At 52.7% G+C, this 280,832-nt stretch overlaps 9 protein-coding genes across 14 annotated transcripts in view; 6 read left to right on the top strand and 3 right to left on the bottom strand.

Moving 5' to 3' along the window:
* ZNF554 (zinc finger protein 554) overlaps nt 1-1,486 on the bottom strand; it is an 11,573-nt gene extending 10,087 nt beyond the window's left edge. For both annotated transcript variants that reach the window (XM_040241891.1, XM_040241893.1), the window contains exons 1-2: nt 1,431-1,486; nt 986-1,102 (exon numbers count right to left, since the gene is read on the bottom strand). The gene's annotated coding sequence lies outside the window, so the exon portion shown is untranslated. The remainder of the gene's footprint in view (nt 1-985; nt 1,103-1,430) is intronic.
* Nucleotides 1,487-6,220: 4,734 nt separating this feature from the next.
* THOP1 (thimet oligopeptidase 1) lies at nt 6,221-20,662 on the bottom strand. Of its 2 annotated transcripts, XM_040241889.1 has the most exons (13): nt 20,481-20,662; nt 17,613-17,825; nt 15,110-15,258; nt 14,125-14,232; nt 13,597-13,699; nt 11,429-11,589; nt 10,703-10,838; nt 10,147-10,513; nt 9,841-10,042; nt 7,892-8,078; nt 7,631-7,759; nt 6,849-6,985; nt 6,221-6,699 (listed from the first exon to the last, which is right to left on the bottom strand). In XM_040241889.1, the coding sequence occupies exons 1-13, from the start codon at nt 20,494-20,496 to the stop codon at nt 6,544-6,546; spliced, it is 2,064 nt and encodes a 687-aa protein (XP_040097823.1). In that variant the 5' UTR covers nt 20,497-20,662; the 3' UTR covers nt 6,221-6,543. The 2 variants fall into 2 exon arrangements, with proteins under 2 accessions (XP_040097823.1, XP_040097822.1); XM_040241888.1 differs by having other exon boundaries at nt 7,631-8,078.
* A 1,767-nt stretch (nt 20,663-22,429) lies between these two features.
* SGTA (small glutamine rich tetratricopeptide repeat co-chaperone alpha) lies at nt 22,430-37,353 on the top strand. Of its 3 annotated transcripts, none has more exons than XM_040241886.1 (12): nt 22,430-22,501; nt 29,418-29,555; nt 30,140-30,246; nt 30,398-30,482; nt 31,664-31,763; nt 32,074-32,178; nt 32,949-33,087; nt 33,737-33,799; nt 34,921-34,958; nt 35,722-35,811; nt 36,002-36,123; nt 36,385-37,353. In XM_040241886.1, exons 2-11 carry the CDS (start codon nt 29,456-29,458, stop codon nt 36,114-36,116), a joined length of 942 nt encoding a protein of 313 aa, XP_040097820.1. In that variant the 5' UTR covers nt 22,430-22,501; nt 29,418-29,455; the 3' UTR covers nt 36,117-36,123; nt 36,385-37,353. The 3 variants fall into 3 exon arrangements, 2 of the variants coding, with proteins under 2 accessions (XP_040097820.1, XP_040097819.1); XM_040241885.1 differs by having other exon boundaries at nt 36,204-37,353; XR_005721230.1 differs by lacking the exon at nt 36,385-37,353 and having other exon boundaries at nt 22,436-22,501; nt 33,737-34,958.
* A 12,317-nt stretch (nt 37,354-49,670) lies between these two features.
* Nucleotides 49,671-59,149, top strand: SLC39A3 (solute carrier family 39 member 3). The gene is made up of 5 exons (XM_040241884.1): nt 49,671-49,800; nt 50,094-50,175; nt 50,364-50,477; nt 51,200-51,532; nt 55,338-59,149. Exons 4-5 carry the CDS (start codon nt 51,323-51,325, stop codon nt 56,070-56,072), a joined length of 945 nt encoding a protein of 314 aa, XP_040097818.1. The 5' UTR covers nt 49,671-49,800; nt 50,094-50,175; nt 50,364-50,477; nt 51,200-51,322; the 3' UTR covers nt 56,073-59,149.
* Nucleotides 59,150-65,837: 6,688 nt separating this feature from the next.
* DIRAS1 (DIRAS family GTPase 1) lies at nt 65,838-69,731 on the top strand. Its single transcript, XM_040241883.1, has one exon. The coding sequence runs from the start codon at nt 66,830-66,832 to the stop codon at nt 67,424-67,426; it is 597 nt and encodes a 198-aa protein (XP_040097817.1). The 5' UTR covers nt 65,838-66,829; the 3' UTR covers nt 67,427-69,731.
* A 2,243-nt stretch (nt 69,732-71,974) lies between these two features.
* On the top strand, nt 71,975-211,507 carry GNG7 (G protein subunit gamma 7). Of its 2 annotated transcripts, XM_040241881.1 has the most exons (5): nt 71,975-72,069; nt 116,235-116,296; nt 180,846-180,882; nt 207,319-207,437; nt 210,840-211,507. In XM_040241881.1, exons 4-5 carry the CDS (start codon nt 207,357-207,359, stop codon nt 210,963-210,965), a joined length of 207 nt encoding a protein of 68 aa, XP_040097815.1. In that variant the 5' UTR covers nt 71,975-72,069; nt 116,235-116,296; nt 180,846-180,882; nt 207,319-207,356; the 3' UTR covers nt 210,966-211,507. The 2 variants fall into 2 exon arrangements, with proteins under 2 accessions (XP_040097815.1, XP_040097816.1); XM_040241882.1 differs by lacking the exon at nt 180,846-180,882 and having other exon boundaries at nt 71,993-72,069.
* A 22,655-nt stretch (nt 211,508-234,162) lies between these two features.
* On the bottom strand, nt 234,163-236,302 carry GADD45B (growth arrest and DNA damage inducible beta). Its single transcript, XM_040241880.1, has 4 exons — nt 236,024-236,302; nt 235,815-235,916; nt 235,185-235,407; nt 234,163-234,917 (listed from the first exon to the last, which is right to left on the bottom strand). Exons 1-4 carry the CDS (start codon nt 236,065-236,067, stop codon nt 234,804-234,806), a joined length of 483 nt encoding a protein of 160 aa, XP_040097814.1. The 5' UTR covers nt 236,068-236,302; the 3' UTR covers nt 234,163-234,803.
* Nucleotides 236,303-251,918: 15,616 nt separating this feature from the next.
* Nucleotides 251,919-271,349, top strand: LMNB2 (lamin B2). Its single transcript, XM_040241879.1, has 12 exons — nt 251,919-252,238; nt 259,893-260,029; nt 263,801-263,957; nt 264,107-264,232; nt 265,832-266,002; nt 266,092-266,217; nt 266,344-266,564; nt 266,679-266,964; nt 267,056-267,163; nt 267,641-267,760; nt 267,925-268,038; nt 268,596-271,349. Exons 1-12 carry the CDS (start codon nt 251,963-251,965, stop codon nt 268,635-268,637), a joined length of 1,884 nt encoding a protein of 627 aa, XP_040097813.1. The 5' UTR covers nt 251,919-251,962; the 3' UTR covers nt 268,638-271,349.
* A 405-nt stretch (nt 271,350-271,754) lies between these two features.
* On the top strand, nt 271,755-272,995 carry TIMM13 (translocase of inner mitochondrial membrane 13). The gene is made up of 3 exons (XM_040241878.1): nt 271,755-271,951; nt 272,044-272,112; nt 272,283-272,995. Exons 1-3 carry the CDS (start codon nt 271,832-271,834, stop codon nt 272,379-272,381), a joined length of 288 nt encoding a protein of 95 aa, XP_040097812.1. The 5' UTR covers nt 271,755-271,831; the 3' UTR covers nt 272,382-272,995.
* The last annotated feature ends 7,837 nt before the right edge of the window (nt 272,996-280,832 follow it).

Here is a 280,832-nt window from a genome sequence, read left to right as displayed (position 1 = left end):
GGAGCCTGGGTTTGATCCCAGGTCAGGGAACTAGATCCCACATGTGCAATTAAAGATCTTGAATACTTCAGTTAAGACCTAGTGCAGCCAGAAAAATAAAAATATTTTTTTAAAAGAGAAACACACAGGGCGAAGGCCATGGGACAAAAGAGGCAGAGACTGGAGTGATACGGCCACAAGCCAAGAGACATCAAGGACTGATGGCAACCACAGGAGGCTGGAAGAGGCAGAAAGGACCCTACCCGGGAGGCTTCAGGGGGACCAGAGCCCTGTGACATCTTGATCTATCTGCTCTTGGGACTTTAAATTGCATCTGATGGTAATGAGTTCAGGACCCCCTATCCCTTTCAAGCTCTTTCAACCAATCCACTCCCACCCTTGGGTGGTTCAAGGGATCCTCCCTCCCCTGTGGTTGATGTCAGTGACCCCATTTGGCCCTCTTTTACCTAGGCCTCTGGCACCTGCCTCAGGGTCTTCCCTTTCAGGGTTCAAACCACTGAAACTCTGTACTTTCTCCACAATAAAGGGCTGATGAGGGCTTCCTGGCAGGGAAAAATGCAATCCACCCCAGGAACAGGAGGCATTGGCAGAATGTTCAGCTGCGACCTCATTCCTGAGCAGGGGTGTCTGGGTATCAGTGAAGTAGACCCTTGATAGCGTCTCATTGGAATCACAATGCTAAGGCTAACCCAGGGTCTTTCCTCCTCGACACCTACACTGGGGCTGGATTGTTCTCTGAGGGGCGTCCTGGGCATTGTGGAGTGTGGAGCAGCATCCCTGGTTCTATCCCCTCCATGCCAGGAGCCCCCAGGTTCAGACAACCACAGACGGCCTCAGACACTGCCCAGTATCACTCCTCCAACTAGAACCACCCAAGGTGAGACCTCCCCCGTGGGTTTGCCCAAGCGCCCAGTGAGTCTACATGCAGGAGTCTGGACGTTCGGTTTACTCCATGTAACATTAGGCCTCTGAGAGCTCCATTTACCTCACAGCAGAATTTGCCCCACGGACCTGTCGTGCAGGAGTATTTTCACAGGGTAGGTGCTGGACTGTTTCACAGGGCAGGTGCAAGCTGCCCGACTTCTCTGACTCTCCTTTGCGCCTGCAGTGTGACAGGTTGGAGCAAACCCAAGGGTACCAGTCCAGGCCATCCCTCCTGCACGGGACCCCTTCCCAGACTCCATCCCGACCGCTGATAGCTAATTACCCGCACAGGCATGGGGGCCAGGCTCGGGGGCCGCACCCTGTCTGCGCGACCCCGATGAAAGATGCCCGGGTGCTGCGGTCCCAGGTGTGGGCGAAGGTAACCCACACCGCAAGACTAGTCTACCCGAGTCCCGCCGCGGAGGAGGCGCTCAGTGCAGCGTGACCCGGGGACCCGTCAGCACCCGGCCTGCCGCGCCCCCCATCGGCGACCCCAGTTAACTCACACCGCCGTTGTCGCCCGGGGACGCGCGCCCACGACGGATTCGGCAGTGCGCTTGCGCACCACGAGGCCATGAACTATAAGTCCCAGAAGGCTCCGGGCGCGATCCTGCGTCTCTGTCCCCTGGAGGCAGCCGAGTTGACTTACAGCGCCCTCTATGGGCGGGCGGTGTCTCCTCAGGATTGAGATACCTCCTGCCTCAGAGGACGTCCTCACATCCCAGTCGCACACGCGCGCTCCTGGGGCAGCTCAGGCGCATGCGCAAATTTCTTCACTAAGGGAGAAAATCGAGTGGCGGTCTAGTGGACTCCTCGCTGCCCCTGCAGGGGGCACAGGTTCGATTCCTGGTCGGGGGACTGGGGCCCACGTGCCGCGTGGCATGGCCTAAAAAAAAATAAGGGCGAAAATTCAGTATATTCAGCACTATGCCTGAGACGTAGATTTGCCAATAAAACAATAATAACTTCTTATTATTAGCTATTATTCATTAACACATTAGTAAATGTATAGGCCACTATATAGTAAAATTATTGTTTTGATGATAGTTTATTTATTAGTAATATTAATATATTGATTTATGATGTGGTGGTGGTGGTTTAATCACTAAGTTATGTCTGACTCTTGTGACTGCATGGACTGTAGCCTGCCAGGCTCTTTTGTCCATGGGGTTTTACAGGCAAGAATACTGGAGTTGTCATTTCCTTCTCCAGGGGATCTTCCTGACCCAAGGATCGAACCCAGGTTTCGTGCACTGCAGAGAGATTTTTTTTACCAACTGTGCTACCAGGGAATTCCCTAGATTTATGTCAATAGTATTCTATTAAATAATAAAACTACCACGGTTAATATATTAATATAAGTTGGTAATATATTCTTAAAACTTGCAACCTCCAGAATGGTGAAAAGCACATTGTTGGTGAAACCAAGTCCATGGTCATTTGCTACAGGGTCCTGAATGATATCAGACAATGTGCTGGACGATTTTTCAGCCCCTTTTTCAAACTGACTTTTCCAGGCTTAGCCCATGACACAGAAGGTGTGCTGCCTGGATTACTCCCCTTCAGGACTGAAGGTCCTATTCTTCCTGCAGCTGGAATGCTGCTGACCAATGTGAAGTGAAAGTTGCTCAGCCATGTCTCTTTGTGACCCCATGGACTATACAGTCCATGGCATTCTCCAGGCCAGAATACTGGAGTGGGTAGCCTTTCCCTTCTTCAGGGAATCTTCCCAACCCAGGTATCGAACCCAGGTCCCCTACATTGCAGGCAGATTCTTTGCCAGTTGACCCACAAGGGAAGCCTTCTTAGTTCAAAATAATAGGGACTTCCTTGGTAGGCCAGTGGGTGAGAGTTCGTCTTCCAATGCAGGGAATGAAGGTTCAATTCCTGCTTGGGGAACTAAAAGCCCACATGCCACGGGGCAACTAAGCCCCTACGCTGCAACAAAAAGATCCTGCATGCTGCAATAAGACCTCATGCAGCCAAATAAATGTTTAAAAATATATATCATTCTAAATACAAAGATTAAGAGCCGCTATCATTATCCCTGTAATCCATAGATACTTCATTTGCTGCTAATAAGGCATGTTTATTGACAAAACTTCTGATTCCCCACTCTGTGTGCAGCTAGAGCTGAGGTTCTGGGTTCATGAAGACCCCTGTTAGGGAAACTCATCTGCTGTTTCAACTACATCAGTCGTCCACATAGGGAGATTTCCAATCAAACGGGTAGGCACCTGCAGATACACTGTCTCCAACCACCCCAAACCTTCCCCAACCATCCAATAAAATGTCTTGGACTTGCAGTGCCATATTCCTTTACTCTTATACTGATTGTTCTTTTATTCGCTTAGTAAAAAGACTTCCTGCCAACCCATCATTATAATTATTAGGATCTTTTTGTTTGGAATGTTCTCACCACCGCCTAGCTAACCCTACCTAATCCCTAATCAGGAATTCCCTATTTCTGCAATGTCATGGAACATGAATGCAATCAGCTTGACTTAAGAAGCCAAAACTCTCAGACAGGAACAGTACACAGGAAGTGCAGCAATGAACTGGGAGCTGTCCAAGTGCTGAAACATGATACAGAATGAGACAGGGTGCCTATTAAAAACTGTTTTGCAGGCGTGCTTTCTAAATCGCTGGTCATGTCCGACTTTTGTGACCCCATGGACTGTAGCCCACAGGCTCCCCTGTCCAAGGGATTCTCCAGGCAAGAATGCTGGAGTAGGTTGCCATGCCCTCCTTCAGAGGATCTTCCCGACTCAGGAATCGAACCCATCTCTTATGCCTCCTGCATAGGCAGGCGGGTTCTTCACTGCTAGTGCCACCAGGGAAGCCCAATAATTGTTCTACCCTGTAGTAAAATACATCTGCGCTTTCCTGGTGGCTCAGTGGTAAAGAATCCGCCTGCAAAGCAGGAGACTTGGGTTCTACCCCTGGGTTGGGAAGATCCCCTGGGGGAGGAAATGGCAACCCACTCCAGTATTCTTGCCTGGGAAATCCAATGGACAGAGGAGCCTGGCGGGCTACAGTTTGTGGGGTCACCAAAGAGTTGGACATGACTTAGGGACTAAATAACAACGACAAAATGTATCTATGTTCTAAATGGATATTGAGTCCATCAGAAAACTGTTAGGGAGGACTTCCCTGGTGGTTCAGTGGTTAAGACTCTGCTTCCAATGCAGGGTGCACAGGTCAATCCCTGGCCAGGGAACTAAGATCCCACATGCCACATGGTACAGCCAAAAAGAATTATATATATATACAATTATATATAGATATGTAATTGAATACATTGAATTTTTAAATCAAAGTTATGTGCAGAGATTCACTGAAGGAGATCCAATGCCCTCTGTTACGAAATGTATCATTTTGGTAATGACCATGTCAATTGTCTTTTTCATTCTTTACCTTTCACTCAGCAGATATACAAGATTTGGAGCAGCTTTTATCAAACCTGACTTCTGACCCTCTTTGGATGCATAACTCTGGGTCAATTCCTTTAAGTGATCAATAAAATGTTCAAAAGTGCTTGGTTGTAGTTTCCAGCTATGAGTAACAAAATAACCAACTCAAACTACCCTTTTAAGGAGGAAATTCTTCATCTCCCTTAACAGGACATGGAGAGACACTGGAGTAGGGGCATGAAGGGAGGGACGGTGGTGGGGAGGCATGGAGACAGAAGCAGGTGGAAAGGCCCTATCTCCAAACTCTTCCCTCTTCACTTTCCTGCTGGGGTCAGACAGCCTCTGCAGCCACAACTGATGGCTGAGGAGCCTGGAGGAAGGCATGGCTATCACTCCAGTATTCTTGCTTGAAGAATTTCCACAGATAAAGGAGCCTGGTGGGCTACAGTCCATGGGGTCAGAGAGTCAGATGTGACTGAATGCCTGAGCACACTCAAACTTGAATCCCAGGAGGGTGGCAGCCGAGGCTACTCATCCCCTTACCCCCTGCCTGTCCAGGCCTTGAGCTAACCCTGTTTGCTGCTCATACTCTCCAAGTTCCAAGTCTGGGGAGAAAACAGAATTTCTTTCCCCAAACTGCTTCAACAAAAATCATGGGCCTGACAGCACCAGCCTCAACTGGACTACCTGTCAATGTCTGGGCTGAACCCTGTGGCTGGGGAGATGACCCACATGACCTGCTTTAACCTGGGGCCCCTGACTCCCTCTGGCATGGAGGGGTCCCTAAGAGTGGGGACATTCACCATGACAGTGAATTAGCAGACATGTATATACTTTTAACACACACACCCTTCCAAATGTGGAGTTTGTTCTGAGACTCAACAGAGGCCAGGAGCCTGGGCAGTCTTGGGCAAGTGCTGCCCTGCATCCCCCTAGACCAGAATCACCTCTCCTCCCCATTATCTCTGCCATAGCCCTGAGCCAAGCAGGCAGGGACCTGGGTAGGTCCTTGGAGGCTCCTACAAGGTGGGGCATTCTGCCAGGCCCAGGCTCGGCTCTGCCACATCTCAGATGGGATCTCTGAGATGTGGTCAAGGACGCATTCTGGCTTGCAGGTGACAAATGTCTGCCCAAGCTGACTTAAGCAGGAGAGGGGATCCAGTGGCTCAAAGTGCCAAGTGTGGGGCGGCGATGGGGTCCTAGGGAGGCCTGCCCTCATGGTGTGGGCTCTTTGTGCTGGGTGGCTTCTGTCTAAGGACAGCTCTGTCTGCCTGACAGCTCATACTCTCCAAGTTCCAAGTCTGGGGAGAAAACAGAATTTCTTTCCCCAAACTGCTTCAACAAAAATCATGGGCCTGACAGCACCAGCCTCAACTGGACTACCTGTCAATGTCTGGGCTGAACCCTGTGGCTGGGGAGATGACCCACATGACCTGCTTTAACCTGGGGCCCCTGACTCCCTCTGGCATGGAGGGGTCCCCAAGAGTGGGGACACCCATGCGCAGTTCAGGATGTGTGGATGAGAGTGGTGCACTGGCCAGTGGCCACCTGTGCTCAGCCCAGCTGAGGTGGGTCTCCCAGGAGGCCCCACTCACCCGACAGCCTAACCCTGAGGCTTGAACCCAGAGCTCCACTACCCAGCCCAGGCCAGATCCACTCCCTGCGTTGCCCGTCTATACTGGATCGGGGACTTCCCTGGCAGTCCAGAGGTTAACACTCTGCTTCAAATGCAGGGGGCATGTGTTCAATCCCTGGTTGGGGAACTAGGATCCCGCATGCCATAAGGCGAGGCCAAAAAACTCCAAACAAACAAAAAAACAACAAATCAGCCACAGAACTGCTCCTGCGGTGGGAGGGAGGCAGGCAGAGATCAGGACTGAGTCTTTTTTTTTTTAATGGCTGCATTTCAAAGAATTGTTTTTTAACTAGGGAAACTCCCAGGAAAGGGCTGCATTAGTGCAACAAAGAGGAGTCTTGACCAGACAGGAGACTTTCCAGACACCTCCAGGTGGAGACCTTTCAGCCCATATGGGCCAATGGGGACACAGGGACTGGGCAGGGGGTGGGGGCGGGGAGGGACACGGAACCCCTCCCCTGCCACCTCCCTGGGCTGGAGTCCCCCACCTGCCCCGACTGGGCACTAAGGCACCTGGGCAGGTAGCACGCGGCCAGGCCCGCCAGGGTGGGGAGCCAGAGCCCTGTGCCATCAGCAGGCTGGCGGCTCACAGCCCTCCACCTGCAGCCCTTTGCTCAGGAGGAAGGCATCCTGCTTGGGGTCACGACCCAGGAAGAGCTTCAACATGACACTGGCGTCCTCGGAGCCGCCCGGCCTCAGGATGCAGCTTCTGTAGTCCATGCCGACCTGCCAAGAGGGCGCGGGGCTGGAGGAGGGTCGCGCACCCCTCCCTGGCTCTGAGGGGCCCTCGGCATCACCAGGGAGGAAGGACACCCAGTCTGGGGGCGTGGGGGGCAGCAGCCCTCAGGGCCAAGGGGCCCAGGCCGGCCTCTCACCTTGCCACTCAGGACGCCCTCCTGCTTGAACCGCGTGTGGAACATGTCAGCAGAGTATACCTCACTCCATAGGTAGCCATAGTACTGGGCGTCATAGCCACCTGCCAGGTGGCCAAAGGTTGCAGGCATGTTGGTTCCTAGGATGGACGCAGAGAGGCTCTGGTCATGGTCCCTGGGCCCCCTCAGGATTTCTCCCGAGAGAAGGGCCTCGAAGCAACCCCGTCTGAGGCCCAGACCACAGGAGGGGAACTGGTCTAACACTTCTAGAAAATGGGGGTCTCGTGGGCAACTCACAGAGAAAAATAAGTCTTTGCCCACTTTCTGCTCAAGCTCACAAAGGTTCACCCAGAGCACCTTACAAGGTTGGCTGCTCAGACTCTGATGAATCAGGGCTCACTGTGGACAGTGGGGAGCACGCTGGTTACCGCACTCCCTGAAGGACATCTTAGAGGCCCACAGAGGAGTGAACGTCATGTATACACCAACACCCGCATGTTCCAACCTCCAATACTCATACATCCGGGTACAAACCCTTTCCTGAACCCCTGGGCTTCTCATAAAGCATGCGCAGAGCCATCAGCCCACCATGGCCCCCACATGCCACAGCTGGAGCAAAAGGCCCAAGGACTGTGGTAGGATGAGCCCAGAGGTCAGTGGCTCTTCCTGGGCCTTGGCTGAAGCCTGTCAAACAGTCCCCACTTCATACATCACTAGATAACCTTCCCCACCTGGGCAGTGGCCACCACCCCGGCCCCTAAAGCGCCCAGCTGGAGCATGGCTACCTGGCGTGGCAGGGACCCCAAGGATCTCCTGGCACAGGCGGGCGTACTCCTTGGCTGGGTCTGCGGCTGTCTGCGTGTGCAAGGCCTGGTCCACCTTGGCCAGGACAATCTGGCGCAGGTTGAAGAGACCTGGGGGAAGGTGGGGGTGGGGAGATGGGGCGCTGGGTGTGTGTCCGCGCCCCTTCCCCAGGGGGGAGGGGAGGAAGGCGGTGGGGCGCTGGGTATTTGGGGTCTGGGCGGCTCCTTCCTCCTCCATCACACCTGTATTGGCCTGGCGGGACTTGATGAGCTTGTCCAGCAGCTCCTGGGGGATGGAGCTGCCCGTGCGGTAGTGCTGGGACATCCGGAGCAGAGGTTCTGCCTCCCACACCCAGTTCTCCAGCATCTGTGACGGGGCCTCCACAAAGTCCCGCTCCACATGCGTCCCGCTGAACATGGCAAACTCGGCCTGTAGTGGGCAGCGGGGGGGAACTGTAGGACCCAGACCCCGACCAACCCGGCACACAGGGAGGCAGAGAGCCTGCCGTCCAGCAGGCCACAGCGCCCCTCCCCACCCACAGAGCAGTAGATCTAGGTGGCCAGCAACGGCAGGAGCTCCTTTCTCCTCTTTCCTGCATCTTGACATTCTTCCTGAAGACATAGTACCTGATGGCAGTGTGGCTGGAACCCAGGCCTGGCAGACACAGGGCCAGGTGGGCTGAGTGACCTGGCACATTCTTCCTGGGACCCAGGGAGGCAGTCAGATGCCACTGGCACCTGGGTCACTGGACCCCTGCCTTTGGGTTCCAGCACCAACGGCAGACAAGCATCCTTCTCACAGCGCCATGTGTGCATTCTCATGTGTCTGGGGGCGATTTCTCTGTTCTCGACGGTGCCCCCAGTGCAGGGCTGAAGTGCTATCCAGTGTCTGGGGAGTGAGAAGGCGGCGAGCTGCTCACGGAGACAGTGCAAGTGCCAGATGGGCTTTCTGCAGGTGAGGGTCTCAGCCCTGCCAGCCAGGGGCTCAGCGTGACTGAACCAACAGCTGGGATCAGACCAGCTGTCCTTAAATAGAAACCCAGAGCACATGAAGCTGAGTGAGGGTCAGTCCTGAAAATGGGGTGACAAAGACTCACGGGAGCCTGGCTCTGCACTGTCTGCAGGGGCGGTGGCTCAGTAACCGCTCCCTCCACATTCGCGCGACTTTATAGCACAGAACTGCCTTAACGCTGAGAACAGCTATGCTGAGACAGACATGGCGGCTGCGAGGGAGCCATGAGGGTCACTGGCAGAGGAGTGGTCCAGGGACAGCAAGTCATCCCTGAGTGGATCACGAGGAAGCTGCACAAGGGGAGGGGCGTGAAGGGGGCTAAAGCCGGTGGGGGCGAGGGCTCGGAGATGCCCACCCTCACACCATAAGACAATAACACCAAAATGAAGAGCTCAACTGCTAAACTTACAGGAAAAAAATTTAGAAGAAACTCTGTCTTGAGTTAGAGAAGAATCTGCAAAACGTGCGAAGAAACATTTAACAACTTCAAAGTCAAAAGATTCTGCTCAGAAATACAGCAGCAGAGGTCCCTCCACACCTGGAAGCATCCCTCAGCCATGAAAAGGAGAGAAGCCCTGACACTCACCACCACGTGGACGGACCCTGAGAACACAACGCTCAGTGAGAGGAGCAGACACAGAAGGACACACAGGGTGTGATGGGACGTTTCCACTGATGGGAAACGTCCAGAGCAGGCAGATCTGCAGACACAGGGAGTGGGTTCCTGGTTGTCAGGGGCTGGCGGGGAGGGGTTTTGGGTAATGATAGCTAAGGTGTGTGAGGGACATTTTTGGGGTGATGGAAAATTCCCAGAACAGGGCACTGGGATGGCCACACAGCTTGGTGAGCTGTTCTGAACTGTCCCCTCACGCTCCGGGGCAGCTCGTGTGAGCACGGCTCTCAGGCTGAGGGCTGACCGCGAGAGGGCCAAGCACAAGCACATCTGCTGCCAGGTCCTGGGGATGCAAGCTCATCTGGGAGACCCGATGAGGAAAGTCCCTGGGACTTAACACGTAGGGATTCGGCTCTGCTTATGCCTTTACCCAGGGCGCCCGGCTTCCGGAACCACGAGGATATCCCTTGCTGTTGTTCACACATCCAGTGCATGGGGTTCAGGGATGGAAGCTGGTATCAACCTGCCTATAGACCACCACGCCCTGCCCTCCCCTCCCCCACCCACCTGGGAGCAGAGCTGGTGCATCACGTGGCCGAACTCGTGGAAGTAGGTCTCCACCTCGTCGTGCTGCAGCAGGGAGGGTGCATCAGGCGTGGGCTTGGTGAAGTTGGCCACCATGGCAGCGATGGCAATCTGGCGGCTCCCGTCCTTCCGTAGGCAGCCTGGCTGCAGGCCAAAGCAGGCCGCATGCCCATACTTGCCTTCCCTGGATGGGGACCAGGGACGTGGGGTCAGTCTTGACCACTGGGGGTGGGTGGAGAGGGTGCCCAGCCCAGCCCAGCCTGGCTGACGCGTCCCCCATGCACACACCGGGGGTAGAGGTCCAGGTAGAACTTGCCGATGAGCTTGCCCGAGGCTGCATCCCGCACGGCATAGAGTGCCACATCCTCATGCCACACGGCGGCGCCCTCCTCCAGCTGGAAGCTGAGGCCCAGAAGCTCCTGGTAGATGCCCAGCAGCCCGCGGGTCACCACCTGCATGGGAAAGTACTCCTTGAGCAGATTCTGGTCCACACGGTAGCGCGTCTCCTCCACCTGGTTCATGTAGTAGCGCATGTCCCAGGCGTTGATGCGCCCATCGAAGGCCAGGCCACGCTGCTCGCACTCCGCTCTCTTCAGCTCCAGGATCACAGCCCGCTCCTGCTCCCCAAGTGGCTTCAGCTTCTGCGCCAGCTCATCTGTGGGCGATGGGGGTTGTGTGAGGCTCAGCTACCTTCCTGGGCCGGCCCTAGCCCCCACCACTCATCCCACATGGGACCCCCAAGCGTGGACAGAGCAGGGCTCGCAGGCAGCACCTCGTCCAGTTGAGGTGGCCCTCAGCACTCACACCTCCCCCCCCGGCACCTGGGGCGAGGGGGCGGGGTTACCTAGGAAAGTGGCCACCACCTGGCTGGTCTTGGCCATGTTCATCTCTAGCACATAGTCGGCGTGTGTGCTGAATCCCAGCAGACGGGACTTCTGAGCCCGCAGCCTCACCAGTTCCCTGAGAATAGCGCAGTTCTCCTAGAGCCCAGACGGACAGATAGACGGTAGCACTGGAGCCATAGGCCAGGTGTCCACTGGAGGGCTCTCAGGTTCCTGGCAGCCATGGCTAATGCCCCCACGACCCCCCCACCCAACCCCACTGCCTGGATTTCTCTGCACTTGGTCCTGTCGTAACACATGGTCTTTATAACCCACAGGGCCTCCCTGGGCTCAGGGTTCTGCCGGCACCTGAGGGCTTCACTCAGCCTCCCCAGCTTGTGGGACAGACATAGAGCGACATCGACCGGGTTCATTTACAAGGAGAAATAGGCCTGTTCACAACAGAACAGGAAACCTAACTACACCCGGAGGCTGTCAGAGAATGTCCAGAAGATGAGGGCTGGGAGCTGGTGGCCAGCAGTGCCGTCTCCACAGCACCAAGGTCCTAACCCAGGACTGCCCCAGTCAAGTCCATGGCCAGGAGAGGGAAGTGCCAACCCCTCCCATCCAGGCCAGCCCTGGGCCTGGCAGACTCAACAGCCCTTGGGGCTGAGCCAGACCCAGGGGCGCTGAGAGAGCAGGCTGAGATTGGGCCTCGCTGGGCACTGTGCAGTGGCGTGGCTCCTTGCCTCCTTGCACCGGCAGTTGAAGGCCTCCTCCACTTTCCTCCGGGTCTCAGGCACGTGGCATTTCTTCAGGAGGGGAAAGTAGTGCGGGTACTTGAGCGTGACCTTCAGTTTCTCATCCTCAGTCTTCTCCAGTGAATTTAGAAAGTCTTCAGGGAGCCCTCCTGTGGGGGCCAAATTGGGGGCTCTGAGGGGACTGGCAGGCCGCCCAGCTGAGGTGGGAGGGGTGGAAGCCCCCGCGGATGGGAGGTGAGGAATGAGATGGCAGGCTGGGCTTCCCCATGCCCTCTGCACGCGTCTGCAACCCAGAGGAGCAATGTTGAGGGCTCTCCCACCTCAGAGGTCTGCTCCCTCAGGATGCCCTCAGGGAGGGGGAGGTGGAGTTGTGTCCTGTCACCCCAGGTCGGCCTGTACCCCAGAACAGGTGCCACCCTGGGACAGCGTGGACTGCCGCCTCCTCCTATGTCCTTCCTGGGTGAGAGGCCACAGCAGGAGGTGGAACCTGCCAGGTGGGTTTCCCAGCTCCGGGTGACTGAGGGACCCGGGAGCAACAGCTCTCTGGCAGCCAGACCTCAGTTCCGACCACCCTGCTGGGGCCAGGCCAGGGAGAGGACACAGAGAGCCCAGCTCAGTCCATGTCCAACAGAAGGTGCTTCAAGAACTACAGGGACGTGTCCATTCGAAGGGGCCAAACTGGGATAATGAGCATCTAAAAGTGAGGACAGCAAGGACACCCCTAGTGGACAGACCAGGGCCCGGAAGCCCGTGGATGCGAGGACATGGCCAGGGGTGTGAGGGGCTAGTTCTGACACGCGGGAGGACACCCACTAAGACAGGGACAGGACACAAGCCGGTGACCGCGAGGAGCTGGAGCCATCAGGATTCTTGGGAGAAATGACTGATCATGAGGGGAAAACAGCCGCCACTACAGAGGCGATGCTGGGTGGAAGTTGGTTTAGCCCCAGGATGGGGACTTAGAAGAAGAATACAGGGTTTTACACATGTATACGCGACTCTCTCTAGAGGCTGGGGTGGGGAAGAAAACAGAGACACAGCACACCACCTACGTTCCTGTAAAGTGACTCTCCAAAGCCTTTCGCAACCAGGAGAAATGACCCGGCATGGCGCCTGCTCAGCTGGGACTGAAATGCTGCCAGGTGGCCACACATGCCCAGCTGCCATCCCAGCCCCGTGAGACCGGTCACCAGAGCTCTGAGTGGCTGTTCCATGCGCTGGGGGTTCACATTCCTGTCCAGGAGGCCAGGCTGAACTAGCCGGGCCCTGCGCTGGACAGTGGGCAGAAAAGCAGCCCCATAGCACAGTGGACTCAGAGGCCTGGGATGGCCCTTTGGCCTGAGAACCTTCGGAGCCACATGGGCCTTGATTCCTGGGACACACAGTGGGGACAAAAAGAGCGGCAGAGGTCAGCGTGATGGACTTGAAGCTCCTGCTCAGGACACAGCACATCTGTGTCCCTGAGTCCCTACTGACCAGAGGCCCAGGCAGTATCACAGCGTATGTGACAGCACCATCGGACCCTCAAGCAGGGCTCACAAGCCATTGCCCACCTGCCTGGATTCTGCAAAATTGTCAGTGTGGGTAAAACAGAAGCAAATCTGTCAACAGGGAAGGCATCTGGAAGGTCAAAATGGAAAGTGAGGCTTAACTTGAGCTGACTGGGGCCAGAAATGTAAAGCCAGTCATCAGGATGGGTAGGGACCTCATCCTGAGCGGGTCTGTACCTGGAGGCACAGGAGGCACCGTCCCTGGTGATGGGTCTGGAGGCCCCAGCACAGGAACTGCACACACACAGGGAGGCCAGACCCGGGGCACACATGGGGTCTCCCTGGTACTATTCTGGCCACTTTCCCACAGGCACCAAGTTTTCAAAATAAGGCATTTGGGGAAGAAGATGGAACCCGAGAAAACCTCCCAGGCCCCAGGCCTTCAAGCCCCCATACACAGCCAGACTAGGAGGACAACATGAGGTTGAAGGATCATACCTCACAGAACAGGGTAGGGCAGAATCTCAGCAGACAGACCCCGGCCCTCCCCAAGGAAGGATCCAGGACCTTGGGTGGGCTCCAAACTCCCGGAGTGCCCGCAGTGAAGAAGGCCCTCCCAGGGAGTGCTCCCCTCCCTTGCCCATCACCCTGTGCACCTGCACGCACCCAGCTCCTCGCGTGTGAACGGCAGGAAGGTCGTGTCCTCGTTCAGGTTCTTGTTGAAGTCGATGCACAGGAGACTCAGCTTCTTCTTGATGCTCTTGATTTTCTGATGGAAGAAGACTGTTGTGAGAGTCCAAGGGAATGGAAAGAGTGGGGGTTCTAGATTTGGGGTCCCCCAGGGGTTGTGCTGAGCTCAGATATCTGAAGCCTAGACCCTGGCCCCCTGTTCTTGCTTCCAAGTGATCAGTGAAGGACCTGGAAGCAGGGGTGCCCCATAGAGACCACCACTCTCACAACTCTGGGGAATCTAAGCTTTGGCCATCTTAAGGGACCTAAATTGTTCATTCAGAGTCCCTCTGGTTTTCAGAAACAGAAACTGACCAGCCTGGGTTCAGGAACAAGGAGGAGGGGAGCTGAGGAAAGAGCTGGCTCCCCTGGGCCCTGGGCTCTGAGCCCTGAGACAGGGTGGGGGCTGGGCCTGGGCCTAGGCCTGGGCATGGGGATGAGGGCCATCACAGGCTAGGCTCTCACCTCCTGTGTCTCCTCTGGCAGGTGTAGCCCGTTCCTCCGGCCCAGTTTGATTAGTCGCTCCAGGTACCTTGATGCCTCGGGTCTCAGCGAGTCCTTCTGGACCTTCTCCTGGAACAAGAAAACCAGAGACAGTGCCAAATGCCTGTAAGGCCGTGGAGAAGCAGGACGTCATCACTGGAAGGAATGTAGGATGCGGTCACGCTGGAAGGGAGTTTACAGGTTTCCTGAAAACCGAAACTTCCTAACAAAGCAGCTATCGCAGGACTTAGCACTGCAGGCCCGAGCACTGAGCCAGGGAACCAGATTCAAGTCCACATAGGACCTTGCGTGACTGGGGACAGCCCCAAACCAAAGCTGCTGGGGGCCTCTCTAGGGCAATGGGTGATGGGGCAGCTGTGTCAATGTTAGGACCCTGACCTGTCACAAAATGTGACTTCAGGGACAACCGGGCAAAGCTCAACTGGGACCTCTTTGAATCACTTCTTACAACTACATGTGAACCTACAATGGTCTCAATAAACACTTCAGTTAAACACTGCCTGTGCTTTCTGAGGCCCCCGCTCCCGAGTCTGCACAAAATACCCCAGGGCATTCCTGGTCTCAAGGCAGACATGTCTGGCAGGTTCTAAGAACCACCCCACCAGCCACGCGAGTAGCACCTGCAGTCCCCTGATGTGAGCAGCAGTGCTCGGCCGGCACCGCCAGGGAGGCAGGAAATGCACACACCTGTCACTGGTCCCTTCACCTCCTGTGGGAGATGGGATGTCCCCTTGAGGTGACCCCAGCAAGGTCAGGGATGACATGTGCACGTGGGAAGGCCTTGCACGCCTCCCCTCCCTCCCACTTGTCTCTGTCATGTCTCTAACGTTGTCTGTTGTGGTGAAACGGCCCCACTGTCCCCTGCAGGGCTCTGTCCACCTCATGAAGCCGGGGGGTGGGGCCTCCCCATCCGGGAGGTCCACACTCTGGCCTGGCCCTCGCTCACCTGCAGCCAGACAATCCTCTGGTACACGTCCTGCCTCATGCTCATTTCCACATCGAACTCCGACAGCTTCTTGTCCGCCTCTGTGCTGGCTGTGCGGATGTCCTTGGAGGGAGAGACGTGCTGGGGGAAGTCAAGGATGTTCCTCTGAACTGAAACGGGGAGACAGTACAGGTGACAGAATGGCCCTGCAGGGAAATGGGCAGGTGAAGCCCTGAGCGAGAGACGAGCGTGGTTAATTGTCCTCAGGAACTCCTGGTCCAGATGGGATGGCACTGAGCTCTGGACACCTCAAGCCAAGAAGGACAGGAACAGGGAGCAGGATGAGACCAGGAGAGGCTGAAGGGACTCAGCGCCAGAAAGGGCCCTGGAGGCCCATGGCCATGCTGCAGGGCACCAACAATTTTATACTTCAAGGTGCACCATGTGCATGAGATAGGGGCGGTGTGGCGACTGCAAGAACACACGCTTCCGCTGCGTCACCATGTGACCCACAGCCCCTCTCCCAGGTGGACACCCAAGAGGAGCAGAACATTGTCCACCCAAAAAACTGTCCACACATCATCACAGCAGCATGATCTATAGTGACCAACAGTGGACACAACCCAGATATCTGTCAGCAGACGACTGGACACACATGTGCCTCTGCACACAGGAGCATCACTCAGACATGAAAAGGAGAGAAGCCCTGGCACTCGCTACCACAGGGACAGACCCTGAGAACACGATGCTCAGTAAGAGAAGCAAACACAGAAGGACACACGGGGTGTGATTCCACTGATGGGAAACGTCCAGAACAGGCAGGTCCACAGACACAGAGAGTGGGTTCACACTGTCAGGAAGTGACTGCTAATGGAGAGGGGGGACCTCTTTGGGGTGATGGAAGGTTCTAGAATTAGATACTGGTGATGGCTGTATATGCTAAATACACTAAAAACCAATGAAATCTAGGCTTTAAGTGGGCAGATTACATGGTATGTGAAACGTATCTCAACAGTTCTTTTATACCACCGAGTGGTATACAGTAACTTAGTTACCCAACCAGGGATTAAACCTGTGCCCCCAGTAGTGGAAGCATGGAGTCCTAACCATCAAGACCATCAGGGAAGCCCCCTTCAACAGAGCAGTTTTTTCAAAAGTGTGTACTTTGCAGGGGGGAGAGGGGCCTGAAGTACCATCACGGTTTGGTGGCTTCCACGGCCCCAGGCCACTGAGAATATCCCAGGGCTGGTGGGTCAGCTGCACAGTAGACCGTCCAGAGGTGGTGACCTGCTCAGCTGACTGGACCAAACACAGCAGGGTCTGAGGGGGCCCTGACACCAGCTGCCCGATAGCGAGCCATGAAAAGGACAGAGGCGGCCTCTGTGCATGTAGGATTTGAACGCTGTGACGGCACTGAGCTGACAACAGAACAGCAGAGTGCGGGATTAGTCCGGGCGGCTGGTTGGGCCAAGGGGGCGCGAGAAGGGGCACCAGGCAGGGCTCAGCCTGTATTCAGACAGCCCAACACCCAGCAAAGCAGGGGGAGGGGCTTCCCGGGTGGTCCAGTGGCTAAGACTCCAAACTCCCAATGTAGGGGGCACAGGTTCAATCCCTGGTCTAGGAACTAGATCCCACGTGCTGCATGGCACAGCCAAAAAAAAAAAAAGTAAAAAAATAATATAATTTGGTCTACTGAGGGGAGATGGAAAGGCCACAGGAGTGGGGGTGGAGGGACTAGATCTTGTCTGGCAGGGTCACACCCAAGGTGGGAATTTGCACTAACCAGCCTCCAGAGCCTCCTGCCAGAGATGAGAGGGGAGACTGAGGTCTGCCCCACCCCAGCAGGTGACTGGGGGGCAAAACTGGCCTATGGGCTCTTGATCCACTGCCTGCACCATGGCCCCCACCTCTGAGCCCATGGCATACTGGCCTCCATGGGGTGGCCCCTCTGGAGTCTGAGCGTGCAGCCGGGCCTGACACACCCAGCGCCATGCAGCATCAGGGACACGTGAGGATCCTACAGCCGGAGTTCAGGGATTCTAGATGGTTCTCAGAGAAACAGCTTTCCCAGAGATGCAGAGACAGGGGTTTCCCTGGCTCATTGTTCTCTGCCTCGTCAGCCTCTGCAGAGGGGGCTTGGGAGGCGGACTGGGGCTCTGTCTGACCACACAAAGCTGTAGGACAGACTCTCATGGATGAGAGGAGAGAAGGAAAGGAACCCCAGAGTGACGAGAAGGGCGCCCCAGGGCATCAGGTTACTCAGAGCACAAGGAGGTGGCAGGGGGCAGAAAATCAAAGGGTACCAAGTTCAGCCGCTCGGAGGAAATAAACAACCCCTGGGGCTCCAGTTTCAAGGTTGGCAGGTGAGCTGGTCTGATGACACGGCCCCGGGGGATAGTGCAAGCCAGCCAGGCCTGGCTACCTCCCGCTGACCAGGGCCCACCAGGGGCCCTTCCCAGCCAGCACCTCTCTCCACTGGGTCCCTGGGAAGGAGGTGGCATTGCCAGGTCTGGGCATGGCTCACCTGTGTAGGACACCTCCACGTCAGCCAGCGCCTTGAGCGTGTTCTCGTAGGACACATCCTGGGGCTCCTGGGCGCCCACGCGGTCATACACGCGCTTGGTTTGCTCAATGAGTTCAGTGGTAAGCTCGGCAATCTGCTGGGCACTCAGGTCCCATCGGAGGTGGTTCACAGCCGAGCACGGCACTGCCACGTCCAGGGCATCCCCTGTGCAGGCTGGACCCAGGAGAAAGACCCCACACCCAGCAAGTCTGTGTCAAGCCCGCAATCAGGGTCAGAGTAACAGGGTTGGGGGAGACCCCAGGGCTGTGTGTGGACATGTGGCGCGATTGGTCCTCAAGCATAAGGGGATCCTGCCCCCAGGGAACACTGTGGTTGTCACAATCAGGGAGTGATACCACTGCATCACTGGGGTCAGGCATGCTGCTCAACACCCCAAAGTGCCCAGGACAGCCCCCGCAGGAAGACTCAGCTCCCAAAGTCATCAGTGCTGAGCATACACCCGCGTTTCACTGAAAGAACACCTGCCTGTAGGGTGGAACCCTGAGTGCCCTGAATGTGACATGTGTACTGTTACTTTTCTAAAAGAGGGGAAGCCCTGACAATTAAGACTTCCCTAGCCCCCAGCCCTTCCCCCCACCAAGAGTTTTCTGGATGAGAGTCTGGTCTCTACTGACAGCTGTCACTTAAAAATCTTTGGGCAGTGTTCTGTGGTGTACTTGCCTTCACTGGGTTCCAAGACAGTTCTGTCCTCTGCACTCTAGGTTGCCCCATGTCACAGATGGGAACCCTGAGATAGCCTGATCCCATAGCCAGCAAGCGATAGGGATGGTTCAAAGTCAAGTGGCCTACTTCTGCTCCCATGCCGTAAACTAGCAGATGGTGCTCACCCCATCTTTGGAAATCTGCACACACCCTGTGGTAGGGTCCTGTCCCTTTTCAGGGCTCCACTCAGGATTAAAGTTCAAACCCTTTATCAGAGTCTACACTTGTGGTTGCCAAACACTATCGCAACTGTTTCTGTCTAGCCCCTGAGCTAAAGGTGATTCTGCTGTGACCAAGAAGTTGTGTGGCCAGCCTGCCAAGTGTAAACCACTTGGCCCTACACAGACAGGTTCACTGACCCCTGCTCTACTTGGTCCAGACTCTACTGGGTCCAGCACAGCAGGTTTGGCCAGCTGGTTTGGTCAATTTCTCTGTGCCCGGCCACACAGGCTTTCTTTGAGAAGTTTCCTGAGCCTTCCTACAGTTGTCCCCTCTGCCTAGAACCCTACCATATCAGTCTTCCTTTTCACATCCCTTTCTCAGAGAGGCCCCTGATGGCATTCCTGTAGCATCTGTAGGTTGGCAATGGCTATACCTGTCTCAGGTTACTTGAGTTAATGAATAAAGCCTGGGCTTTCCCTCCAGCTGGGTGTAGGACACCTAACAAGCAAGCAGAAGGGGCTGCTCCAGGAACCTTCTACCATGCTTCATTTCCCCCTTCTGGCAGGCAGGAGTGGTGCAAGGCCACATGGTCCTTAACTCCCTGCTTTTCAAAACATTAGGGTTGGGGGTGTCTTTGCAGGAAGCTGCTGGCTCAGGCCTGTGTTTGGTGTCTCTGGGTAGCTTTTTTTTTTTTTTTTTTTTACAGTATTATCAACACTTGTGGCTGCATCATTCTCTGTGTGGGGCCATCCTGGGCACTGTGGAATGTTGAGCAGCACCCCTGGTCCCCATCCACTCAATGCCAGGAGTACCCCCAGCCATGATGACCACAGATATTCCCAGACATGAGTCCCACAGGAAGACACAATCACCCCAGCTGAGAAAAAAAAAAGTCCCTTAAATCAACAGAGGTTAGATTTTTCTGGCCAAATGGCTGCTTCAAACTTAGGGAAAATCTTTGCAGGATCATTTGGACTGTGAGTCTGCACTCAAGTTGGCGGTAAAGGAGGGCTCCAGGAGCTCAGGAAAGGTGGGAGACCTGAGTGAACTGCAATTGTCAGGAAAGTCTTTTGGTGGAGCTAGGGTTTGAAAACTTTGAGCAGGCATGTTTGTAAACATTCACTGTCACCTACATGCCAGGTCTCTGATCTAACAATCCTGCACCAAAGAAAGCAGACTACATTCCTGCCTTCCTGAGGCCTGAATAACCGTAATTATGATTATCATCAATACAGTTATCATCATCATTGCAATAGGCTGCAGAGAGAACTGGGGCAGGATAGGTTGGGCAAGACAAAATTCGAGGTGGCCCTACTCAACATCCTGGGCGACTTCCTAAAACACGGTTGGTATGCAGGTGACATTGCTCCCCTAAAGGAAAACCCTTCTGTGGTGCCCCATTGTGCTTCACATAAAAGGGACCTGCAGCTGTGCCTTAGTCAAAATGACTTATTGCTCCCCAAACATCACTGGTGTGCTTGCCTCCCTTGCGGTTCCGACCACCTGGGACAGCTGCTTCTCCCCACCAAGTCCAAGCTGAATGAAATGCCACCTCCTCCGAGAAGCCCTCCAGGACAGCCCTCCCTAAAGAAGCACCACCAGCCATGGCACCGATCACTGTCTAATGCCCCCGCTTGCTTTTTGCCTGTCGAACGTCCGGCTATGGAACTAAATCTAGAACTCCCTTGGAGTCCACCTCAGGGCAGACCCATCCTCAGGAGATGTAATGGAGTTTGCCGAATGAGTGAAGCGCTGAAAAACCTGGATCATTCATTCGGCAACCGAGGGGGCGGGGTTCCAAGCTCGCCGACCCCCATCCCCAGCCTGGGCCCAGGTCACTCGAGGGTCACTGGCTCCGTTCTAAGGCCCCAGGGGCGACCCCGGGGGAGGGGCACGGGGCTCCCGGGTCCGACGAGCGGGGCCACACCAAGAGACAGCCTGTACCTGCAGGAGGCTTCATAGCTGGCGGGTGTGCACCGGCGGCGCCTGCCTCCACCTCGTCCGTGTCCGCGCAGCGGCCAGCAGCCCCCGTCCACTAGGAGATCGCAAATGTCCAGACCGAGGCGCCCGCCGCCCGCGCGCTCACTGAATGCTGGGAGACGCGTGCGCTGGAGGGCAGGGCGCTTGCGCACCCTAGCTCCGCCCAAAACCTGTGGCTGTGCTCCAGATGGCTGACTCACTCTGCGCCTGCGCCGGAACCACCCCCGTCCGTCATTTGCTCTCGGTGGTGAGAGGGTGGAGCTTTCGGGGAGGAGAGGAAGAGGCGTTTCCGTGGAAACCCGCACAGCTAGCGCCTCCCAGCTTTTTCTCTGCGCTCCTTCTGGCAGTAGTTGGCTTGGGCTTCCAGCTCCTGTATTAATTTATATTAGCCTCCTTTCTACATTAGTTGTGTATTTGTCTAGCTTTACAACTTTTCTCCGCTAAGTTAGGTCATCCGTGATCTCAGGCGCTTATCCCATTCCCAGTATCCCGCCCAGCTTCAAGTATCTAATGAATAAAGAAGGTGCGCCACATTAGCTGAAACCAGTTGGTCAATAAAATTAAACACACATTTACTTAAAAAACAAAAATGTGTGTAAGCAAGTAAGTGTTGTTGAGAAAGCTTCAGAAAACGGATCCAAGACTTCAAACAACAGGTGTTTTGAAACAGTGCAGTTGCCTATCCTAGGAATCATTGGTTAAAACAAAATCTTGAGGCGGCCCAGAGGTTAGGACTCCACTCTTTCACGTTGGTGATGGACAGGGAGGCCTGGCGTGCTGCGGTTCATGGGGTCGCAAAGAGTCGGACAGGACTGAGCGACTGAACTGAACTTTCACTGAAGGGGGCACAGGTTTGAGTCCTTCTCCGTAGGGCCCCAAAGAGTCGGTCACGACTGAGCATGCACGTATGCATAGGAAACGAAGAGCAGCGCGCAAAAAAACCCCAAAATATCAACCTTGAACCACCTGAGTCACCCAGAAAGAAACGAGAATTAAATATGCCCCCAAACCCACCTCCTTTATTTATCCTTCATTTCTGCAAAAGAAATGAAAATACCCTGGGGTGTTGTGTGCGTGCCTTTTAAGTAGGTAAAAATGAATTGGGAGAACATTTCTGGCAACTTTAACCCTAATGACGGTCATTTAGTAGGGAATTTCCCATTACCCACCCTCGATTTTTTTCTCTCTTGAGAACGTCAAGTTTAATTCTACGTTAGTCTTCATTTTCGCTGTTTCCTATAGCTGGAGTGCTTTTCTCCTGTTCTTCAAATTTACCTGTGGGAGAGACCCTCCCTAATCATCCCAGCCAATTTACCCCCCAAACACAACACACCACGTTTTCTTCACAGTGCTTGCCATTGAGTAAAATCTGTTAATTTATATACTAGTTTACTAGTTTATAGTGTATCACAATACAAGGTAATGAGAGCAAACATTTCCCTTTATAGTTGGCGTGCCTATTCGTTGACTACTAGGCACCTGCTGTGAACAAAAATCTGTGAATTATTATACTCTGATGGACTGAATAAATAAAATAATTCACTTGTTGGAGGATGGATGGGTAAAAAAAATAAACAACAGTTGCTCGAATTCAAAGAGCGTTTATCATGCTCCGGGCGCCAGATACCCAAACGCAGCTACACCACGTGGCCGACTCGGCACCACGTGACGACTCAGCCAACCCACAAGAATCCTCCACCGTCCCATGATGCACCACTCCATTCCCTCTGTAGAGGACAAGTCAGTCCTGATTTCCGGCCTCCAGTCGCTCGTAGTGGTTAGTTGCCCTAACGACCAGCTTGTCTCAGCCTCTAAAGTGCGTCACTTCCCCTTACGCCAGACTTGATAATTGGCGCGCCTGCGCAGAATGAAAGCCAGGAGGCGCTGTCTCCTTCTGCGCAGGCGTCTCAGTTGGGGGGCGGGACCGGGCGGCGCTGTGGTGCGCAGGCGCAGCCGTCGGTGGGTCCCGGGTTCGGCTGCGTGAGGTGAGTCGGGGGGTTCGGCGCTGGTCCGAATGGGCCTGAGGTCCGCAGTTCGGAGCGTCTGGGGCCTCTGGGGCTCCTGTGCCCGTAGGAAGACGTCGGTCCGGGGCCGGGGTCGCCATGATTTGCGGAGTGCTGTGAGTGGGCGGCGCGGAAGGGAAACTGAGGCCAGACCGCGTCGGGCAAGCCGTTGGCTGCCCAGGTTTCCTTCCTCCGGACTCCAGGCCTATGAAATGCGGATTAGGAGGCCCGGGGGTGGATAGCGGGAGGCATAGCGCCCCGCACGCAGTGAGCACTCGCTGGGTGTCCACTGTGTCCCGGAAACACGGTCTTTTTGAATCGGGGTCCCGGTCCTTGGGGTTCAAGTCGGGGCTCCCTGTCTCGGCGCCTTCACTGTCCACCTGGGTGACCTTGACCAGCCTCTTGGCTTCTCCGAGCCTGTTTCCCCCTCCGTATAACGGGCGTCGTCACAGTCCCTGCATGGAGTAGGGGGACTTCCCGAGAGAACTAAAGCCGCAGGGCCCGCAGCGCGAAGTGACAGCTCCAAGAGATCAGCAGCGGTTAGTCCGATTTCACGAGGACGACCTCTGCCTGTTGTGCCGGAGACTGGGGCGAAATCTGGCGCTGAGGACCGGCTCGTCCACCTCTCGCTGGCTCTGTGAGCTTGGGCAAGTCGTTTGCCCCCTCCACGACCCTTTTCTGCCACGAATAGGGGCTGTAGAAGTATATGTCTCTTAGGGTCATTATGAGGTTAAGTACACGTGGAACCCTCTTTCATTAGGTTCTTGCTACTTGTCTAGAGCTTCCTAGAGGACAGATGGTTTTGTTATCAGATGCCAGGAAATGCTTGAGCGCTCTGCATCTCCGCCCAGGAACGTTTCCCATTTTCTCTCTGGTTATTTGTTTTGTCTGCTTTTCCTCTCCCTAGGCCAGGCATTCTGTCCTCTCAGGGAACACGGGGCATGTCTGGGGACGTCTATGGCTGTCACAACCAGGGACACTCCTGGTATCAAGGGGCTGGTGACCAGGGATGCTGCTCCACATCCCACAGTGCCCAGGATGGCCCCACGGAGAACAGCCTGGCCCTCAATGTCCACAGTGCTAAAGTACGTCCTACCTCAGACTAGTGGTTTTTCACTAGTGGCCCTCACCCTAGGGCCAAGTAACATCAGCTTCTGGTCTCCAAAAGGGGTGAAGAGTGTGAACATCAGCTTCTGGTCTCCAGAAGGGGTGAAGGGTGTGAACCCCCAAGAAATCACATGCAAGGTTTGGTGTGGGTGTCCACTTTTGTGGGTGAGGAAGGGTATTTTGGAGTCTGGAGCTCTAGAAATCAGGTTGCACAGGTTCAAAACTGCTGATATGCATCTTCCCTGGATGACCTTGGAGGCTGCTCGCATCCCTCTGGGCCTCAGCTTTTTATGCTGTATAGTGGGAGTTCGATTAAACAAATGGTGACCGGGGGCCAAATTCCACTGCAGCCTCTTTTGTGGGGGAGGGATCTAGTTCCCTGACCAGGGATGGAACCAGGACCCCCTGCATTGGGAACATGGAGGCTTAGCCACTGGACCACAGGGAAGTCCCTGCAGCCTTGTTTTTGTGAATGAGGTTTTGTGGGATAGAGCCCATTGGATCCACATACATGTTACCTGGAGCCTGGGAAGCTGAACGTCCTCATCCTGGCCCTTCTTTTCAGAAGATGTTTGCTGACCCCTGAAATAAGCGAGTGTGGGTACAGTATACAGCTCAGGCCTGTAAGTGCTGGGCACTCCAAGGATTTCATTCAGGGCTTTATAATTAAGTCTTCCTGGAGGGGTGAGTGGCCCTAAATCAGGTTAAGCGCTGCCCTGTATTGAGAGCTATAGTCTTTTTTATAAGTTTTTGTTGTTGTTTGTTTATTTTGGGCTGCAGTGAGTCTTTGTTGCTATGCATGCGCTTTCTCTAGTTGCAGATAGCGGGGGTTCCCTCTAGTTGTGGTGTCTGGGCTTCTCCTTGCGGTGGCTTCCCTTGTTGCAGAGCAAGGGCTCTAGGGCACCTGGGCTTCAGTAGTTGCAGTTCACGGGCGCAGTTGTTATGGTGCTTGGGTTTAGCTGCCCAGCCACATGTGGGATCTTCCCAGACCAGGGATCGAACCCTTGTCCCCTGCATTGGCAGGTAGATTCTCAACCACTGGACATCCAGGGAACTCCTGAGGCTGGGGTGTTTTCAGTGAGAAAATGGAAAGGTGGATGGAGAGCCAACGGGGCTTCTGAAGGCACTGGGAGGAATTGGAGCTGGGTCCCTGGCCTCAGCCCCACCCCAGGGCCATTGTCCATTCCCAGCCAGTCTCCTGCCTGCACCCCATGCCTGCAGCCAGTGCCCCTGGAGTCTTCTGGGCTTCACAAAGCCCTTGCTGTTCTTGGGAGAGAGAACGGTCCTGCTGAGGATTCTGTTCCCCAGCCAAAGCCTGACAAGTCAGAATTGTTCCCGAGCCCCTGGTGCCCAGTAGCAGCTGAGGAAGAGCATGTGCCAGCGTTTCTGGACTCACTTTGCTGGGAGCAGGAAGGTGATGCGGACCATCCAGAGGGAGGAGAATGGCCACTCGCATGGACCGCCTGTGTCCAACAGGTGCCAGTCCCACTGCAGACTCGCAGTCTCCTGTCTGTAGTCCTGAAACCCAGCGTGCATGCGTGCTGAGTTGCTTCAGTCGTGTCTGATTGTTTGCAACCCTATGGATTGTAGCTCTCCAGGCTTCTCTATCTATGGGATTCTCCAGGCAAGAATACTGGCATGGGTTGCTGTGCCCTCCTCCAGGGGATCTTCCTGACCCAGGGATCGAACCTGCATCTCTTCTGTCTCCTGCATTGGCAGGTGTGTTCTTTACGATTTGAGCCACCTGGGAAGCCCTGTGTAACCCAGAATACTCAGCGAATGCAGGATTTGCTGAAAGTTCGCAGCCGAGTCATTTGGCCAGAAAATCTGCCCTTTATTTTTTCCACTTGGTGTGTATCAGTGACTTTCAACTGGGGGTTTGGTGACGTCTAAAGACTTCTGTGATTGGCAACACCCTGGGTAGAGTGGGGGGATTTTCCCGGGATCGAGGGTGTGAGGGAGAGGGATCCTCACAGCTCCCAGGACACCCCCTGCACAGTGACCTGACCCCTTGTCAGCTATGCCAAGGGGGAGGGACCCTGCATTCACATTTGAGAAAAATATTGGGTTTGATGCCTGCTCACACTGGACACCACAATAAATTCCCGATGGTCACACAGTATGAAGAGGAGGGCCCCGGTGTCACCTCCCCACAGTGGGTCACCTCCCCGCCCTTCCACTCAGGTGTGTATTTAAATATGATCAGCGTCCCAGGACCTCAGAGGTCACATGGTGATGGAACCCAGTCTTGTTCCATCCCACCCCACCCCACCCCCTCTCCCAGAAGATGGTTGCAGAGGGTGCTATTAAACACCCTTTAGTGCACATTCTCCCCAGCCCCCCATGTCTATAGAGCCTGGGGGAGACCCCTGCATGAGGTGCTGGAATCTCCCAGCAGCCTCCATTACCCTGTTTTATAGGAGAGAGAGAGGACATCCACTGGGCCCCCTTCAGATGGGACACAGAGCATCCCAGCCCTGGGGCAGGGGTGACGTGGAGCCGGTCTCAGATGGAGACTGCTGGGCCTGAGGCATTAAGACTGCAGAGCCTAGAGACTGCAGAGCCTAGCATCATCCCTGGGTGGGCTCCAGGGCCCTGGTCTTGGCGCTCAGTGCGTCAGATTGGGGGCCAAACCTTGGGAGAAGGTCCTGTCCTAGACCAGAAGAATCCCTGGAAGTGGGAAACCAGGCAGCAGTGGCCTCAAGGGAGGCATCTGTCAGGGGAGAGGGCTGTTAGCAGCACATGCGAAGGTCCTGGGGTATGGCGGGGGGTGGGGCTGGAAGAACTGAGAGTGTGCAGGGAACACATGTGACTTCGTCTCTCAACTCCCTGGACCCCCAGCAGCCCCTCAGAGTCACTCCCTCCGTCTTTGCAGCTTGGTCACATAGACATCAGGTTGCCTCTTTGTTTTCTTAAGTGAACAAATACCTCCTCAATACCCTCCCAGCCCAGCATGAATCTCAGTGACCTAGTGCTGCCTCCCATGGGTCTGATGGGGGCCCATGCCCCAAAGTGCTACCTGCAACACATGGGGGAGCCCCAGCTACGCAGTCCTGTGGCCTTACCATGTCACCTCTTGACATGTGACCGCCCTCTGGGAGACCCGGACACCCTTCCATCCAGTTCATCGAGAAGTCAGCAGGGGGCTGGGGGGTGAGCTGGTAAACATGAAGGCCAGGTGGTAAATTCTCTGGGGTTTGGGGGCAGTGAGGAAAACCAAGTATGTTACAGAGGCACTTCTGTAGCATATGAAAGCAAAAGACCTTTTCAGCTAAATGGGTGACTGCCAGGTGTGGCCCTTGACTCTTGATTTAGAGCAGAATATACGAAAGGACTATGGTCCTGGGGTCTCAGAGGTCTGCATCCTAAGAGGACCACTTTGAGTTTTGAAAACAAGTTTTTTTCTAATTACAGTGAAAGTGAAGTCACTCAGTCGTGTCCGACTCTTTGCGACCCGTGGACTGTAGCCCACCAAGCTCCTCCATCCGTGGGATTCTCCAGGCAAGAATACTGCAGTGGGTTGCCAACAGTAGAATACACATAATGTAAAATTCCCCATCCTAACTGTTTCAGAGTGCACTGCTCAGTGGCATTAAGCGCATTCACATTGTCATGCAACCATCCCCACCCTTATCTCCAGAACTGTCTCATTTTCCCAAACTGAACCTCTGACCTCATTAAACACTGACTCCACTCCCCTAGCCCCTGGCCCCGCCATCTACTTCTGTCTCCATGGATCTGACTCCTCCAGGGACGTCCTATGAGTAGAGCAAAACAGTATTTGTTCTTCTGTGTCTGCTTCTCTCACTGAGCAGCATGTCTTCAAGGTCTGTCCAGGTTGTAGCAGGTGTCAGAACCTCCTTTCTTTATAAGGCTGAGTAATATTCCACCATGTGGATGGACCACATTTATTGATCCATCATCTATTCACTGACATTGGGTTGTGTCTGCCTTTTGGCTCTGGTGAATGAAGCTGCTGTTTGCAAAACAAATACCTGTAAAAACCAGGTGATGAAGATGGTGAAGACAGGAAAGCCTGGTGTGCTGCAGTCCATGGAGTCGCAAAGAGTAGGACATGACTGAGCAACTGAACTGAAAAACCAGAACATAGTTGACATTTTGGGTGGCAGCTTGCTGGTTCAGCTGAGGAATATGACTCAGTGTTGGGGGCTTCACTGTCCTCTGAGCAAGTGAGTTGTGTGGGTTGGTCCCTCTGTGTTGTTCCTAAGATCCTGTGGCTGCAGTGCTGGCCGTCTGCCCTCCATGCCCTGGCCCGTCCTGACCTTAGACCTCCCAGTTCCAGGGATACGCTTGAGCCAAAGGCACTTGCTTGGTAAAGGCTCATTATGTCCAGAAATGGGGGAGGAAAGTCATTCCACTTCCCCCACCCTGAAGAGCTTTGGGGAGTGGGACAGTGGCCAAGATGCCCTGTCCAGCTGCATAAAACACCGCTTCTTCAAGTTCACTTTTTAGTAATTGAGATGTTCACATCCTATAAAATTGAGTAGACTTCAGTACATTCACAGTGCTGTGCAGCTGTCACCTCTTACTTCCAGAACATTCCAAAAGAAGCCCCAGTCGCTGACAGCCAGGGACCCACTCTGTGTGTCTGTGGATCTGCTTGTTCTGGACATTTCCTGTCAGTGGAATCGCACATTGTGTGGCCTTTTGTGTATGGCTTCTCTCCTTTCTTTAAGCTGTCAGTGATGTAGCTTTCTGCAAACTGGAAACAGGGCCCTAAGTGCCTCCAGGGTCACATGTCTTGAACCTGAGGGCTGAGGGTGTACAGCACCCCACTGCTCTCAGCCAGTGTGCAAAGCCTGGGGCTTAGGACTTGCTCTAGTTTGATTTACCTGTTGCTGGCCAGTGATGGGTTAGTGATAAGTTTGCTGGGAGGCCGCCCCTCGATTTCTAGGCCACACAGGCTGTTCACCCCATGGGAGCATGTTAGGGGAACCAAGATATTTCACACTGCACATCCCAGCTGCCAGGTCAGCCCTGTGCAGCCCTGGCAAGAATGGGCTGCCCCCTCTGAGCCTGTTTATTCTCTGACTGGGAGGTGGTTCCCCTGCAGGGGGCAAAGCTGCAGGGATGTGAAGTACCTGGCACGTCATGGCACTGTGGGGGCCTGCCTTCCCAGCCATGACAACCATAAGTGTCACCAGGGTGTCCTGGGAAGGGTCACACAAGGCCTAGGAATACAGCAGGGTATGGTAGAACCCAGAGGAGCCCTTGGGTGGCCTGGAAGGGAGGGAGTCCGTTGCCCTCCGGGCCTTTGGTCTGCTCAGGCCCACCCACTGGTCCTGTCTGACCGTCATGGACAGTGCTTGTTCCCCCAATGTTTGGAACTCAGAATGTCAGAATGTTTTCTTGTCCTGAGCGTAGAGAAGCAGCAGGTGGGGTTGTGGCCCACTCTGTGTCCCTGGGGAGCCCTGTGTACCCCATCCAGGTGGTGAGGAGTGATGACCACTGGGCCCAGGGCCATGTCACCCTGGGGCAGGAATCAGGCAGGACTGCCAGGGGTTCTGGGTGGTCTCAGTGTCCCCTATGTGAAATGGGGAGAATTAACTTTCCTGCCTCTCTCATTGAGCAGATACAGCTAGCCAGTGAGTTCAAGTGGCTCCTGCAGGGTGGGGTGTGTGGGGGCCTGGATGGTCTGGGGCAAAAGGTACAAGATGGTGGATGTGGGGGCAGAGGGGGAAAGGCCTGGCTGTCCCTGCCACCCTGTCCTCATGCCCTGGACCGTGTCCGCAGATCCTGAAGCCCCGAGGCCTGTCTCCTGTGTCTGCAGGTCCTGAAGCTCCCAGGCGTGTGTCCTCCCACCTCACGATGGACAACAAGAAGCGTCTGGCCTACGCCATCATCCGCTTCCTGCACGACCAGCTCCGGCATGGGGAGCTCTCGTCTGATGCCCAGGAAAGCCTGGAAGGTATGTGGGGGGGTCCCTGGTCTCCTTCCTGCTTGGAGCTTGGGTCCTCTGCCCCCTGCTGCCAGCTACTTTCCCCCATCCTCTTCCTCCCTTCCTCCATCAGTGCCCAGGAGCTTTGTGGGGTGAGTGTGATGGGCTGGTCCCTGTCCTCTTACACAGGGAGGGACGCTGGGCCTCCTTCTGGTTTTGTGTCACTTCCTCTTACAGTGAGGCGCAGCCGCCTAGGGTTCTGAATCCCCCCGTTGAATGTGTGTCCCTACCTACCAAAGATGGAAATGAAACTGGGGACCCCAGGCCAGACCCAGCATTCAGACCACCCCGGCGGTCCCAGGATTGTGACCCCACAGACAGCCCTGAGGTCACTATCTGCTCACTGCTAGGCAGGGATAGCACCGTCCCCTCTCCTCCCAGCCTCAGGGCTCAAGGGGTAGGTCCGTCCTCCACTTACCTGAGGAATCAGAACCACAACTGATGCATTCCGAGGCCATGGCGAGCTGGCCTGAGAAGGGAAGCTCAAATTCTGCCTGCCAGGATCGCAGGCTTGGGGCTGGGGTCAGCAGAGCACACCTCCATTCCCCTGGCAGTTGCCATCCAGTGCCTGGAGACCGCTTTCGGGGTGACGGTGGAGGACAGTGACCTTGCACTCCCCCAGACTCTTCCGGAAATATTTGAAGCAGCTGCCGCGGGCAAGGTGAGCCTTCACGTCCCATGGGGCCATGGGTCGGTTGCAGAACAAGGGCCTGAGTCACCCCCAGAGGCATGAAGGGTGCTGAGTTGTGTGGGGCAGGGGGACGGTGGTTTCCTACTGCCTCTCCAGCAACTCAGTTTGGCTTTGGGGACAGGAGCTGCCGCCAGATCTGAGGAGCCCCCAGGAAACCCCGCCCTCAGAGGAGGACTCGGCCGAGGCAGAACGCCTCAAAACTGAAGGTGAGAAGCGCCCCACAACCTGGTCTCCAGATGCCGCAGGAAGTAGAAGCCAGCCAGTCCGCCGGAGTAGATGGCGAGCCAGCCTTGGAGTCGGGGTCAGGGGCTTCTGCATGGATGTGGAGACATAGAGAAGTCAGACCCTCAGTGGGAGGGATGTAAATGGCAAGGCCACTGTGGAGCTTCCCAAGTGGTTAGAGTGATCACATGACCCAGTGGGTCCACCTAGGTGTGCGCAAACACATCCACAAAGGGGCTTGTGCACTTGTGCTCATAGCGGAACCAGCCAGTTGCCCATCAGCTGATGAGTGGATACACACGTGATCTCTCCACACTCGGGAGTGTCACTTAGTCCCAGAAAGCGGTGACGCACTGACACTCGCTACCACATGGACGGACCCTGAGGACACGACGCTCAGTGAGAGAAGCAGACACGGAAGGACACACAGGGTGTGACTCCACTGCGGGAAACGTGCAGAGCAGGCAGGTCCACAGACACAGAGAGTGGGTTCCTGGTTGTCATGGACTGGGGAGTGGTGAGAGCTATTGGTGCTTATTTCAGCTGATGGAATGTTCTGGAGTTAGTGGTGATGATTAGGCCACTCTGCACATACTAACAGAGAAGGCAATAGCACCCCACTCCAGTACTCTTGCCTGGAAAATGCCATGGACAGAGGAGCCTGGTAGGCTGCAGTCCATGGGGTCGCGAAGAGTCGGACACGACTAAGCGACTTCACTTTCACTTTTCACTTTCATGCATTGGAGAAGGAAATGGCAACCCACTCCAGTGTTCTTGCCTGGAGAATCCCAGGGACAGCGGAGCCTGGTGGGCTGCCATCTGTGGGGTCGCACAGAGTTGGACACGACTGAAGCGACTTAGCAGCAGCAGCAGTACATACTAAAAACTGCAGAATTATGTACTTTTAAAGGATAGGATTCATGGTATGTGAATTCCATCTCATTAAAACTGGGCTGTTTCTGAAGGAATGAGCAAGAGTGATGGAATCCGAGGCTTAGCTTCACGAATGGCACAGTCAGGGCCACGACAGTTGCCACCACCCTGACCTGTGGTTTTGAGTGTCATGTCCTGGTCCCTAAAACCCCATCCCCTCACAGGGAAGCCAAGAGAGCCAGGAATGCTGCCTCCGACCCCAGGATGTATGTTTTCTTTCCTTTTTCTTCAGGAAATGAGCAAATGAAAGTAGAGAACTTCGAGGCCGCTGTGCACTTCTATGGGAAAGCCATCGAGCTGAACCCTGCCAATGCCGTCTACTTCTGTAACAGGTGCAAACTGGAGTATGGGGGAGGAGGGGCCTGGGTGGGCTGTGGGAGAGAATGGGGAGAGGGGTGGTACCCAAGGGTGGGGTGGCGATGGCTCAGTTGCCATCCTAAATGGCACACCTGGCCAGGTGGGTAGCCAGGCGTGAGTGAGTGTGAGCAGGTACAAGCATGGGCACTCAGCTTGCCCGGGCCTCCCACTCTTGGCGACCCTGGCTCTGCCCCACCAGGTAGCCAGGGAGACCGGGCGAGGGGCTGTGAGGAGGGGCTGCGAAGAGGAGCCGGCTCCCCGACCTTTCTGCTTGTCCTCCCCCAGAGCCGCAGCCTACAGCAAACTGGGGAACTACGCAGGGGCAGTGCAGGACTGCGAGCGGGCCATCTGCATAGACCCGTCCTACAGCAAGGCCTATGGCAGGATGGGGTGAGTGTGCCTGCCCATCCACCCCGCAGATACTGTCTGCCAGGGGCACTTGTGTTAGGGACGAAGCCCCACACCATCCCAAGTCCAGGTTGACACCTGAGCTTCTGATCTCCCAGCGTCACAGTTCTTATGACCCCTCCCTGGGCTTAGTGATTTCCCCGGGAGGCTCACAAAAGTCAGGAGAACATGTCATTTAGGTGATTTTTCTTTTTTTAATATCTCTTTGGCTGTAACGGGTCTTAGTTGGGGCACATGGGATCTTTTAGTTGTGAATTCTCAGTTGGGGCATATGGGATCTAGTTCCTGGACTAGGGATCAAACCCAGGTCCCTTGCATTGAGAGCTCAGCATCTCAGCCACCAGACTATCAGGAAATAGCTGTGTCATTTAGTTTAATCAGCTTTTTGTGAAGAACACAGATGGACAGCATATGCAGAGACATGGAGGGTGAGGCTGGGGAGGGTCCCAGGCAGAGCACCTCTCCCCATGGAGTTCGGGGTGCTCCCCACCTGGCATTCGGGGGGTCATCAGTGGAGGTGGGTTTTGTAACTGTCTCTAGCACTTCCCTGTGGATGTTGTGGGTGGCTGGCTGGTGTCCTGGCCTGCAGCCCATCCTGAGGCTCCCCCTTGGCATAAACTCCTGGGTGGTCCAGGGATGCACCTGAGACCAGCTCTGCCAAGCAGGGAGGTGTAGGGTTCTGACCCCCCCACCACGAGAACTGGGGCTCCCTCCCGGATCCTCCCCCATGCCCTCTGTCCCTCCATCTGCAGCCTGGCGCTGTCCAGCCTGAACAAGCACACGGAGGCTGTGGCCTACTACAGAAAGGCCCTGGAGCTGGATCCTGACAATGAGACCTACAAGTCCAACCTTAAGGTGGCTGAGCTGCGGCTGAGAGAGGCACCCAGTCCCGTGAGTCCCATGGGACAGCAATTGGAGGCGGGGCAGCTGGATTGGAGGGCAAGGCCTGAACCGGGTGTGGAGACCCTCTGGTGCTGGGGGCTGGTCCTCTGTTTAGCGGGGTCCTGTCCTGAGAGAAGAGGCTGATCCCAGAAACAGAAGGGGGCGTGTCACCCAGGGAAGCCACCCCTCGGGGGGTGGGGACCAGAGCCTATCAGTGGTTCACTGGGGAGGAGTCAGGAGTCAGGGTAGCTAGTGTGAATGATCTGAGGTGACCAGGGTGGGGACCGTGGCTCCACCTATGGGGGCCCCGTGAAGGAGGGGTCATGTAGGCCTGCACTGGGAGGTGTGCAAGTGAAAAGTGCAGTTGTGGATGAGTTGGTTACTGTCTCTAAGGACTTGCTACTCTCGGGGGGCACTGTCCCTTCTCAGCGTCAAAGTAAAAGCTGAGGTTAACACGCTGAGCTCCTCCTGGGTGACCCACACATGGTGTTTCCTTCTACAAAACTCCCTCTGGCTGCAGGCCTGGACCGCCTGAGCTGCAGGGACGCCCAGGATTCCAGCAAGCCCCCCATGGGAAACCTTACCCCTCACTTCTTGGGGACTAGCCGTCGAGGTCCTGTGTCCTGGCACCACTGACCAGGGCTATTCTCATCCACAGACGGGAGGTGTTGGCAGCTTTGATATTGCAGGCCTGCTGAACAACCCGAGCTTCATGAGCATGGTAACGGCCTCGCCTGCCCCCGCTGCCCCTGCCTACGGTCAGAACAGCCACAGATGTCCCGGGGTGGGGGTACCTGCAGCACCCTCTGTCAGACTCCTCAGTATCAAGCACAGGGGGCAGACTGAGCCCACCTCTCCCAGCCATGCACCCCCTGCTGAGCCCCTTCTCGTTGTGGACACGGTGACTACAGAGTGGCTATACCTGCTCCCTGAGGTGCAGATGAGACTCAGCAGGGTGTGGGGGCCCCAGAGAAAGGCCACCTTCTGTGCAGAGGCACGTATTCTGCACGGGGCCTCTGCAGGCACCTGGCGTGTCCACACACCTGTGCAATGCCAGGTGGTCTTGCTGGTCCTCAGGGCTCACTGCTGGCTCCAGGGGCCCCAGGGTCTCAGACCATCAGGAAGAGGAGCCCCAGCTACCAGAGAATGTCTCTGCCCCGGTGAGATGTGTCCGGCCTCCCATGTCATAGCTGGGCCTCCGTTCTCATCCAGGGATAGATGGCCACAAGGCAGGAGGACACCCAGCCAGGGAAAGCAGCTGGCAGCGGCCACTCCTTTGGCCTCGTCCATCAGGGTCAATGATCACAGACCCCGAGGCTTTGTGCAGTGCTATTAGTACCCAGCCATGCCTGGTGCTCGCATGACTGTGACCTGAGATGACAGCCACAAAGGGTGGTGGACGGGCCACGGCCAGGTGGTAGCACTGTCTTGCCCTTTTTGGAAAGAGCCACAACCTGGAAGTCACCTCCCTGACCTCTGCTCATGTTTGTCTTAAAATTGGCCCAGAGGAGATAGTCCCAACTTGGCGGGGGAGGAGATCAGTGCAGGGGAGATTCCCAGGTGTCATCGTTTATCCTCAGAGGAGAACTGGGACCAACTCTTCTGGGGCGTTCCCCGTCCAGGGTGGTGACGAGGTGCCTGGAATCTCCTAAGATGAGAGTCCAGACAGGATGAAAGTAGGGGGAGGGTTGCAGCGCATTAGGGGTGGTGAGGCCTGAGGAAGAGGCAGGCGGGCGCTCCGGGTGCTGGACTGGAGGCCCATGGTGCTCACAGGGTAACCTTGTCAGTGGCAGGGTGCATTGGGGAGCCTGCCCCATCTGACAGGTCTGTTCTCTTCTTCAGGCATCAAACCTGATGAACAGTCCACAGGTTCAGCAGCTGTAAGTGACCACTGTTTTCCTTTGGGTCTTTTTGAAATATTTCTTTGGCTGTGGTCTTAGTTGCAGCACTCAGGATCTTCATCACAGTGTGTGGACTCTTAGTTGTTCCATGCGAGCTCAGTAGTTGCAGTGCGTGAGCTTAGTTGCTCCATGGCATGTGGGATCTTAGTTCCCCAGCAGGGATTGAACCTGCATCTCCTGGATTGCAAGGCAAATTCTTAACTACTGGACCACTAGGGAAGTCCTCTCTTCTTTGGACCTTGTGGTTAAAAATTATTGTGGTAAAAGATGTATACAGTTTCCTGTTTTAGCCATTTTAAGGTCTGTAGTTCTATGGCATTAAGTACGCTTATAACGTCCTGTAGTTTTTCACTACAATCTAATTCCAGAACGTCCATCACCCCAAAATGAAGCCTCACCCCCGTGAGCGTTGTCTCCCAGCTCCTGACTACCAGTTACCCGTCTGTGGATTGGCCTGACGGTGTTTCCACATCAGTGGACTCAGACATTCTATGGTCTTTTGTGTCACTGGCATGCCCTGGTGTCCCTGGGGGGCAGCACTGCCCCACTGAGAATCACTGTTTTTAAGTCAAAAACGGATGTTCCTGGGAAAGTTGGTGAAATTGACAGGTTACAGTCAGAAGGGTGGGCTCAGGGGGAGTTGGGCAGGTAACATCTCTTGCCAGCAGGGGGGAAGGGTCAAGCAGGGCCGCAGTGGGAAAAGGGGGCTGAGCCGTCTTCAAGTCCAGGACTCTCTTCGCAGCATGTCCGGCATGATTTCAGGCGGCCACAACCCCCTGGGGACTCCCGGCACCAGCCCCTCGCAGAATGATCTGGCCAGTCTCATCCAGGCGTGAGTAGACCTGCCAGGTGGGGCTCCTGGGTGGGGCAGGGTCCAGGGTCCTTGGGTGCTCTTTGGGGCCTCATCCTCCAGGGAGTGGTCCCTCTGCCCTCCAGGGGCACGTCAAGGTAGGGAGAGGTGGCTGGGTGGGTGCCTTGGACCTCGCTGAGCCCAGGCACGCCTCCCCTGCCCCCACCTGCAGGGGCCAGCAGTTCGCTCAGCAGATGCAGCAACAGAACCCAGAGTTGATAGAGCAGCTCCGCAGTCAGATCAGGAGTCGGACTCCCAGTGCCAGCAATGACGACCAACAGGAGTGACCGCCCCGTGAGTCCCTGGGGCTGGGGGGCACCTTGGGCCCTCAGGTCTCTTGCCAGGTGGGCCCACTCAGGTGTTTCTCCCTCCAGCCTGCCCAGCGCCATGGGGTCCTTCCCGGCCGACAGGAAGCCTTCTTGACCTTTTCCGTCTCCTCCCATTGGATCGCCCACGAGAGAAAAAGAACTTGGACCTGCATGTTAAGCCGGATTTTTATGATGTTTACTTTTACCTCCTCCCCTCCCTCCCTTTTTATACTCTCACGGCCCCCAGATCCTTTTTGAAACAGAGCCAGCAAGCTGTGAGTGCAGACCAGCACCTGTCTCCCTCCTGGCCCCCTGCCCTGAAGACCTGGTCACTAAAGTATTTTCTAGAACATTCTGAGGTGGGGGTGGTCTTCTCACCGCTCTCCGAGAAGTGGCCCGTGGGATGCCGTGGCCCCGAAGCCCCTTCTTCAGCCCCCGCCTGCCTTCCCAGTCTGTCTGCAGGGCCTCCCAGCCCCTGAGAAGCCGCTTTCTGAGTTGACCGTGGCCTCCCTGGCCACCCCTGCTCAAAAGAGCTCACTGCCAGCCAGCCCGGCCCAGCAGACCTGGGTTCTCACACGAGGAACTCGAGTTGCAAGTGACCCAGAGGCAGTTTCTGCGCCCAGTGGGGGCCGAAGCAGACGTCTTGGGTGCACACAACCCATTTCTGGGACTTAAATTCCAGTCCAGTGCTCGAATGGACTCGGGTCTGATCGCCATGCTTTTCCCCGTGCTTACAATTGACAGACTGAGGGGCCCTCTCATGACCTTTGAGCTGGCTCCTGAGCCTGTCGCAGCCTGGCTGTGTATCCCAGCCACTGCCCTCTGTCCATAGGTGGTGGTCCTGCTGGCCTGGCTTGCCTGCATCCTCAGCGGGCTCTCCTCCTGCTTGGGGGTCGGGGCTATGGGGGTCCCTGATGGCCACCTGCCTGGGCCTGAGATCACCAGGCAGCCACCGTGGATGTCCCTGCAGCCCAGGGCAGGGTGGAGAGGGTCCCTGGCACCGCAGCTCAGGCCACAGTGTTAGCGATGGGATCGCTGGAGGCTCCCTGGTGGGGTCGGGTCGTGTGGGAGGCGACACTGTACCAGTACTGTGTGTGTAGGTAGCTCGCAGAGAGACAGCCCCACACACATCCCGCGAGGCGTCCTAACTCATGAGTGCTACCATGGTGACGAGAGAACCTGTGGGGAATAAATAGACATCGTGACCTCTGCTGGCCTCCGTGTGGACCTCTCAGTGCCGCTCTGCCCCCAGCCCCTCACCTCCCAGAGTTTCCAGGAGCCCCCAGCGTGGACCCTGCATGGGTCGCCCTGAACCATTGACCCAGGTTGTGTGTGCCTTCCCTGTCACCTTGAAGACAACCTCACAAATTTAGTGGCCTTTAACTACACACAGTGTCTCCATCCTGGAGGCCAGAAGTCAGACTGGGGACCCCCTTGGGCTAAATCCAGGTGTGGATGGGTCTGGCTCACTCCCTGTCCAGAGGCTGACACCTGTGGTGTAGGTGCAGGGGGTGTCAGGCCTGCACTCGACTCCCCCAGGTCACTGGGCTGTGGGAATGCTTTGGGGCCATACCACTTTCTTTGGCCGTGACCTCTGTGGCTTCAAGTGGGTGTACTCAGCCTCTGGTGACCTTGAGCTGCTCTGTCCTGCTGAGGTGACCTCCCCATGTTCCCTGCCACTTGGATGGTGGCCAGTAGGTCACAAAGGAAGTTCAGGGGGAAGAGTGTGTCCCCCATGCTACTGTGGGCATGAGAGCTCTATCAGAGCGAAGGGGAGGCAGGTCCTGGCCGTGTCCCACAGAAGGGTGGACTGGCATTTATGTCACTCCAGCTACCTGCCTGAGGAAGTGGTGCCTCTAAAACTGAGACAATAGACTTCCCCAGCGGTCCAGTGCTTCAGACTACCCACTGACTGCTGAGGGCCTGGGTTCAATCCTTGCTCTGGGAACTAAGATCCAGCAAGCCCATGGGGTGCCGCCAAACAAAAGCAAAAATTGCCACAAACTGAGTAGTTCAAAACTGGTTCCTTCCTAGCGACTGGGTCAGAAACCAGTGAGGCTCAGCTGAGGCCTCTACTCAGGGTCTCAGCCAAGGCCTCATTCGCTTCTGCCCACAGATCATCTGCAGAGTTTAGTCTTTATGGTGTGGTAAGTCAAGGCCTAACCTCCCTTAGCTCTGTGCCCCCAGGACTTCCTGTATTCATTTCCTGGGGCTGCTGTCATACTACAGACTCAGAGGCGTAAACCAACAGCATTGACCCTCTTAGTTCTAGAAGCACGAGCATGGAATCAGTTGGTACAGTCCAGAAGCAAGGTGTCTGCCAGGGCCCTGCCGCCTCCAGGGGCTCCAGGGGAAAGTCCTTCCTGCCTCTTCCAGCTTCCGAGCCTCGGTGTCCTTGGTTTGTGACTACATCACTGCAGTCTCTGCCTCTCTCTTCACACAAGCCTCTCCCCTGCTGTCTGTCAAAGTGTTCTCTGCCTCCTCATGACGACACAGGACATCCCCTCCTTGGGTGATCCAGGATCATCTCTGTCTCAAGGTCCTTCATAATCCCTCCTGCAAAGTCCCTTTTGCCATGTAAGGAACCGTACTCAACGGGTTCTGGGGATTCAGACGTGGACACCTCGGGGGGTCAATAGCTAACGTTCCACAACTCCCCAGGTATTGCTGTCAACACTTGCTTCACCCAAGCGGCAGGAGAGAGGAAGTCTGGCTGGCTTCAGCTCCCAGGTTGGAAACTTAGGTACATGGCTCAGTCTCAGGAATGATGGTCACCATCTATTCTGTTGGTTAGGAGTCTCTGGTCTAAGCCACACACCGACAGGAGGCGATTACGCAGAGCATGACCTCTAGGATGTGGGATTTTGGAGTGCCTTAGGATCTGTCCACCGCAGGCTTGAGTTCAGTCAAGTCTCCCAGCCAACCAGAGGGGTCTGATTGAGCAGCCTCTGTGAAGCCATGTTCAAAAGTGAATCATCAGGTTCCAGGTCTGGCAGGAGTCTTGGCATCTCGGGTCTTTACGGACCCTCCTGCCACTTCCTCTCCCCCAGCTCACCTCTACATCAGTCTCAGTTTATGCCAATCCATTTGAGCAAGAATTCTTCAGAGAGAAAAATCTAAGACTTTACCAATCTTCTGGAATGTGCTTTTGGCAAAATTATTTTTTTGGCTGCATAGCATACAGGATCTTAGTCCCCTGACCAGGTACAGAATCCGCTCCCCCTGCAGTGAAAGCACAGAGTGTTAACCACCAGACCACCAGGGAAGTCCCTCAGCAAAGTCTTAATGCTCCACGATGCGTTAAACCTGTTCCCTCCTTGTCTGCAATGAGCAAGGATGGGCTGGTGGCCCCCAGCTCAGCGAGGAGGATGAAGTGGTCCCCATCTGGGCTGCTGTTGAAGTCATCTGAGGGTCTTTATCCCTGATACCTTCCTCTGACCCCCTCCCCGCCCCCGCCCATAAACTCTGAAAATTCACCTAGGTTGGTAGTTGTCAACAGAGGAAATCTTGCCCCCATCAGGGGATGCTAGGTGATATTTGGAGATATTTTTGGATGTTGGGACTGAAGGATGCTCCTGGCATCAAGTGGGTAGGGACCAGTGTTGCTGCTCCACACCCCAAAGGGTTTGAGAAATATTGGTCAAGTCCAGGCATTCTCGTGAATTTATTTAGTGACCCATCTACTGGTTCTGCGGGCTTCTCAGGTGGCTCAGTTGTTAAGAACCCACCTGCCAATGCAGGAGACACAAGAGATGCAGGTTCGATCCCTGGGTTGGGGAGATCTTCTGGAAGAGGAAATGGTAACTCACTCCAGTATTCTTTCCTGGAGAATCCTATGGACAGAGGAGTCCAGTGGGCTATAGTGTGTGGGGTCCCAGAGAGTAGGACACAACCGAGCAACTGAGCATGCATGTGCTACTAGTTCTGCATTTTACTTTTACTTATTTATCTGGCTGTGCTGGGTCTCAGCTGTGGCAAATGCAGTCTTTTTTGTTCTTGCTGTTGTTGCAGGATACAGACTCTTAAGTTTCAGAATGCAGAATCTAGTTCCCTGCCCACGGATTGAACCCAGGCCCCCTGCCTTAGAAGAGTTTTAGCTACTGGACCACCAGAAAAGTCTACCAGGTTCTGTGTATTAAGCAAGCATCTCAGGGGATTGGGACAGACCTGTTTGGAGAAGCCCATGCTGAGCGTCACTGTTGGCACAGGAATAGGAGTCATGTTTTCCAGGGGCATCTAACATGGCCCGTAGGTCTTCTTAGATGGTCTGGGTCCTTCCCTCCCATCCCGTGTCCTGATCTCAGGGAGGCCCTGCACAGCCTCTTCCAAACTGACCCCACACCCAGTCTAAGTGTACAGGAAAGATCCAGAAACATTCTATTTTGTAACCACTGGAAGCGTGGGGAAGAGGGAAATGAAGGATTTTTTTAAAAAGGGAGTCACTGTCAGCATCTCATCCCAGAAGCCAGTGGCTCCTCTAGGTAATCCGATGAGATGTGTATCCTGGAGAATTGCTGCTTGATCCCACATGAGTGCTGTGGTTGTTCAGTCCCTAAGCTGTGTCTGACTCTCTGTGACCCCCATGGACTGCAGCACACCAGACTTCCCTGTCCTTCACTATCTCCCAGAGTTTCCTCACATTCATGTCCACTGAGTCAGTGATACCAACCAACCAACCATCGCATCCTCTGTTGCCTATAGGATATTTCTGAATATTACTGTCAGAAGTGTATTGAGTAAAGAAAAAAAAAAGGTAATTAAACAGATTTAGCATAAGTCGTGCCTTGGAGAAAGCTTCCAGGAGTGGGTTGTCTTGAGACTCAAGGCAGCTGCTGCTACAGTCCATGGGGTCAGGAAGACTGTTCTCTGCATCCCCACACCCTTGGTGCAGAAATCCTAGGAGCTAGATGGCAAATCCCACCCAGATTAAGTCCAGTGGAGCAATGACGTGGAAACAAGGTGTGTCTCTCTTTTGCAGAAGCAAGAGGACTCACCCGGGAGCAGTTCTGGCCCCTAGAGACACCAGGTGATGTCTGGGAGACAGACATCTGTGCTTATCATCCCGGGGGCCAGGGGTGCTGCTCCACACCCTACAGCACTCAGGCCGACCCAAATCTGAGTATGATCCTGCCTTGAATATTAGGGCCAAGGCTGAGAAGCCCTGCCCTACAGCACACAGTAGACCCTTGATAAACGTGTCAAAGAAACAAATATACCAAACCATTTTGCCATCAGTAAAACATAATTTGTTCAGGAGAATTCCCTGGTGATCCAGTGGTTGAGACTCCATGCTTTCACTGCCAAGGGCCCAGGTTCAGTCCCTGGTAGGGGATCCAAGATCCCTCAAGCAGCTTCAGTTCAGTTCATTTCAGTTCAGTTGCTCAGTCATGCCCAACACTTTGCGACCCCATGAATCGAAGCATGCCAGGTCTCCCTGTCCATCACCAACTCAGGGATTTTACCCAAACTCATGTCCTTCGAGTCCATGATGCCATCCAGCCATCTCATCCTCTGTCGTCCCCTTTTCCTCCTGCCCTCAATCCCTCCCAGCATCAGAGTCTTTTCCAATGAGTCAACTCTTCTCATGAGGTGGCCAAAGTATTGGAGTTTCAGCTTCAGCATCAGGCCTTCCAATGAACATCCAGGACTTATCTCTTTTAGGATAGACTGGTTGGATCTCCTTGAAGTCCAAGGGACTCTCAAGAGTCTTCTCCAGCACCCCAGTTCAAAAGCATCAATTCTTCGGCACTCAGCTTTCTTCACAGTCCAACTCTCACATCCATATACATGACCACTGGAAAAACCATAGCCTTGACTAGACGGACCTTTGTTTGCAAAGTCATGTCTCTGCTTTTTAATATGTTATCTAGGTTGGTCGTAACTTTCCTTCCAAGGAGTAACTACAGCCTTGTCTAACTCAATGAAATTAAGCCATGCCATGTGGGGCCACCCAAGACAGATGGGTCATGGTGGAGAGTTCTGACAGAATGTGGTCCACTGGAAAAGGGAATGGTAAACCACTTCAGTATTCGTGCCTTGAGAACCTCATGAACAGTATGAAAAGGCAAAATGATAGGATATTGAAAGAGGAACTCCCCAGGTCGGTAAGTGCCCAATATGCTACTGGAGATCAGTGGAGAAATAACTCCAGAAAGAATGAAGGGATGGAGCCAAAGCAAAAACAATACCCAGTTGTGGATGTGTCTGGTGATAGAACCAAAGTCCGATGCTGTAAAGAGCAATATTGCATAGGAACCTGGAATGTTAGGTCCATGAAACAAGGCAAATTGGAAGTGGTCAAACAGGAGATGGCAAGAGTGAACATCGACATTCTAAGAATCAGTGAACTAAAATGGACTGGAATGGGTGAATTTAACTCAGATGACCATTGTGTCTACTCCTGTGGGCAGGAATCCCTTAGAAGATACGGAGTAGCCATCATGGTCAACAAAAGAGTCCGAAATGCAGTACTTGGATGCAATCTCAAAATCGGATGCAATCTCAAAAATGACAGAATGATCTCTGTTCGTTTCCAAGGCAAACCATTCAATAACACGGTAATCCAAGCCTATGCCCCAACCAGTAACGCTGAAGAAGATGAAGTTGAACGGTTCTATGAAGACCTACAAGACCTTTTAGAACTAACACCCCAAAAAGATGTCCTTTTCATTAAAGGGGACTGGAATGCAAAAGTAGGAAGTCAAGAAACACCTGGAGTAACAGGCAAATTTGGCCTTGGAATACGGAATGAAGCAGGACAAAGACTAATAGTGTTCTGCCAAGAGAATGCACTGGTCATAGCAAACACCCTCTGCCAACAACACAAGAGAAGACTCTACACAAGGACATCACCAGATGGTCAACACCGAAATCAGACTGATTATATTCTTTGCAGCCAAAGATGGAGAAGCTCTATACAGTCAAACAGATTAGCATTTTTTTTAATTAACTTGTTCACTGGCTCTAGAATGCTCCTGTTATCTTTGCAGCAAAGATTTCATCCCAACATAGGTAACTTGAAAACCCCAAACTGAGTTGGCTTCCACTCCCGATCTGACCCCTCCCCAAAACCGACCCCAGCCTTTCAAAATGAATTATTTGAATCGATCAGAACACACGCTCTGGACTTGGCCCCTGTATGTTAGAAGCTGAAGCCACCAGAGGGCGCGCAGGCGCCGCCTGCATCCGTGAGCATCAGGACCACAAAGAACACCTTCGCGTCCGACCCTGAAACCATCCGGACTTGAGCCTAGAAACGGCCCGCGTCCTAGAGATTGGGGGTTGCACGTTTAGAGCCAATTCTCGTTTCAGAATTTTAAGTCATCCTCAACAGGGACGTTCTGTGAGGCTCTGTGCTGTGGTGGGAACACCACTTTGGTTGCCTGATGTGATATTCGGTCACAGAAGTGGGTCCCTTCGGCGGTGAGGTTGGAGGGTGCCGACCACGAATTATCTCAGCTTAGGGCTGTTTCCACGGTCTTTGTAAGCTCTCGCGGACTTGGGGAGGAGGTCGGAAATCTCTTTCTCCCTCTCATCGCTGTGCTTCTTAAACTTTTTATCTGCGTGTAGCATACGTGCGTACATTATAAGCAAACAGCTCAATGAATTTTTTAAAATATTTATTTATTTATTATTTATTTGACTGCTCCAGGTCTTATTTTTTGCATGCAGTATCTTTTAGCTGCAATATTCGAAGTCTTAGTTGCTGCATGTGGGATCTAGTTCCCTGACCAGGGGTTGAACCTACATCGTCCACTGCATTGGAAGGTGGAGTCTTAGCCACTGGACCACCAGGGAAGTCCTGACATGAAATTCTAGAGCTGAGCATCTAGATACCCTAAAACCTCTGGATATACAATTTCACCCAAGCCACGCCCCCCCTCACCCTCCCCTCCCACCGCCCTGGGAATGTATGCCCAACAGCAACCTTCATGAATGGCCACCCAATGGCACTCAGAGGAATGATGGGGGCAGTGCTCTTTGCAAAGCCAATACTGGAAACTACCCAGTTGAACAACCATGACAGAATGGCAGCTGTTTGGGGATCGGTGGTGGGGAGGGCCAGGAGGTCATTTTTTTCAGTGGGTGCAGTTTATGTTCACTATCTTGATTGTGAGGATGGTTTCTCAGGTGTGTACATACGTCAACACTTATCAAACTGTATACTTAGAATATGTGTAGTTTATTGTACATCATTTACACCTCAGTAAAGCTTTTCAGATGGGTATTTTTGGTGGGTATTTCTGGAGGGGCCATGCCACATAACATGTGGGATCTTAGTTCCTCAACCAGGGGGACTACCCCCTACAGTGGAAGCAAGGAGCCCTAACCTCTGGAACTCCAGGGAATTCCCTGTTCAGATGGTTTTATTTTCTATTTCCATGATTAACTGCACAGCTTGAGTATCTTTTCCTGTATTTATTCACCTCTTGTGTTTGTTCTCTTAAGAATTGTCTGTTCATCTCCCTTCCCATTTTATTTTGGGATGTTTGCTTGCTATCAAGAGCTCGATTTCATCTATTTTCAACATTTCCTCCTGCCCTGTCACTTATCTTTTGAGCTCATTCAGAATCTTTCATAATGGGAGATTTTTCAAGTACTCAATGCAGTCAAATTTGTCAATATTTTTTTCTATTGTACTCTGAAGATACCTGCTCTTGCATAGGTCCTGGAGTCTAGGAAGCTTTCAAAAATATATCTGGAACTAAAAAAAGCTTGAAGCTTTGCAGTTCTTCTCTGAGCAGCCTCCTCCTCTAAAGATTTATGAATAAATATTTCACATTATTGGAGGAGGAAATGGCAACCCACTCCAGTACTCTTGCCTGGAGAATCCCATGAAGGAGCCTGGTGGGCTACAGTCCATGGGGTCGCAAAGAGTCAGACACCACTGAGTGACTAACACACACATTGCAGTTCATGAATTCTCCTGTAGGAAGGGATCCTGGGGGCAGTTACCTGGTGTGCTGTTATTATGAATGATATTTTTTGTTGTTGTGAATTATGGAAAACAGAAAAAAGAGTCAAGTCACTGTGTGTCCAATAGTAAAAATAGCTACCACACATATATCGGCTTCCCAGGTGGCACAGTGGTAAGAATCCTCCTGCCAATGCAGCAGATGCAAGATACTCAGGTTTGATCCCTGGGTGGGAAAGAGCCCCAAGAGTAGGAAATGATAACCCACCATGGACGGAAGAGCCGGGTGGGCTACAGTCCATAGGGTCACAAAGAGTCAGACATAACGGAGCGACTTGAGCACGCATGCACACCCTGCAGATATGAAATGAATACTATTCAGCCATAAAAAAAATGCCATTTGCAGCCACATGGATGCAGATCAACACACTAAGTCAGTCAGAAAGAGAAAGACAAATACTGTATAATATCACTTAGACCTGGAATCTAAAATATGACAGAAATGAACTTACCTATAAAACAAAAACAGACTCACAGACATATAGAACAGACGTGTGGTTGCCATGGGGGAAGGTGGCAAGGAGAGGCTGACTGGGAGCTGGGGATTAGCAGATGCAAACTATTACACACTGAATGGTAAACAACAAGGTCCTACTGTATAGCACAGGGAACTATATTCAATATCATGTGATAAACCATAATGGAAAAGAACATGAAGAAGAATGTATAAATACATATATATACTGAATATATATATCTGAATCATTTGCTGTATACAAAAATTGGCAGACCATTGTAAATAAACTATGCTTCATTAAAAAAAAATAGCTACCATATATTGCATGCTTGTCATGAAGCAAATTCCATACAGGCAGAAAGTGGCATTAAATGTTAAGAACTTATAGACTTGTCATACTTAAACTCTTCAAAGCCAAACTTAGTCTTCTGACACCTCCAATGTCTGTGCCTCCTCCAGTTTTTCCTATTTTAGTGAACACCACTGGGATCTATCTGACTGCTCAAACTAGAAAACTACAAGTCATCCTCAACACCTCCTACTCCCACAACCCACAGACAAACCAGCACCAATGCCAAGTCCTGTCAGTTCACTCTCCAAGATGGTTTTCAGATTCACTCACCTCCCTGCATCTCCCTTGTCAATGCCCTTGTGTAAACCAGCATCAGTTCTTGGGACTTCCCTGGTGGTCCTGTGGTTAAGACTCTGAGCTTCCACTGCAGGAGGCACGGGCTTGATCCCTGTTCAGGGGACTAAGATCTGACATGCCACACAGTGCAGCCAAAAATAAAGAAATAAAAATAAATCAGCATCAGTTCTTCCTCAAATTCCTCCACTGGTCTCCCTGCCTTCACTTGTTCCCTTTACAATTCCATCTTTCTGTGGATCAGGAATCCAGGTTCACTTAGCTGAGTCCTCCAAGTTCAGGATCTCTCAAAGGCTTCAACCAAAGTGTGGACATAGGTCTCAAAATCACTATAAAGCATCAGTTGGATCACAAGCTTCTCCTGCTTGTGCTTATTTGCTCAGTTGTGTCCAACTCTTTGTGGCCCCATGGGCTCTAGACCACAAAGCTCCTATGCCCATGGGATTTTCCAGGCAAGAAAACTGGAGTGGGGTGCCATTTCCTATGCCAGGGGATCTTTCCCACCCAGGGGTTAAAACTGTGGCTCTTGTGTCTCCTACACTCTTTACCACTAGTGTCACCTGGGAAGCCCTCACCAGCTTAGAACTTCTCAATGAGATTTCATCACTGAATCACAGTGCATTGATGGGGAAATCCAAATGCCTTAACATGGCTTCTGGGACTGACCTTCAGCTCTCCGCATCACTCACCAGCATCCAGCCAGCCTGGCGTTTCAGTTCCCCCAGTGTGGCCAGCTATTTTTTTTGTTGTTGTTGTTGTGTGGCATGTGGGGTCTTAGTTCCCCAACCAAGGATTGGACCCATGCCTCCTGATGGAGTCTTAGCCCTTGAACTGCCACAGAAGTCCTCTTTTTTACTTTCACATCAAACATTCTGTCTCCCCCCCTACTCTTCACCACTCTTTATTTGGTTAATGCAGAACTCTTTTTCTTTTTTCTTTTTTTCTGAATAATTCTTAGTACAATCAACAGTTTCCCCTTTATATATATATGTATTGTTATCTTTTGCTGCATAAAATATTACCCCAAAACTTAGTGGCTTAACACAACAAGGTTTATTAACTCAGTTTTTGTGGGTTAGGAATCCAGGTTCACCTATTTGAGTCCTCAGTTCAGGATCTCTCAAAGGTTGTAACTGAAGTGTCCACTGAGCATGAGCCCTATGAATGCCCAACAGGAGCAGGACCCTGCTCCGAGATCACACGTGGTTGTTGGCAGCATTCAGTTCCCTGCAGGCTCTTGTGCCAAAGATCTCAGCTGTTGGGCTAGAGGTCAGCCTCAGTTTCTTGCAGTGTGGGCCTCTTCAGCATCTCAACTTGCTTTACCAAAACATACAAGCTGGAGGAGTTTGCTGGTAGTCCCATGATTAGAACTTCATGTTCTCACTGCTGAAGGCCAGAGTTCAATCCCTGGTGGAAGACTAAGTTTCTACAGCTTCATGGCACAGCACCCCTCCCTCAAAAAAAAAAAGCAAGCTGAAAATGCAATAGAGAGAGTTTTGCTAGGAAGACAGAAGTCAGTCTTCTGAAACCTAATCATGAAAATGACATCGCATCACTTGACAATATTCTCTTCATTGGAATCAAGTCACTGGGGGCACCCTAAGCTGGAGAAGGGGAGATTATACAAAGATGTGACTCCTAGGATGTAGGAGTCATTTGGAATCACCTTAGAGGTCTGCCTATTAAGTCTGCCTCTGTGCTAACTCACTCAATTGCGTCTGACTCTTTGCGATCCCAAGGGCTGTAGCCCGCCAGGCTCTTCTGTCCATGGAATTTTCTAGGCAAGAATACTGGAGTGGGTTGCCATTTCTTCCTCCAGGGGATCTTCCTGACATAGGGATGGAACCAGCATCTCCTGTGTCTCCTACGTTGGTAGGTAGATTCTTTACCACTGAGCCTCCTGGGAAGCTGCTGTGGTGAGATATGCGTAACATTAAATTTACCATTTTCATCATTTTTAAGTACACAGCCCAGTGGCATTAAGCACAGTCACATTGTTGTACAGCTACCATCATCTCCAGGACTTTCTCATTTTCCCAAACTGAAGCTCTGTCTCCATGAAACACTGACTCCCCAACCTCCCCCGGCCTCTGGTCCCACCATCTACTTCCTGTCTCTATGGATTGACTCCTCTAGGACGTCCTGTGAGTGGAATTATACAGTATTTATCCTTTTGTGATTGTCTTATTTCAATTAGCCTAATGCATTAAGATTCATCCATATTGTAGCATTCTCCATTTTATTCTTAGTAACTCTCCCATGCCTGGCTCATGGTAGGCTGACAATAACATTTTAGTTAACAAATGAATACAGTCTCTTCTTTCTTAAGTCTGGTTGCTTTTTGGTAAGTAATAAATAATTAGTCTTGTTGCTTTTTTATAAGTAATAAAATTATATGAGAAAGTGACAAGTGCTCTGGAGCACTAATATCAAGCTTTTTTTTAGTCTCCTTCTCCCTGTCTAAAAAATATCCATTTGTCCAGGCAAATTCACTCCTGGGTATATATCCTAAAACAATTAAACAAACAAAAAAACCTCAAAATAGCAATTCACCACCCAGCACTCTATTTTTAAATATATTTTAATTTTATTGCAGTAAAGTTGATTTACAATGTTGTGTTGGTTTCAGCTCCACAGGAAAATGCCTCGGTTGTACATATATGTATATTTATGCTTTTTAAAAAGTGTTTGTTTATTTTTGATGGATGATTGGTTTACAATATCAGTTTTTCTGTCATACTTCGACATGAATTAACCACAGATGTACATAACATATTCATTCTTTTTTAAGATTCCTTTCTCATATAGGTTATCACAGAATGTTGAGTAGAATTCCCTGTGCTATACAGTAGGTGCTGTTGGTTATCTATCATATATAGTAGTGTGTGTGTGTATATCCGAAACCACCTCCCAACGCTCTTGATAACCCTCGCTGGGCTCTATTACTCCAGAGCACTTGTCACCTTCTGATATAATTTTATTACTTATTATGTTTATCGATTATTTTCTGTCTCTTAGAACATAAGCTCCAAAAGGGGAGAGAACTTTGTTTTGTTGACAGAAGTTCTCCAAGAAAATATTCTGGCACATAGGAAGCAGAGATGTTGAAGGGATAAATCTGCTTCTTAAGCCGACAGGAAGGGCATCAGCAGCCAGGATGCTCCGAGAGGGACAGTCACTCGTAGTAAATCCTTTCCTGACAACTGCCAAGACTCCATCCGAACGGGATTCAGCACCAGGAGCCCCTGGACAGCTCTGGAAGCCAAATACTTCCGGAACCCTTCCTCTAAGGTCTCAGTTTCCCACCGGAGCCGCCCTGTGCCCGTACCCGCCGCTCAGTGGGAGGAAACTACTTTCCCTTGCCGGTAGGAGAGGCGGAGTCGCAGTTTGAGTGGCAACTGTAACAGCCAATGGCGTGCAGAACGTGGCCCGCGGCGCTTGGGGTGGCCAGTGGTCAGAGGCGTGGGCGGGGCGTGGGCAGCGGCGCGCCGACCTAGGGCTCGGCCGGGAGCCCGGCAGAAGGGTTGACACCGCCTGGCAGTTGGGCGGCAGATGGCTCTGGCGGGCGGGCGAGGACCAGACGGAGGTACGTGCGGGCTGGGCCTGGGCGGCTCGGGGCCAGGCGGGCTCTGTTGCCCGTTAGCCGAGGCCCCGCCTTTGATTTGCGTCGGGTTTCCCCAGCGGAGCGCGACTTTGTCACCTGTCGAGCGGGGCGCCGGGGGCAGCTCTGGGTACACAAAAGGTGCTCAATAAATGCTGAGTGAAAGGATGAACGAATGAGACCGTCCCCTCTGCCTAGCCCCATTAGCCCCCGGTTTGAGGGCGTCCAGGCCACCCTCACCCCTACGCTACAGCTTGGGGCATCCTGATCCTCGGCAGGTATTTATTGGGCACCTACTGTGTACCTGGCTTCGGACTGGGGAAGACAGACTCCTTGATCCTGTGGAAGTCGCGGCCCGAGGTGAGTAAGGACATTCGGGGATTTTATGTGGTTTCCTGTAGCACCAGTGATGCCTAGGGATGGGGAATGAGATATCTGCCCCCTGGTGGCATCTGAACTGACCAGGGGGTCGTGGGCAGTGAGAACTGAGAGGTTGGGGAGCAGCCACAGTCTCCTGTATTAATGGTGACATTTTCAGGTCTGTCTAGGGCTAGATCGACTTCAGTTTGTCTCACTGAGTCCCATAAAGAGGTCCACATGCTTCAGCTCTTCCGTTTGTCAGCCAGCTGTTACTGAGCATCGGTTCTGCTCGGAGCCTTGAGGTGGGTACAGGCGGTACCATTTAGGGCGGGGGGAGGTCCCATCAAGGGGTCCTGGAGGCAGCGATCTGAAAGACAAGCATCACTGGAAGGTTAGGGAAACGTGGCCTGGGGAAGAGAGCAACAGGTGCAAAGGCCCTGAGGTGGGAGCAGGCTTGCCACAGTCAGGGACCACAAAGGCCAGTGAGGGGAGGCGGTGCAGAACCTTTGTTTCAGGGTAAAGTTGTTGGATTTTACATAAGAGCAGGGGGACCCAGAACATTGTGCAATGATGGAAGTGTTCTCTTTGCTGTCCAGTATGGCGGTTGCTAGATTCAGGTGCCTACTGGACACTTGAAATATGGTTAGTGCGACTGAGGAGCTGAATTCTACTGAATTTTATTTAAATGTTTTGTTTTTTTTTTTTGCCTACACTGGGTCTTAGCTGTGACATGTGGAATCTAGTTCCCTCACGAGGGATTAAACCTGGGTCCCCCTGCAGTGGAGTCTTAGCCGCTGGGCCAGCAGGGAAGTCCCTATTTCTGCATTTTATTTAATTAACTTACACAGACACATGTGGACATGTGTCCATACTGGACAGTGCAGCCATGGAGAATTTTCTGCAGGAGACAATGATGCATGCTAGGCCTGGAGTGGGTAAAAATACTGGGGATGATGGGCTTGGTTTCTTGAGCTGGTCAGAGGACCAGTCCAACAGCTGATGCGATTGCCCCTGACATTCACAGAGGCTGGACTGAGGCATGAGCCCCCAGCTGCATGGTTGGACCCCCTAGCGCATTGTGGGACGGGAGTGTGCGCCCACACATGGTTTGGCCAGGCGGCGACCAGAGCAGCCGGGGGACGCCACCATGGTGAAGCTGTTGGTGGCCAAAATCCTCTGCATGGTGGGCATGTTCTTCTTCATGCTGCTTGGCTCCCTGCTCCCTGTGAAGATCATCGAGATGGACTTTGAGAAGGCCCACCGCTCGAAAAAGATCCTCTCGCTCTGCAACACCTTTGGCGGTGGGGTGTTTCTGGCCACGTGCTTTAATGCTTTACTGCCGGCTGTGAGGGAAAAGGTAAGGCTCCCTGGGCTGGCAGTAGTGGCCCATGACACCTTATGGCCAAGTGTCTCTGCTGCTTTTCTTTCTTCCATTATTTTTTTTAAACCGAGATTTAGTTGATGTACAATATTTTGTCAGTTTCAGGTATGCAACATAGGGATTCACAATTTTATAAAGGTTATACTCCATTTATAGTTATTAAAGGGCTTCCCTGGTAGCTCAGCTGGTAAAGAATCTGCCTATGATACAGGAGACACTGGTTCGATTCCTGGGTCAGGAAGATCCGCTTGAGAAAGGATAGGCTACCCACTCCAGTATTCTTGGGCTTCCCTGGTGGCTCAGCTGGTAAATAATCCGCCTGCAATGTGAAAGACCTGGGTTGGATCCTTGGGTTGGGAAGATCCCCTGGAGAAAGGAACAGCTACACACTCCAGTATTCTGGTCTGGGGAGAATTCCATGGACTGTATAGTCCATGGGGTCGCAAAGAGTCAAACACAACTAAGCAACTTTCACTTTCACTTTCTTCATAGTTATTAGAAGCTATTGCTGTATTCCCTATGCTGTATGATACATATTTGTAGCCTATTTATTTAATCTTTTTAGTCTTTATTTATTTCTTTGGCTGCACCAGGTCTTAGTTGTGGCACATGGGATCTTCACTGTTACATGCACAATCTTCTTTATATTGTGTGGAATCTTTAACTGCAGACTTAGTTGTGGCAATTTGGACTCTTGGTTGTAACATGTGGGATCTAGTTCCCCTAATAGGGATCAAACCCAGGTCCCCTGCATTGGGAGCTCAGAGTTTCAACCACTGGACCATTCGGGAAGTCCTTATTTTATACATAATAGTTTATACCTCTTAATCTCCTACCTTTATCTTGCCCCTCCCCCATCTCTGGTGCGTTTCAACCCTGATACCAAATTTAGGGACCTTGACACTATAAGTGTGAGGGGAAGTAGAAGTGAACTTGATGTGTGACCACGAGCTGGTTGCTTTTCCTTTCTGGGTCCTACCTGGTAAACAAGGGGTTTGAACAAGACCTAGGGTTCCCAGATGGTAGGCTCATCAGTTGTTACTTGACCAGACCACTTGCACCAAGCATGTGCGCTTTGTCCTGAAGCTGACGATTGTGGCCTCTCTTCAGCTCCTGTATCAGTCAGATGTTTGCTGCATAACAAATTATTACAAACTTAGCATCTTAAAACAGCACGTATTTTAAGACCACAGTTTCTGTGCATCAGGAGTCTGGTTAACACTTGGCTGCTGGCTTTCTTGAGGCAGCAGTAGAGGTATCTGCTGGGCTGTGGTCTCATCCCAAGGTTCAGCTGGTGACAGGTTGGCATCTGAGCTCACGTGGTTGTGGGACATAGTTCAGTTCCATCCTGATTGAACTGGGGCACAGTTTCTCCCGAGCTCTTGGCTGAGAGCCACCCGCAGTCCCTGGCCACATGGGCTTCCTCACTGTGCCATTTGCTTTATCTACAAGCACCATCCTGTGCCTGGACTGCTGACATTGAGGGCTGGGCAGTATTTTGCACTTCTAAGCTTGTGTTCCTCCATTACGGAGCATGGGAAACTTGTGCACTTGGCATCAGTGAGGATGAGATCTGAGTCCTCTCTGGTGTACTCTGCACCCCCTTCCCACATTCTGACATTGTCACCACCAGCCTGGACTACTGCAATGGCCTTGCCCCTCCCCGTTCCCCTTCAGCGCACAGGGCCCTCTCACAGTCCTCCCAGAACCACTCCTGTGCCGCACCCCTGCCCCAGACTCCCCAACACCCCAGTGGGCCAGGCCCCTCCTCCTGGCCACCCTCCAGCCCCCACCAGAGCTCCCACTTCATGGTCCAGTGTGGCCGCCACTGACCATTCCAGCTGGTCAGGTTTCAGTGAATTGAAATTGAACACAGTTCAACAGGCCAGTCCTCAGTTGCACCAGCCACATTTCAGGTCCTCAAGGGCCATGCGTGGCTGGTGGGTTCCATGTCAGACAGCATAGACAGAGAACACTTCCATCATCTGGAAGGTTCTGTTGGACGGTACTGGCTCAAGGGGTCTGGTGAGGATAGCCAGATGTGCTGGCGAGCCTCCTATTGGTTCTCAGCACCTTCACCCAGGAGGGTGGAATGACAGGGGGCCCCAGAAACAGCCTCTGAGTCATGTGGAAGCAAACCCGTGGAGGCATCAGGGCCAGAAGGGCCATGATCTGGAGGCCAGAAATCCAAGACCAAGGAGTCAGTGGTCTGGGTCCTTCTGAGGCCATGAGAGTTGAGTGTATCCCATGTCCCTCCTGGCTTGTGGGAATTGTCTGCAGTCCCTGGTGTCCCTGGCCCTGTGCAAGCATCACCCCATCTCTGCCTCCGTCATCACATGGCCTCTCCCTGTGTGTCTCTGTGTGTCTCTCCTTTTCTGTCTCAGAAGGACACCTGTCATTGGATTCAGGCCCCATCCTTATCCGGGAAGATGTCATCTCAAGATCCGTATCTTATGAATGAGTTTCCTGGGGTGACCATGACAGAAGATCAGAGATGGGGGGCTTGAACAACAGACACTTACTCTCTGCTAGGGCTGGAGGCCACAAGTCTGAGGTCAACGTGCTGGCAGGGCGGGGCCTCCTGTGGCCTCCCTCCCTGCCTTGCAGACTGCCATCTCTTGCAGCCTCTTCACAGGATGGCTCTTCTTCCTGTTAGGACACCGCGTAGTGGCTTAGGGCTGCCCCGACAGCCTTCTTTTAACTGAATCTCCTATTTAAAGACCTTTTCTCCAAATAGGGTTGGTTTTGAGGCACCAGGCTTAAGAGTCTACCTGCAATGCGGGAGATCTGGGTTCAAGCCCTGGGTCAGGAAGATCCCCTGGAGAAGAGAATGGCAACCCACACCAGGATTCTTGCCTGGGAAATCCCATGGACAGAGGCGCCTGGTGGGCTACAGTCCATGGGATTAGAAAGAGCTGGACACAACTTAGGACTCACACACACACACTTGAGGCACTAGGGGTTGGGAGACTTTCATATAAAAGTTTCTGTTGGTCAGGGACACAGCTTAGCCTGTTGCACCTCAGTTATGTCTGCAAAGACCCTTCTTCCAAATGAGGTCACTTTCTAAAGTTCCTGGTAGACATATCTTTAGCACACTACACTATTTTATTTTTTTAAATATTTGTCTGTTTGTTTTAGAAGCTACCTATGGAAGGCTGGAGGAGTACAGAAAGCAAGGGTATCTTAGAGAGTATCAAATGGTTGCTTTTATTTTTTATTTTTTTGGCTACACTGAGCAGCATTTGGAATCTTAGTTTCTCCAGCAGGAATCGAATTCATGCCCCCTGCTGTGGAAGCATGGATTCTTTTTTTAAAAAAACTATTATTTATTTATTTACTCATTTTTGGCTGTGCTAGGTCTTCTGGGCTTCTTACTGCAGTGGTTTCTCTTGTTGCAGAGCACAGCTTCAGTAGTTGTGACCCAGGGGCTTAGTTGCCTTAAGGCATGTGGGATCTTCCTGGATCAGGGATCGAACCTGTGTCCCCCTGCATTGGCAGGCAGATTCTTAACCACCAGGCCATCAGGGAAGTCTCTACACCATTTACAAGTTGGTCAACACAGTGGAAGTGGCATGAGCCCTAATCCCTTTCTAATAGATTTTTTTTCAGTCCATCAAGGATTAGTCACTGTCCCCTCCCCCTTTTAAAACCTGTATGATGTGGGTATTTCTGTTAATTGAATGGTCATATCTGGTGAACCTGTTGTGTTGGCAGTGGGGTCATGGCCTCTGGCCTCTGAACCTCTCCCATCCTTTCCCCCTGGCACCCTCCGCTCCAGCTCCAGGAAGTCCTGACTCTCGCACACATCAGCACCGACTACCCACTGGCCGAGACCATCATGCTATTGGGCTTCTTCATGACTGTCTTCTTGGAGCAGCTGGTGCTGACCTTCCGCAAGGAGAGGCCGGCCTTCATTGACCTGGAGACATTCAACGCCAGCTCGGATGCTGGCAGCGACTCAGAGTACGAGAGCCCCTTCATGGGTGGCCCACGGGGCCACGCGCTCTACGCGGAGCCACACGGGCACAGCCACGGCCTGAGTGTTCAGGAGCTGTCACGCTCCAGCCCGCTGCGGCTCCTCAGCCTGGTCTTCGCTTTGTCGGCCCACTCAGTCTTCGAGGGCCTGGCCCTGGGCCTGCAGGAGGAAGGGGAGAAGGTGGTGAGCCTGTTCGTGGGAGTGGCCATCCACGAGATGCTGGTGGCTGTGGCCCTGGGCATCAGCATGGCCAGGAGTGCCATGGCCCTGAGAGACGCAGCCAAGCTGGCCGTCACCGTGAGCGCCATGATCCCACTGGGCATCAGCCTTGGCCTGGGCATTGAGAGCGCCCAGGGCGTGCCCAGCAGCGTGGCCTCTGTGCTGCTGCAGGGCCTGGCGGGTGGCACCTTCCTTTTCGTCACCTTCTTTGAGATCCTGGCCAAGGAGCTGGAGGAGAAGAGCGACCGGCTGCTCAAGGTCCTCTTCCTGGTGCTGGGCTACACTGTGCTGGCTGGCATGGTCTTCATCAAGTGGTGACCGCTCTGCCCCCACCCAGCCGGAGCGCCACAAGATGCACAGGGCCCTGCCCCACCTCCCCTGAGGGTCAGAGCTCAGCCCCAAGGCTGTTCCTGCACATAGAGGGGCCGCCTGGGACCACACTGCACCCCAAATCCTGCACCCCGAGCCTTGGGGCCCCACTCTTAATTTTACAAATTCTTCTCTTAAAAGTATTTCCCAAAGCCGTGTGGCCATGTCATCCTCGGGCGCGGGGATCTGGTGACTCATAGGGGAGGTAGGGTGGGACCCAGACCCTCCTCCCAGACCCTCCTCCCCAAACACCCCAGCTGGGCGATATGGAAGTGGCCAGCCTCTGTCCTTCTTGCCCATGGTGGCTCAGCTGGTAAAGAATCCGCCTGCAATACAGGAGACCCTGGTTCAATTCCTGGGTTGGGAAGATTCCCTGGAGAAGGGATAGACTACCCACTCCAGTATTCTTGGGCTTCTCTAGTGGCTCAAATGTTAAAGAACCTGCCCACAATTTGGGAGACTGGGTTCGATCCCTGCATCTGGAAGATCCCCTTACCCATTCCAGTATTCTTGCCTGGAGAATCCCCATGGACAGAGGTGCCTGGCAGGCTACAGTTGATGGGGTCACAAAGAGTCAGATAGGACTGAGCGACTTAGCACCTGTGGCCACCCTCAGCCTCCCCTGGAGCTCTGCAGCACTCAGCTGGCGGAGTGTCCCCAGGGTTAGCAGAGGGGCCAGGTGCTGTCACGTGACACCCTGAGTGGTTTCCTTTAAGAGGGCCCTTCAGGGAGCCTCTGTTCAGGGTTAGTTGGAGGCTCTGTTCAGGCTTAGTGGTTCCTGCTGCCTGAGGCTGTGCTTGGTGGGTGGAGGTATGGTTTCAGGAACCTTGGAGACACCCTGTTCCCTGTTTTCAGTGTGGCCTGCCTGCACGGGGAGGTTGACCCCCAGGGCCTGGGGCTGAGCTCTTTGGTTCTGGCCCAGAGAGACGTATAGGCAGGTTCCAGGGGCCTCAGTCCTTGGTTCTCGGCCCCAGGTGCCCAGGGACTCCCGGCAGGCCAGGGTCAGGGGCCACGTGACTCAACTCCCTACACCAGGTACAAATGAAGCTCAGCTTCAGGAGCGCAGGGGACTAACAGCCCTGTGGGGCTGGCATACACCCTCCCCTCCGTAGGAACGAGCTGTGTTACTGTTGTCAGGGCAACCAGCAGGCGCCCCCAGGGATGAGCCAAGGCTGAGGGCTCTTTCTGGGGACTTCGCTGCATCTCTGGCACGGCCTTGGCTCCCCTAGCCCTGACTCCATTACATATACCCTTCCTGCCACCTCCTTCTTCCATTCAGCCAGGGGCCCAGGCCCCTTCCTAGAATCTCTAGTCTACTCCTGTCTCAGTCAGGGTCACTGCCCAGACCCATGCCAGCAAGACCTGCTGTGGCAGTGGCGTTTGAGCTTCCTGGCAAGGACAGGCCCCTATGCCCTATGGGCCTGGGCTCAACAGGTACTCTGGCCCCAGAGTGTACCTGGAGCATCTAACTGCTGTTCGAGCGGGCACTCCAGGTCCTGGCCTGCTGCTGCTAGCCAGGCTCCAGAAGCATGGGAATGCACAAGCTCCGTTAGTTTCCCTGCCAGTCTCAGGGAACAAGGGTGTATGTCCAGGCACCCCCACCACTGCTGATGGAAGTATTGGGCCTGTTTCTAGGAACATCGATCTGGCTTTTATCAGGATCCACATCTGAACCTCACCTGGCCTGACGCTGTACCCATGCCAGGCGAGTGACCCCTGTAGGGGTAGGAGCATCATCTGCACCTTGTCCTAAACCCAGCGTTGCTGGTGACTGCCTGCCCCCGCTTCACTCTGCCCTCAGTAGGCAGTACCCAGTGATCTGCTAGATTCCAGGGCCTGTCTTCAGATGGAGGGGTGTGGCCCATGCAATGGGGTGGGGTCCCTCAGGGGCTCCTCTCCCCAAATCCGATAGCCTCCCATGGGGTCTGCTCTAGGAGTCCCCACTCCATACACCTCCCCATCACCTAAAGCACACGAACAGCAGGGTCCCCACCCTCCTGCCTGCCATCAACTTCCTGGGATGTCCTGGGGACACCACAGGCCTGTCCACCCCTCAGTCCCCACATTTCCTCTTTCATCCCCCCCCCCCCCGGAGCCCTCAAGGCCCCACTGTTCCCCCTCACTCTGAGCCAGCTTATGGACCAGGAAGGGCACTGCAGCACCAGCAAAGAGGGGGAACCCCAGTGGACCCCACTCATGCCTTGGACACTGCCACCCCAGTCCCTGGCATCCTTGGATCCCCAGCCTGCCCAGCCTCTGTCTGTTGGGCTCTGGCCTCCCTCCAGGGTCCTACCAGCCCCAGGAGAATTGCTTCCAGGCCCCTGGGGATGCTGGAACCCCCAAAATTGGGGAGGGGTACTGTGTGGTGTAGGAGAGGACACAAGCTGTCTCATCCACCAGCCTCCCCCAAGGCTACCCCTCCTGTCTGCTGTTGGAGGAGCCAGGGTCAGCCACAGGGTCTGCTGCTCACTGAGATGATGGTGTCAGTCAGTTGTGGTCAGCTCTCCCCACTTGGGGTGAGGGTCAAAGCTGAAAGTTGAGGTGAGAAGTGGTCATCTCATCCAAGAGGGGCCTGGGGCTGCCGACCTCACTCCTGAGGGCCCCTGGCCCAAGTTGGTCGTGTCCGGTCTAGACCAGGGTCTTCTGAGGACAGCTCAGTGGCTCCACCTTCCCACGGGCTCTGACATGAGAGTGCCGCGTGGTGACAGGAGCTTTGGCTGAAGAAGCCTGTGGGTTGGAAACCCAACTCCTGGGACCCCGGACCAGCCCTGACACAGAGCTGCACATTGGCCACAAGCCTTCATCCATCTCTATTTAACTTTGCACCTTTGAGGAAGTGTCACTCTGAGCTCTGTGTGTGTGTCTCATGGAGGAGAAGGGGGCAGACACCTGCTGATGATCTGTTTAAGGTGTTGCGTGGCAATCAGGCACAACCACCTTCACTTGGACGCGAGCAATCCCAGATAGCACAAATGCCTTTCTGTTTGAAAAATAAATAAATAAAACACAAAGCTTTCAGCACAAAATACCAGGCGCCACCTTTATCTGGATGTGCCCAGCTGGGTCAAGGCCACCCCTAGCCACTTGGCCCCGACCAGGCAGGCTCTGGTGGTATGATTATGGGGACACTAGGGCAAGGGCAGAGGCACTGTTTAGAGCTCTGCAGACAGTAGAGTGGACCCAGAACCTGGCTTCGGTCCTTGGAGCATCAACCTCCCTTGGCCCCGCTGCCCTCCACAGTCTGCCTGGAGAGGAGGGGAGTCGGGGCTCCCAGTGCAGGCAATAGCTGGATGAAGTCGACTGGGTTCCCCTTCCTGATCCTGAGACAAAAAAGGAGAAAATTAGGAGGCGGCACCCAGGCTTTGCAGATTGAATCAACCATAATAACAGTGTGTCTCAGCCTCTGTTGTCTGCTGTTTACATTTCTGGTGGGGAATTCATTAGCATGGGGCTGGGAGAAGAAGCCTGGTTCCCAGCCCTTCTGTGTCTTTTGGGCCCGAAAATCAGGCATCGGACGGTTGGTGCGTCCCTGCACGCTGTGCCTCCAGGCCTGCCCTGACCACCAGCGCTGGACCCTCAGCTCTGCTGGGAGGAGAGGGCTGTTGCAGCCCACCTGTCCTTGCCCCTGTTCACCATGCGCAGCTGTCCGTCAACTTTGTGACAGAGCCAGTGACCTACCCACCTGACCTTCCAAGAGCCTCCCGCAGGCCAGGAAGAGGCCAAGGAGGGCTGCTGCAGGGCGTGGGGGTGGTTCTGAGAAGGCCCTAAAACTCTGTCACATTGCTGAGGCCAGACTGGGCTGCAGAAGGGAGACCCTCCCCCCACCCGCTCCTGTCACCCCCCAGACCTCTACAGCCCCCAGGGCAGAAACAGCTGACTGGCCAGGCAGCAGGGTTCTGGCCAAGGGCCTAAGTACTTGCTGTGTGCCCAGCCTGGCTGGAGAGAACAGGGTGGGCAATTGGGTCTTTCAGACCCCTGACCCAGTGCCTACAGGCACAGCTGAAGTGCTGTGTTTAACACAAAGGAAATGGCCATCATGGTTCACACACTCTCTCTCTCAAGGGACCGGCTGGGCCTCCCTCTGAGCTAGTTCTGGTCCTGCCACTTGGGTGGACAAACTGCCCCTAGAAAATGATCCCCACACCCGCCCCCGACTCCCACCCCCCACCCCTGCCACCAACCTCCTGCTAGGCACTGGGGACATTCACCCATCCTGAGCCTAATAGGATGTGAGCAGCAGTCCTGGTTGGGGGTGGGGTTGGAGATTTTGCATTTTCTCCAAGCTCCCAGATGATGCTGGTCAGGGGACACGTTTGAGATAAATTTTGACCTACACCAGGGTTCCCTCAGAACTGCTGACCTGGGGCCAGTTCATCCCCTGGGGAGGTCATTGTGGGTGCTGTGAGGTATGGAGCAGACTCCCTCCCCCACCCACTCGACACCAGGAGCTCACCCTAGTCATGACAGCCACAAATGTCCCAAGATATCTCTCAGTGTCCCTTGGGGGCAGGATTATCCACAGGTGAGACCCACAGTCCTAGAGCCTAAGCAGCTCACTTTCCAGCGAGTAAGACATGATACATGGACATGAATTGCATTAAGTGCCTTTAAGATGAAAAAAAGCAAAGTGGGGCTTCCCTGGTGGCCCAGTAGTTAAGACTGTGCTCCCAATGCAGGGGACACGTCAGGGAACCGGATGCAAGCTCCTGGTCGGGGAACTAGATCCCACAGGCTGCAATTAAAGATCCCATGTGCCACAACAATGACCTGGCACAGCCTAAATAAATAAACTTTTTTTTTTAAAGCAAGATGGAGGGAGAGCCAGGAAGGGCGGCAGAGGCTATTTTACTTTCATTTATTTTTAAAATTTATTTATTTTAATCGGAGGATAATTATTGTGATGGTTCAGAGACTATTTTAGCATCGTGGTTGGGGGGAATCTCTGAAGGTCTCACTTGAGTCAGAAGATGGGGGAGGAGGATTTCTGGTGAAGGGAGTGGCCTGCAAAGGCCCTGAGGTCTCCTGCACATCATGATCCTTTCCTCAGACTGATCAAAGTTTCCCTGTCCATCTCTCAGTTAAAGGGGTTTTCCTGCTGGTGGCAAAGTCTATGGTGATGGAGGCGGTAATAACCACACAGCCCAGCATCTAGAGGATACCCTCTGGCCACCTCCAGGAGCCAGGCAGGCGACCTCATCCAGGGACTAGCCTCTTCCACCGGGGCCTGGGGTCCAGCTTCCACAGGTGCCAGCTGACAGAATTCAGGCTTGAGACACCAGCCTGTTCATTTGTCAAGGCAACAGGTGTTTTGACAAACGATATTCTTATTTTTAAATGTTGACACTAAACTTAAACAAAAAACCCTCTGTGGGCCAAACAGCATGGGTGAGAGGCCGCGGCGCCCAGTCTAAGCTTCGCCCACATAATTGCATTAATCCCAGGAGCACAGAGAGAGCAGAACATGAGACCCAGCTGCTCTGCTCCCTGTACAGTGGGCCTGGAGTGTCCCCCGCCTGGAGCAGCCAGCGGGAGGCCCCTAGGCTGTGAGGCTAGGCAAGGAGCCGGGACCGCCTCCTAGGTGAGGCGATGTCCCGTTGCATAAAGGAGGACTTGTGCAGATTAAGGACGGCAAAGGCCACGTGCAGGTCCCTGGCCCAGGCCCCCAGACAGCCAGGGACAGTGGGAGGCTGGCTCAGAACCCAGTGGGCCCCAGTTCTAGCCTCCACCGTGCCTCTTCCCAGCTGGGGTGCCTTGGGAGAGCCGATTCCCTTTGCTGACCTGGAGAAACCCAGCACACTCCCATGCTGGCTCACGAAGGTCAGGGCTCTCCCGACTGGCTGTGAAGGGGGACTGCTGCCTTGGTTTGGGGTGCTCGGCGGTTGGGCCCCGTGCCCAGGGAGAGCCAAGCAGAGACTCTGGGCCAGTCCTGCTCTGGCTCACGAGGCTGGGCTGGGAGCTATAAATAGCAGCCACAGAGTGGAACTGCTGTCAGTGCCCACGCTGCTCCACATGAGTCAGCCTGCCTTGGCCTGGGCTGGCACCCTGAGCAGCCAGAGGGCTGGCCTAAGGCCTGAAGCCCAGACCAGCACCATGGGTCACTCAGGAGATGGAGGCAGGCAGGCAGTTGGAACGGGAGAGAGCTCGGGCTGTCCTCTCTGAGCACGCAGGTGCCCAGCGGCCCCACCTAGGGGGACGTCAGGCCCAGTCACTCCCAGAAACCCTGACAAGGAACACAGTGGTGACCTTCATTCACAGATGGGGAGACTGAGGCTCAGAGGCACGCTGGGCTGGGACACAGAGATCCAAACCAGAGTATAGGACCTGTCTGCACATGGGGCTGTCTCCATCGCTGGCTGAGAGCACTTGGAGACGCTAGCCTGGGACCAGGCCACCCTCTGTGGCACCCCACGAGGCCTAGGACAGGACAGGAGGGAGGTTTGCCCAGGGAACAGCTCCAGGCAGCCAGGGTTGGATGGGGAACCGGAGGGAAGCTTGAGGAGGGCTGAAGGGCGCGGTCCAGGGAGGCCAGGAGGGAGGTGGATGGTCCAGGCATGAGAGGTCGGGAAATGCAGCAGAGGGGCAGAATCAGGGAGAAATAGGGCCCCTCACACCCCAAAGCAGGGCAGACCTCAGGGGTCCAGACTCTGCGGGAACCAGGTGGTCTTGGGGATCATGCCCACGTCTCCAAGGGAGCAGGAAGGGTCTGGCTCAGCTGGAGCCACGGACATGATGGGTCAGCAAGAATCTGGAGCCAGAGGGGCCCTTGGGTCCCAGCTGACCATCCGCTCACACATCTCATGATGGGGAGCTCACCGACTCATGAAGAGCCTCTTTCACCCTGTGACCACTGTGACCCTGGAAAGCACCTCCTTGTGGGACCCTAGTGTCAGCCTCCTCATCCAATCTGGGGGTACCTGCCTCTAAGAGGCGTGGGCCCTGGGGTGGGCTCAAAGCCACCCCTGCCTGTGCCCCAAAGCCTGGCCTGCTCTGAGAGTCTGCCCCCCGAGTCCACAGGAGGGAGGAGTGATGGCATCCTGCTGGCTTAAACGTGGACACATGGACACCAGACACACAGATGCTTCCCAAAGGCAAACGTCTACTCTCAGAGACAACTCTGTTTTGAGACAGAGAACATATTCCTACCAGGAAACTGCAAATCCAGCCTCCTTGGCTCCCTTTGTTCACCCCTCTACCTTTAGAAGCATCCCCCCACCTCAAAGGCCCAGTTGCCATCTCTGTCTCAGTGACCTGCCCATATAGCTATCAACCCAGACCAAGTCCCACCCCTCCCAGGAAAAAGCCTCCCATGAGGACTGGTCTCCTGAACACCCGCATTGTCTCAAGCTTTCTTGGGCCACCTCTGCCTTCTCACACATCTGTTTATTGATTCATTATTTATTCATTCCATCAATACACACTCCTTCCCTTGCCCTGAAGCTGGACACCTCCCACCCCCTTGGACCAGCCCAAGGGGTTGCTATTCTGTCCCTCAGTACCCTTATCTGCCAGCTGGCCCCTTCTCTTTGCTCCTGGGTGCCCCTCATCTTGCCCAGCCCGGGGCTGCCGGGTGACCATGGGGTGCTCCAGCTACATCCCGGAGAAGCCGACCCCACCCCCATTGCGTCCCTGGCAGGACTCTGTGTTTGCCAGGCGCCGATGTAGGGGCGGGGGTCTGAGCGGGGCCCGGGAGGGACTGTGGGCACGCGGCCGGGCGCGGGGCGGCGGTGACCTTGGCCGGGGGCGCGGGTCCCGAGGGAGGGGCGGAGCGCGGCGCCCGGCGGCGGGCGGAGACGGGCGGGGACGGGCGCGGGCGCGGGCGCGGCGGCGGCGAAGACAGCTCGGGCGGGCGGCGGCGGGCGTGCGGGGGGCGGCGGCGCCCAAGCGGACACGGAGCCGGTCAGCAGCAGCCGCGGCGGCGCCGCAGGGACGAGCGCCCAGGTAGGTGGCCAGGGCCGGGGGCGGGGGGCGCCGGGGCCCGCTGCATCACCCCGCGAGGCCCGCAGGTCCTCTCCCCGCGCGCCCCTCCTTTGTCTGAGCCCCACCCTCCACGGCCGCGGGGCTGGGCCCTCCTCCCCGCCGAGCCCTCCACCGGAACCCCCTCCCCAGTCCGGCCGGGCCCTAGCTGGACCGCCCTCCGCGCGCCCACCTTGGACAGCTCCCTTTTGGCATCACCCCTCCCCCACGGTACTGACAGGGAGCTCTTCGACCAAGCCGGCCCCTCCGGCCCACCGCAGCCTCTCCTTGGTCCCGCCGTCAGGGCCTCTCCAGGAGGAGTCAGGTGGGCCCCGAGCTGGTCTGTTCCGACCACACACCCATTCAGCCCTTCCGCTCCCTCTCCAAGCCAAGCCCCTCATCCAGGAGCCCCTTCTCCGATGGACACCCCCTCCCCCACCACTTAGATCCTCCTTGGGCCAAGGGGACCCCCTGGGCTGGCCTCCCCGGACAGGCCCCTGTAGAACAGGCCCTCTGTCATCAGACCCCTCATTGGTCAGCTAGTCCCTAAGTCAGACCCCCTTGGGGCAGCCAGCCTCTGCCCCCAGGCCCTCCCCTGAGCTGGGCCTGCTTTCTTGCACCTAAGGTCGCTCCAACCTTCCTCACTGGACTCCGGAGCCCAGGACTGGGCAGATTCGTCTGGCCTGGGAGTCTCAAGGTGGGCTGCCTTACACAGGGGAAGGACCCCAGGCCTTGCAGCCAACTAGGGCCAGTCTAAACCCTGCTCTGCTTGGCCACCTCTCTGCTGTGACCTTGAGCCTGTGTCACCCCCTCTGGAGCCTCGGCGACCACGGCCCCTCCTCCCCCCCGCCCCAGCCCAGGGGAGGTGAGGGTGGGATTCAAATGGCACCCAGGGAGGCTCCTGGCGTGGGTTTGGGGGTTGTGGAACGGGGCTCCCAGTCAGGGATCCCAGGCCCCCATGGACCCCTCCTGGAGGACACCCCTGTGGACATGCCTGGAAACCTGCTGGGGGGTCTGCACTCAGTGCAAGGCAAGGGCTGGGTTGGGGCAGCCGAGCCAATGGTTTACCAGCCACCCCAGATCCCTTGGCCAGTCTGGGCGGTGCCCGGCTGCCAAGTGCTGAGCCCACTTCTTGGGGTGCTCACCCAGGAGAGGGCAGTAACTGCAGGGCAGGCTGCCAGCCCCACCAGCCACTGTCCCCCAATGCTATGCATATCACTGAGATGCCTAACAGTCCCCCATGAGTCAGAGCCACTAAAGTTCCTACAAGTTTGCCTGGCACGTCATTTGTGGGGTCTGTGTCAGCCGTTAGCTTCACTGTCTGTCTTTTTCTGACAAAGCTGTTACTTTTGATCACTGAGAACATGCCTTCCCTACCTGCCACCAGTCAGGTGCTTTACACCCTGGGTCCTTGAGATGGAGAATCATGTCTGTCCATCTTTAATGAGAGCTCTTGTGTGCCAGGCACCCGGCCAAGAGCTTTCTCCAGCGTCTGACACTCTTTGTCCCAGCACCTCCATGGAATGGGTGCTGCAACTGCTCACATTTCACAGATGGGAACACTGAGGCTCGGGGACATCAATGTACTTACTGGGGTTTTCATTGCCAGGTTCACGTCATTGGGTCTTGCATCCTACCTGCGCCCCCCTCCCCGTACCTGAGGGCAGTAGCATGGCCAGGGGGGCAATCTTGCCATGTCTTCTCTGTCTCATCATAGACACACCCCTCCATGCTGAGGGACCCTCAGAGATGGCTGAGAGGAGGCAGGGAAGGGGTCTCTGCTGTTTCTATAGATAAGGATGCAGATGCTGGAGACAAGATTCCTGCCTTCTCGCCCCTAGGCCACAGTTCTTCCCCCACGGTCATCATTTTAGGAACTGCTGTGCTGTGTGACCTCCCGAGGTCACTGGACCTCTCTGAGCACTGAGGAGGGACAGAGGATGAGAGGACTCCCTTGCAGAGAGTTTTGTTCCTATGGACGCATCAGACCTGGGTGGCAGGCCAGACTGTAGTCTGGGTTTGGAGTTTAGGAAGTAGGGCTTTCTCTAGACTAAGTTTAGTTTTCTCATCTATAACCTGGAAAACCGGCTTTATGATTTGCAAAATTTTGGACCTCTGGCACAAGGATCACACTTAGGGGATGCGGGAAGGAGAGCAGCTTTAAAATGCAAGTTCCCAGGACTGTGGCCCTGGACCAAAGGATTCACTGCTTCCAGGGCTGAGGCCCTGCCATCTGTATTTTAAAGATACCCCACCTTGCAGCTCCCATGGGCTTGAGGGACAGCAAAGAGCCTGTGATGGCTGGAGACAGGCCCCACTTCACCTGTTTTGCAGAGGAGAAAACACTCAGGGAGGCAAGGCAGCTTGCCCCAGTCACAGACCCAGGGAAAAGTCAGTGCCTCTTGGGGGCTGGGGGAGTGCACAGGTGGAGGAAGCTGCGGGTGTGCATCCCATGCCGGCATCTCCACGCTCCTTCCAGTCAAGTCTTTCCACACCCCGAAAGAGCTCAAGCCCCAGATTTCATTGAGGGAAAGCAGACAGGCAGAGGGTGCGGCTCTGAATGGCAAAGTCAACTAGATCAATGGGGAGGCAGGAGAAATGCTGCCTCCTCCGAGAATCCCACCCCTCTCGCTCCCTCCCAACCTGGGTGGGCCTTTTGCATCTGACACTCCTCTCTGTGCAGGGTCGGTCTGGGGTTCTAGCAGCCGCAGCTGCGAGCTCTCCCGGCCCCGCCCCACACCCCCGTGTGGAAGATGCCTGAACAGAGCAACGACTACCGAGTGGTGGTGTTCGGGGCGGGCGGCGTGGGCAAGAGCTCGCTGGTGCTGCGCTTCGTCAAAGGCACTTTCCGGGACACCTACATCCCCACCATCGAGGACACCTACCGGCAGGTCATCAGCTGCGACAAGAGTGTGTGCACACTGCAGATCACTGATACCACGGGCAGTCACCAGTTCCCGGCCATGCAGCGGCTGTCCATCTCCAAGGGCCATGCCTTCATCTTGGTCTTCTCGGTCACCAGCAAGCAGTCGCTGGAGGAGTTGGGCCCCATCTACAAGCTCATTGTGCAGATCAAGGGCAGCGTGGAGGACATCCCTGTCATGCTGGTGGGCAACAAGTGCGACGAGACCCAGCGGGAGGTAGACACCCGCGAGGCCCAGGCTGTGGCCCAGGAGTGGAAGTGCGCCTTCATGGAGACTTCGGCCAAGATGAACTACAACGTCAAGGAGCTCTTCCAGGAGCTGCTCACGCTGGAGACGCGCCGGAACATGAGCCTGAACATCGACGGCAAGCGCTCCAGCAAACAGAAGAGGACAGACCGCATCAAGGGCAAATGCATTCTCATGTGAGCCCAGAGAGCCCACCACCACCGGCACCCCTTTGTCCCGGGCACGGGCCTTTCCTCAAGTCCTGTGCCCTCTTCCTGCTCCCTTTCTCCTCCTCTCCCGGCCTCCCTCCCACCTCTTCCACTTCTCTCCCTTCATCCACCATTTCCGGAGGGGAAACTGAGGCCTTGCCGAGCCTGTGGCAGATCTGGGCTTGGGGCAACCCAGCTCTGTTGCATCACTCTGTTGTCCCCTCCCTCTTTGCTCCGACCCCCCATCCTGTCTGTATCCCTGGAAGGCGAGTGCTGGAGGTGGCCCCCATGATCTGCACGTGGGAAAACAGGTGGTGGGGGGGAAGCTGTTTGTCCCTATCTGGACTGAGGACGCCGGTTTTTTTCCCCATCTCCGTGTCTGCCACTCCTGCCCCTTCCCCTTGGGTCCCCCCATTAGATCACTGTGACCTTGCTGGGGAGGAGGGAGTTGAAATGCACATGGACCTCAGATTTTGTTTTCTCCTATTTGGTGTTTAACATACACTCCCCTCCCCCTTCCATCCCTCATGACCTCTGACCTGGGCCCCCCCAACCCAGGTCCTAGACCACTCCTCTTGCCCCCGTCCCCACAGCTTGGTGGGGGGCTTTGCGGGCTGGGTCTCAGGCTGCCAGGCAATAACCAAACAGGGCCCTCAGCAGTGCCCCACCAGCCCGGAATCCCACTCCACACCCGGCCTGGGCCTGGGGTGCAGGTAGAGGAGGCCCAGAACTGGCCAATGGCCACAGCACAACTCCAGGAGACTGTCTGGGATGAATATGGAGGACCTTCCTGGACACAGCCTATGGACAGAGAACGAGGGGAGGGGAAGCCAGACCCTGTCAGAGGCAGGCATCCGGACCCAGCACTAGCAAGGTCCGTGGGGCTGGAGGCAGAGCTCTGCCCAACCTGTTGCCTTGCACCTACTAGGCCATGGAGGCTGCCCAGGAAGGCGTGTGTCCTGGAGTCAGGGTGTGCCCGCCACCCTGAAATTACGTTTTTTTAAGTGTCTAGATGACACCACACTCATGGGACCCGGTGAAGCTGTGTCGGCCAGTGTGAAGGTGACCTGTAGGCCTAGGGTGGCGGGGGGGGAATCCCATGGGATGATGAACTAGGCACCTCGGTGTGCTGGGCGGATGGCTTATGTCTAAACATGTATGGGGGGCTCCTGTGTGTGTGACAGTATGCAGTGTGATCACAGTGTAGGGTGTATGGAGATGTGGGTCAAGTGGTTGCCAACAGGACTGGACACTTGTGATGGGTGACCTTGACACCTGCAAGAGTGTGGCTGTACATGGCTGCATTTTTGGGTGTGGGTGATGTGATTTATTAATAACAGAAAGCATTGGTAAACCTTTTTGTTCTGACTGAGGAATGCCACACCTGTTTCATTCTGTAGTAAGGTGTCTTTCAGCCTCACATCTGTATCCATTAGCTGTTGCTAGGGAACATATGACCACAAACTCAGCTACTTGCAACAGCATGCATTTGTGGCCTCATCTGAAGGCATGACCAGGGATGGACCCACATCCCAGCTCATGTGCTCATGGGCAGCATTCAGTTGCCTGTGGTCTTGGGATGGAGGGTCTCAGCTGCCTGCCTCCTGGGCCTCTCCCTGGAGCCATTTAGCAGCACTGGTGTCATGAAGTGTGAGGAAGCTGTGTGTATGTGTGTGTCTGTGTGTATGTGCATGCACACATATGAGAGAGAGGCCCTGTGGCTATTGTCATGTGACCACGTGGACTGTATGTGGGTGAGAGTGACTGTTTGTGTCCATCTTGGTAGCAGTGTGTTTTTCCCCTTGCATCTGTGTGGCTGTTCATTCCGCAGATATTTACTGGGTACAGTGTGTGTGCATATGCACGTGTGTGTCACTGCCCAGCATGTGGACAGGCCCATGGAAGAACAGGTAACATCCTATCTGGGTATAGCTGAGCCCCACTGGCCTGTGGTGGGTCCAGGGCCCACAGCAACTGGTGTTGACCCCTCCCACTTGAAGGTGCCAGAGAAAGTGGGGCTGGGCAGGGGTCTGCAGCCCTTTCTCAGGGACACACCCTGATAGCACAATCTCCCTGGGGCCCTGCCCGCCTCTAGGCCTCTCCTGCCCCAGCTCCCTGCCCCGACCCTGGGGGACAGAGGGGTTCTGGGGACCGTGCCAGGCCATGCTTGCTGTGACCCCGCCCCTGCCCCTTTGCCCCCTCGCATGTGGGTGTCCCCCTGCCCCCTGTTGTGGGGTCTGTGTAGCATTCACTCTAGAAATAGTCTTCCTGCAATAAAGTTGTGGATTCCACATTCCCCACCAGTGCGCCTTCTTTGGGGTCGGGGAAGTTAGCTCGCCACCTGGAAAGGATGAGGGACCAGAAAGATGGGGAGGTGTGGGGCGGCGCTGAGGGAGGGGGCTGTGGGAAGAGCTTGGACTGTTGTGAACGAGGACTCTGGGGCACCGTGGGGACATTTCAGTGCTTCTCCTCATGGTCCCCACCAGAGATCTCACAGGCCCTGCTGGACCCAGTACTTACTGCAGTCAATGGAAGGGCTCTGGCAGGCATGATGATCCCCATATTATGTGGGGAGGAAAATCTGCAGGGCCTCAGCTTTCTCATCTGCTAAATGGCTCAGGACAGAGTTTGCCAATTTTTTTTAAACTTAATTTATTTATTTGACTGCACTGGGTCTTAGTTGTGGCACGTGGGATCTTTAGTTGAGGCGTGTGGGGTCTAGCTCAAACCCAGGCCCCTGGCACTGGCAGCTTGGAGTCTTAGCCACTGAACTACCAGGCAAGTCGCCAAGTTTGCCAATTGATAAGTGGGGCTGGGGCTAGAGGGAAAAGCATTGAAATGTCCCCACGGTGCCCCAGGGTGAGGAGAATGAGGCTCTCTCCACGGGTGAGGGAAAAAAATACTCAAGTCATCTAGATATATATCTTAATGCAATATTTAATGCAAGGGAATCCATGATGAGCAAAACATCACTATTTGAAATAAAGATAGGATCTGACAGGGCTGGGGCTAGAGGGTAACAAGGGAGCTGGTGTGCACAAACACAGAATCAAATCTTGTCTTTCTTTAAAACTGCAGTTATTTTGTTCACCATGGGTTATTTCTGCATTTATTTTTAATTTTTAAAATATGACATTTATGGGGAATTTCCTGCCAGTCCATTGGTTAAGATGCTGAGCTTCCAATGCAAGGGGCACATGTTTGATCCCTGATAGGGGAACTAAGATCCCACAAGCTGCACGCCCTATGGCCAAAAATAAAAAAAGATATTTATATAGTATTTTTCTTGATGGTGAATGTTTGGGGACACCCCTTTAGGTTATAGATTTGAGAAGTGTCTCACTTCCCTTGCCCCAGCCCTGCCTGAATCTGTCTTTGGGGTCAATGGCAATCAGTTCCTTCACCTGACAGTTGAAGGAATTGCCAGACCTAAGTTTTCAAGAGCTCCTGGAAATCTGAATTTCTTTTCATGAAACATCCTAGTTTTTCAACTTTGGCATCAAATTTAGAATTTTTATAGGATTTGGGGGCCACATCTTGTCTCGGGGCCACCAGTTTGCCACCCTTGTTCAGACAGTAATTCCTCCTGAGGGATGGAGCTGGGGAGGGAGATGCAGTCCTCAGATCTCTGGTTCTGTCTGTGCACCGCGGGAAGTGAGCAGGGAGATTTCCTGCGGGTATGACAGCAGCCCTGGGGGGCCCAGCTGGTAGGCCAGCAGTTCAGATCATAGAATAACAGTGTTGCACAAAGTTCCTGATGTCCCATAGTACAATGGCTTCATCCTCCTGTATGAGAAACTCTCCTCTCCATGACTGCTGTATACTTTTAGAGACACACCAAATGCTTCCCAACATCACCAGGGGAGCATGTCAACAATGCACACTCCAGGGGTCCAGTTAGCTTCGGGATTCTGGTTCATTCCATCTGGGTGAGGGCCGGTAAATCTGCATTTTACAATCAAGACTCAGGATATTATGAAACCCTGGACAGGGTTGGGCGAATAACCTTGAGTTTGACCTCTCTGAGACTCAGTTTCCACCTCCGTAAAACGGGGATAATATCGTTTCTCCTCCTAGCGTTATGCAAACCATTCAAGGAAAGGGAGCAGTTATTATCATTGTCCGGAGGTCAAGCGACAGATCGGGAGGGGACCTTCTTACCCCCAAGTGAGCTAGGATACGGATTTGAACCCTCGATCTTACCCGGGATTTGAACTGGCAAATCGCCTCGCGCCTCCTCGACGTCAGTCACCAAGTCACCTCTGAAATTCAGCTAGACCCTCGCGGAGCGGTCCACCACAATGTACCTATTTGCATATTAGCATAGCCCCGCCCTCCGCGCATTCTTCCCTTGCGGGTGGCCAGCCGCGGTGCCACTCAGCGCTCCGCCTCCCGGCCCCGCCCACACCCCACACCCCGCCCTCTCTCCCGGGCGCACCCTACCTCGCTGCCTGCTCTGCGCCCCGCCCCCAGCTCTAGCTCCCGTCGTCGGGGCTCGCGATTGGCCGCATCAGCCTCCGGTGCCCGCCCCCCTCCGGCTGGCCCTGCCCCCGCAGAGGGGAGCGAGTGCTCGCCCGCCCGCGGTGGGTTCGGCTGCGCGGCGGGGCTGAGGCGGCCGCGGTGGCCCTAGCGCAGGTAAGGGCGCTTGCCGCCGCTGTTCGGGCCTGGGTCTGCTGCCCTCGCCTCAAGCCCCGGGGGCAGGGCGCGGCCGGGGCGGAGGGGAGGCCTGGGCGGCTGCGGGTGGGGGAGTCCTGGAACGGCTCCGATTTGGCTAGGGACGGAGTTGGGGGTCGGGGTCTGTGAGGAGGCGCCCGGGATTCTGGGCGGGAGCTGAAGGTCGGGGTCTGTGAGGAGACACCGGGAATCCAGGCTGGAGTTGGGGGTCGGGGTCTGCGAGGAAGGACTAGGCATATGGGCTGGAGTTGGGGATCGGGGTCTGTGAGGAGGCACTGGGGATTTGGGCTGAAGTTGAGATTCGGGGTCTGTGAGGAGACACCGGGGACCCGGGCTGGAGTTGGCGGTCCGGGTCTGTGAGGAGGCACTGGGGATCCTGTTTGGAGTTGGGGGTTGGGGTCTGTGAGGAGGCACTGGGGATCCGGGCTGGAGTTGAGGTTCGGGGTCTGTGAGGAGGGTCTGGGAATCCTGGCTGTAGTTGAGAGTCGGTCTGTGAGGAGGGTCTGGGAATCCGAGCTGGAGTTGGGGGCCAGGGTTCCTGAAGATGGGCTGGGCCCTTGGTTGGGTTAGAGTTGGGGTTCTGAGCTGGGGGTTGAAGGTTAGCTGGGGAGGGGGCTGCTGATGGAGTTGAGGGTTGGAGTCCCTTGAGGAGGAAGAGGCTGAGGCTGGGAATTTGGATTGGAGTTGGGGGTCGGGGTCCACTGAAAGGAGGCTGGGGATCTGGGCTGGAGTTGGGGGCTGTCATTGCAGTTGGGGATTGGGCTGGAGCTGGGGCCCCAGGGTAGCAGGGGAGTGGACTGCGATGGAGTTGGTGATGGTGGAGGAACTTGGGGTCAGGGTGAGCTGGCACAAGGTCAAAGAGCAGACTTGGGGGAACTGAGAGAAGTGGGAGGGGGTCAGGGTTCTTTCTAAAGGCATCTGATGGCTGTCGGGAGAAATGGAGTGTCTATGAGAGATGGGAGAGAGAGTAGAGTGGAGGGAGGTGGGCTAGAGGCTGGGAGACCCCACCCCCACCCCCAGCCCCGGGCCAGATGTTTTGCAGGAGGTTGACTATTCTGGAGTAAATGGGGGGGTGTCTAGGTTTGAAGTCAGTAATGAGGATAGTGGAAGGGAATCGCCCCCCACTTTGGCTAATCATCTGGTGTAGGCAGAGACCCCTTAGTAACTCAGTGAGTTGCAGACAATGGATGCTGGACGCACTGAGGTCTGTTTCTGGCATGCAGGGCACAGAGGGGAAGTGGAAAGGTTTGTGTTGGTGGTTGAATTTTTCAGGAATTTGGGGAGTCAGGAGTCAGGAATCAAAGTAGAAGTTTTGGGGACAATGATATTGAGGGAAGTGGGTGGCACTTGAGTTTCCCTGTGAAGCGGGGGTTGCTCGGGGCTGGAATATGGGTGGGAGAAGACAGGCGAGATGAGCAGCAAAGAGCCTTCACCATTGCTGGATGTCAGCGAGGCAAATGCCAAGTTCTCAAATTTGCTCAGTTGCAAGCTGTGGTCTTGCAAAGGCTGAGAGTGGAAGAGCTCTGATAGGTGCGCCTGCCTTCTCCTGTCCCCTCTGACTGCTCTCTTGGCTGTATCCCCTCTGGGGGTTCAGTTTACTCCTCTGTAAAATGGGAGTAGTAAAACTGGAGCAGGTACCTCACAGGATCACTGCGAAGGTGAAACGAGGAGATGCGTGTACCTCGCACACTCCTGGCACATGGCGAGGATACATGCGTGTTGATAATAATGTTCTAAATTAAGGTTTATTGGGGGGAGAGGAAGGTGGGTGGGTAGAATTACTGGGTTGTCAGGGAGGAGAGGGAAGAAATCACTTGGAGCTTGATTTCAGTCCCTCAGTCTTGGGGTGCATGTAAGAATCCTTTCTGGAGTTTTAAAAAAAGAATCTGCAAAAAAATTTTTTTCTTCACATTATCAAAAATGAGGGAAAAACAACAATGACAACGGACAAGTCTACCTGGATCTGCCTGGATTCTGAAGCTTTATCAAGGAACAAGCACATCTACTTAAGAGAAAGGATGTTGGGTCGTTCTGATGAAGTGTACCCCACAGGAACCATTCGGATGTGTGCCCTGAAGGGGGCCACTGGGCCACAATTATATGCTCTTTAAATGCTTGAGCTTGACATGGGACTTCCCACTCTGCCTTCCAATGCAGGGGGCGTGAGTTCAACCCCTGGTTGAGGAATTAAGATCCCACATGCTGTACAGTGTGGGCAAAAAATAAACTAATAAAAATAAATATATGAGATTTATAAGTTGACTTCCTGTGATGGGCCAGGGTCTTTCCGCTTGGCAGTGCTCGTAAACAGTGCACTGCTGGCCTTAATGCCCGGTCATCCTTTGTGGGGGGCCATCCTGGGCCCTGTGGAGTGAGGAGCAGCATCTTTGGCCCCGTCCACTCAATGCTAGGAGCACCTCTCCACCAGTGTGACAATGACAGATATCCCCAGAGATTGCCCCCTGTCCCCAGGGGGCAGAATCACCCCTGGTGGAAACCCCCTGTTGGAAACAAAACTAAGTTATTTTCTCCTTTAAATATCACATCTCACCTTTCACCCTTGGGAAGTATGGCCATTCAGATTTGGGTTGGTTTTTATGTCATCTTGTGTTCTTTTGAGAGGAGGAAAAAAAAAATCACACCACTTTTAGAAAAATTTAGAAATGCTGAATTCTTTCTAGGTGGGTCTTTCATGTGGCTTTCAAACACTTCTACTGGTTTTGAGTATGGGATTAACTGGTCGGCTGCCGGCACTGAAAGAAGCCAACGTTTGTGATTGTTTTCCTTGGTCGTAACCGAGTACAGGTGTCTTCCTCAGAAGCTTGAGTTCTTCAGATGGTTCTTGGTCTTTTACTGAAAATGATTGTAATCAGTGCCATTGCTTTCTGCTCCATGTTTCAAAAGCCTAGGGCCCTATAGTTTGAAGGGAAAGACAACTAATATGAATTACCCTGACACAGTAAGCTTTTTGCTTACTGAATGGAGGCATTTTTTTTTATATACCCTGTAGTAGTGTAAAAAGCGCCTTCTTCCCTCCAAGGTGTTATTACAAGTTTTCTTATTTGCATCTGGTAATAAATAATTATTTTTAAAATAGTATTTTCTGAGGCACTTGTGTGTGTGTTATTCTTTGTTGGGGGGCTGTGCTGTGGGTCATGCAGGATCTTAGTTCCCCGACCAGGGGTCGAACCCATACCCCCTGCAGTGGAAGCTCAGAGTCTTAACCACTGGACCTCCAGGGAAGTCCTGGGCAATTGAATTCTTGAAACTCCTTTGTAGTTTCTTAGAGAAGCATGGTTGGGCCTGGCCTCCATGACTTTGGAACTTTCTGGAGCTTTCTAGAGGGGATGGTTCCCAGGACAGTTGTATGGTTGCAGGATGTGGACACGAACTTCTCTTTCCATTGCTCCCTTACAGGTGGCTGTGTCTTCACAGCACAAGGATGATTGGCCGAGCTGTGTCTTTGTTCTGGGAAGGTTTGTCTTCTTCAGTCTTCTGTCCTTGATGATGTCAAGGGTCATCTGTTCAATGCTCACTTCAATAGCTCTGAACCTCACTTTTCACCACTTCTTTCTTGTGCTGTCCTTGGGCATGGTCTCTCTTTCTCTCTTCAGGGTCTAAAAGAAAGTATTCATTCCATACGACACCCAGGAGACCTCAGAGACCAGAATGGGTCACTGCAAAGATGGGTGACTTGTCCCAGCTGCTCAGGTCCCACCTTCTCCTCTTCCATCCTGTGATGTTGAATCTTGTCCCGCTAGCTGGTGGGCAGCGGGGCTGGTGGGCAGCTCTGAGACTCTTTTAGGGAAAGTACTAATTCTCCTGGTGGGTGCATGCATGTCTGACTCTTTGCAACCCCATGGACGGTAGCCCACCAGGTTCCTCTGTCCATGGGATTTTCCAGGCAAGAATACTGGAGTGGGTTGCCACTTCCTTCTCCAGGGGATCTTCCTTGACTCAGGGATCAAATCTGAGTCTCCCGAGTTTCTTGTTTTTCTTTTCTTTTCTCTTCATTTTTGTCTTGCTTTTCTTGCATTGGCAGGCAGATTCTTTACCACTGTGCCACCTGGAAGCAAGTTCTCCTGGAGAACCTTGCAAAGGGATAAAGTCTTACTGCTTATTTCTTAAATGGAGGTACAATTGCCACATCATAAAGCTCAGCCACTTTAGCACACACTTCAGTTTTCTGGTAAGTTTATCGAGTTTTGCAACCATCTCCATAAACCTGACTTAGAACCTTCCAGTACTCCAGTAAGATCTCCATCCCCATAAGCAGTCACCCCCACTCCCTCCCTAGCCCCTGACCACCAGGAACCCACTCTCTGTGTCTGTGGATTGGCCTGTTCTGGACCTTTCCCATCAGTGGAATCACACCCTGTGTGTCCTTCTGTGTTTGCTTCTCTCACTGTGTGTTGGGTTCTCAGGGTCTGTCCACGTGATAGTGTCAGGGCTTCTCCTTTTCATGGTTGAGAGACATTCCCGTGTGAAAGAACACACGTGTTTATCTGTTCACTTGTTGGTGGACCTCTGGGCTACTCCTGCGTTTTGGTGGTGAAGCATTGGTCTACTGTGTCAATGGCTTTTTTCTTTCCTGAGTGTTTGACAGCCCTCCAAACTGAACCTCCGTAGTTGGGGGTCGTTCAGGCATGAGCCCTCTGGTTCTGTTTCTCTTTCTCTTGCCTGCATTTCTTCCCTCCTTGAGTTAAATGCTTCCCTGTTTCTTGCTCAGAACATCCCAGCTGGCAGATCAGCCTCTAGTCTCTCCTGCTCTGGTGGGTTGACCCTCACCCCCACCATAACAAGAATCTTCTGTCTAAAGCTGAGATTGGTTTATCATTTTCCCTGCCATCTTCACCCACTCGACAAAATCAAATTGCTCCCTTGGTGGGAGTTGGCCCCACCCCACCTTCGGGCTGACCTTCACTTTGACTCCAGGAACGGTCCCTCCCATTCTGCCCACCCAGCGCATGCCCTCAGCTTTCCTGGATGGTGCAGTTTGCTGTCTCCTTTGTCTGAAACCTTCCTTCCTTCCTTCCTCTCCCCAACAAAGGCTGGTTGTGTGCCTATTTTAAGCTTCAGACCGGGTGCCAGGCGCCGGGAGCACCACGTGAATGAAACACTTGTGTGTGCGCTGGGGGCAGTGTGGAGACAGGCCCCTGGGGCCATCCTGTCCCTGGCCCAGCTCTCTGAGTCAGGGTCCCTGGACGGTGGCAGGGCTGGGGGCCCCGGGCTGTGTATTTCATTAGCTCCCCAGGTGTGCAATGAGAGGAAGCAGTCTTTCAGGGCACAGAGACGTGGGGGTGACACCTGTGCCCAGGACATCAAGGGAAGAGGCCAGAGAGAAGGTCTGTGCTGAGAAGTTTGCTAGGAGACAGGTTGGTGGGGGTGGAGTCATCATGGGCAAAGTCTCCCTCCTCCCTAGCACTCTGGACACCAGGCCTGGTCATCCTGTCTGGGGGGGCCCTCCTGGGCACCGTGCCTGTGGAGCAGCCTTCCCAGCCCCTGCCCCCTCCATGCCGGATGCAGTGCCAAGGGAGAAAGACTGATTTGTAGAAATTGCTCCTTTTTTGGAATTTCTGAAAGTTAACTGTTTGGAGATGATAAAATACAAAAAAGTGACCCATCTTTGCTGCATGACAATTAGTTGAGAGTCTGCTTTTCATAACCGTGGGTGTTGGTGGGTGTGAACATGTGTTTTCTGCACCTGAGGAGGTGCCAGGGTGAGGGGCCAGGTGAATCTGGGATGCAAATGAATCTGCAACCTGCCCGGTAGCTTCATGATGCTGACCACTGGTCACATTTTGTCCTTTTTTGTCAAGGCCATGACCTCGGCCCCTGCCTTCTTAAGAAACCCCTTAATTTGGTGGACTAAAAAGTCAAGAGAAATCAAAGACAGGAGGTGAATTGGGCCAAGTCCATGTAGCTCCCAGGCTGAACAGACAGGCCGTTGCTGGGGGATGGGGGTGGGGTGGGGGGAGGTTGAGAAATAATGCGCCAACCCTAGCAACCTTGTCTTTGGCTAATTGTGTGACTTTCCTGGGGCCCAGTTACAAAGCACCACAGACCACATGGCCTGAAGCAACAGAAATCTGTCTTTTCCCAGTCCTAGAGGTCAGAAGTCTGCAATCTTTGTGGATGGAGCCATGCTCCCCCTGGGGCCCCCAGAGCAGGGGCTTTCTTGCCTCTTCTGGCTTCTGGAAGGTGGTGTTTGTGTGTGTATGTGTGTGCTCAGTCCCTCAGTCGTGTTCCATTCTTTGAGACCCTATGGACTGTAGCCCTCCAGGCTCCTCTGTCCATGGGGTTTTCCAGGCAAGAATACTAGAGTGTGTTGCCATTTCCTTCTCCATGGGATCTTCCCGAGCCAGGGATAGAACCCTTGTCTCCTTCGTCTCCTGCACTGCAGGCAAGAGTCTTTACCACTGAGCCAACTGGTAAAGTCAATTCTCTTTCCCTCTGAGAAGGGAAACCTTTCTGAAAAATGGTGGTTGCCAGCAACCCCTAGTGCCCTGTGGCTCATAGACATATTACTCTGGTCTCTTCCCCTGTTGTCACATGGCCTTCACTCTGTGTGTCTGTCAGAGAAAACCCAGAGCTGGACAGAAGTTACAACAGTAAAAACAAGAGTTTACCCAGAAATGATTGCAATGGGAAAAGAAACCTCATTTTAGAACCGGGCTCCACTCTGAATACACTGCAGACCAGTGGCAATGAGTAGCCAAGGAGCAGGTGAGGGTCAGGGGATGGAAAATTGCTAAGAGGAAGCACTGGGGTAATTCTGGATAAGGGATCTCTCCGATTCGGGGTGCAGACATTGGCTGGGGGAGGGCCTGCAGAGCCCAGTGAAGTATGGGGGTGATCAGATGTGGAAACTGGGGGAAATCTCAGTCCATCAACTTAGGATTCTTGCTGAAATTGTAAAGTGTAGAGATGAACATGGGACCCAAACATCGAGGCCCCAAAGTTCAAGGTAGCCTGAGTAGAACTGGTTAAGGAGAGAATCTGTATTAAGCCTCATGTGTGTGTGCATGTCCCTCTTCTGAGAATGCCAGCTGTTGGGTCAGGGCCACCCTATTCCATGTGACCTTGCTTTAGTGCAGTGACACCCCCAGAGACACTATTTCCAGATCAGGTCCTATTCCCAGCCACCAGGCTTAGGAAGTGTGCATATCTTTGGTGGGAGGGGTACACAGTGTACCCCATACCACCTAGAAAGGGGTGACCCTCGCAAGGTGAAAGTCAGCTTTTTTGGGGGCCCTCTGGTCCTAGTTGCTAAATGCCCCCCTCCCCTGCCCCACCCCATTCCCTCTTTCTCAACACCGGAACAACATTTGCACCATTGCACAGAAAATGGAGAACTTGGGGCCAACTGGGCCCCTGGGAGGAAGTGGGACTTTTCAAGTTCACTGGGACAGGGGGGTAGAGGAGGTCACAGGTGACCTTGCAGCCCCAGGGAAGCTCTTGGTTATTTGTCATCTGCAGGACACCTGTCTTGGCTGCCTTCCTGGTTGAAATGAAAGTATAAGTGTTAGTCGCTCAGTCGTGTCCAAAAAGTGTTAGTTGCTCGGTCTTGTCCGACTCTTTGTGACTGCACGGACTATAACCCACCAGGCTCCTCTGTCCATGGAATTCTCAGGCAAGAACACCAGAGTGGGTTGCCATTTCTTCCTCCAGGGGATCTTAGTGGCCCAAGGATAAAGCCCGGGTCTCCTGCTTTGCAGGCAGATCCTTTACCATCTGAGCCAGCAGGGAGGTCCCCTTCCAGGTTGTGCAGATCCGATGAAGCATCTCCAGAAGGAGGCAGGAGGAGTTCTCTGTAAATATGAGATGTTGTTGTTATTGACACGGTGGTTTTGATTAAGGCAAGATCTCTCCTCCTTGGCACTGAGGACTGCGAGACCAAGTCATCCACTGTGGGGCTGTCCTGGGTGCTGTGGGGTGAGGGGAGGCTTCTCAGACCTCCACCCACTCAATGACAGGAGCACCTAGTCCTGAGGACCACAGATGCTCCAGTCATGGCCCAGCATCCCCTGGGAGGAGGCAGAATCACCTTCTGGAAACCATTGGCTAAACTATTTCTAATAAGATTTTATGATTCTGTGATTGCACTAGAGTAAGAAGATATTTTTCCATAAATGTATTGATTTATGTTTGGCTGCATGGGGTCTCCTTGCTGCAAGCAGGCTTTATCTAGTTGCTGAGAGTGAGGGCCAGTCTCTAGTTGCCACGTGCAGGCTTCTCTTTGTGGTGACTCCTCTTGTTTGCGAAGGTGTGGGGACTTCAGTGGCTGTGGCACATGGAGTTAGTTGCATGTGGGATCTCCCCAGATCAGGGATTGAACCCATGTCCTCTGCATTGGCATGTGAATTCTTATCCATTGTGCTACCGGGGAAGTTCAATTTTTTAAAAAATAAACTATTTTTTTAGAGCAGTTTTAAGTTCACAGCAAAGCTGAGCAGAAGGAACAGAGGTTTCCCCACATGCCCCAACCCCCAACCTGTACACAGCCTCCCCATCATCAAAGTCCGCCACCAGCAGGACATTCATTATAATCAGTAGACCTGCATGGACCTGTCACTGTCACCCAATGTCAGTAGTTGACCAGAGGGCTCATTCTTGGTCTTGTATGAGTTGAGACAGATGTACACTGACATGAATCCACCATGAGAGAATAGTTTCACTGCCCTAAAAATCCTCTATGCTCTGCCAATTCATCCCTCCCTCCCCAGTATTTTGTTTTTATGGGAAAGGAGCTAAGAACAACTTAGTAACTTCGAGTGCCTGTTGGGAAAGGTCTAACTCTATACTGTGTGGAGTTTTACATGAATCATTCCTTTACATTCTCCACTCCCCAAAGCCGTGCTGTCCAACAGAAACAGGGCTGAGCCTCAAATGTCATTTTATTTTTAAAAAGTTTATTTTGTTGAAGTATAGGAGAAGGCAATGGCACCCCACTCCAGTACTCTTGCCTGGAAAATCCCATGGATGGAGGAGCCTGGTGGGCTGCAGTCCGTGGGGTCACTAAGAGTCAGACACGACTGAGCGACTTCACTTTCACTTTTCACTTACATGCATTGGAGAAGGAAATGGCAACCCACTCTACTGGTCTTGCCTGGAGAATCCCAGGGACGGGGGAGCCTGGTGGACTGCCGTCTATGGGGTCTCACAGAGTCGGACATGACTGAAGTGACTTAGCAGCAGCAGCAGCATAGTTGATTTACAATGTTGTGTCAATTCCTGCTGTATAGCAAAGCAATGCAGTTATATATATATATTCTTTTCCATTATGGTTTACCACAGGATATTGAAGAGACTTCCCTGGTCTGTACAATAGGACCTTGTTGTTTATCCATCCTATATATAACAGTTTGCATCTGCTCACCCCAAACTTCCAGTCCTTCCCTCTCCCATCCCTCTCCTCCTTGGCAATCACACATCTGTTCTCTATGTCAGTCATAATTTTATTTTTTAATACTTTTATTGACATCTTATCCTCTGTTGCTCTCTTCTCCTCTTGTCCTCAGATCTTTCCCAGCATCAGGGTCTTTTCCAGTGAGTTTTTTTCACATCAGGTGGCCAAAGCATTAGAGCTTCAGCTTCAGCATCAGTCCTTCCAATGAATATTCAGGGTTGATTTCCTTTAGGATTGACTGGTTTCCTTTAGGATTGATTTCCTTTAGGATTGATCTCCTCACTGTCCAAAGGAGTCTGAAGAGTCTTCTCCAGCACCATAGTTCAAAAGCATCAGTTCTCTAGTGCTCAACCTTCTTTATGGTTCCATTCTCACATCTGTACATTGACTACTGGAAAAACCATAACTTTGACTATATGGGCCTTTGTCGACAAAGTGATGTCTCTGCTTTTTAATATACTGTCCAGGTTTGTCATAGCTTTCCTTCCAAGGAGCAAGGGATGTTGCCTCTGATGCTACCTAGTTAGGGGCTTGGATTCCCATAGCCTTCTGGGTGGGCAGGGGTTAATGATTTGGGGACAAATGTATGGAATGATTCTATTTCCCATAACATCGTGCCCTACTGAGATGGACCACTGATTCTCTTTAATGTCTCGAAATGTGAGAGACATGCATCTTAGAAATGACAGGCTCTTAAATGTGATGAACTGTGGCTTCTGATAGCTCAAAAAGAAGTCATATTTTAAAACATCAATTATGTTTATTACAACAGTCTTTAAAAATGTACAAACGTGAAATTTTGTTTATAAATGTCTGTGTTCATAGCTTTTACATTATAAATCCCCAAAGCATGTAAAGTAAATTAAAACAGATGCAACGAACACATATTCAGACAAACTCTTATAATGTCAGGCGCTTAGTGTTTTGTAGAATGATGTTCCAGGAGTCACAGTTTGCCAGGCAAAGCGTCCCAGAGCGAGCTTGGAAGAGGCTGGGTTGACGTGAAAACTAAAGCTTCCTGCCCTTGGCTGGGCGCCCACAACGGGGCTCCTTGCTCAGCAACTGCTGAACTTAGCAACGCCTTTCTCTTTAGGTTGAGAAACTGACAGATTAATTCTTCCAGGCTGACTTTTAAATATTTGAGGCAAGAGTGAGAAATGGAATTTTTTTTCCCCTTAAATTGCTGCTTAATGAAATGCAGAGTTGTTTTTGACTTGAATGATCAGTAGCAATGGGGTTGGGGGGGCTTTGGGGATGAGCTGGGCATTTATTGTTTAAAAAATAGATTGGCTTCTCTCTCTCTTTGCCTTTGTCTCTGTCTCTCTTTTTCTGTTTCTTTCTTCCCATCTCTCACTCTTGCTGTCTCTCTTTGTCTCCCTGTGTCTGTATCTCTCTGTCTCTCTTTCTCTTATCAGACATGTCCAGGAGCCTCTCCGGGACTGTGTGAAGAAAAACTGAAACACATCCAGTGCTGTTTACAAACAGGTTTGGGGTGATGAAAGACAGGGGTTCTGGAAACTTGGGTTCCAGTCTCGGCTCCATCTCTGATTTCCAAATTGTCAAAGTCCCCCCACTCCTCTGGGCCTCCACTTCGCTCGCTGTGAAATGGGTGTAGGATGAGCCAGTACCCATACCTGCCACTCTGGTACCACAGCTAGCATCCCACATGTCATCTCTAGGAAAGATGGTGGACTGAGTTTTGAGATCTGTTTCTTTTTTTTGTTAATTTTATTGAAGTATAGCTAATTTACAGTGTTGCAGTAATCTCTGCTGTACAGCAAAGTGACTCAGCTATAATATATACATTCTCGTTCACATTCTTTTCCATTATCGTTTATTTCAGGGTATTAAATATAGTTCCCTGTGGTCTACAGTAGGACCTGGTGGTGTATCCATCCTATATATACTAGTTTTTATCTATCTGCTAATCCCAAACTCCTTGTTTCCTTTTTCTTTTTTTTTAAATTAACTTTTTATCTTGGACTAATTGCAAATGTCCGGCAGGGTCACAGGTAGTCCAGACGATCCCGGTTGCCCTTCGCCCAGTCTCTCTCACCCCAGCACCCTTCCCCCCTAGAGCGCCTGTGCTGCCCCCAGAGCTCAGTGCGGGCGCATTGCCATTGACTCAGGCCCTCACTCAGTTTGGATTTCACTGGCTCCCCTTGATGTCCTTTTCTGCCCCAGCCCCGCTCTAGGACCCCACGTGACATTCAGTCATCACCTCTTCTTCGCCGCTCTGAGTGGTGACAGCTCTCTGACTTTCCTTTTCATGCCTGGGCAGCCGTGAGGAGGCCGGGCAGGAGTTGTGCAAGAATCTCTCCGTCTGGGTTTGTGTGATGCTTTTCTCATGATTACATCAAAGTCGTGGGTTTGGGAAAGAACACACAGAGCTGAGTGCCTTCTCAGTACGTTCCAGTGTCCCTGACACCCACATGGCTTCACCCAGATGTTAACCTTGATCACCTGTCCCCTCCCCCAGGGTACATAGAGGCCTGGGTTAGTCTCCTCAGACCCCCAGAGCACCTCACTGTGTTCCTAGTCCGATGCCAGATCCTTCACCCTCTGTGCTGAGAACTTTTTTTTTTATTTAATATTTATTTATTTATTGAGCTGCCTCAGGTCTTATTTGCCATACGTGGGATCCTCCATCTTCATTGCAACAAGCGAGATCTTTAACTGTAGCATGTGGGATCTAGTTCCCTGACCAGGCTTCTTGCATTGGGAGCACAGAGTCTTAGCCACTGGACCACTGGGAAAGCCCTTGCACTGTGAACTTTGCATTCAGTCTTTGCAGCATGACGTCAGCTTTCTCCTGGTTCAGTCGTACCCAATGAAGGCTGTGTTCCTGGAGATGAAACTGAGGAGTTGACAGCTCATCATCTTGCATGTGTGGCTGCAGACACTCTGGGATGTTGGGGAGAAATGTCTTCATACTACTGTGAGACACATGGGTCCCCCACATCCCAAATCCATGCATGAGGGTTGGGGGACTTGGGCTCACTGCTGGTGACTGAAATCCTGGTGGAAGCCTGCCTAAGGGTTCTGGCCCAGTTTTGCAAAGGTGCCATGTTCTGGTCAAAGGAGGTGAGTGAAGTCGCTCAGTCGTGTCCCACTCTTTGTGACCCCATGGATAGTAGCCTACCAGGCTTCTCCATCCATGGCATTTTCCAGGCAAGAGTACCGGAGTGGGTTGCCATTTCCCTCTCCATCAAAGGAGGGGGAGCTTTGAAACCCCAGGGAAGAGATTTGGCACAGGCAGCCCAAGACTTGGAAGCCCCATGAAGCTGCTGCTGTTCCTGTCCTCTCGCCCCGTCTCCCAGAGCCACACCCTGAGTGCTGGCTCACATGTGGGCAGAGTGTCTGGCCAAAGCAGAGGGCTGCTGGAAATCAGGCTGCTTTCTGGGGAGGTGTTTGGCATGTCCTTTGAAAGTGAAACTGAGTGCCCCTGGGAGATGTCCCAGGAGAAGGCAGGCAGGAGTTGCTCCTGCTCTGGGGTGTGAATGGAACCCTTTGTTGAGCTGAAGCCTTTTTCTCAGTGGCCTCTTTACTCAGCCCACAATGGCAGGATGGTGCCAGGGGTGGGGGTAGTGACCATCCGTGCTACCTGTCTCCTGTCGTCCTAAGGGAGGGCCCTGCTGGTCACAGTAGTTTCTGGAAATCAAAAATTAGTTTATCACACACCAGACACAGCCCACCTTCTTTCTCCCCCCTCCCCCCACCCATTTCTCTGCCTAGCGCTGCATGAGTTTCCTAACTCACCTCCTTGCACCCACTTCAACCCACTCTAATTTGCTTTGTTTTTTCATTGTGGTGAATTACATGTCACATAAAATTCACTGCTTTAACTGTTTTTAGGTGCACAGTTCAGTAACATGAAGTATATTCACGCCATTATGAAACCGTTCTCCCCCTGTCCCCCATCTACCCGGCACCTTTTCATCTTCTAAATTTGAAACTGTCCCTATTAAGCACTCCCCGCACCATCCCCTCCTGAGCCCCTGACAGTCGTGAACCCACTGTCTGTCTGCAGATCGGCCTGCTCTGCATGTTTCCCGTCAGTGGGATCGCACCCTGTGGATCCTTCTGTGTCTGCTTCTCTCACTGAGCATCATGTTCTCAGAGTCTGTCCACTTTCATAGTTTAGAGCAGAATCATGTTCTATCATATGCGTCTGTTGTGTCTTGATGCCTTCATCTATCAATGGGCACTTGGGGTGATTCCACTGTTAGGTTGCCATGACTTGCGCTGCCGTGAACATCCGTCCTCTTCAGGTTTTTATGTCAATGGTTGTTTTCAGTTCCCCCGGGTGGGTCCCCAGGAGTGGCATCATGGGGCCATCGTCTATTTTTAAACCTCTCGATCGTTTGTGCTTCTCTGCCTGGTGGGGTTTTCGTCCATTTGCTGCTTCTCTCTCAGCTCAGCCCTGGGGACTTTGGAAGGACTTGAGTTCTTCTGGCTGACTGCATTCATCCCCCATCCTCACTCTCGTCCCCATCCTTGTTAACTGTGCAGCCAGCCTGCGGCAGCTTTCTCTGTACTGTTCATTTGTCTCCCTCCTGCATCTGGGGTCACACTCCTGCCTCCCCTGGCCTGGAATGCCCTCTGCTCTAACAAACACCACCTGCTTGCTGTTGACCCGCCTACCTTTCCACTAAGGCCACCTTTCCACTGCACCTGGCCTCCACCTGCCCTCACGTCCAGTGATGCCGCCCCGAACCCACTGGACTCCCATCGGACTCCCAGCCACCTCTGTTCTGCAGTTGCCAGGGGGCCTCACCCAACTTTCTTTAGCCAGGGCTTCAGTTTTTGGTTGATTGGTTTTATCTATAAAAGAGGCTCCTCTGTCAAGGGCGGTGGAGCAGGCCACACAGAATGTATGTCTAGTAGCCAGCAGGTATTACATATGCAGGAAAAAATAGATTTAAAAAAATTCAGACAAAAACATGGAGAAAAAAATCAGAAGCAAGCTGTGATAGAGTGATGGGGCCCCGGAGGACGTGTCACCTCATGGGGTAGAGGGGACCTTGCAGGAGGGATTAAGTAAGACCCCTGAGACCGGGATGACCCTGGATTCCCCAGGAGGCCCAGTGTCGTCACAGGGTCCTTCTAAGAGGGAGGGGGAGGCTCAGAGGCAGAGAGACAGGAGGTGCTGCGCTGCTGGCTGTGAGGATGGAGGGAGGGGCCATGAGCCAGGGATGCGGCGCCTCTGGAAGCTGGAAAAGGCAAGAGTTTGTGCTCCCCTTGAGCCTCGGAAAAGACTAGCCCTGCCCACACCTGGATTTACCCTCCGTGAGGCCTGAGCCAGACTCCTGAACCCCAGAACTATGAGAGAATCAATGGGTGTGGCTTTAAGCCCTGAACTGGTGGCAGTTTGTTACAGTAACTGCAGGAAACTGATGTGGTTTAGGGAACCACAGTGCAGATAAAGCTCTGTGTCCTCACAGCTTCTCGTCTCATTTCTGGCACTTGATGCGGATCAAGAGCCTCTTGCCATGGGCTCCGCTGGACCCTAAAGGACGGGTGGAATTCCCAACCACACACTCTCTACCGTGTCTGTGGCTGAGCCCACAATGCAGGATTCTATCCTGGAGCCTCCTGGAGATGAACTTTCCATTTCAGTTATGTCACCTGCATGTCTCTAGAGGGGTTCTTATGCACTGAGCCCAGTTGAATCTTCCAGAGTGTTCTGGAGTCTGTGTTCTAGGGCTAATGTGATGCCCTGCTGTCCCCAGGGCTGCAGCTGCGTCTCTCTCCCCCTCCCCCTCCTCCTGCCCCAGGTCAAGGTTCCGGTGATGTGCTGGTCACTGTTGACTTGCATTTAACTTTGTCCGTAGTGGTTCCCACCCAGGGCTGTATTGGCCCCAAGAGCACCCACCTGGGATGCCCCTCTGAGAGTCTGTGTTCAGATAAGGAAACTGAGGCTCAGGACTGGGGCAGTGACACCCCAATGTTCATAACAACACTATTTACAATAAATAAGATGTGGAAGCAACCCAAGTGTCCATTGACAGATGAATGGATAAAGAAGATGTGTATATATACAATGGAATACTACTCAGTCATCAGAAAGAATGCAGTTATGCCATTTGCAGCAACATGAATGGATTTAGAGAGTGGCATACTAAGTGAAGTAAGTCAGAGAAAGACAAATACTATATGATATCACTTATATGTGGAATCTATAAAAGTACTACAAATGAAACTTATTTACAAAATAGAAACAGACTCACAGACTTAGAAAACAAACTTTTGGTTACCAAAGGGGATGGATAGGTATAAATTAGGAGCGTGAGATTAACATATACACACTACTGTATATAAAATAGATAACAACAAGGACCTACTGTATACCACAGGGAACTAAATTCAACATCAATATTATGATCTTTTAATAAACTATAATGGAAAAAATGTTAAAAAGAATCTAGGTATATACATGTATAACTGAATTACTTTGCTGTATACCTGAGTCTAATGCAATATTGTAGATCAATTGTATTGTATACTTCAGTTAAAAATAGAAGAACCAGGGAGCCAAGCCAGGAGGGACCCAGCCCCAGGCCCGCCACTCTGTAGCTCTTCCATGAGACGAAGCTGATCATGTTGTCTGAATTCTGCACAGGCTTTTTTGTCTTGGTGACAGAACCAGCCATGCTTCCTTCTGGCCGTGTAATTGGGTATGTGAGGCTGGCTTTGGTGCACCTGTCTCCTAGGATTAAATACTGTGGTGTTGGGAATTCCCTGGTGGTCCAATGACTACAACTCAGCGCTTTCACTGTTGAGGGCCTGGGCTCGATCCCTGGTCAGAGAACTAGGAACCCACAGGCTGCACAGTGTGGCCAAACCTGCCCCTCTCAGACTATGGTCTCATGAAAAGATTCTCCACACTATTAGCTTTCAGAGAAATGCAAATCAAAAGCACAGTAGGACACCCCTTCATAACTATCAGGATGGCTAGAGTTGAAAGACAGTGACAAGCATAGGCGAGGTTGTGGAGAGGAGAGAACCTTGTGCCCTGCTGATAAGAATGGAAATCAGGCAGCTGATTGGAAAACATGGAGTTTCTATACAACTCAGCAATTCTACTCCTGGGTGTCCACTCAAGAGAAATGAGAATATTCATCCACACAAAACCCTGAACATCAATGTTCACAGCAGCATAATTCACAGCAGCCAAAAGGTGGAAACCACCCAAATGTCATCTCATCAGCAAACAAGCAGATAAACAAAACTGTGTTCCCTCCACACACGGGAGCATCCCTCAGCCACAGAAAGGAGAGAAGCCCTGACACTTGCTACCACGTGGGCAGACCCTGAGAACACGGTGCTCAGTGAGAGAAGCACAGGACACAGTGGCTGTGACTCCACTGACGGGAAACGTGCAGAGCAGGCCGATCCGCAGACACAGAGAGTGGGTTCCTGGTGGTCAGGGGCTGCGCATGACTACTGCTGGGAACGGGGCTTCTTTTGAGATGATGGAATGTTCTGGAACTAGTTAGTGGTGATAGTTACACAACTCTGTGACTGTATTAAATACTATTGAATTGTATACTTTAAAATGATTAAAATTATAAATTTTCTATTATGTTTATTTTACTACAACACTGCCCCCAACCTGTTGGTCTAAGGGGGGGTGCCATTTCATGGAGTGAGCCCACATGCAGTCCTTGACGGGCCATGAGGGATGCCCATCTCTGGCTGAGGTCAAGCTGTGATCTGACACTTTCTCCTTCTAAGCCCTGTCCTTCAGAGTCTGGCACAAGGACATGAACTCTCCTGTGTTCCAGGCTGTTGAGCAGTCACACCTTGGCCATAGCTCTTGCCAGCACTGGGCCCTAACTGGCCATGGGTGGAACTGGGAGGGAATGGGGGGTGCTCTGGGGTCCCTGGGAGAAGGCAGCAAGTGAGGCTCGGCTCGGGGAGTTTTGAGAGTCCTCCCCTCCTTTGTGGGATGGGGACTCCTGGGAGGGGTGAGACATGGAGGAGGTGTAAGGTCAAACATGATGGAAAGTTCTGGAACCTTTTGGAACCTGGTGGAATGTAGGGGGCCTTGTGGCACAGTGAGACTTTGGGATTGGGGTGACTACTTAGACACTGGATGACTTTCTCCCTGGGTAATTTTGGGCAAAACCTCTTTGTTTCTCTTTCCTTGTGGGCAAAATGGAATATAAATCAATGCCCAGAATCCTCCTAAGGGCTGAGATGGTGGCCAAGGCGGTGACCCGAGCCGGAGTGGACAGGTTATTACTGCCTTTGATGTGATATTATTATCACTGTTAATGTTGCTATTTTATTATTATTTAAAACATTTTTTGGTGACACCGCATGGCAGGTAGGATCTTAGTTCCCCTACCAGGCATCGCACCCACGCCCCCTGCAGTGGAAATAAGGAGTCTTAGCCACTGGACCACCAGGGAAGACCCTTAATATTATTATTTATGTCACATTAGAGATAATATTTAGAGAAGGCGATGGCACCCCACTCCAGTACTCTTGCCTGGAAAATCCCATGGATGGAGAAGCCTGGAAGGCTGCAGTCCATGGGGTTGCTAGGAGTCAGACATGACTGAGCGACTTGACTTTCACTTTTCACTTTCATGCATTGGAGAAGGAAATGGCACCCCACTCCAGTGTTCTTGCCTGGAGAATCCCAGGGACGGGGGAGCCTGGTGGGCTGCCGTCTCTGGGGTCACACAGAGTCGGACATGACTGAAGTGACTTAGCAGCAGCAGAGATAATATTTGTGTTACAGTTGGTGTATGTTGTGCTGGGTCTTTGTGGCTGTGGGGGCTTTTCTCTAATTGCAGTGAGTGGGGGCTGCTTGCTTGTTGTGATGCAGGCCTCTCATTGCAATGTTTTTTTTTGTTGTTGAGAAGCATGGTTTCTGGGGCCCAGGAGCCTAGCAGTTGCAGCACATAGGCTCAGTTGCTCCACTGCATGTGGGAGCTTCCCAGACCAGGGGTCAACCCGTGTCCCCTGCATTGGTAGGCGGATTCTTAATTCCTGATCCACCAGGGAAGTCCTACAGTGTATGTTAATATTAATACTATTGTCTTCCCAATGGCTGTCACCACAGCCACAGACCAAAGTGAGGAAAAGACCAGGTCTGTCCCTGGGGAGATGGGATCAGGTGTGGAGGAGACTCAGTCATGGTGGATGTGCCTGGACACTTATGGCCATCCCTCGGCCCAGGAACTGAGGACCAGGGATGAGGCTGAATGGGCTGGAGGTGAGGTTGGGAAGGAGCTGCCCACTGTTCAGGCCCCGCCCTAGGCTGGACCATCCCATCTGTGCTGCAGACGGGGAATCTGAGGCACCATCCCAGGTGAGGCCCTGAGTCGGGGCAAAGTGATGACCTGGTCTCATTTACTGCGGCGCTACCCTCAGGGCAGGTGATTGTCCATGAGCCAAGTGAGGCCAAGCAGAGGAGGACCCAGGAAGACAGCCTGCCAGGTGTTACCCTGTGTGGTCACTTGTTGTCGTTCCTCCTCCATCCCTTCCTGGGCTCCCCACCCCAGCCCAGCCACAGGAACTGTGTGCCACACGTCCACCTCCCCGTGTGTTGCTGGGATCTGGGGGCATCCACTGCCCCTCTGCTCAGGGCCACACGCAGGGGACAGGACCCCGTCAGCTGTCTCCCATGGGCTGCTGACCCTCCACTGACCTTGTTCCCAGGCCCTGGTGTTCAGAGGCAGACGGCTGGAGGATAAGAGAGTTTTGGACAGGGTGAGAGGGCTTTAGGGTGTCACAGGGCTGGACTTGTCCTTCAAGCCCAAGGACCACGTCTGTGGAAGGGTGTCAGTGCAGGCCACGTGTGGTCACTGCTTGGGCGATGGCCGGTTACCCCAGAGTGGCTGGCAGGCTAGGGATTATCTGTCCCCTCCTCTGCCCCACTGACATGGGCTGGGTAACCCGCTGGGGGCCGTCCTAGGTGCTGTGGGGGGTGGAACAGCATCTCTGATCCCACCCCTTAGATGCAGGGATCCCACCACCCTGCCCCAAGTCGTGATGACCACAGATGTCCCCCAAAGTCCTAAGTCCTGGAGGGTGGGCATGCAGCCCACTACATATGTAATGGGCTGAAAGCCAAAGCTAATATGTTTGAATTGTCAGCGGCAGGTGGCGCTAGTGTGAAGAACCCACTTACCAATGCAGGAGACAAGAGTCGAGGGTTTGATTCCTGGGTTGGGAAGATCTCCTGGAGAAGGGAGTAGCTACCCACTCCAGTATTCTTGCCTGGGAAATCTCATGGGCAGAGGAGCCTGGTGGGCTACAGTCTATGGGGTCGCAAAGAGTCAGACACGACTGAAGTGACTTAGCACACACTGTGATGCCTGTTGACAGCAGCTCCACTCTGACTCAGCACCTCCTGGAACGTTCTGTCTCCAGACGATGTTCCCAAAGTGTCTTCCCTAAAAAAGTTCCCGGTAGCACGTATGGAAATGTAATTACGCGACTGTTTTTCCTCTGCGGGCATGACACAGATTTGGGTCTGTAATAAAGACGAACGAGTCCCTCTAGCCATGAGGGCCAGGCCAGGCAGGCTCTCTCAGCCTTGGCCCTGCTGACATCAGGGCTGCCATGAGGCCAGGTTGTCCTCTGTGGGGTGTCCTGAGCGCTGTGTGGGTGGTGCAGCCTCCCTGACCCCACCCCCTCTATCCCAGGAGCACCCCACCCCCAGTCCTGATGACAGCAGACATCCCCAGACACCACCTAGTGCCCCTCGGGGGCAAAGTTGTTTCTCTTCCTCATTGAAAACCACCATGCCATGTATGTGAATTAAGCTTTTCCTGTGTTTCTCTTGGCATTCTAAAGGAACGGTCCCCAACCTTTTTGGCACCAGGGATGGGTTTCGTGGAACACAGTTTTTCCATGGACTGATGTGGGAGATGGTTTTGGGATGATTCAAGCATGTTACATGTATTGTGCACTCTATTTCTGTTATTATTACATCAACTCTACCTCAGATCATCAGGCAGTAGATCCCAGAGGCTGGGGACCCCTGACCTATAGGATCCTGGGAAAATGTTCCTCAGGACTTCTCTGGGTGGGGGGAGAAGAGGCCCACACATGGTCACGGCTGTCCTTCAAAGTGGTCCTAAGAGAGGGGCCACACAAACTAAGATTTGCAATCTCTCAACAGTCTGGTTTGGTAAATAGTGTTCCCTGTCTCTTTACCTTCAAGCAACCTCTCTCTCTCCTTGCTGGCCAGCATTTCCCAGTCTTTGCAGTCACGAGTTTTCAATGGATAGCACTGAACTTGGCCATGACATTCTCCCCTCCAGCATTCCTGTTTCATAAAAGCCAGGATCCTGTTTCCTGTGATGGTCCAGGGGGTGTAACCAGGCCTGCTCTGTGGTGGAGAGACCCTCTAGTCCCTCCATGCATCTGTCTCTAACAGTGTAATCTGTTTAGATTCACTTTCTCAAGTGAATATGACCAACTGTCAGGGCAGTTGGCACAGTCAGGATATGTTTGAAGAATGTAAAACAGTTTGCAACCTCATAGAATGTTCCATGTGTTAAAACATTGCTGGTCCCAATTGTGTAAAAATCTGGACTTTTATCTATTCTAGTCTCAGCCAGAGAGGGAGGCGTCATGGCAATTCTGTTTTAAGAAAAGTAGTACGATATATATATATATATCTAACATATAGTGTTGTTTTCTGAATCAGTTTTTCTTTTTGGTGACACACAACAGCACAGCTTTCAAACCCAATAATGCAGAAAAACTGCCTGATGTAGTATATGCAATTAACTGTGAAAAATCTGGTTATAATTGTCAGCTAAGTAGAATCTGTTTTGTTCATTACCCCAGATTTCATATCTCCATTTTCAAACAATCACCTTGGGAGTCCTTGTCCTTGAAACATTGCTCCAATGTGATCGCCTTCAAGACCAGGCTGGACTGCTTTTGTATATTTCAAATCTAGAAACTTGTATGTTTCAAATACATTTCACATTTTCACCTTTAGAGGGTGGGTTTGAATTTGAAAACAGTCTGTATTAGTGTGCTAAAGCTGCTGTAACAAATCACCACAAACTTAGTGACTTGAAACAATGCATGTTTATTGCCTTAGGGTTTCTGTTTCTGTGAGTCAGGAACCCAGGTGCAGCTCAGCTGAGGCTTCTGCTCAGGGTCGCTCAGGCTGCAGTCAAATTCTTGGCCTGGGCTGATGTCTTAAAAAAAAAATTATTTACTTATTTATGGCTGCATTGGCTCTCTTTTGCGGCACGTGGACTTCTCTCTGGTTGTGTTATGCGCCTTTAGTTGCCTCGCAGCACGTGGGATCTTGGTTTCCTGACCAAGGCTGGAACCCATGTCCTCTGCATTGGAGGACAGTTTCTTCACCACCACCAGGGAAGACCCCTTGGGCTGCCATCTTACCTCAGCTGAGAAAGGATCGCTTCCAAGCTCACTCACATGACAGCTTGCTGGAGGCTATTCTCAGTTGTTTGGCTGTGGGCCACTGGGTTCCCCAGCCTGGAAACTTGCTTCATCACAGCAGCCAAGGAGAGAGTCTGCTGGCAGGGTGGAAGCTGCCTTCTCACATGAGATGGTCATGGAAGTGATGTCCCATCTCAATGTTATATGCTAGTACAAGTCACGGGTCCTCTCCACACTCAGCAGGAGGCAGGGATACAGGCACAGGGACCAGGAGTTGGGGATCACTGGGGGACTGTCTCAGAGTGCCCTCCACCCAGCCAGAGGTCACTCAGTGCTGAATAAGGTGGATGGCCCAACAGGAATAGGGTTGCTTTTGGTCGAATATCACGTGTTATTGCTAAGTCACAGGACAGCATCTCTTCTGAGATTTTTCCTTTGTCTCTGATGGTTTCCAAGGATACATCCATGAGATGACATATTGTTCAAAAATAGTTTCTCAAGGCGGCTCTTTGAAGGGAAGGATGTCTGCTTAGTTCTGTCATGGCGGTTCATCACCCAGTTATTAATACTTGCCGTGGATCACTTCATGTGTTAATGGAGCGTTGGAGACTAACTTTTGCATGTTTGAAGGGACTTAAGATGAGATGAGGGGGAGGGAGGCATGCTTGGAGTACTCCTGGATCCAGAGTTCTTCAGGTGTGGGTTGCATCCAGGCTGTGCCATTCAGCAGCTCTGTGATGTTGGCAAGTCACTTAACCTCTCTGAACCTCCATTTTCTCATCAACAAAATGGAGGTGTAGGAGTGTCTTAAGGATTAGGAATGACACGTTGTTCAGCCCCTAAGTTGTGTCCAACTCCTTGCAGCCCCATGGTCTGCAGCACGGCAGGCTTCCCTGTCCTTCACTGTCTACCAGAGTTTACTCAAACTCATTCCCATTGAGTCAGTGATGCCATCCAACCATCTCATCCTCTGTCACCCCCTTCTCCTCCTGCCCTCAACCTTCCCAGCATTAGGGTCTTTTCCAATAAATGCAATGTGGTATCCTAGATGGGATCTGAAACAAGAGAACCTTTAGTGGAAAAACTAGTGAAATCTGAATAAATGGTGGAGCTTGGTTAATAGTAATGCAGCTGCATTGATGTCTTCAGTTTAGTTCAGTTCAGTTCAGTCACTCAGTCATATCCAACTCTTTGCGACCCCATGAATTGCAGCACGCCAGGCCTCCCTGTCCATCACCAACTCCCAGAGTTCACTCAGACTCACGTCCATCGAGTCAGTGATGCCATCCAGCCATCTCATCCTCTGTCGTCCCCTTCTCCTCCTGCCCCCAATCCCTCCCAGCATCAGAGTCTTTTCCAATGAGTCAACTCTTCGCATGAGGTGGCCAAAGTACTGGAGTTTCAGCTTTAGCATCATTCCTTCCAAAGAAATCCCAGGGCTGATCTCCTTCAGAATGGACTGGTTGGATCTGCTTGCAGTCCAAGGGACTCTCAAGAGTCTTCTCCAACACCACAGTTCAAAAGCATCAATTCTTCGGTGCTCTGCCTTCTTCACAGTCCAACACTCACATCCATACATGACCACAGGAAAAACCATAGCCTTGACTAGACAGACCTTAGTCGGAAAAGTAATGTCTCTGCTTTACTATCTAGGTTGGTCATAACTTTTCTTCCAAGGAGTAAGCGTCTTTTAATTTCATGGCTGCAGTCACCATCTGCAGTGATTTTGGAGCCCCCCAAAATAAAGTCTGACACTGTTTCCACTGTTTTCCCATCTATTTCTCATGAAGTGATGGGACCGGATGCCATGATCTTCATTTTCTGAATGTTGAGCTTTAGGCCAACTTTTTCACTCTCCTCTTTCACTTTCATCAAGAGGCTTTTTAGTTGTGACAAATGCACCTTACGGAAGAAGCCAGGTGAAGGATAAATAGTAGATTTATGTATTATCTTTGCAAGTAGTCTTGTTCAAATCTAAAATCATTCCAAAGTTAAAAAATTATTTTACAAAACACCGAGAAGACTGTTTTCACCTTTAAACTGGTGAATATTAATAAAAGTAATACCCACGATCAAGAGGATGTGGATAGCAGGATAATATAAAATGGGATAATCTTTCTCAGTACCAATTTAGTAGTGTGTTTCAAGAACCTTAAAAATGTGCAATGGTTTCTGATCCCATAGTGCCATCTCTAAAAATACATATTAAGAGATACATCACAGGGCTTCCTTGGTGGTGAAGAGGCTGAGACTCTGAGCTTTCAATGCAGGAGCCTTTGTTTCCTACGTCTCCTGCACTGGTGGGCAGATTCTTCACACAGAGTCACTTGGGAATTTTGTGTGAGTGTGTGTGTATACATCCACATATACAAATATGTCTTTTTAAGAAAAAGATTTGAATTTAGATGGATTGTACTAGCCAATGTACTGGTCTTCAGTTCTTGATGTGGACTTTTTTTTTTTAAGTCTTTACTGAATTTGTTATAATATTGCTTCTGTTTTATGTTTTGTTTTTTGGACCCTGAGGCCCCTGGGATCTTAGCTTCCTGACCAGGGCTTGAACCCACACCACCTTCATTGGGAGGCAAGTTCCTAACCACTGGACTGCCAGGGAAGTCCCTGTCGTGCAATTCTTGGTAGTCAGAAGTACCTGGGGTGACTTCCAGTGTTAGTACACATGAGTCTGGGCATATGACAATATGTTAGTCTCCACCTGTTGAGCAGGGTCTCTCGCTCAGCTCTGTTGACATTTGGGTCTGATCAGGCTCTGTGTGGGGCCATCCTGGGCACCGTCGGGTGTGGAACTGCATCTCTGACCCCCACGCACTTGATCAATGCCTGGAGTGCCCCCCTGCCCTACCTGATGTCTCCAAACAGCGCTGAGTGTTGCCAGATGGGACCCATTGGGTTTTCCCCTTCATGAGCTTTGGACTTAAACTCAAGTTTAAAGTCTTTCTTTCCCACTTACTGACTTTGGACAATGTCTTATGTTTTGTATTGTTGTTATTATTCAGTCGCTAAGTCATGTCTGACTCTTTGCAACCCCATGGACTGCAGCACGCCAGGCTTCCCTGTCCTCCACTGTCTTCCGGAGTTTTCTCAAATTCATGTCCATTGAGTCAGTGATGCCATCCAACTGTCTCTTCCTCTGTCGTCCCTTTCTCCTTTTGCCTTCAGTCTTTCCCAGCATCAGGGTCTTTCCCAGTGAGTAGGCTCTTTGCATCAGGTGGCCAAAGTATTGAAGCTTCAGCATCAGTCCTTCCAATGAATGTTTTGTCTAGCTTTTTTTTTTTTTAAGCAGCTTTTTCCTTACCTGAGATAGACAGGAAATGGTTCCTGACCTCGCAGGTGTACTGACCTCAAGGTTCCCCAGGGCGCCAGCTCCGAGCTGGGCAGCCATGGTCACTATTCCTGTTCCAGAGTGGTGTCCACAGACATGGTTTTAAGGCCCTTTCTGACTTGGAGGCTGCTGGGGGCCAGGGACCTCCACGCCCCTCGGTACCATGCATGGCTGTACCCTGTGTCTCCTCTCAGGGGCTCCCCACCTCCTAACTTTTTGCGCCATCATTTCAAACGCCTGGGAGCTTAACTAACGTAGCTTTTCTTTATTATAATCATTATTAACCTTTTGCTGCACGAGGCAGCATGTGGGAAGTGTAGAGTCTTAACCCCTGGACCGCCAGGGAAGTCCTTCCCCAGTGGTTTCCTAATTCCTAAAAAAAATGGTCATAACTATATGCTTACGTTTATATGGTGGTCCCTTTGGAGAACAAGCCCGTCAAGTTTGGAAGACATATTTATAAGGTAGTCCTGAGCGTCCTGCAGTGTCTTATGCTATATACCTTGTTTCTAGCGGTCAAGGTTTTCTTTAAACTCCTCTTGAACCCGCGTTGGATTTACAGAAAAGCAGCACAGACAGGGCGGGCAGTTCGTTCCCACCACCCATACCCAGTTTCCCTGCTAGCAACATCTAGGTCCTGGGCTGTACATTTGTCACAGTGGTTGAACTGATACTGATACATTTTATCTTCATAGTCCATACTTTATTTAGATTTCCCTGAAAATGTTAGTTGCTCAGTCGTGTAGGACTCTTTTCGACCCCATGGGCTGTAGTCCACCAGGCTCCTCTGTCCATGGGATTCTCCAGGCAAGGATACTGGAGTAGGGTGCCATTTCCTCCTCCAGGGGATCTTCCCAACCCAGGGATCGAACCTGGGTCTCCTGCATTGCATGCAGATTCTTTACCATCTGAGCCTTATTTTTCCCCAGACGTCCTCTTTGCTGCCCCAGGGCACCTTCCAGGACCCCACATGGAGTCATCATGTCTCCTCACGCCCCTCCGGGCTGTGACAGTTTCTCCAACTGTCCTTGTCCCTGACTTTCTCGACCGTTGTGAGGACAGGTCAGAAGTTTGGCAGCACCTCCCCTGACCTGGACATGTCTGGCGCTTTCTTGGGATCAGACTGTGGTTGTGGATGTGGGTGAAGAACCCCAGAGGTGAAGTGGCCCTCTTGTCACACCCCACTGTGGGGCTCGTCCTGCCCACAGTACTTATCACTGTTGGCTGCCTGAGGCAGAACCCAGTGTTGTTTTTCGTTTTTTTAAAATTTTAATTAATTTATTTATTTTGGGCTTCCCTGGTAGTGCAGTGGTAACGAATCTGCCTGTCAGTGCAGAAGACGGTTCGATCCCTGGGTCGGGAAGATCCCCTGAAGGAGGAAATGGCAACCCACTTTAGAATCCTTGCCTGGAAAATTCCACAGACAGAGTCTGGTGGGCCACAGTCTACGTGGTGGCAGAGTCAGACATGACTGAGTGCACGTGCACACATGTGTTTTTTGGCTGTGCTGAGCCTTTGTTGGTGTGCAGGCGTTTTTCTCGTTGTCGCGAGCAGCTCCCTCCAGTTTCGGGGCCTGGGCCTCTCACTGCTTTAGTTTCGCCTTTTGCAGAGCACAGGCTCCAGTAGCTGTGGCATGTGGTCTCAGTAGCTGTGGTGCTCAGGCTTAGTTGCTCCTTTGCATGTGGGGTCTTCCTGGACCAGGGATCAAACCCATGTCCCCTGCACTGGCAGGTGGATTCCTAGCCACTGTACCACAGGGGAAGTACCCCAGTGGTTTTAGACATTGAATTATTATTGTTGCTGTTCACTCACCCAGTCATGTCTGACTTTTGAGACCCCATGGACTGCAGCACGCCAGGCCTCCTGGTCCCTCACCCAGAGTTTGCCCAAGTTCATGTTCATTGCTTCAGTGATGCCGTCCATCCACCTCAAACTCTGACACCCTCTTCTCCTTCTGCCCTCAATCTTTTCAAGCAACAGGGACTTTCCCAATGAGTCGTCTGTTCACATCAGATGACCAAAATACTGGAACATCAACTTCAGCATCAGTCCTTCCAGTGAATATTCAGGGTTGATCTCCCTTAAGATTGACTGGTTTGATCTCCTTGCTGTCCAGGGGACTTTCAGGAGTCTTCTCCAGCACCACAGTTTGAAGGCATCAGTTCTTTGGCATTCTGCCTTCTTTACAGTCCAGCTCTCATAACCGTACATGACCACTGGGAAGACCATAGCCTTGACTATAGGAACCTTTGTCAACAGAGCAATGTCTCTGCTTTTCAACACATTGTCTAGGTCTGTCATAGCTTTCCTGACAAGAAGCAGTCGTCTTCTGATTTCATGGCTGCGGTCACCATCTGCAGTGACTTTGGAGCCCAGGAACAGGAAATCTGTCACGACTTCCACCTTTTCCCCTTCTGTTTGCCATGCAGTAATGGGGGCAGATGCCATGATCTTAGTTTTTTAATATTTAGTCTTAAGCCAGCTCTTTCACTCTCCTTTACTCTCATCAAGAGGCTCTTGAGTTCCTCTTCGCTTCCTGCCATTAAAGTGATATTATGCACATGTCTGAGGTTGTTGATGTTTCTCCCGCCACAGTTACAAGCTGTGATTCCAGCTTGTAACTCCTCCAGCCCGGCGTTTCTCCTGATGTGCTCAGAGTGTAGATTAAACAAGCAGGGTGACAGCAGACAGCCATGTTGTCCTCCTTTCTCCATCTTAGGCCAATTCGTTGTCCCATACAGGGTTCTAACTGTTGCTTCTTGACCCACATACAAGTTTTTTCAGCAAACAGGTAAAAGTAAGATAGTCTGGGATTCCCAGAATTACTGAATTACTGCCAATATTTAAAAACCAGGAGTTTTGGACTTCCCTGGTGGTCCACTGGTTAAGACTCTGCGCTTTCACTGCAGGAGCCCCAGGTTCAATCCTGTTTGGGAAACTAAGATCTCATGAGCCAAGTGACATAGCCAAAAAAAGGAAAAAGCAGCTTTTACATTTAAAAAACAAAACAAACCTCCCAGCTTCTCAGGACACTTGGAGGGGCTGATGACATTGGGGCCATTTCCCATGTGCTGACAGCTGAGCCTGGAGCAGTGCCCCCTGCCAAGAAGCCAGGTGTCATCTCTCCAGGGACCAGCATTGCCGTCACCTGCCCATCTGCCTCAAACTTGTGACCCCGGGACGGGCATGGAGCTCAGCGCGCCTCCTCCTCCGGGGGCATGTTCCCGGTGAGCTCACAGCCCTCCAGGTGGGAAGTCAGGGAAGCAGGTGGGATGCCGGAGAGATGGCGACCTAGGAGTGCTTTCTGATGGGCATGAAGGACATGGCTGGGGGGTCAGTACAGTATGTGGGGGTCAGGAGAGCTGGGGTTCAAGGCAAGGCTGGGAGAGCAGGGGGGAAGGCCAAAGAGGGGGTGTTGTGAGCTGAGCTCTGTTCCCCCCAAAGATATGTTCCAGTCCTCACCCCCAGCACCCGGGCATCTGGCCTCATGTGGAATTAGGGTCTCTGCAGATGTAACTAGTGACAATGAGCCAAGGACCTCCCTGGTGAGCCAGTGCTTGAGACTTCGCCTTTGATGCAAGGGGTACTGGTTCAATCCCTGGTCAAGGCTAAGATCCCACATGTTTTTGCAGCCAAAAAAGCAGAACATAAAACAGAAGCAATACTGTAACGAATTCAATAAAGACCTTAAAAGAATGGTGGTTTAGTTACTAAGTTATGTCCAACTTTTTGTGACCCATGGACTGTAGCCTGCCAGACTCCTCTGTCCATGGGATTTTCCAGGCAAGAATACTGGAATGGGTTGCCACTTCCTCCTCTAGGGGATCTTCCAACCCAGGGATCAAACCTGTGCTCCTGAAGAACTCCTCCGGATTCTTTACCACTAAGCCACCTGGAAGCTCAGCTTATATTAGCCTTCAGAATAAATCCCTGATGGTCAGATGGTATGAACCAGGGTGGCCCCCAGCATCTACGGGTCACCTCCCCTCCCTCCCATTCAGGTGTGTATTGAAATATAAGCAGCCTACCAGACCTCAGAGGTCAGATGGTCATGGGACGCATGACTTCCTGGGAGTCCATGGAATCCCTACCACAGGGGTCTCACTCAGGGTGAGTCTACACCCAGGGGACACTGGGTGAGATCTGGGAACATCTGTGGTTTTCACGACTAGGGGGTGCTGCTGGCATGAATGGGTGGGGGCCAGAGAGGCTGCTGTACCCTGGAGAGTGGCCTGAACGCCCACACTACTGGTGAGGAGAAAGCCTAGATGGAGGTGACCTTCAGATGACAGCGCGATCCGTGGGTCTCAGCACTGGGACCAGAGTGGCACCGAGGCACTGAGGCTCTGGGAAGACGAGATGGGGCAGCTGCATGCATCCTCGCTCAGCACGCTCTACCCTCCGGAGGCCACAGGGCTGGCCGTGCAGGCTCAGGGGGACATGGTTCCATGAACCTCAGAGCAGAGGCCTGGCTGTGTTCCATGTGAGAGCAGGGTCAAGATGAGAGTGCAGCCCACACACCTCGGGAGACGGGCTGGCATGCTGCCTGCTGCCAGTCAACCTGACAGTCCCACACACCTATGATAGCATGTGCTCCTCCCACCGGGCAGGACTGGTGGGTGGGCAGGGGTCAGACCCCCTCCTGGCTGAGGAGCTGATGAGTCTAGGGACTGGCCTCCTCATGCTGAACCAGGCAGAACCAGTCCAGACTCCTTTCACTGCCAGCGAGGCTGCCCCTGCTGTCTTTATTCCTCCAACAAACTCTTCAGTGAGCACTCAAGAGTCTGGAAAAACCAGGCAGGGCTTTGAGGTGGTGATGGAGGACCTCTGTGAGGAGCCAATAAACTCTGTGAAGGGCCAGCCGGTCCTTGTAGGCATGAATGTCATATGTTGTTGTTCAGTCGATAAGTGGTGTCTGATTCTGCGACTCTATGAACTGCAGCATGCCAGGCTTCCCTGTCCTTCACCATCACCATTTGAGTTTGCTCAAATTCATGTCCATTGAGTCAGTAATGCTATCTAACCATCTTATCCTCTGTCATCCCCTTCTCCTCCTGCCCTCAATCTTTCCCAGCATCAGGGTCTTTTCCAATGAGTCGGCTCTTCATATCAGGTGGCCAAAGTATTGGAGCTTCAGCTTCAGCATCAGTCTTTCCAGTGAATATTCAGGGTTGATTTCCTTTAGGATTGACTGGTCTGATCTCCTTGCAGTCCAAGGGACTCTGAAGAGTCTTCTCCAACACCACATTTCAAAAGCATCAGTTCTTCAGTGCTCAGCCTTCTTTATCGTCCAATTCTCACATCCATACATGACTGCTGGAAAAACCATAGCTTTGACTATATGGACCTTTGTCGGCAAAATGATGTCTCTGCTTCTTAATATGCTGTCTAGGTTTGTCATATCTTTCCTTCCAAGGAGCAAGCATCTTTTAATTTCATGTGAATGTCATAGCTGATATTTAAATCAATGGATGTGGCTGTGTTTCAGCAAAACTTTACAGACGCAAGAGGTGGGCCGGACTTGGCCCTCGCATGCTGACAGGTCAGCACTGCCGCCCCCTCCCCAGGCAGAGGTATTGTTAAACATGGTATTGGCCACTCCTGACTACCCCTTCTCTGAGACATCCTCCTGGTGACCAAAGGCTGGCTTTATTGCCTCTGAGCCTGTTTCCCCATCTGTAGAATGAGGATAATTACAGTCCTATGGTCCTGTGTGTACAGTTAGTTGTAAATTATTGTAGGTCAGTTTCTCCTCTAGAATGTCCTGCCCGGGGGGACACTGTCTGGGACGTCTGTGGTTGTCAGGACTAGGGGTGCTCCTGGCATCATGGGAGCAGGATTCAGGGAGGCTGCTCCAAGCCCCCCAGTGCCCAGGATGCCCCAACAGGGAATGACCTGGCCCTAAGTATCTGCAGGGTGCAGAGGAGAAACCCTGGTCTAGATGAAGGTGTCCAGTAAGTCAGCTTGCAAAGACCAGGATGCCATGTCACATCACCTGTCTGTCTGTCTGTCTTTGGATCACAGCTTCACGCTCATGTTCCAGAACTCTCCATCTATAAAACCATCACCCTCCCCCAAGCCCAAGCTCTGGCTGTTCACTCAGCAGGCATTGCTCCTGAGCAGATGTGCCTCATTGCCCCTATCCGCCTGGGACGTTCCAGACATTTCCTCCCGTGGAGCAGCCCCTGGGCCAGGGTCCACCCTGATTGTCTCAGGAACCACTCAGCCACCTGTCTTTTCTCCCCCTCCTCACTCCTCTCCTAGGAGCCAACTTCCCCTGCTGATTAGCATATCCTGTTTTTAGCGTCTTTCTTCTCTGGGCTTTATATAACCCTGTCATTATCGGATGCTGTCACAGGAACTTAATGTTCCCTCAATCACATTTCAAAGCCTCCTCAAGCATAAGTAGCTAATTGTCGTCACTCCCCTCTCTCCTTTTTCTTCTTAGATGAACTTTTCATTTCAGACTCGTTTTAGATTCACAGGAAAATTGGGAAGACAGTACAGATAGATCCCACGTACCCTGTCACCCCTGTTCTTCACATCTTACATCAAACATTCGTTCCAATTAAGAAACCAACACTGATATATCATTATTATTTTTAATTTTTTTTGGAGTATAGTTGCTTTACAATGTTGTGTTAGTTTCTACTGTACAATAAAGTTAATCAGCTGTATATATACATATATTCCCTCTTTTTTGGATTTCCTTCCCATTTAATTCATCACAGAGCATTGAGTAGAGGTCCCTTGGCTGTACAGTAGGTTCCCAGGTGGCACAGAATCTGTCTACCTATGCAGAAGGCACAAGAGGCGCAGGTTCCATCCCTGGTTCAGGAAGATCCACTGGAGAAGGAAATGTCAACCCACTCCAGTATTCTTGCCACAAGAATCCCATGGACAGAGGAGCCTGGTGGGGTGCGGTCCACAGGGTCGCAAAGAGTTGGACACGACTGAGCACAGTACAGCAGAGCAGCAGGTTCTCGTTAGTTTCTATTTTATGCATAGTAATGTATACATTGGAGAAGGCAATGGCACCCCACTCCAGTACTCTTGCCTGGAAAATCCCATGGGTGGAGGAGCCTGGTAGGCTGCAGTCCATGGGGTCGTGAAGAGTCGGACATGACTGAGCGACTTCACTTTGACTTTTCACTTTCATGCATTGGAGAAGGAAATGTATATGTGTCAATTCCAGCATCCCAGTCCATTCCCGTCTGCCCCATTTCCCCCCTTGACGTCTGTGTCTCTATTTCTCCTTTGCAAATAGTGTCATTATTAACTAAAGTCCACACTTCATTTGGATTTCTTTAATTTTCCCCTGACACCCCTTTCTGCCCCAGGAGGCACACAGCCCCATAGGACACAGAGTTGTCACATCTACATCTACACTGAGGTTTTTTCAGTCTCTCCATCTGCAGAAACCATTTCTCCCTCTGGGGATGGGTTCTTCGGGGCTGTTACCAGTGGCAGTTTGGCAGATGGTAAACTGCCCTGTCTAGAATGATCAGAAAATAGTTTGCTCACCAGGTCAAGATCTTTAGGATCCCTTTTGCAACCAAGACTGATAAAGAGCTTCTATACTTGCTAACAGAGGTTAGCCCATGGATTTTTCCCAAGGTGTTGAGAAAGCAGCAGCCCCTTCTCTGAATCTGAGGGAAGTGGTGTCTCTGTGGTGGCGAGGTTCTGTGTAGTGGATGACCTGGGGTTAGGGGCAGCTGGGGGCTTTCTGTTAGGACCCAGGATCCCATTTCCCTTTGCATGGTGCCTCCATGTGAGGCCTGGTGCCATCTGCTCACAGACCATCTTCCAGTCTGGGGGTCGAAAACTCCAGCCTCCAACCTCTGGGCTGGATCCAAGTCGCCTGGGTTAGTCAATGTCGTTTTTTTTTTGGCTGGACCTTGAGGCGTGTGGGATCTGAGTTCCCTGACCAGGGATCAAACCTGCACCCCCTGCATTGGAAGTATGGAGTCTTAACCACTGAACTGCCACCGAACTCCCAAAATCAGATTTTTTTTTTTTTTCTCCAACCATACAACATATGCAACTTTAGTTCCCCAGCCAGGGATCGAACCTGCATCCCCTGCTTTACTGGCACAGAGCCTCGCCCACTGGTCCACAACTGGCTGGGTTCAGTAGTAGCGACGGTGACCAAAAACATTTGCCACCTGGTCCTTCACAGAATCACTCTGCTGAGTCCTAGCCTTGTCAACAAAGCAGTTACTAGCTGTTCTAGGATTGTGAAAAAGTTCCAATGATAAAGAAGTGATCCGCTATGAACAATATGCCAGGACTGATTTATGCATTTGCTAGATATTCACTTGTTTAATCCAAGAACCTCACCGGCTCGGGTGCCACCCTCACCCCCACCTTGAAGATTTGGAAACTGAGGCCCTGGGGGAGTTAGTCGGTTTCGAAGTTGGGGTAGAATGAGACCATGCTGCCTGTGAGATTCGGGAATATCTGTCCCCACCCACCGCCTTCCGGGGGACGGACAGAAGCTATTTTAATTTTGAGAGAAAAAAGAAATCTGTGCATACACATTTTTTTTTTAATTTGTCGAAATTGATCCTCTTCCCAAGTCAGTTGCCTGTGCCTCCATACAGGACAGTGCCAGGAGGTGGGAGGTCTGATAATCGATGCCTGGCTCAGCAGGTGATCTGTCCCCGAGGGGACACTAGTGATGTCTGGGCACATCTGTGTCTGCCACACTGGGGGGCTCCTGGCATTGAGTGGATGGGGCAGGGAGGTTGTCCGCACCGCACAGTTCCCAGGACGGCCCTGCATGGAAGATGATGTGCCCAGTGTCAGCAGGGCTGGACGGAGACCCTGTGTTCATTATGAAAAATATTGAGTTTGGTCCCTGCTTACATCATGTTGTTGTTGTGTAGTCACTAAGTCATGATTAACTCTTTTATGTGACCCCTTGGACTGTAGCCGTCCAGGCTCCTCCATCCATGGGATTTCCCAGACAAGAATACTGGAATGGTTTCCCATTTCCTTCTCCACGGGGTCTTCCCAACCCAGTGATTGGACCCACGACTCCTGCGTTGGCAGGTGGGTTCTTTACCAGTGAGCCACCAGGGAAGCACAGCAGAACAAACCTCCAGTGATTAGAGAGTAAAGCAGGGAGATGCTGAGATTTCCCTGGTGGTCCAGTAGTTAAGATGCTGAGCTTCCAATGCAGGGGGCTCAGGTTTGATCCCTGATCAGGGAACCATCCTACTTGCTGTGCAGCTTGGTCAAAAATAGGAAAGTGGGGAGACCCCACCCAGTGTTGGGTGGAGGAGGGTTGAGAGACTCAGGACACAGAGCCGGGGTCAGCACCCTCCTCTCCCTACGTCTTCTGGGCTCCTGGAGACCTTTAGCCCCTGAGTCAGCCCTCCGGGCCCTTTTGTCCCATTGGACTGGACTGTGCTGGCCCCTGATCTGGGTCAGTCTCAAGACTTGTGTCCAGCCCAGGCACTTCTCCAAGAGACTCTGAGTTCTCAGGGCTGGGAGCTCAGATGGCGAAGCTCAGGCTGCTGTCCCCAACCCCAGGCTTCTCCTCCTGCCTCATTTGCATCAGAGCTCCTCGGGGTGACACATTTAGATGGTTGCTGTGGTGATGAGTGAAGGCTGGGGTGATAACTGCAGTGCAGGTCTATATCAAGCCTCCAGCGAGGCAAGGTGTTCCTGCCACGCGCTGGTGGGATGTCGTGTGGGGAGGGAAGGGGGTGCAGACATCCCAGGCCCACCTGCTTGGTTCCCAGGAGTGGGACCTGTACCCCAGGCAGGGGGGCTTCCTGTGGCCAGATGCTGAGTCCCTGCTGTGCCTGTCCATGAGGGACGTGCTTGGAGCAGGGATCTCAGTGGGGGTGATCTCACCTCCCAGGGGACTCTGGACCACGTCTGGGGACATCTGTGCTTATTACAACTGGCAGGTGGCTCCTGGAATGAGAGGTGGGGCCAGAGAGGCTGTTTTACCCACTACAGTGCCCGGAAGGACACCCCGCCCTCCAGCAAGGAATGACCAGCCTCCACATCAGTAGCACTGAAGGCAAGACCCTGCTTTATTTTTTATTTATTTCAAAAAATATTTATTTATTTGTTTGTTTATTTAGTTGGCTGCACAGGGTGTTAGTTGGAGTATGCAGAATCTTTAGTTGAAGCAGGTGGGATCTAGTTCCCTGACCAGGAATGGAACCCGGGTCTCCCTGCATTGGGAGCACAGAGTCTTAGCCACTGGACCACCAGGGAAGGCCCAAGACCCTGTTTTAGAGGGAAGCCGATCAAAGTAGTGGACTTATTTGGTCTCAGAACCAGGCTATGGTATCTCTTGATAATCTGTGAATCCCAGAGGCTTCATTTTCTCATTCTAATTGTTCTACTGCTCCTCCCTTGTTGAATTTACCAAGTCCCTTTAGGCTCTTATGTCTCCCAGATGATCAGATCTATAGATGGGGGAAAAACCAGAAAGTGAAAAATCCAGTGCTGTTGGTTGCTTGCCATTAGAGAATTGTAGTGGTTGAAAAAGAAAAATAATGTGGAGTTGTCAGGTGGATCATCCTGGATGACAGGTGTATCAGTTATCTCTTGCTGTGTAACAGATTACCCTGAAGACTTATTTCATTTTTTATTTTATTATATTTTATTTCATTATTTTGACTGTACTGGGTCTTCATTTCAGTGCATGGGCTCTCTAGTTGTGGCTTGTGGGCTCAGTTGCAGTATGTGGGACCTAGTTCCCTGTCCAGTGGCGGAATCTGGGCCCCCTGCATTGGGAGCACAGACTCCTTGCCACTGGACCACCAGGGAAGTCGCTGAAAGCTTAGTGTAAACCACTAGTTTTCACTCTCACAGTTTCTGTGGGCTGGAAGCTTGGAAACAGCTTCCCTTGGTGGTTCTGGCTCAAGGTCCCTTGGGAGGTTGTGGAGCACGTGTCAGCCCAGGGCTGCCTCCTCCGAAGGCCCAGTGGGGTCAGAGGAGCCGCTTCCAGGATGGTGCCCCATGTGGTCCCTGTCCATGGTGCTGCTTGAGCTTCCTCACTCCATGGCGGCTGGCTCACTGAGTGCGGGCAGAAGCCGCACGTCTTTTATGACAGATCTTAGAAGTGACCTACTGTCACTGCAGGTGATCACGCAGAGCCGCCCTGACCCCAAGCAGGAGGAGAACTGATCCCAAGTGGCAAGTGGGAGGAGACAGCAGGTAGGACATGAACTGAATCTCTGGGGGCTGGCGATGTTGGAAACGCTGCCACAGCAGGTGAACAGAGCTCTGGACATCAGGGTGGGGGGCATTAAGTTACTTGCCCAATGTCCCTTAAAAAAAAACAAAAACAGTGCACCACTGCCACCAAAGGAGAAATGCTCTGTGGAGTGACTGTCTCAGTGATTTCACCAGGAATTAGGGTCGCGGTCCGTTCCCAGGCAATCCAGGGGGAATTGCAGTTTCTGGAACCCTACTTGGGACACCTGTGCCCACTTACTTCAGCTGCTTTCACCCTCCTCCCCACAAAGCTTTGGCCTCAGAAACAGGGTGGAGGGACTTCCCTGGAGGTCTCATGGCTGACTCCACGCATCCAATGCAGGGGGTCCAGGTTGGGGGACTAGATCCCACATGCCGAAACTTAAGACCCAGCCAAATACACAAAATATTAAAAAAAGAGAGAGAGGGAGATTAAAAAAGAATGGGTGGAAGACAGATTTATTCTGTCTCATTTCTGCGTTTGCACACAACTTGGAGCAGAGGGAGGAAGAGGTGCCTGGCCGATGCTGCATGCCAGGAGGTGGAAGGGATGGAATCTCTCCAGGCGGAGTGGCAATGGGAATGGTGAGGGTGAGAATGGTGAATGGGCAGGAAGGAAAGAGGTTGCCTCCTGCCCTCAAAATCTGCAGAAATCAGCTCAGCACCAGCCAGAATATGCTTTCTACTGGCCAAATGGGATTTGGGAGTAATCCCAGGGCACATTCTATTAGGCTCTTGTCTGATCCGCCCATAAGTCCTCCCTGGTCCCCTGGCCTGGGGACAGCTTTGGAGTAGTTAATCCAGGCTGGAGGGGCCAGGAGGTCTTGATCTGGGCAGTTTGTGATCCTGTTATGATACTGGCAGAGGCCTTGGGAGAAATGTAGAAATCCACTTGGCGGGACTGACCAGCTTGTGTCTGGGTCTGGGTTCACAACAGCCTGACCCACCTGCTGGTCATGTGTGTGTGGAGCCTCCACCCGGCCTCACTCTTCCTTCCCTCCCTCCTTTCTTCTCCTCTTCAGAATTCCTGGTTCTCAGTATAACTCTCCCAATTCATCTCACTTTTTTTTCTTCTTTTTAAAAAAATTTTATTTATTTACTTTTGGATGCGCTGGGCCTTCGCTGCTTTGTGGGGGCTTTCTCTAGTTGCAGCAAGCAGGGGTTACTCTCTAGTTGTGGTGCACGGGCTTCTCATTGCGGTGGCTTCTTGTTGCAGAGCGTGGCTTTAGGGTGTGTGGGCTTCAGTAGTTGCAGGACATGGGCTCAGTAGTGGCGGTTAGTGAGCTCTAGAGTGCAGACTCAGGAGTTGCAGTTCATGGGCTTTGTTGCTCCTTGCCGTGTGGAATCTTCCCAGACCAGAGATGGAACCTGGGTCCCCTGCATTGGCAGGTGGATTCTCAACCACTGAACCACCAGGGAAGTCCAATTCACCCAGCTTTTAGTAGGCTGATTTTTAGAGTACTTTAGGGTTATAGAAAAATTGAGCAGAAAGTACAGGGAGTTCCTATTACCCCCTCCACACACACAGGCACACACACCCACACATACACTTTTCTCTATTATTACCATCCTGCATTAGTGTAACTCAGGTATACTTGATGAGCCAATATCCATATATTGTTACTTAAAATTTTTTTGTTTATTTACCATTTATTTGGATACACCAAGTCTTAATTGCAGCACATGGGATCTAGTTACCTGACCAGGGATGGAACCTGGGCCCCCTGCGTTGGGAGCACAGAGTCTTAGCCACTGGACTACCAGGAAAGTCCCCATATGTTGTTATTAACCAAAGTCCATAGTTGACATCTGAGTCTAGTCTTGGTGCTGTGTGTTCTGTGGGTTCGGACAAATGTATCCATTATCAGTCATTTCACTGCCTCTGGGCCCTACCTGTTTATCCCTTCTCCCCACAACCCCCCAAACCACTGATCCTTCTAGTCTCCAGAGTCCTGCCTTTTTCAGAATGTCCCACATTTGGAATCACAGTGTATAGTCTTTTCAACCTTTTAACGAGTTAATCAGCTGTTTTGGCTGCACTGTGGGGCATGCAGTATCTTAAGTTTCCCCACCAGGGATTGAACCTGAGCCCCCTGCAGTGAGAGCACTGAGTCTTAACCACTCGACCACCAGGGGAGTCCAGTGTGTGGCCTTTTCTACTGGCTTCTTTCACTTGGTGACTTGTATCTGAGGTTCCTCAGTGTCTTTCCCTGCTTCATAGCCCATTTCTTTTTTAGCACTGAGTAATATTCCTTTGAATGTAGGTTCTCTTTTGTGTATATGTTCTTAATAGTCAGCACCCACAAACTCACCACTGAGCACAAAAACCAGAGCCTCGCCAGTTCCCTTCCATTCCTGAGACCCTCCCCACCCAGCCCCCCCACCTGGCTCCGGTCTCCAAGACAGCCGAGGTGGAGTCTCATGTCACATTTCCCATCCTTTGTTTAATTCTGTCTTGTTTACATGTACTCCTTAACAGCATACTTTGAGTAGATGTTTACTCCTAAAAATCTATTTTAGAAAGTTGAGTTGTTTTTAACGTTATAAATAGGACATCATGCTACATTGTACTTTCTTGGGATCTGCTCTTAAATGCAAAGTTCCAGGGCTAGAGTCACTCATGTTGTTAGGTATTACAGTGTGCAGTTGGCAGAATAATGGCCCACCCAAAGATGTCCATGCCCCAGTCCCCAAAACCTGTGTGTCACCGTATGTGGTAAAAGGATTCTGCAGGTGGGAATAAGTTAAGTCCCCTAGGATGGGGTCAAGCCTGGATCCTCTGGGGGGGCCCAGTGTCATCACAAGGTCCTTATAAGAGGGAGGGGGAGGGTCAGAGGCAGAGAGAGACAGGAGATGCTGCGCTGCTGACTCTGAGGATGGAGGGAGGGGCTGTGAGCCAGGGATGCGGCGCCTCTAGAAGCTGGAAAAGGCAAGAGCTTGTGCTTCCCTGGAGCCTCCGAAAAGTCTAGCCCTGCCCAGGCCTGGATTTAGCCCCATGAGGCCCAGCCTGTGTTGGAGTCCTGACCGTAGGGCTGTGAGATGAGGGCTCAGCCAGGCTGAGGATGCTATGTCCTGGGTCTGACCATCCCACTCCTGCTTGGTGTTGCGTGTCAGGCCTCCTGCCCCTGGACACCAAGCCATTCCAATCCGCCTCCACATAACGGTCAGGGAACATGGTACCTAGGGTGGGCCTCTCCCAGCACCACACAGCTCTGTGTGGGGCCAGCACCCTCTCTCCAGACCCACCGGGCTCCTCAGGCTGTGCCCTTAGGACCAATTGGATTGTGCAGAATCCCCAGAACTAGCGAGATCCCATCATAGGCTGGCTTGGTGATGGTGGCATGGACTGCCTGGCAAGCAGAGCACCCGCGGCTCCTCCAGTCTAGGATCTCATGTCTCCTGGGAGCCTCAGCTTTGAACCATGTGATGCTGATGAGTGCGACAAAGGTGTCTTGGGATTAGTGTGATGGTTGCAGAACCTGTGAGTCTCCTGAAAGCCATCAAACTGGACATTCTATAGTAGGTGAATTCTATCTTAATTTTTTAAAAAGAATAAAAAAACGAAAGCATGTGGATGAGGTGGGGCTCACAGGTTGTAAAAAGTTTTATTCAGGAGACTTCCCTGGTGGTCCAGTGGTTAGGACTCCATGCTTCCAAGGCAAGAGGCATAAGTTCGATTCCTGGTGGGGAACTGAGATCCGAAAGCCATGCAGTGCAGTCAGGGAAAAAAAAAAAAAAGTGCCGCCCACGACAAGAGTGTGCAATCGTCCTATCCTCTTGAGTCCCTGATTGCCACCGTTGTGAGCTTGGCCCCTTTCCTTGCAGTGAAGTCACTTGTCGGCAGTTCCAAGGGCAGAGTGTGTGTGGGGTCAGCAGGCCTGGCTTCTTACAGCCCCTGCACCCCAGGTCTCTGCTGTCACTATTTTGAAATTTGTCATAATTTTTGAACAAGAGGTCCCACAGTCACATTTTCCACCAGCTTTTCAGATTAAAAAATGAAAATTGAAAGATACTTGCTCCTTGGAAGAAAAGCTATAACAAACCTAAACATCATATTAAAAAGCAGAGACATCACTTTGTCAACAAAAGTCCATATAGTCAAAGCTATGGTTTATCCAGTAGTCATGTATGGATGTGAGAGTTGGACCATAAAGAAGGCTGAGTGCCAAATAATTAATGCTTTCTAATTGTGGTGCTGGAGAAGACTCTTGAGAGTCCTTGGACTGCAAGGAGATCCAACCAGTCCATCCTAAAGGAAATCAACCCTGAATATTCATTGGAAGGACTGATGCTGAAGCTGAAGCTCCAATTCTTTGGCCACTTGATGCAAACAGCTGACTCATTAGAAAAGACCCTGATTCTGGGAAAGATTGAGGGCAGGAGGAAAAGGGGACGACAGAGGATGAGATGGTTGGATGGTATCACTGTCTCGATGGACATGAGTTTGAGCAAACTCAGGGAGATAGTGAAGGACGGGGAAGCCTGGCAGACTGCAGTTCATGGGGTCACAAAAAGTCAGATACAACTTAGTGACTGAACAACAAGTGCAGATTCCATAGGAGATCCTCCTGATGGCCCCACCTCCACGATTCACGGGGGCCTGTCGTGGGGGCTTGGAGTTCACCCTGGTGGGAAGGTGAAAGCCCAGCGTTTCTGTTGGTGAAGATCACGGGCACAGCCTGGCGCCAGCTGGGGCACCTCACGGCCTGCTGTCTGTGCGCCCCAGGGATGGATTTTGTCCTCACTGCTCTCTGTTCTAGTCTAAGCCGGTCTGGGCTGAGCATAGCCAGCGTGCGGGGCCCTGTGGGGCTCATCTCCCTGCCCAAGTCCAGCTTCAAGGGCTAGAGGACAGCCTGCAGCTGGCGCTAAAGGGCTGGGGATGGGGAGATTGGCAGATGGTAGATGTGAGGGCAGAGAAAGATGCCATCTCTGCAGTGATTCATAAGCTACCCGTGTTCACAGCTGTGTGATTCACAGAAGCCAGAAGTGGGAACAACCTGAACATCCATCATGGGACTATGGATAAACAGGGTCCCTCCACGCAGTGGTGCATCCCTCAGCCACACAAGAGAGAGAAGCCCCAACACCGGCTACCACGTGGGCAGATCCTGAGAACCAGGTGCTCAGTGAGAGGAGCAGACACAGAGGGACGCCCAGGGTGTGACTCCACTGACGGGAAATGTGCAGAGCAGGCAGGTCCACAGACACAGAGAGCGAGTTCCTGGTTGTCAGGGGCTGGGCAGCAGGGGAGTGACTGCTGATGGGGACAGGGCTTCTTTGGGGGTAAAGAAAATGTTGAAAAATTGGTTGTGGTAATGGTTACACAACTTTGTGAATGTACAAAAAGACCACTGAATTGTGCATTTTGAATAAGCAAATTGTGTGGCATAAGAATTGTATCTTAGTAAGACTTAAAAAAAAAAAAAATGGTGCCTAGTTTATCAGTCACTCTCTCCAGTTTGGATAATGTTCCCAAGTTGTGTAAGGAGTAGCCATCAGGGACCTTGGTGAAGAGTGTTCCCTGGCACCCTTCTGTACTAGTTTTGCAACTTCTCATGAGCCTTTAATTGATTCAAAAGTGAAATGAAGAATCAGACATGTAGATGGTCCCTTCAAGGTTGAGGCAAGTCTTGGCCTCGGGTCTGTGGGCACGTTGCTCCAGCTCTCTCATCTCTCATCCCTGTGGGCCACTGTGCTCTACGCTGTCCAGGGCGCCGCTCTGGCCACAGTGGCCAGAGAAGCTCCAATCCTAAACTGTAAGGCCAGGTAGAGCAGATGCTGCTACTGGCTGAGTTTCTGTGAGAGCTGCTTCTAGAGCCCAGAGGGTGTTCCTGACGCTGCAGCACCACCTGCAGGCGATGGTGGGGACGTCGGTTCTCCATCCTGGCCTTTAATTGACAAGCAGTTAGATTTGTTCTTGCCTGAAGAATCCCAGGGATGGCAGAGCCTGGTGGGCTGCCGTCTATGGGATCGCACAGAGTCGGACACAACTGAAGCGACTTAGCAGCAGATAGAGGGCAGGAGAAGGGGGCAACAGAGGGTGAGATGGTTGGTTGGCATCACTGACTCAGTGGACATGAGTTTAAGCAAGCTCTGGGACATAGTGAAAGACAGGGAAGCCTGGCATGCTGCAGTCCATGGTGTCGCAAAGAGTCTGACACAACAGCGACTAAACAACAAAAAAATAATATAGCATTTACGTGTTTTAAATTTAACTTTTATTTTATATTGGGGTATGGTTGGTGTACAATGTTGTGTTAGTTTCAAGTGTATAGCAAGGTTGTTCAGTTATACATATACATGTATCCATTCTATCTCATTTTTTTTCCCATATAGGTTGTTACAGAGTACTGACTAGAGTTGCAAATGGCATTATTTAATGATTTTTTATGGCTTAGCAGTATTTTGTTGTGTGTGTATATATATTGGGCCTTCCCTGGTGGCTCAGACAGTAAAGAATCTGCCTGCAATGCAGGAGACTCAGGTTCGACCCCTGGGTGGGGAAGATCCCCTGGAGGAGGAAATGGCAACCCACTTCAGTATTCTTGCCTGGAGAATTCCATGGATAGAGGAGCCTGGCGGGCTACAGTCCAAGGGGAAACAAAGAGTCGGACAAGACTGAATGACCAACACTTCATATGTGTATATATATATATATGTCTTATGTTCTTTATCAGATACACCATATCCTCTTTATCAGTTCATCTATTGATGAACTTTTAAGTTGCTTCCATGTCCTAGATATTGTAAACAGTGCTGCTATGAGCACTGAGGTGCATGAATCTTTTCCAACTAGAGTTTCTCCAGATATGTGCCCAGGAGTGGGAGTGCTGGATCCTGTGGCAGCTCTATTTTTAGTTGTTTGAGAAATCTCCACACTGTTCTCCATAGTGGCTGTACCAGTTTACATTTCCACCAACAGTGTAGGAGGGTTCCCTAAATTTTTATGTATTTAAAACTTTATTTATTTGGGGGGCACACTACACAGCTTGTGGCATCTTATTTCCTCAACCAGGATCGAACCCACGCCCCCTGCGGTGGAAGCTTGAAGTCCTAACCACTGCACCATCAGGGAAGTCGCTCCCTAAATTTTTAAACTGAAGTTTTTTTTAAAGTTTTTTAGAATAATTTTAGATTTTCAGAGGTATTTCAAATTACCCATCACCTAATTTCTCCCAATGACCAGGTCATTCATAAGCATAGTGCGTCTGTGATAACCAAGAGGTGGACATGGATACATTTCTGCCACCTCGATCCACTCTTTATTCAGATTTCACTAGTTTTCCCTAATATCCTTTTTCTGCCTCAGGCCCCACCTTGCGTTTAGTTGGTCACATGCCTCAGGCAAAGCTGGGTGAGCTGGGTACTCCATGGCAGGGGGTTGACTCAGTCCTCTTGCCTTCCTCTAGGAGACCATGGGGGTCCAATGATGCAGGTGAACACCTTCTATAAACTATAAAAGGTCATATGAACATCCAGTCCTTTCATCCAGTTCAGTTTTGGAACATGTGGAAACTTCATCATGGATACCACTACAGATCACTAGCAAACCTTTCTGGCAAATCGCCCTGTTATTCTCATCTCTCTGCATTCTGAAGCGTCCTGTCTGTACCATCCCCGATGTCTGGCAGAGTGACCAGAAGGCAGCCCTTCCACACTCCCCACCCCCAGCCAAAGGACTTTTCTATCTCATCATAGTACCGCTGACCCCCATGTGGCAGTTCAGGCCAAATCAGACCCAGCTAACATGGTTCGTTTTTCTTCCAGGGAGCGGACACTGGGTTCCTGAACCTCGTTGCTGAAGACAGCCAGGACTTGAGCAAGCACAGGTTGGTGTCATGAGGTTTTCCTTTTCTCTATGTTTAGAGTTCACTCAGGTGTTTGGTTGGGTGTTTGGAGCCAGGATGAGTTAGGCGTCCTCGCCGTGCACGCCTGCATCTTCTCAGCTTTGCTCACTTCTTAGGGTTTGTCTCACCTGCCAAGAGCCCACAGGAGCTACAGGGAATGTCTTCCAGCCAGGCTCCGGGGCACGGGGGACATGGGGCTGGCAGGTTGGCTTCTAGCACACCCAGGATGGGCACATGCCCACAGTGGCACCTGCTTCCCAGCTCTTAGCTTCCTCCTCGAAAGGCTTGAGTAGGTCTGAGGCACTTCAGCCCGTTTCCCATGTGCATGCAGGGTGACCCATCAATGCCGTCCACTCAGAGCAGAGCTCGGTCATGGGACTGAACAAACATCTAAACCCTGTCGCTCCCCTGGTGGGACAGCAGATTGGGAAATGTGCCAGAGGCCTCAGGAAGAATGAAGTCAGGAGCGAAATACAGCTGAGTCCTGATCTCTCAACTGTTACGCATTTGCTTGTCTCTGGTTTTGTTCCCAAGAGGACTTTGAGTGGCTTTTGTGACGTAGGAGGAGGAAACAGCAGGGGGATGAGTGAGGTGGCTCCGGGCATCCGGGAGTGCCCCGCCCAATCGATGTACTCTGAGTGTCTGGCGGCGACCAGCTGTCTTTAGAATCAACTTCCAGTTTCTAGTAAAAGTTCTGATGGATCTTTGATTCAGGTTGTGTTCCATTTAGCAATAAGTTTGAGGGAGATCTGATGTCTTTATAACATTTATTTTCATCTAGTGCGTGTGTGTGTAAAATAAAAAATGTTAGACAAGAAGGCAGACCCCAAAGACAACACATCGTATAATTCCATTTAGATGAAGTCAGCACAAAATGTAAGTCTGTTGGAACGGAAAGGTGACCTGGGCTTGCCAGGGGCTGGGGTGGGAATGGGGGTGAACGGTGTTTGGGCGCCAGACACATCTTACAGTGCTGAGGGGACGGTCCAGAACTGTGGGGCCGGGGTGTCAAGCGGCTTGGTGAACTGACTAAGAATCTTTGAGTTGTGTACTGCCAACCAGCCGATTGTATGACGTGTAAAGCGAACCTCAGTGAAGCTAAAATACATATTTTATCTCAGCCCGGGAGGGATGCTGTTGCCACAGACAGAGACCAGGACTGAGATTAGAGCCCTGTGGTCTATCTGGCTTGTTTATGCTCCTTGAAGGTCCCAAACAGGTTCAGTGTTAACTCTGTGTCACAAAGTCGCCAAGCAGAAAGGGAGTTTGGAGAACCACCTGGAGCCGGGCGAAGTCACATAGAGTGTGTGTCATCACAGCATGATGAGTGAGCCCCACTCAACCCTTCTCCAACGTGTTAATGTCTGACCAACTGATTGTAAAAAGAAACTGAATGGACAAAGGAGAGACAAGACACCCCAAACCCCACACCCATCGGGGACCACTGCTCACACCTCAGTGAGCATCCTCCCAACTGAATTCCACTCACTCAAGGGATTTCGGATAAGATGGGTTTTCTCTTTGCTATGTTCTGGGATGAATGTCCTTGTGCAAACTTTGTTCATCCTTGTTGGTTGTTGTTTAGGATGAGTTCCTGGAAGTACATTTGCCTTGCCTGTGACTTTAAGTCGAGGTGTTCTCATTTTTGTTTTGACCTTTAGCCACAAAGAAATGCACCATTTTCCATCCCAGAATGTGTCTCACCACCCTCTCAAGTGCAGTTTTATGTCTTAGCCAAGCCAACAAGCGAGGACCATATTAGTTGCTGCGTCCGGGCCTCCTTTTTATGAGCTCAGCTGTTTCTCTAAGGCAAACGGCCCGGATGCATCCTTTCTGTTAGGGTTTCTGTCCTGTGCTGTATTTAGTCACTCAGTTGTGTCCAACTCTTTGCGACCCCGTGGACTTCAGCCCACCAGGCTTCTCTGTCCATGGGGATTCTCCCAGCAAGAATACTGGAGTGGGTTGCCATGCCCTCCTCCAGGGTATCTTCTCAACCCAGGAATCAAACCCAGGTCTCTCTCGTTGCGGGAGGATTCTTTGCCGGCTGAGCCACCAGGGAAGCCCTGGTGATGTCTAAACTCCCCCTTTCTCTGTCTGGACACGGTCCACTGCAAGTGTTTTTTGGAGAGTGTTTCTGCACTCTGCTCACGGTGCATTTTGTCATCAGAGATCTGAAACTTTGCACAAACCTGTCTTCTTTATTTTGTGTGGTTGTCTAACACGTCAAGATCATAAAAACACAATCCACCTGCATTTTGTTTTGGATGGCGTATTCTGCACTTCAGTCCTTGAGCCTTTTGAAATCACCTGTGCTAGGAGGTCTCACCTTGGGGGGTGATTCTGACCCCCTGCTCCTCTCTCAGGGGACACAGGTCCATGTTGGGGGACATCTGAGGTTGTCACACTGTGTGTGGGGGGTGCTCCTGGCAATGAGGAGGTGGTCGTTTGCTTTAGATAGGAAGGTTGCTCCACACACCACTGTGCCCACGATGGCCGAGGGTGACCAGCTGCCTGGTCATCAGTGTCCGGTGGACACTGCTGGCTGGGAGAGACAGAAAACACTCCTGAGCTGGTACACGTGGCTAGCCTTGCAGTGGTTCTCTGTTCCAAGGGATCCTGCAGACCTACAAGTGCGGGGAATCAAGGATTTTCCCGATTGCTTGTTAGTTTCGTAGTCACCAGGAGCACTTCCTGTTTGCCAGGCCCCTCACATCCGAGGTCCCTACAGTACAGGGGGTGGGGAGGATGTACAGACGGACTCTCCCATTTCTGGGCCACTGCCTGTCCAGGGGGGTTGGAGTGTCGCCAAGCAAGGGCCACACTGTCCATCCTGGTGACAGCACCTTGATCCACTGTGCTGAATGTCTGCAGACTCCAGGGCTAAAAGTGGGACCTGGAGTCTGGGGCTCCAGAGGAGGGGTCTGGGGCTGGGGCGATCCCCAGAGTGCTGGGATTCCCACTGATGGCCACTAGGGGGCAGTGAAGGTCCATGAGGTCTCCAGCGCAACTAGCAGGGATGGATGTGAAGAGGGTGCAGGGGCGCAAGTGAGCGCCCAGCTTCTTCAGTCAACCCCTGGGCCCTCGTGGAGCCCTGTGACCCCCTGTCTACATGTTCCAGGACATTCTGGTTCAGCACCCAGAGTCCACCGTCACTCTTTCCTGGGGGCCTCCACCTCACAGACCTGGAGCCTCTGTAAGTTCATTGGATGTAACAGGAAGGTAGAAAGCACAGACTCTGTGACCTTGGAGAGCTCAGGATCCCTGCACCACCACCCCCAACTCTCCCGGCCCTGGCACACCCCAGTGGCCGGAGCAGAGCTGGGACCTGAGAACCAAGGCCAGAGGGTGGGGGTGGGCAGCCCTGCTGGGATGACTGGATCTTGCTTCTGGGACTCCCTAGGCAGGAGCAAGGGGGAGGGGGTCCTCCCCAGGCCCATCTCTCGAAGCACCTCCTTTGGGACTCACCTAAATGCCAGAGACCCTCAAAGCTCCCTCGGGTCTCCTGGCTGTGGAATCTGCCCAGTGTCTCCTGAGGCAACCTCGGGTGTGTGTCACCTGGGCAGTGACTGCTCTGCCTGGCCAGATGTGGTGACCCTCCCCAAAATGTTCTCCATACCCTCAGCAAGGGTTTCTGAGGGTCTGCCAGGTCAGGCTCCAGGGGATGCCAGTGTGCAGGGTGGGTGTTCTAGTGAGAATTGTGGACCCATTCAGAGTCCTCCACATCCAACACTGCTGACATCGGGCTGGGTCACCCTGTAGGGTGAGGTGGGCATCCTGGGTACTGTGGGGGGAGGGTGGAGCAACCTCCATGCCCTCATCCACATGATGCCAGGAGCCCTCAGTTTTGACAACTGAGCCCACACAGATGTCCCCAGGCATCACCCAGTGTCCCATGGAGGCAGGCCCCCTGCCTCACTACTTCCTCTCATAATGTCTCTGGATGTGGTTGCCCCCTCCCAAAACCGGATGTATCTTCCCATAAGTCTGGAAGCTCTGGCAGAGGTGGGGGTGAGGGGGAGGGGAGGGGGGCTGGGACCATGGCCGGTTGGCTCCCACCTCATGGAAGGATGAGAGCATAAGCCTTCATGGCGCCGGCTTTCCTTATGGAGGTGCCACTGCCCTTTTAGCCAGAGCTGGGCTTTCCAATAGGGTGGCCGCGAGTCCCTGGCGGCCACTGAGCTCCTGGAAGGGGGCTCAGATGGAAATGAGTGTATTTTGCACAGACCGGGGTGATGATTCTTAGCTGAGAACGATTTTTCCAGCTTTCCACCAGCCCTCCCGCCTGAGGCAGAGCTCAGTGACCTCCCAGCAGCGGGTGTTTTCCTGATAGCCCCTGTTCTCTGGGAGTTTGTGAACATTTCAGCTGAAAGCGCCTCTCGGATCTTTTATCTCAAGAGGGTGGCCCTCGTGTGAGGGACAAACTCCAACCCGGCACGCCGCGTCAGAGACCGTTTCTTCCTCCTGGTTGGTCCCCCGCTTCAGATGTGTGTTGAAATGCCCACAATTATCAGTTCTGTCCGCGGACAAGCTGTTCTCCTGAAAGAGCTGCCAAGATAGACAGTTGAAACCTTAAAACGTTCTTGCAGAAGGTCATGGCTGCTGCCACAGCCTCACGATACATATGTAATTACTGGGTCCCCACCCAGAAACCCACCAAGGGCATCCCTCCCGCCTCCGCAGCACACAGGATCCAGAGCCACCCCCACCCCTGTAGCCCATGGCTCTGATTCTGTAATCTTGGGGGAAAGCAGGCCCCAGGGTACTTCGGATGGCAGCAGGGGCTGCTCAGACATGACCTCGACGCCCTCCAGAAGGGTCTCACCCTTGTGATCCTGCCCCCAAGGAACACTGGGCAATATCTGGGGACGTCTGTGGTTGTCATGACTGGAGGGGGCCCTGGCATACAGTGGGTGGGGGGGCCTAGGGGTGTGCTTCACTCCCCACAGTGCTCAGGACGGCCCCATAGAGAACGTCCCAGCCTGTGTCAGCAGCGCCCAGCAGAGTGGGGAGTGGGGACCCTGCTCCCCAAGATTCTTGCTCCCAGGATGAACCAGACTCACTTTCTTTGTGCTCTGTGTATGTTATCACACTGGCTCCCACCCTGACCCCATTCTTCCTCATGCTGGGGGCGAATCCTCTCACTCACTGGTTAATGCTGCCAACTAATTGGACCAACTTGAACACTGAGGCCAAGAGAGGCTCCCATCTGAAACCGCAGAGCCAGGCTTCCACCCATGGGGCAGTGAGAACTGTCCCAGCCCAGGCAGCAGCCATGGCCCAGAGACCCACGCATCCCCAGGCGGGCATGTTGCTAGGCAACGGCTTGACTGGTCAGCCTCCCTCAGAGCAGGGGTGATGCACACATGGTCATCGGTAGTCATCAAGGCCTCCTTTGACTCAGAACACACATGGGGTGGCAGTCACGTATGGTAAAGTGGGGGCAGGGGCTCATTTGCAGTGGGTAGAAGGAGCCCCTACACCTCAGGGCCCATTCCCACCCCCCCGCCACAGTGCACAGGCCTGAATCCATCTGAGCCGTTGCACACTGAGGATGTGGTTCATCCTTTTGTTCCCTCCGCTCTGACTTCATTTGTTGAGTCAGCAGACACCTGTGTGCCAGGCCCAGCTGGCTAAAACATGTGTGTCTGGGTGCAGACGCTCCCAGTACAGTGTACACGGTGGGCATGTGTAACGGAGGACTGAGGCATGACCTGGGGAGGGCCAGGCTGGGATGAGCTCAGAAGCTGGGGGCAGGGGGAGGGTTCTGGGGGCCTGAAGGTGGGATGGGGGCTTCAACAGGCACCCCAAATACAGGATGACAGGGAACTGGGGTATCAGGAGCTTGTTTCTAATTGCCACTGGTATCCCCCCAAATTCAAATGTTAAAACCTACTCCCCAATGTGGTGGGAATTGAAGGTGGAGCCTCTGGGAAGTGTGGTCTTGGGATTTATATTCATATAAATACACATTTTAAACTTCAGCCACGGTTCCCGGCTCCCAGCTCCCAAAGCCCTTGCAGTTTCCTGAGCCAGTGGAGCGTCCCCTGCATGTGACTAAATGTGACAGCGATTGTGAAATCCCAGGCTCTCTGCTCTGCTATCACACGAGGAGGGTGCTGGCTAGCTCTTGCTAGCTTCTTGTAATAAGCCACCGCAGACTCGGCACCTTATACCTGCCCTGTCTCTCCAGGCAGACGTGTGGCTGAGGCCTCTGCTCACAGTCTCACTGGCCCTGGCCCGGGCTGAGTTCTCTCCTGAGGCTCAACTGGGGAAGAATCCACTTCCCAGTTTGCTCAGGCTATTTGTAGGATTTGGTTCCTTTCAGTTGTCAGGCCCAGGGGCCCTTTGTCTTGCTAGCAGCCTACTAGGGACGGCTCTCAGCTCTTGGAGGCTGCCACCAGGTCCCGGCCTGGCTGCATGATCTCCTCCAGGGGGCCCCTCATCCCTCCAGTCACTGCAGGAAGGGCCCTGCCCTAGGGAGCCAGGGCTCACCTGATTAGGTCAGGCCCACCCATGCGTCCTTTTGATTAACTCAAAGTCAACTAATTTGGGAATTTATTTAATTTGACTTTTTCCTCTTTTTTATTTTTTAAATTATGAAGTTATGATAACACATTTATAGGAGACTTGGAGAATACAGAACAAGGTTACATATAAGTTCCACTGTATATGACAATTATTTTTTAAGTAGATAATTTTTTAGTTGGAGTTTCAATATCAAACTCTCAAAAAGGAATAGAATGAATATACAGAGAAGTAGAAGGATACAGTAGACCTGAAAAGCACTATGAACCAATTCAACATAATTAAGATTCATAAAATTTTCACAACAGTAGTATACAAATTCTATTCAAGTTCCCATAGATTATAAACTAAGAGACACTGGAACATATCTGGGGACATAAAACAAGGTACAAAAATTTCATGGTCTAAAGGTATTGAAATGAGACAGAGCCTATTCTCTTATCACTGTGGAATTATATTAGAGATCAGTATCAAAAGACATTTGAAAATAACCCCCATATTTTCAAGTGTAATGTAATGTTACCCAGAGAGATCTTTGACTTAGCCATTGAAAGCCTCAGTAAAGTTAGAAGACTGAAAAACCACAGAGGATTATTACAGAGAAGAAAGCATTTAAATGAGAAATTAATATCAAATATACTTTATTTATTTATTGGCTGCACCACACTGCATGTGGGATCTTAGTCCCCTGACCAGAGATTGAACCCACACCCCATGCAGATTCTAACCACTGGACCACAAGGGTGGTCTCTAACTTGGGACTTTAATTATACACTCGAATTCCTTCCTCTGCAGGAAATCAGCAAATCAGGGGAATGGCATCTTATCACCTTCATAGTCCTGCCAACCCCTGGGGTTTGGTCCACCGGGAGCCAAGGGTTTAGAGACTTAGACTCCTCCTGGCCACCAGGGGGCAGCAGGGGGCCTGGTCACTGCAGATGCAGGCACCTGCAGCGGGCACCAGGGCTGGCAGGGGGCCTTTGTACCCTCCTGTTCCTTGCTGGCGGCACCGCAGGCAGGTCAGTGTTGGGTGGAATGGCAGTGGTTGGAGAAGGCAGGCCTTGTTTGTCTCAGTTGCACCTAGACACACCTATGGTTTCATTTGTTTTTTGTTTTTGTTTTTTTCTGCTGCACCGCTTGGCTTGTAGGGTCTTGGTTCCCAAACAAGCAATCAAATCTGAACTCCTTAGAATAGAAGCTTGCAATCCTAACCACTGAACCACCAGGCAAGTCCCCTCACTTATTGTTTTTAAAGAAAGCCTATAATTTGAAATAATTCCAGATTAATGCATGCATGCTCAGTCATGTCTAACTATTTGCCACCCAAAGACTGTAGCCTGCCAGGCTCCTCTGTCCATGGGATTCTCTAGGCAAGAATCCTGGAGTGGGTTGCCGTTTCCTTCTCCAGGGGATCTTCCTGACCCAGGGATTGAACTGGCATCTGCTGTGTCTCCTGCATTGGCAGGTGAATTCTTTACCACTGAACCAGCTGAGAAGCCCAATTTCAGGTTCATAGGAAATTGCAAAAACCATGCAGAGTGATCCCATCCACCCTTTCCCCAGCTCCCCCCAGTGGCCTCATCTTGTAACTAAAGTACAATAGGAAGGTGTGTGTGCAGGGCCCTGCCCTCTGTTTAATCTGTGGGCATGCAGGACCATCGCCCATCCGCAGAACGGAGAGTTCTTCCAACCTTGAGGTGGGGGAGGGGAGGCGGAGAAAAACAGACACGAACATCTAACCGTGGATGGCACTGGGACCCACGCTCGCTGTGCAGGCCCAACTCTGTGTCTTGTCTGCTAACTCGTCAGGCAGCCAGCCCTTCCAGTGGGTTTATTCTCTTGCAGGGATTCTGCCAGTTTGTGGGGGCTCCCAGCACCAAAGACTCAGGTTCAAATCCAGACACACCCCCACCTGCAGGGCACCCCCAGGAGACTCACTTCCGTTTCTGAGCATAGAGCTGGGCTGGCTATCACCACCACAGTGCTGGCACCCACAGGAGGATCACCAAGTGCTCCCCTTGGGGATTCTCCGGAGGGAGGGGTGACCCGGAGGGCCAGGAGGTATTGTGAGGGACCCTAGAGCTTTCTGGAGGTGAGAGTCATCCCCCGTCCTCCCCCAGCCATCTGCCCAGGCTCCAAGGCGGCTGAGACATCCCCATGTTGGAGTCAAAGCCTCCTCAACTTCCCCAGAGGTCTCTGCTGTCTTCTCTGTGCCCCACGTGGTCGCTCAGTGTTCTGGGGGTGGGGCGGGGGGGCGTTGTGTGCTTCTTAAGCCCAGAAGCCCGGTCAGTAGCAGGACCCCTGACGTCTGTGTACCTCCTGGGGGAGGGGGAATTCCAAGATGTTTCTCTAGATCTCCACCCCTGGTGTCGACACTCTGAACCTGGGGTGGGTGGGATCCTGCTCCATGGTTAGGCTCACAGGATGTGGCCAAAGGGACTTGGCAGGTGTAACAGAGACCTCGATCAGTGGGCTTTGGGGTTCATCCCAAGGGGGATTGTCTGAGTGGGCCTGACCTAATCAGATGAGCCCATACAAGAGACCAGAGACATATCTAGAGGAGTCAGATCCACAGAGGCAGAAAGTAGGTGGTGGGGCCAGGGGCTGGAGGAGGGGGTGGGGAGTTAGTGTTTCATGGGGACAGAGTTTCTGTTTGGGAAGATGAGAAAGTTCTGGATGGTGGTCCAGACAGTCACACAACAATGTGAATGTGCTTAATACCACGGAGCTGTGCACTTAGAAATGGTTAAAATGGTAAATTGCTTTTTACCACAATAAACAGAGAGGGAGAGAGAGATCAGAGCAGCAGCAGACACTCCTGCTGACTTTGAAAAAGGCAAACAGCCACGTTGTGTGTGTGCTGCCCGGGGAGAAGGCCATGCAGCTGGAAGCTGAGAGCACCCCCCACCCAACAGCCAGCAGGAAAACAGCGCCTCAGTCCCTCCAGCGCAGGGCGGTGGATTCCGCCAACCACCTGTTGAGCTTAGAAGGGGGCCCTGCGGTCCCAGATAAGGACTCAGCCCAGCCAGTCCCTGGGTGTCAGGCTTTTGAGACTCCAGTGAAACCACATCCCCGTTTTCCGACAGAGCAACCGGGAGACAACAAAGGGTGTTGTTTCGGAGCCTATGTTGATTGTGACTTGTCACGCAGCAGCAGCTGACTGATGCACCTACCCTGCTGCCTTCCCACAAGCTCGTTCTGGAACTCGCCACAGCCCTGCCAGTTAGAGTTGGCTGTCTCCACATCACAGAGGAGAAACTGGGAGCAAAGAGAGGCTGAGTAACCTGCCCAGGGCCACGCAGTAACTGTTCTGTGACATTCAGATCAGCTGCTTGTGTCACCCAGGCTGGACCATAAGCTCCTCCAGGTCAGGGGTCTTGCCCAACCGCCCAGCCAGATGTTTAGGGAGTGAGTGGAAGAAGGGAAGAAGGAGGCTGGGGGAGGAATCCTCACCTGACCTCCTGCATGGAGAAGTGAGCCTGTGACCAGGGTGGGTGGCATGGCAGGGCAGGTGGAGAGCATACTCACCCTACCCGGAGCGATCCCATGCAGTAATCCGTGCGGGCTCCCAGCTGAGTCAGCGGCCGCACTGAGGTCTGAGCTCCTGAGCCTCCTGGAATGGGACGTGCTGTCCCCAGCTATCTGACTAACATCCCGCTGAGTCACAGTTCTGGCCGGATGAGAGGCGAGAGGTGAGCCAGAGCCCTCTGCTCATGGGAGTCGCAAAGCCAGGCACCCCAGAGGCCCAGAGAGCCGGGCTGCCAGCTCTGGGTTCCTCAGTGCGAGCCGGGGCTGCAGGCTGAGGATGGGCTTGCAGGGTAGGCGGTAAGAGAGGCAGCCACACCCGCGCACACCCCTGGCAAACCAGCAACCAGATCTCCCTCGTCCCGGGGCCGAGGGGCAAGCCTGGCAGGGCCCCTTGGCCATGCAGGGACCATCCTGGGAGCTGTGAGGGGTGCCCCCACTCTAAGCCCCCACTCCACTGACGCCAGGAACCCTCAGTCCTGACAACCACAGATGTCCCCAGACACAGCCCAGTGTCCCCTGAGTGACAGACTAACCCTAGTTGAAACCCTGGTTGAGGGGCTCCCCTGGTGGCTCAGTGGGTAAAGAATCTGCCTGTAGTGCAGGAGATGAAGGAGACACGTGTTCAGTCCCTGGGTCAGAAAGATCCCTTGGAGGAGGAAAGAGCAACCCACTCCAGTATTCTCACCTAGACAGTCCATAGGGTCCCAGAGAGTAGGACATGACTGAAGGGACTTAGCCTACATGCGCACATGTATTACCTGATAATAATAAGAGAGACCCCGGTCAACTGAGCTGATGGTGACAGCACTGCCCGAGGACAACAGCAAGTGCTCCCTCTGGGACTTCAAGCAGGGAGGCCTTCCTGGAGGAAGTGACATCTGAGTTGAAGTTGACAATACCCTGGAGTGGATCAGGGGAAAGAGTGGGAAGGACTCTCCAGCTGGTGGGAGTGGTGTGTGCCAAGAACCATCCTGGTTCCAGGATGGTGGGCAGGGATGCAAGGTGAGGGGGAGCAAGGAGGCCTCAGGTGAGACCACTTTATTCTGAGGGCAGTGAGGAGCCAAAGAGGATTTCAGCCCTACCCATGGCAACAATCAATTGACCTCCTTGTTTTCCGGATTAGGACACCGAGGCACAGAGAAGGTGACGGGCCCTGGTCACCACCAGCAGCGGAGGGCAAAGGCCTTGGGAGCTTCGGGGCCATTTCTGCAATGCTTGGGGGTGGGGTGAGCGCTGGAGCCAGACCTAGGCTGCAGCACTTCCCAGCTCCAAGACCCCTGGTCAGGCAGGCCTCCATTCCCACCCTCAGTTTCCCTTCGGTAAAATTCACCCAGGGCTGCTGCCCGAGGGGTGAGGGCAGCAGCTCTGTAGCCCATGTCCTCAGGCAGTGCAGCGAAGGTCCTGGGAGGACCGGAAGTGTGTCCTGTCACCCTGCTGTCCTGGGGTCTCCTGCCCGAGGCATGCCCCGCATGCCTTGCCTCTCTGGGCTCTGATTTCCTTCTTCCTGAAGACATGAGGGGTCATCCGGCTTCTCTGGTATCCATGGAAACCTGGGCCTGAGTGAGGGACCCCAGGCCCTTCAGCAGATTGGTGGTGAGCCCTGACCGAGGGCAAAAAGGAAGCCAGGGAGCAGTGGGGAAAGGATATGCCCCTGGCCCAGAGCCCGCGCCTCCAGTAGGTGACCCGCAGGGGTCTACCCTCCACAGGTCTCCTGTTCACCAGGAAGGACAGCGGCCAGGGAGGTGCTTCCCTGTCCTGAGCTGAACTTGTTTTCCTGACCTCGGGGCAGGAACTGCCTAGCCTGTGAAGTGGACACATACAAGCTCAGTAAACAGCCTGGGAGCCAAGAGTGGGAGCTGAAGTGCCGGGCACCCTCCCACCCGCCTGCCCTCCGCTCCATCCTTGCGAATCCTCAAGAACGCTCGGGGAACCAGGTCCCTGCTTCCTTCCCTTATGACTGAGATGTCAGCCACCTCCTGGGGGGTGGGGGGAGTGGCAGAAGCGCCCCCTGGAGATGGTCACCTGTGTGGCGAGACCACCAGGACTGCCGTGTTTACTCACGGGCTACCGGGCTCCACACGCCCAACTGGGGTGCACATGGGCTCTTGTGAGCATTTGGGGCATCTTGTGTCTGTGTGTGTGTGTGTGTGCTGAAATACCCATAACATAAAATTCACCCTCTTAATCATTTCTAAGTGCACAGCTCATGGTGTTCAGCACATTCACACTGTCGTGCAACCATCCCCACCGTCATCTCCAGAACTTTCTCATCTTCCCAAACTGAGACTCTGTCCCCAAGAAACACTCACTGCCGTTCCCTCCCCCAGCCCCTGGCCCTACCATCTCCTTCCTGTCTCTGGGGCTCTGACTCCTCCAGGGGCCGCCTGTGAGTGGGATCAGTGTGTGTCCTTCTGTCTGGCTTCTCTCCCTGAGCATCACAGCCTCAAGGTTCCCCTGTGTTGTAGCTGGTGTCAGAACCTCCTTCCTCTTTAAGGCTGCATCATTTTCCACAGTGCGGAGGGACCACATTTATTCATCTGTCCTTTGCTGATGGACACTTGGGTTGTTTCTATCTTTTGGCTGTTGTGAATTGTGCTGCTGTAAACACAGGTGTATAATTATCTGTTTGAGACCCCACCTTTTTTTTAAAAAAACAAGTGTTTATTTGGCTGTCTCGGATCTTAGCTGTGGCATGGGAGGTCTTCACTGAGTCATGTGGGGTCTTTCGTTGAGGCTCTTGGACTCTAGTTGTGGTGCGAGGGCTTAGTTGCTCTGTGACATGTGGGCTGTTAGTTTCCAGACCAGGGATCGAACCCATGTCCCCCTGCGTCAGAAAGCATATTCTTAACCACTGGACCACCAGGGAAGTCCCTGTCTGTCCTCCCTTAATAGGGACTGGGTCAGGGTCCACCTTATCCCAGAGTGACCTCATCTCTCTTTAGCTAGTGACATCTGCAAAGATCTTATTTCCAAGTGAGGTCTCTGGACTAGTCTGCTCAAACTGCCACAACCTGATACCACAGGTAGGGGCCTTGGACAATGGACACTTATTCCTTCCCAGGGCTGGGGGCTGGACATCCTGGATCAATCCTGGATCAAAGTGTCTACAGGCTAGCTCTCTCTGAGGCCTCTCTTCTTGGTGTGAGGATGGCCACCTTCTCCCCAAGTCCTCGTGTGGTTTCCTGTCTGTGTGTACCTGTGTCCTAATCTTTTTTTTTTTAAGGATTTTTTTTTTTTTGGTGTGGACCATTTTAAAAGGCTTTATTGAAGTTGTTACAATATTTTATGTAACATAAAATATTAATATCTTCTGTTTTATGTTGTGTTTTTTTTGGCCCAGAGGCATGTGGGATCTTAGTTCCCCAACCAGGGATCAAACCCACACCCTCTGCACTAGAGGGTAATGTATTAACCACTGGACCACCAGGGAAGTCCCTAATCTTTCTGATAAGGACCCTTGTCCCATTGGCTCAGGGGCCACCGTTAGGACCTCATTTTACCTTAATCTCCTCTTTAAAGATCCATCTCCAATTACAGGGGCTTCCCATGTGGCTTGGTGGTAAAGAATCTGCCTGCCCATACAGGAGATGCTGGTTCAATTCATGGGTCAGGGAGATTGCCTGGAGAAGGAAATGGCAACCCACTCCAGTATTCTTGCCTGGAGAATCCCATGGACAGATGAGCCTGGCGGGCTACAGTCCATGGGGTTGCAAAGAGTCAAAGACGACTTAGCAACTAAAACAACAGCTCCAAATACAGTCACAGTTCAGGGTCTTGGGGATCAGGGCTTCTACTCAGGAATATGGGAAACACAAAACAGTCACAATCTGAGGTTCTGGGTGGACATGAATTTTGGGGGAATTGCTCAACTTACCATGGGGGAGCTGGGTTGAACTCAGTAAGAGTCTAGGGGGGTGGTCACGGGTATGGGGAACCTGCAGCAAATAAAAGCACCGTGGATGGGGCCCCTGTTGGCAGCAGCCCTGAGCAAGTCACTTAGTCAAGATATAAGCTCCACCCTTGGAGTGTGCTGCCAGCGAGGGAGCCTTCACGCCTCTGTAAACCATGGCTGGAGGAGGTTACCCAAGGTCACGGGACAGCCTCGACTGGAGCCAGCACCTCCACCCTGCGAGGTCATTCCTTGCACACTGCTGGCTGCCCAGCCAGGGATGATGGTGGCATGGGGACACCCTGGGGTCCCTCTGTGAAGCTGGCACTGTGGTCTCAGGATCCCACCCACTGCTGGGACATTGCCTTGAAATCTCTTCTGCCTATAGTTGCTTAAAAATGTTGTATTCTTGCCTGAGATCTTTGCAGATTGCTTCAAGGGGAAACGGCTTTGACTTTTCCCCTTCTTTATACTGTGTTGATCTTGCAGTGTGAGCCATCCCTTGGGGTGCCACAGGCCCTGTCCTGGGGTGTAGCTGGGGGAAGGGTGAGGCTGTTACTGTGTCTGAGGGGGAATTGCAAGGTGAGGCAGTGGTGGGGAGACCAGGTGTGTGGGAGATGGAACAGGGCAGTGTCCTGCAGCCGGAGCACAGGCCTGTGGGCTCTTTTTCCTTTATTGGGATTTAGTTCACACACCATAAAATTCATCCTTTAAAGTGAACAATTCAGTGTGTTTTCATGGCTAGTTGTGCAACAACCACCATTAACTAATTCCAGAACATTCCATCCCCCCAAAAGGAGCCATGTCCCCATCAGCAGTCCCCCCTGCCCCCTCCCCAGCCCTTGCCCACTAGGAGCCCACTCTCTGTGTCTGTGGACCTGTGGACCAGGCTGTTCCGGACATCTGCTGTCAGTGGACTCACATCCTGTCTGTCCTCTGTGTCTGCTTCTCTCACATGGCAGTGAGTGTCAGGGCTCCCCTCCTTCTCATGGCTGAGGGATAGTTCATGGTGGTGTTTGCTTTCAATGATGTGGTAGACATTTTGATGATATTTGATATTTCTGGGGTCCCCACACCCTGATAAGGTTTTGGCCTGATTTTTAACAAGCACTTGCCCCAAACTTGCTATAATGTAGATCAATGGTAGTAAACCTTCTGTAAAGGGCCAGACCTTAAATATTCTCTTGTTTGCAGGTCAAGGTGTCTCTGCTGTAGCTACTCAGCTCTGCCCTTGTATCTTGAAATCACCAGAGACAACACCTGCAGGAACAGGTGTGGCCATGTGCCAATAAAGCTTTATTTACAAAAAGCAAGCAGAGGGCCACACATGGCCCTCAGGCCAGAGCTTGCCAACCCTGCTTTAGGATGGAAGTTATCCAACATTTTGATCCTGCAGTTTCCAAGGAGTTTCTGTGTTCTTTATTTTCATTAAGAAATATTATTTTATTTTTGGCTGCAGTGCATGGCTTTGGGGGTTTTAGTTCCTTGACCAGTGATTGAACCCTGGTCCTCAGCATTGAGAGCACCAAGTCCTAACCACTGGACTGCAAGGGAATTCCCCAAAGAGATTTTTTTTTTTTAATTTGGGTTATATTTATCAAAAGTTACCAGATTCAAAATTAAAACTGAGAAAAATTTTAAATATTTACAAATTAATTTTAAAATAACAATAATAAACCCTAAATGGCATTTTTTAATGGAAATAAACTTTTTTTTTTTCAAAACAAACAGAATTAGTGAGAAGATGATGAGGAAAACCAACAGGTTGTCATGACCCAGAGTTGACTAAGGACATGTGACAACTGAACAAAGTGTGGGATCCTGGGGCAGAAAAAGGACACGGTGGGCGGGGGAGCTAGTGAAATCTGGATGCAGTGTCCCCATGTCACTGTCCCAGCTGTGACAGATATGCCCCAGAGAAGAGTGGTCTGGGAAGGACAGATGGCACCCTCTCTACTGTCTTTGCAACTTCTCTGTAAACCCCAGCTTATTTCAAAGTACGTGTTGTTAAAAAAACAGGACAGAACAAAACAACTGTTTGGTCTAGTGAGGGCTCTGGCCACATTAGAGGGGGGTGAGCCCAGCATCGGGGACAGTGGCTGGAGAAGCTGGGCAGCTGGGGAGTGAGTGGTGGGTCAGGCAGGGGGTCAGAATAGTGCCCTGGTGCCCAGCACAGGCCAAGGGCAATTGTAGGTGCTGGACCCGGTGGTGAGCCCAAGAATGAAGCCCCGCTCTCTGAGGACAGTGCTGGCCCAGAGACCCAAGCAAACAAGGACAAAAGGAAGAAACCAGGAAAGGTGCTGGATAGGGCCAAGCAGAGAGACAAGAGCCCGGGGTCCAGGGAGGTCTCCCTAGGAGGCCACGTCCATGCCTACCCCTAGAAGTGGGGAGGAGGCAGGCGCTGAGGAGGAGCGAGCTGGGAAGTGGTGGGCAGACTGGACAGTCCTGAGGCATGACAGCCAGATGTTCTAGAGAATGGCCTTGTCTAGGCTGGTCTCCTTTTTTTTTTTTTTTAATATTTATTCATTTGGCTGCATTCAGTCTTAGTTCCAGCACTTGGGATCTCCAGTCTGGTGTGGGCTTCTCTCTAGTGGTGTGCAGGCTTAGTTGGCCAACTGCAGGTGGGATCTTAGTTTCCTGACCAGGTATGGAACCCGAGTCCCCTGCATTACAAGGTGGATTCTTATCCACTGGACCACCAGGGGTGTCCTTGATCTAATGCTTTCTATCAGACCAATGGAGGGTCATAGCTCGCAGTCCCTGGGGCAGGGTCAGAGCTGCAGTGGCCAGTCGGGCTTGGCCCCATTGTGGGTCAGCCCAGCCTCCCAGCAAGAGCCCAGTACCCCAGCTAGGATGGCAGTTCTCAACCAGGTCGGTTCTGACCCCCCACCCCCATGTCCAGGGCATCTGTGGTCATCATGATGGAGGCATCTGGCATCCAGGGGGTGGGGCTCAGGGAGGCTGCCCCATACCCCACAGTGCCCAGGACAGACCCCCACAGAGAATGTCCCAGCTCTGAGGACAGCAGTGCCAGGGGAGACCCTGCGCTAATTATTTGGAAAGAGCATTGAGCCTGATCCCTGCTCACACTGGACACCTGAGTTTAGAGTCTAGTGGATTCCCTCTCTGCTTGCAAATTCAAATGCCTATGGCCCTGGGCTTCCCCACCCGTCCCCTCCCCCATCCTGAGTGTCCCCCAGAGGACTGGTGGCCCACATGGTGCTCGAAGTGAGGAGGCCCCAGGAACTCCCCATCTTTCAACTGCAGCATTGGGATAGAATCTTCAGGGCTGGGTTTGAGAGGAATACCTGGGCCCCTTGTCCCAAAGACACCCAGAGCGTTAAAGCAAGGGGTTGGGGGGAGCCTTGGGCTGGCGCTGGCTCAGCCCCAAGGTCGAGGCCAGAAGGAGGGGGTGCTCTGGGCCCTACGCCCCACCCCCTCCCTGGGCAGGGCCGTGTCCCTGGGCTCATCCCCCCAACGGGTGGCCCGCCTGCTCTAGGCCAAGCCGCTGTCCTTGGCGCCCAGCCTGTGTTTACTTCACCCGAGGCCATGCGCTGGGCCGGGTTGACCAGGAAGGGGCTGGGAAAGATGGTTCTGCAGGGAGGCCTCCAGGGCCGTGGCTGCAGACCCGGGGGGAGCACGGGGCCCAGGCTCTTCCTTGGCTTGGCCAGAGCCCCAGATCTATGTCCTCCAAGCCCTGTCCTCCCTGGTCATGAGGGCTGTGGCTTCTTCCCCCACCACCTCCTCCCAGTGTGTTCCTGACACTGTGTAGATGGGACACACTGCCTAAGTGGGAGCAACAAGAGGCCAGTCCCAGATCCTGGGGTCACCCCAGTTTATACCATCTGACTGGCAGGAGCTTATTCTGGGTCTAGCATGAGCAGGGATCAGACTCAACTTTTTCCCTAATAATTAACCCAGGGTCTCCCCCTCGGGGCTGTGGATACTGGGGCCGAGTCATCCTCCGTGGTGGTAGGGGGCGGGGCATCCAGGGCACGGCGGCGCACAGAGTGGCTCCCTAATCCCCATGCACTGGATGCCAGGGACACCCCCGGTCCTGACACCACAGATGTTCCTAGACTGCCCCCCGGGTGAGAGCCCCCCCAGTCCAGGACCTTGGAGTGGGAGGCAGCACTGCGGAGTCCCGCCTCCTGGGGCAGCTGGGTCGCTTTCTCAGCACCTGCCTGGAACAGGCCCGGGTCAATCGGAGCTGCTGTGGCCACAGTGCCAGGGACGCTGCCCGGCCACGGCCAGGTTTCTTGGCCAAGAAGTAGAAAGGCCGGGAACTGTGCTTTCCAGGGATTGGGCAACGAGGAGTCTCCGCATCTGTCTTCTCTTGTCAAATACACAGCAGCCCAGGACCCTGGGCCTCCACGGTTCCTCACTCTGCTCCTCACATCTGGGGCCCTGGGCAAGAGGCTGAACAGCTGCTTCCAGAGTCATTTCTGTTATTGGACCAAGACGGGAGGTCTCATCGGGGGTCATCCTGCCCCAGAGGACACTGGGCGGTGTCAGGGTTTCATCTGTGGTCCTCATGACTGGGGGGCTCCAGGCATTGAGGGGTGGGGTGGAGGATGCTGCCCCACACCCCGCAGTGTCCAGGACAGCCCCCTAGAGGATGACCCACCCCAGTGCTGTCTCCTGGCTCCTTCCAGTCCTGAGAGTTTAAGATTCTGGTCTTGGGTCCATAGAATGACGCCAGGATGCTGGGACAGCCCCCTCTTGTGATGGGGCGATCACGGGTATGCAGGAAACTTGCCCTGTCCGGAGCTCCTGCACCCCCTACACAAACAGGGCACTGTCCTCTGGGGGTCGTGGGGTTCAGGGAGGTGCATTATCATCCTCACATCTTCACATCCTCATTGTCCCCATTCCTCAGAACCTTTTCATGGCAGCCCACGTTCTTGATGGCCGTGGCCTTTCATGGTGATGTCAGTGGACCACTCCGTGGTCACTGGCCTGCACCTTCCAGGAATCTCACGCCCACTACTGGGAGGGAGCTGGGAGGGTGGCGGCCACCTGTTTCCAGCAAGCTACAACGCGTAGGGAGCCAGGTGAGGTGGACAGGGAGTCAGGGCCTGGCCTGGACGGTGCCTGCGAATCCCCTCTGAGGTGAGACAGAGCTGCAGGTCCCACAGCCAGGCTGAGTCAGGGTTGTGTCACTCGGAGAGAAGGAGCCCCAGCTCAGCACCAGCTCAGGCAGCCTCAGAAGCCCTGTCAGAACACATGACCTCCCGGCTCAGCACCCACCCCCCCTACCCCCACCGCGTGCCCCTGCCCCAGTCTCCTGAGGGCTAACACTGCCCTCTCAAGGGCCACAAGACCTGTCAGCTTTGGACCTCACCACTTGCTCCCCCAAAGGACTTCTGGTGGCTCATTCGGCAATGTAAGAGACGTGAGTTCGATCCCTGGGTCGGGAAGATCCCCTGGAGGAGGAAGTGGCACCCCACTCCAGTTTCTTGCTTGGAGAACCCCGTGGACAGAGGAGCCTGGGAGGCTATGGGCACAGGATGTGATTCTCCCGCAGCAGCCGCACAAGGCAGGTGGAGTTCACTGCTGCCCAGCCCGGAATAACCACATTGGGGTGACCATCAGGACGTGAGGGGACGTCAAGTGTCCACTTCTTGAGGGCCCCCCTCAGGGCACATTATTGGACTTTCATTCTTCTAAAAAGTGAATAAAATCTTAATGAATGTATAGTAACAACCCAGCATGCATTCATCTTCACACGCCTGCAGTTATAAATTATCACTTCCCAAGTTACTCTTTGGTGGCAGAAGCCTACGAGGCAAGCCGGCCCCCAGCTCCCCGGTCCCAGCCACAGCCACCTCCACAGTGCCGGGGACAGTCCCCCACAGAGAATGACGGGGCTGCAAGGTTGGCAATGCCCAGGAGGAAACCTTGAGTTCATTACTTGGAAAGATGTTAAATTAGATCCACAGCTCAGATTAGACTCCAGAATAAACCCTTAATGGTCAGACGGTGAAAACCAGGGTAGCCCCCAGCGTGTGTGAGTCCCCTCTCCCCCTCCCCCCTCAGGTGTGTATTGAAAAGTGTGCAGCCTCCCAGGACCTCCGAGTTCACATGGTCATGGAACATAATCTCCCGGGGTGGGGGGGGGGGCTGTCCGTGGGATCTCTTAGCCCAGGGGGTCTCACCTGCCCTAAATCCATGCAAGTTTTTCACACCCTCCCTCTTCATTCTCAGACTCCCGGGGGGGCTGGGACACCCCCCACCCCTTGTTCTCAGCTGATGCCTCATCACCTGGGGTCCACCTGCCATGTGCAGTCGCGGTCACCAGGTGGCAGCACAGCCCTCCCGCTGGCTGGAGTTTCTGCACCCCCTCCACCCCCAACCGTAGCATCCCAGAAACACCACAGTCTAGACGCCCGCCGGCCGGATGCCTCTCCCTTGAAGTCAGTCTGCGGAGACCTTCGCGCTCCTCAGGCTCGGTCATCGTCTCCCACGGTGCATTTCCAGGCTGTCTCGCCAGGGGCCAGATCACTGGGCTGAGCGGCTTCTTGATGGTCTGGGCGGGGGCAGCCCCGGCCGGGCAACCAGCTCCCCCCGACACACCCCACTTCTTGGAAGGCACGAGGGGAAGGGAACTGGCCCGACAGCAGTTTCAGACCGCCACCAGGGCCAGCGCAACTAGCTGAGCTGGAAGGTGACCGTTTCTGAGGACCGCTGTGACCTTGCTCCCAACTGGCCCTCAGCCCAGCCCGCGAGCTCGGGCCCAGCGCCTGCCCCGGGTCTGTTTTTCTTCCCTTTGCTGCCTTTTGAAAACCGAGAGTCCCAAACAGTGCTCGGAAGACAGACGTGCTCACCCTTGTGCGTGCGTGCATGCGTGCTGTCGCTTCAGTCATGTCCGACTCTTTGCGACCCTAGGGACTCTAGCCCGCCAGGCTCCTCTGCCCTGTGCCCTGAAGCCAAACCAACCAGGAAGAAGCGTACCCCCAGCCCGCCTCGCTCCGGACCCCACCTGAAACGCCGCGGTGTCTTGCAGAGCTTACAGCCAGTCTTGTCACCTCTCCCGAGGCTGCTCGAGCCCGCCCCCTTGTGGCTGAGACTCTTGAAGGGTCATCGTCTTCTCTGGGGGTTTGAGGGTGGAGACCAGGAGTTGCCAGGGTCCCAGCAGAATGTTCTAGGGTGGACAGTCTGTGGCTCTGGGCTCTGAAAGCCATTCCAGCGTATGAATGAGCGCACTGGTTTTCCAGCGTGGTCATTGTGATAAATGTACCATGAGCCGAGTGCCTGAAATAACCCAAGTTTATCCTCTCCCGGTTCTGGAACCCTAACACCAGACTCTGGACTCCAGCCTGAGGGTCCTGGACTGGGGACCAGTGCCCCAGGGACACCTCCTACCTTGTTTCCTGGGATTCTGGCTCCTGGGACGTGGGCCTGACTTGGCCACATCAATGGAGCACTCGTTCGAAGCCAGGCAGGGCTGAGGGAGGTGCCTATTGGTGCCACCTGCAGAACAGATAATTTTCTAAGAAAGTGCTGATGAGCTTCCTTGAAGCCCTGTAGGTTGGCAAGTGGTGGAAAGTTCCCTGAGGGAACTTGTGCTGACTTGAGGTGAGGCCAGCGGCCTCCTCCTTCAATACACACATGCCAGGACGGTTTTAAGGGCCTCACCAACACAGAGCGCCCGCAACAGGAGCTTTGTTGTTTTGTTCAGTTGCTCAGTCGTGTCTGACTCTGCGACCCCATAAACTACAGCATGCCAGGCTTCCCTGTCCTTCACTATCTCCCGGAGTTTGCTCAAACTCATATTCATTAAGTTGGTGATGCTATCCAACCATCTCATCCTCCGTTGCCCCCTTCTCCTCCTGCATTCAATCTTTCCCAGCATCGGAGTCTTTTCCAATGAGTCAGTTCTTCACATCGGGTGGCCAAAGTATTGCAGCTTCAGCTTCAGCATCAGTCCTTCCAGTGAATATCCAGGATTGATTTCCTTTAGGATTGACTGGTTTGATCTCCTTGCAGTCCAAGGGACTCTCAAGAGTCTTCTTCTCCAGCACCACAGTTCCAAAGCTGATGCTTCGAAGATTCATATTCACATTCTTGGGTGCTCAGCTTTCTTTATGGTCCAACTCTCACATCCATCCATGACTACCGGAAAAACCATAGCTTTGACTAGATGGACCTTTGTCAGCAAAGTGATGTCTCTGCTTTTTAATATGCTGTCTAGGTTTGTCATAGCTTTTCCTCCAAGTAGCAAGCATATTTTAATTTCATGGCAGCAGTCACTGTCTGCAGTGATTTTGGAACACAAGAAAATAAAGTCTGTCACTGTTTCCATTGTTTCCCTATCTATTTGCCATAAAGCCTGGGGACTTGATGCTATGATCTCAGTTTTTTGAACGTTGAGTTTTAAGCCAGCTTTTTCACTCTCCTCTTTCACCATCGTCAAAAGGCTCTTTAGTTCCTCTTCGCTTTCTGCCATTAGGGTGATGTCATCTGCATATTTGAGGTTATTGATATTACTCCTGGCATTAACATTTTAAAATGTTTACATTTATATATATATATAAAACCAATTAATTTACTATTGGTTGTACTGGGTCTTGGTTGCTGCATGGGGCCTTGTCTAGTTTTGGTGGCAGGCTTCTTATTGCAGTGGCCTCTCTTATTGCAGAGCACAGGCTCCAGGGTATGTGCTTAAGTAGTGATGGTGCTCAGGCTTAGTTGCTGCAGGGCTTGTGGGATCTTTCCAGACCAAGGATCAAAACCATGTCTCCTGCATTGGCAGGTGGATTCATAACCACTGTGCCACCAGGCAAGTCCCATTTCAATTTTTTACAACAGCATATGAATATATTATCTTTTTTTCAAATTTTAAACTTTTTATTTTGTATTGGAGGATAACCAGTTAACATTGTTGTGATAGTTTCAGGTGAACAGCGAAGAGACTCAGCCATATATATACTTGTATCCATTCTCCCCCAAATTCCCCTCCCATCAAGGCTGCCACATAATACTGAGCAGATTTCCATGTGGTATACAGTAGGTCCTTGTTGATTATCCATTTAAAATATGGCAGTATGTACATGACCTTCCCAAAGTCCCTAACTAAGATATTATTTATCTTAATCACTGGGTTTTTTGGAGGGATGCTGTTCCTAAGATCCTCACCCCCCTCACCCCAGGTCATGTAGGTGCCTATCAGAAGTGCACTTGCCAGTGAAAGGAGTTACCTTCCCAAAAGCCAGCTGCAGGGTGAGGAGGCCTGGTCTGGAGCATCTCAGGGAAGGAAAAGTGATAAAGGAGTCAGGTGACCAGGAGAGTCCACTCCTAGGTGTGTATGCAAGGGAATCAAAGAGATACTCAAACGTACACACATACGTCATGTTCACAGCAGCGAAAAGGTGGATCCTCCCAGACCAGGGACTGAACCTGTGTCTCCTACATTGGCGGGCAGATTCTTTACCACTGAGCCACCAGGGAAGCCCCTGGAATGTTCACTTTCGAAGGCTGAATCTGATTTTATACAACCTCACCTCAAGTCTTTGAAAAAGTTTGCAGGAGGAGGTATGGCTTTAGAACAAGCACACAGGTCCAGGCTGTGCTCACAGACTTGCAGGCATCCGTTGGAGGCCATGGTGCTGGCCCAGAGGGTGCCGGCAGACTGCAGGCCTGGGAGACCCCCACGCTGCCGTGTCCCTCGCTTCAGTCCCCTCAGGAGGTACTTGGGGACCCTCCCTCTGAGCTCCTCACAGAAGAGGAGGCCTTGAGTGCCTTGGCCCAGGATGTCTGGTGGAAGGGAAACTCCACCAGGATCCCTGCCTCGTGACTTGGGGCTGAGTCTAGGACCGCACACGTGTGCCAACACTGGGCCCATGTGAGCCAGCTGCTTGCGTCCCATCGCAAACCTGCGTCACTTGAGAGTCGATGCACCGTATCCCCGGCTCCCTTGGTGCTGGCTAGGCCACCCCCGTAGGAATATCCATCCTCCCCCTACCCCTGCCGTGTGTGTGACTTTGTGTGTGCACACACATGCACACACGCACAGAAAGCCTCCCAGGTCCCGTTTGTCATCTCAGTTCGCAAGTTTGCCCTTGCCTGGTGTTGGGTTTCTGTTTGTCACGGGGCAGATCCTCTGTGGGCAGAGAGCCTTTGCTGAATCAGATCTCGCTCTTGCCTTTCGGTTTTTCTCCTCCCTCCCTCCCCCTCACCTCCTCCTCTCCACCTCCTCACCACCTGCAAACTGTTCTGACTTTTAGGTGTCGAAACCAAGGTGGTTTGTGTTGCGCGGTGGCCAGGCAGCCAGGAGGCTCAGTGTCACCTTTTTTTCAAATGCCATCTGACCTCAGGAGCCCCTTGAGGGGCTCCCGGTGATGCATCTGAGCCCCCCGCGACCTTCCTGGCCCATCCTCCGCCATGTCCCACGTGCCATGTGCATGCATATGCTGCCTGGCTGCCAGCCAGGGAGGAACCCGCTTGCTACCGTCTGCTGCAGCTGCAGACCAGGCTATCTCCGGCTGCTCCCTAGATAACCTCTAACTTGTTTTTAGTGGTAACCACAGGTTAATCCTGACACCCCATTGTCTCCCACTGCAGTCGGTATCAGCAAGGGAAGTGAAGGGGGTGCTACTGGAGTGGTTCCCCTGTGCCAGGCTGAGCCCTGGGTGGGAAGCTGAGCAGGGACATATTTTATTTGCCGTCTTCAGTTTTCTTTTCTTTTCTCTGGCTGCACCGTGGGGCATGCGGGATCTCAGTTCCCTGCCAGCGATCAAACCCGTGCCTCCTGCAGTGGGGGTGCTGAATCTTAACTGCTGGACCCTGAGGGAAGTCCCCTCTCATTTAAAAAAAAAGTTCCACCATTTTAATCTTTTTTTTAATGTATTTATTTATTTGGCTGTACCAGTCTTAGATGCAGCATGTGGAATCTAATTCCCTGACCAGGGGAGCCTGAAGAGGCTGCCGTGGGAGCCTGGAGTCTTAGCCACTTTGCCACCAGGGAAGCCCCCCATTTTGATCTTTTGAAAGTGGACAATCCATTGGCATTCACCAAATCCAGAGTGTTGTGCAACCATCATCAGCTGCCTTTGTGCCTGTGGAGCCCACCTGGCTCTGGGCACAGGGGCATTCCTGCCAGCACACACGTTTGCCCTGAAAACAGACTTTGGGGTGGGCTGAAGAATGGCCTCCAAGCATATCAGGTCCTGAGTCTCAGGAATCTGGGCTTTCCTGGTGGCCCAGTGGTTAAGAATATGGCTCACAATGCAGGAGACGCGGGTTCAATCGCTGGTCGGAGAACTAAGACCCCACATGCCACAGGGCACCTAAGCCTGTGCACCGCAACTAGAGAGTCCATGTGCCGCAAGGAAAGATCATGTGCCACAACTAAGACCCAATACAGCCAAATCATATTGGCATATTTCTCAGATGCCATCTGATCTCCAACATATTAGAGATAATATATAGCCAAAAATATTCAATAAATATTTTTTTAAAACAAATAAACCCCAGGAATCCTTGAGTCTGCTACCTGAGCAGGCAAAGATTTTGCAGGTGTCATTCAATTAAGCCTTCTGAGATGAAGCGATTATCCTGGAGGGCCCTTAAAGCAGTACAAGGAGCTCCAGTACTTTGAGCAACTAAACAATAGATCATACTCCATTCCTGAACGTGGTGGGAGCAAGACGCAGCCCCTTGAGGAGAGAAGTGGAGGGTGGCAGGAGGAGTCTCGCCGAAGTTCAGAGGCTCAGAATAGAAACCATTCAGTTCCTCAAAAAAGAAACATCCCTCTCTGGGATCTCAGTGGTTCCTGGTGGTCCAGTGGTTAGGACTCTGCACGCTCACTGCCAAGGGTGTGGGTTCAATCCCCGGTTGGAGAACTAATATCCTGCAAGCTGTGCTCCATGCCTTCCACCCCCCACCACCAAAAAGAAAAAAGAAAAGAGAAAAAGAAACATCTCTCCCTCTCAAGTTCAGGTCCCCACCTGTGAAATGAATCTCTGTGTGTGCTAAGTCGTTTTGTTGTGTGGGACTCTGTGCCACCGTATGGACTGGGGCCCACCAGGCTCCTCTGTCCATGGGATTCTCCAGGCAAGAATACTGGAGTGGGTTGCCATTTCCTTCTCCAGGGGATCTTCCCAACCCAGGGATCCAACCCTGATCTCGTACATCTCCTGCATCATCGGCAGGTGGGTTCTTTGCCTGTAGTGCCACCTGGGAAGCCGTGAAATGAATCTAGGTGAGGCAGACTCTGAAACTCCTCCCAGCTCTAATGCACTACAACAAAACCAAACAAACGAACAAAATATCTGTGAACTGTGAGTAAAAACAAATGTACGTTATCCTCCCAAAAGCAGTGTTGTATTCTCCAGATAGTCAGTTTCCTTATATTTAGCCGCCACCCCACCAGCGTGAGCCCTTGTGTGGTTTTGGTCCGTCTCAGATCCAGGCTCTGAGAACATGGTCCAGCAAGTGCGTTTCCCAGTCCAGGATGGCTGGATTCCTTGAGCTTCACCCGGGAGCCCCCACGGTTCCATCTGCAGCCTGGTGGGGTGGAAAGAACACAGCAGGCCTGCTCTTGGTAGCAGGATGCCCGCCCTGCCCTTTCACCCTCGCCAACCCTTGACCTCCGACCTCTCAGTGCTTCTGTGCCCAGCGCTTGTCTCAGAACACAGGGTCCAGGTTCCATCCTTGATCTGGCCAGTCCTCCCAGGTCCTACCCTTCAGCTGTTGCCACTCTCTCCTTCTAACTTCTTTGGGTTGTTGAGTATCAATCTGGCTATAAAAGGCAATTCTGGCCTAAGGAAAACTAGAAAAGAGGAAAGGGGTGGCCAGCTGCCCGAGTTGAGACCAGCTTCTGCTTGCAGTCTGGCGTCTGGGACTCATTTAGATTCCCAGAATACCGTCAGAGGTAGCTGTTCGTGGTTTGCGCTCAGAGGCTCCAGGGCCCCAGCCCAAGATGTCCTGGCAGCCACCCGCGATCTCTGTCCATCTTCTCGAGGACTCATGGTTGGGGTGACCCGGGCCCCTCGCACAGATTGTTCTTTTCTGCCAACTGTTTCTCCCCATGGCCCAGAGGGAGCAGAGTGAAGCCGGAGCTGGTGGGTGGTTCAGCCTCCATCAGAGTCATGTCTGGGCCCGCAGGCTTCCTTCCTGGGGACACTTCCCAAGAAGTTTCTCACAGTTTCTGGAAGGAGCGTGAAGGATGTTTTGGGATTCCCACTGTCTTTTCTTTTCCTTGATGACATTTGGCCAAGGCAGGTGACCTCACTTCCTTTTCTGCAGGCGCCTCTTTCCCTGCTGCCCAGCAGTGGGGACGCTGGGGCAGGGCTAGGGCGATAGAGGCGTATCCTGAGTGGAGGTGCCTGAACCTACAAAACCTCAGGATGATCCCCTGGAGGAAGGCATGGCAACCCACTGCAGTATTCCTGCCTGGAGAAGAATCCCATGGTCAGTGGAGCCTAGCAGGCTACAGTCCATGGGGTCCCAAAGAGTCAGACATGACTGAAGCAACTTAGCACGCATGCACCTCCATCATTTCAGCTAGGAAACACCAGGTGTCAGTGGTCGGCCCAATTGAACTGAGGCATAGTTGGTCTGGGGCTGCCTACCCACAGCCAAGGTCTTTGGAGACACAGGGTCCCAGATCTACCAGGGGACTTGAGCTGCACGTGGTGGACTTGGGCAGGTCTGGTGCCAATTCCAAGCTCGTTTTCCCAGCGGTGACCTGGAGCCGAGATCCTGCAGCCGGTTCTCCTTGGGAGTGTCCCAGGGCTCAGCACCCCTGGCCTGTATCACCCGCGTTTTCTCACATGTGTGTGCCGTTTTCCAGTGGTTACATGGCTCTGATGTCACAACAGATTGAACACAGAAGCTGGTATGAGAATCCAGCTGTCTTCGGTTAAGCCACACACGGAAGAAATTTGCAAAATGCAGCAAATACCACTATTCTCCCTAAAAAACACATTTTTGCTTTTGAAAGACTTGTCATTTAAAAATGTAAATCTAAAATTTTAGAGATAGTTTTTTTTTTATACGAGCTGTCTGCGGTCCTCAATACATGTATTTTTTAAAATAGACCTTTTTTAGAGCATTTTTAGGTTCACAGCAAAATTGAGAGGAAATACAGGGTTCCCAAACACCCCCTGCACCCCCACTCATGCCTGCCCTCCCCAATACCTTTTTATCATCATGACAATGTACATGTGTGTGGTTTTTCTAGGCAAATTCCTCATCCAGAGATAGGACTTGCAAATATGCTGTCCCATTCTGTGTGTTGTCTATTCACTTCCTTGGGGTGTCCTTTGAAACACAAATACTTTTAACTTTGATGAAGTCCTCCCATTTATCTATTATTTTCTTTGTGTCACTGTGCTTTTGGTGTTGGGTCTAAGAAGGTTTCACCTGCATGTACTTAAAACTTTTTTTAATTTATTTATTTTTAAATATTTATTTATTTAGCTGTCCCAAGTCTTAGTTGCATCATGTGGGATCTAGGTTCCTGACCAGGGATGGAACCTGGGCCCTCTGCTTTGGAAGCATGGTAGGGAAGTCCGTATTTTTGATTTTTAAATACAGATTTATAGGGAGTTGCAAAGAAGTGGGCAGGAGGTCCTGTGGACTCCTTCCTCCTCCAACCTTTTTCTTCTTTTTTCTGGCCATGTCACTCAGCCTGCGGGATCTTCAATTTTCCAACCAGGGGTCGAATCCATGCCCCCAGCAGTGGAAGCTCAGAGCACTAACCACTGAAATGCCAGGCAAGTCCCCTCCTTCAGCATTAACATGTTGAATAAATGAAGTACAATGTCAAATCTGGGAAACTGACATGGGTACAGCCCACAAAACTCATTCAGACTTCACTGGTTTTACACACACTCAGTTGTGCTTGATTGAGTCTTGTGATTTTATCACGCATGTGACCTTAATAATTTTTTATATTTATTTATTATTTATTTGGCTGCACCTGGGTCTTAGTTGCAGCATGTGAGATCTAATGCCCTGACGAGGGGTTGAACCAAGGCCCCCTGCATTGGAAACGTGGAGTCTTAGCCATTGGGCCACCAGGGAAGTCCTCCCTCAATCATTTTTAAGAGTGTAAATGGGTCCCACAACCAGAAAGTGAAGGATCCCTGAAATAACAGTTCCAGGAGATCTTTTCCTCATTTGCCTTTTAAGGTAAATGCTGCTACTGGCTTCATTTTACAGGCAAGACACCAGGAGATTCATTCCAATTCCGTTTCCCCATCTCCCACAGCCACTGGACAGCAGAGACTGGACTGGAGAACCGACTCTTCTAGAGTTGGTGTTCTCAGCTGCCAGAAGTGTTCCTCTACTTGTTATCTTTTAAAAGGTTAAAACGGAGATAAGGCAAAATGCCCCAGGGGACCCATCACTCAGAGAGTTTGACATGGCCCGTTTTCCCTCCACTGTCAAAACAGTCAGCTGTAACCTCATCTACATCCAGAAGCAGATGGCTTGCATTGAGGGGCTGTGCTGTTAAAAATAGTAAGAATAGAAGTGGTCATCACACAGTGCAAAGCTTTTCACCCTGAGAGTGTCTGGAATAGGGACTGAATGGGGGCAGCTTAACTGGCCATTACCATCTCGCTCTGGCGAGTCCCCTGTGAGTGCCTTCACAGAATGTCGGGTGGACTTCCTCTCTGCTCCATTTACAGAACTTCCCTCATATTGTGCTTTCAGTCCTGCTCGTAGTCATTGAATTGAATTCATGATGCTGAACGCTCAAATGAGACACACTTTAACACGCCTGCCCCCAAACACAAGTTGCTCCCAATTGTAGTAATCTGAATTTTTGCAAATTGCATCTTATTTTTTAAGATTTCTTTATTGGTTTTATTTTGTCCACTCTGCATGGCATGTCATGGCGTATGGGATCTTGGTTCTTTGACCAGGCATCAAACCTGTGACCTCTACGGTGGGATCACAGAGTCTTAACCACTGGACCACCAGGGAGGTCCCTGGATTGCATCCTGTTGTAAATGCATTAGGGACTTTCATTAAGCGGTCAGCTCAACCTGAAGGCCACAAAAAGGCCGGACTAGACCATGGAAGGCCTGGAATTCCAAGGAGAGAATGCTATTTCCAACCTTATCACGGTCTTGGAGGCCACAGTTCAGTTCCTCTGTCAGCTGTTTTTCTAAACTCCTGGCTGACATTTTCCCAAGTCATTTGAAGGAACTTGATCAAGGATGAGTAACAGGGGGTCATTGATGGTTTCCATGGGCGTCAGCCAGACTTCCCCACGTTGCCGTGCCTTTTTTCCACACTGTTCCTTTGTGCCTTAACCCATCCATGGCGCCAAGTGGCAAGCACCCACTGGAGCACTGCCTGCACAGCCCCAGGAGATGCAGGATGGATTGACTGGCCTACCAGGGCTGGATCACTGGGGAGGAGGAGTCCCCAGACCAGTCTTTCAGCAGTTTCACTGTGGGCGTTCCTTGAGCTGAATCCACAGAGGCCAGTTGCTTGTTCAAGTATGAGTTCTTCTAGACCAGGGCTCTCACCTGGGTGGACTGGCCCCCAGGGGACCCTGGGCAATGTCTGGGACGTCTATGGTTGTCATGACCAGAGTGGGCTCCTGGCATCAAGAGGCTGGGGCCAGCGAGGCTGCTCCACACCTTACAGTGCCCAGAATGCCCCTCAGAGGATGACCCACCCTGAGTGTCTACCTGAGAACACTGTTCCTATCCCAAGAGGTCTGTTAACCAATGAAGAAGCCTGCCTTAAAAAATACAAGAGGCAGGGATCCCCGGGGGGTGGGGCAGAGAGGGGGGGTGGGAGTGGGGTGACCACCACCTCCCTTCCTTCAAGTGCTCCTATGTTGTTTCTGAAATTTGATGGCCCAGACTAAACCCTGCTGAACAACCTACTCCACAGCCTTAGAGAAATTCCCAGACTTCCCTGAATTTTGGAACTTTGGTACCCCCGGGGCATGCAGGGCTGCTGAGGGCCTGTCTGCCAGCTCCCGCATCCTGCATTCCAGAGGCCGGCAGGGCTGTGCCCATCTCCCCTTGAAATGCTCTCAGAAACCCGGCCTGGTTTATTTGGATGAATCGAGGAAGGGCTGGGCTAGCGCAGGATTTATTTTGGTGAAACTGAAACCTCAGATCCCAGCGTAGATTCTCGAGAAGACTGACATTCCCCAAGTCAGCAAGGAAAAGTGCAGCTCTCCACGGGGTCAGCCCGGGCCAGCGGGCCAGCCAGCAGAGCCCCACGTGGTGTTTGTGCTCGCGCAGAGTTCGGGTTTTCCGGCCCCACCCCCCACCTCCCCCCTCCCCTCTCCTCCTCGTGGCCCCCCTTCCTCTCCGAAATTCAGTGGAAATGTTCCTTGGAAACTCAACTTCCCATTTTTGGAGAAGCTTCTTAGAAACAAGACATATTCCAGCTTGTAGTGAGATGACCTTTTAGCTCAGCTTGTATCTTTGGTTTCCTTCACATAAACGTAAGTTAATACAGAAGTGATACTGGCTCCGTATAAATCAGTGTCCTCTCAACCTGCTGTTTGTTTTTCTGTTTTTCACTATCACTCTCCACCCCCAGAGCCTTGTTAGACTTGCTTGTCCTAATTGCTCATGAAAAAGAATGAGGCGAGTAGTGGATGAGAATGCATTGTATATCTAAATGCCATAAGTCCATTGGTGCATTTTTGTTTTCCGATATGAGTATAGACAAAAAAAAAAATAGCGGAGAAGGCAATGGCACCCTACTCCAGTACTCTTGCCTGGAAAATCCCATGGACGGAGGAGCCTGGTAGGCTGCAGTCCATGGGGTCACTAAGAGTCAGAAACGACTAAGCGACTTCACTTTCACTTTTCACCTACATGCATTGAAGGAAATGGCAACCACTCCAGTGTTCTTGCCTGGAGAATCCCAGGGATGGGGGAGCCTGCTGGGGTGCTGTCTATGGGGTCGCACAGAATCGGACACGACTGAAGCTACTTAGCAGCAGCACCAGCATAGCAAAATAGATTTCTTTAATTATTTATTTTTAATTGAAGGATAATTGCTTTACAGTATTGTGCTGGTTTCTGCCATGTATCAATATGAGTCAGCCATAGGTATGTATGTCCCCTCCCTCTTGAACCTCCCTCCCACCCCATGTGATACTTTTTAAAACCTTAATTGTCCAACCCTCCTACACTGTTGGCAGGAATGAAAATTGGTGCAGCCACTATGGAGGACAGTATGAAGGTTTCGTAAGAAAGCAAAGATAGAGCTACCACATGATCCAGCAATCCCACTCCTGGATATATTTCCAGATAAAACACTAATTTGAAAATACATGCACCCCAGTGTTCATAGCAGCACTATGCACAATAGCCAAGACATGGAAGCAGCCTAAGTGTCCACTGACAGATGAGTGGATAAAGAAGATACAGAATATACACACAGTGAATGCTACTCAGCCATAAAGGGATGAAATAATGCCATTTGCAGTAACATGGATGGACCTAGAGTTTCTCATACTAAGTGAATTAAGCCAGAGAAAGACAGATATCGGATGATGTCAGTAATATGTGGAATCTGAAATATGATACAAATAAATTTATTTATAAAACAGAAAAAGACTCACAGACATAGAGAACAAACTTATGATTACCAAAGGGAAAGTGAGAGGAGGGGTAAATTAGGAGTATGGGATTAACAGACACACAGCAATAAATATAAAATACATAACCAACAAGAATTTACTATAGAGCACAGGGAACTATATTCAATATCTTATAATAAGCAATGATGGAAAAGAATAAGAATATATGTATATATGTATACACTCACACATATATAGCTGAATCACTTTGCTGTATTCCTGAAACACAATATTGTAAATCAACTGTAGTTCAGGTTTTTGTTTAAAAAAAAAAAAACACCTTATTTGTTCTCCTTTGGAGGTTGATCATTATTGGGAAAAATTGAAGTTCTGCTAATCAAAGAGCTGACGAGGGAAAATTCTCTTCATGTGAGACCTGTAAAATGCCAACAGCACAGGAACACTGCGTAACTGCTTCTGTGCTGTCTGCACTGCTACGCTTCATGCATAAGAAGAGTAAGATTTTTCTCACCTCCCCGGGAATCGAGTTCCACCACCCTCCCACCATCAAGAATGTATTTATAGGGCTTCAGGAGTGGCTCCGTGGTCACAAATCCCTGAGTCCGGAAGATCCCCTGGAGAAGGAAATGGCAACACACTCCAGTGTACTTGCCTGGGAAATCCCATAGACAGAGGAGCCTGGTGGGCTACAGTCCATGGGGTCTCAAAAGAGTCGGACATGACTCAGCAACTAAACAACAGTGATGGTATTCGTAATTTAATACTGTCATAGGCATTCAGAAAGCTGAATGAAATGCCAAATAAAAGCCACCTATGACAAAGAGCAATAGTTGAAAAAGTGAATCATCCTGACAGTATTCAGAAAATGTCTTTATAAACAACACAGGCATGAGAAAGTGGAAATCTCTAATGGCAAGCCCCACTACCTGGAATTAACCCCGGTTGAGAGCATGGGACGGACAGGAACTGATGGTCACTGACGGGGGACAGAGGGCAGGCCGAGTGTCCAGTCTAGATTTTGCCCACAAATTTTAATTGAGTCTTGAGCAAGTTTCTTTGTTTTGCTGTGTTTCAGCTTCCTTGTTTATTCGATGGAATAATAACCGTCAAAGAGATGTTGTGAGTGTGAAATTGGATAATTTATGGGAAAAGTTAAGTGGAAGGCCAGATGAGAGTAATGTGTTAACTAAATGCCATCCATCACTGTTCCCCTTTCACCTCTGGCCCTTCTTTCTAGACTTCCCTGTGCTTGGGTACCCACGGAGGCGGGGGTGTGTGAAGATGCCGGCTGTGTTGCGCATTTGTGGTCCCAAGCTTTGGCTGGGAGAATCCTGGGTGGCCTGGGCTTAAGGGTATGTCCCTTTGCAGTGGTTGGGTTCTGGTAGGTTCCTCAGATGTTTGGGACCACTTTATAGGTTGATTTCTTAGTTCCAGTTTCTAAGCCACCTGGGGGTGAGAATAGGATTCTGGCATCCAATCCTCAGGGAAGCCCATAGACTCAGATGGAGGCAGTGTCTTACTGCATCTCTGCATGGCCAGGTGGACTTTCTGTCTAATCTCTTCCCCTGAGGATGTGGCCCCATGGGGGTCCTGGCCTTTTAAATATATGTATATGCAGCACCTAAGTATAGCATCTGGTCCTGGGTGGGATCCTATGACTGAAAAAGAACATTGGGGAAATGCTAAGGAAATCTGAATAAATATGGACTATTGTTAATAATAATGTATCAGTATTGGTTCTTTCATTAAGACTAATCTACCATGCTGATGCCAGAAATTAACAGTAAGGGAAACTGGGTATGGAGTATATGAAGACTCTATACTATCTTCACAATTTATCTGAAAACCTAAGGCTACAAATTAGAAAGAGAAAGAGATGATAAACACAGTAGCAACACAAAGGTGGCTGAGCCTAGCTCCTGGACTCTGACCTAGCAGTGGAGACACCACCTCCCACCACCCAGGTGCCCAATCCTCTCACATCTTGAATTTCTGCTAGTTTTCTTCCTTTCTGTGAACCCAGGGTGTTAAGTTTTCTTTCATCGAGTATTGGTTGGGCTTTACAGGAGGGGAGACACAAACAATGGAGTCTGCCCTGTTGCTAGAAACATGTCCCATGACAGAGGGTGATCTTTCTCAAAGCAAAACAAAAATACAACAACTCTACTTTTCTGCCTTTAATAAAAATTTAACGGTATATTTTGCCTATGACTTTTTGTCAATAACAATAAATATGCCCTGAAAGTTAGAAAGTGAAAGTTAAGTCACTCAGTCGTGTCCGACTGTTTGCAACCCCATGGACTGTAGCCCACCAGGCTTCTCCATCCATGGCATTCTCCAGGCAAGAATACTGGAGTGGGTTGCCATTTCCTTTTATTTCAATAGATTTTATTTTTAAGACACTTGTTGGTTCATAGGGGAAGGTGCAGAGGTTTCCCATGTGCCCACCCCCCACCTCACCTGACACATTTAAAACTGAGTTAGTCATTGAGAAATAACCTTCTACAAAGCTTCTATCACTTTAATGATGGTTAGTAATTAAATGTAAAAGTTTTGCCAGTCAGTGGTGTGAAAAATGATGTCTCAATCATCAAATGATTAATTTGATGTATTAATCTTCATTTATTTGGTCATTAAAGATATTGATCACCTTTTTCTTCCTTCTTTTTCTTTCTTTCTTCCTCTCTCTCTCAGTTATCTGTATCTCTTCATTAAGTATTTTATTTTTCCTGAGACTTTCATCTTATTCATTTGTAGGTATTCTTTACATATGATGGTCACTAACACTTTGTCCATTACATATGCTGTGAGTAATTTTCCTAGTTTTTTCTCTGCCTTTTTATTGACTTTATTTATGGTTCTCACCCATCCTGAAGCTCCCAGATATAAAAGAGAATTTTCAGTCAGTAGCCCTGGGGAAAACTTTTCCTCTACATTGGTTCTCTAGCTGAATAGCCCTGTCCGGGAGTTGGGAGAGAGAGGAATTCCAGGTCACATGCTTGGTCCCTTATAATCTCCCCCTTAAAAAAAGTCAATTAACTTTTTTTTTAATGACAATATACTGAAAAATCTAGGATATACCACGAAAGCATAAAGAAGAAGAATGTTTTTCCTCTTAAATACCACCACTGCTTTTCAGCCTAGCTTCAGCAAAGCAAAATTTGCCCTGAAGCTCTGCAACCCTGACCCATCCTTGAGAGCCATGGGCTGGGGGCAGGTCATGGGTTTTGTGGAACACCGAGGTTGGGTCCTGCTTGCATCACTAGCATCTTACGAGAGAAAGCAGAGCAGGGCAGAGTGGAGATGGAGCAGAGTTTTGGCAAATAATGTGGGCACCTAGGAGTATTCCTTACAAACCTTGTAAGAGATGGTGAGGAGGAATGATTATTTTTGCCCTCTGCATCATTGGTTCCCAACAGTTGTGAGTGGAGCATGCTAAGGGATAATTTTCTGCCTTATCCTCTGAGAGATGTTGCGTTGCTAGGTTACCAAGTGTACCAGGCTTCCAGGGAACAACGTACTAATAAGAATCGTGTTCAACTTTGAAAAATAAAATAGATATTGATATTTTTAAAGGGTAAGAATAGTATTGTAACATCACTTGCAAGTCCTGAGTTGCAATTCTACCATTTCAAGTAAAAATGCCATTTCAAGTAAAAATGCCATTTCAAGTGTGTGTGGATGGATGGATGAATAGATGGATGAAATGATGAAGAATAACAGCTTTATTGACATACAGTTCACATAATTCTGCCATTTCTAAGCCTTGGTTTTCTCATCTATAAAATATGTGAAAATGATTCTGTGCTCAATAGAGTTGAAAACTGCCCTCCTGTTTTCCCTTACCTTTTCTGATTCTCTCATAGCACCTCTGGTCTTTTTTTTTTTTTTAATGATACTTTAAAAGATCAACACGTCCAGAAAATTCATTTGAATAAAGGGCCTGACTTCTTGATAATGTAGTTCCCTGTCATTTATTTTCTAACAACATTATGTAGTTTAAATTTATATACTATAGGATTTCCCTGGTGGTCCAGTGGTTGGGTCTCTGAGCTTCCACTATAGGGGACCCAGGTACAACCCCTGATCTGGGAACTAAGATCCCACAAGCCACATGGAGCAGCCAAAAAAAAAAATTTTTTTTCCATACTATAAACTTTACCATTTTAAATGTACAATTCAACAGTTTTTAGTATATTTACAAAATTTACAACCATCGCCACCATCTACTTCAAGTACATTCTTACCACCCCCATCCCCATTAGCAGTCACTCACAACCACCCCCCAGGCCCTGGGACTCAATAACCCACTCTTTGTGGATTTACCCATTCTGGACGCTTCACGTAAATGAAATCACATGCTATATGGCCTTTGTGTCTGGCTTCTGAAACTCCCCTGATTTTGTTGTTTATCCATGCTGCATTGTGAGTGCTATTACTTTTTAAATTTTAATTTTTAAGATTGATTTTTATTGAAGTAAAAGTTGCTTTACAATGTTTTGTTCATTTCCACTCTACCACAAAGTGATTCAGTTATACATATATATCAATATATATACATGTGCCTTCTTTTTCATATTGTTTTCCCTTATGGTACAGGATATTGCCTATAGTTCCCTGTGATAAATGATCATAAATATCATACAACTGTCTGTGCTCAGGGCCCAGGGGGGCCAGATCAATGTTTTATTTCCCTTCCTGCTCCCATGGTCTGGACACAGGAGGAGAGGACAGGATTCAGGCAGTAGAGGCAGGGATGATGCAGGAAGGCTGAGACAGGTGGGAGGAGCCATGTGACAGGATGCCTGGCAGCGGGACAACACTGTGATGTCAGGGTCTCACCTAAGACCCCAGGAGAATGATGGTGCCCCCAGCCTGGTGCTGGGAGCCTGGAGGGAAAGGGGATCCACTGGGGGAGATGGTGGGGTGACCACCCACCCTGGTTGGCCAGGGCTGAGGTATTCCCAAGATGCAGGATTTAAAACACTCAACCAGACGGGCTGGTTCCCCGGAGTTTGGGGTTCCCACGGACCAGCCAAGGTCAGATACGTCAGCAGACAGTTGGGAGCAAAAGTCAGAGGACTACGAAGAAATACAGCCTCGACAGGGCAATGTTCCCACAGGGCCGGCATCTGGCTCCAGCTGCCCTCTGTCCCCATCCCATTCCCAGCCAAGGAATTGGCCCTTTGACCTACCCTGCTGGGCTCTGGGTAGCTGTTGACTTTCAAAACAAAACCCGAAAACCTCATGACGTGTTTTCCGAGGTCTATTTACTACCTGTCCATATGCAGAGAGCCTGTTGTGGGCCAATCTTGGTAAGATTTTTTCATCTGATGCCCTCCTGGTTGTCCCAAAGGAGTCGACGAGGCTGTAAAACCCAGTCGCAGTTCTGCAGGACCCCCATCTCCCCCACCAGCCCATGCCCCTGCCCTCACCGAGCTCAGGAGAGACTTGTGGCTCCAAGGGCAGCTGGGTTTCTCTCGGGGGCAGGTTGTGTGCTGTCCACTGCTGTGCAGTTTGTACCTGATCATTTCATCTGCACGCAAACACGCTTTTCCTTCTTCCTCTCCCATCTGGATACTTTTTATTTCATTTTCCCACCCAACCGCCATGGTGGGAACTCCTAGTAGACGTCAAATAGAAGTGATGAGAGTAGGAATCCTCCGTTTGCCCCTGGTCTTGGAGAAAGGAGTGCAGTCTTGAACTGTGAGCACCCTGGTGGCTTCAGGGTCTGCACAGGTGCCCTGGTCAGGCTGAGCAAGTCCCCTCCCAGTCCTGATCCTGGTCTAGGGAGTGTTTTTATGAGAAATGCAGACACCTGTTCCGTCATCCTCTGCATCCTACTGAGACGATCTCATGGGTTTCACCCTTTATTCCGTTGACCTGTAGTATGTGGCCTGACCGTCAGATGTTAAACCAACGTAGAATCATTTACATATGTTTCATGCATTCAGTTTGCTAATATTTCATGGAGGAAATCACTGCAGATGGTGACTGCAGTCACCAGAAATTAAAAGATGTTTGCTACTTGGAAGGAAAACTATGACAAACCTAGACAGTGTATTAAAAAGCAGAGTCATCACTTTGCTACCATAGTCCATATAGTCAAAGCAGTGGTTTTTTTTTCTAGTAATCACATATGGATGTGAGAATTGGATTATAAAGAAGGCTGAATGCTGAAGAATTGATGCTTTTGAACTGTGGTGTTGGAGACTCCTGAGAGTCTCTCAGACTGCAAGGAGATCAAACCAACTAATCATAAAGGAAATCAACCCTGAATATTCATTGGAAGGACTGTGCTGAAGCTGAAGCTGTAATACTTTGGCCACCTGATGTGAAGAGCTAACTCACTGGAAAAGACCCTGATGCTGGGAAAGACTGAAGGCAGGAGGAGAAGGGAGTGGCAGAGGATGAGATGATTAGAGAGCATCACTGACTCAAAGCACAGGAATTTGAACAAACTTGGGAGATGGTGAACACCAGAGAAGCCTGGTGTCCCTGGGGTCACAAAGAGTCAGACATGTCTTAGAGACTGAACAAGTAGAGGAAGAAAGACCAGAGCTCTCTGCTGTGCGAGTTCACAGCCGGAAGGTGGCCATCTGTAGGCCAGGACACGGGCCTTCACCAGGAACCAGCCATACTGGCACCTTGCTCTCAGACTCCAGCCTCTGGAACCAGAGAAATGACTGTGCTTTAAGCCCTCAGTCTGTGCTATTATTCCTGCAATCCAAGAGGATGAACACACTAATCATGATACTAACTACAATTGTAAGCTGTTGCTACTGGGGGAGGTGGGGAAAAGGGTCCACAGGATTTCCTGTGCATGGTTTTTGCAACTTCCTGTGAATTTGTAATGATTACAGAAGTTCTTTGAAATTCCTTTTTTTAAAGCAGAAATTAAAAACAGAAGACAGTGAGGAGCTGAGTGGAAGAGTGTGGCTAAACCCATACAGAATGGGCAGCCTCCATGGGTGGCCCTGGGCCCAGAAAGGGACTGTGTGTGTGGAGGCTTCTATCCAGGACAGCGCAGGGTGGGGCCTCTGGCATGTCCTCTCTCTGAGCTCAGTGTGGCAGCACCGACTCAGTAGTCCCCTTGTAAACACGGAGCAGAAGTGCCAGAAGCCTCCAGCAAAAGAGGAACGGTCATGCTCTCAGCGCCCTTGAGAGCTGCCAGCCACCCCGAGGTCCACAGAATTTTCCCATAAAAGGTCAGGTAGCAACTGATTTTGGTTTTGGAGATGAGGAGGCAGGCCTCTGTCACCACTATGCAATTCTGCCATGTAGCCTCCAGAAACTTCTTGTAAAGGAATGTAGACAGCTGGGTTCCAATAAAACTTTATTTACAAAAGCAAGCAGTGGGCCAGATGGGGTCCAGTCTGGGCTTTCCCCTGCCATTCCCCTCTCAGTTGAATGTGGGCACGAGCAACTTGTCAAGAATCACCTGAGTCTCCCGTTTTGCTGGGTGTTAGTGAATAAGCAGTGAGACCTTCTGGCATGTGGTCAGGATCCTATAACTGGATGCAGAGAAAGAAAGAGGTCTGCTGCTCCACGGGCACAGGGATCTTCGTAGGGGCCTCTTGTGCCAAGTGGAAGAGACTCACAGAGACTATCAACCTGTGTGTGGGGATGGACCAGCCTTGCCGTGTGCCTTTGAGGTGTCATGGCTTCTAGGTGGCTGGGTGTGTCTACTTACCTGTGTACTTACCTATCTATCTATCGGTCGTCTGTGTATGTATGCTTCTCTATTAATATCTGTCATCTATCCATCTATCTATATCATCTATCTACTTATCTATCATCTATTATTCATCTATCTATTTATCTATCTACTGTCTATCTATCTTTGTTCAGCTGCTGTCCTGTCCAGCTCTTTGTGACCCCCATGGACTGCAGCACACCAGGCTTCCCTGTCCACTGTCTCCTGGAGCTCATATCTGCGTCCACTGAGTCAGTGATGCCATTGAACCATCTCATTCTCAGTTGCCCCGCTCTCCTCCTGCCTTCAATCTTTTCCAGCATCAGGGTCTTTTCCAATGAGTCGGCTCTTCACATCAGGTGGCCAAAGTATTAGAGCTTCACCTTCAGCATCAGACCTTCCAGTGAATATTCAGGGTTGATTTCCTTTAGTATTGACTGGTTTGATCTCCTTGCAGTCCAAGGGACTCTCAAGAATCTTCTCCAGCACCAGAGTTCAAAAGCATCAGTTCTTTGACACTCAGCCATCTTTATAGTCCAACTCTCACATCCATACACGACTGCTGGGAAAACCATCTATCTGTCTGCCATCTACCTATCAACTACTGTCTATCTGCCTACTTACCTGCTAGAGGAGCCGTTCATTCACACTGAAATCCCAGTTCCGAGCCCACCCCTCCTCACTTCTTGTCACCCCACCTTCTCATGCTTGCAGACATCTCCTCCAACCACAAGAAACAAGACTCTGAGCATCCCCCATGTGTCTCTTTCTTTGCTCAAAGATACCACCCTCTGGATCTTGCCCATCCCTCCCCTGCTGCCCCTCTCTGTCCAGCACCCCTGCCCTGCCCCCTGGTCCCAGGAAGCATCCCACCAGCTCAGTGCTCTGGGCGCTAATTCAGCTCCCCACCTGCTTCTCTGCCAGGTGGGGGACCCCGCTGCCTGCCTTGAGCCAGGAAGTGAAGATGGGGTCCTGGCCTCCATGGTTCTTCCTTCCTGAACGTTTACTCAGGAAACAGATCGAAATGGCAGAGGACAGTGAGAGGGGGTCATTGATAAGTGTCTGCTGACCAAGTGGGGTGCTGCCCCGAGAAGTGTGTGTATGGGAGGGGCACCAAGAAGGAGATGCTGATCTAATCAAGCTCCCCTTCCACGAAATCCTGCAGTGAGGGACCGTCCTTGTCTCCTTATCTGGGGTTGATCTGCACTTCTGAGTTTTCCAGGAAGGAGCAGGCAGCACCCAGCTCCCCAGAGAGGAGCCAGCGGAGCCTGTTGGCAGAGCACACCCCGCCTCCCCCTCCCTGCACTTTCTCTGAGTCATCAGTCTTCCTGACCTTGTTTCATTCTGAGCCCAGAGCCCAGCATCAGGCCCCTCGCCCTCTCTCTAACCCTGATGTGTTTGATCCAGATGCTGACCCAATTCACAGTGCGTGTGGTAGGGGAGGCAGGGCAAGGTGAGGGGAGGCTGGCTGTCACCTAGCAGGAGGCTCGCCCCGGGCAGCTCTACACACCAGGACACTGGGCAGTGTCTGGGACATCTGTGCTCATCACACTGGGGAACTGCTGGCATCGAGGCTGTGGGGCTAGGGAGGCTGAGCTAAACCCCACAGAACCCAGGATGGCCCCCCACAGAGAAGGACCTTCTGGTCAGCAGGGCCTGGCGGAGACACCCTGGATAAGATTAACCTCCCTGCCCCCAGGAGATCAGCATGGAGCCTTCCTGGCATTTCTGAGTCCTGTTTCATGAGCAGCAGTCAGATGCTCCTCCCGCAGGCTCCTGGAAGCTGAGACAGCCTCTTGGTCCTTTTACACCACAGTGACTGTCATGACGCTGCCTCAAGTTAATAACCTTGGTGAAATGCCACGAGCCCCAGAGTGACTCAGCAGCCCTGCTGTGCTGCCCTTCCTCCAGGGCAGACTCTCACCGGCAGCCCCCAGCCAGTCAGTAGTCAGTGGGTGGCGGCTGCACCTCCCATTCCCCAGAGGCCCAGCTCCCTGTCGTCATAACAACCCGGAACCCGGGCCCCTGGCATTCCCAGGCCCAAGCAATAGCTCCTCTTGGTCCCCTGACACTCCCAGACTTCAGCTGCAGCTCCAAGGCAGCTGGGGTTCTTATCACAGAAATCCATCCGTCTGTCTGCTGAGGAATGGGGCAGCATGTCAGCACCAGAGCCCTCCCCAGGTAGAGGAAGCAGCATGGGGATGCAGGTGAGGTCCAGGGGCAAGAGAGACCCAAGTCCCATCAGGAAAGGGTTTGGTCCAGATCGGGAAGCCCAGAAAGGGTCCAGTCCCAGTCTCCTCCTGGGTCTGTGAGTCAGCCATGGTGAAGCCCCCAGCTCTGAGTGGGCCTCACCTGGTGATCCTGAGGTGGCTGAGATGCCCGTGCTCATCAGGGTAGGGGGTGGATGCATGGCAAGGGTGAACGTTGACATTCTGGGAATCAGTGAACTAACATGGACTGGAATGGATGAATTTAACTCAGATGACCATTATATCTACTACTGCGGGCAGAAATCCCTCAGAAGAAATGGAATAGCCATCATGGTCAACAAAAGAGTCCGAAATGTGGTACTTGGATGCAATCTAAAAAACGACAGAATGATCTCTGTTTGTCTCCAAGGCAAACCATTCAATATCACAGTTATCCAAGTCTATGCCCCAACAAGTAATGCTGAAGAAGCTGAAGTTGAACGGTTTTATGAAGACCTACAAGACCTTTTAGAACTAACACCTAAAAAAGATGTCCTTTTCATTATAAGGGACTGGAATGCAAAAGTAGGAAGTCAAGAAACACCTGGAGTAACAGGCAAATTTGTCCTTGGAATGAGGAATGAAGCAGGGAAAAGACTAATAGAGTTTTGCCAAGAAAACGCACTGGTCATAGCAAACACCCTCTTCCAACAACACAAGAGAAGACTCTACACATGGACATCACCAGATGGTCAACACCGAAATCAGATTGATTATATTCTTTGCAGCCAAAGATGGAGAAGCTGTATACAGTCAACAAAAACAAGACCAGGAGCTGACTGTGGCTCAGATCATGAACTCCTTATTACCAAATTCAGACTCAAATTGAAGAAAGTAGGGAAAACCGCTAGACCATTCAGGTATGACCTCAATCAAATCCCTTATGATTATACAGTGGAAGTGAGAAATAGATTTAAGAGCCTAGATCTGATAGATAGAGTGCCTGATGAACTATGGAATGAGGTTCGTGACATTGTACAGGAGACAGGGATCAAGACCATCTGCATGGAAAAGAAATGCAAAAAAGCAAAATGGCTGTCTGGGGAGGCCTTTCAAATAGCTGTGAAAAGAAGAGAGGCAAAAAGCAAAGGAGAAAAGGAAAGATATAAGCATCTGAAGGCAGAATTCCAAAGAATAGCAAGAAGAGATAAGAAAGGCTTCTTCAGCGATCAATGCAAAGAAATCGAGGAAAACAACAGAATGGGAAAAACTAGAGATCTCTTCAAGAAAATTAGAGATACCAAGGGAACATTTCATGCAAAGATGAGCTCGATAAAGGACAGAAATGGTATGGACCTAACAGAAGCAGAAGATATTAAGAAGAGGTGGCAAGAATACACAGAAGAACTATACAAAAAAGATCTTCACAACCCAGATAATCATGATGATGTGATCACTAATCTAGAGCCAGACATCTTGGAATGTGAAGTCAAGTGGGCCTTAGAAAGCATCACTACGAACAAAGCTAGTGGAGGTGATGGAATTCCAGTTGAGCTGTTTGAAATCCTGAAAGATGATGCTGTGAAAATGCTGCACTCAATATGTCAGCAAATTTGGAAAACTCAGCAGTGGCCACAGGACTGGAAAAGGTCAGTTTTCATTCCAATCCCAAAGAAAGGCAATGCCAAAGAATGCTTAAACTACCGCACAATTGCACTCATCTCACATGCTAGTAAAGTAATGCTCAAAATTCTCCAAGCCAGGCTTCAACAGTACATGAACCGTGAACTCCCTGATGTTCAAGCTGGTTTTAGAAAAGGCAGAGGAACCAGAGATCAAATTGCTGACATCCGCTGGATCATGGAAAAAGCAAGAGTTCCAGAAAAACATCTATTTCTGCTTTATTGACTATGCCGAAGCCTTTGACTGTGTGGATCACAATAAACTGTGAGGAATTCTGAAAGAGATGGGAATACCAGACCACCTGACCTGCCTCTTGAGAAATCTGTATGCAGGTCAGGAAGCAACAGTTAGAACTGGACATGGAACAACAGACTGGTTCCAAATAGGAAAAGGAGTACGTCAAGGGTGTATATTGTCACCCTGCTTATTTAACTTGTATGCAGAGTACATCATGAGAAACGCTGGACTAGAAGAAACACAAGCTGGAATCAAGATTGCCGGGAGAAATATCAATAACCTCAGATATGCAGATGACACCACCCTTATGGCAGAAAGTGAAGAGGAACTAAAAAGCCTCTGGATGAAAGTGAAAGAGGAGAGTGAAAAAGTTGGCTTAAAGCTCAACATTCAGAAAACAAAGATCATGGCATCCAGTCCCATCACTTCATGGGAAATAGACGGGGAAGCAGTGGAAACAGTGTCAGACTTTATTTTTGGGGGCTCCAAAATCACTGCAGATGGTGACTGCAGCCATGAAATTAAAAGACGCTTACTCCTTGGAAGAAAAGATATGACCAACCTAGATAGCATATTCAAAAGCAGAGACATTACTTTGGCGACTAAGGTCCGTCTAGTCAAGGCTATCGTTTTTCCTGTGGTCATGTATGGATGTGAGAGTTGGACTGTGAAGAAGGCTGAGCGCTGAAGAATTGATGCTTTTGAACTGTGGTGTTGGAGAAGATTCTTGAGAGTCCCTTGGACTGCAAGGAGATCCAACCAGTCCATTCTGAAGGAGATCAACCCTGGGATTTCTTTGGAAGGAATGATGCTGAAGCTGAAACTCCAGTATTTTGGCCACCTCATGTGAAGAGTTGACTCATTGGAAAAGACTCTGATGCTGGGAGGGATTGGGGGCAGGAGGAGAAAGGGACGAGGGTGAGATGGCTGGATGGCATCACGGACTCGATGGACATGAGTCTGAGTGAACTCTGGGAGATGGTGATGAACAGGGAGGCCTGGCGTGCTGCGATTCATGGGGTCGCAAAGAGTCAGACACGACTGAGCAACTGAACTGAACTGATATATCATCTAATTTTTAAATAATTTTATTTATTTCATTCTTCCAGGTCTTAGTTGCAGCATGTGGGATCTAGTTCCCTGACTGGGGATTGACCCTGGGCCCTCTGCACTGGGAACCTGGAGTCTTAGCCACTAGACCACCAGGGAAGTCCCTATGTTCATTGTCAACAGTTCATTTTGAAGATTTTGAGATAGTTTGCTCATGCCCTCCAAGAGTGTCTGTTTGCCCCAGTCCTTTGGAAGCTCTGTAATCAAATCCCTCTCGCCTTCAAAGTCAGATTCCCTGGGGATTCCCAGTCCCCTGGCCAGATCCCCAGGCTGGGAAGCCTAATGTGGGGCCTAGAACCTTCACAACAGTGGAAGAACTTCTTTGGTATTATTGTTCTCCAGTTTGTGAGTTGCCCACCCAGCGAGTATAGAATTTGATTTTATCAAAATTGTTCCCCTCCTACCCCTGGTGGCTCAGATGGTAAAGCATCTGCCTGCAATGCAGGAGACCCAGGTTAGATCCCTGGGTCAGGAAGATCCCCCCAGAGAAGGAAATAGCAACCCATTCCAGTACTCTTGCCTGGAAAATTCCATGGACAGAGGAGCCTGGTAGGCTAGGCTATAGCCCATGGGGTTGCAAAGAGTCAGACAAAACTGAGCGACTTCACTACACTACCTACCATTTCACTGTGATTTCTCCTTTGTCCTTGGATGTGGGATATCTTTTTTTGGTGGGTTCCAGTATCTTCCTGTTGTTCAACAGCTAGTTGTGATTTTGGTGCTCTGGCAGGAGAAGATGAGCACATGTCCTTCCACTGCACCATCTTAATCTCATCTCAAGATAGTTTGCAACTTAGAGAAGAGGTGCAGAAACAGTGGTACAGAGGGCACCGTTACACCCTTACCCAGCTTCCCTGGGCCACATCTCTTCCATAGCCATAGAACATTGATCAAGGCTGAGAGGCTAGTCTTGCTGCAGTGCTACCGACTAGAGCATAGAACCGATTCAAATTTCACTGGTTTTTCCACTAATGAACTTTTTCCCTTTTCCATCCTATCCAGGACCCCATATTCATTAAGTTGGTTTGTTCATCTCTTATTGCTTAATTGAAAATCTTTGTATATGAAGGACCTCATGGTTTAGTCCCTCATACCTGTGACAAAGTATTTCCCATTTTGCCATTTCATTTTGTTGTGGGGAACTGGGAATCCCATAGACCACAGTCCTAACTCCAACCAGAGAGGATGCAGGAGTCCCCTAGGAAGGTGCTGCATCCACGTTAAGGAGAGTTATGGGAACATCAGGCGCTCAGCAGGGCACTAGCCACATGCCGGGCCCTCCACAAACTGTTCCCACACCTCCCCATCTCCCTAAACACTCACTGTTCCCCTAGCACGTGTTGAACAGTGACACATGAGCATGTGAAAACCCTCAAGATTTCACCCCGCAGAGCTGTGCTGGCCGAGCAGAGCTCCATCCCTCTGAGCCAACATCTGTTGAATGAGGAGTCAGTGAGGGGACCTCACCAGGCACGGGGGGATGCAGGGTGTGTCTCAAGGATCTCCAGGGACGCACAGAGGCCAGTTCTCACCCTCCTGTGGTCTGGGAACTCCGCTGATCTCTCCGGGGAGCCCTCCTGGGCAATTTGCAAGTGAGAAGATTGGCACCTGGCATCCAGGCCGCCCCTCCCTACCTCCCTACCCTTCTGTCACCTAGATTGTCCTTCTTTTTGGTTGTTTTTTCTCTAGTCTCATTTGGAGAGGATTCTCTGTCCTTAAGACGAACCCTGTTGGGAGCAGGTAGAGTCCACACCATAGAATCACGGCTTGTGAGGCTGGGATTGTTCAAGATCGCACTTCTGATGTGGGGGACCGCGGAGACTAGTCTACACATTACAAGTTGAATCTTCCTCATGGCCTGATCTGGGGCTAAAGATGGGATGAGAAATGAACCCTGAAGAACTGGGGAGAGGCGTCTGAGCCAATGAGAGCTCTCCCGTGCAGACAGGGGCAGAGGTCACAGGCTGAGGGCCGAGGCTGAAGATGGGATGGGGGTAGGGGTGACATCAGCTGTTGCATGTGTCACCCATCTCCCCACACACATCCCTCCCACTCCTCGATTCATAGTTTGTCAAACACTTATCAAGTGTCTGCTCAGGACACCAGGGGTTCAAAGATTGCTTAAAGTCCTAATGTAGCCTAGTGGAGTGGCTGGAGAGGCAGTGGCACTAAGGCAGTATGATCAGGGCAAAGCCAAGCCAGGAAGGCTTCCTGGAGGAGGTGGCAGCCAAACTGAGTTTGAAAGAAAGGCAGAATAAAGGCCATCAGCAGACTGGTGGGTGGACTGGGAGTTAGGTGGGGGAATCCAAGAGAAGTTCTCCCACCTCTGAGATGATGAAAATGTTAGGAACTTTTCTGTTTTATTTATTTATTTATTTATTTTTGATGTGGACTATTTTTTGTCTTTAATGAACTTGTTACAATATTGCTTGTGTTTTTTGTTTTGTTTCGGTTTGTCGACCCCAAGTCATGTGGGATCTTAGCTCCCCAGCCAGGGATCGATGGAACTTTACCCCATGCCTTGGAAGACTGAGCTGTAACCACTGGACTGCCAGGGAAGTCCCGCTTCTCTCTGTTTGAGATTCTTCATTTATAGTATTGGAATCTCATTCTCTCCTGCTGCATGGTCCTCACCAGCTCTGAAAATGGTACCTGCTGAGCTGTCTGGGGCAGCCCAGAACAGCACCAGGAACCCAGGGACTTAAGCAACCGGGACTTATCCCCCACAGGGCTGGAGGCTGAGTGTCCGAGGTCAGGGTGTGGGCAGGGCAGCTCCTGCTGAGGTGGGGTACCTTCTGTGCTCCCCTGCTTCTGGAGGTACGGCAGTCTGGCGTCCCTTGGCCTGGAGAAGCACTGCCCACCTTTGCACCCAGTGGAACCACTCATGTGCTCGCATCCCAGCCCCGAGCCTGCTGTGTGGCTCCTGCCAGATGTCCACCCTGTGACTTGCCCATTCTCCATTCTCCCTGGATCCCCGGCTCCCTAAACCAGCCCCACAGCCAGAGTGAGGGTCAGGGTCCTCCCTGGGCCCCCCGTGAGTCATCAGCCAAGAGTATGAGTGCCAAACCAGCCACCCCTCTGCAGGATGGGGGCCTGAGGCCCACGAGGGTGGTCCCCTTTGCTGTGGTTAACATGGCACATGTCAGGTGTGTTCAAGCCTCTGTGTCTGGCTCTGTCCAGGCAGGGGCAGGACCCCAGAGTGCAGGTCCCTCCAGAGCAGGCAGGGAGGGCGGGCAGGCAAGGGCCAGGGGAGAGGAGCAGCTTACATTCTCGGGATGTTTGTCCAGTCCACCGTCCCTCCCAGCCATTTCCTGGCCCCTCTCAGACAAGCGGCGCTGGCACCCAGCCAAAGCTGGTGGTTTTCCATTCAGGGGATCAGTCTGGGTCTACAGCCCCAACCTGGGAGGCAGGACACAGAGGTTCCAGGCTCGCCACCCCACTGCACGCCTTCCCAGCGTGACTTGGAATTCCTGTGACACCTGGCACTGTGGACACTGGGGCTGTGTGATTTCCAGGGGGGGGGGCAGGGCTGCGGTAACAGTCCCAGCACCCTAACCCAGGACCACCCCCCACGAGAAGGACTTGCCTGGCTCAGCAGCACCCAGGGGTCTGTAGGCACAGCAAACAGGGTCTTCTGTTTCCTGGTCCCCGGATCCTGGAATACCAGAACCAAGGATCCTCTTCACCGGACAGGGCGGTCCTCACCAGCGCTCTCGCCTGCAAGAGTTGAGTCTGTCACCTGCTCTCTGAGCGCCGTTTCTGTGGAGTTATTTACATTCTGCTTCATTCCACAAAGAACTGGGTGACATTCAATCAAGTAGAAAATCACAAATAGCTTTATAAAATCAAGTTGGAGGCTAAGACTCTGTGCTCCCAGTGCAGGGGCCCAGCTTTGATCTCTGGTCTGGGAACTGGATCCCACACGCCACAACTAAGAGATGGTGCAGCCAAATAAATAAATGAATAGATATTTTTGAAAAATCAAAGGGGGCGATGCTATGGGGCCCTCTCGGAGCTCCAGCTCTGCCGCCAGCCGACCCTCAGGGAGTTTCAGAGCCTCATCTCAAAACCTCCACCCTTTGTGATATGATGCTGCACTCGAATTCCATTTGCTTTATGTGGGAAAGCTCTACTTTCTTTTTAGATTTGTTCATGAGTATAAATATGTAGTGTGCATAATATGTATGCATAAATGTATAATGTGTTTGTGTGCTCAGTCTTATCCAACACTATGCAACTCCATGGATGGTAGCCCGCCAGGCTCCTCTGTCCACAGGATTCTCTAGGCAAGAATACTGGAGTGGGTTGCCATTTCCTCCTCCAGGGGATCTTCCTGATCCAGGAATCGAACCCGCGCCTCTTTCATCTCCTGTATTACCTGGCATGTTCTTTACCACTGGGTCACCTGGGAAGCCCATAAATGTGTAATGCACGTGTGCAAGGTCGCTTCGGTTGTATCTGACTCTTTGTGACCCCATGAACTGTAGCCCACTAGGCTTCTCTGTCCATGGGATTCTCCAGGCAGGAATACTGGAGTGGGTTGGCCATACTCTGCTCCAGGGGATCTTCCCGACCCAGGAATCGAACCCTCATCTCTTATGTCTCCTGCGTTGGCAGGCAGGTTCTTTATTGCTAGCGCCACCTGGGAAGCCCATAAATGTGTAATACGTGCATATAAGTATATAACACATGCATACAGCATACTATATACGTGTGGTATGTGTACACTGTATATGTGTATGTATATGTGTGTTACACACACGTTATACATGTCTACAATACATGTAACACCAGATCCACTGCTGGAGGCCCTTCCCCACTTTAGATTCCTCCCCTCAGAGTCCTGGTTCAGCTGCCTTGAGAACCGTAAACCTTCTCTGTGTCTGTTCTCAGCTCTGGGGCCCAGGAAGGTGGTCTTGGGCACGTGCTGACTTTGTATTGAGATGTCCACCCTGCCCTTCCGCTCCCATGCCCTGCGTAGTCCCCTCTCCCTGAGCCTGAGTGAGACCACCACCTGCTTCTCCCCAGGAGAGGGTGGCACAGGTGACGGGCTGTCAGGCCCATGTATGTGTTACATCCTCTAGGGCTCCCTGCAGCAGGCCCCCTCGACACCCCCTCTTGCCAGCTCCGATGAGGTCAGTTGCCACGTGATGACAGGGTGTGTGAAGGGGCCCACATGGCCAGGACCTGGGGGCAACCTGTGGGATCTGAGAGCTGAAAGCAGGGACCCCAGTCCTGAGCCTTGAGGAGGCACCCGTAGCGGCAGCCTGAGGGAACTCAAAGGTGGGCCCTTCCCCAGTCGAGGTGCTGATGAGCCAACAGCCCCAGCTCCACCTGGATTGCAGCCCTGGCGGCCCTGGGGCCAAGCCCTGACTTAGCTGTACCTTGACTCCTGAGCCCCCTGAGACACTAGATGGTGGAAATTCGTCACTCAGCATAGAAAACGAACCTGCTGCCCTGGTGCCCCAGCCTGTGCCCTGCAGAGGAAACACAGAGATGCCAGGCTGTGCACACACACCAGCAGCCTGCATCCCCGTGTGCAGAGCCAGTGAGCTCAGGACAAAGGGAACGCCCAGGCTCCTCATTCCCCAGACGACGGAGGCTCGCCTGAGGCTGCTTCCAGGCCCTGCCCCTCCTGTGCCGGTGACCCCGTCCTCCAGGGGGCTCTGCACGTGTCTGGGAGCCACGCTAGCCCTGCAGGAAGGGCTGGACCCCACCCCGTGCCGAGTTCCAGCACCCCACGTGCAGGCCCGGACGGAGCTAGCTGCTGGAAGCGACCCCAGCGTATTTGTTTTTCTTGCCGGTCTCCCCGGCCCTCCCGGCTGTATGTCTGCACGTCATGTGGGTTGGGAAACTCAGTCTCTGAGGCCAGCAGCCCTGTGACCCCTGCTCTAGGAACATGCATGCCTGCAGCGTGTATCCGTGTGTCTGCGTGTGCGCGCGTGCATGTGTGCGTGTCTGAGGGTGGCATCCCTTCTCCTGGGCTGTTCAGCTCCCAGCAGCTTTCCAGATGGGTCCCCAGGGAAGGCACACACACTCACACACAGACACACACACACACACACACATGCAAGACAACCCAACCAGCATTTCTTCCCTCATTCCCCAGCAGCCCAGGGACAAATGTTGTTCCCCTCAAAGCAAAACAAAGCCTAACATCCAAGTCTTTCATGGGGCCACCCAGCAGCCCTGTGGGAGGAGCCACAAACCCACTAAATAGGTATGTGAGTGTGTTCAGTCATGTCCTACTCTTTATGACCCCATGAACTGCAGCATGACAGGCTTCCCTGTCCTTCACTATCTCCTGGAGCTTGCTCAAACTCATGTCCACTAAGTTATGAGGCCATCCAACCATCTCATCCCCTGTCGCCTCTTCTCCTCCTGCCTTCAATCTTTCCCAGCATCAGAGTCTTTTTCCAATGAGTCAATTCTTCACATCAGGTGGCCAAACTATTGGAGCTTTAGCTTCAGCATCAGTCCTTCCAATGAATATTCAGTACTGATTTATTTCCTTTAGTATTGACTGGTTTGATCTCCTTGCAGCCCAAGGGACTCTCAAGAGTCTTCTCCAGCACAATTTTAAAGCATCAGTTCTTCGGCATTCAGCCTTCTTTATGGTCCAACTCTCACATCTGTAAATGACTACTGGAAAAACCATAGCTTTGATATACAGACCTTTTGTCGGCAAAGTGATGTCTTTGCTTTTTAATATACTACCTAGGTTTGTCATAGCTTTTCTTCCAAGGAGCAAGCGTCTTTTAGTTTCATGACTGCAGTCATCAAGGACGTGGCTGAAGACACTGAGGCTCAGATAAGAATGTAACTTAGAACAGGTTTTCATGTGAAGACACTGAAACCCTCTTGCCCTGTCGATGGGAATGTGCCTGGGGCAGCCACCGTGGAGAACAGTCTGGTGGTTCCTTAAAGAACTTAGCTTAGAATTACCGCTGGATCCAGGATCAAAACCAGGGGCTGGAAGAAACACTTGTACACCCATGTACACAGCAGCATATTCACAATAGCTGAAAGGTGGAAATGCCCCAAATGTCCATCAGTGGATTGTGGATAAACTAAATGTGATGTATACACACCATGGGATATTACCCAGCCTTATAAAGGAAAGAGATTCTGGCACCTGCTACAACATGGATGGACCTTGAGGACATGATGTTCAGTGAGAGAAGCAGCCGCAGAAGGACAAACACTGATTCCACCCATAGGAAGTCCCTGGAGGAGTCAGATCCACAGAGACAAGAAGATGGTGGGGCCAGGGGCTGGGGGAGGGGATGGGGAGTCAGTGTTTCATGGGGACAGAGTTTCTGTTTGGGAAGATGAGAAAGTTCTGGAGATGATGGTGAGGATGGTTATACCCCAATGTGAATGTGCTTAGTGCCACTGAGCTTAAAAATGGTCAAGAGGGTGAATTGTTTAAGTATATCTGCGTGTGCGCGCTCAGTTGTGTCTGACTCTGACCCCCATGGACTGTAGCCCACAAGGCTCCTCTGTCCAAGGGATTCCCAGGCAAGAATGCTAGAGTGGGTTGCCATTTCTTACTCCTGGGGATCTTCCCAACCAAGGGATCAAACCCACGTCTCTTGCGTCTCCTGCATTGGCAGGCAGGTTCTTTACCAGTTGTGCCACCTGCTGCTGCTGCTGCTGAGTCGCTTCAGTCATGTCCAACCCTGTGCAACCCCATAGACGGCAGCCAACCAGGCTCCCCCGTCCCTGGGATTCTCCAGGCAAGAACACTGGAGTGAGTTGCCAGTTCCTTCTCCAGTTGTGCCACCTAGGACAGTTTAAAAAAAATAAAAGCTCTCCCAGTGCCTCTGCCCTTCTGGCCCCGCCCAACCCCGCAAGAAGGGCCCCTTCCTCCCTGACACCCACCTCTCTGTGTCACTCCCAGCTCTGACCCTTCTCTGTAGTTGTTAGCCTCCCAGAATTAATTTTTTAAATTAACTTTTGAACAAAAATCAGGCTTTCCTGAAGAGGAAGCTCAGACTCCAGCTTGGCAGGCACTGACACGTGTCCACAGCGGACCCTGATTCTGGTTTCTTGTCACCAGCCCCTCCCCACGGTGTCAGACCAAGCCAGCACCCAGGGGTGTGTGTGAGTCCCCCAGGGCTGTTGTAACAGAGTTACACCCAACAGAAACATGTCCTCTTGCAGCTCCAGGGGCCGGAAGTCCAAGACCAACGTGTCGGCAGGGCTGGCTCCATCTGAGGCCATGAGAGAGGGTCTGTCCCAGGGTTTCTCGAGGCATTTGTGTACACCTCGCCCGATCTCTGCCTCTGTCTTCATGTGGCCTCCTCCTCGTGTACATGTTTGTGTCTAATCATCCCTGTCTTATCAGGATGCCAGTCATGTTGAATTAGGACCCCCCTTGCTCTGATGTGGCCCCACCTTCACTGATTGCTCCTGCATGTGTGCATGCTAAGTCGCTTCAGTCGTGTCCAACTCTGTACCACCCCATGGACTGTAGCCCACCGGGCTCCTCTGCCAATGGAGATTCTTCAGGCAAGAGTACTGGAACGGGTTGTTGTGTCCTCCTCCAGGGGATCTTCTTGAACTGGGAATCGAACCCACGTGTTACTCCTGCAACGGCCCTGCCTCCAAATCAGGTTGCATTCTGAGGTCTGGGGTTAGGGCTGTGACATCTGATACGGGAGAGACACTATGTTCCTCGCACCAGAGTGAGGGGTTCCCCTGAGTATCTTCCCTGAATCTGGAGAGGAGTCTTCCAGCTCAGTCAGTAAGGGTTGTGGAGGAGACGCTATTGGGTGATGGGCCTGGGCAGGGGCATGGTGGAAGGCCATAGAGGGTCACGGGAAGACTCCCACTCCTAAAGCAAGCACATTCCTCCGAGGCCGGCTCCAAACTCTTCTTCACTGAGAGCCGGGGTCTCCATGGCTCCCCCTACCCCAACCCCCAGCCCAGAATGCACCCTGCTCAAAGACTGGGCTCTGCTCCTCTGGCTGCAGTGACTTCTCAGAAAAAAGGATGTGTCTGGGGGTGGCCTTGCCTGACAGAGTAGACACCCCCATCTTCCCAGTCTCAGGACCACCTCCTTCTCTCCGCTGCAACCTACACTTCCGTTTGGGTGAGGAGAGCCTCCCAGAACCTCAGATCCTTGTTGATTCCTCCCCAACCTTCTCAACCACTTAAGTTCCTCTCCTTCCCCACCATGGCCTCCATCCAGGCCCCCCTCATGGTTCTCATCCAAGCTGTTCCCCACGGGGCTCCAGGTCTGCTCATCCATGAAGCCTATGAGAATGCTTTAACGCATCATCAGAAGATAACCACGAATATGGTAACCCAGCCTGGATGCATCCGTCTTTATACCAATGCGGTCATAAAGTGTGTTTAGTTTTTTTTTTTCTAGAGAGGAACTTCAAAAGTCATGATGAGGCCCTGCTTTTTATCCTCCCAACCTGAACCCATCACTGCCAGCATGGAAACTTCCCTCCATCCCCAGGAAGAGGCCCAAACTCCCTACATGGCAGGCATGTCCATTTTAGGCCATACTTGTGTGGCTTGAGTCATTGGCCCCCTGTCCTCTCTGCACTGATCGCCCATATCCTGGCTTGAACTCTGGGGACTGTCCAGCTAGGGCCTCCCATGGAACCCCCTGGGGTTACCCATCCTCAAGCTCTGGGCCTGGACACGTATACTGCAGGAAGCTTCTCATGCTTAACTCCTTTTTGTTAAGAAAATGAGATATAATTCACATACCATAAAATTTGGGCTTCCCTGGTGGCTCAATGGTAAAGAATCCACCTGGCAATGCAGGAAATGCGGGTTCAATCCCTGGGTCAAGAAGATCCACTGAAGGAGGAAGTGGCAAGTCACGCCAGTATTCTTGCCTGGAGAATCCCATGGACAGAGGAGCTTGTCCATAGGACTGCAAACAATCAGACACAACTGAAGTCGAATACAATGCACGCACCATAAAGTTTACCCATTTACCAATTCAGTGTTTCTGGTACATTCACAAGGTTGTACAATTATGACTACTACCTAATTCCAAAATATTTTCTTCACTCCCAAAATAACCCTAGACCCTGTTCTCTCTTCCCCAGCCCCTGACAACCAGGAACCCACTCTCTGTATCTGTGGATTTTCCTGTTCTGGACATTTCCCATCAGTGGAGTCACACTCTGTGTGTCCTTCTGTGTCTGCTTCTCTCACTGAGCATCGTGTTCTCAGGGTCTGTCCATGTGGTAGCAAATGTCAGGGCTTCACTCCGTTTCATGGCTGAGCGATGCTCCCATGTGTGGACAGACCACGGTGGTTTATCCATCATCTGTTGATGGACATTTGAGTCCTGTCCACTTCTGGCTGGTATAGATGATGTAGCTCTGGACATTGTGCACGCTTTTCTGTGTGGACATGTGTTTCCATATCTCCTGGTTACATGCCTGGGAGTGGAATTGCAGGGTCAGAGGGTGATTCTATTTTAACCTTTGGAGGAACTGTCATTCTTTTATCTCAGAGGCTGTTCAGCTCTCCAGCTCAGGGTTCTGCAAACTGCAGCCAGGGGAATGGAATCTGGCCCTCTGCCTGTTGTTGCAAATAAAATTTTATTGGCACACAGCATGCCCACAACGTGTTGTCTGTGGCAGCTGCTGAGTTGAGTTTTTGCCACAGACATTCTGAAATATTTCCTATTTGACCTTTTATAGAAAAATGTGTGTTAGTAGGTAGCATTTATATCATATGCTATGAGCGTCTATTTCTGCACCTTGAGAATCCCTCCCTTCTCCCATCCTCCCCGCCCAAACAGAAAATTCCCCAAGGGCAGGAACGGGATCTCTCATTCCTGTTTCCTACCATCATTAAACACGCGGATGCACTACCCCACCCTCCCATCCGGAAGCGCTGAGCCTGTGGATCGCCTGGGCCTCTCTTTCCTGTGGATGCGAGCCAGCCTCACTGGGGGTCCCACCCTGGCTGCCCATGGAAGTCGCCTGGGGCCCCTCCAATGGGCCACACCCTAGCCAGCTGCCTCAGCTCCCCAGATGGGTGGGGCATCACGTTGGGGGATTCCAAACTTTGGGAACCCCTGATGACTGGTTCCTCATCCCAGATGTCTGCAGTTCTTGGGGATTTAGTCCTGGAGGGTAGGCACCAACAGACCCTTTCCCCCACTCAAACAGCTCCGATTTATCTGCCCAGACGGCTAAGGGGTCTAAAATCTGCCCGCCAATGCGGGAGACACAGGAGACTCGGGTTCGATTCCTGGGTGGGGAAGATCCTGTGGAGGAGGACATGGCGGCCCACTCCAGTATTCTTGCCTGGAAAACGCCATGGACAGAGGAGCCTGGTGGTCGCAAAGAGTCAGACATAATTTAGTGACTAAACAACAACAAGGTATTTTCAGTGGAACAGGGGACACTGGCCCATGTCAGGGGACGTCTGGGATTGTCATGACTCTGCAGGGAGCTGCTCCTGGCATCAAGGGGGTTGGGCCAGGGATGCTGTGGATCCCCTCACAGTGCCCAGGATGGCGCCCCCCACAGAGGATGAGCCAGCTCTGATGTCAGCAGAGCTGAGGGGGAGAGACCCTGTCATAAATACTGAAGATAAGGATAGCTTTCAACTGAAAAAAAAAAAATAATATATATATATATATATAGTTTATTTGTTATTTTCAGCATCAGCTGTAGGTGTGTCCCCTGCAGCTGTAAGGACTTGGCCCCTGTTGGGTTGGGCAGGCTGAGGGCACGTGGTAGCAGCAGCTCCAGGGAGTCAGCCTACTGAGAACCTTCTAAATTGCTGGATTTTTGCTGCAAAGCCCCAAGCGGGTGGAGGGCATGAGTGCTTACCCTGGAGCCCAGTTTCGTTCTAAGAAGTAGAATGTAGAGAAACTTCTAAGAGAAGTGCCCAAGGAAGGGGATTACCCTCCTCTCTCCCCAGAAGAGTTGGTGAAAATCTGTGAGAAGCACTTCTGGTTTCTTTCCCTGCCAAGACAGCTTCCTCCACTGGAGGCTGTGCTCTTAGGCATCTCTGAGACAGAAGAAAAAAAAAAAAAGCAGGTCATCTATTTTTTAAGCCTTCTAGGAGAGGCCCTTGGAGGTTGAGCAACTAAGCTGAGAACAGCCAGGATGAGAGCTTTAGGCAAAGGCACCCAGAGGTGGAGCCCAGAATCCCAGGCCAGGAGGAGCTTGTGCAGAGACCGGGACTGGGTCCCCCACCCCCATCCCTCTACCTCCCCTATCTGGGCCTGCTAACCTCAGCCAGTCATCCTCTGGGGGTGCTGTCCTGGGGCCTGTAGGGTGTGGAGCAGCATCCCTGGCCCCCACCCACTCGACACCAGGAGCCCCCAAGTCCTGATGACCACAGATTTCCCATGGGGGGCAGAGCTTCCCTGGGGAAGACCCCCTGCCCTAGTGACCCACTCTCCCAACTGCATGCGTGCGCGCACGCACACACACATGTGACCATCTCCCTCCACTCCTGAGTATACAGCAAGGCCCTGCTAATGAAAACTCACAGTCAAGGAGCCAGGCTTTCTGGAATTTTCCTCCCTGGCTCATGATTGAGCCAGGGAGCAGCCTGTGTCTCCTGAAACATGAAGGACCCTGCAGACTGGGTCTGCAAAGCAGCCGTAACACCTTTCTCAGGAGAAAGAAGGGAAATTTAGTTTCTGATCCAGAGTACACACTCAGTGAGCATGACCGTCCCACCCCAATCCCCTGTGACCCCAGCCCAGCCCCTCCCCCACCGAGGCTCCGCCATCCAGGAAGCGAGGATCTTATCAGTAGGACCCAGAAGCCGGGCCTCCCCAGCTGTACGGATTCCAGCCCAGGACCCAAGGCCTTCCCACTGACCCAGGCCACTCTGCCCTTGATCCCAGAGCCACAGCTCCTACTTCTCAGGATTCGGGTTTAGTTAAAAAATACTTTGTTGCTAAAAAAAAAAAAAAAAAAAAACCACTAGCCATCATCTTGAGCCTTCAGGGAGTTGTAATCTTTTTGCTGGTGGAAGGTCCTGCCTCCGCAGTGTGGGCGAGGGAGGGGGCCGTGGCAGTTTCTTAAAATAAGACAACAATGAAGTCTGCAGATTTGACGGCCTCTTCCTCTTATGAATGGTTTCTCCATCATGTCCAATGCCCTTTGATGGCATTTTACCCACAGGAGAACTTTCTTCACAGCTGGAGTTGATCCTCTCAAACTCTTTATCAACTAAGTTTGTGTCCTGCCTTCTGTCCTTTGTTGTCATTTCAACAGTCTCCACAGCTTCCTTACCAGGACGAGATTCCATCTCCACACCCACTTCCTTGGACTCAGTGCAGAGCAGCACTCTTTATTCCCTGCAGGAATGTGTTGCCACAGACATGCAATTTGTAAAAAACAAAACAAAAACTTGATATCCATGAAGTGAAATAAAATGAGGCATGCCTATGTGTTGTGTGTCACATCCACTGTTATTTTTATCATTAGATCAGTGCTTCCTGCCCCAATGGGCACCGTGTTTGTCTCATTTCATCCTCATCTGGACCCTGAGAGTAATGTCGTGGGTCATCGTGTTACAGATGGGGCTTTAGGGTTCAGAGAAGTAGAGAACTGATGTCCAGACAAGTGCCCAGAGCCAGGGCCAGAATTCGCTCAACATCCCTTCCCTGCACCTCAGTTGGGCCAGAAAGACCGACTCCTCTCCCTCTCTGAGCAGATGCTGGCTCTCTGTCTTCTAGAACCTTCTAGGAAGTTATTCCTCTCACCTAAATGGGCTCATCCTGTGGTCAGAATCTGTACCCTCTTTCCCACCTTCAGAAGTAAAAGTCAGGATGATGATGATAAGAATAAAAAGTAATTCCATCAGAATAGTGATTCCCTTGGGGAGGAGGCCCTGGGATGCCTTTGGGGTCCTGGAGATGTTCTGTCTTGATACAGGCGATGGCGACCCAGGTGCACACACTTTTTAAATGCATGGTCTATACATGAGCCGTCTGCACACTCTCCTGTAGACATGTCCTACGTTAATAAAAGAGTGTAATGGGACTTCCCTGGTGGTCCAGTAGTTAGGACTCCGAGCTTTCATTGCCCAGGGCCAGGGTTCAATTCCTGATTGGGGAACTAAGATCCTACACATGTCTCACAGCCAAGAAAAAAAAAGTGTGAGAAAATAACACGTGTCTGAATCTGAGAAAATAGCTTGGTGCCCAGGCCTGCTGAGGCAGTGGGTGAGTGAGCAGCCTGATGGCCCTGCTGGAACCGTTTTGCCATCTTTTTGAAGGCCAAGCTGGGAGTTGATCAAATCCTCTATACCTTTAAACTCAGTGAAAGTCGCTCAGTCATGTCCAACTCTTTGCGAATTCTCCAGGCCAGAATACTGGAACGTGTAGCCTTTCCCTTCTCCAGGGGATCTTCCCAACCCAGGGATTGAACCCAGATCTCTCACATTGCAGGCGGACTCTTTACCAGCTGAGCTACAAGGGAAGCCCAAGAATACAGAAGTGGGTAGCCTATCCCTTCTCCAGGGGGATCTTCCCCACCCAGGAATCAAACCAGGGTCTCCTGCATTGCAGGCAGATTTTTTACCAACTGCACTATGAGGGAAGCCCTTAAACTCAGAGTTAACTCTTAAGCATTCATCCTCGAGGGGGAGGGAAAGAGAGGTGTACACAGAATTTCGTATGCTTGGATATTTGTTTTATGTGCATTTGATTTTTGTGGTATAATGATTTAAGTAAAGGAAAGAATCACAACAACCTAAACATCCATGGGACTTCCCTGGTGGTACGGTGGCTAAGACCCTATGCTCCCAATGCAGGGGGCCTGGGTTTGATCCCTGGTCAGGGAACTATATCCTACATGCCAAAACCAACAGTTTGAATACCATGACTAAAGATCCCACATACCACAATGAAGATTAAGATCCTGAGTTCCACAACTAAGGCCTGCCATAGCCAAATAAAATTAATTAATTAATATTTTAAAAAAGAACAATAACCAGCCTTAACATCCAATAATGGGCAACAATGTATATACACCATACTTGTTCAGTAGTTAAGTCGTGTTCAGCTCTCATGGACGGCAGCACACCAGGCTTCCTTGTCCTCCACTATCTCCCTGAGTTTGCTCCAACTCATGACCAATTGAGTCAGTGATGCCATCCAACCATCTCATCCTCTGTTGCCCGCTTCTTTCCTGCCCTCAACCTTTTCCAGCATCAGAGTCTTTTCCAATGAGTCGGTTCTTCGAGTCAGGTGGCCAAAGTATTGGAGTTTCAGCTTCGGCATCAGTGAATTCATTCCAATGAATATTCAGGGTTGATTTCCTTTAGGATTGATAGGTTTGATGTCCTTGCTGTCCAAGGGACTACTACTACTCATATAAATTACGGTACATCCAAAAAGATCCTGTTTCTAAACATAGCATTTGTATTATAGATGGGACCCCAAAACAGAACAGACATAGTTTGGAGGGCAAAGGGGCCCAGGGAAATCGAGATAAAGCCTGGAGCTGAATTTAGAGTAAGGTGCCTGTGTTCATTTCTTCATTTTGGTGAGATGGCAACCTTAGGAAGAGCTGGCTGAGAGCAGGTGCCAATTCTCCATGCTGTTTTTGTCACTTTTCTTTCCATCTAAAATTGTCCCAAAATCAAGTGTTAAAAGAATTTGTGATGGCATGGGAAAATACAGTAAGTCCCCACTTATGAGTGAATTCCCTTCCAAAAGCACATTCATAAGTCCCATTTTTTTCGTAAGTCCAACAAAGTTAGCCTAGGTTGCAACTTTTACAGATAATGCCAGACAGGTGAATTAGCTTATGTGATTGGACATGTGAACACAAGTTTGAATCTTTTTTGTGTGCTTGTTTTTTACTTATTTATTTCTGGCTGAGCTGGGTCTTTGTTGCTGCACTTGGGCTATGCTCTAGTTGTGGCAAGCAGTGGCTCTAGTTATGCTGAGAGGGCTTCTCATTGCAGTGGCTTCTCTTGTTGTGGTGCACGGGCTCTAGTGCATACGGGCTTCCGTAGTTGTGGCGCGCAGGCTTAGTTGCTTCTCAGCGAGTAGGACCTTCCCCGACCAGGGATCGAACCGTGTCTCCTGTACCGGCAGGCAGATTCTCACCCACGGACCGCCAGGGAAGCCTAACATTCGCATCTTTAAAGTCTGAAAGATGGGGCGGGGCTGGGGGTGGGGAGGCGCTAACTGTCATGGTTCCCTCACGATGTGATATTAAGCAAATTAAGAAAAGTTTTAAAGGCAGGTAATCAAATAGTATAAAGGACCTGAATTTGTAAAAATGGATAGATATGTTTACATGTTTTTTAAAAAATCAAGGTGATAGGATTATGGATGATCTTTGTGACTACCTAATCTCTAGATTTGGGAACATGAAATTGTGTTCCCTCTGTGGTCGTAAAGAAGAGAAAACACGGAAACAGTAGATTACCATCATTGGCAGCAGTTCTGGGCCAAACAGTTGCCACAAACACTGAATTAGTGAACCCGGCGCGCCGCTCCTGGGGACACTCAGGGCCAGGCTCCCAAGAGCCTCTGTCGCCTTGTTGTCACGACCAATCCCCACTCAACCTCGTGTGACGTTCGTTTCTGTTTGGAGACACCCGATCTGACACCAGTTCTTTGATTAAGTCACTGCGGGGGCTGCGACCCTTGCCTGAACGGAGCTCGTTTGATACACTTATTGTCTCCGTGAGCACCTCACTGCCCTGCTGCACTTGGATCCTGGCCAGCTCTTCGGCTTTATGCTTGGGGTCATTAGATACAAAATCACCCAAAAAAAACCCCAAAGCCAAAAACGTGGCCCTGAATGGTGGAAAAGGACCCTGGTTACCACCTGGTTCCACTCAGATGAGAAAATGCTTCTTGTTGACTCAAATTGTTTCACTGTTCTGCCTGTGTCCTCGAATGACTGCACTCCCACCCCCGAGTATCAATATGGGGGTTACAGATCTACCCCGTAGGTGGATTCCCAAGCACAGAGTCCACAGGTATCGAGACTTTGCCCTGTTCCCAGGGCAGGCGATCAGGGAGGGTCCCAGCCCTCCAAGGGGAGCATGGGTTGGTGGTAAGGGGCCACCTCTGCACCCTGGAACCCCAATGCCTCAACACACTTAGCCCTGCAGTGGTGTGTCTCCCCACCCCATAGGCCACAGGAGAGCCCAGTGTTGACCTTTAGCAGGAGTTGGGGACACCTCCCCCACCTCCCTGGATCAATGCAAGCACTCCCGCTGCCAGAAGCCTCCCTCTAGATCTGTGTGTCTCACCCAGCACTGCCTCAAGGCAGAGGTTTCACCTGGGGGAGACTCTGCCCCCAGAGGACATGGGGCCATATCTGGGGATGACTGTGTTTGTCAAGACTGGCGGGGGGGGCTCCTGGTGTTGAGCTTGTGGGGGCCAGGGCTGCTGCTCCATATCCCACAATGCCAGGGACGGACTCCAATATCAGCAGTGCCAAGGGTGGAACCCCTGCTTTATAGAAAGCTGCCCCAGCCCCCTCCCTCCTGAGGCTGGAACCCGGCTGGGTCTCCCTGGTGGCCTCTTATGCCAGCCCTCTGAGCCTGGGGCCACTGAGAAAGGCTCACCCTGGCCCAGGAATGGCAGCAGCAGCATGTCCCTTTGTGTAGGTGGAAAAAAACACTGTTAGTTTGTGGAAAGAGCTAATGTTTGCAGAAAAGAGGGGCCGGCTCTTGGAAACCACCGGGGACCTTCGGAGCCAGGGGGAAACAGCCTCGCCCGAGGCCAGCCTGCAGCTGGGGAAGCCTGGCCTGTGCTGAGCAGCGGGCGGGGGCTTCTGTTGGCCTCCCCAGGGCGGGCCTTCCTAGAACTCAAGAGTGGGCTAGCTGCCGGCTTTTCTGTTTCTTTCTTTTTTTTTCAATTTATATATTTGGCTGCACCAGGTCTTAGTTACAGCTCGCAGGATCGTCATTCATCGTTGCGGCTAGTAAACTTAGTTGCAGCACGTGAGATCTAGTTCCCCCACCAGGGATCAAACCAGGGCCACCTGCATTGAGAGTACAGAGTCTTAGCCACTGGACCACCAGAGAGGTCCCTAGCTGCTGGCTTGTGAGGTGTAATCGGTGGCCTGGCAGCTGCAGGGGTCCCCGGGAAGCCCAAGCTGAGGTACCTGTGTGGCCGAAGAGGACGGGCCTCCGTAGCCCACAGCCTCCTCCTCCTCCCATGGGAGGTTGGTACCAGCTGTGTGTGGAGGAGACAGGTGACTGTTTGCCTCTCCCCCTGGCCTTGGCGAGTGCCTCCCTGGGCGGTCTGTTCTCAGGGCAGTGGGTGCAGCGTGGGGAGCAGCGTGGAGGCTGGCATTCAGCCTCTGGGTCACCCTGACAGCTGGACGTGGCTGCCCTAGAGCCTCTTGTGCCATGCACAGTCACCAGACAGAGGGATGGCTCCGTCCAGGGTTCCTCTCAGAGCCTCTGGAGAATGACAGCTCTAAAGCACCGGTGCCCACCCCGCGCCCGGGGTCTACTCACAGGGACTTCCTTTCTTTCCGGGTGACCTCTCAGCCTGGGGCGGCCAGCTTCAGATCCCTTGGCTTCCTGCCCCCATATACCTGTCACCTCTTCCACCCTGAGGTTAATTGCTTTGCCCCCAGATCGCATTTTCCACCTCTCCCTTTTTTTCACCCTGGCACGTGGCTTTCATCAAAGCCGAAAACCAGACATGGAAAAACCCCAAGCCTGACACGCGTCAAGGCTGGGTTCCATATCAAGGCTTGGGGTCCCTGTGTCCCAAAATGGAATAGTACAGTTTCCAGAAGAAAACTCGACGCCCCTCCCCCGCCCCCAGAGAAACACCACTGTGTGTCCTGCATGGATTGGTTATAAATAATGAAGTGGAAGGGACTTCCCTGGTGGTCCAGTGGGTAGGACACCACGCTCCCAGTGCAGGGAACCTGGGTTCGATCCCTGGTCAGGGAACTAGATACCACATGCAACAAATAAGACCTGGCACAGCCAAATAAATAAGAATATTTTTTTAAAAAGAGAGAATGAAGTGGATTCTCCAGAAATAACCCCCCTTTCTCTGGAGGACATGGCCTGTTTCCACATCAAATGCCACATTTTCGGTGACAGCCAAGTATTTCTCTGAGAAAAGCTGGAGATAATTAAGTTAAAAATATTTAACCAGGATTTTTTTTTCTTCCTGTCTTTCTAAACAGGGTAAAGCAGTGCTGCTTCTTGGAAAAACTGAAAAAGGTATGTCGTGTTTTCTCTTACTTCATGAGCTTGGAATCCCTTGTTTTTCAAAAAAAGGAACAAACAAGTGGGAGTATTTGGTGTGCATATGACACACGGGGGATTGTGTCACCAGGAACAAAGCTCTGGGCCACCTGCCAGGAAACCCGAGTTCAAATCCCAGGCCCGCCTCTGCCGTGTCTGGGCAGGCCCCTTTCATCTCCCTGCAGCGGAAATAACATGCTGTGACTTCCCAAGCGTGGTCGTGTCGAGATGAAGGGAGGGAAGCTGTCAATAGGAAACCGGCGTCGAAGGGCCTCCAGCCAGCAGGCTGGAAACATGGGTCTTTCCAGGAACTCGGTCCCTCTCGTGTAGATTACCTAATCTACTGCTTGCCTCTCTCCCTCCATCCGCAGCATCCTCCTATGACCTTCCCCTCCTACAGCCCTTCCCAGGTCCAGGAGTCCGGCAGGCACATCCCCCTCTGGTCCCTGGCGTCTTCCCCCAACTTTCTCCTCATCAGTCTGGCTGAATGCCTGTCAGGATGGCCCCTCTTGTCAAAGCACCAGTTTCGGTTTCTCTGGCTCCCCTCTCATTTCTCTTGGCTATGCCGTTTATCTCAGGCTGTGTCACTTCTTTCCCCTACGGGCCTGGGGTTTCGCTGGCCCTTCTGCTCCCTGTTCCTCCAGGTGTCCAGTCGGGTCATGGATCTGGGAACTTCCCTGACGTGCCATCTGCATCTGGCACTTTTCCTCCCACGCCCTCATCCCACAGGTTTCAGCAGGTCTCATTTTCACACCAAGCGTTTTCCGCCTGCCCCCGTGGTTGCTCCATGGCCCCGTTGGTCGTCTGAGAGCATGTGAGTTAATTTCCACAGGTTCCATCGCTGCTTAGGAAGGAAAGGGCATCGCAGCACCTCTCTTGTTGAAGGATGTTGATGGTGGTGTGGCTCAAACGGAGTTCTCTTGGGACCCTTTGCAGGACTTGCTGAAGACGCAGTGGGAGGGCTGGTTTGAGGTGGGGGGCTTCACTCTGGACCTGGCTTCTCTGCTTCCTCTCTGAGCCTTTTTTTGGCCAAGCCATGCAGCATGTGGGATCTTAGTTCCCTGAGCAGTGGAAATGCAGGGACCCTAACCTCTGGACCACCAGGGAAGTCCTGAGATTAAAATTTCAATTAAAGAGGGAATTGTTTCAAGCTAACTCCAGCCCTATCAGATTATGTCTCTAATGAATGAATTTTTTTAATTTTTAAAATTTATTAATCTATTCATTTATTTACTTTTGGTCACGCTGGGTCTTCGTTGCTGCATGGGACTTTTCTCTACAGTTGTGCTCTTTGTGCAATGTGCAGGCTCCTCATTGCCATAGCTTCTCTTGTGGAGCACAGACTCTTAGGAGCACAGGCTTCAGACTCTTGTGGTTCCCAGGCTCTGGATCATGGGCTCAGTAGTACAAGCTTAGTTGCTCCACAGTGTGTGGGATCTTCCCAGACTGGGGATCAAACCTGTGTCCCCTGCATTGGCAGGCAGTTTCTTTACCACTGGGCCATCAGGGAAGTTCTAAAGAAAATCTTGACATTTGATTCCTTGTGGATATTTTGCATTGATTTTGACTTCTTAAAAACTATCACGTGAAGACACTGAGCGCGATCACTGAGTTTCCTGTGTTGCTCAGATTCCGTGCCCAAGGCAGGTGCCGTGCTGTCGCCAGCACAGTCTGGCCGTTGGGAACTGTGATGATGAAGACAGTGCTCTGAAACGAGGGTGGTTCCCAGTGGTCTCCGGTCCCCTGGTCTTGATCTTTTCACATTGTCCATCAGCAGAGCGCGGGTCCATGGCCCCTTTTCCTAACAGGCAGACCAGACCTCAGGTGCACCTGGTCCCCCAGGACACACACATGTCTGGAATCCTGGCAGAGCCACAGCTGCCAGGCTCAGGTGTCAGGAAAGCAGGGGCTGCAGCCACGTGGCCTCGTGCTGGGGGATTAGGTCCCCGCCCTGCTGCACCTGTCAGCCGGCAGGACACCGAGCTGCAGCCATGACGTCAGCCAGCTCCACCCAGGCCCTGGCCCCGCTCCCAGGCACCTGGCCAGCCCCTCCTGACAGCCCCTCCCCACCTCCTGCTGCAGACCCCACTCGGCAAGCTGGCTGGTGTTTATCAAGAGCCTCCTCTGGGCCAGGCCCGGCCTCTTGGTCCGATTTCGTTCTGGTAGGAGCCTGGGGAAGCAGGTTTCCTTGTCCCCATTTCTAGGTAGGGAAACTGAGGCAGCAGAGAGGCTCAGTGGGACCCAGGGCTGGTGGACCATGAGGCCAGGGTTCAAGCTCCTTTCTCTCCGCCCACAAGGCACCTGGTGGTCCGTATTACTCAAGGTTCACCAAGAAACAGAACCAACAGGGTGTGAATACAGAGAATTACTTTCAGGAATTGATTATGAAGGCCACAGGGTGGAGACCCAAGAGAGCCAGTGCCAAAGCCTATCCCTGGAGGGTTCCCTCCTGCTCAGGGGAGGCCTGGTATTTGTTCTGTTCAAGCCTTCCTGTGAATAGGAAAGCTCCCCTGCCCCTCCCACATCCTAGGGAGTAACCCACTTGACTCAGCATGCATCAGTTTAAGGGCTTCCCTGGTAGCTCAGACGGTAAAGAATCCGCTTGTCAGTGCAGGAGAGGCGTGTTCAATCCCTGGGTCGGGAAGATCCCCTGGATGAGGAAATGGCAACCCACTCCAGTATTCCCATGGACAGAGGAGCTGGTGGGCTATAGTCGTTGCAACAAGTCGGACACGGCTGAGCAGCTAACACTTTCAGTTTCAACCAGTTTAAATGGCAGTCTCACCCATAAACACCCTCACAGAAGCATCCAGAAGAATGTCAGACCGCATATATACCTGGACATCCCATGGCCCAGCCAAACTGACTTGAAATTAGCCATCAAAAATCTCTCTCTCTGTTTTTTAATACTTATTTATTTGACTGCACTGGGTCATAGTTGCAGCATGTGGGATCTAGTTCCCTGACCAGGGATCAAACCCAGCCCCTCTGCATTGGGAGCTCGGGGGTCTTAGCCACTGGACCACCAGGGAAGTCCTTCTTCCTCTTTTTTTTTTTTTTTAGTTTTTTAATGACAAAGTAACAACTTGGCACCAGGTCTATTGACCACCAGCCCAGGGTCCCTCCCACCCACCCACCCAACAGGTTTGAATTGGTAATGCATTCTGAGGAGATGGGATTCTGCTTGGTTGGATTGTATTGGATTCTTTTTTATCTGTCTGTGCTGGGATTAAAGCTCAACATTCAGAAAACGAAGATCATGGCATCTGGTCCCATCTCTTCATGGGAAATAGATGGGGAAATAGTGGAAACAGTGTCAGACTTTATTTTGGGGGGCTCCAAAATCACTGCAGTTGATGACTGCAGCCATGAAATTAAAAGACACTTACTCCTTGGAAGGAAAATGTTATGACCAACCTAGATAGCATATTAAAAAGCAGAGACATTACTTTGCCAGCAAAGGTCCATCTAGTCAAGGCTATGGTTTTTCCATTGGTCATGTATGGATGTGAGAGTTGGACTGTGAAGAAAGCTGAGCGCCAAAGAATTGATGCTTTTGAACTGTGGTGTTGGAGAAGACTCTTGAGAGTCCCTTGGACTGCAAAGAGATCCAACCAGTCCATTCTAAAGGACACCAGTCCATTCTAAAGGACATCAGTCCTGGGTGTTCATTGGAAGGACTGATGCTGAAGCTGAAACTCCAATACTTTGGCCACCTCATGCGAAGAGTTGATTCACTGGAAAAGACTCTGATGCTGGGAGGGACTGGGGGCAGGAGGAGAAGGGGATGACAGAGGATGAGATGGCTGGATGGCATCACGGACTCGATGGACGTGAGTTTGAGTGAACTCCGGGAGTTGGTGATGGACAGGGAGGCCTGGTGTGCCGCGATTCATGGGGTCGCAAAGAGTCGGACACGACTGAGCGACTGAACTGAACTGAACTGAACTGTGCTGAGATTTCCTTGCTGCATCGTGTGGGCTTTCTCTAGCTGTGGTGCATGGGGACTACTCTCTAGCTGCGCTACACGAGATTCTTGCTGCAGTGGCTTCTGTTGTTGCCGAGCACTGACTCTAGGCACATGGGCTTCAGTAGCTGTGGCCCACCAGCTTAGTTTCCCTCAGCAGGCAGACTCTCAGCCACTGTACCACCAGGGAACCCCTGTATTGAATTCTTTGATTCAAAGACAAAGTGAGCACAGTTCATCTCTTTTCTAAGGGTTGGGTTTGGGAGAATTGGGGCTGTGCCAACTTTTCTCTAAAAAACAGTAAGATGTCATTTGACCAGGTTCCTGCTGCACAAAGACTAGAATTATCAGATTTTTCTTGGTTGGGTAATGCAGTGAAAATGGTTTTTAAAAAGTCTCCAAAAATATCTGGGCAGCCCATGGATGAGTGTGTGCTAAGTCACTTCAGTTATGTCCTACTTTTTGAGACCCCATGGACTGTAGCCTGCAGGCTCATCTGTCCTTGAGATTCTTCAAGCAAGAATACTGGAGTAGGTTGCCATTTCCTTCTCCAGGGGATCTTCCCAATCCAGGGATCGAACCTGCGGCTATGGCCCAGCCAAACTGACACATAAAATGAACCATCACACAGTCTTCCAGGCCCATTGCCCACTTGGGTGGGACGCCCCTGTACCCTGTGGGGCCATCACCACTTTCTCTGAGCATCGGGGAAGGGCCAGCAGTGGGAGTTCAGTGAGGTGAGCTGAAGAGGCCAGCTTTGAAAAGCCACATACTCAAACAGATGCTTGTTCAGAAATGTCCACAGCAGCAAAATTCACCTATGCAGAGTACATCATGAGAAACGCTGGCCTGGAAGAAGCACAAGCTGGAATCATGATTGCCGGGAGAAATATCAATAACCTCAGATATGCAGATGACACCACCCTTATGGCAGAAAGTGAAGAGGAACTAAAAAAAGCCTCTTGATGAAAGTGAAAGTGGAGAGTGAAAAAGTTGGCTTAAAGCTCAACATTCAGAAAACAAAGATCATGGCATCTGGTCCCATCTCTTCATGGGAAATAGATGGGGAAATAGTGGAAACAGTGTCAGACTTTATTTTGGGGGGCTCCAAAATCACTGCAGATGGTAACTGCAGCCATGAAATTAAAAGACGCTTACTCCTTGGAAGAAAAGTTATGACCAACCTAGATAGCATATTCAAAAGCAGAGACATTACTTTGCCAACAAAGGTCCGTCTAGTCAAGGCTATGGTTTTTCCAGTGGTCATGTATGGATGTAAGAGTTGGACTGTGAAGAAGGCTGAGCACTGAAGAATTGATGCTTTTGAACTGTAGTGTTGGAGAAGACTCTTGAGAGTCCCTTGGACTCAAGGAGATCCAACCAGTCCATTCTAAAGGAGATTAGTCCTGGGTGTTCATTGGAAGGACTGATGCCGAGGCTGAAACTCGAATACTTTGGCCACCTCATGAAAAGAGTTGACTTATTGGAAAAGACCCTGATGCTGGGAGGGATCAGGGGCAGGAGGAGAAGGGGACGACAGAGGATGAGATGGCTGGATGGCATCACTGACTCGATGGACATGAATTTGGGTGAACTCCAGGAGTTGGTGATGGACAGGGAGGCCTGGCATGCTGCGATTCATGGGGTCGCAAAGAGTCGGACACGACTGAGCGACTGAACTGAACTGAACTGAATGGCGGGCACAGCCCCACTGTCCAGCAGTTAATGATGTACACACACACCATATCCCTTCACAGATGGGAGCATGGCTTAGCCACAAGAAAGAGAGATATGCTGACACTCACTACCACGCGGCCAGACCCTGACAATAAGATGGTCAGTGAGAGAAGCAGACACAGAAGGGCACAGGGTGTGACTCCGCTGATGGGAAATGTCCAGAACAGACAAGTCCACAGACACAGAGAGTGGGTTCCTGGTGGTCAGGGGCCAGGGGTGGGGATGGGGGTGACTGCTGATGGGGACAGGACTTCTTTTGGGAGAGATGATGGAATGTTCTGGAATCAGGTAGTGGCGATAGCGGCACAATAATATTAATGCACTAAATGCCAGTGAAGGGTATGCTTAAAATAGTTAAAATGACAAATGTTATGTCATATAGATATATTTTTGTAATTTTAAAATCTAGTAACATATCAAAAAACCATTGAATGAGTGAACACCTTCAGTGGTGAACTGTTTGTTTTCTGACTTGATGTCTCAGCGAAGCTGCCGAAAGGGAAAAGAGGAGGCAGCACGGCAGTGTGCGTGCTGCAGGGGCGTCAGAGCAGTTGAATCACAGAGGTTGGTTTTCTTCCCCGAGTTCCCAGCATCTCATGGCTGGGGTAGTGGGGACATTTGCTAGGGAGGCGTGAGTGGTGAAACACAGGGACGGAATCCTAGTCCCGCCAGCCTCTGCCCCAGCAAGTGGATGGCGGGGTGGGGTCGCCATCCCCACAGTGCCCTGTGTGGGACCCACCCGAGTGCAAGCGAGACCCACTGGGCACGTGCATTGAGTGCTGGAGGGAGGAGATGCTGGAGGGCTAGGGGTGGGGTTCTAGGTGACTGTTTTAAAAAGTGCAAGAAGAGGACTTCCCTGGTGGTCCAGTGGCTGAGGCTGCTCTCAGTGCAGGGGGCACGGGTTCAGTCCCTGGTCTGGGAACTAAGATTCTCGCCTGCCAAGGAGCAGCGCAAACCTCGATCTTCTTTTCCTGGCTGTGCCTGGCTCTCCCATCCCCACCATCACTCTGTTGCTCCCCTGCCATCAGGGGAGCCTGGGGGCTGGCTTTTCAAAGCAGGACACATAGCTGGACCTTCCTAGAGTGGTCATTTTAGTCAAAGACCTTGGGGCCAGGAGGGAGTCATTATTTCTTGGACACTCATGTTATATTTTCTTTTTTTTTTTTTTTTTAATGGTACTTTATTTTGGGGGAATGAGGGACAAGCCATGCAGGTTGCAGGATCTTAGTTCCCCAAGCAGGGATATAACCCATACCCCCTACACTGGAAGCACCGAGTCCTAACCACTGGACCACAGGGAATTCCCAGTGTTATATTTTCTATTTATATTATTTTTACAGTCATGTAGTTGAATTCAGGAGCAGCAGGTCCAACTGATGTGACAATGTAGAGAAAAATGAGGGAACCTCAGCAGACAACCTTAGGCTCATTCTATCTCCTCTAGGCCTGGGTCCTCTCTTCACGTCCTCTGATGTGTTAGTCAGTGATGCTGCATAACAAATACCCCCAAGTTCCACCCACTCATCATCTCACGTGAGTCAGGGCTCTAGGCACAGCCTCACTGGGTCCTCTACTTGGGGTCAGAGCAGGCCACCATCCAGGTGTCAGCCAGGCTGCGCTCTCACACAGAGGCTTGGCTGGGGGAGAGTCTGCTCCAGGGTCCCTAGGGGTGTTGGCAGAATTTGCTGTGGCCGCAGGGCTGTGTCCTGGGTGCCTTCTGCCTGTCCACTAGGCGCTGCCAGCAGCTTCTGAAGTTCACCCCCACTGCTCCCAGTCAAGTGCGCTTCTTAAACACAGCCACCTGCCTCAGCAGGCCACTGAGGAATGTCCCTAGGGGCAGGGGCAGAAGTCTGAGCAGCCACCGGCACCCCCGCACCAGTCCCTGAGGGTCGCACAAGGTCACGCCCATGCATTCCATGCACCCTCTCTACTTCCAGTGTCCAGTGGGCCCCCAGCTGCCTCTCCTAAGCCCTGCAGAGACTCCTAGAACTGGGCACCCAGCCCTGCGGCAGAGTTCCCCTTTCCAGCAAGGGCCACAGGAGACCTGGGCGCTTCCCAGGCAGCCCGGCACTTGGCCAAGTTTCTGCATTAACGAGAAAAGGCGTAATGGAATTTGGACGGGTGAGAAAAAGGATGTCAGTGTGAACAGATCCAGACGCTTGATCTCTTTGTTAGAAATTCCTCATGGGTCACAAAAACCTCATCTTGGGGCAGAGGCCACTGGGACGCTGAGATTAGCTCACTCTCGCTGGGGGTTTCTGCAGATCCAGCGCTGGTCTCTGCACCCCTGCTTCCCACCCCACCTGCGGTCAGCCGGCTCTTGCAATCCCACCCAGCCACCAGGGCTCAGCATCCCCCAGATGGTCAGCAGGGGTAGCCCTCTCTGGAAGGTTCCACAGTGTCCCCAGATGAGGACACAGCCAGACTGCACCCTGGTCAATGCCGAGACTTGCAGTCTGGATGGAGACTGCTGCTTCTCTGCCCATCCCCCACCCTTCATCCCCCGCCACCCTATATTTGAAGGTCAGGCTTCCAGCTGAGACACACAGGAGTCAGCACCCGAGTAGGGGTTCCATCCAGACATCCTGATGCTGTGTCTTACTCCAGGGCAGCCTGAGCTTTGACTCCAGGCCCCCTGTCTGCTAGGCACCTGGGGGCCCTTGGAGTTGGACACTGAGGACGTGTGGTGTTGCCTGGAGCAGGTGCCCGGGAGCTACGCCGGCCCACCCAGACTCCTCGATGGACCAGAATCATATGTTCATTTCACAGGAAAGGGTCTCCTGAGCTGACACACTCCTCAGCCACTCGTATAGGGGTCTCCCCCAGACCCCAACTGGGCACTACTGACATAGACCAGCTGTTCTCCGAGGGGCCATCCTGGGCACAGTGGGGTGTGAAGCAGCCTCCCTGGCCCCATCCCCTCGATGCCAGGAGCCCTCAGAGGGAAGACCACAGACCTCCCAGACGTGGCCCGCAGCCCCTGTTCTAGGGTCTGGCTCCCCACACAGGCATGCCTCTAAATTGTGCACCTAATTGCACTGTTTTTCCCCCACCTATTTAATATAAAAAATGTCCCTGGACTTCCCTGGTGGTCCAGTGGTTGGGAGTCTGACTGCCAATGCAGGAGACACAAGTTTGATCCCTGGTCCAGGGAGATTCCACCTGCCAAGGGACAGCTGGGCCCACGCACCACTGCCGAGACCGAGTGTCACAGCTACTGAAGCCCACATGCTCAAAAGCCCGTGCTCTGCAACAAGGGAAGCCACCTCAATGAGATGCCTGCACACTGCAGCTAGAGAGTACCCAACCCACCGCAACTAGAGAAAGACCTGCAGCGACAAAGACCCGGCACAAACAAAAAAATTTTTAAAAGAAAGAAAAATGTCCCTGACTACAGCTAACCCTTAGGGAGAGTCTCTCTGGGTGTGCATGGTTCCAGGACTTTGTAACCACATCAGAGGTGAGGTAACAGGTGCTTAGTCACCATTAGTCATTCTGATGCGGGCTGTTTCACCTTTGGTCCCACGGGTGTTGACAAGCGACCCAGGGCCCAGAGCAAAGAGCTGGAGCCCGGCACCCAAGCCCCAGGTCCATCCACAGCAGTGCCTCTGCGCAGGAAAGGCCGTCTGCACTCTGCCCTCCTGGGCGCCTGCCCTCGAATGGCGTCCACTGCGGATGTCAGGTGTTGCCAGGTGCGCTCCTCTGGCGGCCTGATCCTGGGGTGGGGGGCCTGTCCTGGCAGAGAGACTGGCCCTGAGGACAGAGTGAGTTCCAGGACAGAGCCCCCTTGGTAAACGCCCTGCCTTGCAGCCACCCGTCCCTTTCGTCCAGACGTCACTCTGGTGCCCAGCTTCCCAGCCATGGCCCCCAAAGATGCCCCTGTCCTGGTCCCAGGACTTGTGGACACATAACCTCGTTGGGCAGAGGCGACTTTGCAGGAGGGATTATTTAAGGCCCCTGAGATGAGGGTGATCCAGGATTCCCCGGGAGGCCCAGTGTCATCACAGGGTCCTTATAAGAGGGAGGGGGAGGCTCAGAGGCAGACAGGAGATGCTGCTCTGCTGGCTCTGAGGGTGGAGGGAGGGGCTGCAAGCCAGGGACGAGGTGCCTCTGGAAGCTGGAAAAGGGGGGAGCCAGTGCTCCCCGGAGCCTCCAGAGGGACCAGCCCTGCCCATGCCTGGATTTAGCTCTGTGAGGCCCGAGTCAAACTCCTGACCTCCAGAACCACGAGATAATCACTGTGTGTGGTTTTAAGCCAGCAAATTTGTGGTGATTTGTGACAGCAGCCACGAGAAATGCAATGCCAAGGAGCATCCACAGAGCTGTGGCTACCCCCAAGGAACGGTTCCAGTGCAGCCTTGTGCATAGATGGTAGACCAGGGGCTTCTCAGAGGGGGATGACTCTTCAAGGGGCTTTGCAGGATGTGTAGGAGGTTGTCCAGGCTCAGGTGGGAACACCGCCCTGCCCTCTCCCAGCCTCCTGCCCTTTGGATCCGAGCTGCAGCCTCCCAGGGCCAGGGTGACGGCATTTCCTGGGTGCCAGGAAGCCGAGAACAGGGCTGACATTAGCCACAGGCGCTCAGCTTGCTGGCCCAGCCGGGTTACCCGCTTGCACACGCTCACATGACTGCAGTCATCCTCTGGGCGGACAGAGAAGGCCCTTTCTTCTGCTCCCTCACCAGCCGCACTGTCAGCCCTCTGTCACCGGGGCGCATTGTCCGCCCGCCTCCGGGCTCCGGCCGAGGGCAGTCACTCGCCCTGCAGCTCTGTTTTTCCCTCGCCTGTGGGCACCTCATTCATTCCCTTTTTTTTCTAGCCCTTTCTAAAAATAGCTGCCAAGGGACCCGATTTAGCCCATGCATGAAAGAAGCCCATGCTGACAGCAAGTCACAAGACCCTGGTCTCCAGAGGGTGTGGGCCTCCTGTGGGGAAGCATCTGCCTCGCGGAGACCCAGCTGGTCTTTCACGGCCCCTGCGGCCCACCAAAGGTCACCATGCTCAAGGTCACAGAGGCCGTCACATGGCTGGCCCGCCCCAGGCCAGGCCAGGGTGACCTCCATCCTGCAGAAGCTCGGGCCCAGATGCGAGGCCGGGAAGGGGGAGCCCAGAGCCAACCTGGCTGGAGATGGGGATGGGGGAGAGGTGGGTGGAGGGGTGGGATGGGAGATAGGCGGGGGGAGGGTGGGGATGCTGGGGAGTCAAAGAGGTTTCGTCCACCTCATACTAAAGTCCAGGTGCCGGTGTGGTGCCCGTGGCCCTCTGTATGCGACCCTGCTTGGGACTGGGAGCTAGGCTAGGAGGCCCCCACGTCTAGCTGCTGGGGACACTGCAAGGCACCCTCCCCTCCCTCTGACCTTATCACCCTAAGTTCCAGCGTGTGCTGTTTCTGTGGAGTCTAGAGCAGGTCTCTCCCCAACCCCAGGCACAGTGAAGGAGAGAGGACCAGGCCATCCTCTATGAGGGCCCGTCCCCGGCACTGTGGGGTTTGGAGCAGCCTCCCTGGCCCCACCTCCTTGATGCCTGGAGCCCCCCAGTCATGACAACAACAGATGCCCCAGACCTCATCCCTGTGGAAACACCCTACTTAGGGGCTTCCATGCTGTGGACTGTGGTGCAGGGGGCCCCCAAGAGGCAAGCAGAGCCAAGGCCTCATGCACACAGTAGGTGTGTAAGAAACACTGGGTAATCAGCTTGCATGCAGGCACAGCTGGTGGCCAGCCAGCCCTGCCCAGCCCTGCCAAGCCCTGCAGGAGGGCAGCCTGTTCTTAAAAGAAGCCCAGATACTGTTCTCTCAAACCTCATCTCGTTCTATTTGGCTTTGGGATTTTTTTTCCCTCTTTCACACAGCAGCCCGCCTCCTCTTCTTCTGAACATTGTGTTCTCGGGGGGCGGTTACCCCCGGAATGGGGGAGCCTGCTTTCTCACCCAGGCCTTGTTTGTCCTCCTGTCGAGTCTGGCTGGAGGTTTGTGTTGGAGGGGGGTTGTTTTGTTTCCTTCCTGTTTCATGGCAGGCGAGGAGGGGAGTCAAAATTCAGAAGCTCGGTGAGCTGTAAAGCTACCAGTTCTGGAAGTGTTAAAGCAGAATGAAGGCTGTTTCTGTTCTCTCTGAGGACACGGACTCGCTCCCGCCTGCCTCCCCTCCCCTCCCTGCAGGCCAGGGATGAGGCCTGGGACACAGGCTCCTGCTGCCGGCAGCCCCCCTCCCTCTACAAGGCCACCTTCCTGGGCTCTGACTCACCCAGCATGGCCTCATCCGCCTGGATGAGGAGGTGGGGAGGGGGCTTTCAGAACCTCCTGGAAGTAGCCGGCTTTTTCTGAGCTTGAATTCACTGAGATCAACTTCCTGTGCCTTTGGAGATGAAATGCATGTGGCACTCATGTCCCAGGGAGCAGGAACCTCAGGGAACAGGCTGGCTGCTGATGGAGATACTGCCAGTAACTCCTCTGGCTTTAATGCTTCGCCAGCATCTCAGGGCCATTACAAAAGAGAACACACGTCCTGTGCCTGCTCAGCGGGAAGAGTGGCTGCCAGCTGGAATTGTCCAGCATCTGGAACAGAGAGTGCTAGAAAGAGGCCAGGCCAACGGTCAGGAGATCCTACTTGGGCTTCGCCTGGCCAGTGTATCAGCCGGCCATGCCACGTAACAAGCCAGCACAGACCTCGTGGCTTCCAGCTCAAGGCCCTGAAGGTCGGCAGTAAGGCTGTGGTGAGGCTGCGCCCTCGGCTCAGGGTCTCTCCCGGCTGCTGTCAGAATGCCTTCCCTGGGGCTGATTCAGATTGTTCCAGAACTCGGTTCCATGCAGCTGTAGCAGGGGGTCCCCCTTCCCTTGCAGCTGCCCCTGTGTCTTGCCACACATCCGCCTCCAGCTTCAAAGCCAGGGACAGAGGGTTTCCCTTGTGCGGAGTCCCCTTCATACTCACTCCCTTTATAAGAGCAGGCCCACCAAGGTTATCCCCCTCCCACATCTGTGCCACACGACACCGCCCCGCCCAGAGCCGAACTCCGTCCTCTCCTCAGGTCCGGCTCGCACCCCAGGAAAGGGGATTCTCCAGGTCACTGGGGGTCATTGTAGAGGTGTGCACAGCCCTGAGGACCCCTGGCTAGGTTGCTGGTGAAGGTCGGGTGTGACAGATGCATTCTCATCATCAGTCAGCCCCCCAAAGGAAGTGGGGTCCGAGGGTCACTCCAGGCCACAAGTGAGATCAGGCACATTAGCTCTGACTCTGGATGGGCCCTGAAACCAAGGTGTGTGTGCCTGTGTGTGTGTGTGTGTTCAGTTGTGTCCGACTGTTCAACTCCGTGGACTGTAGCCCACCAGTCTCTTCTGTCCATGGGATTTCCCAGGCAAGAATACTGGAGTGGATTGCCATTTCCTCCTCCAGGGAATTGTCCCATCCCAGGGATCAAACCTGAGTCTCTTGTGTCTCCTGCATTGGCAGGCAGATTCTTTACCACCATGCCACCTGGGAAGCCCTGCCACACACACAGAAAAAAAAACCCTCCTTCCATTTCCTGTGATGCTCTTTATCTCTTTTTTTTCCTTAAGGTGACAGTCCTCGTACATTCTTTTAAACATTTATTTATTTTTTGGGTGGGGTGTGTTGGTTCTTAACTGCAGCTTGTGAACTCTCTAGTTGCAGCACATGGGCTCAGTAGTTGCGGCCCGTGGGTTTAGTTGCCCCACAGTATGTGGGATCTTAGTTCCCTGAACAGGGATCAAAGGCCACGTCCCCTGCATTGGAAGGCAAATCCTTAAACTCTGGACCACCAGGCAAGTCCCATCCTTATTGTCTTTAATAGTAAAATCCAGGGCAGAAACATTATTGTGGGAACTCCACTGGGGGATTCTAACCTGATTCTTCTCAAATGAGGGGTGGTTCTCCCCTGGGGACACTGAGCCATGTCTGGAGATGCCTGTGGTTGTCACAACTGGGGGGCTCCTGGCATCGAGGTGGGGGGCAGGAATACTGCTCCACCCCCCAACAGCTCCCAGGACAGCACCAATGTCAGCTGACTTGTCTGTCCTCCTCAGGACAGTAGGTAGCCTTTTGCGGGGGCACTCTGAGGGGTCCCAGCCCACCTTCTCTCAGGCCTGGCATCTTGTGCTTATGGAAGTTGCGGCCGAGGCTTTCCAGGGAGCAGCTCATCTCACCCTGAGGCCCCGGGGCTGCAGGTCTACCTTCAGTGCATGGAATTCAGAGCCGGGCTGACTCACTGGAAAAGACCCTGATGCTGGGAAAAATTGAGAGCAGGAGGAGAAGGGGGCGACAGAGGATGAGATAGTTAGATGGCATCACTGACGCAATAGACATGAGTTTGAGCAAATTCTAGGAGACTGAAGCACAGGGAAGCCTGGTGTGCTGCAGTCCATGAGGTCGAAAAGAGTCGGACACGACTGAGCAACTGAAGAACTGGGGCTGTGCCTGGGTGTCCACCCACTGCAGGCAGACACTGCACCCAGGGAGCGGTCCCCAGTGGCCCCCAGTCACACCTCCTCTTGGACCACCAGGACCAGGAGCCACCACTCTTTCAAGGCCCTGCTCCTCGCCTCTGCCCCGCCAGCGAAAAGAATTTTTCACATTCTTTTCCTTTTACGCAGCTTAGCCAACCAACTTTCAGAAGCGTCCCCTGGCGTCCCGTTCTTTCTTTTCTGGTAAGAGAGAGCAGCCCCAGCGGCTGAGTTTCGGTTTATCACGAGCAGGCTGGGAGTGGAGCTCTTCCCAGCTATGAGAGCTATGCGCGGAATTCAGAGGAATCTCCTGCATTTTTGTGTCTCCCTGTCACTGCTTCCTGTGCAGCGGAAAACACCTCTGAGGGTGGAGATGGCATCACAGGCTGAGCCAGGGAGCACGTCTGCTCTCGCAGGCCTCTGCTTCTGCCCACCAGAAACATGCCCGGCTGGTCAGGGCTTCCCTCGATGCCTGGGTGTGTGCCCAGTCCACTTTCCCATCAGCCCTGCTGCTCAAGATCCCCGCAGGACCTGGGCCGCCCCAGTCAGCTGTCTCCTTCTTAGTTTTATTCACGAGGTCACCGAGGCTCAGCCCTCCCGTCCCCGTTGAGGTCTTGGGTACCTATTTGCCAGGCATCCCCCCCACCTCCACCCCATGAATGATATGCACACACAGTTGTGCTGAGCATCTTGGCAAGACCCAGAGGCCAAACGGCATCTTAGAGCTCCTGCATCCGCACCCATTACTCCATCTGACTCTCCGAGGCAGAAGGAAGCAAACTCGACCGCCAGGAAATGCCAAGCCCGCATCACCAGGAACTAGGGGACAGAGACGTGATCTTGAGACGCCTGGTGGGGGTGCAAGGTGATGATGCAAAGGTCTCCCCGGCACATGTGTGCGGCCCCATTGGAAGCCGACGTGACAGTCTGCTCAAGGTCTTGGGAAAAGCGTACAGGATTCCAGGAGCCCCAGGGTCACTTACAGACAGGAGGCGCCACGCTGGGGCTCTCTGCTGTTCCATCTCGCTTGGGGTTTTCTCTAACCCTGATGGCTACACAGTTGTCTTCAGCATCCCCAGCATTCTGCACATTCTTCCCCAAAGAAAGAAGCCACATGAGGGTCCTGACGCCTCCCCTCACATGTGGATCCAATCCCTCAGATCCAGGATCCCTGTATGTCTAAACCCTTTGCCAAATCCACTGGGCCATGGAGGATGCGGAGACTGCGTCCCTCAGCCTCCAAAGCTTGCCTCTGCATTCAGAGCTTTATGAAGCTTTATGAGCTTTATGTTGGGACCTGCCCCTTCCAGGGAGCTCTGGTTTGGGAATTAGATACAAACCCTGGCCCAACCTCCACCTGATACGTGGTCTCGGGAAGGTTATTAAGATACTCGCGTCTTCAAGGCCCCATCTCTCTCCTCATCTGTAAAAAGTGGGCACAGTAACATCTTCATGATGCCTGACATGAGGTCCACCCCTTGCACTCTGTCACCTGCACAGCAAACAGTGCTCAGCACGCCAGTGCACTTGTCCACAACCCAAAATCACGCAGCCTGTATTCCTGAGTCCAAGTCAAATAAACCACTGATTTGTACCATCTTCCACTTCCTTCCTAGTTAGGAAAATATATGGCTACCATTTCTCGGCCTTTTGGCTGAGATCAAGTATAGTATGGGGGCATCCCTGGTGGCTCAGTGGTAAAGAACCCAGCGGCCAGTCCAGGAGACATAAGAGACACAGGTTCAATCCCTGGGTTGGAAAGGTCCCATGGAGAAGGAAATGGCAACCCATTCCAGTATTCTTGCCTGGAAAATCTCATGGACAGAGGAGCCTGGTGGGCTACAATCCATAGGGTCCCAAAGAGTTAGATAGACTTCCCTGGTGGCTCAGAGGTTAAAGTGTCTGCCTGGAATGCAGGAGACCAGGGTTCGATCCCTGGGTCAGGAAGATCACCTGGAGAAGGAAATAGCAACCCACTCCAGTATTCTTGCCTGGAGAATCCCATGGAGGAGGAGCCTGGTAGGCTACCGTCCATGGGGTTGCAAAGAGTCGGACACGACTGAGCGACTTCACTCACTCACTCACTCAAGCAGCTGAGCACGAGGCGGGCTTTTCTTTTTCTTTTGAAAATGCATGCTTAAAAATGTTATTCCAAGCACACAAGGAAATATTACTCACAAAAAAGAGAGAAGCCCTGACACTCTCTACCGGGTGGACAGACCCTGAGAACACGGTGCTCAGTGAGAGAAGCAGACACAGAAGGACTCCACTGATGGGAAAGGTCTTGTTTCTTCCTGGGGCCGCTGAGGGCTGGACTGAGGAGAAGTCACCAGGGACAGCTGGCCTGGTCCCCATCACTCTGGCCTTGAGCCAGTTGCAGTAGACAGAGAAGTATACGTGTTTGTTCAGATGCTGACTTTTTTTTTGGACTGGGTGGAGGTAAATATCGAGTTGATGGCTCTTGTGATTCTCTTGTGGTCCAAGGGCTTTTAGGGTTTTCACTTCCTGTTTATTTTCCTATGAAGATTTTGGAATTATTTTATCAAGTTCTTCCCCTTCTTCAATACTTTGGTTTGGTTTGGTTTTTCACGCCCTCTTAAACCTCTCACCTTCCACCTGGGGTCATTTATCTCTAAGATCTTTTTGTTTTATTTCTAATAAGGAAGGTCTGCTGGTGACAGTCTATTTGTCTGAAAATGTCTTTTGGCATTGTTGCCTGCGTGCTCAGTCTTGTCCGACTCTGCGGCCCATGGACTGTAGCCCACTAGGCTCCTCTGTCCATGGGATTTTCCAGGCAAGAACACTAGAGTGGGTTGCCATTTCCTCCTCCAGGGGATCTTCTCGATCCAGGGATTGGACCTGCATCTCCTGTGTCTTCTGCATTGGCAGGCGGATTCTTTACCACTGAACCTGTGAAGTCAGAAAATGTCTTTGTTTTACCCTAATTCTTAGAGTTTGTTTTTGCTAGGTCTAAAATTTTCACTGGCTCCATAAAATTGTTAGTCCTTTTTCCTCCAGTACCTTATGTTTGTTCATTTGTTTGTAATTAACTGATTTTGTTTAATTTTTAAAATATTTATTTATTTATTTGGTTGCCCTGGGTCTTAGTTGCGGCCTATGGGATCCTAGTTCCCGTAGCAAGTATTGAACCCAGGTCCCCTGCATTGACAGCGTGGAGTCTTAGCCACCGGAACACCAGGGAAGTCCCTAACTGATTTTATTGAGGTATAATTCCTCTTCAGTAAAATGAACAGATCTAACATAGGTAGTTTGATGACTTTTGACAAGTCTATACACCTGTGTACACTAATACCTCAGTCAAGATAGAGAATATTTCTTCTTTCACCTGACCGAGTATTTTGAGAGTCACACACATGGCTTCATTTGCCCGTACGTTCTTTCCATTGTGTGAGTATCCATGGTATGAATTATCGCAGTCTCTTTACCCGTTCTCCTGTTGACAAGCATTTGGGTTACTTCCAAATTCTGCTCTTACAAATACAGACATATGTATCTTGTCCAAGTGGGTAAACCTCTAGGAGTGGAATTGCTGCGTCATAGGTTAAGCATGTGTTTAACCTTATAAAATCTGTCTTTGCTGTGCTCAGTCATGTCTGACTCTTTATGACCCCATGGACTGTAGCCCACCAGGCTCCTCTTTCCATGGGATTTCCCAGGCAAGAATACTGGAGTAGATTGGCATTTCCTCCTTCAGGGGATCTTCTCAACCCAGGAATTGAACCTGTGTCTCCTGAGGCTCCTGCATTGGCAGGTGGATCAACCTTATAAGAATCTGCTAACTCACTTTCCAGAGCAGTTGCACGCTTCTGTCAGTAACATGTGAAACTTTCTGTTTCTTCATCCTCCCCAGGACTTGGTGTTGTCGGTCTTTTAGATTTTTGCCACTCTAGCAGCTGCGAAGCAGACTCCGTGACGGTTTTCAGTTATTCTTGCCCTGATCATTGAGCACTACTGCACGTGCCCATTGGCCGTTTCTCTGTCCATTTCTAAAATGTCTCTCCTGCCTGAGGTTCTAGAGCTTCTTGAATCTGTGGCTTAAGAGTTTTTTGTTGTTTTTTTTTTTGTCAGTGTTGGGAACTTATCAGTCACTATCTTTTCAAAGATTGCTTCTGTTCCATTCTCTCTCCCCCACTTCCAGAGGTCTGACATGTGTCAGACCTTAGTAGAGCTTCCAGGGGGCACTCATGGTAAAGAACCCACCTGCCAGTGCAAGAGACATAAGACACATGGGTTCAATCCCTGGGTCAAGAAGATCCCTGGGAGAAGGAGATAGCAACCCATTCTAGTATTCTTGCCTAGAGAATTCCATGAACAGAGGGGCCTGGTGGGCTACAGCCCATGGGGTCTCAAAGAGTCAGACACGACTGAAGTGATTTAGCACACATGCATACCTTACAGCATCCTGTGTCTCTTCCCTTGTTTCATGTGGTCCATGCTTCGATCTGGATATTTGCTGTTGTCTGGTTCACTAATTTTCTCCTTAGTTGTCTTTAATGATACTGCTTCTTCTGTTGTGTCCATTTCATATATTGTCAGTTTCTGCACACTCAGTTTTTTTCTTTAGTTTCCAATTTGCTGCTAAAATTCCAGCCTCACTTACTTAGCATGGCTAATATAGTTACTTTAAACTCCGTCGATTTTAGTGTACGGAACCCCTGGGGGCCTGTTGGAATAGCCTGTTATTTCTGCCGATTTTTGTTTATATGGTCCTGTCTTCTTGTGTGCCTGGTCATTTCTTCTTTTTTAAAAAAATATTTATTTGGTTCTCGTTGTGGCACACGGAATCTTCAGTCTTCACTGCAGCATGTACGCTCTTATTATAGTTGTGTCATGTGGGATCAGTTCCCTGCCCAGGGATCAAACCTGCCCCCCTGCACTGGGAGTGTGTAGTCTTAACCACTGGGCCACCAGGGAAGTCCTGCCTGGTCTTTCCTGATTGTGTGCTAGATATTGTGCCTGCTGACTCATTTGTAGAAACAACATGAAGCCTAAGGTGATGCTGTTTCCCCCCTGAAAGGATGGGCTTCCATTTACTTCTGCTTGGCATTTAGGGTCACATCAATCTGGTGTTGGGGACTGAGGTTACTCAGAACTCAGCTGCAGTTGCCATGAGCGCCTGTCTGCTGCCTGTGGAACTTTTCCTTAGAAGGCCGCCCTGTTATCCCAGCTCATATCAAGGAGGTGGGGGCTCCCCTATCTGTCTCCCCTCAGGATGCCCTGGATCTCAACCTCTGTGCCCCTAGCCTCATGAGACCCCCTCAGCCTCTTGGCAAACCCTCCACCCCAGGAAAAGGCAGCCCCAAAGCCAGACTCCTGGGCTTCCATCCCCCTCCCCAAATACGGGATGGAAATCCTTCACTCTCTCAATGGTTCTCCAGCGCCTTTGAGCATCTCTACCCTGTGCAGCTCTGCCCACTGCCCTCATCAGAAGGGTGTCCACAGGAGCTGGCCACCATTGTGCGAGTGGAATCTGCAGAGAGAAAGGTTTATCCAAGGTCCAGATGGCTAGGGAGGAGGCCAGGAACATAGATCATTGTGGTCTTAGAGCCACAGAATGACCAATGGGGATCCAGTCTCAGCTTTTATTATTTTTTGAAGATTTACTTATTTCTTTGGCTTGGTGGGTCTTTGTTACAGTAAGTGGGTCTACTCTTTGTTGCAGGGCACAGGCTTCTCACTGAAGTGGCTTGTCTTGTTGCGGAGCATGGGCTTTAAGGGACAGGGCTTCAGTAGCTGTGGTGCGTGGGCTCAGTTGCCCCGAAGCATGTGGGATCTCCCCAGAGGAGGGATGGAACCAGTGTCCCTTGCATTGCAAGGTGATTCTTAACCCAGGAAGCCCTTGGCTTTTACTTTTTATTTTATTTATCTCTGGCTCCACTGGGTCTTTGTTGCTGCACGTAGGCATTCTCTAGTTGTGGCAAGCGGGGGCTACTCTCCAGTAGTAGAGCACAGGCTCTAGGGGGGTACACACTTCAGTAGCTGTGGCTCATGGGCTTAGTTGCCCCATGGCATGTAAGATCTTAGTTCTCCAACTGGGGATCGAACCTGCATCCGCTATGTTGAAAGGTGGAGTGTTAACCCCTGGACCGCCTGGGAAGTCCTATTCTCAGCTCTTAGAACATCCACCCTCTTCTCCAATTGAGGAAGCCCGGCCCCAGGCCAGGGCAGAGCCAGGCTGTGAGTCCAGGGTCTCCCGTTTCCAGACTTTATCTTTAAGAACGGGGAGACAGCCTCGTCCCCTGGACTGAGACCAGAGGCTCTGTGGACTTAGCAGGAGAGTTTCACAACCGAGGATCACCTACCAGTAAAAGGCCACTAACCATGTCCATGTCAGGAAAGTGACTGGACGTGACCGGTGTCGTGGGCTCCGAGCCCAGCTGGAAATCTCACCTCAGTCTCACCTCTGCTTCTGGGCTCAAGGGGAGGGAACCGCAGGCATTCAGTCTGGCAGAGGAAATAGACCATCTGCATCTCTCCATCTCTGACTCTGCTGCTACTGATCCCATCCACTCCTAGTTTTGACTCAATTCACTTCAAACTCTGCCCCTCTTTCTCCCTCATCCTATGTGACACCCCCCCCCGCCTGGCCCCTGGGCAGGTGAAGGGAGTGGCCACCGAGCTGCCAGCAAACTGTGCAAGGAGCAAGATTTCTCAACAGCTTCCAGCAAACCTGCCCGTCTATGTTGGTTTGGTTGGGCGCAGGAGGTCTAGGTCACCTTGTCTCTCATCCTGTCTCCCCGGCAGCTGTGTTTGTAGGGTGGGCCCACCATGGCTGCCAACCTCAAGGGTCCCTGACCCCCGGCATAGGAACTTGGGGACCTGGAGGTTGGCCAGGCCCTGCACTTGAGACAGGGTGTCGCTCTGAGCACTGAGCAGAGCTAACTGGAGCTCAGAGCTGCACGGCTTGGGAATCTGGGGTAGAATTCGGGTCTGCTCTTTCTGCAAGACCTCTGCCTCCCACCTTGCCCCCACCCCCACCCCCACCCATAATGCTGTGCTTGCTCCCGCTTCTATTGTTGGTTGAGTTCAAGGGAGCCTCTGACCCTGTGTGACTTCTCCCAGCCAGGTTGTTGGATACTAAGAAATTTGGTTTCATATTTTGCTGTTGTTGCCATGCTGAACCGCTTGTGGGATCTTAGTTCCTCGACCGGGGATTGAACCCACCCGCTCCACAATGAAAGCGTGAAGTCCCAAGTACTAGAACCCCAGGGAATTCCCAGATGCTAAGAAATTTAAAACCTGTTTGGAAACAAACTTCTGTTTTGCTCAGTACCACTTCATTTCAAGTGGAACCATCTCAGTTCCCCAAAAACTGTATTTTCCTAAAAGAATCTCTTTTAGCTGCAGAGAGTCTTCTGAGAAGAGAGTTCCACAAAAGCTTTAAATCCTGCTCCCAGGGGACATTGGGTGGTGTCTGGGGACATCTGTGGTTCATCACAACTCGGGGGGAGGGGGGACTCCTGGCATCAAGGGTGTAGGGGCCAGGGAGGCTGCTCCACTCCCCACAGCTCCCAGAACAGCTCCCCACAGAGAGTGGTCCAGCCTTAATGTGAGCAAGGCCTGAGGTGATCCTGTTCAAACTAGGTGTCCCCGCATCCAGCCATCCTGCAGCCCACTGTGGAGAATCATTGCCCTCCCCTGGCTATGGTTGACCCTCATGTGCACTGGGGCCTGGCACCTGGGGTGGGGTCTGTAGCACTCAGGGGTGACCCTCTGTCTGTCATCAGCCCAGCTCACAAAGCATCCTGGACGCTCCGGCCCGCACAGCCCTTGCCTCTCCGCCACACGCCCTCAACGCTTCTGTGGGAGCCCGCTTGACCCCAGTGACTTCCCGGCCCTTTACTGGGAGGCCAGCCAGGACCCAGTGGCGTCTGTTAAGCTTCTATTTTTAGGCAAACCTCACCCCCAAGTCATGCCCCCGGCCTCGCCAGGCCTGAACTGGCCTCTCCCCAGGCAGGAACCTGACCGCGGCCTGCAGCTCCAACCGCCTCCTCACTCCCTCCTGGAGGGCCCACTCCCACCTCCCCCCGCAGCTTCCCGAGGCCCTGCCTGGTGTCCAGGGCCTTCCAAGGCTTCGCTGGGCCCAGGCAGGCCCAGCCAGGTCAGGTGCCCGGGGCATCACGTGCCTCTGGCAGAGAGGCCACTGGTGAGGAATGTTCCTGGGCTGACTCAGCGCCTATGCCTGCCCAAGGGAGTTGACCTAACCCCGGGGGCACACAGTGAGGCTGGGCTGGGCCTACCTCCGCCAGGACCAGGCTTCAGTCTGCTGTCTGTGTAGCGTGACATGGCCACGTCTGGTCTTGGCCGCTCAGCCCACTCATGCCCACACATGGGTACACGCTGACGCATATGCATGCACACGCAAACTCATAGGCACATAGGCATTCACGCTCAGACACCCACACGTGTGTGCACACATACCTGCACACAAGTGCACAAAACCCAAGGGAGCCCCTTGTGACCATCCCCAGGTGCCTGGGGTTATAACCCAGCCTGGAGGGCGCCTCTTAAGGGCATCGTGCCCAGAAGAGGAAGCCAGCAGCGCTGAGGGGCTTAGTGCCCACGAGGGAGGCCGTGGTTGGGGTGGCCCCACAGGGTGTTCGAGGCTCCCAGGGTCCTGGTGGACATTCCAAGTGTGGGTGCTGAGCAGGACTCCCCAGCCTTCCAAGGAAAACACGCCATGGGGCCACCCCGTTTGTTCTCTGTCAGCGTCTATATTTAGCACTGAGTAATTTCGGTATTTTTAAGTTGAACCAAGGGCGGTTTTCCCTGAGCTGGATGCTTTGTGGCCGCTTTGAAGCGCTGTGCTGAATCAGAGCACTCCAGGAGCCCACACGTGGGCCCCGCGCACCCAGAGCAGACACATTCAGGCCTTTTCTGGCCCAGAGAGGGGCCGGGATGTCTGGCAGAGTCAGGCGGGCAGGCAGCAGCACATAAGGGGTTTTTTTTATTTTAATGGAAACTTGGATTGAGATCACTGTAGATTCACACACGGTTATATCAGATCACCGACAGAAAGGCCTTGCATCACCTGTTGACACAGATTCCTGCGGTTTGATGTGTGTGCATGTACCAAGACCTTTGCCAGTTCATCCCCCGACCCTGGCAGACCTGTGAACCTCCCCCCGACACACACACACACAGTCTGGATACTTGGCTTTTGAGTGAGGACCCCTGGTGTGCACCTGTCTCCCCAGACCCCTCCACAGGCCGCCGCCCCCCTGAAACCAGGAATCCCTCCTTGTCTCTACTACCTTGACATCTCAGAGATGTTCTGTATGCAGAACCACACAGCATGTGACTCTGGGGGCTGCCCTTTTCACTCTGAGCGATTTCTTGGAGGGCCATCCAGGATGTACACTTCCACAGTCCATTCCTTTTGTTGTTGTTGTTCTTAATATTCATTTGGCTGTGCTGGGTCTTAGTTGCAACACGCTGGGTCTTTGGTCTTCGTTGCAGCACAGGGGATCTTTAGTTGCAGCGTGTGGGCTCTAGTTCCCTGACCAGGGATCGAACCCAGGCCCCCTGTATTGGGAGCACAGTCTTGGCCACTGGCCCACCAGGGAAGTCCCCAGTCTATTCCTTTTTATTGCCCAGTGGGAAATTTTTTGAAAACCTGGAATGTGCCTTTCCTTTTCGGCAACTGCCCCTATCTACTGACTGGGAAACAGAGGCGCAGTGTATCATGACAGAAGCGCACACTGCTGCTGAATGACCTGCGTCAATGCCAGCCCGGCCAGGCGGCTCCCTGGAACCCATGAAGTTGGACTCCTGAACCTGGGCTCTACATACTCCATATCGAACTGATACCATGCACACCCACTGGGAGCTTCCTCAACCCAGATAACGCTCTCACTGGGGTTAGGTCATTTTCTGCTCTGATCTCAATGCCAGAGCCCCTCCCCAGTCATGACAACCACAGATGTCCCCAGAGGTCGCCCAGTGTTCCTGGGGACAGGATCTCCGTGGGTGAGAGCCCCAGGTTAGGGATCCCATGGACCCCACAGGACACTGGGTTCCTTGACCATGTGACCCCTGAGGTCCTCAGATGCTGCTCACACCTAAATGCGCACCTCGGGGATTCTCAGGCAGAGTCCAGTGGCTAGGACTCCACACTTTCACTGCCGTGGGCCCAGATTCAAGCCCGAACCTAGGAACTAAGACCCTGCAAGTATACGGAGGAGCCAAATAAATAAATAAATACATGCCTGAGTGGGAGGAATGGGAGGTGACTCACAGATGCTGGAGTCACCCTGGTTCACACCATCTGACCATCGAGGGTTTATCCTACTGTCTAGTGTGAGTTGGGATCAGATTCCATTTCACAGCCTTGGTGCTGTCAACATTTGGGGCTGGGTCATCCACTGTCGGGGGCCGCCCCGGGCACTGTCAGGGTTGAGCAACATCCCAGGTTCTGGAGACCACAGATGTCTCCAGACATCACCCATTATCCCCAGGGGGCAGGATGATCTCAACTGAGAACCTCTATCATAGGGCTCACTAAATGAGGATTGGATGCAATAGGTAGGATTTTTAACCACCTTAAAGAAAAGAAAAAAAATTTGCATGACTAAATTATAAAAATACATTAACATCACTCATCCATGACTGGTGGGTATGCACAATGGTGCAACCACTGTGGAAAACAGGTGCTGTCTTAAAAAAAAAGTCAACAAGCAGTTGCAGTCCTCAGCATTTATCTCTGAGAAATAAAGGTTCATGTTCACACAGAAGCCTGCACACAGATGCCTGCAGCAGCTCTGTGCTGACATGGCCAGAACCAGAAAGTGGTCCAAGTGTCCCTGGACAGGTGGGGGGCCCACACCATGGACCTCCACTTGGCCTGCTCATGAGTGGACTCTTGATGAGCACAGCTGCCGGGGTGGGGCTCCAGATCATGAGGCCAAGTGAAAAGCAAAACCAGTCCCCAAAGGCCCCATACCGTATGTGTATATGTGCTTAGTTGCTCAGTCATATCCACCTCTTTACAACCCCATGGACTGTAGCCCAGCAGGCTCCTCTGTCCATGGGGATTCTCCAGGCAAGAATACTGGTGTGGGTTGCTGTGCCCTCCTCCAGGGGATGCTCCCAACCCAGGGATCGAACCCAGGGCTCCCACATTGCTGGTGGATTCTTTACCGTCTGAGCCACCAGGGAAGCCCGCTATACCACATGGTCCCATCTAAAGAGCATTCTCGTAACTAATTGAACATGGATGTAAGTCAGGTGGAAATGGGTATTTTAAATAATATTTATTTATTTGGCTGCTCCAGGTTTTAGCTGCAGCACAGGGGATCTTTGATCTTGCTGCGGCATGCAGGATCTTTCTTATTTAGTTGCAGCATGAGGACTCTCAGTTGTGGCATGTGGGATCTAGTTCCCTGACCAGGGATCTAACCCAGGCCCCCTGCATTGGCAGCTAGGAGTCCTAACCACTGGACCATCAGGGAAGTCCCAAGACATTTTATATTTAATTACATTTCAATTCACTGGACAAATGACCAAATGAAGGCAGGAAACTGGCCCAGACCCTCCAGAGGAAGAGTAGGGTACTCAGGACCCATGGGTACAGGCTGCTCACGTAATCTGCCTGCACCCAGGGCCAGGGGTCGAGCCCTGGGCAACTCTGCCTCCATTGGACACTGGGCCATGTCTGGGGACATCTCTGGTTGTCACACTGGATGTGCTCTTGGCATCCAGAGGGCTCAGGACAGCCCCCCAGAGAGAATGACTGGCCTCAGTGCCAGCCATGATGGGGGAGGAGCAGGTGCAGGAATCAGAGAAAGCCCCTCCATTCTGAGCCAGCCAGAAGTGGAGGCGGAAGTTTTGTGAGCTCTCCTGGGGCCCTTCGGTGGTCACATCCGGGGAGCATTCACCCCTGACCAACCATGGAGGGGACTGTGGGAGAAGGTGCCCTTGGCCAGACCTCTCACCAGGGCTGGATTCAATCCCTGGGTTGGGAAGGTCACCTGGAGGAGAACATGGCAACCCACTCCCCATGGAGAGAGGAGCATGGGAGGCTACAGTCTATGGGGTTGCAAAGAGTTGGACACGACACGACTGAAGGACCTGCACGCACCCACCACGACCCAGAGGACATAGGCATCATGACTGCAGGGTGGCCAGGCTAGGGGCCCTAGGAGGCTCCAGAAGGGGGGCGCATCCCTCCTCGCCATCCCCTACCTGCAGTCCCAGGACTTTACGAGTCAGCTCATGTCCATCTGTTCCCCACCCAGCTCTCTGGACGACGGGGGCCCAGAGCTGATGGCAGACAATGTCAGCCACTAACAACATAGCCCAGGCTCGGAAGCTGGTGGAGCAGCTCCGCATCGAAGCTGGGATCGAGCGCATTAAGGTGAGTAGGGGAGAGGCCGCTGGACACACCTACAGCAAAAGGTGGCACAGAGGCTAGCAGGACAGTGGAGGTTTGCACTTGGCTGTGCCACTTGCTGTGTGACCTTGGGCCACTCGCCTAACCTCTCTGAGCCTCCATTGTCTCAGCAGAAAGACACACCTCCTATTAAGCTAGGTTGTGGGTTGTTGTGAGGGTAGATGTGCCAGTGTGCTTCATAAACAAGTGAGACTAGAGGCAGGCCTCCAGGTCTGTTGTGAGCCCTTCAGCCCTTGGGGTCCATCCCTGGATGGCCCCAGAGAAGGCCTGATGGGGCCCCTCCAAGAGGGTGAGCATGAGGCAGGCGCTTTCTCTTCTGGCCCCTCATCCTCAGAGCTATGTGCCACTCCCTTGTCATGACAGATGCAAGGAAAAGTCAGAGACCTGGCCCTGGTTGCGAGGACATGGAGCCTTTCAGTGTTTACTTTTGCCACTTCTGCATGGATTGCATTTTTGGAAATAAGCGTGTTTGATTTTTATGCTAAGAAAAGAAAAAGGACAAGTAGTTCCTCCTCACAAATGCTTAACCCATCAGGGACCAGGAACATGCAAAACAAAATAAGATACTGCATAATTGGGCAGTCACCTTGGTGGGCTTTTTTTAAAATTATTTGTATAAAGTTAACCATTTTTAAAGTGTACAATTCAGTGGCATTTGGTGAACTGAAAATGTTGTGCAACCATCATGACTAATTCCAGAACATTCCATCACCCCAAAAAGAAACATTCCCATTAGCAGTTACCCCCATCTCCTCCTCAGCCCAGACAAGGCTGACAACCAGGAACCCATTCTCTGTGTCTGTGGATCAGCCTGCTCTGCACGTTTCCCATCAGTGGAATCACACCCTGTGTGTCCTTCTGTGTCTGCTTCTCTCACTGAGCACCGTGTTCTAGGGATCTGTCCATGTGGTAGCGAGTGTCAGGGCTTCTCTCCTTTTCATGGTTGAGTGATGCTCCCATGTGTGGAGGGATACATGTATTTATATAGCTGAATCTTAAGTCCACAAGTGGACATCAGGATGACATCCAGGGCTTTCAAAGAATAAGGACCAATGGGCCGGTCATGGCCTCTGACACAAGAAAGGTGTCTGCCACTTTTCAAAATCATCTTCTCACCAAACCCGTCCACTTTGCCAAGGATGCCGAGCCACCTCCAAGCAGCTGACTCCTGCCACAGACCCCAGCTTGCAGGTGGCCGGGTGAGGGCCAGGGAGTATCCATCAGGAAGACACTGGTGGTTTACACTCCCTCATTAGCCAGGCTCCAGCTGCCCACTGCATTAGTCAGAGATATACGATGATATATTACAGAGAGAGAGGGAGCGTAAGAGGCAGTTTAAAGCACCGGGTCACGCGATCATGGAGCTGGCAGTTCTGAAGTCTGCAGGGCTGAACAATGGACTGGAGACCCAGGGAAGAGCTGCTGCAGCTTTAGTCCCAAGGCCATCAAACAGTCTTTTTCCTGAAGGTCTTCAATTGATCAGATGCAGCCCACCCACATTAGGGCATGTCATCTGCTTTATTCAAAGTCCATCAATTTAAATGTTAATTTCATCTAAATTTAAACGTTCACCTCATCCCTGGTAGCTCAGCTGGTAAAGAATCTACTTGCAATGCAGGGGACCCCAGTTCAGTTCCTCGGTCGGGAAGATTCCCCTGGAGAAGGAAATGGCAGCCACTCCAGTATTCTTGCCTGGGAAATCCCATGGACAGAGGAGCCTGGCGGGCTACAGTCCATGGGGTCTCAGAGTTGGACACAACTGAGCAACCAAACAACAATAAGAGACATCTAGGCTGGCCTTTGACCAGACAGCCAGGTGCCCGTGGCCTCGCCAAATGAACACAGAATCAGCCATCACCCACGTTTTTGTTCAGGGCTTGCCTCCCCCAGCACCATCATCCTCTGTCATTGCTCAGTGCAAACACTCGCCCCGTGGCCCTGCGGTGGGAGGGGAAGGATCTTTGAGCGCCTTGCACCTCCAGCCCAGCCAGGTGGAAGGAGGTCGCTGCAACCCCCGGGTGGGGTTGGGGGGCCCCCCACGAGCCGTCTGAATGTTCCAGGACTCTGAGCACTCAAAGCATTCCTCAAGGCTGAAGACAGAGCAGCCCGGTTGAAGTGGTTTCCTCCGCCAGTCCCAGCCCTAGCAGAGATCGCTGACTCACCCACCCGTTTGATGTTGGGAGGGCTCCCTGGCAGCCTTTGAACATGGGGAGGAGCAGAGTCATGACCCATCTCCCTCCCAGTCCCTCCTGAGGTTTTGTGGCCCCAAGACGGTGACCAAGGACTGCAGGGCCAGCCTGAGGGAGCAGCGGGGAGACGAGGCTGAAGGCACACGGCATCCTGTCTGCAGGGATCCCAGCGGAGCCGTAGAATCCGAGCCGGGGCCCATGCAGAGGCTCCTCTGCAGACTTTCCAGAGAACCCCTGCCCGGCATTTCTGCGGGTGGGGAGGGGCCTGCCACAGAGTCAAGGGCTGGGGCTGCAGAGGTGTGCCTGCGCCCCAGACTCAAAACGGGCTGGCAGCCTGCCCTCACCCCTGCCCTCCCTGCACCGGACACCAGCCACTGCTCTCCCCAGGTCTGCTTCCCCAGCGCCGGTTGGGCAGTCCCTTCCTCTCCTCCCTCCTCTTCTGGGGACCCTCATGCAGAAGGTCCTAAGTGTCAGCTTCCTAACCATGGCCACGGCAACCCCACTGGTCAGACAGCACAGGAATCAGCCACTGAAGGGCCTGTCCCCCATGCTGGGCCACCTACCAGCCGGGCTTTCCCCAGTCAGGTCCTTTCTTGGATGGACATGGAGACTTAGATCCAACCCTCCCCTGACCTTCCCTCCAGACTTCACACAAGCTCTGCTGGAGGGGGCTCAGTCCTGCGGCTGCTTCTTTAATCTTAAAATTCCAGTAAAACACACATAAAATTGACCACTAATGATATTTTGTGTGTTGACAGTGCTGTGTAACCATCACCACCACCTAATTCCAGAACATTCCATCACCCCCAAAAAGAAGCCCCCTCTCCATTAACAGTCACCGTCCCCACTAGTACCCCAGCCCCTGACAACCAGGAATGCACTCTCTGTGTCTGTGGATCTGCCTGCTCTGCACCTTTCCCGTTGGTGGAGTCACACCCTATGTGTCCTTCTGTGTCTGCTCCTCTCACTGAGCATCGTGTCCTCAGGGTCTGTCCACGTGGCACCAAGTGTCGGGGCTTCTCTCCTTTCTGTGGCTGAGTGGTGCTCCCCTGTGTGTGGGACACAGTGTGTGTCTTCAGGTGATGGGCACTAGGGTTGTCTCCATCTTTTGGCTTCTGGGGACACAGAGCCTCGGCCCTTTCTCATCTTTCCTCTCTCCTCCTGTGCCCACACCCAGGTCTCCAAAGCCTCCTCCGAACTCATGAGCTACTGTGAGCAGCACGCCCGGAACGACCCCCTGCTGGTGGGAGTCCCCGCCTCGGAGAACCCTTTTAAGGACAAGAAGCCTTGTATTATCCTATAGCTTGGTTGTCTCGCTCGCTCAACTCCTCCACCCCGCTCCCCTTCCCCTGGCCAGGGCGTCAAATCAAGGAAAACTCTTAATTCCGAAAGAAATGCAAACAGTCACCACTGCCCAGATGGGGTAAAATTTACCGTCTGGATTCAAATGGATTACCAGACCCAGTATCAAAGCCCCATCAGGAGCCGGGCTTCACCGCCACTTCCAACGGGGAATAGCTGACATGCCCCAGCGATGTGGTGACAATTTCTGGAAACTGAACTGCCATTTGAGTCGTGGCTGGGGCGAAACTGGGCCAGAGGGGGGAAGGGAAGGAGGTGGGTGAATCCGCCGCTGGCGTGGGCGGCCCAGGCAGGTGGCAAGTCTCACACCCTTGGCCATTTGGGAAGACTTCTGCCAAGTGGATGATGCAATGCTTTTCTGGGGAGGCGGGAAGCTGTTCAGCGAAGTAACATTGGGTGGGAGTTGGGGAGAGGGACATAATGCACCCTTTTGCAGAAATTTTTTTCCTTTTCATTTAAAACCTTGTAATTCCATACCACTAAGATCAGGCGTCATCGGCTGATTCTGAGGTGAAGCCGGGTCATGTAACAATGCACACGTGGATTGTAGGGGCCAGGAGGGGAGCTCTGCCTGTGAAACACTGTCCCCCAGGTCCACCCCGCGGCGTGGCTTTCCCCCCCCCCCGCGGCTCCCGCCCACCCCAGAAAGGGATTTTCAGCCTGTGGCCCCGGTCACTGTGACGTCCAGCTGTGTTTTCTTTAGTTTTAAGCCGGAGACTTTGGCGCTGGCAGTTCAGAGGCCATGGCCCTGTTTGGCTTCTCGGTGTTTTGTTTTGTCACGCTTTCTGCATTGCCATGGACCCGGGGAGACCTGCTGGGGCACCTGGTGCTTCCGGGTGTGGAAAGGTGTGGGATTGTCTGGAAGTCGCTGCAGGAGCCCTGGAGATGAGAGCCTCTGCCCAGACACCGAGAGGCACTTGCCGTGCTCCGCTCCACTCACACCACCCGGAGTGTTTGTAAGGTGTCCTGGAGTGGCCAGTGAGGGACGGGGCGTGGGCCTTTTTACAATGGCTGTTTCCTATGCTGTGATATGGACGGTTCAAGGAGCAGGAGGCTGGAGGACTGGCCCAAGGCACACCTGCCGGGGCCACCTGCAGCCACCAGAACCCCACGGCCTGAGCTCCAGGGGCCGCCCGCTCCTACGGCCTGGGGTGTCAGGCTCCCAGGGCGAGCGCGAGAGTTCTGAGCAGCCAGCACAAGGCATGTGGGCTGGCAGGACCCAGAGCCTCCACTCCTCTCCTGCCCCTGGGCTCAGACCTCACCTGGCTGCACAGGCTGGTGGAATGCCCAGCACCCCCAGAGTGCAAACCCAGGGCCGCGCTCCCCTCCCCCAGCACCCAGCTCTCTCCGGCTGGTCCGGGAGCACCTGGGGCCTCAGGGAGCCTGGCTCCCCCACACCCGCAGTTGGACTGGGAAAAGCCCCCCGAGCCCCCGACCCCTCCTGCAGCCCAGGGTGGGGAGGCCCCACCTGCCCACCCCTGGCAGAGCAGCAGAATGGAACAAAGCCTATTCCAGAAACCCTGGGCATACCCCAGGGGTGGGGGTGGGGGCAGCCACGGCACAGTGGGGCTCAGCCTGAGGGGCAGAGGGGCAGCAAGGGCAGCCTACGAGCCATCTGCTGACCCATCACCCTTCGCTCTGGGACAGAAGCCTTAATCCCTTGAGCCAGAGCTCAGTCCGCGCCCGCCCAGCCTTCTTCCCGAGCCCCCACTGACCCAGGCTCCCACCGCCAGGTCCCAAAGAGGACAAGTGATCCTGATCTCATTGGGAGCACCCGGACCCAGAGCTGCCTCTCTCTCCAGCCCCTGCCCTGCCAGCACCACCATATGTCCCCGCCGAGTGACCCTGGAGAAGCCAGCAGAAAGCAAAGCTCAGGACCCCTGGCAGAGGGGGTGGGAGGAACCTGAGTTTAGCAGCCCCATCGCTGGCTCCAGGCTCAGCCAGCCAGTGGCCACCCACCCTCCCAAACCCTGAAGCAAAATCAGACCTGGGCTAGAGCTTCCACCCTCCCCACTGGTTGATACCCCAGGGATTCAGTGGTCTGGTAAACTGAGCCCCAGAGAGCATGGGGACCACTCTGCCCCTGCCCCATGGCCACACCTGCCCAGCTGCCTCCCAGGTGCCCACCCACAGCCTCTGAGCCCAAGGAGGTGGCGGGCTGTAGGAGCCCTGCTGTGGACTTCCTTCCAACAGAGGAAAAAGCGCTTTTTCCCTTTTTTATTTTTCCTCTTCAACATCAGAGTCCCTAGGGTAGGCCTGGAGCATCGGGGCACACAGGACACTATTCTGCTTGTGCTTTTCTGGCATGCGTGTTGGCAGGAAAACATGGTTTTCAGGGTGTCTTGGAGACTGTAAGCGCCCCACAAGGCCAGTGCCTCTCAGCCACGTCCTGAGGGAATTAGGGACACACACACACACACACACACACACACACACACAGACACACACACACACACACACAAGGCGGTGCTGGGCAATGGCTGAGTCTCCTCTCTGGAGCCTGCAGTGCTTCCCTGGGCCAGCCCCCATTCCATGCCCCTGCCCCATCCTCCCCAAAGGCGACCCCCAGGCCCAGAACGAAGTGACTTGGTTGTGACCTCTGCCCCATGGGAATGCAGAAGGTGCTTTTTCTTTCTCTGATGTCCTGGCCGCCTTGTCTGGTAGTCACTGAACCTCCAGGCAGCTCATACAGCTCCAGCCCCCAGGCGCGCAGGAAACAGTCATTAGACCTCTGCCCCAGGCCTGAGAGATCAGGGGCAGTTTCGGGGCCATGAGGAGGCCACCACAGGTCGCTTGACCTTCAAGAGCTTGCGGCTGGGTCCCCTGAAAAGCCATACATCGACACCCCGCCCACTTTCCCCCCACCGGCCCCCATCCCTGGAGACTATTGCCAAATGTTGTAAAGACTGGTCACCAGGTTCTCAGAAGCAATCTGTGGTTCTAGCAGGTTCTACCCCATCTGTGTGTGGATGTCCAGTGGTTTTTATTTCTGATTAAAAAAAAAAAATTCCAGGTGTGCCACACCCACTTTCCTGCAGTGTTTTAATATCGTGTGGAATTGTTACTACCTAGTGAATTAATCCACAATAAAAAGGCTCACTGCTCCTTTCCTCTCGCCTCCCGCCCTTCCTTGGCTCCCTGGCTACTTCTCACGGGGACCGGGAGGGGTGTGAGGGCTTGGCTTCCGCAGTGGTGACAGTGGTGATGGCTGCCCTGCCACCCCAACTCCTCCCCTTCCCCCTGCACCAAGCGGCAGACAAGTCACCTTCAGTTTCTGATCTCTGGTTAGAGAATGTACTGTGTTGTTTAGTCACTAAATCATATCTGACTCTTGTGACCCCATGGACTGTAACCCACCAGGCTCCCCTGTCCACGGAATTTCCCAGGCAAGAATTACTCGAGTGGGTATCCATTCCCTTCTCCAGGGGATCTTCCCAACTTAGGAATTGAACCCGCACCTCCTGCATTGGCAGGTGGATTGCTCACCACTGAGCCACCAGGGAAGCCAGTGAGAGAATTCAGAGGGAAGCTATCTGAGGTTCTGGCACATGTGAGCCGTGGGTCCTAAGGTTTGAGGGTTGTGGGAAAGCACCATGCTCCTCTGAGAACTTGGAGCCCGGGAAAATCTTAATCTTGCCCCTTCCTGCTCTCCATCGCCCAGACTCCCAGGAAGAGGTTGGTTTTTTAAGATTTTTTTTTTTTTTTTTTTACCGTGGTGGGTATCTGCTGCCGCATGTGGGCTTCGCCGAGCTGTAGCGAGCAGGGGCTGCCCTTCATTGCAGAGCACAGGCTCCAGGCGTGCCAGCTGTAGTAGTTGCCAGCTTCATGTGGGCTCAGTAGTTTTGGCTCATGGTCTCTAGAGCACAGCCTCAGTAGTTGTACCACGTGGGCTTAGTTGCTGTTCGGCATGTAGGATCAGACCAAGGATCGAACTGGTGTCCCTTACATTGCAAGGCAGATGCTTAACCAGGGAAGCCCCAAAGTTCAGAGTCTTAACCTCTGGACCACCAGGGCTCATCTTTAACTCAGATGTTCAAGGATAGAACCATCACATTGTCGTGGCAGTCTCCATAGCCAGGTCTGTAACACAAGGTTCATTCAAACACATCATACTTATTTGTTCTTTTGATTTATCAACACAAAATGCTGAGTGGTGCAGATGGGACATGAATATGGAGGCAAGAACACAGAATTAAGGAGCCAGACCCTACCTGTGTAACTGACCTTAGAGCCTCTTGAGACCCTGATGCTCTAGCCAAAAGAAACTGGACATGAGAGGCATCAACTGACAGGGCTGAAAGACCAGATCTGGGACTTCCCTGCTGGTCCAATGGTTAAGACTCTGAGCTCCCAGTTCAGGGGGCCCGGGTTCCATCCCTGGTCAGGGAATTATATCCCACATGCTGCAACTAAGAGTTCACAAGCTGCAGCTAAAAGATCCCATGTGCTACAACTAAGACCAGGTGTAGCCAAATAAATAAATATTAAAAAAAAGATCAGATCTATCACTCAATTTTAAATCTGCTGCCAGTCACCTGACCATAGTGCAATGAATTCCTATGTCTGCTGTATCTATAAATCCTCTCATCACTTCTTGAATTGTGTATTCCATTTTTTCTACATTTTTCTCTTATACAATTTCTTCACCCTGTTTTTACATTTCTTCCTCTTCGTCTTTTCAATACATTGAAAAACCTCAACAAGTGGAACCTGCTTGGCCTCCTGGGGAGCTTCGGTAAGTCACTCTAACTACGGGTGCTTAGTTTTTCAGAGCTGAGAGCAAGACCAAAAACATCAAGTGAGACCTTTAGGGTTTTTTCATGATGATAAGAGGCACAAGCCACAACCGAGATGAAACTCATACTGATAACACTAGCTCAAAATATCAAAAGAACCTTAGGGGCTGTCAAGATCCTGTGAGAGTTCTGGAAGATGAGTGCTATTATTCTTTCAACATTTCTTTTTTTGATCAAGTAAGAAAGTAAATTTTTTTTATTTTTTAAATTAATCTTAAAATTATTTTTAATTAATTTTTAAATTATTTTTTAAATTAATTTGTATTGGAGTATAGTTGCTTTACAATGCTGTGTTGGTTTATACTATATAGCAAAGTGAATCAGCTATACATATACATATCCCCTTTTTTGGATTTCCCTCCCATTTAGGTCACCACAGTGCACTGAGTAAGGTTCCCTGAGCTGTACAAGTTTTCAAAAACTTTTGTTGTAGTTGACTTACAATGTGTTAATTCTGCTGTACAGCAAAGTGATTCAGTTATGTGCGTGCTAAGTTGCTTCAGTTGTGTCTGACTCTGTGTGACCCCATGGACTGTAGCCCACCAGGCTCCTCTGTCCATGGGATTCCCCAGGTCAAGACTACTCCAGTGGGTTGCCATGCTCTTCTCTAAGGGATCTTCTGTCTCCTGCATTGGCAGGTGGGTTCTTTATCACTAGCTCCACCTACACACACACACACACATATATGTTCTTTTTTAATATTCTTTTCCATTATGGTTTATCACAGGTTACTGAATATAGTTCTCTGCGCTATCTAGTAAGACCTTGCTGTTTATCCATCCTATATATAATAGTTTGCCTCTGCTAACCCCAAACTCCCAATCTGTCCCTCCCTCCACCACCTCCCCGTTGGCAACCACAAGTCTGTTTTGTGTCTGTTTTCACCATTTCCATAATGTCAAGTTCATGCACACACACACACATGCATGCACAGTTGTCCCTGTGTTACAGGGGCAGGTTGGGTTCTCATGGGAACAGTCTACCTTGTGTTCACGGTGATTCTTAGAAAGGACTTCTGGGGTCCCCACATGTGGAGGAGAAAGGAGGGTGGCCTCAGGCTACTCCAGAGGAGCCCTGGAGCTAGGACAGTCTTGCAGAAACTCCCCTGTTGAACCCAAAGGCAAGCCTCTCTAGCTCCATCTGGATCAGCCATTGGACTGGCTGCCTCCAGGACGCAGGGACCTGGGGCCGGGCAGCTCTCTGCATCCCCTAAAGGAGCTGACAGCTGAAGGGTGTCCACTGACAACACTCCAGAAGCCAGGGTAACTCGTCCCTCCCTCCTTGAAGGGCTGCAGGCAGCACATCTCCATGCCCACCTGCCCCACAGCCCCAGCCCTCTTGAGTTTTCATATCCAACATTCTTCTACGCATGAAACCAGTAGCCTCTGCTTGAGAGACTTTTGGAAACTGGTTGACATCAATGAGAGAAAGGTAACAAGTCCTACCAGCCAGACTTCACGTCGCACGCATGTTGCTTATGATTAGAAAGTTTGTTTTTGTGCTCAGGAAAGGGTAAGCAAGCCTTCCAGGAGGTTGTGGTGCAGAAGCAAAAGTGCTTATCTCAGCAATGACTCGAATCCTGTTTATCTGCACTTCCGCCTTTGACTCTCGGCCAGCCTCAAGCCCCTCCCCCTGTGGCGGTCCCGCCTCCGAAGCCCGGCCCCTCGCCGGTTCCCAGCCCTGCTGAGTGGTCTGTGCTAGAGCCCAGGCAGCCAATGAGGTGGCTTAGGATGCAGTTTCCCCACCCAGAGCGCCCAAGAGATGAGGGAGCAGCGTCCCACATGACTGGGGCCTTTGGAGGCGGCAGCAAAACCTCCAGGACAACAGTAATGCCCCTGGGTGGCCACGTCAGGCCCAGCCCTTTCTGCGGTACACGTGTGGCTGATCAGGAGAAGCCAGCCGCACAGTTTACGGTGGAAAGAATGATGCAAGTCCTCACTGGAGAGCCAGCTCTAGGAACGTAGGGCTCTTTCTCACTAGAATTTATCACTCTGGGAAGAATTCCAAACCCACAGCGGACAAAGGCATTTTCCCCGTGGTCAGAACGCAGTCTGCGTCTCGCACCTAAGCGAAGTGGTGGTGTGGCAGCTGGGCCAACCAACAGGTGTTTAGGGTCCCATCTTTCTTATACATCCGGTTTCCATAGCCAGTCTCAGTGATTCCTGTTAACTCGCCTATTATAGAGAAAACGTATTACCACAGGTAGAGCACAAGTACGTGTGACACACCCTCTTCAAGAGCTTCCAGTCCTAAGTAGGAGATCAGCTATAAGCAGAAGGGGGAGTTTCCACTCGACAGAACATTAGGGGAAAACTCTGCGTTCACAGCCCCCAACCCACTCCCCACGTTATCTAGATGAGTCTGGCAAACGCTCACGTCCCCATGCTCAAAGGAAGCTCAAAGCCACATGCAGCTGCCCCAGAGAAGAGGAATTCTCAGACCAGGGGCTCAAAGTTTCATAGGATAGTCTGGGCACACTGTCTGGGGTCAGAATTGCAGCCCCCATCTGGTGCAAGGCTTAGGGGTGAAAGAAAGACAAAGCTTGAGCCTTGGGTCAAGCAACTGCTCTCCCAGCATCATCCTTCCACTGGGAGGAAGTAGTGGAAGCCCCCCTTCCCCCAACACTCCTGTTTCCCTTGACCTTCTGCCAGCCTCATCCTGGCCACCTTTGGAGCAGAGAGGAAGTGCCCTGCGTGTCTGGTCTCCTTCCTGGCCAGCACACTTTGAGACATTCCCTCTGTGGGCTCCTGGAGGTTCTGTGAGTTCAGAAGGAACCTCAGATCCGGAGGGCCCAAGATCCTGGAACCCAGTATCTTCCTGTAACTGTTGTGACTGTTCAGGAGGGTGGAGACAGGGGCACAGCTGGGCAATGGGTCTGCACGACCTCGGAGAGCAGCCCAACCAGAAGCAGTGCCCTGAGACGAAAAACAAACAGGCGGGGCAGGTTCCACCACCAGGTTAGCTGCAGGACTTCAGCAGCTCAGTTCTCTTGAGTCTCCATTTCCCTGCCTGAAAAACGAGGATAATTAATAGCATGGAGGTTGTTATGAAGATATTTAATAGATGTAAAGTACATAGTAAGCCTCCAACACGTAGAACTTCTGGCTGACAGTTTAAGATGCTGTAATGCCCTTGACATCCCACTGGCTTGTGGGACAAACAAGACAGGCAGGGATCTGTGATCTGAACCTGGAAAACTGTCTCCGGACTAAAAATTAACTGCACACATGTGCAGCTGGGCAAATTAGGAACAAAAAGGTACAAAAAGGCCAAAACCCAACTGCCACTTCTGAGGTGCTAGAGAAAAGGGGGTCCTGTTCAGGATCCCCACACACAGCACCACCAAGGGGGTGGGCAGGCCACCTAAGTCACACCTCCTGCATCCACCCCTACCTTCTCCCCATTTGAGGGACCAGTTCAGCCCTCGGGGATCCTGCAAAGGAACTGCTACTTATTCTCCCTCCCTGGGGCTGCCGCACAAGTCTCAATAAAGCCTTGCCTGAATTCCTCCTCTGGCCTCTTATCAATTTCTATCGACCAGAGTCCCAGGACCCAGGTCAGTATCAACTACGTGATCACTGTCTAAGTCCCGGGGGCACTTCTCTGTTCCTGGGCCTTATCTCCCCTGCCAGACGCCCCTCTTTCGGACAGACGCAAGAGGCCTGCAAGTATCACCCAGCACTACAGGAAAAGTAAAAAATAAACATAGGAGATCGCGCGCTGTCATGGCCGCTGTGATCGAGGGCGAAGGTCAGGGAGGGTGAGTTTAGGCAGCTCCTCCTTTCATCCCCAGCACCTAGGCCCCCTTGGCCTGCCGCCACTTCCTCTCCATTTCCTGCCCGTTTCTCCGAAGATGGGCAGCCGCATGGGAGGACCCGGCCTCTTCTCAGAAGGCGTGCTTTGCCTTCGCCCTGCTTCCTGGGCCTGGGGGACAGCCGATCGGCCTGAGGGGCCGAGCCCTCCGGCCTGAGGCCTGGGAGGGGCCATTGCGGGCGTCCATCGCCCCAGGCTCGAGCAGCTCTTGCTCCCCTCCAAAATTCAACCCGCGTTGCCTGCCAGGGCCAGTTTCGCGGGAAGCCAGAGCGAAACCCCGCCTCGCTCCAGGCCCCACCCCTTGGAGGCTGCGCAGAAGGCACCAGAGTTAGGGGGCACGCTCATCTTCAGACCCTGACCTTAAGACTCGCCTTCTGATTGGCCAAGCCTCTCAGCGAGGACGAGCCTGTACAGGCTCAAGGGGCGGAGCTTCAGCACAGGGCCCGCCCACCCCGTGGCTGGGCAGTGCTGTAAGAAACCTCTGGAAAACCAGTAAGTGAGCTCCTTGGTGCGAAACCTGTGTCTGTACCTAGCCTCTTTCTCCACACCCAGGTCACTGTCATTCTAACACACATATTGCATTATTTGTTACCCTTAAGACCCTTCCCTGATTAGGCTTGTGGTGTAATCACCCATGAGAATACAGTTTTTTTTTATGACTCAGATATTAAATGAGAAATACATATATACTTTTTTAAAAATTATTTTACCTGTACGTATGTCCCAAGTACTATATTAAATATACTAGTATTATATGAAAAGAATGTTGCTTATCCATAATGTCAAATTTAACCAAGTGTCTTGTATTTTATCTGGCAAGCCTATTTATAATCACGTGTTCATCATTGTGACCACCTGATGGATGTTGCCATGGGTCCTGGTGATCCACGAGGGCAAGCACCTGCCAGCTTTTGTGTCTCATTGTCCAGCACCCAGCAGGGTCTAGCCAAAGACAGATAATTGTAATAGGCTGAATAAGCCCCCTCTCTGCAAAGATGTCCCATTCTATTGCCAGACTATTCTCCAGACTTTGCTGATGGGATTAAATTAAAGAATGAGATGGGAATGATCCTGGATTCCCTGGAGGAGCCCAAGTTATCATGAAATCCTTAGGAGAGAAAGTGAGATAGAGGCAGGCGACTCAGAGAAGGTGATGAGATGCCTGAAGCAACAGAAAGAGCATGTGATCCAGGGCCATGAACGGAGAGATGGGACCCTCTCTAGATGCTGGAAAAGTCAAGAAAAATGGATTCTGCCTGAAAGCGTCCAGAATACATGTGGCTGGCCTTGCGGAAACCTTGATTTTAGTCCAGTAAGAGGGACTTCCAACTCCTGACCTCCAGGACTTTAAGAGAATAAATCTGTGTTGTTTGTGATGACACTACAGTAGCAATAGGAAACTCCTACAATGCCCAACAAGTATTTGCTGAGTGAGAGATGGAACAGATGAAAGAATGCAAAAGGCAGCTTTGGAATAAGGTCTAGGTCAAAGCCCAGAGCATCAGGACACCTCTCTGGCCTCCCATGTATCACCAGTCATGAGACCCTTGGCCCGTGAAATGATCCCAGGGCCTCAGTTTCCTGATCTGTAGCATGGGGTCACTCCTGAGACCCTCAAGGACTGTGAGCCAGCCAGAACCCAAAATGTTCCTGTTGGCTCCAGCCATCCCATCACTGCATCCTTTCTGAGGCCACCCTCTCCATCACCTGCCAGGACTGTTCTATGCTCTTTCATCTCTTCACTCACGTTTTTACAATAACTCTATTGTGGTTATTACCCTGTTTCCCTGAAGGAGGCAACTGAAGCACAGAGAGGTAAAGTCACTACTCCAAGGTTGCCCAGTGGTTAAGCTGGAGAGAGTAAAACTATCAGGGAAGGAGCCTTAGATGGGTCCCACTCATGCCCTGGGTCCTCTGTACCTCGGTGTACGCTCCCCAAGCAGATATTCCTCTTGGGGACCTGAAAGTCCCCCTGCCAGAGTGTGGAGATCAAGACCTATTCTCAGCAGAGCAGACACGTCACAACCCTGAGAGGAGGTGAAAGGTGAGTGTGGGGAGCCCCACCCTGTCCTGGAGATGAAATTCAGATGTGGGATGTCATAGATTCCGAGAGTCCGGAACGTCTGGCTCACCTGGAACGTGGGAACGCCCTTGAGAGGCCCCTCCCCTACAACCAGGAAACGGAGGTGTGGGGTGGTGGAAGGAGGGTCCTCTCCAATCCAGGTTTGTCCCAAGGGAGGACCCCCTCCTCCCAACACACACACACACACATTCCTGCGAGCTGTGTGTCCCCGTCTGCCCTTTAAAATCCAGGCGAGCCTTGGGTCAGCCAGGAGGAGGAAGAGGAGGAGGAGAGGCGGGGCGGCTAGCCTGGGTGGAGGAATCCCCAAACCGGCTATTTTTAGCCGGGGAATTTATTCCAACACCTTCCCAAAATAGAAAGCAGCCTCCTCGCCTAACAAAAAGGCCGGGGCAGCTCGAGAAGGGGGTGGGGCTTCAAGAAAGGTGGCCTCGGGCAACCCCTCCCCGCCAACCCCCTCCCCACCCCCACCCCCCGCCGCAGGTCCAATTTCTTCCCAGCCCGTACATATAGGACTGGCTGTGCGCAGAAGGGGCTTCCCTGGTAGGCCGATCAAGAGACTTAGCGGGGTCGGGATGCCCAGGAGCCGTAGGGACCCTGGAAACTGCAGTCCCTTCCCCCTCCTCACTGCCCTGGCCCGAGGGCTGCTGACCCGGGAACTGGGAGGGCCCGAGCCACGTAGGCTAAAAATAGCCCTCGCCTCCTCCCAGGCTATTTTTAGAGTCCATTCGTCCTGTCCTCAGCACAGAGGCAGCCAGCCGGTGGGCACACCCCGCCGACCAGCCGGGGCGCCCGGGCTCAGACGTGGGCACCGCCTCTGGCCACCACAGGGGCCAGGACTGGAGAGAGACCAACAGCGTGGACAGATCTGGCTTGACTGCCAGACTTGGGTGGCGCCAGGATAACCCAGGCCTCTCTGAGCCCGCTTGCTGCAGAAAAGGGAGGGAGACAGGCAGTTGGGGGGTCCGGACCCCAAATGGCGCTGGGCAAAGGGGTCTTCCAGCCCCGGCCCCTCACTCCGGACTGAGCCACGGCCTATGCCCCAGGCAGACAAGTCTCACAGATGAGGGCCCGCGGACCTCAGTTTCCGCATCTGTGAAGTGATGACCTTGGTCGCGCTCAGGGCCGGTCGGAGCCCAGCCCTCAGCCTGCGGCCGGGCAGGTACCAGGTGCAGCGCACGTGTCACTTTCATTTCTCCGGTTCCCCCTCCCCTCCCAGGCCGGCTCCACAAACGCTGGGGCTGATGTCATCCCGGCCGGGTCCAGCCTCCCCGCGCGGCCGACGCAGGCCGGCGCCGCCGTCACAGGCGTTTCTGCGCCAGGGAATCCCGGCCCCCGCGCGGAGGCCCCAGTGGAAACCCGTGACGCCAGCGCCCGCTGCCGCCGCAAGTCTTCCGGCCCGGGCGGCGGGGCGGGGCGCGGCGTGATCCTGCTGGGCCCCTCCCATTCCGCCACCCCCACTACTGCAGACGCGAGTCCGGGGAGCGCGAAGTGCCCGGGCTCCCGCAGGGACGCGCGTTTGCGGGGTGCGGGCGTGCACAAGTTCATGGGCATGATCTCGTGTGGAAGGCACAGTAGGCCTGCGTGCGGGAACCCGGCTAGCTCTAGGGAGTGGGTGGGAATCCCTTGCCTGGGATCCATCTCATACATAATATAATCCATCTCATACCCACCAGGGCCTGTCTGTGTTATCTGGGGTGGGGAGGTCGGGGCCCAGCCTGGACACACACTCACTGCCGAATGCCGGTGTCCTGTGGGCGTGGGGCCGCCGCGATGACTCTGAGCCTGTTCACCGTCTCCGCGCCAGTCTGGGAGCTAATTACTGTCAGGACTAGACGGGTTGGCTGGAAAGATGAGCAAATCGCAGTGTGTCTGCAGCACGTCTGTGTCTGCAGGCCCCACCGGCGTCTGTTCTGGGTGTGTAGGGCGTGACAACCACGCTGCGTGCTGTATGCGCCGTGGGGAGCCCTGGACATGTGCGTGGGACCTGGCGGGTCTCCAGTGGGTGCTGGAGGCAAGATCCCAGCCAACAGATGTGTGTGTGTGTGTGTGTGTGTGTGCGCGCGCGGGAGTGCAAGTGGAAGATCTGTGGAAGCGTTCACTTCCCTTATGGATCAAAAATAGTTCTCACTTCCTATATTATGGGGAATAAATTAATAAATGTGAGGTGTTTACCCATGGGAGGGGGCCCAGTGACTCCCCTCCTGGGTATATCCAAGAGAAATGATTACTTGGGTCCACACCCAGACCCCACTAGCAGCTTTATTCTTTATCACCAGAAACTGTAAACAACCCCAGTTATCTGTCCCAAGTGAACAGGTAAACAGGTCAGGCCATACATACAATACTAGCCAGCAATAAAACAAACTGACTTTGAAATATTGACCCTCAGTAAGAGAAGCAGACACAGAAGGCCACACAGGATGCGATCCTATTGATAGGAAACGTCCAGAACAGGCCGATCCACAGACACAGAGAGTGGGTTCCTTGTTGTCAGGGGTGGCGGGGAGGCCTAGGGAGTGCCTGCTTGTGGGGCCCGGCTGGTTCTAGGGGGTGATAAAAATATTTTGGAATTAGAGATGATGGTTGCACAAGTCTGAATCCACTAGAAGCCACTGAATTATACCCTTCAAAGGGGTGAATTTCATGGCATCTGAATGGTAATTTTTTTTAAGGGGACAAACTGCTTACACAGGCAGCAACGTGATGGGTCTCAGCTGCCCTGTGCTAAGTTCAAGGGCCAGACTCAGAAAGCTGGATACTGTGTGATCCTGTGTATGTGACTTCCTGAAAAAGGCTGAAGCCTAGGGACAGGGGAGATGGGTGGTGGCAGGGGCTGGTTGTGGGGGAGGAGTGGACTATGCAAAGCGCAGGAAGGGAAGCCTGCTCTCAGCCTTGATTATGTAAGGGTTATACAACTGTATCCTTTTGTCCACACTCACCAAATCACACACCTAAAAAGTGTAAACTTACCCTTTACAAGTTAGACTTCTATACACTTGGCTTCAAAAAAAAAGTTAGATTCTTTTTTAAAGGTATTTTTTTAACGAACTATTTTTAAAGTCTTTATTGAACTTGTTACAATATTACTTCTGTTTTCTGTGTTTTGGCCCTTGTGGCATCCTGCATTGGAAGTCAGAGTCCTAACCACTGGACCACCAGGGAAGTCCTGAAAGTCAGGTGTTTAGAAAAGTGCCCATTACTTAGTAAAGCAACAGTAGATGCCAGCTGTTACTATCATTGCCCTTGTTGTTGCTGCTTGTGTCTGTGCATGTGTCTGTGCGTGTGCAAGTAGCCTCAAACCCTAGGTCCCCAAATATGAAGCTTGGGTCTTCGGGACACCTGGAGCACTGGAGCCTCCCTCTCCAACACACACACACATCTGTGAGCACATACACAACACACAAACACATGAGCACAAAAGCACGTGTGTGGCCATACATACAAAAATACACATGCATACGGACTTCCCTGGCAGTCCAGTGGTTAGGGCTCTGAGCACTGCAGGGGGCGTGGGTTCCATCCCTGGTGTTGGGGAACAAAGATTCCATAAGTTGCAAGGTGTGGCCCCCCAAAATATACATGGGCATAGAAGCACACACAAAACACATCCACACAAACACATGCATGCACACTTATAAATACACATAGAAGCACACAGGTGTTCACACAAATGCACACATGGGCACCCACAAAAACACACACACACAGCTACACAAGTGCCCACATACACAGTTACACACAAAAAACCACATGCATACTCATACACACAGAAACATACACATGCATGTCACCTACACACACACACCAGCACACACTCTGGCAGGGCAGGCACCCCAGGAGCCCCATCTGGAGCCTGGGGAGGAAGCCTCTGAACCAAGACAGGAAGGGGATGCATGTCTGTGTGTCCCAGATTGGGTCTCTGTCACTGTGTGTGTGTCTGTCTGCTGAGGTGGGCGTTTCTGGGCCGCCAGCTTCACTCTCTGTCTCCAGGACGCAGACAGGCCATCTCCCCTCAGGCTTCCTCCCTACCTCCCCCGGCATGGTCCCCCACCTTCCTGTCCCCACCCTGGTTGGCTGTGGGAACCTACCGTTTGGGCTGAAAGAGGGGCAAGAGGGGCCCGGCGGCATCCACTTCTCACAGTTCCCCCTCCCCTCTGGGCCTCAGTTTGCCAAGCTGAAAAATGGAAGGATGGTTTCTGGGGGGATCCAGGAGCCACCTCTCCATCCAAGCTCCCCTAACTCCTCACAGCTCAGAGCCTGCAAACTCTGACTGTTTTTCTGGAGGCTTCTGCAGACATAACCTAAGACTAAGAAGAATTTCAAAGGGTGGAAATCCAGGCTGCAGTGCCACCTGGTAATAGATGTTCATAAGGTCAGGGGCAGGGTTCATCATGCCCAGAAGAGCCCCTCCAAACCCAGGTGTGGACACCCAAGGGCCTCAGGAGGGCAAGTCCGGAGCAGGCTGGCAGATGGAGAACACAAGCAGATTTCAGGCAGAGAAGAGGGGAAATTGTGTGCCCAGGAAAGTATTTCTCTGCAAGGCCAGTGTGTGCATACCTGACTCTGGTTTCTACAGGTGAATGAATTAAGGTGGCCCTCAGGTGTTTCCTCAGAGAAGGCGATGGCACCTCACTCCGGTACTGTTGCCTGGAAAATCCCATGGACGGAGGAGCCTGGCGGGCTGCAGTCCATGGGGTTGCAAAGAGTCGGACACAACTGAGCGACTTCACTTTTACTTTTCACTTTCATGCATTGGAGAAGGAAATGGCAACCCACTCCAGTGTTCTTGCCTGGAGAATCCCAGGGACAGGGGAGCCTGGTGGGCTGCCGTCTATTGGGTCGCACAGAGTGGAACACGACTGAAGCCACTTAGCAGCAGAAGCAGCAGGTGTTTCCTGATCCATGTGCATGGTACCCCCAAGTGTGCACAAGTGTGAACTTGTTCACACCCTGCATACATGTCTAGAATGTCAGTCCAGGGATCTTCCTGTTGTTCCTGGAGGTACAAGTGCCCAGCACTTGATGAATACTTGGTACATCATTGCATAATGATGTTTCCACTTACTATGGTTCACTCCACAAATACTTAGCCAGAGTCACACAACTGACACTGGAGACACACAGGAGCCTAAGGCCGAACACAGACCTGGGGGTCAACGCCTGTGTCTTGTGGTTAGCATACAACCCACAAGTGAATGCAAGCCGGTGCGTGTGCACAGCACGCATGTTGGCCCGTGGGCTGCAGGGTTCACACATGCAGGGACACAGGGGTGTGTGTGTGTGTGTGTGTGCCTGAGTGTCCCCAGTGGCTCCCGTGCAGGCATGTGCAGGCCAAGCTAGGCTCCTCCTTGGCACTGCCCGCCGGCCCCACCCATCTGCCGAGAGTGCCTGGGGCCAGGTGGGGCTGGGCAGGCCCGGAAACCTCTCCCAGCTGCTGTGCCCAGTTTCAGGGAAGCCACCCGCTGGCGAGCTGCCTGCGGAGCCTGCCTGCCTTTGCACCTGCCCCCTGGGCTTCCAGGAAGCTGATGGGGAGAGGCCCTGCCCCCAGCCTTGCCTGCCTGTGTCCACTGCCCAGACCCACAGGTGGAGGGGGGTTGTGCAGCTGGCTTCCTCTCCCTCCTTCAGAGCCCCTCACAGCCAGAACCAGTAGAAACTCTGGAGGGGAAACTGAGGCACACTCAGGGGCCCCTTGCAGAGGGTCCCAGCTCTCAGGGAGTGGCCCCCACCCCAAATCCGCCTGGGGTCAGAGGTCTGTACAGAGAACGTTTGACCTGGGGAAGTTTGCAGGCTTGGGGCCCTCTCGTGGTGCTTGCCTGTGAAGGTATGCGACGGGAGAGTTTCCATCTGCTCCTTGGGCCTGCACAGACGCGGGTGTTGGAGGGCACAGTCGTCTCAGTGCCTGCTGATAGGCATTGGTGAGCCTGTCGGTGCCTGTGCACAGTGGGTGCAGGCACGCACTCAGGTGCTACATACAGTGCTGTTTAACGTCAGTGTCTGCACACAGTGGGCGACGCACGCACGGAGGGCGGTCCTCTCCACAGGTGTTTGCAGGCAGGTGGGTGCCCGCACGCAGTAAGCCTTGCGCTCAGAAGGAGGACCGCCCACAGTAGCATTTGCAGGGAGGAAAGGGGGCTGCCCACGGAAGGCCCTGCCCGCAGATCGGACCGGGGCTGATCCCCGTGGGCGTCTGCAGCCGAGAGGAGCTTCGCAAGGCAGGCCTCACGCGCGCAGCCCCGCGCCTCCGCGGCCGGCTCCCCACCCCCGCGCCTGGCCCGGCAGGTCAGGCGGCTCCGGCGGGGCGTGGGGCGGCCGGCGGGGCAGGGAGGCTATTCCGGGGCTGGCGCGGTGCCCGGGCCCTGCGCGCCAGGCCGCCCGGGGAAGGCGCCGCTCACAAAAGGAGGGTCTGTGCAGACGCCCCGCCCTCGGCCCGGCCGCCCGCCGCCAGGGCCTGAGGGGGGAGACGCCGCTGGGGCCGCCGCCGGCCTGGACCCCCCCCCCCTCCACGCCGGGGCAGCCGCAGACACCGCGCCTGGCAGGCACCACAGGGAGGCTGGCACCGCGGGGGACAGGAGGGGGTCGGCGGCGGGCGCTGAGGCTGCTCGCCCGGGACGCGCCCGCGGGGCGCTGGTGAGGGTCGGGACGTGGGGAAACTCGGGTGACAGGTCTCTGCATTTCGCCCACTCGGGAATTTCTGTCTCATACACACCCGCCTCTGTCTCCAATTATCCAATTTAAGGATCGAGGAAGCCGGGACTCCTGCCTGCTGGGAAGGGAGGGGCGTCTGGGGCCTGGGTCAGCGCCCCCCGCCCAGTGTCTGGCGGGAGGGCGGGGTGGAGGGAAGAGGTAATAAGCGTTCTCCCGGCCCAGCGCTCTGGTGTATTATCTGCTTCGCCTCGCTACGTGGGAGGGTGGTTAGACTTTCCCTTTTGCGGAGGGGGAAACTGAGTCAAGCTTGCGCACACTGGTAGCTGGTTAACCGCCAAAACGAGATTCGAATCCCGCGAGCTCTGCGATTGCCCTTCTTCCTCGGGCCTGAACTCTGCCCTTCTGCCCTGCCAGCGGACCCAAAGGCACTTCTGGTGCGCCTGCTGTGTACGCGTTGGTACAAACCCCATCCCGCGCCTGCACGCAGGCAATTGCTCGCTCACGCCTGGGGCAGGCGCGCACACGTGTGCAGGAAGGTCCTAGGCTCCTCCGCGACGCCCCTCACCCCACTCCATCCCAGAGCAGCTGCGGAGCTTGGGAACCTGGCACCCGGGAGCAGGGGATGGGTGGGAACGAGGAAGAACAAGGAAGCAGGAAAGAATAGGGAGAGACTGCAGACTGACCCCCGCCCTCTTCAGATGGAGTTGCTCTATGTGTGTATGTGTTTGCATGCACGTGCTAATCCCCGGGCATCCTGGGGTGGGGGTGTCACTCAGGCTGTGTGTCACTCTGGGTCTCTGCAGGCAATCACCGTGGGTCCCTGGGTACCCATCTGCAAGGCTGTGGGTGATGATGAACTTGTCTACCTGGAGCCCCCTCTCTACACTGGAGGGTGGGTCTGGGGCCTGCAGCCTGCAGGTCTCCCAGACTCCTTGGTGTGTAACTGTTGGGGAGGGGACATCATTCCCAGGCTTTCCCTTCCAGCAGACAAGGCCAGGGTCCTCCAACGCTCCCCACTCCCTGTGCCCAAGGAACTACTGCCACCCGGATAATCTAATACGGAGGCCACACTCTCTGCCTGGGTACTGGGGTCAGGAGAGAAAAAAAGGAGGAGGTGAGGCAGTGTGGGGTTAGAGGGGGAACACACCGGACACAGACCATGGGCCAAGGGGAGGACCTGGGAAGTACTTGCTGTGGGTTTGCAGAGGCCAGGGGACAGGGCTTGACCCTGGGAGCTACGTTTGAACACACCTTTAGGCCTGCAAGACGGCAAGGCCTGGCCACTTGCGCACGTGAACTTCAAGGACCCCATGTTAGTGACACAGATCCAACCACCTAGATTCGTAGCCATGAAGTTTCAGAGAGGGATCTTGACTCACAGGGACACTGAGAGGCAGAGGCCCAGCACAGGGAGAAAGAATCAGATAAATAGTCACATACCAACCAGCTCTCCTGGAAGTCTCTCCCGGCTGCTCTAAATGCCTTGCATATTTTCATTCATTTAATGCTCACAATGCCCCAGAGATGGGCACTTCTATTCATGTGCCCATTGTACAGATAAGGAAACTGAGCCCAAAGAGGAGAAGCAATTTTCCCAAGGGCGTGGCCTCCACAGTGTTTCAGCTTCCCTGACGAGGTAGTGTCACTGTGTCTGGCCAGGCCCCAGCCCTTGGCAGGTCAGTGTGTGTGTTCTTTAGGGACAAAACAGTCTGTCCTAGGTCACCCAGATGACCTATGGGTCAATCTCTGGTTATTCATGTGTCCAGATTTGGCCTTGAATCTTCATGCCAGGAGCACTGAGGTACCATGAGGGGCTTGGCCGTGAGGGGCTTGGCCACGAGGGGTCTTGTGGGGGTGGAGGGAGGAGAGAGGTGAGAAAAACACAGATGGTAAAGAATCTGCCCACAATGCAGGAGACCCAGGTTTGATCCCTGGGTGGGGAAGATCCCCTGGAGGAGGAAATGGCAACTCACTCCAGTATTCTCGCCTGGAGAATTCCACGGACAGAGGAGCCTGGCGGGCTACAGTCCATGGGATCACGGTGTCGGACATGACTAAGAGACTAACACACACACCCAGCCCAATTGAATGTGAAGCCTAACCCAGGAGACAGTTAAGGCACAGAGGGGGTGGCAGGATGAAGTGTCGTACCAAACCCTCCAAGACAGGGGTGAGGTAGGGGAAGCAGATGGAGCCAGGAGATAGGCTTTCAGGGGTCCTGCCTGCCTGGAGGGCTTCCCTGAGGAGGAGGCAGGTGAGGTGAGGACAAGAGGGTGTGTGGGTGTTAGCTTGCGGAAAGGGAAGGACAGAGGGTTCTGGGCAGAGGTTAGAGGGCCAGGTGTGCAAGCAGCCACTGGGCCTAGGGTGGGTGCGCAATGACGCATGCCAGGGGTGGGGTGGGACGCCTCTGCAGATTCTGGGCTTTAGGGAGGTGCTAGTACTGCTGGGGTCCTAGGGACAAAGGGCAGGCAATACAAGTTCAAGCTTTGGCAGGGACACACACCCTGCAAAACGGATGAGTCCCCAGATACAATGCAGGTGAGAAAAGTAAGACGCAGAAGGCCATAGAACGTGTGATTACATTTCTACGAAACGTCCAGAACAAGGAAATCCAGAGATAAAAGAGTGGATTCGTGATTGTCAGGTCTGGAGGAGGATGGGGGTGACAGCTAATGTGTGTGCGAGTGTGGGTACCCTGAGAGGAGCGTGCACCTCAGTCAGGCATGTACCCACCTGAGAAACAGTGCTGGCCTGTACCCTCTGGCTCCTGGAACCCAGCCCTCAGCAGTGGCAGCCTCAGCGAGGGGGTACCTGCAGTAGTGGCCAAGCCTTGGTGACCTATGGCCACTCCACCCTGAAATCTGGTGGGGGCAGGAGTGTATTGAGCTGCAACCTGCCCGATCCCTGTACCCCTAGGTTTTTAAGACTCTTGGCCAAGCCCGGGCTCCTCCACGCTGGGCCTCAGGCTTCTCTTCTGGAAGATGGAACAACAGCATCGTCCTCAGTGGACAATGGTCAAGTTTAAGGGTGTTTGCATGCAGAGAGGACTGAATCAACGAGCTACTGTTAACTGCTCGGAACAGCCGTTGGGTTCCGGGTTCCGTCAGGAAGACTCAATCTTTCTTTAACGACAGCAGGAGCAATAGTACTAATAATAGTGGGAGAACTAGTGTGAGAACGTAAGAGCCATGACCTCGAACGTTCCCGTGCTCGCGCAGCGGCAGCCGAGTTCAAAGCCTTGGTTCGCCTCTCCTCGGGCACGCCCATGTGAAAAGCCACGCCCCCTACGAGCCTTCGGTTCTTCGCCCGCAAAGAGCCAAATATCCGAAGTTTAAATCAAACCGGGTCGGGAACGCTGCCCGCGGAGAAGCAGAGGGACAAATCAGCTAACCCTCTCATGATTTACAGGTTTTGGTCCCCAAGGGATTTTCTCTCTCTTTTTTTAATGTTTGCATCCGAGTTAAAAATATATTGCTTGAAAATATTCTTTATCTTGCCGAGTGAGTTTTTGGGCGCTTGCTGCCTTAAATTTTGCACGGAAAGTGTGTGCCGCTCTCCTCACCCTAGTCTCGGCTCTGCTAATTCACAGGATGGCTGTGCGGGGATTAAAGGAGACGATTCCGGAAATGCAGGGGACATAACAACAGTGCTGATAACAGCCCTCGTCGTAATATTGGGTAATCCTTTTAATACATTTTGTGTCAGGGAAGCTAATCTGAGGAATATATATTTCGTTTAACCTCAGCAATTTATGAGGCAGGCAGGTAGCATTATTATTCCCCCTTTTCAGAAAGGGAAATTTTAAAGGCACGGAGAAGTTAAGGTACCAGCTCAGGGTCACACAGCTGAGGTCCTACCCATGCCCTGTGTCTCCTTGGAGCCCAGGGGCCTGGGATCGTGCCCCCACTGCACAGGAGACTTAGGGAGGAGAGGGTCAGAGGTCATACGGCCCTTCTGTGTGGCCAAGGTCAGGACGGGGACAGAGCGGCCCACACCCACGGGCGGAGCCAGCGGGAGCTTTCCCACAAGCTGACCCGACTGGGGGATCTCCAGGTCAGCTCTGGGACAATGAACCCCCTCTCCTTAGTTCTTCCGCATCGCGCCGCACCCCGCCCCCACTCTGAGGTCTCGGCCTCTGCTCCCTCTCCCGTCCCTGGGCCCTATCTCAAGGATCCTTCTCCTCATCCCCCCTCACCCCTTCATAGGCCACCTCCATCACGCGGGCCTTCCGTCCCCTCACCTCCCAACTCCAGCAGGAACCCCCTCCCTTCTCCCCCCGGACTGTTGGCTCCGCCCCCCCCCCCCCCGCCCCCGCTCAAGTCTTCTCTCTCACTTCGCGCCCCTACCCACTACAGGGATTCCTTGGCTCTTCTCCCCCTCCCGCTCTGGGTGCCCCCTCGCCCCACACCCCTTTCTCTTCAAACTCCCACCTCTACCCGCCAGGGCTCCGGTCTCTCCACTTACCCCTCCCCCAACCCCCTACAGGGATTCTTTTCAACCCCCCTTAGACCCGTTGGACCCCCCTCCTCTCCCGTAGGCTACCCACCGCACCCCTCTTGTTCTCCCTCCTCGCGAGCCGGGTATCTCCTCTTAGCACCTCCCTTCCCCCACCCCCTACTGGGATTCCGCCCCCTCCCCTGTGCTGGGTGAGGGTCCTTACTCCCTCAGGGCTGCTTCTGCGTCTCCTCTACCCCTCAGATCTCCCCTCCAGGAGGGATCCCCGCCCCGCCCCCACCTCCCCCTCTGGGACTTCCCCTTGCTCTTTTCGCTCCCCCATCCTCCCCCGGCGGGGCTCCCCCCAGCCCCGTGACTCCTCCGGGGCCGCCGGGGTTTTCCTCACGCGCCCACGTGGGGCTCCGTGGAAAGGTCGCGCGGCCTGGGCTGGTCCCCGGGTCGGGTCGCCCCCCCCACCCCCCCTCCCGGGTTCCCAGGCCAGAGGTGCAGGGCTGAGGGGAGGGGGTGTTGCACAGGTGTCGCGAGCCCACTCCGCAGGCTCCGGGCAGGTAGACTGAAGCCGGAGTTCCAGCCGGGCTGCGCTCCTAACCGCCCCCCACCCCCGCCGCAGAGGGTCACCCACTTGCGACTTTGATAGAACAAGGAGGTGGACGGCCAGGCCTCACAGTTTCGATTTAGAGGCAAAACGTAGCCGCGTGCCAAGCCCAGCTGGGCCGGGAGCACGACTTCCTGGGGTATTTTGCTGCTTGTTGATTTAAGTTTGAGGAACGAAAAAAATTTTTTTCTTCAGTGGAGTGAAGAGGCCCATCCTAGGATGGAGCAGGCTTGGGTGGGAGGTGCCCTCTGGGGGATCCCCAAAGTTCTTCCTGCTAGGGCCGAGCCCAGGGGCAGCTCTGAGCTCCAAGCCCACCTCGCTGTGTGGTCACAGGTGGCCCCTTGACCTCTCTGGAGCTGCGCTGCGGTGGCGGCTGAACAGGCAGGGGCTGCAGCCAGCCCCCCAGGGGTGCGTCTTCATGTGCCCAGAACCTGGGGTTGGCTCCAGCACCGCCAGTAACAGCAGCCACACGGCGGCCAGGTTTCGTAATAAACCGGTCTTTTAATTGCTACGGGGCAGGACGGGGGGAGAAGAAAAAAAAGAGGCAAAGATTTGTTGGACTTGGGTGGCGCCGGCTGCAGAGAGAAGAGGCACTGTTTTTGCAAGGAGCCTGGAGCGGCTAACTCGGACTTAAGTAACACTTCCTGGTGAGCCTGCAGGAGGGGGTGCAGGGGCACACTGCTGGGGTGGGGGGGGGGGGGGGGGGGGCTGGTCCCTCACAGAGGCTGGACTGCAAATACACAAGAACCCAGAAGCTTTAAAAATTTATTACAAGGCATCATAGTAGAAGTAAAAATATATGTTATCTGTAAGCTTCCCCTCTGTCTTTCAGTGGTTCAAGTAACAAGTGCAACTAACAAAATAGATTGTCAATATACTGAGTTTGCAAGCTGGGAGTTCATGGGTACAGAGCAACATGAGCCCCTGCTCCCAAGTCCCAAAGTTATTGTCCTGGCCGGGCTGCCGACCCTAGGCCAACCAAGGCCCGTTTTTTGCAGATGTCAGCTCGGGTCTCAAGAAGGGTGGGGGCTGCAGTCAGTCCCACCCCACCCCCGAAGTGTGGAGCCCAGGCCCTCCTTGGTGGGGGAAGCAAGCAGCTCCCCAGCTCCTGTGTCTGCTCTGTCACCAGGCCTGAGCTCCCGGGTCCCCTCTCCTGCTGGCCCGGGTCCTGTCTTCTCCTCACACCGTGGCCACCGCTGGCCCCCTGGCTCCAAGCTTCCCATCCTGGAGCGGCCGCACACTCCCTCTCCTGTCTTCAGTCTCCAGCGATCCTGCCCCCGATGGTCTCACGGGTTGGGTTGTTGGGGGGGTTGTTCTGGGAGGGAGGGGGGGTCAAATATTTATGTGGTTTTGTGTTTTCGGCAGCAAGAGTTTCCGACGCCCGGCGGGGTCTCAGCGCTCCTGAAGGGAGATGTAGGGAACCCACTGGTTGTTCCCCCTACTTTCTTCGCAGTAACTGGCCACCTCCACCAGGCCGTGGCTTTTCCAGGTGTCTGTATGAGGGTTCTGTGGGAGGGCGAGAAGAGGGGGTTCAGCAAGAGCCCCCAGGAGTGGGTGGGGAGTGTCCCTCTCCCAGGGCGCCCATGGGGAAAACAGGCTGGCTCAAAATAACTCGCTGGGTGAAGAGGCCTGGAGGCCAGCGGATTGCCCACGGGACATGCCAAGCGTGGCTGAGTGCTGAGCTGGTGCACACCGGCCAGCTCCACTTTGTTGACAAACACGGGCCCAGGTGCCGGGTGGGGGTGGGGCAGGGCGGAGCCCCAGTTTGCTCACCGTGACCAGGAGACAGTGCAGGTCCCGGGCCTCAGTGGTGCCCTGGGTCTCGGCTGGCTCGCCCAGCAGCTGCGCCAGGCGCTGCATCCCCGACACCCGCACGATGTCGATGTCGTTGTCGCAGCAGAAGGACTGAATAAGCGTAAAGTGGATCTGCAAGGCAATGTCGTCCTCCTCTTCCTCGTCGATGGCCAGGAGGCACAGGACCACGCTGTCGGGATCCCTGAGGGGCCAGAGGGGGATGGGTGGGTCAGCTGGGGACTCGGAAGGGCCCCCCTTCCCGTGCGGCGGGGAGTTTGCAAAAGCAGAGAGCAACTGCAGGTGTGCAGGGGATGGCATCTGCAAGCAGATGCTGGGGTAGGGGAGAAGATGCTCGGTTCAAAGGCCGGGCGGGGGTGGGGGGTAAGTCAGGGACACAAACAGGCGACTGTTTGCAAGTGATGCAGCCCCAGCATACTGCAGCCTCCATGCCTCAAAAAAAAAAAAAAAAAAAAAGGCAGAAAGAACCCCAATCACAATGGGGACACTTGGGGGTGTCCCAGACCCATGCACGAGAGGGGTGCAGCAGGGAGACTGCAGAGCGGAGAGGGTCCCCACCCGCGCCCAGCCGGGAGACAGAGTCTGACTCACACATTCATCAGCTTGGCCGATTCGTACACCCCCACGGTGAGGCGGTCCTGGCGCTGCGCGGCCACCAACAACTCCTCCACCGCGGCGCTCACCGTCTGCATCCTGCGGCCAAGGGAGAGCGGAGGTCAGCATCAGGCCAGGCACGGGGCGCCCCGTCCCCGCCCGGCCCAGCCCGGCCGACCTCAGGCGGCGGGGGCGCCGCTACTTACTTTTGCGCCGCGTTGTCGCACGCCACGAGCTCTTCCAGTGTCATGTTGCAGTTATAATCCACAGTGGAAAACAGCCTCACGACAAGTTCAAGGAAGAAAATGCAATATCCAAGGCTGGAGAGCCCAAAGCCTTCCCACGGAGACCAAGCTTTCGTCAAGACCTTAGGAAGGCAGCGAAATCCACCCCAAAAAAGGGGGGGAAAATTGCAAGTGTCTCAGCAAGAATAATCCAAGTAGCAACCGCAAAAGTTCCGAGTGCTCGGCGTCAGCGATCTGAGCTTGCGGCGGCCGGCACCGCCTTTTATAGACTAAGAAGTTAGGGGCGTGGCCCCAGTGACCCGTTCGCCCCTCCGATTGGACAAAACACAAAGACGAGAGAAATTCGCGCTGCGGTTGGCCGGCGGCGGGGAGGGGGCGGGGCGCCGCGCGGGGGTGCCCCACGTGGGGGCGAGAGCCAGGAGGAGGGCGCCGGGGGGGGGGGTGGAGCGGGGGGGAACTTGAGTGCCAGAAAAGAAAAAAAAAAGCAGAAGTTTTCTCCTGATTTCCCGGCAGCCGCGCCGCGTTTCGGGGCGCGCGCGGGATTTCCAGCGCGCGAGGCGGCCCAGACTTTCGGGGGGGGCCTGGAATCCCCTCCCTCTCCCCGGAGAGTCCCCGGCCCGAGTCTTTCCAGGTTCTGCAGGAGTTTTACACGGAGAGGGAGCCCAGTCTGCAGCCCGATCCCTAGGTGGTCGGGGGGGGGGGTGTGGTAGCCCCAGGCTGCAGGGACCCCAGCCCCTGGGTGACTTTACTTTCTGGGCGTTTCTGCCCTTATCTGTCTAATGGGAATGCAAAGTTGGCTTCATTAGATTGCAGAGAGTCCTAAATAAAGTGAGGGATGCACAGTAAGCGCCTAGCACGCGGTGGTGGTCGCAGGAGGCCGCCTCTAGATCCCCAAAATTGCAGGCTGCGAAGGCGGCCTCAGAGTTCCCACCTGTCCTATGACAATGCACACCGGCCTCATTGGGTTGCAGGAAACATTAACTAATAAGTGGAGTACACAAGCGACACTTGATAAATATCGCCTGGTAGTCTGGGAGGTCGCCTCGAGTTCCCCAGAACCAGGGGCTGCAGAGCCCAGGGCCGAGACCCGGTGCCCCCTCTCCAACCCCGCGAGTTTCAGGGTGGGGCGCGCGTGGGAGGCGCAGGTGGCTCGGCCTCGCAGGCTCCACGCCCCCTGCAGGCGCCTCGCATTGCAAGGTTTGACTGCCCCTGCTCACCGCGCCTCTGTTGGGGGAAATCCAGGCCCGAGAGAGGGCGAAGGGAGCCGGTTCATCTGTGCGCCACGCGCTGCCACCTTTGCGCGCTTGCTGTGATGGTGGCCGCTTTTATTCCCTCCGGAGTGGGCGCTGAATGTATGGAGCGCGCGCTTGGTCCCAGGTTCTCCGTATCACGGTTCATCGAATCCCCAAGAACCCGGGAAGCATGGGCTATGCTTATCTGCAGGATGCAAAAGGGTAAACTGAGGTTTGGTGAGGCCTCCACTAATCCAAGGCCCCAGTTAGATGGTGCTGGAGTTACACGTGTGCGCCAGGCGCGGCCGCGCGCTCGGACAGCCGCCAGCCACGCCATCTCCCTGGGAAAGCAGTTCACGAGCCAGGCGGGCAGGCCCGCGTGGGACTAGCTCCCACGGTCGATCGGGGGCTCCCGTATGACTCAGCTGCACCCCCACCCCCGCCAGCCTGGGGTCTGGCCTCGGCCTTACGGCTAGATTCCCCCAGCTCCCGGGCCTGCGGTCCCGCTGACGCATCGCGCCGCCTCCGCGCCGCCCACCGTGGGGGCGCGAAATGTCCCGGGCGCTGCGAGGCGCGGCGGCGCCACCTGGTGTCCACGCGAGGTCCCTGCGCCCGCAGTTCCGGAAGGGACCAACTGGCCGGGGCGGAGTGTAGAGGAGTGAAAAACCCGGAAGGGGTAACAAATGCAGTACTTTATACACACACACACACACACATATATATGCAACATGTATTAATAACTTTATAGATTTAATTTTTTAATCAAACTACTGCCTAGGCTACTGTGTTTTTTTTTTAAAGGTAAAATATGCACGATATTTATCATTTCGATATTTGTAAGTATACCAGTCGGTGGCATGATATACATGCACAATACTGGGCAACAATCACTGTGATCTAGACCCAAATCTTTTCTATCATCCCCAGAGTAAACTCTTGGGAATGGAACACGAACTACCCCCATCTCCTGACACCCACCATTGACTTTTTGTCTCTATGAATTTGATCCTTTAGGGACCTCATATAAATCGAGTCATACTGTATTCGTCCTTTGAGTCTGGCTTACTTAACTGAACGTAATATCCTCAAGACTCATCCACAGTTGTTCATTCATGTGTGTGTCACAATTGCCTTCTTTTTGAGGCTGAATAATATTAGACTGTATAGATGGACCACATTTAGTTCATTCATCTGTTGATGGGCACATGGGTTGTTTCTACCATTTGGCTATTGTGCACCCCATTTTTTGTTAGCAAAGTTTTATTGGGACCAAGAGCAGGGTATAGAGTAACGGAATCGAGGTACTCACCTCAGGCACAAATTTTAAAGGAATGCCATAAAACTCAGTCATCAATATAATATTATGGGGACTTGCGTAGCAGTCCAGTGGTTAGGACTCTGCTTCCACTGCTGGGGAGAGACAGGTTTGATCCCTGGTCTGGGAACTAAGATCCTGCAAGCCACATAGTGAGGCCAAAAGAAAAAAAAAGATAAACAATATCTTAATATAATATTCTTAACCAAAATCTATGCCCCAAGATCCCCATCCATGATGAACAAAAATCAAGGATTTAAAACAAGCATTATCTGACAGGGTCGGGGGTAGAGGGCAGGGAGGTGAATTGTTCACTTGCAAGTTTAAATCCTGACTTTATTTCCAGTTTTGATCTTTTCTTCATCATGATTTTTTTTGCATTGATTTTAATTTTGAAAATGTTACATTAAAGTATTTGTCTTGGGACGTCCCTGGCAGTCCTGTGGTTAAGACTCTGTGTTTCCAATGCAGAGGCCATGAGTTTGATCCCTGGCCAGGGAATGAAGATCCCACATGCCATGGAGCATGGCCAAAAGAGGGAAAATAAATAAATGAAATATTTATCTTGATGATTGAGCTTGGGGAACCCTCTTAAATTTTGCTCCTAAGGTTGGTGCAGCCATGAGAATGTCCCTGTCTGCTCTAGAAGAGGTGACCCTGTCCTCCAAGGGGGAAACCCACACCCTCCTCCTGGAGAACCTATGAGTAGGGGACTTCCCCAGTCAGAAAATTGAGCATATATCCACATTCACCTTGAAAATGAGATTCCTTTGTCTCTAGAACTGATAAATGTAAGTGCTTTAAAATTTAAATTTACATTGCATTCAAGGCACACAGAAGAGGACTACCTGGTGGTCCAGCAGTTAGGACTCTGTGCTTCCACTGCCAGGGCATGGGTTTGATCCCTGGTCAGGGAACTAAGATCCCACATGCAGTGGCCAAAATAAACCACGTCAATATGCGTAAGAGCAAACTTTTCTTGAGGATTTATTACATGCTAGTTTTCATTCCAATCCCAAAGAAAGGCAATGCCAAAGAATGCTCAAACTACCGCACAATTGCACTCATCTCACATGCTGGTAAAGTAACGCTCAAAATTCTCCAAGCCAGGCTTCAGCAGAACGTGAACCGAGAACTTCCTGATGTTCAAGCTGGTTTTAGAAAAGGCAGAGGAACCAAAGATCAAATTGCCAACATCCACTGGATCATGGAAAAAGCAAGAGAGTTCCAGAAAAACATCTATTTCTGCTTTATTGACTATGTCAAAGCCTTTGACTGTGTGGATCACAATAAACTGTGGAAAATTCTGAGAGAGATGGGAATACCAGACCACCTGACCTGCCTCTTGAGAAATCTGTATGCAGGTCAGGAAGCAACAGTTAGAACTGGACATGGAACAACAGACTGGTTCCAAATAGGAAAAGGAGTACGTCAAGGCTGTATATTGTCACCCTGCTTATTTAACTTATATGCAGAGTACATCATGAGAAATGCTGGACTGGAAGAAACACAAGCTGGAATCAAGATTGCCAGGAGAAACATCAATAACCTCAGATATGCAGATGACACCACCCTTCTGGCAGAAAGTGAAGAGGAACTAAAAAGCCTCTTGATGAAAGTGAAAGGGGAGAGTGAAAAAGTTGGCCTAAAGCTCAACATTCAGAAAACAAAGATCATGGCATCCAGTCCCATCACTTCATGGGAAATAGACGGGGAAACAGTGGAAACAGTGTCAGACTTTATTTTTGGGGGCTCCAAAATCACTGCAGATGGTGACTGCAGCCATGAAATTAAAAGACGCTTACTCCTTGGAAGAAAAGTTATGACCAACCTAGATAGCATATTCAAAAGCAGAGACATTATTTTGCCGACTAAGGTCTGTCTAGTCAAGGCTATGGTTTTTCCAGTAGTCATGTATGGATGTGAGAGTTGGACTGTGAAGAAGGCTGAGCACTGAAGAATTGATGCTTTTGAACTGTGGTGTTGGAGAAGACTCTTGAGAGTCCCTTGGACTCAAGGAGGTCCAACCAGTCCATTCTGAAGGAGATCAGCCCTGGGATTTCTTTAGAAGGAATGATGCTAAAGCTGAAACTCCAGTACTTTGGCCACCTCATGTGAAGAGTGACTCATTGGAAAAGACTCTGATGCTGGGAGGGATTGGGGGCAGGAGGAGAAGGGGACGACAGAGGATGAGATGGCTGGATGGCATCACTGACTCAATAGATGTGAGTCTGAGTGAACTCTGGGAGTTGGTGATGGACAGGGAGGCCTGGCGTGCTTCGATTCGTGGGGTTGCAAAAAGTCGGACACGACTGAGCGACTGAACTGAACTGAAGCCTTTCGTAAGCAGTTTCTCCTTCAGTGCCCAGGAAGCAGCCCTGTGTGGTGGGTGCACATTTGCAGGGAGTGGAATAGAGACCCAGGAAGACCGTGCTGATTATCCAGAGGCGCAGAGCTCAGAGCTGTCTGAGGTTATTCCAAGATGGTTTTGAACTGTAGTGTTGGAGAAGACTCTTGAGAGTCCCTTGGAGGCAAGGAGATCCAACCAGTTAATCCTAAAGGAAATCAACCCTGAATATTCATTGGAAGGAATGATGCTGAAGCTGAAGCTCCAATACTTTGGTCACCTGCTTTGAAGAACTGACTTGTTGGAAAAGACCTTGATGCTGGGAAAGATTGAAGGCAAGAGGGGAAGGGGACAACAGAGGATGAGATGGCTGGATGGCATCACTGACTCAATGGACATGAGTTTGAGCAAACTCGAACTGAAGGACAGGCGGAAGCCTGGCGTGCTTCAGTCCATGGGGTCGCAAAGAGTCAGACATGACTGAGTGACTGAACAACAATTCCTAGATTCCCGGAGGCAGGGGTTAGGACAGGATATGTGGTCCAGAGGGAATGGGCTAGGGGGATGTGGGTCACAGGGGTCAGACTGGGGACCAGACAAGCAAACTGAGTTTTGAAGGATGAGGAGGTATTTCCTGGTGGAGATAGGAAGTGGTCTGCCCAGCAGAGAACAGGGCCTGGCCAGGGCCTGACCCCCTGGGGAGACACTGATGAGGCTGATTCAGAAGGACTTGGCTTGCCCTGGTGGGACCAGGATGAGGAAGGAAGAAAATCTGTTGGGGAGGCGGGTGCAGAATTTAAAGAGGCACCAAAAACTTGGTCATCGAGATAATCTTTTTTTCTCTCTCTCATTTTTTATCAAGATGGAAGTCACATACCATAAAACCCACCCATCTAGAGTGTCTAGTTCAGTGGGTTTCTGTGGAATCACAAGCTTATGCAACCATCACCAGTAGTCCAGAATTAGACAAACTATTTTCCTTTTTCTTGGCTGCACCACATGACTTGTGGGACCTTAGTTTCCTGACCAATGATCTGAACCCAGGTTCCCTGCATTGGCAAGTGGATTCTTAACCACTAAACCACCAGGGAAGCCCCCTGATCCTGCCTTGATTTACAATTTTGATAATGTAGTCAGCATGGTATGGGTTTTTTTTTTTTTTTTGCATTTCTTTTAAGTTTCTAAAATATTAAAGGATGTTTGGAGGTGGGGCCTTTGGGAGGGGTAGGGTGAGATGAGGCTCTGAGAGTGGGGCCTCTGGGATTAGTGTCCTTATAAGGAGACGAAGAGAGAGCCCAGAGTGCTCTCTGCCAGGTGGGGACACAGTGAGACCAGGAACCAGGTCCTCAGCAGGAACAAGCCACGCCAGACTTCCAGGACATGGAAGAGTCACGTCTATGATTTAGGCCCCTCCAGCCTGTGGTGTTTCTGTTATAGTAACTCTCAAGCCCAGTAAGCCAGGAGGGGTGTGAGGGGCTGGGGTGAGGAGCATGGGGCAGGGGCCGTGGGGGTGACCAAGGAAACCGCTTGGCTTTGAATCTCCCCCTGACCATCCCACCACCCCACACCTGTGCCTCAGTTTTCCCCTCTGTGAAATGGAAACAATGTATTACCTAGGATCCTTCTGAGCATGGAATGCATTCATTCTGGTCCACACTTAGGAGAGGGCTCTGTGCATGGTGACTGCCCTCTAAGTGGGCAATTTTGGCACTAATTGAAGGCCTACTGGGTGCTGATTCAGCGCTGGGAGTGGTGATAATGCAACTGCTTCGGGTGGCGTGGTCAGGATATCTGAGGAGGTGACATTTGAGCTGAAATCTGAGTGTTATGAAGAAAGTAAGCTAGGAACTTCCGTGGTGGTCCAGTGGGTGGCTAAGAATCCAAGTTCCCAATGCAAGTCGCCCAGTTTCGATCCCTGGTCAGGGGATGAGATCCCACATGCCACAGCTAAAAGATCGTGAATACTGTAAGTAAGACCCAGCACAGTCAAATAAATAAATATTGGGAGGGTCTGAATTTGGCTTGGGGTCAGTTTAGCAAAGGAAACCATTGGCAAGCTTGAAGCAGGGGAGGGACTGGCCTCTGACATCTTTTTTTTTTTTTTTTCTTTTTCCTTGAAAATGAACAAGACTTGATTCTGGTCCCCAAGGAGCAGCTTCCAGGAGGAGGTGAGTCACCATCTGAACTTGGAGACGCTGGGAAGACAGGATGGGCTGGGAGGAGGTGAACAGGGCACACACCAGGTGGCAGAGATGTCAAGGGCAAAGGTGAGGAGGCCTGGTCACGTCTGGGGGTGCTGGGGAGGATAGCAGTGGGCAGGAGGAAGCCAGAATGTCTGTGTCTGTGACATCTGGGCGAGGTGCTTGGTAGGGGCCACTCTGCTCTGTCAAGCTCAAATCCCATTCCACCCCTCACAAGTTGTGTGTTCTCAGGTTGGTGACCTAACCTCTCTGAAACTCCCTTTTTTCCTGGGGAAATCAAGTTGTGGAGAGGATGATAAAAATCCATGACCTAGACTGGGTTTGCCCTGTGGAAAAAGCACTGTACACCTTCCCTATGGAAATTACCTTGAAAGCCACTTGAAGCCAACCCCCTGTCCCCCGATGCTCATGCCTCGCCCCAAACAAGTTCTCCCTGGAGTACCCAGAGGGCTTCCTCCAAACCCACAGTCTCACCATGCTCACCCTTCCCGCTGTTCTCTGATTGTGCCTTTGCCCCTACCCGTCCCTCCCCCCAACCCAAAACAGAGATGCATTTTTTAAAAAAGGTAAAAGCATGATTCTCACTAGAATATCCAATCAATATTTGTCAGAGTTTGCAAGGAACTCGTTAACTAATGAAGGGACAGATAAGATGTCTTTTAGGCCATCCAGAGACTGAATTGAATTTGTTTAGTTGATGCAAAATGACACAGTACAATTGTCCTTTTTCCATGCTTTACATGGATGATTTACATTTACATGATTTACATTTGTATAGATGCATGGAGTTCAGCCCATTGTTTTTTAGGTGGACATGGTTCCCATAAGACAACCCTGACTTCAGATACCAGCTGTAAGTTCATCATGGGTGGAGATTTTTTCACATATGTTTCAGTTTTTAAAAAATATTACATTATAATATTACTTTTTTTTTTTTAACCTCACCACTCAGGTTGTGCAATCTTAGTTCCTTGACCAGAGATTGAACCTGTACCCCCTGCAGTGGAAGCACAGAGTCCTCACCACTGGACCATCAGGGAAGTTCCCCGAGAGCTTCTTCTTAGGGTAATGAAAATGTTCTAGAATTGATCGTGGCCATGGTTGCACACATTTGTGAATATACTAAAACCACTGAATCATACACTTTAAAGGGTGAGTCATATGAGGTGTGAGTTACATCTCAATAAAGCTATTAGAATAAAACAACATGGCTGCAATTCTAGGATTTCTTGGCAGACCCATTTCCCTCCCCTTTATCTGGGCTGGGTCTATAATGGCCTTGACCTCAGGGTCGTGAGGGAGGCAACACTGCCCACCATGACCCTTAACTTCAGGAGCAGCTATTGTCTTGCTCTTGGAGGAGATGTCTGAGATTCCTGAGATGTCTCATAGGAAGTCTGTGCTGTACCAGTGGGCCCTGGGGAGACCCTGAGGGTACACAGAAGAAAAACGGGCTGGCAAGGCTGTAGGTTGACCGGAGAAGGAGCTCAGATCCCCCAGCCCAGCTGCAAGTTGGACACCAACACCACATGGGACAGAAGAACCACTCTGCTGAGCCCCACCTGCATTCCCAACCCACAAAATCATGAGACATCATAAAGTCTGGGGGTAGTTTGTTTCACAGCAGTAGATTGGAATCGAAACCTGCAAAGCCTCCTGGCACATCGGGTTCACAGTTAGGATTCTCAGATTCCTGGTGGTTCTGCACAAGAAAGTGGCAGTGTGGGCAGGGCTGGCCCCACTCTGGTGGCCTGCTGCCTCTGATTTGAGGGTTTGTCCTGGATCATGAGGGTCCTCATCTGCACACAAAGGGCACCTCAGCTCACAGATCCATAACCCTCCCCTCAAACAGCTGCCCTCTGCCACTTCTGGGTCCTCCAGGTGTGCAGACTGGGGGCACTGCCTGCCTTAGGAGGATGTACCCTGCATTGGAGACAAGGAATTCCCGAGTCCTGGGTGCCAGAGTAAGGGCTGGAAAAGGAGGTGTGGAGAGAGGTCCTGAAGGGGGACAGGCAGGCTCTAAGTGCAGCAGTGACCCCAGCCCAGGTCACTACAGTCCCTCACCTGGGGACTATCCAGCATCCTCTCCACCTATGCTGGCCAGGTAGTAAGCAGACACCTGAGGCTATCAAGCCCTTGAAATGTAGCTGGAGTGACTGAGGAACTGAATTTCAATTGAATTTCATTTTAATGAATTAAAACCCACAAACAGGGACTTCTCTGGTGGTCCAAGGGCTGTGACTCTGCGCTCCCACTGTAGGGGGCCTGGGTTCGATCCCTGGTCAGGGAACTAGATCCTGCATACCAAAATAAGACTTATGCAGCCAAATAAATTAATAATTACTTTAAAAAAAAACCTACAAATAGAAATGGTGGAGGGACTTCCCTGGTGGTCCAGAGGTTAAGACACTGTGTTTCTACTGCAGGGGGCAAGGGTTCAATCCCTAGCCAGGGAACTAAGATCCCATATGCAGTGCAGCCAAAAACTAGGAAAGAAAACAAAGAAGTGGTGTAAAATACTTTTCCATTAAAAACAACTTTGTTTCCTTAAACTGTTGAAAATTGAGCATCCAAGTTTCGATAGGCTGAAAGTATGAAAAACAGTGGATTTCAAAGACTTAATGTGAAAAAACAAGAATGTAAAATATCTCATCAATCATTTGTTAATGGAAAAGAATATGAAAAAGAATATGTATATAACTATGTATGAAGTCGTGTCCAGCTCTTTGCAACCCCATGGACTATACAGTCCCTGGAATTCTCCAGGCCAGAATACTGGAGTGGGCCGCCTTTCCCTTCTCCAGGGGATCGTCCCAGCCCAGGGATTGAACCCAACTCTCCCACATTGCAGGTGGATTCTTTACCAGCTGAGCCACAGGGAAGCCCATATATATTTATAACTGAGTCATTTTGCTATATGGCAGAAATTAACACAACATTGTAAATTAACTATATACTTCAATAAGTTTTTTAATACTTTGATAAATTTTTAAAAATTGTGTATGTTGATTATAATGTTGGTTAAAATATTTGGGGTATGTCAGGTTAAGTAACGGAGAAGGCAATGGTACCCCCACTCCAGTACTCTTGCCTGGAAAATCCCACGGACAGAGGAGCCTGGTGGGCTGCAGTCCATGGGATCTCGAAGAGTCGGACACAACTGAGCGACTTCACTTTCACTTTTCACTTTCATGCATTGGAGAAGGAAATGGCAACCCACTCCAGTGTTCTTGCCTGGAGAATCCCAGGGACGGGGGAGCCTGGTGGGCTGCTGTCTATGGGGTCGCACAGGGTCGGACACGACTGAAGTGACTTAGCAGCAGCAGCAGCAGCAGCAGGTTAAGGAAAACATTAAAAATTAATCTCTCTCCTTTCCTTCTCTCTTTAAAGTACTGACTAAAATATTTAAAGTAATGTGTTAGCCATTCAGTTGTGTCAGACTCTTCGTGACCGCATGGACTGTATCCTGTCCATGGGATTCTCCAGGTAAGTAAGAATGTTGGAATGGGTTGCCATTTCCTTCTCCAGGGAGATCTTCCGACCCAGCGACCAAAGCCAGGTCTCCTGCATTGCAGGAGCCCATCTGAGCCACCAGGGAAGCTCCAGAGTAATATAGATGGCATTCTATTGGTGTTCTATTTCTTTTCTTTCTTTTTTTTTCTTGAGGATATTCCTTTTTTAAAGTGAGATATAATTGAGATATAACATTGTGTAAGTTTCAGGTGTTGATTTGATACATTTATATGTTATGGTATGATTACCACCAAAGGTTAACCCCTCTATCCAGATAATTATCATCTCTTTCTTTTTGTGGTAGGATATTGTTTGTGTTGGAACCATGTTGTTCTGCACAGCAGTCTGAGGGAGGTTGTTTATTTCATTTTTGAAACACAAAACATATCAATCAGACAAAGAGCATCTATGTCCCAGGCAACTAGCCTAAAGCATAGAAACATTCACAACTACCAGGCTTACAAAACACAACTGCTATGCTGACTTCTGGGTTAACCACGTCCCCACCTTTCCTTTCAATTCTCTAATATTTATAGCACCCTGAAATAAATGTAAAAATGGTTGCCTACTGGAGATAGTCTTCTGCATTTTTTTTACATGCTCTTTTGTTTAGGTGGTCATTCTGGGCATTCACTTTTACTGCTGTATAGTATTCCACTGTGGGTCTACACAAAGCTACCAGTGTATTCTGTTTTTAAATCTTTTAAATTTGTTATTATTTTTGGGAGGGGACAGGCTGCATGGCTTGTGGGACCTTAGTTCCCTGACCAGGGATTGAACCTAGGCCACTTAGGCACTTAGTGAAAATGCCAAGTCCTAACCTACTGGACCACCAGGGAATCTCCTCACACACATCATTTTATTTCAGATTGAAGTACAATTGACAATGTGCTCATTTCAAATGTACAGCAAAGTGATTCAGTTATATATACATATATATATTCTTTATATATATATATAAATTCTTTTTCAGATTCTTTTGCATTATGGTATCACAGGATACTGAACATAGTTCCCATGGGTGTGTTCTTATTGAAGCATATTTAAGCTGTTTTCAGTTTTTGTTTCCCTACAACAACAAACAGTGAGCGTTTCGAAACAAATCAAGTCCTCTCCTATATGATAAGGAACTAAGTTCTGGGACAACGGCCAGGAAGGATGTATATCCTTAACATCAGTACCAATGTGCTTGGGAGTGGGCCCTGCTCTAGGGGACACCTTCACTGCAGCATCATGAACCCTGGAGCCAGACCACCCAGCTGAACGGCACCCAGCTTCCATGATCAAAGGACCCCCCCACCCCCGCCACAACATATTTACGTGTTTATGCGTGCTCAGCCACTTCAGTGGTGTCCAACTCCTTGCGACCCCATGGACTGTAGCTCGCCAGGGTCCTCTGTCCATGGGATTCTCCAGGTAAGAATACTGGAGTGGGTTGCCATGTCCTTCTCCATGAGATCTTCCCAATCCAGGGACTGAATCTGAATCTCTTACATCTCCTGCATTGGCAGGCAAGTTTTTTTTTACCACTAGTACTGCCTGGAAAGCCCTACTTATTATTTCCTTTTTAAAATTAATTAATTAATTTTTGCCTGTGCTGGGTCTTTGTTGCACATGGGTTTTCTCCAGTTGCGAGCGGGGGCTACTCTCCAGGTGCAATGCGCTTAGGCTTCTCATTGTAGTGGGTTCTCTTGTTGCGGAGCCTGGGCTCTAGAGCGCAGGCTCAGTAGTTGTGGTTCTGCAGCATGTGGGCTCTTCCTGGACCAGGAATCAAGTCTGTGCCTCCTGTATTGGCAGGCGGATTCCTCACCACTGAGCCACCAGGGAAGGCCATGTGCTTATTATATTCTAACATGCCACTCCTGCTGGCTTCCCAAGAGGAGGGACCGACCTTTGTTCTAGTCACTGGTGCCACCCCAGTGTCTGGCACTGGGAGATGTCAATCCACACCTGTTGAGTTCATTTTTCCCCCAAGCCCATTTAATAAGCAGCTGTCCCTCCAGTCCCAGGGCTCCCCTGCCCCCCCAGATTTCAGTTGGAATTTCAGAGTTCCAGCTCCAGGTTCCTGACTTCTAATCCTAGATTCCAGGTTTAGCCTCCAGGCTCAGGAATCCGACCAAACTTGTCCTCCTCTGGGCTCTGGAACAGGGCTTCCAGATTCAGGGTCTAGAACCCCAGCTCCCCAGTAGACACGAGAATCAGGGTCCCCCAAATTCAGACCCTTCAATGCGAGTGGTCCCCTCTCCCCCCATCTGGAATCCACGCCCTCCAGCCCCACCCCCTAGCTCCAGGTTTTGCATTGAGCCCGCCCCACCCCTCCAGATTCCAGATTCCACGGTCCTGCAGGTCCAGGCGCCGGAATTCAGCATCCAGGCTCGTGATCCGGGCTGGGAGCCAGCGGGAGTCGTTGGACTGAGATTTTGAAAAATTTGGCGCCAAACTCCAGCAAGATGCCGCGGAAGGGACGGGGGATGGGGAATGGAGCGGAGAGGGGGAGGGGACGGCGGGCAGAGACTGGCCGGTCCTCCGGGGCTCGGGGATTTCTCGCCCACCAGCTGCACCCTCCACACCCAAAGCAGGCAGCAACTGCCCATTAACTCACAAGCGCCCTGGGGTCAGAGGGTCCTGGGTTCGAACCCCATCCCCTCCCCGCCCCTGCCGGCGGGGGTTCCCAGGACAGGTCCCCGAATCGCCCCATGCCTCAGTTTCCCGTCTTGGAAATGGGCCGAGAATCCAACCACCACCACCAACCCCAGCCATGTGTCGCGCCTGGTGAGCCCGTGGAGTGGACAGGACACCTCCTCCGGGTGGCCAGACCTAGGGCTCGGCGGGGCGGGGTGGGGTTTGGGGTGAGAGCTCTGGGCCCAGCAGTCGCCGCCCCGCCCACTAAGCGCCAAAATTTGAAAATTGCCAGCGCCTCCCAAACTGAGCACGAGGAGGGGAAGCCCCGGCCCCACCCACTGGAAGCGCAGGGCTTTCTGGGACTTGGAGTCCAGCCCCCTCCCCCCGGCCTCCTCGATGGGCTGGGGGCGGGGAGGGCGCTCCGGGCACAGATGGGGCGGAGAGAAGGGGCCAAACTCCAGACTGAAGTCAGGCTTGCGAAGCCCGGGGTTGGGGATGAGCACAGGGAACAGAATTCCTGGAGGAGGGAACAGCGCAGGCCAAGACCTGGAGGCAGATGGGACATCCACATGCCATGAGGGGCCAGCCTGGTGGTCGGAGGGTAGGCTTCGGGGCCTTGCATGGCAGGAGACCGGGGCGGTGATCAGTGGGACCTCTGATGGTGAGGGGGTTGCAGCTATGTCTAGGGGGTGGAGGGGAGGAAGGTGACCCCATACTACCCCAAACCCAAAGCTTAATCGGTTTTCTTCCCTCCCACCTCTTGTTATGTTGTATCACTTATTAGTGATAAGTGTTAGTCTCTCAGTTGTGTCAGACTATTTACGACCCCATGGACTGTAGACCGCCTGGTTGCTATGTCCATGGAATTCTCCAGGCAAGAATACTGCAGTGGGCTGCCATTTCCTTCTCCAGGGGAATCTTCCCCATTGAGGGATGGAACCTGGATCTCCTGCATTGCAGGCAGAGTCTTTACCTCAAGCTTCCTCACGTTCTACCTACTGTTTTGTATTTGGTGTTTCTCCTATTATGAGGGGCTTCCCTGGTGGCTCAGTGGTAAAGAACCCCCCTGACAATGCAGGAGACGCAGGTTTCTGCATCCTGCCTGGGCAATCTCACGGACACAGGAGCTTGGTGAGCTAAGCCAATGGAATCACAAATAGTCCGACAGTACTTAGTGACTAAACAATAATGTCAAGAGTCAAGAGAGGTAAGCATCAAGGGCAGCCCCTCCACCAGAGGTCTGGAAAAGGAATCAAGTTTTCATGTGTCATTTGCTGGGGTCCCTGAGAAGGTTGTTTGCATCAAGTCCTCTGAGGTTAGATGTCTGGGGAGAGGGATTTTCAAGACAAAAATAACAACTGGCAAGTTCCAGGATTAGGGGAAGTGGTTTTCAATTGAGGGTGACATTGCCCTGTTGGTGGTAGGTGGCAAAGTCTGGGGACACTTTGGGTTGTCTTGACTGGAGTGGGGGCTGGTGCTACTGGCATCAAGGTGGCGGGGAGGGGAGCCCAGCAGTGCTGTCTGACATCCTACAATGAATGGGATACGACCGCCCCCTCCCTGCTCCCCACCCCCCCACCCCATCACCAGGGATCAAACCCATTCCTCCTGCACTGGAAGCACAGAGTCTCAACCACTGGACCTTCAGGGAAATCCCTGGACATTTTATATGAATGGAATCATACATTTGTATGGCCTTTTGTGTCTGGTTTCATTTACTGAGCATTTTTTAAAAATTGAGGTATAATTGTCATAACATTATATAGCTTCAGATGTACAAGCTAATAGTTTGATAAGCCTAGGTAACATCCATCACCTTACATATTATTAGTTATAGAATTTTTTCTTGTGATGAGAATTTTTAAGATCTACTGTTTCAGCAAATTCCAAATATGCAATATGATATTAACTATAGTCACCATGCTGTCCATTACAGCCCCATGACATTTATTTTGTAACTGGAAATGTGTAATTTTTTACTTCCTTCACCCACTTCCCATACCCAAACCCCAGCCACCAATCTCTTCTGTATGTATGTGCTTGGGCTATTCACCTGAAACTAACACGACTTTGTAAATAAGTATACTTTAAAGACCAACCCCCACACACACACAAAAAACTGCAAAACCTTGCTTATAGACCTAAAAAGAAATTAAAATAAATGAAATAATTAAAAAGTTAGATGATGCATACATCGTTGCAAAAAGTAAACTGGTAAAATTCTTCAGAGGACAACTTGGCAATATCTCTATGAGCTTGGGAAATATATTGATACTTATTTATTTGGCTGCATCAGGTCTTAGTTGCAGCCTGGAGTATTTCTGATGTGCTGGGTTTTTTGTTTTTTATTCCATATATTGGTGAAATCACCGAACGTATTTCTGAAGTTTCTTCACCACTCCACCTGTAATTTTAATGAGGCTCCGATGACGTAAGTAGGTTATGCAAGTGGGGAAACTGAGGCCCCGAAAGAAACCCGGGGTCACACAGCGGTCAAGCTAGGATTTGGGGTCCAGTTTTTTGGCTCTGGGACAGCGCGGGAAACTGAGCAGGAGACTACAGCTCCCGGCGTGCCGCGCGCGGCGCCGACCGGACTACAAGTCCCAGGCTGCCCCGTCCCGACGGCGGCGGCGGGCGACAGGCGCCATCTTGGTCGGCGGCGGGGATTGAATGAGCCCGCCGAGCCGCGGCCGCCGTTCCGAGCAGCGCGGATCTCGAACCGCTGCCGCCGCCGCCCCCGCCATGGCCACGCCGCAGCCCGGCCGCGCGGGCGGGCCCTCCACGCCGCTGTCGCCCACGCGCTTGTCGCGGCTGCAGGAAAAGGAGGAGCTGCGCGAGCTCAATGACCGCCTGGCGCACTACATCGACCGCGTCCGCGCGCTGGAGCTGGAGAACGACCGGCTGCAGCTTAAGATCTCCGAGCGGGAGGAGGTGACCACGCGCGAGGTGAGCGCAGGCGCCGGGGCCCCCGGCTGGGGCAGGCCGGCCTCTCAGGGTCCCCGGGGGTTTCGGGGACGCTCCTGCGATAGGGGGAGAGTGGGGCGGGCCCTGCCCACCAAGGCGTCCCCAGAGAGCTTCGAGGCCCCCGCGCGAGGGTCACACGCTTGACTGAGCCGCGGCCTCTGAGGGTCCTCGAGGGTTTCGGGGACTTCTCCCGTGCGAGAGCTAGACTGGTTCCTGCCCCGCCCACCGAGGAGTCCGGGAACTTCTCAGGGTCTCTTGAGTGAGGGGTGCATGCCTGAGGGGCCCCTGGGGAGGTTCAAGGGGCCCTTAGTGAGGGGTGGGAGCTGGGGCGGGCGCCTACGAGGGATCCCCAAGGGTTTCTGCCCCCCAACCGCATGCGAGAGGTGGAGACTGGCACTAGCTCCGCCCCCGAGGGAATCCCTGCCGATCTGGGGATCTCCTAAGACAGGGGTGCAGGCTGGGGTGAGTCGTGTCCTCTGATGGGTACCCAGGGGGAGCTGGGGGACCATGAGTGAGGGCTGCACCCTAGGACAGGTCCCCCCATCCACCGGGGGTCTCCAGGGTGTTTCCTGTATCCCTTGAGTTTGGGGCTGACCAGTCCCCTGAAGTGGACTTGGGATTGGGGGGGGGCCCCGAGTGAGGGGTCCATTAGGCCAGACCCCTCCTCTGAGATGTCCCCAGGGGTTGGTGGGAGGTGCCTTGATGGAGGGATGCAACCTGGGCAGGCCCAACCCTTTAAAGGGTCCCCAGGGGCCTTGGAGGGTAGGGGCAGATGGGGCAGGCCCTAACTATTAAGGGATCTGAGGAGATCTGGGGAGCCCCTGAGTGAAGGGGTGTGAGCCAGGGTGGACCCCTCCCCCCCTCAAAGGGGCTGTGGAGAGTCTTCTGGGATGTGTTTGGGTGTTCTACAAGAAAACTTGGGGGAGGTTCCCGGGTCTCTGAGGAGGAGTAGAGGGTCTGGGGTGAGCCAGGGGTCTCAGTTCTCCTTGGAACTTTGCAGGGGTCCCATAATGCATCCTGGGGAGTTTGGGGATTGAGTGGGATTAGGCAGTAAGTTCAGTCTTTTACCAGGACCTGAGGCATAAAGAAACTGTCTGCAATGTGGGAGACCTGGGTTCAATTCCTGGTTTGGGAAGATTCCCTGGAGGAGGGCATGGCAACCCGCTCCAGTATTTTTGCCTGGAGAATCCCCATGGACAGAGGAGCCTAGGGTGCTTCAGTCCATGGGGTCACAAAGAGTCAGACATGACTAAGAGACTAAACACAGCACAGCACAGGCAGTAAGTTCAGTCTTTTACTAGGACCTGGGGGCAGGGGAGTCCAGTGTCTCCCTGGTCCCATGGGAAATTTGGAAGGCCCTTCGTTGGGCCCTGGGATCCTCTTGGCTAATGGGCAGGAGCCTACCAGAGTCTGGTAGCTTCTGCCCTGTCCTGGGGGGGGTGTGAGGGGAGGGGGAGGCGTGAGGCCTTGGGGAAGTAGGGAAAGTTTTGGTGCAGATGAGGGGGAAGAGGCTGGATAAGCCCTGCCCCCCAAGTGGGTGTGAGGGCAGGAGTCTGGGGATCCTGAGTGGGGTGTGTCACAACTGGCTGCCAACGTGGGGGGCCCCTTTTCTCCCACAGGGCCCCCCCAACCCAAGGGCAGGTCCTCAGAATAAGGGAGAGGGGGCCACCATGTGGTTCCTTGTGGGCCTGGTGGGAGAGTCAGGGCCTGAAGCTGGCACTTAGTGCTTGGAGCCTCAGCTTTCCTCTCCGAAGAATGGGTGCAGTGATGACCTCTGGGAGGAGAGCGTGGGGGATGGAGTGGGAGCTAGGGGGTTGGTCATTTCTGAGAGCCGCTTACAGCCTGTATAACCTTGGGCGGATCACTTAATCTCTCTGGGCTCACTGCCTCTTTCGTAAGGTGCAAATAATAATTAATGCCTGCTTTGGGGGCTTGTATGTGGGGCCACCATGAATTCACGTTTGTTTTATAGAATGCAATAAAATACAGGACAGTGCCCTGAGGGAACACTCCGTGGGTTCTGTTGCCCCTGACCGGGTCCTCGGGATCAGGATGGGCGCTGCATGGAGGGAGTGGCCACGGGCCGTGGGAGGGCGTGGTGTGTCAGGCCTCCGACCTGGATGGCAGCTTCTTACCTGGAAGAACCTGCCCCCAGGGGACACTGGGTGATGGCTAGAGACTTCTGTGGTTGTCATACTGGGGGACTCCTGGCATTGAGGCAGTGGGTCCAGGGAGGCTGCCCCACACACTCCTCCCCCAGAGCCCAGGACATCTCCCCCCAGAGAACAATCCAGCCCCAAATGCCATTAGTGTCAAAGCTGAGAAGCCACTTAAGGAACCCAGCGGTGATGCTGCTTAAAATGTGAGCCTACCGTGGGCTTGTAATCAACGCAGAGGGTCAGGTGCCTAAGATAAAGTCACGTTCCCGTCCATAGACCCTCGCCGGTCGTGTGTGGACATTTGCCTTTCCCATCGGAAGTCAGATGATGGGTGTTTTGGCCTGGTGAGCTGTACCAGGGTGAATGGCCACGTGTGTCCCGGAAGGGTTTCTGTGAGACTGAGGGCTGGCCAAATTTCTGTTTGGAAAGAGTCTTGGGTGCTGGGGTGGCCGGGAGGTGGCTCGAGTGGACCAGGGAGGAAAGGGGGTTCTCCAGGGAGTCCCTAGCCAGGTGTTGAGTTCTCCTAGGCTTCACATTTTTTTCCTGCCTGCCCATGTATCCTGTTGCTGTGGGGACCAGGGGGCGGGTGCTCCCCAGGAGGACCCAGGGAGCAGGAGCTGGGCTCTGGGAGTTGGAGGATTTGCAGAGGGTCAGGGTTTGTGGAGTTTGGCAGTGGTTGTCAACTCCGGGGCAGTTTTGTCCCTGGGGATGCAGGCAGGGCCTCAGGGCAAGTCTGGGACCCTAGGAAAAGGGTTACCTCAGGTTATGCGAACTCTGCTCCCCTCACAGCCACGCATGCTAACACATCTGTTAGGATTCCTCAAGCTCCGCACTTGAGCAGCGCTAGCTATTAAAGACAGAACAAAAGCCAGAGCTGTGCCTGGGGCTCCCATGGGACACCCCAAGTGTCACAGCACGTGGAGGCACAGGCCTGCCAGGAACAGCTGTTCCCTGCTCTGAAACAGCTTTTGTGGCCTCACGGCCTTCTCTACAGAGTTTTATCCTTTGTCCTGGTGCCGTAGATCAGGTTCCAGGTTCAGTAGAGGTTTTTGGGAAAGGGCTGGGGTTTCAGCTCTGTGGGTGAACGGTCTCAAATGTGAGCACTCAACTCAGACGTCACGGCTGGCAGGGAAGCTGCCAGGGACAGTACGTGGAGGGGCGGGCCAGAGTGCATGCCAATAAAGATTTATTTGTACACACTGAAGTGTGCATTTCATATAGCTACCTGTATCATGAAATATATTTTTGTTTTTTTCTGCTCAGCCATTTAAAAATATAAAAGCCATTCTAGTTCTGCAGGCGGGTGGCTGGGGTTTTGTGGTGTGGGCCTGAGTTTGCAGACCTGGTTATAGAGGATCACCTGACTAAGACACAGTTTTTCAATAAATTGAAGGTCTGTGGCAGCCCTGCCTCTGGCAAGTCTGTTGGTACACGACTCCCCTGGCAGTCCAGTGGTGAAGACTTGGTGCTTCTTGGCAGGCGTGTTGGTTCGGTCCCTGCTCAGGGAACTAGGATCCCACAAGCTGTGCAGCCAAAAAAAAAAAAACTGTTGGTGCTATTTTTTTCCAGCAGTATTTGCTCTCTGGGTCTCTGTGTCACATTTTAATAGTTCTTAAGATATTTCCGACTTTCTCATTTGTATTATTTGTCACGGTGATCAGTGACCTTTGATGTCGCCATTGCAAAAGGATTACAAGTCACTGAGGTTCAGTTGATGGTTGGCATCTTTTAGCAATAAAGTATTTTAAATAGCAGCTGTAAGGTGTTGTTTTCGTTCTTTTGTTTTTTGTTTGTTTTGGCCTCACCTTGCGGCACATGGGATCTTAGTTCCTGGCCAGGGGTCGAACCTATTCCCCTTGCATTGGAAGCGCACTCTTAACCACTGGACCACCAGGGAAATCCCCGTGAGTGGCATCTTAATGGGATATTTAAAAAATCAAAATTAGCTCTGAAGTCACCATCAGATAAGCATCAGGTGTGCGTGCTGGGCTTCCTTCGCCCGGGGCTCCCAGGGAGGGACAGCTTCCCATCTGACCTCACCTTGGTTTCCTGCCGTCTTGGCCGTCAGTGCTCCTCCTGCCGAAAGGGGAAGCTGGGGAGGAAAGCCCAGTAGGAGCCGGTCTGTGGGGCCAGAGATCTTGTCTGAGATGGCAGCCTGGGTGCCAGCCCTCCTTTGGCATCAGGAGGGAGACAGGGCAGAGACACTCCTGTGAACTCGGGTGCCTGGCCTCCCTTAGACAGTGAGGCTGGCCGCTCTTGGTGATGGTGGGTGTATTCCAGAAGGTGGAGATGGGGGTGAGGTCAACAGGGCACAGTAGGGAGAGGCTTGTTTCATCTTGAGCCCCACATGTGTCTCTCTCTCAGCACTGTCCCCAGCAGACCTCTCTGGCCTGTACCGACAGGTTAGGAGAGGGCAGTATGCTGTCCCATGCCTCAGTTTCCCCATCTGTGAAATGGCACTAAGAGCCCATACCTGTGGGATGAAATGACTAGGAGAGCTGGACTGAGGTGGGAGGGCTGGAGAGGGTGAGGGGTCTCAGACCCGCTGTCAAATCCAACTCTTATGGGTTGGTCTGATCTGCCCAGGACACCCCAGTTTTAACCCTAAAAACCCCACATCTGAGAATTCCCAGGTCTCAGGCAGACCAGGATAATGACCCCGCTACCAAGTGGCAGGTCCCCGGCAGCTCCCCTGGATCTTTCCTGTGGAAGGGAGGGTCCCTCCCTGGCTCTGAGCTGCCCTCTGAGCCCAGGCACAGGCACTCGCTGCTGTCTTGTAGCTTTGTGGGAAGTGGTGGTTGATCAGTTGCTCAGTCAGGTCTGACTTTGTGCAGCCCATGCACTGCAGCACGCCAGGCTTCCCTGTCCTTCACTATCTCCCGGAACTTGCTTAGACTCATGTCCACTGAGAGGGTGATGCCATCCAACCATCTCATGCTCTGTTGTCCCCTTCTCCTCCTGCCTTCAGTCTTTCCCAGCATCAGGGTCTTTTCCAGTGAGTGGGCCCTTGGGATCAGTCCTTCCAATGATTATTCAGGGTTGATATCCTTTAGGATTAACTGGTTTGATTTCCTTGCAGTCCAAGGGACTCTCAAGAGTCTTCTCCAGCACCACAGTTCAAAGACACTCAGCCTTTTTTATTGTCCAGTTCTCACATCCATATACAACTACTGGAAAAACTATAGCTTGGACTAGACGGACCTTTGTAGGCAAAGTAATGTCTCTGCTTTTTAATATGCTGTCTAGGTTTGTGACTGCTTTTCTTCTAAGGAGCAAGGGTTTTTTAATTTCGTGGTTGCAGTCACTATCCACAGTGATTTTGAATCCCAAGAAAATAAAGTCTCTCACTGTTTCCCTTGTTTCCCCATCTATTTGCCATGAAGTGATGGGACTGGATGTCATGATCTTCATTTTCTGAATGTTGAGTTTTAAGCCAGCTTTTTCACTCTCCTCTTTCACTTTCATCAAGAGTCTAATTCCTCTTTGCTTTCTGTCATAAGGGTGGTGTCATCTGCATATCTGAGGTTATTGATATTTCTCCCAGCAATCTTGATTCCAGCTTGTGCTTCATCCAGCTGGGTATTTTGCATGATATACTCTGCATGTAAGTTAAATAAGCAGGATGACAACATACAGCCCTGACGTACTCCTTTCCCAATTTTGAACCAGTCTGTTGTTCTGTGTCCAGTTCTAACTGTTGCTTCTTGACCTGCACACAAGTTTTGCAGGAGGCAGGTGAGGTGTTGCTGTACCCCCATCTCTTTAAGAATTTTCCACAGTTTGTTGTGATCTACACAGTCAAAGACTTTAGCGCAGTCGATGAAGCTGATGTTTTTCTGGAATTCTCTATAGTTTTTCTGTGATCCAGGGGATGTTGGCAATTTGATCTCTGGTTCCTCTGCCTTTTCTAAATCCAGCTTATACATCTGGAATTTCTTGGTTCACATACTGTTGAAGCCTAGCTTGAAGGATTTGGCCACTTGTAAAGTCAATTGCCTTGTCACCCTCTGTCGGCCTTTTGTCAATCCCAGGAAGGGTTTTAACCGCTTTTTTTGTTAGTTGCTCAGTCGTGTCTGACTCTGCAACCTGTGGACTGTAGCCTGCAAGGCTCCTCTGTCCATGGAATTTCCCAGACAAGGATACTGGGGTGGATTGTCATTCTCTTCTCCAGGGAATCTCCCTGACCCAGGGATCGAACCCGGGTCTCCTTTGGCAAGCAGGTTCTTTACTGTTAAGCCACCAGGGAAACCCCTGTAACCGCCTCATAGAGGCAGAATTCCAATCTTATGCAGTTCACCCAATTAAACTCTTACGTTTGGTGGTGTTTAATATATTTACAACTGGGTAGCCATCACTTCAATCTAATTCCAGAACATTCCATCCCCCTAAAGGAAGCTCCTTCCTGGGGAGGGACAAGATAGCTGTAGGGAATTAAGAGGAAAAAACCACTATGTATAAAGTATATAAACTACAAGGAGGGTATACTCAGTATTTTAGTAAGTATAAATGGAGAATAACCTTTACAAATTGTAAATTACTATGTTGTACATCTGTAACTCATATGGTGTTGATGTTCAGTTGCCAAGTCATGTCCGACTCTCTGTTGGCCCCATGGACTTCAGGACGCCAGGCCTCCCTGTCCCTCACCATCTCCTGAAGTTTGCCCAAGTTCATCTGGATTTCTAACAAGAATCACACTTAAAAAAAAAAAAGGAAACCTCGTCCCCGTAGCTTTCTCCTCGCTGCATACTCCTTCCCCAGCCCCTGCCAGCCAGGAGTCCACTCTCTGTGTCTCCGGACTTGCCTGCTCTGCGCGTTTCCCATTGGTGGAGTCACGCCCTGTGTGTCCTGTGTCTGCTCCCCTCACTGAGCGTCGTGTTCTCCAGGCCCGCCCACGTGCTAGCGAGTGTGTGGGCTTGGCTTTTCAGGGCTGGACCACACTGTGTCCATCCGTCCCCTGCCACTGGGCCCTCGGGGTGTTTCCCCTGTTCGGCCGGTAGCAATGCCGGGGCTGTGAACGCCTGTGCTTGGGTTTTGTGTACATGTGTGTTACTTCTCCCAGGTAGATGCCGGGCAGCGGCATTGCTGGGTCAGTGGTTGCTGTTTGTCCATCTGAGGAACCGCCAACCTGTCTTCCATGATGACGGCACCAACCCCCCCCCCCCCACCATGCATGGGGGTGCCAGCTTCTCCCCATCCTCCTGATACTTGCTGTGGTCTCTGTGATGGCCATCCTGATGGGGCAGATGGCATATCCTTATCCTTTTGGTCCCTGATACTTTTAAATATGCTCACCACTCTGGGCCCCTCGGGGTGGGGCAGGGAGGCCTGAGTGTATGTCCTGCTGACAGGCATGGCCTGATAGGGGCTGGCGACCTGGGCAGGCTCCAGGGGTGCCCAGCTGGGGGGCCCATGCAGGTGAGTGGCCCCATATTGGTGGGGAAGAGGGATTCACCTTGGCCTGGCTGTCCCCCCAGGTGAGTGGCATCAAGACATTGTACGAGGCGGAGCTGGCCGATGCCCGCCGGGTGCTGGACGAGACGGCCCGGGACCGCGCCTGCCTGCAGATTGAAATGGGCAAGCTGAGGGCCGACCTGGAGGAGGCCACCAAGAGGTGGGGCTGTGGCGGTGTGATGGCACACGGGGCAGGAGGCGGGGGTCGTCACCCTGGGTATGGTGGGAGGGCCCCAACTTGCACATCCCTCCTGGGAGCGGGCCATGTGGGTTCTTGGGGCTGGCCTTCTGGCTGCCCTGTCCAGCACCATTATCCCCTCCAAAGAATTGGCCCCCGGAGGTGAAACCTCAGCAGCTCCCTTGGGACTGAATCCCCTGGTAGCTGGCACCACCACGCCCCCAACCCTTCCCCAGCGAAGAGGTACTCAGGGCCACAGAGCCAGCCTTGGCCCCCTTTCCCGCCTTGTGCCCACCCTGGGACGCCAAGGAGCGGTGGGTGACCTTTTCTTCCCGATCCCAAAGCACCATCTCCTGGCTGCTCCCCAGTAAAGTGTCACCAGTCTGGAGAACGAGGCAGCGCTGGTGGTGATGGTGGCAGAAGGAAGTGACGTGAACTCAGCGAGTGCTCAGACCAGGGCCCCTCCACCCTCGTGCGCAGCGACCCCGGCAGGCCAGACTGGCCGCAGGGACGCTGGGCACGAGGTCTGGGGCTCAGCCAGGGTTCCCCCGGCTCAGCGGCACCAGCTCCGGAGGCCACCTTTGCGTGTGCAGGGTTCTTCTTTCCTCATGAGGCTTTCTCACTTTCTTTGGGAGGGGCAGCTTTAGGCTTGCAGGAGAATGAGCGGGGAACGCAGGGTGCCCCTGACCCCCCTCCAGGGCCCCACATTGCGGCATCTCCCAGGAGCGGGTGTGCTGCGTTGTTACCAGTGATGAGCCCATGTGAACACATTCTTATCAGCTGAGTCCCTACCTACACAGGGGTCGCCCTTGGTGTCCTGCGCTCTGGGCGTGGACACATGTTCACTGACACTGTGCACCAGCATAGCGTCACAGGTGTGGTCACTGCCCTGAAAACCCCTGCGCCTCACCACACCCCCAGCCCATCCTCCCCCCAACCCCTGCAGGCCGGGGGTCCTTCACGTCTCCACAGCTCTGCCTTTACCAGTCGCCTCCTCAGACTGTCCCCTGTCACTTAGCGCTGTGTTTCTGGTTCCCGCGCGGAGCAGAGCAGTGAGCCCAGAGACAGACCCGCGCGACACTGCCAGCTGGTGTCTGACAGGGCAGGAGAGGCAGTCTGCGTGCTTTTCAAGAGGCCGGGTAGACGGGAGACCCCATCCATTTATTATGACTTTGAATTAAAAAATGACATGCTTTTTGGAGACGAGTAAGAGAATGAATGCTGGAGAATTCTGGAATTCCCCGAGCCTCGCTCTGTCACATCCACACAGGTTCTGGAATCTTCCAGACACCCTGAACCTGCGTGTGACTCCTTGGGTGGGCTGAGAAGTCACATTTCTGCTTGTCAGAGTCATAGATGCTCGCTGGGGAGAAAGCAGATAGTGCATTTAACTTAAGGAGAAAAACGAGGGCTTCCTGGTGGCTCAGTGGTAAAAAATCCACCTGCCAGTGCAGGGGACACAGTTTCAATCTCCGGTCTGGGAAGATCCCACACAGCTCAGAGCAGCTAAGCCTGTGCACAGCTCCCGAGCCTGTGCTCTAGAGCCTGCAGGTTGCAACTGCTGAAGCCCGTGGGCCCTAGAGCTGGTGCTCTGCAGTAAGAGAAGCCCCTGCAGTGAGAAGCCCGCACACCGCAACTACAGAGCAGCCCCCCGCTCGCCACAGCTAGAGAAAAGCCTGCGTGGCCAAAATACAGAAGTACAATTTTAAAGAGAGGAAAATGAAAGTCTCTTGAGCCTCTGCCCAGACAGAACCTCCGAGGCCAATCTGGGGCATTGCTTTTCCGCCTTTCTTAATTTACACTCAGGGTGGACACCCTTAGATAACAGAGTGTTTTGTTTAGCTCGAGCCTGGCATTGATGTCACATGTGTCGCGATGCCTCCCCAGTGCCTGGGCCGCGTCACAGACTCCTATGACAGCTTCAGTGACAGCCCTGCCCCGCCATCTGGCACCCGGGCCAGCGACTTACCTTGGCCCCCACTCTCGAGGGAAGGCTTCCCCAGTCTCGAGTACTTGGGTCTGCAGGCAATTTGCCTATTGGCCTCACTTCCTGCTCTCGGCGCAGAGCCCTTGCAGACGGTGTGGGTGGCCCGTGACCCTGAACAAAGTGCATCTGCCGTGAGGTGGCAGCCTGGGCTTTTCTCTTTCAACCAAGAGTACTTACTGCAAAAGCCCTGTGATGATGGAAACGGGCAGAGGACCTGACAGGCTGAGCTCTCCTGCCTAATCCTCCAGGAATTAGGGTTCCAGGGGAGGAGCTTTAGGGAGTACCCTGAAGCTCTCAAGCAGCAGAAACTTAAGCCACTGAGGGTCGCCAGCACCGCTGCTTCCCAGACCATTCCATGTCTTTCATCTCCATGGCACAGGGTGATGGTGTTGAGAGATTTTCCACATTTCCTGATGCCTCTGCTCCTGTCGTCCTGACCACACAGCTGATCTTGACCTGCCCGCCCACCTCACCCTAGGCCTGTGTACTCTGCTCTCCCCAGTGCCCTGGGAACCACAGCCTGGCTCAGGCCCCAGGCCCCGGCTTCTCGAGGGCTGTGCCCAGTAGCTCCCGCCCTGCATGTGTTCCTCCTGTCTCCTCCCCCTCACCTGAGGGCAGCGGGTCTCACTGCTCTCTGTACCCACGAGAAAGCTCCCCCTGATGATGGGGAGTCCACAGACGTTTCTCTAGTGAGAGGACAGCATGTCCATGAAAGTGGCCCTCAGTAGTGGCCTATCGGACAGATGAGTCCAGTTTCCCCAACCCTCTAGAGATGTGGGGTTTGCAGCCCACCCCGCCTCCCTTGAGTGGAAGGACTGTGTGGCTGAGGGATGTGGACTGGCCATGGGTGCCACATCTGCCTGGAGGTCCTGTCCCAAGGACTGCTGTGAGGATGGGACCAGCCTGGTGACTGAAGTCACTGGGCTTTATCCCTCCCCGACACACCTCACTCAAACTGGTGTGGTGTCCCCGGGCATTGTCGCCCAGGGCAGTCCTGCCCCTGGGGGACACCAGGTGATGTCCAGGGACGTCTGGTTATCACACCCAGGAAGGGTGATGCCGATCTGACCCCTGCTGTGTTGTCCCCACGGTGCTGGGCAGGGCGCAGCTTCAGTTCCTTAGTGGAGAAGTGGGTAGCTTTCAACTACCCAGTTCTAATTCGAGATGTAGAGCACCATTCAGAAGTGTTCGTGCTATTAAGAGTTGTGTGTTGGTACTTCCCTGGTGGTCCAGTGGCTAACTCTGAGCTTCCAGTGCTGGGAACCTGGGTTCGCTCCCTGGTCAGGGAACTAAGATGCCATATGGTGCACAGTGCAGCCAAAAAACAAAAGGGAGAATTGTGTATTTAGAAAGTCTCTTTGGCATCTTAGATGTTTCACATTGGAGATAACTATTAGAAGTTCAGTGAGCCCGCCTGAAATAGCTTAACTTAACAAATGAGATCAACAGTTCAAAAGCCAGGGTTTTAATTAGTTACTATAATAAATTACACATTTAAAAAAAAATCAGAGTTCTCCTCTAAGTGGTCCCTCCTCCTGTGCCCAAAAGTCAGGGAAAAGGACATGAAAACCCACATCTTGAGGGTTATTTTGAGTGGCTGGAGGGGTCGCTGTGGGGCAGAGCAGGTTTGAAGACAGGGCCCCTTTGGTGCTGAGAGATGAGGCTCTGGTACTGAAAGCATGGGTAGGTGAGGGTGGGCCCCGAGGCAGCCATGAACTTGGCCTTGGGGTCAGTGCTGCCTACTAACTTCTGCTCCTGACTTTCAGTGCCAAGAAGAGGGAGGGTGAGCTCACGGTGGCCCAGGGCCGCGTCAGGGACCTGGAGTCCGTGTTCCACCGAAGCGAGGCCGAGCTCGCGGCTGCACTTAGTGACAAGCGCACCCTGGAGAACGATGTGGCAGAGCTGCGGGCCCAGCTGGCTAAGGTAGCTGCGGGCGGCGCAGGCTGTGGGCTCCCCCTTCACCCCCACCCCTTCCCAGTCCACACCCCGGGGGAGTTTGGGGGCTCAGGGGATCCCCAAGGACCTCACACAGTGGCAGACAGCGTCACCAGCTGCTTGCCCCGCGTTTCCAGGCAGAGGATGGGCATGCGGTGGCTAAGAAGCAGCTGGAGAAGGAGACGCTGATGCGTGTGGACCTGGAGAACCGCTGCCAGAGCCTGCAGGAGGAGCTGGCCTTCCGCAAGGATGTCTTTGAGGAGGTGGGTCATCCCCCCTTACCCCCCAGCGGGAGCCAGGGTGTTGCCCCACTTCCTGCCTCCCTGCCTCGGGGACTCATCTCCCGATCCCTGCCTCCATCATCACGCCACTGTCTTCTGTCTGCATCTGTGTCTCTTACAGCGACACTTGTCCTTGGGTTTGGGGCCACCCAGGTAGTCCAGGATGGTCTTGAGCCCTGTATCTTAATCACACCTGCAAAGACCTTTGTCCAGCAAGGCTACATTGGCAGACTCTGGGGCGTGCTTTTCAGGGGCCATCATTCAGGCTTCTGCAGACCCTTCCTGGCCTCCTTGCCTCTGAGCCTCAGCTCCCTGGTTTGGCAGGACTGACTAGAGCCCTGGCCCCGCCGGCCTCCCACCTGGTCCTGGCCCATTGTGCTGTCACAGCCAGATGGAACCTGGAGGCAGCCACTGCTGGGCTCACTGCGGCGTGCGGGTGGGTGAGATGCCTATGCAACTGCGGAGCGGCCTCCTGCTTCTGCCGGGCCCCGCTGCAGCCAGAGCCGCCCTGGATCCCGTGAGGAGGGCGAGGGGGGCAGGAGGGCCCCTGAGGTGGGCCAGGGGTGGGGTGTGGGCTAAGGGTCCACTGTGCTCCTTGGCTGTTTGTGAACGCAGTGGCTTCCTATGGACTCGTTCCTGTCGTCTTCATCCACGGGACCCAGATACATGTGACTGACATCTGTGCAGGGAGTTTTGTCAAGTGGGGCTTCCCCACCTACCTTTGACCCCACCACTGCCTGGTCAGCTCCTGGTTCATGTGGCCAGGGCCAGCTGGTCACTGCCATGACCCACTGCTGTTCTATCCCAGACCCCAGGCACCTATGATGAGCCACATTAGGAACTTTTTTTTTCTAAGAATTCTTTTTTTTTAATTAACAGCTTTATTGAAATAGTCCCTTACCAGCAAGCTTTTACAGTTTACCATGTAGACTGGATCTTAGTCCATTCCCAGAGTTGTGCAGTCATCCCCTCTTAATTCCAGAACATTACCCACAAAAGAAATTCTGTAGGTGCTTCCATTAGCATTCTTCCAGTTTTCCTATATAACAAAACTTTTAAAAACATACAATTTAATGAAATTTAGTACAGGATAGTTCAGCCATCACTGTTTAGTTCCAGAACATTCCATCATCGCAATAGAAGCCCACCTCCATCAGCAGTCACCCCCACCCCCTCCCCTAGCTCCTGACAACCAGGAACCCACTCGTTCTGTGGATCAGCCTTCTCTGCACGTTTCCCATCAGTGGAATCACACCCTGTGTGTCCTTCTGTGTCTGCTTCTCTCACTGAGCATCCTGTTCTCAGGATCCGTCCAGGTGGTAGCGAGTGTCAGGGCTTCTCTCCTTTTCAGGGCCCAGTGATGCTCCTGTGTGTGAAGGCATAGTTGTGTTATTTGGCAGTCAGCTGGGGGCTCTGGGTCACGGTTCTTGGGTGGTTGTGAATCGTGGTGTGGGTGTGAACAGGTGACCCCAGAGGGTCACCAGTGGCAGAGTTGGGCGCCCTCGCTCAGGCCGCTGGGGAGAGTCAGGGATGCCTGTGACAGGGCCAAGGCATGCGGTGAGCGCGTGTCTGTGTCCGCAGGAAGTGCGTGAGACGCGGCGGCGGCATGAGCGCCGCCTGGTGGAGGTGGACAGCAGCCGGCAGCAGGAGTATGACTTCAAGATGGCCCAGGCGCTGGAGGAACTGCGCGCCCAGCACGATGAGCAAGTGCGGCTGTACCGTCTGGAGCTGGAGCAGACCTACCAAGCCAAGGTGCGTACGCGAGCATGCCTGCCGGTGGGCATTGGGCCGTCCACCCCCGCCCTCTGTGCCGGCCCTCATGCCTGCCCTTGTCCCTGCAGCTGGACAATGCCAAGCTGAGCTCCGACCAGAACGACAAGGCTGCCAGCGCCGCCCGGGAGGAGCTGAAGGAGGCCCGCATGCGGGTCGAATCCCTCAGCTACCAGCTTTCCGGCCTCCAGAAGCAGGTGACTCAGCAGAGCCCCAGCCCCGACCCCTCCTCGGGCCCTGTCCCGTCTCATCCCTTCCCACGGCCCCAGAGGCCTATGGCCGAGTGGGCTTCCCCACCGTGACGCTCGTGGACCCTGCTGCAGGCAAGCGCGGCCGAGGACCGGATCCGTGAACTAGAGGAGACTGTGGCTGGGGAGCGGGACAAGTTCCGGAAGATGCTGGATGCCAAAGAGCGAGAAATGATGGAGGTGCGGGACATGATGCAGCAGCAGCTGGCCGAGTACCAGGAGCTGCTGGACGTCAAGCTGGCCCTGGACATGGAGATCAGCGCCTACCGCAAGCTGCTGGAGGGCGAGGAGGAGAGGTGAGTGCCGCGGGGGCGGGGCGAGGAGAGGGGCGGGGCGAGTGCGCTGTCCCTCCCCCTGCAACACCCCACCCCTACACCTCAGCCTCTGGTAACCCCGCCCCCCGCCCCCAGGCTGAAGCTGTCCCCTAGCCCGTCGCGTATCACCATCTCGCGGGCCACAACGAGCAGCAGCGGCAGCAGTGTGTCCACAGCCGGGCGCCCGGGCCGCAGCAAGCGGAAGCGGCTGGAGGTGGAGGAGCCGCTGGGCACAGGCTCCGGTGGCCTCGGCTCCAGCAGTAGCACCAGCAGCGGCAGCAGCTTCCACCTGGCGCAGCAGGCCTCGGCCTCAGGCAGCGTCAGCATCGAGGAGATCGATCTGGAGGGCAGGTTCGTGCAACTGAAGAACAGCTCTGACAAGGTGAGGCCTCGCCCCGAGCCGCGCCACCCCCTCAGGGGAGGCCCCCCGGGGTTGCCCAGAGCCCTGTGCCAACGCCAGCGCCCTTCCTCAGGATCAGTCTCTGGGCAACTGGAGGATCAAGAGGCAAGTCCTGGAAGGGGAGGAGATTTCCTACAAGTTCACCCCCAAGTATGTGCTGCGGGCCGGCCAGACTGTCACGGTAGGTGGCTATGGAGGGGCAGGTTGTGAGGTGTAGCTGGGATGGGGCAGGGGGCCAGGGGAACTGCAGGGTGGAGCCCCACCGCTGAGAAGAGCTGCCTGCGGTAGCTAATTGTCCACATTTTTCCCAAGAGCCTCCCTGGAGCTCTTGGAAGGCCTGAGTGATGTGCCAGGGACCCCCGGTGTGGGTGGGACTGGGTCCAGGCTGTCTGTCTGGGCTGGCAGGCAAAGCACCAGCCATGTTAACAGTCACGGGCATGGACTCTTGCGCCCCTGATCCCAGCCTGGCCCGTTTGCTGAGATGAAAGTCCTTGGCCACTGTGAACCTCAGTCTCTTCTTCCATACTGGGATGATTAACATCCCTGGGCAGGATCCAAGAGGCCTAGAAGGATTACACACCCAGGGCATCAAGGGGACCTGTGATGAATGGCTAGGACTGGAGCCCACTTTAACAGGGAGGCCTTCCTGTGTCCCCAGGTGTGGGCAGCTGGAGCGGGAGTGGCTCACAGCCCCCCATCCACACTCGTGTGGAAAAGCCAGAACAGCTGGGGCACCGGTGAGAGCTTCCGCACCACCCTGGTGAACGCTGATGGGGAGGTGAGTGCCTCCTGCTGCCTGGGTCTCAGGGCCCCTCCTGGGTGGATGGAGCCTTGGCCGCCAGGCGCATGAGTACAGCCTGGGCCTGGGCGTCCTGACTGCCTCCCCTGTAGGCTGGGCTCCTTGGTGGGGAGGGGTTTGTCTGCAGCTCTCATCTCGTACAGGAAGTGGCCATGAGAACCGTGAAGCAGTCTTCAGTGGTGCGGGAGACCGAGAATGGGGAGGAGGGCGAGGACGAGGCAGCTGAATTTGGAGAGGAGGATCTTTTCCACCAGCAGGTAGAAGCTCCCAGGCACGGGTGTGCATACACACACACACATCCCAGGCCCTGTTCATGCAGCTGCCCTGCCTCCTGGGCCTGCCTATTGTGTGGATCTCTGGTACCCACCTAGAGACACTGGGAATGGGGTTGCAAAGCTGATTGTATCTCAAAGTGACCCTGGTACAGCCCTAGGGCTTCTCAGCCTACCTGCTGTTACCGTGATTCCTCCAGACTGGTATGCTGGTGACTTCATAATGGTTTTGTGGGGAGGGTGGGGGGTGCTGAGGAACTACACTGAACAAGACATGAGTGTAGGACTCTTCTGGGTCTAAGACCATTGTAACGAGTCCTGTGGCTCAGAACAGGAGTGAGGGAGACATGGAAGGTTCTGGAACATTAGCCACAGTAGCTGGGGTCGTCTTGCTGAAAGCTGAGCTTCCCTGGGTGGCTCAGGCCCCAGCCCGGTCCAACCCCTCTTGGTGGGAGGGCAGGGGGCTACCAGCTACCTGCCTGGCCAGGTTGGCATGTGCCTGCCACCCTGGGCTCACCTCACTACACCATCCTTCCTTCCAGGGGGACCCAAGGACCACTTCTCGAGGCTGCCGCGTCATGTGAACCGAACACGCCTCATCACATGTCTTTCTTTACCCAGAGCCACTGAAAACTATTTTTGTATCATTGGCTTCTTTAATCCTTGGTACATTTCTAGAGAATTTTTAAGCAAACTGCCAGAGCATGGGGGTGGGTCTCTACTGATCTTTCCTGTCGGCGGGTTTCCTGGGACCCTTCATCACCGACCAGACTGTGTTGGTGCCCTGTCCACCAGCCCAGGAGCCTAGTGGACTTTGGGGAGTCCAGCAGGGGTGGGAGGAGGCCCATTGGCTGTGTGGGTCTCTGCTGCAGCCTGGAGTCGGGGCGGGAGAGGAGGCCTGGGGTGGACAGAGCAGAACTGCATAAGGATCCCATAGTTTATTTCATTTAAGCTTTCAAAAAAAACAAATTCAGAATCAAGCTTCTGACCTGGTGGGGAGCAGGGGCACTCCTGCAGTTTCCATGGTTCAGCCAACTGAGCATCCGAAGGAGGGCTGGAAGCAGCTTGTACCGTCAGACCGGGGCTTTGGGCGGTTTCTGCTCAGCCCTCAGGTGTGTGGGTTGGGCCTCTCTGCTCCCTCTCTGGCTGCCGGAGCCTCACATTTCTGGACCTTTCTGCAGTCAACTTCCTCACCCTGTGGGACAGGCAAGAAGGAAGCTTGGGACGTGGGGGTGATTCCTCTCTGAGACTAATCCCCAGGAGAGTGTCAAGGGGATGAGTATGACAACCTTGGACGTGACATCCATGTGTGACCACCGCTTTCCGCCCTCCCATCCATGGAGGGTGACGAGGATGAGCCGTGGGACTCCCTGACCTACTCTGTGCCTTGAGCACAGGTCATGCCCTCTCCTGTGTTCTTGGGTGCACATGGATACGCTAGCTTTCTTTGTAGCTTCCTGCTGAAACGGTGTTTCCTAGACAGACCTGCCCATGCCAGCAGACCTCTGTGGAATGCTCCATGCCACAGCCCAGCTTCTGATCACCCAGAGACCCCCCCTCCCTGCATCAGTTCACCTTTGACCCGCGCCACGTAGATACACAGAAGTTATTTTTTTAATGGATATTTATTTTTTTACATTGGTCAGTACACAGATTGCCAGGCTCCCACCTCAGGGGCTCACTCAAGGGTCACTGGGACAGTCCCCCTCTGGGGGGGGTGGCATCGTCAGGGGTCTCTGTCCCTGTGGACTTTGCGCCCCTGGCTGACTCTTCAGAAAGCGCAGCTCAAGTCTTAAAGACGCAATACTGAGCCATGGAGGCGGGCTGGCCCCTGAAGGCAGCCTGCTTCCAGGTAGGCTGAGTGCCAGCCCCTCAGCGTTTACCCAAGGCTGGAGCAGCCCATCCACCTTTCCTTGGGAACTGCTCATGGTGAGGAGGACCCAAGCCCCAGGACAGGAAAGTGTCAGCCACCACAAAACCAAGCTGCTTCCAAGTCTAGAATCTCCCTGCAGGCCAAGGCTTTAAGTCTGGGCATCTTTCCTTGGCCACCAGAGTCCTTGGCCTGAGGGCTGTGCTTGCCCTGTGGAGGGAGGTGGCCTCACCAGAAAAATGGTGCAGCCCATGAGAAGCTTCCTGTCCTGACAGCACCTTCTCTGCACCACCCTCCCTTGCCCCGCCCACCACCCTGCCAGGAGTGCTTCTAGGTGCAGGCTGCTCCCTTCCCCTGGCATAACAGGAGCTGAGTGGACTGGAGGGTCTGGAGAGTGGGATGGGGTCTGGGTGGTTCTGGGGCGAGTGGAAACTGCACTGGTCTCACTGACACCCTTCAGGGTATTTTGGAAATCTCTGGGGATCGAAGCTGTGTCCTGGAATTCTGGGTATGATGCAGTTTTGCAGGCTGGGCTTGAGGACTTCAGGAAGGAAAGGAGAGGGCCCCACCCTCCCGGCAGGCCCAGAGGGCCTAAAAAACTGCTCCAGGGTTTGCCCAGTGCCTGGAGAACCCCCAGGCTCATTAGATGACGTCTTGATTTAGCCAGTTCTTGGTCTCATCCCCGCCCAGTGGTTGCCTGGCTGAGATCTTGAGTGGAGCCTGGAAGTGGCCCTGGCAGGCTGGGAAGCCCTTGACTGGTAAGGAGAGGGTGCGCTGGACCGGTGGCCAGTTGTGGCTGGAGGTTGGTGGTCATTTGCTAATTACCAGTCTTTGGTAATTAAGTAGTTGGAAACAGGACAAAGTCCAGTGTTACAATGGCAGCCTTGGCCTGAAAAACAGAATTTGCATTTATCCTTAAACATGCTTAACTTTAAGCCACTTGAAATGATGCAGAAGCGATTCTTTTTTTCTGAGCCGTGTCATGTGAGGAGAAGCACCCTTCTAGAAAAACAGCCACTCGGCCCAGCCCTCGGAAGGGACCGCGTGCCGGGAGACACGGACACCTTTTTCCCTGTGGTCTGGGCGCTCAGTGCTCATCACAGCCAGGCTCTGACCTGGGCTCCTTTTCACCACACCGTCTACCCAGCAGTTCTATTTATATCAGCACATCCGAGCGCGGACTGCCATTCCTCAAGGATATTAACGCTATTGGAAAGGTCTTAATTCCGAGCCCGAAAGGGATCATCAGCACTACATGCCAGGGGACTCAAGTTTCAGCAACTGGCTGTCTAGACACATTTCAGATGGTGATTTTTAAGATGCATGCCAAACGTGTGGTCTTTTGTTTCCTCCAATGATTTGTAATATACATTTTAAGACTGGAAACTTTTTTGTACAACATCCAATAAAACATTTTGGTTTTAAATTCTGCCCGTGAGTTATTACTCCCACGCCAGGCTGCTGTAGTAGCAGCCTAAGCCAGTAGTTAAGCGGATGTCTTAGGACCCCCATCTGACCGCGGACCGCTAGTTTTCTGCATTCCTCCATCTGATCCACCGACACCCCGCAGCGCTCTTGGTTCCCTAATACAGCCTGGAGCTACCAGGTCTGCAAAGCGTAGGGTAAACGCGCTCATCGTCCAGTGTGCACGCCCTGCGGGACCTTTGGGGGTAGAGCCTAAGCACGGAGGTGCGGGCCTTTCAACCCGGAGTTCGATACGGGAACCCGACTTCGGCCCGTTCCTCTCTGCGCGTGCGCGGGATGTTTCGCGCAGCTTTATGGGAGTCGTAGTCCGGATCCTGCTCCCACCCACTGGAACTCCATTTCCCGTGGGGCCCTGGGCAGCGGACTTCCGGCGTGAGTGCGGGTCGGCGCACGCGGCGGCGGTCCGGTTGACTTTGCGGAGCCATGGAGGGCGGATTCGGCTCCGATTTCGGGGGATCCGGCGGCGGGAAGCTGGACCCAGGGCTCATCATGGAGCAGGTGAAAGTGCAGATCGCCGTGGCCAATGCGCAGGAGCTGCTACAGGTCCGGGGCTGGCCGGGGGCGGGGTGGGGGGCTGAGGGCTGCGAGATCCGCCGGGGCCGGTGTCGCAACTGAGGGCTCGCGTGTTCCCACAGAGGATGACGGACAAGTGCTTCCGGAAGTGTATCGGGAAGCCGGGGGGTTCCCTGGACAATTCGGAGCAGGTAAAACCAGGGGTGGCGGGGTCGCGAGCTGGACCCGGTGGGGTGGCTTCCGCGCGTGCGCTGACTTATTAAGAAGGCGTGGAGCGTATGCTGCGCGTGCGCAGTCCGCTACCGGGGCGGGGGCACCAGCAGCGGTCCAGACCTAAGCGGCTCGCCGGTTCCTTCCCTAGAAGTGCATCGCCATGTGCATGGACCGCTACATGGACGCCTGGAACACCGTGTCACGTGCCTACAACTCGCGGCTGCAGCGGGAAAGAGCCAACATGTGACCGCGACGCGCCAGCAGACCAGCCTCCCAACCCTTGCCCTACCCCCGGACCGATTTCCATAAACGCTGTTTGTGAGGCGGGGTCCTGCATGTGCGTACTGCCTACCAGAAGTTTATGAGGACGACATTGGTGCTGGGACCGTTGGGATTCTACGCGTCCTTTCCGCCTAGCCGCCCACCTGCTAGCCGATGTAGCTTGGGTTTTGGTAGGGCCGGCCTTGGCTCCGGTGCCGTCTCCCTTTGTGCGCCTGTTAACGGATTAAGTCGTATGGGCCGTGGTGGGGCCTCAACCCGGCTTACACTGTCTGCCTGGGAGGAGGGTGCTGGTTGACACATCACAAGCTTTATTCAGCGGCCAGAGAATGGAGAAGCTTGAACTAGTTCAGGGCTGAACTTGACAACCCCCTGGCGAGAGGGATTTAAATTTAAAGGGAGGAGTGAGGTCAGTGATGGGGAGCCATGTTTATTAGTTTACCTGGGAAGGGGCAGGGCTTTTTTGAGGGAGTGGGGGACCACCCCCTTTTTATCCTGTTTTGGTCTTTTAATGTATGGTACTGGCTGCTGGGAGGTGTGTTGTTTAATACGTTCATACAGTAAAATCAACATGTAATGAGATGCAGGGTCTATTGGAGTTTGGATTGCTGCCAACTTGGTCTCAGCTGGTTCGTCTGTGTCTGTGACTGTGTCTGTGTGTGTCTGTGTCTGTTGTCTGTGTATGTCTCTGTGTGTCTGTGTGTGTTGTCTGTGTGTGTGTGTGTAGAGGAAGCGCTTCCTTTTTTATCTCTGGACCCTTGAACTTAAAGGTTTATGTTAACTCTTGCTAAAGGTGGGGAGGGGGTGTGGTTGGCAGGTTTTGAGCAAATTCCTGACTTATCCCTGGTGACAAAGCCTCCCCTTTTCTTGTTACTGCTCCTCATTCTTGAGGGGCACTGGAGGACAAATGGTCTGACTTCTGAAGCTGAGGCTGTTTTTTGCTGAACACATGGGTGTGGTTGTTCCCTAGTTGAGGGGGGCAGAACTGTTCCCTGATGAGCCTAAAATATGTGTGATGGTCACCAGGCTGCAGTCCCATGTACTTGCATCCTTGCATTCGAATCGTCCTAAAGTTTGATGACTTAAAGCTGTTCACTAACGGAAGTTGAGGAGGCAATTAAAGAGGCCCGCCCAGAGATGAGCAGACAGATGATAGCAGTTAGTGGGTAGAGAAATGGAAGAAGCCAGGCTAAGCCAAGGAGGCCTCTGTTTGACCAAATGGAGCTTGGATTGGATTTTGGAGTGTGTTATATCTGTGTAACCATTGAGCTTGCTCATGTAGCAGGTCTTAACTGTGCAGACTTCCCCTTCCTCAGGTAGGAGATAATTAAGGGGCAGCCTGTTGTCGAGAATATTTGCTACCAAGTCCACAAGCTTTGAGGCATGGTTTTAAAAAAAGGAGGTAATTTAAGGTCTGTGGCAGGTTCACTGGTATATTAAGTGGGTGGCTCAATAACTTCTTTCTCAGGTGTACGTGATGTCACTTTGGTATGGTGGCCCATGGAGTCATGCCCTATAATCATCAGACAGAGTGGGTGGTCGAGATTACTTGGGAAGGTCCTTCCCACCTAGGGTCTGGGCTTCCCAGGTGGCTCAGTGGGAAAAGGATCCTCTGGCAATGCAGGAGATGCAGGTTTGATCCCTGGGTCAAGGAGTTCCCCTGGATGAGGAAATGGCTACTCCAGAATTCTTGCCTGGAAAATCACACAGACAGAGGAGTCTGGCAGGCTACAGCAGCACCTGGGGGGTCTAACTGGTCTGGATTTCCAGCTTCCCAGGTTCTCAAACCCAGCCCCCAGGGAGGAAAGGATGTGAAGTGATGTCAGGGGAGGCAGTTCCAATCCCTGTAGGTGTGTACAGCTCTGACTCTCCCCTCTTAAGGCATGTTTCAGTGCGTCCATCTCCCTGAGGTGGGTTTTGGAGCTGGGTCCTAGAGGAAGGGGCATCCCTCACATGGCCCTGTGTGGACCCCACCTGTGTGTCCCTCAGGGGCTCTCCACGTTCTCACAAGTGCTCTAGGGGACGGAGAGCCAGGCCAGGTGAGTGTCTGGACATCGTTTGGCTGAGTTTCTTTTGAGGGTTTGATTTGTTTTACTTTTCCTGACAATTGTGGTCTCCAAGTGGCATGAAAAGCCCACTTAATTCCTAGAGCACTAAAGACTTCCATAGAAATTTGAGAAACAATGGCGGGCCTGTCGTGACTCTAGATGGACTTGGGGAGCCCAAACCGAGGGGTTATTTCCTTGAGCAGGGTCTTGGAGAACTCCAGGGCAGTATCCGTTTGGGTGGGGCATGCCTCTGTCCAGCTGGCGAGGGTGTCAGTGACAGCCAGCAAACATCTGACGTTTCCTTGTGTCCAGGACATCCCTAGAAATCAGTCTGCCAGTCTTGACCTGGACGTGTGGCTCTATCCCACATGGGGTCACTCCCTTGACCTTGTGGGGGCTGGGTGAGTGTTGGGCTTATTCCAGAGGCAGACAAAGTGAGCTTCGACTCCATTTAAGGAGACTGGAGAACAGGGATGGTCATGGACTTGATGAGCTGACATGGGGCCTCCTGACTGTGCTGTGTACTCAGGTGAGCTGCCCGGATGGCCTGCAGTGTGATAGCCGACAGGAGGAACAGCTGTGTATCCATCCACCCCAGGCATTCAGGGCTTTTAAGATATCACCATCTAGAATCCTGCTCCTTTTGTTCCGGGGTGTAGACGGGAGCAAAGCAAAGTCCGTGATCCCCTCTCTGCTTGTTCAGCTGCCGTGTCTGCCCTGTTGCTCCCTTTTGTTACTCCTGCATCTCCCTCTTGATAGCCTCTGTGGTGAGTGACCGCTGCCTCCACTGGCTTTAAAGTCAATGTAGCTGCAGACAGCTTGCCCTTTCCCCAACTCTAGTGCCCTGGCCTGTACGCAGAGCAGCCAGAGGGCAGAGCTTTAGCATCCTCTGCTAGAGTTGATGGACCCAGGGCATGCCCTCCCTTGCGTTTCCATCTTTTGTGAAGCTCCTCCCATGGGTGAAACAGTCGGACTCTGCAGGTCCAGCCCCCGGGGGTGACCCTGTCCCATGACTTCCTCCTGATAGCGAGTTAACCTTGGATCTGGCTGAGGGTGCGGGCAGGCGTGGTGACATTGCAGGGCCTCCGTCACCAGCAGGTTGTCTAGAAGTGCAGCTTGGGTTCCACCCTGTCTGCCCCCCGCCCCTTTCCTTATGAAGGGCTGGACATGGTTGGGGTGGTGGGGCTCCAGATGGTCAGGAGCTGTCCAGAGGTTAGTCCTCACCTCTCTGAGGAGCCGAGAATTAACAGCTGCAGCCTGTGAGCACAGGGCAGTCCTTCAGAACTTTGGTCCAGTTGTTCAGAATAGGCTGCAGCCTGAGTCAGAGGCCCCAGGTTTGGGGAGGCTCTCCTGGTGAGTTCTTCCGCGTGTGCGTGTGGCTCTCCTGATGAGTTCTTCCGCGTGTGTGCATGTCTGTGTGTGTGTGCGTGTGAATGGAGCTGTGAATAGGTCCCGTGAAGCTAATGCGGGGACGTTCCAGGAGCACTTGGTCACAGTCAGGGGTCCACTCTAACGGGTCAGGCCCCTTCACTTTTTAAAAAATTGTTGTTTCTTTCTTCTTGGCTGTGCTGGGTCTTCGTAGCTCCGTGGGCTTTTCCCTAGCTGGGGAGAGTGGGGACTTCTCTCCGCAGCGCACGGGTCTCTCCTTGCACTTGCCCTTTTGTCACGGGGCATGGACTCCAGAGGGCATGAGCTTCAGGAGCTGCGGCCGCTGGGCTCAGTGGTTGTGGTGCAGGGGCTTCGTTGCTCTGTGGCATGTGGGACCTTCCCCAGACCAGGGATGGATCCCATGTTTCCTGCACTGACAGGTGGATTCTTTACCAGTGAGCCCCAAGGAAGCCTGGTCCTTCCCTTTTTTTTTAAAGGTTTATTTTTGAGACATTAAAATTTCTTTCTCACATTAACGTCTTTGCAGTCTGGTGTGCGTTTTGTGCTCAGCTGTGTCCGACTCTGCGACCCCATGGACTGTAGCCAGCCAGGCTCCTCTGTCCATGGAATTCTCAGGCCAAGAATACCAGAGTGGGTTGCCACTTGTTCTCCATGGTCTCTCACTTTTAATTGTTCATACCAGGGCTTAGTAATCTAAGCTAAAGTTAGGGATCCCTATACAACAGAACCCGGCCATCCCCAGGAAACCCCAGAGCTGTTTTCTGGTACTGGGGGTGCCCTCTGACAAGGCCCCTCTCTCCTCTCCCTCGACTGTGCTCTGGGCCCCTCTGCTATGATGAGCCCTCAAGGCTCTGCCTGATGGGGGAGGGTTGGTTTTCTCCTTTGAAACTTCATGTCCTCTCTCAGCCAGGGGATTTACAATATTAACTGTGCTGTGGCAGATAGCTCTGATGGACTGGCAGAATGTCATCCACTCGTCAGGTGGCACTAGTGGTAAAGAACACATCTGCCAGGGCAGGAGACACAAGACTCGGCGTGGGGTCATGCCTGGGTGGGGCAGACCCCTGGAGGAGGGGATGGCAACCCACTCCAGTCTTCCGGAGCATCCCATGGACAGGAGCCTGGCGGGCTACAGCCATAGCGTCACAGAGTTGGACACTCCTGAAGCGATTCAGCACACACACACCACTCACTGGAGAATAATTCCTATTCTGACTCGAGGTCCCTACAATCCTCAGCTTGTTGCTGTTTAGTCACTAAGTCATATGCAACTCTTTGCAACCCCATGGACTGCAGCACACCAGACTTCCCTGTCCTTCACTATCTCTCAGAGTTTGCTTAAACTCATGTCCATCCACCCATTTCATCCTCTTGTCCCCTTCTCCTCCTGCCCTCAGTCTTTCCCAGCATCAGGGTCTTTTCCACATTAGTCAGTTATTCGAATCAGGTGGCCAAAATGTTAGCGCTTCAGCATCAGTCCTTCTAGTGATTATTCAGGGTTGATTTCCTTCAGGATGGACTACTTTGATCTCGGGGCCGTACAGAGGGACTAACCCCCTCAAGATTAATCAGGCCATTGTTCTTGAAACGGCTTTCCCCAGTGGCCCAGTGATTAGTACTCTTCACTTCCAAAGCACAGGGTAGGGGTTTGATCTCTGGTGGGGGAACTAAGATCCCACATGCTGCTCAGTACCCCCCACCCCGCCAAAAAAAAAAATTATTCTTGGCAAAGGGCAGTAGCACTAGGATGACAAAACAGAAGCGAATCCACAGTCAAAGATGTTTCAGTGTTGAGGTGTTTGTCTTGGAGATAAACCACAGCCTCCAATTTCTATAGTATGTCTTTCAGTGTTAGAGAAAGCAGGTGTTCCAGGACACATAAGAGTGAGATGACCCTCTCCCGACTCGCACTCGCTCTGTTCCTGTAGCTTCCCCTCCATGCCCGTCATTCTGCATTTATCTTCACTCATTCTATCCTGTCAAGTGTTCAACACAGAGTGGGGCCCCATGTCCACTAGAAAGTCCACTGTTTTACCCCCGTGGTCAGACAGCCAAGGCTCCTCCAGGGAGCTCCTGGGCACCATCAGTCCTCTTCTTAAATGTGTGCAACCGGCAAGGATGAAACAGGTTGCGGTGGTCCCCTGGACTTGCTTCGAAATTTGGGTCATCCCCCTTCCGGCGGCCCTGCTGCAGGCCTTGTGCACAATGACTGGCTTTGAGTTCTGCTCCCCACTGTGGTCTTTGGAAGCCAAGGTGACTCATTGATATCACATAGCCCCTTTAGGGGTCCAAATCACTGAAGCCAGGTTACTGTCTTCCTTGGCATCTGCCTCCAGATCCCAGTTGTTGAACATCCTAAATGCTGATTGCACCCCCAGGAAGTGGGCACGGGGGTCCCTGTCTCCAGCTTCTGTAATGTTCTAATGTCTTGGACGCTCTGAAAAGTGAAATGGGACTTTGCACATTATTGACCAAGGGATTTTTGCTGGAACTAATGTCTGTGGCCAGTGATTTGTTATGTAAGTGAATACTGAAACGTCTTCAGTCAATAATGTTCGGGTAAGGAAAGACGCATTCATCCACCTGTGGTCAGTAGGTTGTTAAGAATGGCCTGCCCATCCACTGACCCCAGGTTCACGTTCATGTACGCACAAAGGCATTCCCTTAGGCATTCCAGGAACCCTACAAATCACATCCCTGAGAGTGAGGTGCTGCTAGCCATCTTCCTCTCGATGGTCCTACCTGGGGTCTGTGTTGGAAACAGCCTGAATTCCAGGCTGGTATGGGCTTCCTTGGTTGCTCAGACAGTAAAGAATCCGCCTGCAGCGCAGGAGACCTGGGTTCAATCCCTGGGTCGGGAAGATTTCCCTGGAGAAGGAAATGGCAACCCACTCCAGTTTACTTGCCTGGGAAATCCCATGGACAGAGGAGCCTGGCAGGGTATAGTCCATGGAGTCGCAAAGAGCAGACACAATTAAGCGACTAACACACCACAGAGCATGGCCAGCATGACTTTGATGGGTCTCATCAGCTTCCTCCTTTGTATTAATCAGTGCCTTTTCTTCCCCAGGAGAATAAAATGTTCACCAAGTGGGGAAACAGGTTTGGAATATTCCCTGGACTAAATTAAGAAGGACTCTCTTAGGACTCTCTCTCCCTTCAAACCCTTGGATCTGTCCTTTCAGTCCTGTAGATCTGGGAGAAGAGGGCTACGTACACAGCGGTCACACTGCTCTCTAGGACCTCCCAAGGCGGGAGTTGCCTACTGAGCCCAGAGGGCGGGTGTGTCATGGACTGATCCCCCTAGGAGGTGTGGAGAGATGGGGGTTGGAGAGAGTAGAAGGCATGGGAACCAGAAGAGGTGGGATAGATGACTCAGGAGTCCTGGGTGAGCCGGTGGAAGGGGAACATGGCCCTTGGTTGGGGAGGAGGCCATGAGGAGCCTCAGGCTTGGGCCCCAATACCAGGAGGGAGGTTAGAAGTAACCCCACATTTCATGCATAGCACAGTGAGAAACTGGAATGAGGTCTTGGCCCATGTTCTTCAGATGCTGGCGGTAGAGATGCAGTTGGGAAATGTTGTTAGGATTTAGAGAGCGTGGTTGGGCAGCTCTCTCCCTCCGCTGGTTTATACTGGGGCCAGGTGACAGTTCAAAAGATCATGAGTTCTCTGTTAGAGGCGGTGATGTCCAGCTATGGAGGGTGTACCCCAGGGGCAGTTCTGCCTGGCCAGCAGCTTGGTCGCACACATGCACACACAGCCTGCCAGGAGCCCTTGCTTCTAGTCTGTTGCCAGCTCCCCGGGGCCTTGCTGGCTAGCTGGTGATGCGGCACCCACCACGTCCAGCACCCAGCGCGTGGTCTAGGTCTCTGGCTCAAATCTGACCCCGTCCTCTTGGGGCTGGGAGCAGAGATGCTGTGGGAGAGGGCTGAGGTGGTAAGGTCCCCTCTGATGTCAGCGACTGGAAGTTTCCAGTCTCACTGGACACGGCCCCATTCTGCAGCGGGCAGCAGCCTTGCTGTAGATGTGCTGGGGGTGGAGACATTCTTCACCTGGGGAGCGCTCTGCTGGATCCTCGGCTGCTCTTAGATCTCAGGATGAATTCAGTAGCCCTCACTGGTCCGACGAGTTCAGAGCTGCCCGGTGGTTCAGCTGGTCTTGTCCCCCCTGTGTTAGTGAGTAAGCCCTGAGTTACAGGAGGGAATGGACCCCACGTTGTGTGCCAGTTTGTAACCAAACTAAGTGGTGTGGACCCTGGTCTCCCAACCACGGCTCTCTGCTTCAGGGGAGGTTCTCTTCAGGTTCCAGTAGGTGAATAAGGAGACTGAAGCTGAGATGGACACAGCAGCTTTATTCAGTGACCAGAGAACGGGGATCAGGAGCTTAGTTCACTGTAAACTTCTTGCCCATGTGGCCAAAGGGATTTAATTTTAAAGGGAGGGGGAGAGAGGCTGACATTGGGGAGGCACGTGCACTAGTCTCCCCGAACAGGGACAGGGCTTTTCTGAGGGGGGCCACCCTGGTTGCCCTGTTTCGTCCCTAATATCTGGTCCTGGCTGCTGGTGGGTGTGTCATCCAATATGCTGATGTAAAGTGGGCATCCAGTGAGACTTGGTCTGGTGGAGGTGCCATTTGTTACCATTTGTGTGTGTGTGTGGCTTTGTTTCTTATCTCGGGACCCTTTAACTTACACATTGTGTTCACTCCTGCTGAAGGTGGAGGAATCAGGGTTGGGAACAGGGACCTTCTCCTCAGGGTGGGGGCTGGAGGGGTGAGAGCAAAGACCCAGGGCAGCTCTGGTACTGTGCCCAGGTCAGGCAGCCACATGCCTGAGCATAGAATCGGGGTTTGGACCTGTGGCTTCTGGAGACAGATCGCTGGGGGAAGAAGGGTATGTGGGGGGACACTGTGTCTCCCCTGCTGGGGTCTCTGTGGGGACTGGCGTCAGCACCCCTCCCCTTCTTTCCCGAGTGACCCTGGGC

Source organism: Oryx dammah, unplaced genomic scaffold (genome assembly GCF_014754425.2).
Source record: "Oryx dammah isolate SB20612 unplaced genomic scaffold, SCBI_Odam_1.1 HiC_scaffold_5, whole genome shotgun sequence".
In the NCBI taxonomy this organism is placed as follows: domain Eukaryota; kingdom Metazoa; phylum Chordata; class Mammalia; order Artiodactyla; family Bovidae; genus Oryx; species Oryx dammah.
This window is presented reverse-complemented; position numbering and strand designations above follow the sequence as displayed.

What these genes read in the sequence shown, in the direction of transcription:
- THOP1 (XM_040241888.1), bottom strand. An exon ending in TGCCAGAGGAGACACAGGAG is followed by an intron (nt 13,700 to 14,124) that starts GTGAGAGCCTAG and finishes TTCTTCCATCAG; the next exon opens with AAAATCAAGAGCATCAAGAA. An exon ending in AGGGCGTCCTGAGTGGCAAG is followed by an intron (nt 6,700 to 6,848) that starts GTGAGAGGCCGG and finishes CCCTCTTGGCAG; the next exon opens with GTCGGCATGGACTACAGAAG.
- SGTA (XM_040241886.1), top strand. Translation starts at nt 29,456, where the DNA reads ATGGACAACAAGAAGCGTCTGGCCTACGCCATCATCCGCTTCCTGCAC. An exon ending in AGAACGCCTCAAAACTGAAG is followed by an intron (nt 30,483 to 31,663) that starts GTGAGAAGCGCC and finishes CTTTTTCTTCAG; the next exon opens with GAAATGAGCAAATGAAAGTA. An exon ending in AGTCCACAGGTTCAGCAGCT is followed by an intron (nt 34,959 to 35,721) that starts GTAAGTGACCAC and finishes CTCTCTTCGCAG; the next exon opens with CATGTCCGGCATGATTTCAG.
- SLC39A3 (XM_040241884.1), top strand. Translation starts at nt 51,323, where the DNA reads ATGGTGAAGCTGTTGGTGGCCAAAATCCTCTGCATGGTGGGCATGTTC. An exon ending in TGCCGGCTGTGAGGGAAAAG is followed by an intron (nt 51,533 to 55,337) that starts GTAAGGCTCCCT and finishes CCTCCGCTCCAG; the next exon opens with CTCCAGGAAGTCCTGACTCT.
- DIRAS1 (XM_040241883.1), top strand. Translation starts at nt 66,830, where the DNA reads ATGCCTGAACAGAGCAACGACTACCGAGTGGTGGTGTTCGGGGCGGGC.
- GNG7 (XM_040241881.1), top strand. Translation starts at nt 207,357, where the DNA reads ATGTCAGCCACTAACAACATAGCCCAGGCTCGGAAGCTGGTGGAGCAG. An exon ending in CTGGGATCGAGCGCATTAAG is followed by an intron (nt 207,438 to 210,839) that starts GTGAGTAGGGGA and finishes GCCCACACCCAG; the next exon opens with GTCTCCAAAGCCTCCTCCGA.
- GADD45B (XM_040241880.1), bottom strand. Translation starts at nt 236,067, where the DNA reads ATGACACTGGAAGAGCTCGTGGCGTGCGACAACGCGGCGCAAAA. An exon ending in TGCGACAACGCGGCGCAAAA is followed by an intron (nt 235,917 to 236,023) that starts GTAAGTAGCGGC and finishes CCTTGGCCGCAG; the next exon opens with GATGCAGACGGTGAGCGCCG. An exon ending in TCGGCCAAGCTGATGAATGT is followed by an intron (nt 235,408 to 235,814) that starts GTGAGTCAGACT and finishes CTGGCCCCTCAG; the next exon opens with GGATCCCGACAGCGTGGTCC.
- LMNB2 (XM_040241879.1), top strand. Translation starts at nt 251,963, where the DNA reads ATGAGCCCGCCGAGCCGCGGCCGCCGTTCCGAGCAGCGCGGATCTCGA. An exon ending in CTGGAGGGCGAGGAGGAGAG is followed by an intron (nt 266,565 to 266,678) that starts GTGAGTGCCGCG and finishes CCCCGCCCCCAG; the next exon opens with GCTGAAGCTGTCCCCTAGCC. An exon ending in GGGCCGGCCAGACTGTCACG is followed by an intron (nt 267,164 to 267,640) that starts GTAGGTGGCTAT and finishes CTGTGTCCCCAG; the next exon opens with GTGTGGGCAGCTGGAGCGGG.
- TIMM13 (XM_040241878.1), top strand. Translation starts at nt 271,832, where the DNA reads ATGGAGGGCGGATTCGGCTCCGATTTCGGGGGATCCGGCGGCGGGAAG. An exon ending in ATGCGCAGGAGCTGCTACAG is followed by an intron (nt 271,952 to 272,043) that starts GTCCGGGGCTGG and finishes GTGTTCCCACAG; the next exon opens with AGGATGACGGACAAGTGCTT. An exon ending in CCCTGGACAATTCGGAGCAG is followed by an intron (nt 272,113 to 272,282) that starts GTAAAACCAGGG and finishes TTCCTTCCCTAG; the next exon opens with AAGTGCATCGCCATGTGCAT.